Raw genomic sequence first — 236562 nt, forward strand, 5'->3', positions numbered from 1 at the left:
AAAAGTGGAATACTGATTTTGTTTTCCAGCTGCTCCAAATTCCCACCTGGGTCACACAGCACCACAAATATGGAAGTAAATCTGTTTCATCCATACATCAACTACCAATGCAGCTAATTAAATATCAATATGTGACCCAATCTGCACTTCCCATACGCATAGACAATTACCTGCCTAACTGTGAAAATGAAAGAGGCCCACAGAAAAGAAAATCACAAGTATTCAAACAGGCCTGCTGCAGAATTATGCGTGCCGTAATTAATTTGCCATTAAGACTGGATTGATGTCGCCTTCATGATGCAGAGACCCACGCCATAATTGCCTCTGGTGTTGCACTAACAGCTTTGCCTCATTACTGAAACAGATGCTAATTTAGCAGAGTGGCTTCAGGTTGACAGGTGTGTGTGTGTGTGTCTCCAAGTGGATCGTTCCGCAGTATTGGGCTACATGTAAAGTGTACTGCAAAAGGGAAATGAGGAGTTGAAAATACATCATAATATGCAACAGCATGTTCATGAGGGGAGGGGGTAAAATATTTTCCTTTTTGGTGGAGCATCTTTTAATCGTAATGAATGGCACAGGCAGTAATTGGTATGTGAGGAGAAAGAGACTTAATAGCTTGGGAAAACAAACCTTTCTGCTGAATTATTAAGCTGTTGAGCTTAATTATTTGTTTTCGACAACTTGGCTTTCCTGTTCTTCTATTCATTAGGCTAATTGTAACCCTCCTATATTTTCTGAAAACCACTCAATAACTCAAACAAAACTGATACTTCAAAAGATGAAGATTTGACAACAAACCCCATTACATATTCAATGGCAACATCTTCAACTATTTGGAGTGAAACTATACATGCATACTCATACAAATAAACAACATTTATTTAGTTTGTTCATGACATTAATGTCTCAGTCAGTTAATGCAGTGCTGCAGTGCCATACAGCTGCAGATGAGTCCTACACCGTACAAGTGGTGTGTTTCACTTCCTTCCATTGCAGGATACCTAATGTGGAAGACTTGCTGGTGAGTCCACATCTCAAGAGCTTATTGCATCCACAAATACTGCCTTACATCTTCTTCACCCGTTTCTTGGGTCTTTGGTTGAAGACGGGCGAGGTGCTCATCAAGGAGTCGGGAGAATGTGAAGCGTAGCTGGCGTCTGACGCCGCGCCTCCGGGAGACGGCGCCATGGCTCCTCCTGACTCGCTCATGGTGGACATGGGCCCCCCCTCCTCGAACACATCTCCACCCAAGACACCGTGGTGATGGTGGTGGTGATGGCCGGCACCCTGGCCCTCCTCGCCATCCTGCGGCTCCATTTTCACCTGTGGCCACAGTGGGGAGTTGTTGGCTCCGACCCCACCTTAAAAGAGAGGGGAACCAATTTAGCAAACGTGATCTTCCACCAGGAAATTGATCAAATACACTGCCTTAAAAGTCTTAAGGTTAGGATTAGGGTTTTCTGTCTTTATAAAGTGTTATTTCCTGCTGATATTTTATTTCAACTAACACAAGAAAATCTCTGAGTGTCTATCGCGATATGTATAATGCAGTATAATCCAGTTAATATTGCGATGACGATAAAAAAAATTATATATTGTGCAGCCCTAGTAGGAGCCTAGGCCACTGCGAAGGCATGGCCACCTTTGGTTTTGAGCCTAAATTTCGGCACAGCCAGAAGACCGTGGTGAGCAGATCTCAGTGATCCCACAGAGGGAGGGGGACACAATTATTCAGACATATAAAATGGGGCCAGTCCATGTAGTGCTTTGTACGTGATTAAAAGAAATTGTAAATGAATTCTGAACTATAGGTTACCAATGCAGATTGGCCAGCACTGGTGTATTGTGTTGCCTACATCTAGTCTTAAGACAAGTAAATCAAACAAGGAAGGTTTAATCTAGAGTCTGTACACTTCTATTCCCTCTGTAGAAAATGTATAGATGAATGCAGAGTAAACATTTGAACGGAATACTGGTCTCACCTGAGGTGTGGGGAGAATGGTCACCATCCAGGCCTGAAGCCAGCCTCTCAGCGTGGGTCCCGAGGACTCCCATGGGCAGCGCTTGGTCCCCAGAGGCCAGGTCGGCCTCAGGCTCCTCGCTAACAGGGAAAGAGATGTCACTCATGGGCTCCTCCTTGATCCTCGGGGGCTTAGAGTCCTCCAGAGCCTTATCTGGGTTCACCAGTCGTTCATATTCCTCCGACAGATCTTTACTCACCTGGAGAGAAGAAATATCGGATCTGAGCCTTGATTATCTAGTATTTTTGATTCAATTCATCAATTTGAAATGCCCATAATACAACACATTGTGAAAACAATATTCAGGGATTTGCCAAAGTTAATCACAGACACAAAAGGATCTGCTCTACTTTCTGCTCTCTACAAAGCTCATCAGTTGTATTTCTTTAGAAGTCATGTTGGCACTGAAGACAGTGAATCTCTCAGTTTGCTTTCTGTTTCACTTCCAAGCAGCTTTCACACAAGGTGCCATACGGCCCTTTGTTCTCACTCGTACCACGTTCTTCATGCTTTCTGAGAAGATTCAGCATTGTTGTGGTGAAGCCCTGGCAGCTCACACTGCCATTTCCAAACATTCTTTTCAGCACTGTGCCAAATTGGATTGTTTTCATTATATTTTAATTTGCTGACTAGTTTTCCAATTTATTGTTTAGCCTACAAAATGTCAGAATATAGTGGGAAAATGCCAATAATGAAACTATTGTTTTCCAGAGTCTATAAGGTGACATCTTTTTAGTGTAGGCATTCTTTATTTTAGCTGAGATGGGGCATCCCCACTTTAAAACGCTGTCGGAAACCCTGTCTTCAAATGTCATGTTATGTGCAAGTTAAAGTCCAAAATCCCGAAACATTCAATTTACAATGATACAAAATAACTGAGAAAAGTAGCAAATCCTCATATTGGAGAAGCTGGAACTAGAGAATGTTTGACGTTTTGCTTGATAACGATTCATTGATTATTAAACTTAAAAAAAAAAAAGAATCAAGCAAGTGGTCAATATGGATAAAATCCTTTATCGTGGTGTATGTAGGGTCGCTTTATGTCGCGCTATCTATATTTACTGACATATGATACACAGCATTTTCTGGAAGATCAAATGAGAAACTGTGAATAATAGAAACAGGCAGGAATGACTGAATTAAATACCACACATAAAGGTACTTAATCACATTCATGCAAAAATCCTTTACAAAAAATCCATTGCCTTAAAACTATGAAATATAGATACCACGGTATTAAAAAAAATCTATGCCAAAATCATGGATGGTTGACAATTTTTTATTGTCTTCGAGTGTAGATTGTCAAATAGCACAACCCTACAAACAGTTATGACCCATTCCCAAACTCACCTGCAGCATGTAGCTGTGATAGTCCTTGATCCGCACTTGCCAGAAGCGCTGCAGAGCCAGCACGCTGCCAATGCCCACCTCATGGAACACTTGCTCGACCACATCTGGAAAGGGACTTGCTCCAAGCCGAGCCTCCCGGTCCACCGCCACCCGCAGCATGCGCGAGAGGCGCAGGTAATGCTCATGGACCAGGTCAGTCAGGGTCTCCAGCACGCTCTCCTGGGCCGACTCAAAGCCAGCGTGGGCCAAGATGGTGGCCACTGACTGATAGAGGAGTGGCCTGCAGGAGGGCCAACTCAGCTCTGTGACAGGCTCGCCTTTACCCCTTATGATGGAAAGAACCAGAAGAGATCAGAAGAGATGAAAGGAGACAAATGATGACTGGTTGATAAAATGTCTGAGATTATATCTGTGAAATGTTGAGTAATACTGTATGTAAAAAAAGTTATAAGATCTAAAGTTTGAGTGACATTTGAGCCTAAAATTTAGATGCTTCATGGAACGTATTTAAATCACAAAGACAGGAATGCAGCATCTTGGCTCAGCCACACAGTCAGATTAACTTACTTATAGAAGTCACTTTCAGGGTCACTGTGGCGGAGCACGAAGGGCTGCCGCGGGGCTTTACTGTCCACAGGTAGCAAGTCATCTGGCATGACAGGTGGGGTGGGAGGACGCAGGGGCAGGTTGGTATCCGCCTCCTCCAGCCTGCTGCCACCCTCCGAAGACGCTGAGCTCTGACCCTGAGCTTGGGCCGTTGACAAGAGGCCACGGAGGCGGCGGGCATGCTGACACAGCTGCACTGTGTGGATGGTGAGGCTGCAGGGCTCTGAGGGGATGTCCAACATTGTGGTGGGCCGCGGCCGCTGGGCCGAGGGCTGGTGCAGGGGAGGGTCCTGCATCTCCACCGAGCGAAACTCACGCTGGAGCAAGTCAAAGGAGCTGCGACTGGGAGGAGCCCCTGCAGGCCCGGGGATCTCACCCCAGTAACGCATCATGATGAGGGATGAAAGCCGGAAAGACACAAGCCGGATTCAAACTCTGATTGAATCTGGAAATTGGAAAGGAGGAGAGGAAAGTTGGAGAGACCATCACAATTGAGGATGAAGTGGGTATTAAACAACATCAGATAAAATAGATAGCACTGATTCAGATTTTTTTGACACCACCTTGAATTCACCTAAATCCGTGTACAACGGTTTTTGCTGATACAGCTAAACTATAAGTGCCAAGGGAAGATCACGGCAAATATTAGTTAATAGCTGGGAAATGTATTGCCCTGTAGCCTAACGTCACTTGTCTTCTGATTATTTCGGCATACATCTGACCAATCATGACTATACTACAGAGCACTTAAGATCCACAGTAATCTTCCAAAGTGGTCTCATCACTGTAGTGCGCTCACACGCACAAATGCTTTGACTTACCAGAACTACATAAACAGCCATGCTATTGCATTTTATTTTCAGATTCAAAATAGCTCTTTACCAGCACTTACAGTTCTTCTTCCGACACACAATATGAGACCACTACGCTTCACTAGGTCAGTCTCACTCATTCCAGTTCCCCCATACAAAAACAACTACGGTCAGAAATCCTTTTTCTATATTTACACCAAAATTTGGAATGACTTTCCCCATCACATTCGAACATTATCATCACATATTTCAAAAAGTCATATAAACTGTTTTTTCTTGATAGTCAGACTTGCACACACTGATTGTTCATGTATTGTTTTTAGTCTTGTTTTTCCATATTTAATGTTTTATTTGTTTGTATCTCTCTAGTCAATTACAATGTCCTGTATAAATGTGCCGAAATTGTGTTCATTGTTCTATGTTGCTGCAGAACAGGAACCTGCTGTAAACCAGTTTTTAAACTGAGGTAGGCCCGTTTATTGTAAATTAATTGTTGCTTTTAAATTTTCCTGTATAACAAATGAAATGAAATTAAATGAATCGCTAACACATAAAAAAAAGATTATTATGAGTTCGCACTGGGGTATACGTGCAGTTTACTGTGTCCCAAATTATTTTCCGAAAACTGAGTGTCCCAAATGATGAGGGTCTTATTTGAGACAGGTTGCCCTAACCCTAACCATAACCATAACCATAACCATAACCCAAACACCTTCAGGTTCATAATTAAAGATATTGTATGATGAATTTGGGACACTAAACTGCACGTATACAAAAAACATTTGGAATAACGCAGGTAAAGTTAATTCAATTTTAATGGTAAAAGAACTATTTTGAAATGATTCGCGTAAACTAAGAGAGAGAACAAACAACTTATTCATGGAGGAGCAACGACTAAGCTAGTCAGCCAGCTACGTAGCACGCATGTTTAGCTAGTTAACTTGATATATAAGTTAAAAACATTAACAACAACAACTCACGTTACACAGGGATGGTTGAAACGTATGTTAATGGCCCTTGTATATTTGAAGGAAGTTGCACAGGAACCAACGTTAAGCCTTTTCGTCCTTGTTGCAAAAAGAACTCGGGTGAACAGCTGAACGAGATGTTTAGTTCCACAACAAACCATTTATTTTGACTGGCATAACCATGATACATTCCATTATAATGCCGTGTGTTCGTGTTTGAAAATATTTTTCAATCTCTTTTTTCTTTGGATTGTATCACGTATTAGCGAATTTATAGAGGCTTGGAAAACCCGTGCGAAATTCACAGTTGCACCAAATAAACATGGCTGCTCCCCCGCCGACAGACGCGAGTGTGAAAAATACGGAGGAGCAAATTACCTCTGCAATGGAAACGGACGAGTGCTCGGCCGCAGAAAATGTAAGAAAACCGGAAAAGAAAGCAGTACACAAAACTGAACCAGAAACAGAGGACACTTTTAAAAAACCAGCTCTTTTCGCAGCGCCTTCCCTCACCAGTAAACGCGGTAACGTCGCTGCTCCGTCCAAACCAACAACAACAGCAGCCGAGACAAAACATGTCAAAGAACGTAACGAAGCTGAAGTTGTAGACACTAACGTTACTAGTGAGGATTCTTCTGGTCATGTAAACGGGAAAAAACCTACCGAAAAAGGCCAAGAAGAGGACAAGAAAGGCGGTAAAGACAACAATGTGGCTCCTGTCAAAACCAAGCCAGAAGCTTTGGCTAAACCCAGGGTGCTTCCTGCTAAATGCCCCCCCGCTGGTAAATTCCCCCCTATCCCATATACAGAGCCGCCCTGGGGTGGCGTAGCTTCAGATATCCCCTATGCTCTGGAAATCCTTAAAAACGGCACCATAGTGGACACGGTACCCCTCACGCAGAAAAGTTACTTCGTGGTTGGACGTTTACCTGTGTGTGATGTCTCTTTGGAGCATCCCTCCATCTCCAGGTACCATGCGATAATTCAGTACCGCAGACAGGCTGGAGGGGGGGAGTCCGTTGGCGAGGAGAGAGGCTTTTACGTCCATGATCTGGGCAGCACACACGGCACTGTGGTGAACAAGAACAAGATTCCGCCCAAGACCTACATCAGGCTCCGTGTGGGACACGTCTTAAAGTTTGGTGGGAGCACAAGGCTTTTTATCCTGCAGGTAAATCCTGAATGTGGACCTTCTCTTTATACCATCAGTCAATATACTGACATGAACATAGACAGCTTTGTGATGGATCACTCTAGACTTTGAGTACAGTCAAGGCCGGTTATCCAATTCTCTCACCCTCAGGTTGATAATAACATTCACTAATTATATTTAGGACAGTGTGCTATTATTATTTGTTTTACTACATACACAAAAACGATACAATAACTAAGAATAAGGCAATCAAAATAAAAACTTGATTGAATAATTATTATTTAGCCCAGACCATTGTTATCATTTATAACACTAATATTGCAATCTTCCCACTCTGCTCTAGCTTCTTACAAAACCTCAAACAGTCCGAAGAGGCAACCGTTCAAAGCCTTCAAAAACCATGTTAAATCTATTTTTCAAAACAGGAAGCTCACAGTCACATCCGATGGATCCATACTGTATATTCTACTCATTAAAAGGGACTCACAAAACAAGATTTCTTCATCCATGCCTTACGTAGTGCTGAAAGATTAGGCTAGTTGAAAAACTGATGTCAGTAGGCAGAAGATGTCTCCCAAAACAATTTGTATTATTTATTAATCATTTGTCAAGTAAAAACGCTAAACAGGTGCGTGTTCCAGCTTCTCAAAAATGAAGTGCTGCTTTGCTCTCATTTATATTTGAAATTGAATATCTTTTTAAGATTTTGGCATCTGACGTCACTCGGCCATTATGCACGGAAGTGAGAAGCTGCAGCAGGAAAGTTTCTCAAAACTAACGTTTTCTGTGCACTTGTGCTTAGCAGAAAAATAAACGTGAAGAGCAGTTTAGTAATGATAGGTTGATTCATCAGAAAACTATTTCTGATGAATTTCTGACGACCACTATTTTGATAATAATTTAAGTCATTTATCAAGCAATTTGGCATTGACCGTTTTGAAGTGCATATTGTACTGTTGAGTATTTTATAAACAAGTGTTGTACTTTAATGCAGTCATCGTTGTAGCCCACTCCTCATCTCAGCTAGAGGCCACTGCTAGCATAACACACCCGAATCTCTGACTGAACTCTCGGTGGTGAGTTGCATTGTGGGTAATGTAGGCGGCAGGTTTTGCCAAGGAAGACGAATGGGTGAAATAAAATAGACAATATCTCTGGTTCTGCTGCATTTTTTAAAAAAATTTTAAACTGCCCTTTCGTGAGTCTGACGGTGTTAAAGAAGCGCAATGCTAAATCGGTGGCGTACTCTTCCCCTTTCCTCCTTTTACAGGGTCCGGAGTTTGATGAGGAAGAGGAGTCTGAGCTAACAGTGACAGAGCTGAGGGAGAAATCCCGGAAACACATGGCAGAGCTGGAGAGGAGGATGATGGGAGACGGTTCTGATGCTGATGATGATGATGATGATGAGGAGAAGGAGAAGAACAAAGACAACAAGGGCCAGAGCAAACTGTCAAAGGACGAGTCAGGCTGTTCATGGGGAATGGGTGAGCTTTTCTGCTGGTTGTAGGATTATGCTGCAGTGTGTTACGTGTCATCTGTGTTGCCATCCTGAGTGAGTTGGTGTCAACTTTCTCTTAAGTAACTAAAGAAGCATGTTAATCCTTTTGTACTCTTCTTTAATTCCATCTGTCTCCATGAATCCACCCTGCAGCTGACGAGGCTGTCCCAGAGGAAGACGAGAATGAGGAGAACCCTTTTTCAACCGAGTTCCACGAGGACCAGGAAGCTGCCTACCTGAAAGACCCGAAGAAGGCCTTGCAGGGCTTCTACGACAGAGAAGGTGAAAAGACTTTGTGTTAAAGGTCCCATGACATGGTGCTCTTTGGATGCTTTTATATAGACCTTAGTGGTCCCCTAATACTGTATCTGAAGTCTCTTTTATATAGGCCTTAGTGGTCCCCTAATACTGTATCTGAAGTCTCTTTTATATAGGCCTTAGTGGTCCCCTAATACTGTATCTGAAGTCTCTTTTATATAGACCTTAGTGGTCCCCTAATACTGTATCTGAAGTCTCTTTTATATAGGCCTTAGTGGTCCCCTAATACTGTATCTGAAGTCTCTTTCAGCCTTGGTGCAGAATTACAGCCACTAGAGCCAGTCCCACAATGAGCTTTCCTTAGTATGTGCCATTTCTGTGTCTGTAGCTATTGAGGAGGAGGAGGGGGGGGGGCAAGGTGGAGGGTGGGGGTGTGGCCTTGACCAACCTAGACGTCACTTTGCTCGTTTGAAAGCCATGATGTCTCTCTCTTTCTCATGGGTGGGCCAAATTCTCTGGGCGGGCAAAGCAGAGAAAGGGGAGGTAACCTTGCTCCTTATGACGTCATAAGGAGAAGATTCCAGATCGGCCCATCTGAGCTTTCATTTTCTCAAAGGCAGAGCAGGATACCCAGGGCTCGGTTTACACCTATCTCCATTTCTAGCCACTGGGGGACCATAGGCAGGCTGGGGGAACTCACATTAATGTTATACAACCTCAAAGTGAAATTTTCATGCCATGGGACCTTTAAATATTACATGTCTGCTTCTTCTGTTTTTCTAGTTCTTGTATTCCTTGACTTCAACTTTGGCGTCCTTTATTTTAGGAGAGGAGCTGGAGTTTGAGTACGAAGCCCAAAGCCACGGCACCTGGCTTTGCAGAATAAAGTGAGTGACTCAATTTATGATTTGTAAAGTTTCAAAACAATGTTTCCCTTGTCGTCAAGTGTGTATAGAGTCACACAGTTCATGGTGATGCTTCTGTCAGGCTTCCGGTGGACGATGCCCTGGGCCGGCAGCTGGTTGCCGAGGTGACCCACACAGGGAAGAAGAAAGACGCAGCCGTCCAGTGCTGCCTGGAGGCCTGTCGGATGCTGGAAGCCAGAGGGCTGCTCCGCCAGGAAGCAGGTGTGAACTCAGCTCCAGCGGGAATGTCTGAAAGTAGAATTATGAACGACCACCTGCAGCGTTTATGGCTTGTCGTCAGGAAGATTGCAATAATAGTTCTCCCTGTTTAACATCTTCATTTCTAGTGTCCCGCAAGCGCAAGAAGAAGAACTGGGAAGATGAGGACTTCTACGACAGTGATGATGACACCTTCCTGGATCGAACCGGCACTGTGGAGAAAAAGAGGCAGGAACGAATGAAAAAGGCGAAAAAGGTTGAGGAGCGGCCTGAGACCTATGAATCATTGGTAAAAAAAAATATCTGCTGCTGTTTATACACATGACAGACACTCTGTACATCTTTAATCATCACCTTATAATAGTCACTATTGTCTTATTTTATTAGCTTTGAGCTAAATGCTCACATCAGCATGTTGCATGCTCACATGGACGCTGCTGACGTGGTATAATATACAGTATATCATGTTTACCATTCTCACCATCCAAGTTTAGCATGTTAGCATGCTAAACATTTGCATATTGGCACTAAAGTGGACAAGTTACAATTTCCGACCTGGTGATGGAGTTAATGACAAATGTAAAAGGATCACCAAAGTTATTACAATTCATCCTTGGGGAGGATATGAATGTCTGTACCAACTTTCATGACAATTCATTCAATGTCTATAATACACATTTCACTCAAAACCAGTGGTGTAGTCTAATGTATTGTAATGGGTATACTGTAGGCCTACTGTATAAGTATGGGCCAGAATGGGACTTTGAGGGGGTGGGGTCTGAGTGTGCTCCCCCAGGGAAATTTTGATAAAGGTACTTCCACCGTAAATTGGTGCATAAAAGTGTTTCCAAATGCAGAAAATGAAGTTGTTGACGCTCATAACTTCCCTGGGGGAGGACACCCAGACCCCCCACTCTGATATGGCCCCCCAGTACAGTATACCAGTGGTGTAGTCTAATGTATTGTAGTGGGTATACTGTACTGTATATGTATGGGCCAGAATGTGCCTTTTTTTTTTGGGGTGGGGGGGGGGTCCTCCCCCAGGGAAGTTTTGATCATCAAAGACTTCATTTCCTGTATTCTGACACACTTTTATGCACCAATTTAGAGTAGAAATCCCTTTATTTAGCCTATGTGAAGAAAAAAACCATTGACAAACATGACAATTCTAAATATGTCAAAAATATAATGGGAAGTATGTTGTTGCTTGTCATTGGGCATTTTTAAGAGGGTATATGAAAATCCTGGAGCTTTCTTAGTGGGTATACTGCGTATACTTGCGTATCACGTAGACTACATCACTGCTCAAAACCACATGGTGGCGCCAGAGGCGACGTCAGGGGATCACCACAGTCAGAAGAATTCATCCTGTGTGGACTTTTTTTAATTTTTTTTTTTTTTCATTATTATTTATTTACATGCATAAAATAATTAATATATAGTTGATATATAATTTGCAAGGGAACGTGAAGGAGAATTGCTTAAAAACCCCTCAAGGGCTTGAAAAGTGGCATTTTCCCGGCAGCATATTACAGGAAGTAATTGTGTCAGTGTAATATACACAATTTGTATTCATCAATAATTTTAAACACATATAAAGAACACTGATACAATCAAGTATACACAAACGCCATCGTTTACAGACTAAGAGCTACATTCATGTGACAAAATAGATCTATAGCTATGGATAGCTGTTGCAAATAGATATTTGTGGCAAAGTTTATAAATAAATGTTGCCGTGTTTCAGTCTTAGACCGAAGTGGTGACTGACCGACAAACTGACATTGCCGTCTACAGAGCCACACCACTGGCATGGCTAAAACTGCCATCTGCTGTTTGTTCACTTCAAGTAGCAAATATCAAAAAAGACCATACTGCCCTCTGTTTTTTCTTGCTGCAGTATTTCTACCCTATAAAACCTCAAACCTTATAAACCACACAAGGAGCCCGTGTCTCCTCTTTGTCAAAATAATGTTAATACATGTATAAATGCAGGTGCTCTCTGTAGGGTTAGGGGAGCTGCGCTTTGTACCATAAATAACAGAACAATTGATTTCACTTTGGAAACAACTCTATTCTGTAATGTGTAAACTGCACTTGTACTGTAATGCTAAGCATACTGTATGTTTCTGTAGTAACATGTATGTATTTGATGTCATGTAGGTGGCCAAACTGGCAGAGGTGGAAAAGGAGCTGGCAGAGACCCAGAAAAAGCTCAATGGTGGTAGGGGAGGTGAGTCAGGATTGTCTGCGTGTTCACTGTTCTGTAGACAGATGCCACAACCATACCTATAGACTCCTGTTCTTCTTGTGTTTTTCCATGTTTCACCCCCTCCTATTAGACTCCTCCGGCTCTTCCACTGAGGACCCCCTGGATGCCTTCATGACTGCAGTGCAAAGTGAGGCAGTGATGGACGCCGTGGAGCGCAGGAAGCTGCACGTGCACGTCGCCGACTTGCGCAAAGATGCTCAGAGGCTCCGCAAACTGGTCGAACTCACACGGCCCGCCCAGATGCCCTCTCTGCTGCCGAGGTTAGACACAGGTCCTACATTCGGTGTGTCATACTGCTGAGAATTCTATTTTAAGCAAATGCTCAAAACCCTGAAATATCAGCACATCCACATAGATTGTGTTAAGTACCGGAATGAGTTTTATAGCTTCTTCTCTGGAGTTAACTGTGCTGAAATTTATGGAAAAGTCTTTTATTCCAATATATATTAGGTCTTATTTCAATACTTAATATATATTTGATGTGTATGTGCTGTGATAGTGGTAGCTCAGAGCCAGAGAAGCCTAAAAAGACATTACCTCTGTTTGGAGCCATGAAGGGAGGAAGCAAATTCAAACTGAAGACTGGTACTATTGGGGTAGGTGTTGTTTTTCATGTAAGTCTCATCATGTGACTCTTTCATTCCCTTGAAAACACTGCATTTTTTGTGTGTCTTTTTGCTCAGCCTGTTTTCTTCTCTCCTGTAGAAGTTGCCTCTGAAGCGCCCCACCCTGCCCGCAGAGCTCTTCAACATGAGAGAACTTCCACCCAGTGGAGAAGAGGAGGAAGAGGAAGACGACGAGGCAGAGAAAAATGAGGACAATGACGGTCAAGAGTCTGCGACTATCACTGAGGCTACTGAGATTACAGATGTTGACTGTGAAGAGTCCAGTGCATCCATGTCTCAAGAGAGGACCCTTTCAGGGCAGCCAAGGCAGCAACAAGCACGGTCCCAAGAGCCTCAAGGTAAAAAGACATGAGAACTGGAGGAAGTTATTTTTTTAAGTAGACATTAACAAAGAAAAATGATGAAATATCTAGCAAAGTGGAATCTATGCAACTTTATAAATGGAATGTTCATTTTTTCAAAACTTGTGTGTATCCTAATTATCACACTTTATATTTTTTGATTGTCTGACTTGATATTAGAGCAAGGCCACGAACACAGGAGAGGTGAGGAGTCTGCTGACACAGAGGAGCAGGTTCGCCAGCGCAGCAGCAGCAGCAAGGCTGTGGCCCCATCGAGTACAGGTGGCTACTGTGTTGTACTGTTTCCATATTAGCCTGTGCTCTCTCTAATATTGGTTATCGTGTGTCAGTGGTATCGATGCACCATTGCTAATGTACTATACTTACATCTCCATAGAGTCCAAAGAAGCAGGCGACAGAGAGCCAGCAGCAGAGCCCAGCCCCAGAAAGAATGTGAAGAAGAAAGTGATGGGCCCCAGCAAAGTATACACACACACACACACACACACACACACACACACACACTATCTAGCATACAGAAAAGTGTGACGTAAATTGAATTTCCTCATGATTTGTCTCCACAGCCACCAAGGCAGCTCTCAGGACCGTATCCAGAGGACGACCCTGATTATTGTGTCTGGGTGCCTCCTACAGGTAAACCACCTGACTGGTCTGACTATTTGCACTAGACTCCAAGACTTATTTGACCAATTCATGTCAAGCAGCAAGCAGTTTAACCTCAGTGTCGCATTGCCAGACCTATCTCCGAAGAACTGTGTCAGCGCTGCGGTAAAAAGCACTCTGGCTTGTTTGTATTTCTTTAAACCAATCACAGCCGTCCTGGGCGGTGCTACGCTCCGATAGTGGAGATAGCGAAATGGGAGGGACATCACGCGCATGAGATGCTTTGGATGTCAGGATTTCAGGGTTTCCCGCAGCACTTTGCAGTTAAGGCGGCCGCCTAAGCAACGCGCGCCTGCCGCCTTAACTACGTCGTCCAAAAAAATAAGCGAATGATCTAAATCTAACGAAGCAGAAACGCTTAATGTCAGATAGCGTCCATAATAATTGGACTTTGGGTTAGATTGTTTTGACAGTTTTCAGTGGTTATGAGGAGCACTATGAGAGAGAAATGTGGTGATCACTGATCGTTGTTTAGGTACATTAAACCACGTTAAGCTTTTTTCATGTTAGTACTTATAAAGCCCATGAGAACCGTGGAGAGTCAACCCACAGCCGCTCCGCTGCCCTGCTGAAAATGTGAAGCAGAAACGCTTAAAGCAGCCATATTATGCTCATTTTCAGGTTCATAATTGTATTTTAAGGTTGTACCAGAATAAGTTTACATGGTTTAATTTTCAAAAAACACCATATTTTAGTTGTACTGCACCGCTCTCTCTCACTGCTGCAGATCCTCTTTTCACCTGGTCTCTGTTTTAGCTACAGAGTGAGACCTCTTTTCTTCTTCTTCTTCTGTACTATCTTTGATTGCACTGCACATGCCCAGTAGCTCAGATGTAGATCATGTCAGCTAGCTAGCTCCATAGACAGTAAAAGAAAGGCTGTTTCTACAACTTCGGTCAGTTACAAGGCAGGATTAGCTGGGAGACTTCTAAATGAGGGCGCACATGTAAGTAGTTCTTTTGTAGATTATGGTGAACTTGTGTGTGTTGTAGCAGTGCTTTGCTATTGAGAACGAGGTAGCATGCTAGCGTTAGCATGCTAGCGTTAGCATGCTAACGCTACGAGCTAATGGTTACGGTTAGCCTGCTCGTTTCGGCTTGTGACGTCACAAGCCGTGCCGATTTTGAACAGCTCACCCAGAGACTGAAGGCAGGACACATTCAGAAACCATATCTCACTCTAAACAGCATGGATGGATTTTTTTCAAAGTTTGTATGTGTGTGGAAGCACCAGAGACAAACATAACACCCCAAATCCCAGAAAAAGTGATTTTTTTTTAATAATATGGGCACTTTAATGTCAGATAGCGTCCATAATAATTGGACTTTGGGTTTGATTTTTTTGAGTTTTCAGTGGTTATGAGGAGCACTATGTTGTTTATTCACATTTAAAGGGATACATCCGTTGAGCCATACTAGCATAACCATAACCCTATTGCTCTTTGTTCTGATAAGTAGATAGAAGTTCTTTGTCTAAATCTTTAGACTTTTTGCCTGAATGAGTTTTCAAACCTGGTAAAAAGAAGCAATATCTGGATTTCAGATATGAAAAAAAGTAGGTACCAAGGATAACTTTAAACAGCACCAGTGCCATTCTCATACTTTCACAATGGAGATGCGGGCTTCTATGTCGGTAACTTGACAAACACAAGACACTGACAGCTTGTAAGTTCACGGCCTACTGAGCACGGGAATGAAGGGGTGACATTTTTAAAGAACATGGTGAGAGGAAGTAAACGGGCTTTTATGGTCCATTGGTACAGCTGAAATTGCAGCATTTTCATTGTTTGCTAAGGAATGCAGATCAAAGTCACCTAAAAATGATGAGATAAGCTTGAATCAGATAAAAATGGAAACAGCTGCCAAACTGAGCTTGGAATCCGGGTCAGAACTAATTGCGCTACGTCATTTTAGGATTGCGATGATTTGATGGCTGCATACAAGTCAGCAGTTAGGGAGCTGTACTTTACTGGTCAATTGGAGGAATTTGTTCTCAAGGGGCATCTCAAGCATTTTATTTCTTTCTTTGAACATGTAATAGAACATGCATTGGTACATAAATGTGAATCCTTTTGATGCTAAATCTAGCTTTTTCTCCACTCATAGGTCAGTCTGGAGACGGCCGTACACACCTAAACGATAAGTACGGCTACTGAGGGAAAACATAAGAGAGCAAGCTCTTGTGTCTCCACTCCACCAGCTTTTATACTGCAGATAATACCTGCAACACGAAGCCTCCAGTCTCCTTAGCTCTGACCATTAACCCCCTCTACCCATCCCAGTCCCTGTGTGTGGTTCAGCTTAGAAAAGACAGAAACATGGCAGCCTGTAACAGACAAGGGGCTTGCAGAGGGACAATAATGCTGCACCTTTCATTATCTTGTGGGGATATTTGCACTCTGACTGCCATAAACAAAAAGCACGCCATTTCAATTCACATTAAACTGGCAAGCTTGGGGAGCAGACACTGGGCAGTCAGCCTGCTGGCACCTTTCACCCATGACAACAATAGAGATGGGTAGCACTTGAATTGTGTCCTTTTATTTGAATTCTATATCATCCAAGCAGAAAATGGAAAGGGACAGAGCAGGAGCAGTAACTGATACCTGCAACTGATCTGAATTCAGCTTTCTGGTCTTTGGCTGCTCCTCTTGCATTTAAATCCACCTGACATCCAATCTGTATCCCTCCCCTATTTGGCTTCAGTCGATCGCTGGCATAACCCAAAGTGTGTAGCAGGGAGGGAGAAAGAGGGAGAGCGTTGAAGCAGCTTTTCTGACCATCTGGACACTTGGATGGCTTACTGGATGAAACGCAAGATGATAATGACTCAAGCTAATGGGAGTGTGTGTCTGTTTCTCCACCAACACACACACACACACACACACGTAGCCCAACCTTCTCAAAGTTCTCTTTTTAACAAGATTGTCTTTATGAGTGAGTCAGCTATTGGTGTGTTTGCCTAGAGCAGGATTCCTCGCTCTGTGAAATCCCACTCAGTGCTGTTCTGTTGGTTTACTGCCATACTCTCCACCCTCTTTTCTGTCATTTCTTCTCAAAACACAAAGTAAACTGTATTTTGTTATATAAATGTAAAATAAAATTGTCTGTACATAACCGGTGAGTTCTTTTTACACACTTCACATTCCCCCTATTATATCCACTTACACTCACTCTCTCCTAAATTTTCCAGCCATCCGTCCTCTCCGGTGTACACTTCGGGGGCCTTCTTCACACACAACCCAGTTTTGACGTCACTCTTTTTCTCTCTTTCAAGCTGCTTTACACACACAGAGAGTTTCTCAGGGTATGATCTGGCACAAAGAGGCCTGTGGTGTTGGCTGTAGATTTTTGCTGTGACCTACTAATCACGGATGGAAAGCCTTCTTCCCTGCCCTAAACTCATGAGAGGACTGGTGTCCTCTGTCGCTCCACCTGGCAGATCCTTCTCATACACACTACAGATGATGTTCCAATGATAAAACACAATAAATTAATAATTGAATAATGTGCAGTGGTTCTACAGGCTGAATTCAGAGTATAGTGTTGAAAGGGTCTTAGCCAGTCACTTCAGTAAAGGGCTAGTTACATGAATAAATGCATGGTATGTAAAAAAATAAATAAATAAACCCAAGCTACAAGGGTGTAGGGGCAACCATGAGCCAACAACGGCTTCAGTGCTTCTTGGCAAAGAAAGGTATTTTGATGATTGGGGACGGACAGTGCTGTCTTAACACATCAGTCATATTATTACCACTCAGTTGTTGAGGTTTTCCCTTTATCACTATGTATTGTATATTGATCCAAAAAAGGGTCCTAAACAAGAGGCCACAGGGCATTTATTGATTCATTTTGTGCAACAATGGACGAAAACATGTCACAATGTTACATTCACTTCGGCGGAATCTTAGTTACAGTGGTGACGTGTTAAATCAATTGATCAGCTCATTTCTGGAACTACCTCAAGTTTCATTCAATACAACAGGAATGTGATTTCAAGGCATTAAGAGATATTTAGAAAACACTGGGATGTCTTAGATATACCAGTGGTCCTCTTCTACCTAGAAAGTAATGAGGTACAATATTGGATAAACATGGCACACTACAAGTAGGCTATGCATGACACAGCACCAATTACATTTGCAAAATGTGCAGCAAACTATTCTCATACTTCCTTATTTCCACATACCTCTCTTTCTGCAACAACAGTGGAATCCATGCAAGAAAAGAGGATACAAGTACTTAACTCTGACCTGGACTAAAAGTGACAAATTCATGAAGAAACGTACATCGTCAAAGGTTGACAATTATACTACATACATGTCATACATGTTTGTTATAGCTTGTCACGACCTGCATATTCAAAAACACATCCAAAGAAGTAGTATTTTTAAGACGGACGAATGTGACCACTGTATAGAATTATCTCAATAAGATATCAGATGACTCACCTCGCCATGTTTACTATATAAAGTTACAAAGAACCTTGCAAGATGTCCAGTCATCACATCAAAGGAAGAAACCTTGGAATCATTCGATTGTCTTACATGCATTATTTCCCTTGAATATTGATCCAACCCAGAACTAAATTCAGGTTTCAAAACGGTTGGCCTTGTCCCTTTGTACCACCTCTGGTCCACAGTCCATGTGTGTTTCTTGATCGTTCTTCCTCCAATCACAGGATCTTTTCAGACAGCTTCACATATGCAATACCTGAAATATCCTTAGAAATGTTGTGTAGGCCATTTTAATCCCAAAATGTTCCTGTTGATTTCATGTGGCGAACATGTGGCGAACAACGATCAAAGTGACGTGACGTGTTACAGGGTAGGATTACCTGAGTGTGCAATAGTTTGAGCGAACAAACGTCTTTCTAGCGGTCAGTTCCATTAACAGTCACTCCTTGGTCTCAATTCAGAAGCCACGAAAAAAGCAGCCTGCTGGGAATGAAGAGAGCGGGGGGGGAGAGGATTATCTGGCGGTGGATGGATTTCCTTATGAGCAGGGAGGATCCTCGGACGGTGTCAGGGGGCTGCAGGGGGGCACTGTACTCAAGGAGCGGAAGGCAAAGATGGAGGGATCGTAGGTGTACCTGGGTGGAGGACGGCTGCCTGTCAGATTCTGAGGACAGAGAGAGACGTCATGGTGAGAAACAAACCTGTCAGAAGAAGATGTTTGGAAATGGCATGGATTACCTGCTGTACTTTAGTTATGGTATTGTCGGTCAGTTACAGTGTGTCATTTCATTTCAATAGTGATATTTGTTTTTCTTTTTGCAGCATAAATGTGTGGCTGTGTCGTAAGACTGTGAGAAAAGTGACTGAAAACCAAACCAGCAGTGATGGGAAAATGACTGCAGCTTATTAGAACATTTTCACACAGATTTTTTTTCATTCACTCTGCAGGTTCAGTGACATAAATGCTTTTCCACTCACCGAGCAGAACCTTGCTTTTTGTGGCTCTACAAGTCCTCTGTCTAAATTTAGCCCTGGTCTTTTTCCTCCCTACAGGAAATGACTTTGTTGGATTTGGCAGTGAGGCAGCACTTTCTCTAGAGCCTGCTGAAAGGGGTTGTGAGAAGGTGGACTGAAAAAGATTAGGACCTTGAGACAGATTCACTGTAATTAGAAGCTGTGGAAAGTCTACGGAAAGACTTCAGTGTGTTTGTGTTTATAAAGATAGCTGTATATTCTTATTGTCAACCGAACACCTCTCTGATAACTGAGACAGATGCATCCCTGTAACTGATTCTGGAAAATACCCAGTGACAACAATGCATGTGAAATAACCCCATTAACAGTGCGTGTGAGACTACAGGTGTTGCTATGACTTCAGCCAACATCTTAAGGGATTCAGTATTGACAACTGAGCCACAGTAACGCGACAACAATTCCCAATACCACTTAGAGCTGTTTTACCAACCAATGTTTATATAAACAGGCCAAAAGAGAGAGGTGGAAAAACTAATCGTAGCCCAAGAACAAGTTATAGTAAACTTCATAGATGTGAACTGTATTAAGACGTTCACCATATGGTAGAGTCAATCCAACTCTGTGTGTGTGTGTGTGTGTGTGTGTGTGTGTGTGTGTGTGTGTGTGTCAGGATGGCTCCCTATCCACGTTAGCAATCCCCACAGAGTTGTCCTGTGGCCACATCTGCAGTATGATGGACATTTAGGGCCCAGATGGGTCAAACAAAGGCCCTAAATGTACAAGGCCCTCTTTTTGTACAGACATCAAAAGCAGCAGCTTAAAAGCTGAGTTAAAACACCAGCAATATCTCACTTGGGGGGGGGGGGGCCTTGTGTGAGGTGATAGAAGTGATAGAAGTGAGAAAGTCAAAGGGCTAAAGAAGGGATGCCCTGATCATCCTGATCATGTTGCTCCTGATCCAAATAAGAGTCCTTTAAAATTGTATATCTGTCCATACATAGTCTGATCCAATACGTATTTGTGTATAACAACAGATGTTTCCATTGATGTTTTCTAGAATATTTCATAAGTGCCCTATGGTATTTTATCCTCTCATAATTTCCACCGTGAACAAAATATGTCTGCTCGGTGAATCTTTGGCTAAGCTAACCGACTGCTGTAGAGAGTTGTATTAATCTTCTCATCCAACTCTCTGCAAGAAAGCAAAAAAGCGTATTTCCCAAAATGTCAGACTGTTCCTTAAACATCTGTTTGCCCTAATGCTAAGACCAAAAATTCCTTTACATCACATCCAAGCCATGTAGTTTACCTCAATCAAAAAAATCAAAGGGGTATGCAGCCCATTTCCCTTCAGTTTAGTTTTCCCCTCCACTCTCTGCACCATTTCCCCTCACCTCAATCAATCTTCGCCTTCCTCTCTGCCCATTCTTTACGGTGGCTGAAATCAGACGCCATCACTCTTGCCTGCTGCAGCCTGGGAAGCTCTCATAACCCCACTCTCCTATTCACCTCCAACCCCTAGAGAGGGAAGGCCTAAGCAGCAGCAGTGGCTGCCAAAGCTATGTTTTCCTAATGCTTCTACATGAACCCCCCCTCTTAAAACACACACACAACCACGACCATCGACCTCCTCAACTCCTGTAACTACTCCCATGCTTGAATCCAGTCTCAAAGCTGGGGCCCCATCCAGATCCAGTGTCTCTTCTGGATCCTGGCCAGGAAGCCCAGGGTTGACAGATAAAAGAGGGAACGAGAGGTAGACAGAGGTAGGTGAAAGAAAACAGCGGCGAAAAGATATAGATGGGGTTGATCACTGTGCACAGTTGTACAAAGGGTAGAAAGAGTCAACGCAAGCCTCCAAATGGCTCATCAGTCCAAAGACTCCCTGTGTACTCACTTCAAGAAAAATCTATTAACTGGAACATACCCAAAGCCCACAGACGTCACTGACAGGGAAAATAACACTACCAACTACACCAGCGAGAACGGAGGATAATGAGCAATATCTCTATGTATCAGTGGAGCTAAACAGATAGCAGCCGGCCAGGCTATAAATGGAAAATGACTTCATCCCTGGAAATACACCACAAGGGAACCGACAACACTCCACCTCCTCTTCCTCCTCCTCAGCTCCATCTCTCAGCGACACTTATTTGTTCTTCCTTAAACACTCTCAAAGATCAGTTTTAACATTTTGTATTGCTCATCCATACTTCAAAATGGAGGATTAGAGCAACCCTAGATGATGTTACAGTTGGTGTATGTGTACATAAACAAGTGTGATAAGGTTCCATTGACACTAACCCACACAACGTGATAATAACGTCACTTTTCTCACCACACTGCGCATCCTTCTGGAGTACCCTGCTCTGTGCCAAGATGCCCAGGCTTGTTCCAGTCGACTCTCCAACATGCTTCCCTTAACCCACTACAAACAAAATCAACCCATAGACAGTTGCAGTGCTCAGTTGGGGGATGATTATTGGAGGTTGTGTTTTGGAAAGCCACTTTACAGAAAGATCAGTCGGGACACAATCTTGGGAAAATACCTTTGTGTTTACAAAGCTATTTAGGCGAGTAAACGTGCACTTCTAAGACCACTAATGGGATAAGTGGAAAGCTCAGATATTAAAGGTTGTTGAGATCAAGAGATCAAACAAAAAAAAGAGCACATTTTTCTTGTCTGCGTCTTTGTCTTAGGTATCACTGCAGTAAACAGCGTTTTAGCTGGGTGCTGTTTGCAAAAGGATCCTGACAATGCTATCAGATTTTCAGACGTCTCAGGCATTGCTCTGTTGCTAGCAGGGCATGGGAACAAACGCTGTTGCCAGATGCTGTCCCAGTATGCAGTTGGATGGACATCAAGGTGCTGGCGACAAGACAGGCCGGGCTGTTCACGGGGGCTGAGCAACCTCGCAACCTCATCACTGCTGTAATGGACACCTTGATCTGGATTGCCAATTATGGGTCTGCATAAAAGGAAAAGCTGTGTGTGTGTGTGTGTGTGTGTGTGTGTGTGTGTGTGTGTGTGTGTGTGGAAACTAAGTTGAATAAAAATGGCACTCACTCGAATCTTTATAGTCCGTGTTTTCCCTCCACAGTTCTTTTTCAGCAGCATTTTCTGTGGAGAACAAGAATGCACAATGACGGCCATGGAAGAGCATACAGTTCTCAACTAAAAACAAACGTTAGCAGCATCTTTTATGTACATCCATGACAATCCCAAAACGGTGTAAAACCTGCACACTTTGTACAATTCGATAAACTGTTTTACCCTGAACCTAAAAATGTTAACATTAGTACAGCTGCCTGAATAAAGTTACGCTAGGTTTAAGTGCATGTGAATGTTGATTTCATCAAGCATACTACTACATTATTTGAACAGTAATCTTTACAATAAAACAGCATGATTTGAACTGTGTATTGGCTGTCAGTTAACAATGAGGATGATCAAGTAAGTGAGGCAAATCCAGCTGTCTCACTAAACTAAAGAGTGGGTGGATGACGCTTATGCAATATCCTGTCTCCAACTCCCCTCCATGTCCACGCAGCTCCACTATTCTCAAAAAAAAAAAAAAAAACAGTGGGGGTGGAGGGACCACACAATCATCGAATTGTCTTGAGTAGGGGAGGTAGATTCTAAGGGGGAAGGGAGCACTGGAAAGAATGGAAACACAAGACTCCTGCTGTTGGTGTGATGTAGGAGAGAGCTGGTGTGCACTTGCCCTCATGCTCACCTCCTGCCAGCTCTTTTACTTAACTTTTTTATCAATGGGATTACAGTCCATGTGGGTGCAAGCTGCTTGAACAGGAATTTAAAAAAAATGGAAATCTGTACTTTGTATTTAATTGAACATTTAATTGAATTGAAAGATATATTTGTATTGACTGTTGACTGTTTTGTTCAATCATAAAAAATATGAGCACTTTAAGGACCATAAATCTGTCTTAATGTTTTCGCTAATTTACTACAAACCTTCAATGAGCCTACATTATCTCACCCAATATCAAAATGATAATGGTTGATCATTTTTGACCTTCTCTCTTTTCGTCCTACACATCCATCACTCTGACTGCAGTAGAATCATTCTGTCCACCCAACACCACCCTCCTCCTAAAGGCCCTGACACACCAACCCGATAATCGGCCGTCAGACAGCCTGGCGAGGTCGGTGACTCAAGTCTGTTCGGTGTGTTCCGTGCCGTCGTCAGTCGGAGGAGCCGTCGGCCTTCATTTGGGCTGATTTGACATGTTGAATCGGAAGACGGGCAGTCGGACTCAATGACCAATCTGATTGGTGGAGTGCTAACCCGGAAATGACGAGTGGGATGAGTGTGACTAGAGTCTCTCAAAATCTGACGAAAATCTTTTAAACTGACCTTTGTCAATCTGAAATGAAGACAGACTATTTCTCGCTTAAAATGTTTTCAGAAACACATTTCGGTGAACTATTTTCATAAAATACGAGATCGTATTCCGAACGAGCCGCCATTATGATCGGCTTTGAAATTCCGGAGAAGCCACACCCACGTGACGTGTTCGTCCAATCAGCTGCCGGCTTTCATTTTTTGGGCGACAATACAGATTAGCGCCGCCTGCTGTTATGGAGACTTATTACGTCTTGCGTACGCGCAGAACGTACGCTCAAGTCGGCGTTGCTTCGGTGTGTTCCGAGGCACTTTTTGGGCCAACTCGGGGAGGCAGTCAGTCCGACTGCCTTTTCTGCCGACGGTCGGCCGTCGAGTTGGTGTGTCAGAGCCTTAAACCACACACACAAAAACACATGCACGCACGTGGTTATTCATGAAAAATAAAAAGAGTAGCCTAATTTATCTTTAGGATTGTTTTAGGGGGGAGGGGGTTGATTTAAAAAATTTTGTCTGTGTGACGTTTGGACATAATATAATTTATATAATTTATTCTGGTGTTATTTCAATTTCAATGACTTATGTAAATAATTAGAATTTCCATGTCGTGTATGAAACCTGCTAAGCAAATAGTGTTGCTTTGGCTTACTTTATCTGGGCTAATCCCCAGGGAAAGCTATAATATAACTATGTTTATATCTTAATATTTACATCGTCTCATATCTCATAATACGGTTGCCATGTTTTAAACTGCCTATATTTGGAGCAATTAATTTCTTATGTAACGATACCACACATTTTAATGATGAAACAATGAGATAATATAATTTCCCATCCCTCACAAATAGAGGTGCAACGGATCACAAAACTCACAGATCGGAACAATTTATCAATAACAATAACTTTTGAATATAATTACTTCTTTCACCAGTGAATTGCTGTTAAAAGACAAAAACAGATGAGAAAAGGGTATTTTACAATAAATTTGAATGCACCATGAGGTTTACCAGTTTACGAGTAAACGCAACATTTAGTCCCGTCTGCAGTGACCAGTGCTAGTTTGTGTCTTTTAGCTCACAGCATTAGCGGCAGACTGTTGTACGTCCCGCTGTTGGAATCCTCTACAATGAAATACAGTCACACTACACCGTTTAGCTGTCAGCATTTTAACCGCGTTCTACTCGCTTCCGACGCTTTCAGCGGTGTAGTACGACGTCCACTGGGGGCGCGTTGCGTATCACGGAGCTGATTTCAATTGCCAGTGCGAAGGCGGCGTAAGGCTCAAGCTAACGTTATTCACACCGGGGCCAGGTAGCCTCGCTTGCCAATCACTGGCCTTAGGTAGTCCTGGATAAGTAGTGTCCAAAGAATTAGGGAACCACAATTGGACTTTGACATTGTTTCAACATTCTCCCAATAAAATAGGTAACAGTTAAATCTGAAAATGATTCATCTCCATGTTAGTTAGCACATGGAGACGTTATGTAACAAATACAATTCCCCCAATGTTTTCATCAATCCTCTTTACTAATTCATATACAGTATAACAAAATGCTTCTCATATGAGGTTCCAAAAGTAAATAATAAAACTGATCTAAAATGTTATTTTATGTTTGACAATCCATCCTAGATAGCAGTTGTGTACTCCCCCTCTACCTTCCAGACATATAACACAGAATTCCCCTGTGTTTTGGCACCTTTAAATTGCTTTTTCTAAGGAACTAGCTCAGTCAGCTTTCTTTCTTAGGTTTAAACTCCAGAACAGCATATGTGAAAGAAACTACATGGTGACGGTGTAGAAGTTGAGGAAGACTTGACTGGAAGTTGTCCAGCTAAAGGGTTAATGGGAGACTGGAGCTGCTTCTGCTAGCTACCTCTGTAGGCCCCCTATTGTATTCCCTGCACCACCTCCCATTCCACTTGACTGAGTGTGCACACACTCTCACACATACAGACACACTCACAGTGTGGCAACAGACACACATTGATACAGCAAGAAACCCAGACAGGAGGATGCACACATGCAGACAGGCAGGATGATAGACCGTGGCGTACCGCAGACCCCCAGACAGACACACACGCGCACACGGGGACCCGTCATTGACATAATGCATTCCCTAGCCCCTTACCCTAACCTTAACCATCACAACTAAATGCCTAACCTTAACCCTTACCCTCACCCTAACCATAACCTAATTCTAACCCTAATCCTAAAACCAAGTCTTAACCCTCAAACAGCCCTTTAACCTTGTGGGGTCCAGCATTTTGGGCCCCACAAGGCTGTGCAGACCCCACAAGTATACTGTATTCCCCGGTTTTTGGACCCCACGAATATAGTAAAACAAGCGCGCACGCGCACACACACACACACACACACACACACACACACACTCTTCCTCTTCTTTTCTCTTCACCCATCTTATTGCTGCCCGCTGTCTCTCATCATCTGTTCTTTCCCTCTAAAAACCCAATGGACATATGGACCCCTGAAACCTGCAGTTTCTATCTCTGCAAACACACACACACCCTTTCCCATCCACGGTGTGGGCCAACAAGTCTATTGGATTTTAATGATTAGTGGACCAGCTTCTCCATGACTCATTAGTGGCTGTCGTTTTTCTGTTGTGTATTTAATCCTCTCCTTCTGCCTCCACCCCTTCATCGTTTCCCCTCGCTTGCCAGCCTTTGTGAGAAACGAGGGCGGACATCTGCCATCCGTGCCTCCCTCTCCTTCATCCCTCTCCAGCCAGACCACCGTGGTGGCGCGCGTCCGTCTATGGACTTTGTTTGCTCGTGCAAGCGTGCACATTTGTGTGGCCATGTGTGTGTAGCGTAGCTGGTTAGTAGTATTAGTGATACATCACTGTATTTTTGGACCAAATCCTCAGCCTGTTCTCAAATCACTGTTTGAGTTGTTCACAAGGGGGGGGGTAGTGTAAGGCTCATCTGCTGTTTGGTACTTTTCACATTTTCAGTGGAATACACTATGATAAATGTATCAATATCGTGATATAACACTAGACATCCTCTTAGATTTCCGATAACACATAAGTGTTGTCTTTTCCTGGTTTGAAACACAAAGTGCCGTAATTTTCTGAACTTACCAGACTGTTCTAGGTCTTCTATTATTTGCCTTCACCCACTTACTAATTATATCCACATTACTAATGATTATTTCTCAAAAATCTCATTTTGTAAGTATTTTGTAAAAGAACCAATAGTGAACGCTACAATATTGGCGCAATATTGATAGAGGTATTTGGTCAAAAACAATGTGTGTGAATTGTATTGCTAAGAAAGTGAAATGGATTTTTAGATATGAATGGCATCCTGTGAGTGCTTTCAAGTACTTGGGAGCAGAAAATGAATCTGGCTAAACCACACCACCTTGTTGGGTAATGTATAATAATGTGTAACAGATGAAAATATATAGTGGGCATTGAGTACTTACAGTTTTGATTCTTTAAATATATCATTTTGGTAAAAATATGTAATTATTCAAATATCTATTTATATAGGAGTTTAACTTTTACATTTTACCTATTAATATGTTAACAATATATTATGTAATAATTTGACTGTAGACTGTGTTTTAAGCCAAGCTAACAGCCCCTACCCACTGCATTGTTCATTATACCCCTGGTCTAAAGAGTTGGATGGAACAAACAACTTAGTGATGATTTTGCTTGGACCCTTCGCAATAGTGCGGACTATAACAATTTAAAAGTTCTCAGCATAGATCATGGAAATCTGCCAACTACGTTGTAAGATATCTTACCAAGTCGAGATTTTGGGCAGAGGTTGGTGCTAGTAAAAAAAAAAAAAAAAAGTCATGAAGTATCTAACTATAGCTTGGACTACTAACCTGTTGCATTTTCTCCAGATCCAGACTGGGCCTCCCCGGCTCCCCGGCGTAACTGTGCCGATATTTTCTATAAGGTGCTGACTGGTCAAAGTGGGTCAAAATGATGGGCCGCGCCACTGGCTGCACCACCTGCAGCTGAAAGCGCAGGGGGGGTGGCTTGAGGCTACGTGGTGGACTGGAGCTGAAGAGTACAGGGCTGGGGGAGGCAGCCAGGCAAGCACTCGGCTCAACCAGGGGCCTGGCAGAAGCAGCCGGCGACCCGCAGCCACAGAGGTCCCGCACCTCCTCATCACTGGAGGCGCTGCTGTGGTGATCACTGTGGCGCTGGGGACACGCAGACACCCACTTCCTGTTGTCGCCGCAGCTGATTCGCTCCAGCTCTTCCTCTGAAGAGTGGCGATCCAGATTAGCATCTAAAAGGAGGCGAAGGCGTCGTAACCGGGCTGGAGAGAGGGGACCCTGGTTGTGCTGCTGGCTGGTCGCCAAGGGTGTGAGGGCACAATTTCTCCGCCTCTCTAGAGGAGTAGATAAACACAAAATGTCAAAGGAGAAGGTGGAGAGATGGCTGCAATAGAATGCAGATGCTCTATAATGCCATATTATCTGTTGACTTGGAACATCTTATTATAATGCGTGAATCAGTAAGTGATCTCTTAGCTCTGTAACTATTCTTTTTTTTTTAAAGTAAAAAAAAAGATTTGGTTGGCAGAGGGCACTTACCTCTGTCAATCTGTGCAAGCTCCTGGTTCTCCCCCTCTGAATCATCACTCTCCCCTCCCTCTCCACTGCCATGGTACGAAATCTGGAAAATAGGATTGAAGTTACACTGTAGGTCAAATAAGGTAACACCTCAAAAACCAAACCGTTACATTGGTAAAAGTTTGTAAAGAACATTCCAAAAATGTCCATCTTTTCCCTTTTTTTAAATCAAAATTTGCCCCACGCAGATCAACTATCGAGGGTTTTAAATGTAGGTATCTAACTAACAACGTCAAAAATAATTAAAGAGCAAAACCTTAAGCATTACAATGATTTAAATAAGACCAAATCCTAATTTGGAGTTCGACCTTTGGAGTCATTTTGCAATTTTTTGCAATCTTTGTTGGCCACAAAAACAGACCACTTACCAGCAACACAGACACAAACATTTACTGTAATGGGCTTCCAAAGAAAACAAAAACACGGTCTACATTTTTGTCGAAAATTTTCTTAATCCAATTGTTGTGTGGTAATTTCTACAGTTGCACTACATACGGTATAGATGCTTTATGTCACAAACGTTGAGTTACGGTTCTGTCCAAGTTACATTCAGGCTACTTTCTTTTCACACAACCTGAACCAGTATGTCCCTTTAAAATCAATTCCTTGTCTACACGAGAAGCAACAATACAAACAATACAGATACCCTGCAGACTGCAACTCTATGAGTTAAGTAATGCGCCTCACACTCAGTAATTACCACTCCGAGGCCTCGCTGAGCAGCTGCCATCTGCGCTTGTGCGCGTGTACGCTTACACACATACATCCACACAAACATACAGTGTGCTCCCTTCTACTCCACACACACACACACACACACATTCTTTCGTTCTGAAAGAGGGAAAATGGAGAAAGGAGCCTTGGCCTTAGAGCCCAATGAGGGAAGACAATATTCAATTCATGTTGTGTGTATAATGTTCACTGTGTATTTGAGTGAAATCAAAATGCCACCTGTCACATTACTGTGTATTAAAAATGTAAAAAAAAACATTTCCTATCATCACTAACTCTACTGTAGCTCAGATGTGTGGTTTCCTTAATTTACTACTTTTTTATGATTTGTAACTAGACATGACATGGCATGATTTCTCACATCAAAATAGATACCAAAAAAACAAAACATAAGAAATGGTAAAACACTGCAAATAGTCATCCCATACAGTCTGATGGTCCAGCATAGTACTGAATACTAAATTTCAAGGTATCAAATAGCAGATTAAGGATATGAATGTAGACCAATGTTTCATGGTAAGATCACAGTGTTGACACTGTTGTTAAATATATTTGTATTTTATTCTGAGTGTAGCCTTCTTGCTTTTTAATGGTACACGAGCTGTGGGACAGATTCTAAGTGAACAGTTACAGAGCCAGTGTACAAGACAAAAAAAAACCTTGGCTCTCGAGGAGTCTAGATGCTAGCATCACATCATAAACTCTGTAGGAAAATTACACTGAGGAATAACTGTGGGAAGGAAATGTATTTTGGCAAGTGGCTGGCTCAGGGTTTCAGCTACACTGTACACTCCAGTGAATTATTGTTGGGCAGCATCCATGAAACAGCTGAAATCCTATTAAAACTTACTGCTGCAGGATACTAAGAATGAAGTGACGGTGGTGGTTCATAAACTTCTTGTCTTACATAATTTTATTCAGAAGAGAAATGAGTTTAGTCTGAGACATTCAATTCAGTGTTCACACTCAGTGAGATCATCAAAATGAATTGAATCGATGATTAGAATGACTCTTTTTCCCTACATAGTTTACCTTTTAAAGCTACAGAGTAAGTAACCTAAGGATTCTGAAGTTTCTCCACAGAGCAATCATTGTATGTGCAACTAGATGCAAATATAAGCTGACAGTAACAATTTGGCCTTTCTTCCCCCTTAGGGAAAGTCTCAGAGGTTGTTGATGGATCAGAGAACAACAAAAACGTAGCACATGTGTAGCTCACTTGTACAATACTTTTTTATGTGTTTCAGTCTCTGTCACAAAAGCACAGATACACTATTATCACTGTAACACTAATCGCTGCTTAAAAAACTAGTACAATCTGAGAAATCACTATTTTTGCAAAGCAGGTCAGTGTCAAGTAACCATAAAACATTGAACTATGCAAATCTTGCCTTGCCTTCTCACAGTTATCTGATATCAGAATGTAACTGTTCTTACAAATGGCAGGATTCGTGCAGATTGAGTGTGAGAGAGAGCAAAAAAACGTGCATGTGTTTTTCAGTTAACCACATCTGATAGGGTTATTGCGTTGGCATAGAGCTAGCTACAACAAATACTAGACTCTGCTTAACTGACGTTTAGTTTATGGTTGGACCGGATGACAGTGCTTTCCCAGAAGAAAAGGAATTTCACCGTTAAACTCTACTGTAGCACTATCATCCCCCAACTGGTGCCGTCAGACAGCGCCTACCAAGAGTCTGGGTCTGTCCAAGGTTTCTTCCTAACAAAAAAGGGAGTTTCTCCTTGCCACTGTCGCAATAGCTACTGCTAATGCTTGCTCTTGAGGCAACCACTGTAATAGTTGGGGCTTCGTAAACTACAGAGTTTGGTCTAGACCTACTCTATCTGTAAAGTGTCTCGAGATAACTCTTGTTATGATTTGATACTATAAATAAAATTGAATTGAATTGAATCATCCCAGCTCCAAAATATGGTGTTTTTAAAATAACACAACATACGCGATTATTGAAAAGTAAATAAGCAGCTACACTGATGCACAATAGTTTAGTTGTAGTCTGCATTTTATCATCACAAATGAAACAAGAGTAGTTTGGATTAGCATCTGGAGGTAAACGTGCTTGATGCATTTGATGACAATGCACTTTATAGGACAAACAAATTTATAAAAATATAAATTTGTTCTACTTCTGTTTCTTGGTGCTTCCAGTTGTTCATTCTTTTTTCTAGCTCCTGTATAATACTTTGGTTAAGCCTGGATTGCACCACTCCAACCTGGATAGGCTGCCTCATATTACAATTCCCGCTGCTAAGCATTGATACTGCCTTTCCAGAAGTTTTTTTCCCAAACACTCAACTCTTGTAAGCTAGCACCTCACAAGACGAACAGTACTGTACAGTATTGCAACGAGATAAGGAACTGTATGCAAAAGGAAAAAGCACACGTTAACATGAAGCGCACAATCACATCCCAAACCAATGTTCAATCAGGACCAACCCCAGTCACACCCGTCCCCACACGCTTATTAGTCCTTAGCATCACATTCACAATGAAAACAAACCGTGGAGCTGGAGACAAGTTAGGCTGAAAACAAGTGTGAAAATGACATTTTAAAAGCTAAATGAGCCTCTGTGCTGCTTCCACATTAGTGTACTAGAAGTATCTCTGTAATAGCTTTAAAAAAAACATTTTTAAACTGTGATTAGGCTACATCATTCAAATATTATCTTCAAGTCAATCACTGGTGGTGTTTTTCATCATCTTGTCCAACTACTAAATTTAGCTCCACTGCTACTTGCATGACAAGTGTTCATATTGTGTTTGAGGTGAGGATTTGGACTGCTATCAGCCATGAGAACAACATGGGCCTGCATGACAAGCATCCTCAAGCTCTTGCCATCTTTTTCTCCACAAAGTTTTGCAGTACGGAAGAAATCCATGTAGAGGTCTGAGACCTGACCAATGTGTTTATGATCTTTGAAGTTGATATGATTATCAATGATGCAATGCAATACACAGTTCAGTCCTTAACATATTTGCACATCTCTGCCTGCATTAAAGCATATCAACTGTGGTATGAGTTTCTGTGCACAACTTTCTCAAAATAACTCATAAATGTGTAGAAAGTGTCAGGGATACAAAATGGCATGTCAGTTCTTATAATTTGGCAGGTTAATTTAATTTAAAAAATTGCAATAAGTGCAACATCAAGATTGCAAAAATACATAAACATTCATTTCTGAGGAAAAAATGCACAGCCTCATATTTTTCATCTATATGAAAGTCTTACACCAGTGTCTATTAAGGCAAGTAATTGCAGACTACTCAATATGATTCAGAGCTTAGGCACATAAGCAAAGTGAGACTGCAAGAATAAAGCATAAAAAACTGTTTTTGTGCATACATGCATAGACAGACAAAGAGTTGTGTGTTTGTGTGTCAAGAACAGTTGAATGAAATCCTTGTCAGTCCCTTGCATCGCTGAGCAGCTTGCTAAGCTGGATCAATGGCAATGTCACAGTGTACACACATCACCAAGTACACACACACATCCACTTTGCACTGTCCTTCCACACAGACATGGACACTGTCACACTCCATTCCCCCTCTCATGAAAACACACTACACAGGGTCAGACATGGTTGATTCTCTTTCCCTCACACTCCAGTGGATCGTCCTCATTGTGTAGTATGAGTAGTCTTGATTAGTGGAAGCTACTAGGATAGGTACTGTAACAAGGCCTAAGGGACAAAAACTGGCTAGCCTAATTTCCTGAAATGGTCAATCAGCCCTCGATCGTCCAGTAAGCACTGCAGCAGATTTCAAACTCCAACATTATCTGAGTAGGGCTCAGACTTGAATGGCTATAACGGTTTGTGTATTTGTGCGGAACGTCACGGTCCGGGGGTCAAGGTCTCCAGAGCACGCAGCCACACGCAGAATAGTAACCTGTAGATTGATGCACGTAATGTGGAGCCAAATTTCACAAGTGCAAGTTCCACCTGGAAACTTTTCGCCGTTCTTTTTCGATCCGATACTGATATCGAGGCGATACTAAATCAAACAGCTGGATCGTGACAATGGGGCCGATCTATCGATGTGCTGTTCCATTTCACAGTTGATCCACCGTTTACATTCCCATGTGTGCGTTCAGGGGAATGCAAGTTGAAATGTTTATTTACCGGATACATTGTTTTTATTGTTATGATTCTGTAATCACAGTGTAAATGAATAACGGTGGAAAATGTGTCTTTTATCACTGCAAATGGTTCCGAACAATCTCGTAGGACAGTTTCTTACTGTTTGTAACTTATGTATATTTTGTTGCCAAAAATGCATACAGTTTTCCTGAATGGTATGAATTCCTAGGTTATATTAGCCCACTGTGACTAGAATACTTTCACTTTCATGTTAGTTTGTAGCTTGTGTGTTGTAGCCAAGCTGTAGCCTAAGCTATCAAAAGATCTGCAGCTATTGAATGAATGCTATTGCATGTATTATTAGTTGTTGTAATAGCTACATTGTATTGTTTACCTTTCAGAACCACACACACACAATAAAGTGCAGCATATTCTTCAACAGCCTCAGACTTAATTATTTACATCAAGTTTTGTAGGAGCATAGGGTGTTCATTCTAACAGATGAGCACTTCACGGTTGTAACTGAGAGCAGCCAACCTGTAACTATTGAGCCTCTGCAACAATATCTACATATTTGTTCAATTTTGTTTAACAAAGTTAGGAAAGCAATGTTTCAGTCAAGCCCAATGTTGCCTTACACATAAAAGAATGACCCCAGTCACTTCCACACAGTGAGGCATATAGCTTATTAATTAAACACTGGTATTGGATTGGTACTCCATATCAGCCAATACCCAAAGCCCAGGAATCGATAGGTATCGGGACTGAAAAAGTTGGATCGGTGCAAACCGATACACCTTTAGCAACATTTGCTGAGGTTAGCACAACAAGCTGATTGGTGTGCAAGTCAATCATACTAGCTACAACAGCAACGGAGAGGGAGTTGTGTATAAAACCTAACGGTATGTGGCCGTTGGTCCACCGTCGTACGGTATGTGAATGGAAACACATTGAACATGCTAAAGCTTCACGCAGATGTGCTGATCACCGGGACAAGGAAAAGGCAAACCATATTTTCAATTTCATAGCATAACAGACGCTAATGTGACCTACTGCTTTTTGGGGAAGTTTTTTTTCAGTGCTTTGCAGTGTAATACAGAAATGTGCCTTATTTTCATAATGAAAATAGAATACCAAAGATGCCAGTGGGCAAAATGTCCCCCAGCAAGAGGATTTTGTCTGTCTTTGACACTTGCACTACTGTCTATGACTTCTCTATGTGACTTCTGTGTACCGTTACACTCCCAGTAACTTGACAGTATTAAACAATAATGTTGCTACAACAAATCCTCAAACTAAATCCATCAGAATCCGAATGTCACTTTATTAATCTTTGAAATCTTCAAAACTATGGATGTCAATATTGAGCCATAATGAAAACATAGACTACAACAGGGTTTACACCTGCTCAATCAATGGCAGAATGTTTCCTCAGGGCAAACACTTAAAGTAGTATGCAACCCAACTTTAGTTTGCTAACATTCACAAGACCAGAGAATCTGCAAATAAACAAACACATGAAAAACTACACCTTTAATTGTTTGCTTATTTGAGCCTTTTAACCACATGACAACGCTGATGATTCATTTTAAAAAGGGACACACCCCAGATGCCTTTACTCTCCATGAGGAGTACTATTCCGCCAGTAAAAAGCTTAGAGCTCCCAGCTTAGACTTTCTGAGTTCATTTTAGTGATGTTGCCGTGCTCTCAGATCTAAGTAATTCACTTGGTGAGTACAATATTATAGTTACAGATTACAATGAATGCCACAGCTACAAAAATAAGACTCTAGTTGTAATACACTGTAATGATCCTTTAAATTTCCTTCGTTCAAAGGTGATTTGCTGGTTGATGCTGGCTGACTCTTTTCCAATCCATAAGGCCTAACCTGTGTGGATTCAAGTTCTGGAGCCTTCCAAACCAGGTTTCTTACTAGTTTCAAAACTGGCACACTGGCTACTTACAAAGAAAGTCAACTGGCAAAAAAGAAAATCATATACGAGTCACTTTTTTTGTGTTTTCATACTTTGATTTAACAATCGTGATTGTTTCCATTTGGAATTCCTTGTAAATAGTCGGAATATCAGTTTAAAAGATACAAGGCTCAGCTTGAAGAAATCTTGTGCCTCGGGCTAGGATGTAAGCAAGCAACAGGCCTAGTCACTACTCACAATTCCCTTTTACCAGCACACTAACCATTTTTAGCAAAAATAACCTTGTCACTGAGCAGAGCAACAAACACAAACAAGAGTAGACAACAGGGATGGCACACTTTCCCCTCTATCCTCAGCCAACCCTTTGAACAGGGGCCACTTTGGCACAAAATGGCTGCCATGCGACTGTACAGTTGGTTGACGCACAGTATTGTTGTGGATGGAGTAAGTTAGTGACCCATGCAGGATACAATTCAACCCTCTACTCACCAAAAAGAGGCATTATGCAAACGGGGCAGTAACAATTGCGGAGCACTTACATGGATTCTGCAGTGGAAAATTGGAGGGTAAAGATGTAGCTGTCGGGACAATTATAGCCCACAACGAAAAGAAAATTTTCTCAAATGTTTCTTTTTACTAGTCTTTGTATACATTTGAATAGGCTTCCATTGCTATCCCCTTGCCCACCACACACACAGCTATTTCCACCTGGAAACTATAGCCCCTCTATTTATAGATGAAGAACCTAGACTAGTTTCACAGGTATGAATGTGACACTTCAACAGATTATTCTCTTTTAAAGAAGTCTGGAAAATGAGTGATCTGGGGTGACTTACTTTCTCAAATGTCAAACAGCCATATTACAATTTATGAGTCAATGATCTGTGAGTGGGAGAGTTTGTTGACATGCCACGTTCGCTTATGTGTTTGTGTAGCAGTGTGGATCTCCGGTTTCTTCTTGTAAACATCTGGCTTGGTCATGTAAGCAATGAAGAGTAAATTACTTCTAACATTGTAATGAATAGGTTGAGGTGCTTAGAAGCAGAAAATACCTCCAAACAACACATGCTTAAATATGGGAACACACAGGGTGGCAGAAGCTGTACAGTCAGTTGTCTGTCTCATGGTGTATGTGACTGTGTGTGTGTGTGTGTGTGTGTGTGTGTGTGTGTGTGTGTGTGTGTGTGTGTGTGTGTGTGTGTGTGAAAGAGAAAGGGAAAGGGCTCAACTACCACGTTCAAGCAAGGTTGCAGGCTGAGCTCAATATGTCTAAATGAACAAGTCTCAAGACAAAAGTAAAGTACGCTTTTCACAAACAATCGTATTCCTTTCATTTTAGCTGTAACGTTACTGTACTGTGCGGTATGTACTGACAACTACAGCATGTGAATTTAAAAAATGTTACATTAACAGTATTCCCATAGTATTACGTTACTCTGTAAACTTACCTTCAGTTGGAAAGGATGTATCTCATTGAGTGAATGTCTTCTTAGCTTCTTCGTCAGCGTCTTTAGCATTTTCTTCTGAGTAGCTTATGGCTTATTCCTTGCTATTACGTTTTATTACTGTTGCTGTGACGGTTACTACAACTTCATTAACTCAGACATGAGCGACTGTACACATTTAAAAGAAGGCACACGGGACTACCATTAGACTGCAAACTGCCAACCACAAAAAACAACAGCGTGAGCAATTGCAGTGCACACTAGCTTCAAGTTAGCTCGTGTCGAAAGAAATAATACACCGAAATTCGTTGAACTGCGTAACGTTAGATGTGGCTTGTTTTCAAAGGCTTTACGTAGCAAACTTGTTATTTTCAGGTTCATGAGTGTCTCCGTTGTTGTGGAAAGTATTTTTCTTTTCCTCAGGCGGTTTTGAAAGATGCCTCACTCGCCGTAGCCCCGGCTTACTCCCGGAGCTTAATTCAAAGATGTTTGGAAAATTAAAAATAATATCAACTTGTTGGCATTCAGACACGCACACACGCACACTCACTCACACACATACACACAACCAAATGCACACCAGCTGCACGAACACTGAGTGCTCCTCCAGCTTGAGCGTATTGCCCTCTGATTGGCTGTACTGCTGAGTGATGTCATATTTTCTCTTGAGGAGGAGGGCTGAGAGTTAAAGCCACATTATCGTCTGTTTATTTTCTCCTTATTTCAGGATAATAATTTAAATGCAATAAATATAAATCAGTCTTCAGCAGACAAATATGTGTAATTTGATAAGCCAGCCCTTGCTTTTGATCAATTATTATTAATAATAAATGTAGGCCTACTTAATGTATCAAAAGTCTTCAATGCAGGGAAATGGCCCGTGTATATGTGTGTAAGTAGTGTTTTGCTTTTGGATTTGGTTGAGGTGGAGCAAATGTTTTATTATATAAATGAAATATTTTATATACTAATGGTGCGTTTAATCAATGCATCCCATTATATAAGGTCATCATACGTTTTGTATGTAAAATCCTAATTCCTAACTGTAGCTGTCCAATCAACTGTGGAGACAAAATGACAATATTTCCCACTATCAGTTTGCATACTCAAGTAAAGTACTATACCTTATATTTGCTCTTGGTTATTTTCCACCACTTCATTATGAGCTTGTGATATAAACTGAACATAAAACAAATTGTGTAGATTTTCACAATTATCTTGCATCAAAGACAGCCTACATTATTCCAAAGACTGAATACAAAGATGATTATTATCACCCAAGGTTTCATTCTTTTCTTTTTTTTAATCTATAAAACTAAAGACATTGTGGTGGTCATTGGGGAAAAATGTTATCATGTGTGTACATTGTGGGACCTGTGACATAACATCATGTGGTGTTCTGGCCATTCCAGTGGCTGCCAACAACCAGACCATCTCATGAAACCAGAGAGACAGAGTGAGATGTGAAGGGAGAGCATGTCAGGTATAATTGGTGTAAGTGGAGCATCCAGTTTCAATGATGTCATTCTTTGCAACCACTCTAAGATGTTGATGCATGTGTGCATATGTTGCTTGCATGTCCTTGCATGCATGTGCACTGTAGCTGCATTTGTTATCTCTGTTTTCTTTTGTTTTGGTAAAACAACAACAAATTGGAAGCATTTTTAATAATTTAACATATTTGGCACATAACTGGAACTTTTTCTTTAGATGAAAGTGTTCTCACTTCTGTAATGTTTTCACCGTACCTTGGATTTTCTGTTGACAACATTTTGAGTTTCTGCAAGTGTCTCTTTTTTCGTTGTCTGTTCAACCATGGCTATCGCTGCTCATGCTACCATACCCAGCAATTGTTGTGTCTATTCCAAAACCTGCAGTTGTAAATGTAAAATGAATCTGTTAGATTAATTATAGTAATTTTGGGTTTAGCTTGTTTTTTTCCAATGCTCATCTCCCTGCTGCTGTTAAACACACAGACAGAATGCTACGCCTTTAAAAGCTTCTGGCTCCCTTGTTTACGTGGGAGAGGCTTTCTCACTTAACACCTCTGGTCAATGACCTGGTTAACTTTCCAAGGAACCTGTGGCTTGGCTCCAGGACAAGCTCAACGCAAATCCAATTTGCCACTGAATATAGCAACAATACCTAAATCCTGTGTAACATGCGTAGGTGTTTCTAATAAATATAAACTATACAAAATCATGACAAAAGAAAAAGTACATTGTAGTTATGATCACATGTAGTCCTCGTCAAATTATTTAAGAGACAGGCTGCTCGACTCATTTTATGGGTTCTTGTGTTGACTTTTTGGCCACAAGAGGGCAGCATTTGTGTTCTTGTAGAGGCAAGGAATAAATGGATTACGTCAAAGAAAAGATCCTAGATTGAGTCAGAAATCCTTTAAATGGGATTGTGTGGGTATGGTGGAGGTGGGTGGTATAGTTAAAGTTACTGTTACTAATATTACCTCTGGACTTTGGATGATGGTCATCCAGAAGTAAACACTGCATTATGGTTTATTCTTTTGAAAATCACCTTTTCACACCCTGCTGACCTCTGGGAAGCGATACAGGTCCATAAAGGCCCGCACATCCAGACTTATGAACAGTTTTTACCCATGTGCCATAAAAGAACTGAACACTAAGAAATAATGGTGCAATAGCAGTCTTTCTGCAAATACAAATGTGCAATATCTGACTTTTTTTTTTATTATTGTATTTACTATATTTATCGTTTTTATTCTGTGTCTTTTGCCTTTATAAGGGTACTGTCATTTTATTTGTGTGCCACTGAGGGTGAGTTGCGGAAAAATTTTGTTGGACAGCTGCTGTTCAATGACAATAAAACGTATTCTATTCTATTCTAAAATTAAGTAAACTATGTCCCACATAAACAGCATTGAGACACACCTTTTAAGTTGTTTGTGTTCTCAAAATCTCACTTTCACTCAAAATGCATACTTTTTTCAATGTCTCTCTGATCAATGGATATCTTTTGAATTAAATTAAAACCATATTCAAAAATGGCCAGTTTATGTCAGGGCCAGATTAAAACAAATTGCTTTGACTCCCCCACTTGGGAGCCCCAGATTTGACGTGTTCCTCCTCGTGAATAAGCAGCACCTATTTTGCTGTCATTCATTTTATGGTTATTTGACTGAACACATTTATTACAAAATATGCAGCATGTTAGTGTTAATCACCCCATATCCAACACACCACTGTTGTATTGGGGGAGTTGGAATGTGTTGAGTGGATGACTGATCGTAAATGTCACTAGTTTGTTTTTATACAGTGATTATCTGTAGATTATTCACTGGAAATTGCATCATGTTTCCAGTGCCAGCCACAGCAAAGGCAGCTACAGTGTAAGCAGCAGTCTTGTTTGCTCTCTGCTGGCAGCTCGCTGATACTGCACAGAACATGGAGAGTTTAGGTTGAGCAGTTTCTACGTGCAAGTAAGACATGTTAGTAGGGAGTAGGGGTGTGAGAGGTGTTTCTTCATTCTTCTGTAACACTTAACACAAAAGTACACCATTTGTTAAATCCTAGCGTTGCATTACAGGGTGGTGCAATCATTTCCTGTCAAAAGTCAGAAGAAAAAGTCAGAAATGTTTCTCTCTTCCTCAATCGAGGTTGAGTCATTTACCGTACATTGCTGTCTTAGTAATTCCACTGTATGTAAGAGACGTAGTCAAGACCACCTAAACCAGACCAAATCATTTCCAAGACCAGAGTGTAACGAGACCGAGACAACAATGCCCTCCTACGTACTTCTGCTCAATTTTCATTTTCCCTCAGTACTCCGTCTGGGTTTGTGGTATATTCTTGGGTTTTCTAATCTTTACCGGTCCAATCAGCGAACAGAGGGAGTGGCTGAGAACGATGACGTTGAGGTTGTGTGCTAGTTTGAGTTGTAGTTCTGTAATGGCGGCGGAGTAAGATGCGAATATCTGCTGAATATCCAGAAGTTAAAGCCCAAGCAAGAACAATCTTTGCTGATTTTTGTTGGTGGCCATGATGCCACAAGGCCCTCCTCCCCACGGGGTTCGGGAAAAGTTTGATTTTCCAGCTCACTCCGTTAGTGTTGAAGGAGTTGGCTAAGGCGAACGCTAGCGATGCTAAGCCGACATCCCGACCAAACGTTAGCGATTGGTTATGGCAGATCCAAAGTGGCTCTGGGCAGACCCAATAGTTTTAAACCTCAACAGAGTACACGTCTTCAAGGAAGTTAACACTTGTCAATGGAGTGGTAGGACCAGGCTCGGGTGAGACTGAGTCAGACCAAGACCAGACCAAACAACTGAAACACACAGTATATACACAACTAGCTAACATTTGTAGCTAGTACTATTCGCTAAATCACTTTGGGAAATTCCTGAAGAGTTCTGGTAGCTTCGCCAGCATCACTTAAACTTAGTTTACTGTTCTTTAATCCCAACTGTGTCGGTTAGCAAATAAACTCTTTAAAAAATAGAATAAATAAAATGTAATGAATAAAATGTTATTACTAACGATTTGGCTGACATCTCCCAGACAGCCAGAGCTTCGTCTCTTGTCACCTACATTCACTTTGGAAGTGCGTGTTAAGGGGGGGGTGGGGAACGGGGGTTAACAGTAACACATTTCAAACTAGAAATGAGTCAAGTTATTGGTTGCATTTGAAGCAGTTGAAGTTTTACATCCAATCACAGTAATTATGTTAACACATAAATCAGACAATACACCAGCAATTTAGTGATATCCCTGAAGTTGTAGTCTTTCAACGGTGTTGAAATAAAATCCAGAATTTTTAGCCCGTAAGTTACGACTTCAAGTCACGACTCACGACTTGGTAGTGTTCCAGGCAAAAATCACGACAAACCCTTCTAGCTAGCGTTAGCTAGCGTTAGGTAGCTGCTACCTAACGTTGACGTTAGCTAGCGCTAGCTGATACTAGCGATTTCTAGTCGGCGACATATTTTGGGCTTCATTTAATAAACATAACCTGTAGTAGTACACAATCGTATGTGTATTGTTTTGATTACAATGTGCGGAATTACTTTACGTTGTCTATTTATGTCTATTTATTTCTATTTCTCACTGTTAATCACCGGCGTCTGTACAGCATCAACAGGGGTCGCCATTGTTGTTTATGTGTGTGTGACGTCAAAAACTGTAACTGGGAGTACAACGATCTGGTACGAGTTCACAGGTAGCGAGTTACGGGTTTGACTGCCGTCCGAGGGCACTTTCACGGGTAGAAGGTTGTGGAAACACGGGTTACGGGTTGCCTGGAGCAGCATTATTTACAGTATAAGGTTTGAATGGATACTGTACTATGATTCAGAGAGGACAGGTCCACATTCACAGATCAGAGGAGAGGAGAGGAGAGGAGAGGAGAGGAGAGGAGAGGAGAGGAGAAGAGGACTTGGGTGATACACTCTGACCAGAAGCAGGACCAGAGACCACCTAAAGGTGATGCTATGACACAAGTATTCAGCCACTTTGACCCGGTCCTGGTTACCAAATATGGTACAACCCTAAGTCCAGAAAAAACAGTGTTTGATTTCTCTGCCTTGATGATTGCACAATCAGAAGAATGCGGGGGCAAGAAGCATTGTGAGCATGCACCAGTGATGTCAACATTTTTCCCTCTCCCTCGTCAGTTGTTTAACAATGCTGAAATAGCTGATGACAAATCAGCCGGCTGACCTCTGAGCGTCATCATGTCTTTTTTTAGCAGTGTATACTGCAAACCTCGGCCCACTTGGCCTTGGAAGTCCTTGTCTTTCTCTTTCCTGCTGCCCGCATCGCCCACACTCTCCCCTGGATAGCGGCACACGGCCATAGCCTCTCTTCTCGCCTCCACTTCCCTCCACTCTTCCCTCACCCACTGACCCACTGGCGGAAAGCGTGGGGGCCATCTGTGGTGGAAAGGTTACTTTTAGTCTCCCAGGCTGCTATTTTCTCTCCACTGTTTTTATAAAACACAAAGCACAGGCTTACTTACGCAATGCTTGTCTCACTCTCTGGCTCTCTCTCCCTTTGCTTCACAGGTATTGTTTACACAACAGTGCACTTGGCCCATGGTAACACACCCTTCCAGGAAGAAGATTAAAAAAAAATTCCCCAGCTGAATGAAGGAATAAATGGTTTAAAATTGCAATCTCTCCACTGCGGATGTATATTCACATTTTAAGTATGTGTGTGGAGTATAGCTGCTCATATCAAGAATGGAAGTCAATCAAATGAGCACCTTTTATCAATTTGGATATTTTGAACTACAGTTTACACAAACCACATGTAAACCAGTATGTTTCCTATCTTATCCCACAAAACGTGACTGCATTTCTTATAGCATGACGATAAATGTCTAATAATTGTGCTGTATTGTTCATTGCATGTGCAACAATACTAGCGGATGTCAACTTTACTGTACGCCCATTTTCAGAATTCATACATGTCATTCCTATGGTCTAAGACAGTCCAAAAATGTCAGTAAACATGAACATCTCTCTCCTGAATCCAACACCTAGAGTGCTAAAACTCAAATTTGGGATGTCATCAAGTGTGTAACTGCTCTATGGACATTGAATTGGGAAAGATGAGAACACCCAGGGGAATTTTGTGAGTATATGGGTTCCTTTTCAGAACTGAGAACACCACAATAGAATAAAGCTCATCCAGGTATAAATATAAAACATGTAACAAGTATAAGGCTATGTTCCCACCACAAGTCTTAATGCTTAATTCTGATTTTTTGCTCAGATCCGATTTTTTGTTTGGCTGTTCACATTACCTTTTAAAATGTGGCCTATATCAGATTCCAGTGTGAACTGTTTGCGGTTTCGAACTTACCCACATGCTCAAAAGAACAATAACAATGACATCAGCCGCAGCACGCTGTTGCACTAAAATTAGGGAGGTTATGGAGGAAGTAAGCATTTTCGCTTTTATTTCAAAATGTTTGTGTAATGGCAGCCGTAACATTAATGAGCAGGTGCTGAGGAGGAGAAGAATGAAGAGAAAGAGAGCCAAATTGGCTATTTTGGCCTTTTGTGAGGTTATGGCTGCAAATTCACTACAGAGGTCTGTGTGGATGCAGAGACGAAGCCAGGAGTGGTGGGACTGCTTTCTGAATAGCTTCACAGTGACAAATGACGATGTAGATTGACGTAAAAGTCGCATCAAATGCGGCCGCATAGAAAAAAATCAGACCTGGGTCTGATTCAGGACCACATATGGAAGTGGTCTAAATCTGATTTGGAAAAAATCAGATCTGGGAAAGATTTGAGTGTTCACACTACTTCTGAAGAAGTCTGACCTGGTTCACTTGACCCCCAAAAATCAGATTTGGGCCACTTTTGCCTGTAGTCTAAACGTAGCCTAGTATTACTGTAATTGAACTTTCCTAGGCCACTGAAATAACATATTGGAATTCTTAATTTAGGTGGGGTTCACCTTTAATATATAAAGGATATTCAGACTGGTGTAAAAAAACATCAGTCTTAGCTACAATTGCCACCAAATCTATTTTTCCATATTTAGTACAGTTAGGGTAAGGGTTTACCTATTGGAGTTAAGTTTAGTTTAAATTGTTGACTTCCACTTTCCAGCTAGTTTTTTTAGAGAGTCAACATTGTTATCCCTAGAGACATTCTGCTTGCATGCCCAGTGAAAATGTTGATTATATCTGCTTTCAATAGCTTACATTTGGGGGATCTTAATGGCAAAATACAGCAAAGGGTCCATCAATTTCCATCAATATACACACAAAATACTGTATAATCCGCATGAGGAAATGCATATAAATATCCTTGAGACATTTGAAAGATAGCTACTCTGTCAAACAAATCTATGTTTCTGTTTTGGCATAACACAGAATTCTGATATTTGAAAACAACAACATATGATATTGACTACTTCTAATATGTTAAAACACAGCATATGTCATATCAAGAAGCAGCACCATGTTGTGTGCTGACTCCAAACAGACTCACAGATGTCATAAATAATGATAAAGAAAGGCAACACATGTGTTTCCAGAGTGAAATATCCCTTTATGCAATAACAAAGTGGGTTGAAGGAATGACAAAATGCACGGAGGTAGCATATGAAGACATGAGGTAATGATTTTTGACACTTAATGACTGCCGATTTTTGATGACTATAGAGGGGAAAAAAGAGAAATGATCTAAGTCGCAGGTTGAACATGTGACAGACACAGTTGCTAAAAATAGCTTTTTTGACCACAATTTGGTCTTGTGACCTAAACCATGTTGACCTTTACACATGACATCACAGAGGAAGAAAATATGTTTATTTGATTAAATATACATGTGCAACCTTTTCCATAACATGTGACCCTCACCATGCTGGTCTTTACAGTAAAGCACATTTTCCTATGCAACATGTTTCTATTTGAGTATTGTTCCAGTCATGTTCATTCTTGTGGAACAAAGTGTGGAGAATCTCTGAATGGAACATACAGCATTTCATCTACAGGCACACGGCCTTGATTTATGTCCAGCAGTCGGTTTCAAAAGTTCAATTATTGTGAAATTGCTGTCTGATTACGTCAACACAGTGGATCATTGCGTGTGTGTGTGTGTGTGTGTGTGTGTGTGTGTGTGTGTGTGGGTGTGTGGGTGTGTGTATCCGTATCCACCACCAGGTCATGATGACCTGAAAGAGTGAAGTTGATTTTTGATTGCTGGTAGAACTTATTTTGTGAAAAAGCTTAGCCACTGAAAGTACAATTAGAGAATATTATTTTCTCTATGATAAATTACATATGTAATGTAGATTTGCAATGGGCAAAAGGGAAAATAACGAAAATGAATTCATTCAGTGCGAGATATTAATTAATTTCGGCTTATCTCGGCCTATGATTTCCATAGAATGTAAAGTAAACCACCTTTTTATTTAATTCATTAGCAGTAAGGCTTTTAGAATGTAAAGTACATTGTGAAGTACATTTACTCAAGTATTTTACTTAGCTGATTCTCATTTCATTCTCAACTTTATACTACTCCACTACATTTCAGAGGGAAATGTTGTACCTTTTACTCCATTACATGTATCTGACAGCTGTAAGTTTGCAGATTGAGATTTTACATGAAAACACATGATTTATGAAATATGATGTACAGTAGGCCTATATAAAGTTGTAACATGTTTTAGCTCCTTCCTGACCAGCTACAACATTAAAATGCTGCTGACATTTTTATGCATCAATAACAATATTATACTAATACTACACAAGGGAGAATGAATGTGTGTGCATGAGCAGTGATTGACACACAGTTAGTTCAACTTGAATTGTCTCTTTATTTCTTTCATTTGAAATCACTGGAATTAATTTCCCCTATTTGACTGTGGTTCAGTTAATGTCTTTTGTCGCCTTTACGTCCTCCATTTGATTTTCTGATTATAATTTGATTAATTTACTGCCTAGTGTGAAGCACTATGTAATTGGGTTTTGAAGAGTGCTAAAGAAAAATAAATAATCTTTTTATTAAAACAATAATCCTTCAACAACTCAGTTATTCATTATTAAACTGTAAAGAACAACAGAGGGCAGTAGAGGGTCTTGGTGCAATCACTGAGTTACTGATAGATGTCCTTACCAGCCAAATGCATCTCTCTATAACACAGGAAAGAGAGCTGATTTAATGAGAGCAGTAGGAGACACAGCATGCTACAGCGGCCCTCGTCACTGGCTTGGTATGGAAGCACTGCACTTAGATGGAGGATGAAGCCTGACCGACAGAGGCCAAGATTAACAGAGGCAGGGGGCCTCTGGGTGCTACTTCCTCCCTTCCCTCTCTTGGCAGTGGCATAATTGCTGAGGTTGCCTAGCGACCGGAAGCATGGAAACAGAAGGTGTCACTTGTTACCTCAAAGCTGGATTTAGCCAAATTATAAAATAGCCACCGATGGACCACAAGGGGAATCGAGTTGCTAAAGATAGGCGACAGAAGGCAGGAGGAGAGGGAGGAATCAGGAAATAGATAGAGGTCACTATGAGGGCCATTATTGTTTCACTTGCCACTTTGAAATGACCATAAAAATGCAAATGTAGATTAGAAAATGACACCATTAAGAGATCACCTATATGTAAAACAATCTCATTTTATAGCAATAATTAACATAATGCTGCTGTACTAAGTGGTAGTCCAATATCTTCACACAAAATGATACAACTTGTGTAAGATAGCATGGTTTTTAATTATTAGCTACATATATAAAATATGATATGGCTTCAATTAATATATAGATATAACTTCACTCATCTTTCAAGACTCATTTGCACCCTGTAGGCTACACTGCTTGCTATGACCAAGTGACCACTGTCATAAGACTCTTTCTAGAGTTACAAAAGCCAATGACAGAAGAGTTTTATTCAAAGTGTTTTGCATCATACTGCCTCCTCACCACACCTCTTGTGTTTCTGTTCCAGCTAGCTTGCTGGGATCAATTGCAGGTGGGAGTGAGGTGCTATAGTTACAATATGTAGGAAGAGATCAGCTCTATCAGTGTTGATGCAATTTGTACACACATAATACGGTTCCCCTCGCTCTGTGGAGCATCTTTCAACTCATTGTTCAACTCGTGGTTTTACAGCACGCCAACTTTACATTTTGTTTTTCAAAACAGGACTTTTGTCCCTGTAGCCTGGTCCTACCAGACTCTTGTACATTTCATTTGTACAGAGAGTCTGGCCTCTCTCCATTGACAAGTGTTAACTTCCTTGAAGGTGGGTACTCTGTTGAAGTTTAAAACTATTGGATCTGCCCAGAGCCACTCTAGATCTGCCATAACCAATCGCTAACGTTTGGTCGTGACGTCGGCTTAGCAATGCTAGCATTCGCCTTAACCAACTCCTTCACTACTAACAGAGCGAGCTGGAAAATCAAACTTTTCCCGAACCCTGTGGGGAGGAGGGCCACAACATCATGGCCACCAACAAAACTCGGCAAAGATTGTTCTTGCTCGGGCTTTAACTTCTGGATATTTGGCAGCGTTGCCACAACAGACTGAATGGCTTCGCTTGCATCATTCTCCGCCGACATTACAGAACTACAACTCAAAGTAGCGCACAACCTCAACGTCATCGTTCTCAGCCACTCCCTCTGTTCGCTGATCGGACCGGTAAAGATTTGACCGGAGAAAACCCACAAATATACCGCAAACCCAGACTGTGTACTGAAGGAAAATGAAAATTGAGTGGAAGCACTTAGGAGGGCGGAGCCAGGCTAGTGTTACAAGTAAACGGCGCGTTACGGAACAAACAGAACTACGTCACGTTCTGTGTCACGTACATAATTACGTCTAAACTTAACTAAGTATTGTTGCCTAAACCTAACCAAACTGCAATAGCTGCACACAGTTAACGATGTGTTTAGAACCGCAGCCGTTACGTTTCGGTATGAGAACGGAACACTTCTCTGGGTTGTATTTTCTGTCATCGCTAGGGGCACTACTTTCTGAAACGCTCCTATGGGTCGTTTTAGACGGCAGGAATAAACAACCTATGGTCATATGGTTTGGAGGACTTGTTGGTACTTTGTTTGTTACAGCTTAGCTTAACCTCTGTTCATAGCCTTGAAGTTAGAAACACATTATGAACTTGTTTTTTTTTCTTTTTAGCTTGAACTGATGAAAACCTTATGAAAACTTGTTATAGTAGCCTAATGCTAGCGAGCACAAAGAGGAGACAGTATTTTTCTACATTTACCTAAAGCTAATATGCTAACTAGCAACTGATCCTGTAAGCTCACTGCTCAGTGTAAAGTGAAGAAAAAACTCTGACTATCCCTTTAAATGTAAACCATAGCTGACCATGTTTACTTGTATTAGGGTTACTTCATGAAAAATAATATTGCCAATACCCACAGGTCTCATGATAATTAGCTTGAGTCACGTACATTTTATTTTTACAGCCAAAAATGTATCTCAGAGTGCTTTACACCCTCTATCTTGTACTGTACAATTACAGTATGATACTATTAAGTTAATTGAGTACATAATATAATATAACATTAAATAACATAATATAAATATTAAGTGTAATAACTAAGTCATATAATTTTCAGACAAAATATAAAAAAAGACTGGATTAGAGAAATGCTATGGTTTTTATTCAGCTCATCATTTCAAGTTTTGAGTACTGGCAACATTTGCATTGTGTTATGATGTGCATGTTAATGATACCATTGGCTGGACACCCCAGCCGTGGCACCAATTTGATTCTTGATCGATTGCTTTGAAAATCATTTGTTCTCAGTTCTCAGATGTCATTCAAGGCCTATCATTCTAATTCCTCATATTTTTCTTTTCGACCGATCCTTTCGTTTGTCGGCCTTCTGCTTGCTTCCACTCTTCCTATCGTTATCACACCATTATTAGCCTCTCACCTCCTCCTCCCCACCCCTTCTTTTTCTCTCCGCATTTTCTCACTCGTCCACATCTCCCTCCAATTAACCCATCCTACAATCTGTACTATCACTCACTCTCTTATTTCCTGTTCCCCATTGATCCCCATTATTGACTTTTCTGTATCAATCATCTTCTCTCATGCTTCCACTCCCTGTTGTTCAAATGTTCCCCCTCCCTACCATTTACCTTCCTCTCTGCCTCCATCTCTGGTGCGCACAGAGCGGATGGCGGCGGCCCACTCAGTCCTCTCAGGGAGCAGAAGGTTTGTCCACTCCCACTCAGGCTTTGCGTCATGGAACACAGAGATAGAGACAGAGGAGAGAGAACAGATGGGAGGAGGACACACTGGCTGCCTGTTTTATAACATTACTCCTAACAACGCTGTGGTCATCAGTATGACTATGTAAAGAAGCAGCCTATTGTAGACTCATCAAGCCTAAATATAGGACTGAGCTGAATATAGAAGAGCAGGAACTGACAGTTTAGGTTTGAAAAGGAAAATTTGTCCCACACTTTGGGAAAATGTTCAGAGGTTTATGCAATATTCTGAAAAGATTTGTATTCAGGGTGAAATGGTACTCTATTAGAATTCTAGCCTTTTTAGAGAAAACACTGACAACACTTGAACGTGTGGCTTCATACACATCATTATTATTAATAATATTATTATTAACAGTTACGTGAATTAAGTTATTTATTTCGTATTGACTGGATACAACTTCTCAGACCATAAGTTCACCCTCACAGACCTGTTGCTTATGTGGAAATTCAATCTGAGGGCTTCACTATGACAAGATTGGTGTATCCATAGCGACCTGATGCACATCAGTGTGTGACATCATGACTGACACAATCATTCCCATTTACGCAAGTTAATTATTAAAATGCAGACCATTCTGCTATTATTGTTTTGGTCTGTATCTCCTTTAAACAAGCATTGCATATGATTCTGGTTGCAAATGATGATAATAAAAACACCCTATAAATGCCACAGAGAATATTGTTAAGACAGCACATTAAAATGCAAATGCTCTTTACTGGATTTACACAAGAACAAAACAAGAATTTGATTTGTGGCGCAGTGTAAACAAGAAATTAGATCTCCTCATTGCAAGCCGAACACGAACAGTCAAATCTGGGTCACGCTAAAAGACAGGATCCACCCTGGGAGAGAATTCCCAATGATCTTGGACAGCTGGATTAAGATATACAGACAGAGACAAGTACCAGAGAGAGCAGAGACCAGTGTGTGATGTGATCAAGCAGCATTTTCTGGAACAGCCTCACTGATAATGAATTAGAGACAGAATGTGAGGACACGCTGACAGTACCCAGGGTGGTTTTGTGGGTAAGTGAGAATGTATTTTGGTTCATTGTTGCAGTGTAAGTAAGGATGTGGGTGTAAAAGCATAATGACACAATCTAAAAGTCCACAAAATCAACCACCTACAACTATATAGATCCACATCTTGATTTCAGCGTCATGAGAGCTGCTAAATTGACTGACTGAGATCCTGAGCATTAAATATGTAATTATAATCAACTGTGGCTTTTACCGTCTAACACAAATACAAGTGGACTTTCTGCAACAGGAAATATACAATCCATCCATGATGCATGCAATCTTGAAAATCTAACAACACCAGTTCCTACAGAAAGTTGAAAATATATATTTTTTAAAGCATTTTATTCTTTTTATTCAGACAGAAACAGAGAGGAAAGAGGAGCGAGAGGGGAAGACATGCAACAAAAGGCCCAGGGCTGGACTTGAATGCCGGCCATTGCGGTTAGGACTGAGCCTTATGGTACGCACCCTACTATATGTTCTGTCCCCGTTTAAATCTGAAACCAATTTTGTTTTAAAAAGCAACAAACCAGGCCTGTTAGTTCAGATGGTTAGAGCCTGGTGCTAATGATGCCATGGTCATGGGTTCAATTCCCCTAACTGGCCAGATATGTGAATTTAAAGTGCTCATATTATGCTTTTTGGCTTTTTACCTTACCTTTATTGTGTAATATATCTTTTTGTGCATGTTATAGGTTTACAAAGTGAAAAAGCCCAAAGTCCACCCCAAAGGGACTTACCATCTCCAACAGAAAACACTGTTCACAAACTGCTCCAAACAGCTCTATTGTAGTCCAGCCTTTACTTCCGTGACAAACATGCGTCACTTTGTAACACACGTTACAATGCTTGCCAATGTGCTAGCATGGCACGTCCTCATACTCTGCTTCTGACTGGCTGGTTGTCCTTATTTGTGTTGTACTGCACATTGCTGCAGCTCCTCTTTTTACCCTGTGTGATGAGCTCTCTGTTTCAGCTACATAGTGAGGCATCGCACTTCTGTTCCATCTTTGTTGGGAGTCGCACATGCGCAGTAGCTAGGTAAGGACTACTAGCCAGTCAGAAGCAGAGTAGGGCTGGGCCCTGACAAGCACGCTAGTGTGCTCCAAAACAAACCCTGGCTTTGGCTCAGCTGTACAACCTAGACAGGAGCAAAAGTGATGCAAAATGAAGTAAAGGCTGGACTACAATAGAGCTGTTTGGAGCAGTTTGTGAACAGTGTTTTCTGTGGGAGATGGAGAACTCCCTTTGGGGTGGACTTTGGGCTTTTTCACTTTGTAAACCTATTAAATGCACAAAAAAAGATATATAACACAATAAAGGAAAAGAAAAAAAATTTAAAATATGAACACTTTAACAAAAACATATGTCAGCATCTGGAGTTTAAGTTTCAGGTAATGATGCAAAGTTGGAGATGGTAAAAGGCATCTGACTTTACCAGATCAGCAGCTTGAGGGATCAAGTCCCTTTGTGGTTGAAAGCTCCACCGTGATTCAGAGATACTTTGAAAGCTTTTTTGCTGCCAAGTTGAGCACAATCCAAACAAGACTTACTGCTGCAGTGTTGTAACTTTGAAGCATTAACATATAGTTTTTGGATGTTGATACAAAGTTTGAGATAAAGTATTTTGCTCTGCAGAAAGAAACATTACGGAGAATGTAAAATATAAATTCCACTAACTTTGAAATGAAAAACGAACAATATGTCTGCAGTTGCCTGCTGCAACTCATATGTAGAGCGCATGCTCTATAATTTGAGCTATTTCCCCCTTCACCGTCTAACTGGGAGCTGGTCACACCTGACTGAGCATCCAAAATGGGTCCAGTGTGCATTCTGTCTCGCCTTAACTCTGTAAAAAAAACAATTGTTTAAGAAATTCTCAAAAGCACGCCAGCATATCTCAGCTTGTTAAGCGTGGAGCTAAGAACACCAAAGATGTGGCTTTTATTTCTGTGGCATGCAATGAAGGTTGCACTGTGAGGGTTGTTTAGTCTTTTAGCTTTGCTTTGAATTTTTTGGTTGCATTTTGTTTGTCTCAAAGCATAAAATAATCTCCTTAGAATTCCCCATTACATGTATGTGCACCCATTGTGTATATAGTAACAATAATGTCTGAACACCACTGTATGACAAGTGATCATTTCTCTGATGTTTGTAGGTGGGGTATTCCTCCCTTACTTTATAGGTCAAACCAGATTTGTTACAGAAAGATAGAGACTTGTTGAAGTGAAGGGATTAAAAACCCTCTGTGAAATCACCTTTTGTTATTTTTTCCCATCATTTATATAATATTTAATAGGGCATCGTGCTGACGCAAGCTGGGGAGTTGTGAACCACTGTGGTGGTGTCTGTGAGTCATCGTGTCACCTACTGCGATGGGGTTGTTAGGTCAAAAGAAGAGCAAACCGTTGTTGTGACAACTAATAATATGCGAGTTGAGGCTAGTTTTGGAGGAGGTTGTCTGTGTCTTTGTGTGTGCCTGTGTATATGCAGGTGTTTCATGGAGCTGTGCACATGCATGCTTAAAAATATTAATAATCAATAATAATCAGCCATGTAAATCCACATAAGGAAACATGCTGCAGCCAGCTGTGCTTTGGTTGCTGATTCAATTAGACTTGATTAAGCAAATGCATCAATGCCACATTGTACGGTGAAGAGTTTTAAGATTTTGCCATTTTTTTTCATGTAGTTACATGGCTTAACACCCCAAAGTATTGATTATCTTAAAGGGGAATTTCTGTATGTTCAACCTGGACCCTATTTTCCAATGTTTTTGTGTCTGAATAGTCTCAAATTGCCAGATATCTCCACAGCACTGCAGAGTCAGTTATGGCCACACCACACATACATTCCAGGATAGGAGAAGAAAAACTCTTTGGGTTGTTTGCATTTCTTTAAATTAATCACAATCGTATTGGGCGGCGCTAAGCTCTGGACGCAGAGACGGCGCCTCTGCAAAATGGTCTCGGGAAAGAACTTGCTTTGGTGGAACAATTGCATCCCGCAACTATTAACTGAAATGAACTGCCCTGCACAGTAGCGTGAGCTATATAAATGAGCTGGATACCAATACATGGTTAAATTGCTAAATTTGCTCTTACCGGTGTATGGCTGTGTGTATTTTGTCCATAGCAAATCCCCACCAATAACGTCCCCTACAACCAATCAGAGCAACGTAACGCGACCTACAACCAATCAGAGAAATGAAACATGGCCTACAACCAATCAGAGCAGTGAGCAACACATGCAAGTTGGAGCAGTGCTTGGTTCGTTTAGAAGCATCAAAAAAATGTTAGCCAGGTCAGAAACTATCTCAAATTACAGCTAAACAGTACTACACAACCATGTGTTTACTTCAAATCATCTATTGCGCTCACAGATCTGGCCTTGCTCACTCTCAAAACTTGTTCTGCACTTACACACACATCTGTCCTTGCAAGCTTTTCGATCTTAACTTGTAAATTAGTTACCGCTCAAATTTGATTTTAATTTTCTCCCTCAATTGTTTTCTTGATAATAAACTGCCACATCTCAAAACTGACTAGACACTGAACTATACTTGTTCACTCACTGTAAACCACTTTGGATTAGAACCTGAGCTCAAGTGTCTAAAATAGAATTGAGCACCTAAGTGATACAGAAGCTGGAATATAATAGGTTGTAAATAAAGAGAAAGAGCATATGAGTTTGAAGAGTATAAGTGCGATGAAGTGGGAGAAGGAAAGAGTAGCTAACGTCCGGAGTGGCTGTGGAGAGAGCTGAGTGGGTGGGGTGGTGGAGGAGGAGGAGGAGAGCTGAAGCTGGAGCCAGTGGTCTCAGCCTCCTTCTCAGAATTATCCCTTAGTGACGCAAGCTCCTCCACTCACATCCTGACAGCTGCTCCCTGCCTGGTTACAGCGCTTCTCGGCCTGTCCAATAACATCCATATTCACTTCCGCTTCAATGCATGGCTTTCCCCCACTGGGTTTACCAATGCAGCTCCATTTGGGCTCATTAGTACATGTTCACTTAAGTTTGTTGTTATCATTTAATCTATGCACTAGTGGGACCTTGTGTTGCATACTCACTGGATCTCCTTTTTTTTTTTTTTTTAAAGAGAGGCTGTGAAGGAAAATAAGCCATTATACTTACTCCAATTGTCTCAGGAATTGTTCTTCCTGAGTGATGATGACATACAGACAGATGGGCTGTATGACATACACTAAAAGTGAATAAATAAAAGACTGGTGGAAAATAACGATGACTCTGTAAAATCAGGTATGAAATTGGGCCTTACAATGATAATACTGACCAAAGAATATAACTACAACGAATTAAAATAGAGATATAATACAGACTGAAGCATGGCACTACCACTGGAGACAATGAGGTCATGTTCTTGCAAATATTACTGGGAAATTACCACAACTGTATTTGGTCCTACAACATTACCAGATGCTCATTTGCTCTCATGGCAACAGCCAATGTCTAACTGCAAAAGAACAAGAAACATGTACTGAAAGAACTCAGTGCTTCTTTGTGGTAAAGAGACAGATTGTTTGTTTAGACACTGGTAGGATAAAAATGGAGCCACTCCAACTGGCTGTATACAAGACAGAAAAAAACCCTCCTCCTCCACTCTCAATCATCATATTAGTCTTTTTTTATTCTCTCAGCTCAGACCTTTAGTAGCAGTACCTTTAATGTTGAAACACACACAACCTGCAAATGACCAGAAGCAATGAGCAAGCAGACATTGAATATGTGCTGCACTCATTCTTTTGAGATAATCAGATTTCATAGACCTGTTCCAGTCCCCTTTAAATGCACAAATGTACAATATTCAATTCATCTTACATCTACTGTGACTATGTTAAATGTACATCCAGATGTGTGTGAAACTCTGTTAGAAAGGCAGACGATACACAACTTTGACTGTTTGGCTACAGTTTTAACACATAATATTCTGATGTGGAAGACCTATTTCATGGACTTGGACAATCTTAAATCTCAGACTGATATTGCACTATTCCTTCCCTCTCTTCAATTTGTTATTGTATATTTTTTGTAAATTCAATTCTATTGTAGTGTTATACTGTATACTTAACAGTATTGTTTTAATATTTCTTACTGTCATTCTGTTTTTATTCTTTATATGTTAAGTGAGTGTTGTACTTTGAGAGCAAAGATTAACCGGAGTCAAATTCCTTGTTTGTTTATGCAAACCTGGCCAGTAAAGCTGATTCTGATTCTGACTGATGATGTCTTGGCGCTATAGGGAAAAGACACAACTTCATTTCCAAGGTTTCATGACTACTTCACCTCAATCTCAAGACACCTCAAGTTCACAGTGCATTCCACTGAGACCCTTACTTGTACTTTTACCAACTTTGTACCAACGTTTCAGTAACACGTGAGAATAGCTGAATTTACTGTACATACGGGAAAGGGCTTGTTTGGTGCAGCAGGCAGAAAAAACAAGCCCATATAGCTGAAAAGGTTATGAATTGATATAGTAGGGTTTGTGCATAGATTGGTTTCGTGACTATGGATGTATTGTTTGTGATTGCAGCGCACATAATGCTGCCCAGCCAGCTGAACGCATATACTGTAGCTACTCCTTTAAGGGGACCCGGAAGTGCTTGTTAAACCGGACGTACAGACTTCCCAATGTGACTTACCTTTGCAAATACTTATGTTATAATTCTGTCTTCTTAGAGGTTTAAAGTCTATAAAATGTTTCTTACCACTGTAAATTGTGAGTATTTTAACATATGTATTTATTGTTATAGAGTCGCGTGCATATCTATGCCGGGCTGTCTCAAACGTAGCTAGCTAGCTAAAGTAACCAGTCAGTTTGCTAACGTTAGCTGTTAGCTCTCCGTGTTGTCAACATTATCTAACGTGACATTGTCTATAACTTAGCCTCTACTTGCTTGTGTTTAACTCTTTTGTGTGGCGCTGTCAACGTGAAGTGTTGTGAGTTTTAAACGTTGTCACGCTCAGCTTTTATTCGTATTCTTTTATTGTATAAAGGACAACACACATTAATTAACATTTCTGTAAATGTGCCAGTGTTAGCCAGCCGGCTAATTTTCAACTGTAGCTAGTCCTTTGGTGACTTTAGACCAGAGCAACAGGAAACAGCAAGACATTAGTACAGGTTAAACTATACAGACAGAAGTCAACAAGACACCATACAGACAGCTAGAGCAACAAATAAGCTTTCTCAGCAAGCCATGCAGAGCTAGTTACACATCAACAGTATCCCCATTCAGTATAAGAAGCCATGCAGGCATCTGTGATTGTAACGTTATATAGCTAACGTTATATATTAACGGTCATTGATTTAGCGGCTAGCCAATTTACCCTTTCACGTAACGTTAGGCGAATGCATTCATACATAATATTTGTCTAGTTGTATGTGTGTTTGTATCTGCAAATGCTCTCAATAAATTCATTGAAAAACATCTGCCTGATTTTAATACACCCTCTGCTCTTTTTTTTTTTTTCTCTCAGTGGCCAAGGCAAAATCAAAGTAAGTGTAAGAATTATTAACGTTAAGGTTTAGCTGTATCATTGGTCCCAGGATAGCCCAAGCAAGAAAATACCAAAATACCCTGTACTTGCAGAAATGCAGTCACAGTGTAGTTCACTAAAGTTATTTTTTTTCTATCAGGACCGTCTTGGTGCAGATGATGAGCGCTGCAGGGACAGGCTACTTCTTCAACACGAAGAGGAACCGTCTCAGAGACAAACTGGTGCTGCGCAAACATGATCCATTTGGTAAGATATGCATAACCAGTTGTTTATGCTCTGCTTGTGTAACATACACACTACAACCCTTTATTAAGCATTAGCCCATGCTGGAAAAATAAAGGAACAAACTAAGCCTGCACATTAATCATATTTTATTGAAATAGCAATATGGACTAGTGCAATATCCAAATTGCAAGGGGGGGAGGAGGGGGCAATACAGTATTTGTTGAAGGCAAAATATGTGTCCAACCATTCTGAATGAAGTATTGTGGTGCCTTAGAGATGTCCCAGCCTACAAATTGTATCCTACAGACTAAATAAATTTTTTGTTTGGTACAGATCTTCACTAAAATCACACTATAATCTATTTAATTTCAATATTTTTCAATGAGAATAATGATACAAAAATTATCAATACCAGTCAAAAATAATCACGGTTAGATATTTTCCTCCTTTCGTGCAGCCCTAATGGCTACCCATTCTCCATAATAATAATAATAATAAGTAGTCTTTGCATTGTTTTTATGTCATCCAGACCCTGTCCCTTTTATTCAAAATCTGCTTTCTGTCTTTGCAGTGAACAAGCATGTCCTATTCTTTGAGAAGAGGAAGATCAAATCAATTTAACAATACAGCACAAATATATGGACAACATTAAACCTGCTCGGTTTAAACAGACTATTTTTATTGTCGTGGATTATACAAGGTGTTTCGTCAGTCAACATTTCGTACATTTGGCTGGCTGACATGTCAGAGGATTTCTTCTGGGATCTGTCAAAATGCCTCTACTTTCCCCACTGCACCAGTTCAGCAGGATGCAAACCCACGGCTGAGCATCAAGAAAGTTATGACAACATTTTTAACAAGACACTACGACTCGTGTAAAAGAGATGCTATTCATTGGGCTATACAGTGTCTTTGATTTGGCAGTCAAGTGTTTTGCAACTTCATAAATAAACCCGGTACATGTAATGAAACCATTTGTGAAAAGTTATCTGTTTGGGCTAATTAAATGTAAGTCAGTTATGTGCAGTACAAGCTAAGCGTTAAGATGTTTGTCAATAATTAAACTGGTTCAAATGATTGAGATTGTCTGCAAGTAGATGTCATCACATAGGCACTATTCAAATAAATGTTATATTGACGGTCAAATTGAAGTCATGAACAGCTTTGTATTGAAAGAACATTGGTTAAATCGTTATCAGTAGTTTCATAACGTTCATTCTCGGATTTCTCAAAAGCTGCTGATTTCATGTGACAGTCGTGTCCACAGGTCATTAAGACCATTCCAGCCTCGGTCCATTAATACTGGCGTCTACTTGTCGATTTGCTGCTCTCAGAACATTTCAGCTGGTAGGTCCTTTTTGAAGGGGTAAGACGTCTGCGTGCCAACAGCCTGCACACTCACTCCTGCTACCTGATTGGCTCTGCGGGCCATCTCCTCCAGAGGCATTGTGGGATAATGAGCCATGTAAAATGCCAGTGCTCCAATAAAGCTGTCTCCAGCACCCTGGGAAGAAACAATATTATAAGAATGCTTTATTAAATTCCACCTGTGGTTCAAACCATTCCACTGTGTAATTCTACAGCTGTGCTCTGCTCAGCAGAATCATCCAATCTGAGTAGGCTGCAATGTGAGGAGCAATACGACAAACAGTGAATCCATTTAAAAAAAATAGGATAAAAAAATATGACGCTTTACCGTTTTAAAATGTCCCATACTGTATTGAGAAGAGTATAGAAACGCTAGGTAAATATAAAAAGATGGGAAGGTACATTTTTCAATTCATAAAACAGTCAACAGTAGGGGGTGCTATGGCATTTGTTAGCTGTTTTTTTCAAGTCTTGTGTTGCTGCCACTAATTTTCACTACTTTTAAATGAGTTACTGAATTGTTACCTTGCGTAAAAGTGTGTCTCAGTCAGCTCTTTCAGAGAAACATCTGTATTACAGGCATTAGTCATATCATATACTCATATACTCACATACACCTCATAATGCCAGCAGAATGATACATTATGTATACATGTCTATTTTATCTCATGATGAATTTTAAATGCATAATGATTGTTGCAAGGCATCCTTAAATATTTAGAAAAGCGCACCAAATATTTTTCACCGAAGTACAAGGAAAGACCAAACGTGTTAAGTGCATTATTATCTGTTGGATTTATGATAAAAGGACTGCTACCTATGACATACTGTATAATTCCCCAAATTGTTGCTAACAAGCAAATTAACCATTGTTTGTATTTTATTCCGAAACTACTTGATAATCACAACTGAAACAAACAAACAAAATCCACTGGGTTTACTGGTTGCTTTTCAAAATTCTGCTGAATTGCACATTGCTGCTTTAATCACGTGTCAGTGACTTCACCATAACTGCCAACAGCTCTGGTTTTGGCTATCTGTTTTAACACATAAACCATCCATTTTCCCCTCATCTATTGATAGAGATGGAATGTGCCGTCCACGCCCTGGAGGGGGCTCGCTGATGGGAAAAGGCCCAATGGAATGTGGCGACACGCTCATGTTTAACCGCAAATCCCCTCAACGCTGGTTCTCACAAGCCTGCTCCATTACTCATCACTGCGGCTCTCAAAAGAGTTCATTGCACTCTCTCTTCGCGGCATCTCTGTAACCCTCCCCTCACCCTCCAACCTCAAAGTCACCCTTTTGTCAGAGATAAGGTTGTCGGTTGTGCTGGGATGATTCAGTGACATTGTTAGCACTGACCCCGGCCTGGCAGAGGGGGCCATGCCCTGTGATCAAGGCACTAGGAAACAAACGGGGTCCATAGCAGCCGGGGCAGCTGGAGGGCATGGCCCAGACAACATCATTTTTTTTTTTTTTTTTTTTTTACAAGTACCTAAACTGGTTTCATTTAAGGCAGTCTTTGTTCAACCAGATGATAGAGACAAGCAATGTAGGAAGAAAAAAAGTGTTCTGATTTGACATTTGAAGGCCATTATTGCACCCCACCCCCACTGCACGCCACTGGTGTGACTCCTGGAGAGATGCTGGAAAGAGTGAGATCAGAGCTGAAACATTTCACAGGCCCGGTGGATTTCCATGTTTAAAGCCATGGTATGTTTATGTCTCCTGTCTGGTAGCTGGGCTGGGCCATAATACAGGCCAGCATTTGGAAATAAGGCTTTGGTAAAGCAGTCCCACTGGTTTGCCTCTGGCCTGTCTCCCAGATCGCACGCTGCGGTTGAAACGATGATACCACTTTTTGAGTGGGGGTTGATGCTTGGGAACCGATGACCAACGGAGCACAGGGGCGCTTTTAACAAATAGATGACGTAATAGAAAATAAAACATTTCGATCCTTGTATTTATGGCCATACATCATTTTTGCACATGCCTCTTCTCATTTTTCTTTTAATCACCTGTTCTGAATCACCTGTTGCCACTGAAGTAATCCACAACCAAATCTCTGCCAAAACAACCACCGTTGTTTAGTCAGACTCCAATAGGGTGGGGCTGAAATTAAAGGTGCTGTAGGTAGGATTGCGAAAATCCAGGACTTAGCCAAAAAGTTTGAACATCGACAACTTCTCAGTCCCTCCACCCTTTTGGCTAAAGCCCAAAACGGTCTCCTAATGGTGCATCTGAACAGGGAAATCACACTACAGGCTGTAGGTGGTGCCAGAGGAGCCGGATTTTTTTTGGAGTTCTACTAGAACATAGAGTGAGTTTCAGCAAATATGACAGAAAGTCATGGCGTTTTTCCACTACATGGTATCTGCTCGACTCAGCTCGGCTCGGCCGCGGTGCCCCGTCCTCCTTTTTCCATTGTACCGCCTCATGTGTGAGGCGAGCGTGGCTGGTCGTCATAGCGACGCCGCAGGAAACTGCCGCGGCACACACACAGAACGTCGAATGTGTGTTGTTTTTGATTCTCGGCATGTGGCTGTTGCCACAGCCAGAAGACAACTTCTGTTTCAAAAGAAGCTGGAGGCAGCAAAAAAAACACCGCTGGCTAAACTATTTAAAAATGGCGGGTTTGTTCAGGACACCCCCCGTCTGTCGCTAGCAATGACGATGCAGTGATTAGTGACGATTCTCTCCGACCAATCAGTAGTCTGCAGGTTTTCACGTCATCTTTTGATATCGCCTCAGCTCGCTTGGAACCTCGACGGAGGTGATACTAAAAAAAGTACCTGTTGGCAGGTACCAGGGACTTTTTTTCGTAATGGAAATCCAAAAAAGGCGAGTAGAGTCGAGCTGAGTCGAGCAGGTACCATGTAGTGGAAAAACGCATTAGTTTTATAAGGCTTACCTACTGCACCTTTAAGGGCTAAACTTGCTAATAGTCCATATTTGTTATAAATAAATATTAATATTTAATTTATATAATGAGGTATTTATTATATATTTTTTTTTTTTTTTTAAATATCTTTTTATTACTAAGTGGTGGCCTAAAGGTAAGAGAGGTTAGAGAAGCTTGTGACCAGGAGGTCGTCAGTTCAATCTCCAGACCGACAGGATAAAATCTGGGTGGGGAAAGTGAAAAAGAGTGCTTGTCCCTCCCTCATTACCACCACTGAGGTGCCCTTGAGCAAGGCCCGTAACCCCAACCACTCCAGTGGAGCTGCTCAGTGGCCAGCAGATCAGACTGTGGTTGTACTGGGCAGCTTTCCAGGTATGAATGTTTAACTGTGTGAATGTGATCAGGGTGTTCCTGCAAAAGAGAGGCTTCCTCTTAGTGAACCTTGAATAAATAAAGGTAAAAAAAAAAAAAGTACCGTCACTTTCAAATGAATGTAAGTATATATGATGCAATTATTCTGTCCATGTCCTGCTCAAAGATGCTGCAAGAAGAGGCAATAAAAAGTGTAGCTTTGAGAGGTCTAATATGTGGTTCAGTTGAAAGGGTGCTGGAAAAGTGTATAGATTCCTGCAAATGTCCTCAAAATCCCTCCCAGCCAAGAGCCCGGCAGGTATTGCAGGTAAAAGAAAATTGTAATCCGTGCACATGAATTAGTGTTTTCCTATTACAAATTAAAAATGTCGAGGTGAACTTGTTAATCAGTAAGGTTACTTTTACATACACATCCAGATTTTTTTATATGACTTCCTATGTCATTAAAGGACAAATCCGACGCAAAATGAACCTAGGGGTTAATAACACAGACGGTTTATTAAAAATATAGTTTATAAATACCGTTCACGTATACATGTGGGCGCCATCTTGGGAAAACAGTCACGACCAGTCGAACGACGAACGCCGTGCAACCAGTAACCAGTAACATAGCTCAAGCACAGCATTCGTCGTTCGACTGGTCGTGACTGTTTTCCCAAGATGGTGCCCGCATGTATACGTGCCCCTCATACGTAAGCCTCTCCCCGGAACGCTTAGCTCCTATGGCGCCATTTTGATGCTACCAAGCCATCACCTACTGTTAGCATTCCATTGACTGCCATTCATTTTGGCGCTACTTTGACAGCGAATAACTTTACATCTGAAGCGTTTAAACACTCTTATTTGTCCATTGTTTTTGTTTCTAAAGAAACACGACAATGTATAAAAAGCTCCATTACCTTGTACCTCACGTTATGGCTCCGTAGCAGACGTTTTTGTAAAAATAGGCTAACGATTGTGTCATAACCACGCGACTTACTATCGCATAGTAGAGGAATTACCATATAGTCAAGGAGAAGCTCGCAGGCAGTTTCGACTTACATTAGCTGTTTAAGTTTAATTACTAATGTTAACTAGCATTTTAGTTAGCAATAATTAGCCTGTGCCTATGTTATCTCCTTACATATACCTACGCTCTGCGTCTCTGCAACATTGGGAATGATTGAGATTTCTCTTGGCACAGCTACCAGAAGACTTACAACTTTCAGACAGCTTGCTGACGTCACATCTACGTCTTCAAGCTCAGTTGGAGGCTGCTCAGTAACGCTCAGCCCTCACCGGAAAAGTGCTTCTAATATCCTTCACTGGTTTCCATCCAGAGCAACGGGATCTGTTGGTCCAGTTTATATATTGTCTAAGGCCCCGACGACTAGCGTTATTGCGCTAAAACTGGTCACATTCGATTAGCATGAAAACTTATCCCAGAGAACGGCTGACTCGGTACACATGCGTTATTAACCCCTAGGTTCATTTTGCGCCGGATTTGTCCTTTAAGTGAGCCAATCCACATCTAAAGAAGTACTTATGAAACAAGTCTTCACTGTTCCAAATCTAAACTTGAGGTCACTTGACTGTTACTGGCCACCCTCCAACCTTTCACAGTCTTACTAATGTCTCCTCCGCTGAGACTGGCATGTGATGCTACTGGATCTATTGAATGAAGCTCAACAAGGCTGACAAGTGCTACCCCCTTCAGCCCCGCCACCGCTGCCATCGACACAGTTTGGTGAAGGTTAGATCTGGAGGCCTGTCAATCAAGTGACACAAGCACTTGCCGCGGATGAGCAGTGATGCTCTTACTGGTCGACTGTGTCCGCCGCGTCTTGACCTCTGTGCCGTTCCTCTGCCCGTTCTCCTCTGGTACTCAGACTGAAGTTAGAAATTAGGATGGCAGATTTGTCTGCGAGAAGCTTACCTAATTAAAGTATGATTTAGGAAGTTCTCTGCAGTTTGATGTGTTTGTGTGTCACTGCAATAAAAGCATGCCATCACAGAGACAGTGAACTTTGCTTTGTGTGAATTAAACTACTTCAGAAAATGTCGCTGGAACTTTTATAGATTTGGTTCAGTTTAATTCAATCGATCGAAAGCGTATTTTTTTTCGCATTTAGGACAGATTCAAATTAAATTTTGTTAGAATCAAAGACTAGGCTATATAAAATATGGACATAGTCTCTGTGATGTCACTCATAGGTTTCTAAAGAGCCAAAAAGAAGCTCTAAGTGGGCTATTTTATACCAGGCTGTAAACATGTCTAATTCTGCTGTAATGTTGGGCATTTTAACATGGGGTCTACGGTCTAGTCTCGCATTGCCAGACCTTCCTCCACAGCGCTGCGGAGGAGGGTCTGGCTAGTCCACACAGCATTCCGGGATGGGAGAAAAACATGCTCTGGTTTATTGGCATTTCTTTAAACCAATCACAATCGTCATGGGCGGCCCTAAGTACCGGACAGAGCCCTGGTGCCACTGCAAAATAACCTCGGGAAGGAACTTGTTTGTTCATGTATGCATTTAAAAGTTGTTTAAGTCATGCAACAGAAAACTCAGATTGGACAGAGTCTAGCTAGCTGTCTGGATTTACCCTGCAGAGATCTGAGGAGCAGTTAACCATAGTCCTCATAAATCCACCAGAGTTTAAAATTAGAACACAAAGAAAGCGGAAGATAACGGACATCTGGCCGAAAAGAAGGACATCTGATGGAATTTCCGGCGGCACTGGAGCAATCCCGGAAGTGGAACCTTCGTGGATATAGACTAATGGGGATTGACTCACTTTTGGAGCCAGCCTCAAATGGCCATTCGAGGAACAGCAGTTGTTTGGCTCTTCTGCATTAGCTTCATTTTTTTAAGCACCGGAGGTTGGTGCTTGGTTAGCATGAGTCAATGACAAAACTATAGCCACTGAAAGCTTTCTATTTGCTGTTATCTGGTAGGCTTTCACTAAAAAAAAACACAGGGGAAGTGACCTTCTTGTTATGCTTCTGACAGCAGCTTTAGTGGTGTGGGTTTTGAATAAATAGAAGAAGAACTGAATAGCTAACACAAGCAGCATTAACCTCCATGGCTGTACAGACAAACAAAAGAGTGCATGCAGAAACTCAGAAGTCCGTCAACAGAAAATTTCAGGGACAAAGGCAACCGCATCGCCCACATGCTTTGATTGACAAGTGATCTTTGTAAAGTGCAGTGCAGAAACACCACAGCAATGAGCGCTAAGCACCAAAGACAGACAAAAACAAAACAAAAACAGAACCCATCGAAAAAGCCGATCTCAGAACGGGTTCCACAAGGCATGTCTTTCATGTTATGAGTCTGCTGCGCCAGCTGAATCTTTCCAGCCTCCAGAACCTGTGACTGTATTTCTCACCCAGAGGCCTCCTGCGATCTTGACTCCCATGTGCCATTAACTCCTGAAGCCTACAGCTTTTGTCAATGAAAGGCACTCAAGGGAGAGCAAAGACCAACTTAAAGGGGCAGCGATGACTCACAGCGGCATCCACGTATGGAAGCTTCCAGTAAGACTTGCGACCAGACGACTCGTCTGAAGTACAGAGGGAAGAAGGTTCAGAAATCAAAAACACATTTAATTAGACCAATTAGGGCTCTTGCATCTTCGATCCATCCGGAGTGCAAGTCCTCTTTCACCCTTTTGTGTATAACACTGATCGACGTGACTGCACTGGCAGAGGACTGGGCCTAACAGCAGCTGCTGTAGCATGTGCGGCCCATTAAAACATGGTGATGTGGCAGTTTTTTTTTCATTGTGTCATGCTGACCTACAGTTTGCAGGGTCGAGGAATGCAATGCTCAGGAGGTATTCCCTTACCTTTGGCTTCCAGGAAGGAATCAAGCAAATGGTCCTTACATGTCTCCAGTCATATGAGAAGACTGGGAATAATTTGACAGTCCAGACCCACCGTACAGCTGTAATGTCTGGTTTAGACAGCACTGTCTACCTTTCGCCCTACACAGTGGACCTCCCGGAGCAGTGGAAACCAAGGCCACCCAAATGCGCTAGCTGTGTGTGTGTGTTTGTGTGTGTGTGTGTGTGTGTGTGTGCTATAGCCTCATCTAACTGTCCACAAAGAAAGCCAAAGCTCTGATCTCAGCGAGGGAAGCCTGTACTCAATTTAAGACAAAAGGGAGACAAATGCATAAAGGGGGAGGGATGGGGGAGACCCGCAGTAGATGAGTGGATTTACTTTGTTATTCATCTAGACTAATGACCCTGACTCTGCCCATAATTGCTCGTGCCACGTAAAATGTGTTATTCAGACAGCTGTGGGAGGAGTAGATGATGAAATAGTTACAGTGGTTAATGATTTAGCAGCCATATTGGCACATCATTAACCAAGCTAGATCGGTCAAAGACACATTTTCCATCTGGGAAACAAAGTGCTGAAATGCATCCAAATAAGAATGGTAGATGGCAGAAAGCTGGATTTGCGTTTGTTCCTATCAGCGGGGTCATGTCACCCGCAGCGCCCAGCTGAACAGTAGCCTAGCTAAAATAGTGAGAAACCGCAAGTGACTCACTGTGTTGATATCGAAGAATCGCAGCCTAGAATGCGCCCTCAGTTCACAGTCCGATACTAGTCAAACTGGAGTGCAAGAAAAAAGAAAAAAAAAAAGCCCAGTGATGACAGGTCTGGAGCCAATCTTTCAAAAACATTGCTGTCACTACTGCTAGTGAAAACACAATCAAAGCAGTAATAACAGGAGCGGTAACCATAACTGAAGAGGCCTGTGTTACCAGAACAAGCTCAAAGAAGTGAATAATGATCTTGATAACAACCTGTTTTTTTCTTCTGTTTTTTTTCTCTCCAGTAAAAAAAAAAAAAAGAAAGGGCTTTACTGGAAGAGGGATTATAATGTCCAAAAGAGTTACACCACAGAATTTATGGGCCCATCAAAGAACAGAAGCGGTGGGGTGAGAGAGTGTGTGTGTGTGCACGGGGGGGGACATGCAGCAGGCCTGACCACAGCTTTCTGCTGACTGATGCAAGCCCAAGAGGTGAGTCATGGTAGAGGAAGGGGGAGGATAGGGGTGGTGGGTAAGTTCCTCCTGGGGCCTACTGGGAAGTGGGGAGACTGAAGATGGTGAATAAGGGTAGTTATGGGTGTCTGCTTTGAAATGTGGGGGCACGGAGGAGGTCAAGCCCTTTATTCCTTGTGTTGTCTTCCCGTCGACCAACAAGCAACTTTTTAGTTTTTCTGGGTCAAAATTTTAAATTTAAACTTTATGGTCAACGTTTTGGTCGTCTTTTTCGACGCTTTTGTCGCTTTTCCACCCCGATTTTTTTGGCACTTTTTTTTTTTCAGTGTTTTTTTTTTTCACTTTTATCCAATGTTTTTGACGATTTTTTCAACTTTCTTTTATCATTTTTATTTCTTCTTCAAATTCACACCCAAATTCAATTAAAGTAGTGAACTGATAATTTACTTTATATAGTTGTATGGAACCATCCATGTTGTTTTTTTGTTTTTTTTTACAATTTGGTTGAAAGAAACCCAAATTTGCGATATAGAAACTTTTTGAAAATGGGTCAAATTTGACCCGACGACAACAGGAGGGTTATTCTTCAAATGCCAAAGTGACCTGAGATTTTTTTAAAAAAGGAGATGTGGCTGTTTAGCTCAGCTGCAGTTCCTTTCGCATTAGGGCTGCAGCTGACGGTTATTTCCATTATCAATGAATCTGTCGATTATTCTCTCGATTAATCGATTAGTTGTTCGGTCTATAAAATGTCAGAAAATGGTGAAAAATGTGGATCCGTGTTTCCCAAAGCCCATGATGACATCCTTAATGTCTTGTTTTGTCCACAACTCAGAGATGGGAGTAGGCCTGCACGATTCGGGGAAAAATATGAATCACGATTTTTTAGCTCAGAATTGATATCACGATTCTCTGCCACGATTTTTTTCGCACAAAGTGTAATGTTTACTGCACACATGAACCATGACAAAACAAATGGGTAAAGAAAAACAAATTGGCAGTACCAAACATAGATTTATTTTGGCACCTATAGCACATTGCGCATCACCACAAGCCTGTAAACATAGAGGCTTCAATGAAGAGAAGGGAGAGCACTGCAGCGCTTGGGAGTGATTTAAAACCTATTTTATACAGTCTATGTTTAAAACTCACTCACTCAGAATATATATATATATATATATTTTTTGTTTTTTTTGTTTTTTTAAATCAACACAAAAAAAATCAAAGTTATTTAAAAATTAAATCGTGAACAGGGTGAATCGAGATCACGATTTTATAACGATTAATCGTGCAGGCCTAGATGGGAGCAAAGAAAGCAGTACATATTCACATTTAGGAAGCGGGAATAAGATCATTTTTACTTCCCCCCCCCCCCTTAGTAATAACTCGGACCGATTAATCCATTATTCTAAATAGTTGGTGATTAATTTTAAAGTTGACAACTAATCGATTATTTGATTATTCAGCTCCACCCACACACACACACACCCACACACTCACTCACTCACTCACTCACTCACTTCTTTGCTTTTTTTTTCTGACTTTCACTATGTGATGTGGGTTTCATGTAAAATTGCATGCTTGTAATTAATACTCCAGTTTTTTTCACAATGATTCATGATGAACAGCATTTGGAAATTATAACAATATAAAAGTCCCTAGGGGAACTATTCAGTAAAAAGAATCCATTACACAAACAATTAAAAGGCTCTAATCAAACCTGGCAAGCACAAAGAGGTGATTAACACCTCTGTGCGATGACGTATTTGGTTGGGAGAACACAGGCCCCACAGAACCCTCAGAGACAGGAAACGCAAACATGTAGCTGAGGCTTCTGTGACGAAAACAAGCCACAGAGGCCGGTGTGAAATGAGTCACACAACGCTGGCCTCTTTTAAAAGACTAGAGGTGTCCTTTAAGGAGAGGAAACTGCCGGTGGTCACCGTTCCACTTGAGAAATACACAGATCTCAGAGTACCAGGAGCTCATTTGACTATGATGAAGGGGGAGATAAAAGTTCTGCGTGGCAATCTTTTGTTATGGAGGTAATGACCAATAATATGTTCCTCTGTTATTGCTGAAAAGACCAATTTTAAAGATATTCCTTCTGGTGAGGAGTGGGCTGGTTTACATAACTTTCCATTAAAAACATTTTTTCATCATGGGTGCTATCACCTTCTCCTCAGTCATAACCTACTCTGGAAATGATATGTGGACAATGTTTAAATAGTCAAACTTATTCTTTAAAAGGATCACTTGAAGGAAATAATTTAGTAATTACCATTAATAATTATCTATTTAAAAAGTATATATAATATATAAACTAATATTATATAAAAATATATATATATATATATATAGCCATGCCAGAATAGTTTAAGCTTCTGATATGATGACAATGACTGATTTCTCTGGTTCATATCATTGTAAATGATATTTCTTCAGGCTTTGGGATGTTGGTGGGAAAAAAACAAAACAAGCTAAAGACAAAGGCACCACACTGATGGGCATGTTCACTGGTTTCTGACATTTTATAGGCTAAACACAGAAATAATTGAAAACATAGTTAAGAAATGAACTGGTGATTAAAACGAGACTAAGAGTCTCACAGCTCTGTGAGGCTGTACCTTGGTGACTGGAGCGAAAATGCTAACGTCAGCATGCTAACATGCTCACAGTGACAATGCTAACATGCTGATTAACATTGTCAGGCCTACAAAAAAAAGTGTAGTTCCTCTCTAGAGCCATGCTGCTAGTGTAGCGTTCTGTGGTTCAAGCTTCTCTGAAATGTGATTTGATATTTTCACTGTAATGAATATGTATGAGATTTTTTCACTTTTTTATATATATAATTTCACTATAAATTGAATATGTTGTATGATATTTTTCTATATATATATATACTTTTTTTTTTTTAAATATTATATACTGTATATGCATCATGCTTACTGTAGTGTCCACTGTTGTGACTGCAGCAGTTTGAACATGTTTCGTTGATGCAGGCTCCTGTGCCTTGAGAACCACACACCCTTGGGGTCCCAAAGTGATGATGACTGACCCACAGCCTCTCTTTAGCAGCTCCTGACCGGCCTCATGTGCTTCCTCCACACCAGTCACTGAGGAACCAGTCAGCAGCTCAGCCTGTAAGGAGACCAGAGGAGCAGAGGTAACCCACTGCACACGTACTGTATAATCACATAAAGAACACACTCTTCATTTAAACATTCATCTCACTTAGCATGATGATGATGGGACACTATTTCTAAGAGATTTCTCTTCTCTAGTTCAGGGAGCTACTGTACGTTAATCAGAGGTTAGGAATTAAAATGAAAGATAAGGCAAAACCAGCACTTGTGTGGCATCATGGAAATTCCCTAAGGCAAACACTCTGTAACAACGAGTGTGTGTAACATGCAAGAAGTCAAAGCAATGCCTTGAAATCTTCCCCTAAAAAAAGAAAATCAAAACTAAAAGCTTGTTTTGCCTCTTAAAAAGACACACCGAGAAACTGGAAGGGGTCTAGACCTCCTTGTCACGTTAGATGGCTGAGAGATGTATGTTTTCACTTAAAATTGGTCAAAATAAAATACACTCTGCAGGGAAGAAAGTCCAAGTTTTATGAGGTATGGGGTCCTTTTTTACGTTATTCTGATAACTTGAAGTATATAAAAGACTGGGATGACCAATCTTAGAAAATAGGTTACACCTCTGGTTTAGTACGGTCTTCTCTATCTGTGACAGAATGATGACTTTAGGTGTAGCTCCTTTTTTATTTTTATTTTCCTTTTATTTTTTGGATAAGGTGTACTGTATAATGTTTGTCTATTTGTTTAATAGTTTAAAATATTTTTTTTCCTTTTTTGTAACCACAAGAGGGATCTGTTTTTGTTGTGTAACGTCTGTTAAATACCAATAAAAAGAACCTAAAAAAAAAGACACACCGAAGTGCATCACAACCATGTACTATGTCCAAGGATCCCTAATTAGTATATTACAAGTCTTTTGCTCGCTCGCTTTAGTTCACTGTTTTGTATTAACGGTTCCGTGATGAGTCAGCTCTTGATCGCACAATGACTGTTGTGGTCGGACAGACTCATAAAAAAACACATTCAGTCGGTTAGGGATTTGCTAGATCCGTCAGCAGTCTGCGGGCCAATCATTTTCAAAGAGCCGAGTCTCTGACTACGCTGGTTCATCTGGCTCCGAAATGACTGAACAGTGACGAAGCAGGACTCTCCAGCTGATGTTTCTGCAGCTGATGTTTGAGGAACTTCAAGGAAACTCAGAACCACAGCAGTTCTCTCCAGAGTAAGTGGCGCCCTTGATAAAGATGAGCCACGTTATTATAATGTTTTCTTCTGGTGATTAAAGGCAATTGCATGGCAAGTTTATATGCAAGCATAGCTGAGGCTTTAGAGAACATTCTGAGAGAAAGTCAGACAAAGTCAGTCCATGTCAGATTATTCATGCCAATTTTCTTTTTTATATTGGATTGTTGATACATTAGACGTTAGATTGTTACATGTTGCGTGCCAGCTAACACATTAACAGAAGTTTTAAGAAGATTAGGGCTTCAGTTTGGCTTAGGTCATTTTCTATTGAGGGGGATTCGAATTATTGGCCGTCGTTATTTTAAAAGACAATTGTTCATTACAACAACAAAAAACTAATTAACAAAAAGAAGAAAAAAAAAAACTAACTTTTTGGCAGTGAGTGTGTGTGTGTGTGTGTGTGTGTGTGTGTGGGGACCACCTGATCCCCCCCTGTCTACGGGCCTGGTATTAAACAATTGCTTTGGCTCAGTTTTCACAAGCTTCAGTGTGTTGAATCCACTTGCTGAATTATTTTTCTTCGAACAACATGCTGTCCTTAAAACACAAAATAACATTCCTCAATAGACAGACACTTCATATTAGTTTCAGTGTCTATAACAGTGTCTGCAGGCATTTATCTTCATTTCCCTGGCGAGCCACATTGCAACATAATTGCTACTTTATGACCACTGCCATGCATTTCAAATAGTGGGGGAAAAAAGAAAAAAGAAAAGCACTTTCTTTCCTTCGGATTACTGTCAAAATGCTACAGTATATAGTGCACATTGTTGTTTAATATTATATGCTTCTAGGCATTACCGTATTGTATTTTGGATGAATACAGTAAATATTACAAGTGATTTCAATATTTAAGGTTTTGGTGTCTTTAGTAGAAACCAACTTTGTGGTTGATACAGAACAAAAAAAAGTGAATTGATGCAGTGAAGTATGCGGACAGTCATCATTTTGTGTTGGGTGAATGCAGGGTTTACTGCAGTAGGACTCCATCGTTTATATATTTCAAATAATATTCAATTTAAAGATTGGAGATGTCATTCTTAGTCTACATCATTTGGAATACTGACATTTGTATGAATGCATTTTTTTTTCTTATTAGAATTTGTATAATTATGAGGAAATGACCACTGCAGGATAAATTACTGTTTGACATAATTATCTGAGAACAATTTTGTGAGGTATTGCTCAAATTGTTTAGATGTTTTAGAGATGTGAGATTTTGAGAGCAAAATTCCAGTATATCATTTTTGTGATAAGAGTCCGGCAAATTGAATCTCTGTTGTGAAATTGGAGCCAAAGAAATAGAAATATACTGTAATATATTGCATTTCCTATTTACGTTTTCTCTCCCCTCTATTTTCTTTTTAAAATTATTTTTGGGGCATTTTTAGGCCTTTCTTTGACAGGACAGCTGAAGAAATGAAAGGGAAGAGAGAGAGGGGGAATGACATGCAGCAAAGGGCCGCAGGTCGGAGTCGAACCCGGGCCCGCTGCGTCGAGGACTGAACCTCCACATATGGGCACCCGCTCCACCAACATAGCTATCCAGGTGCCCAGTTTTTCTGTTCTTTTGTTTTGTCTCCAAAACATTTTGTTGCAAACTTGCATGGACATTGAATGCATCCTGATGTTTTCCTTTTGCTCACTTGTCTTCTCTGTTAAGTCTATTGCATAAATTGTTTAGCACTGTATCACACTAATAAAAAAAGAGATTATACTAACACAATCAAGATCAATCAAGAGGAAAACATATTTTTTTATACATTTGTCAAAACCATGTGTGGAAAGAAAATGGAATTTGATTAGTGTTCCTCGTGAACTTGAAAAAAAATCAAACACGATGTGGAATTAATTTTATGGTGGACTTCCCCTTTAATTTGCTGCAGCAATTACAGGTCTAAAATCCATGTGCTCTATAAATACTAGCAGCATGAAAACATACAAGACAATTTATCACAACAACACATTTCTTGTTTTCTTGATGCTACGATCATGCTTCTATGAAAGTGAGTGTGAGATCTTTCAGGTCTGTGGATGCGGAACCATTGAGGCGCGTGAGGTCCACCGGTGGACATCAAACACTATTCCTCTCCCTAAAAAGCACTTCAGCGTAGAATGTGGGCTGTGGATCAAAGAGGGCCTGCACTTTGTCATCCTTAAGCCCCCACCCCCCCCCAACCTTCAGCTTGAGCATAGTACAGTGAGACCACACACAAACACACACGCACACCTGTACAGAATGTGTGTCAGCTATAACCCCGCACGGTTCACACTAGCGTTGAATAAGGGTCTGAGGATCTGATCCCCTCTGCTTTTATGTTCTGTCAAAAGGAACAATGACCTTGGACAGTTCAAAAATAAACCACAGAGTGTATCGGTGCTTTTAGAGCCCGCAGCCACCCCGGTTTTGTCGGATGCCAGGAGAGAAAAAAGAGCCGTTTTGTTAGTCATCAGCTTCCCACCAGGGCAGGGAATCAATCTACCTCCCTCTGTGTACAAGAATATGAGAAAGTTGAATTATGGCTCTCTTGCTTGCTGGCTGTGTGTGTGTGTGTTTATCTCTAACAGACTAACACACACACACACACACACACACACACACACACACACACACACACTGCACAAAGCCTATGCTGTATGGAGCTCTTGACAAGAGTGTATATGTTTAGGCATATTACCAAAAGCCAGGTGGAATTAATGTGCTGTCATTACAGTCATTTTGTACTGTACAGTTATAGTTTTGAGAGCGAGTTTTTTCACTTTTGCTTTCCACAGTGTTTAAATTTAAAACTGAAGTTTAAAAAGAAAAATGATTACATATCTCTTACTGATGACAAATGTGTAATTCTCCTTCCTGTAAATGAGTAACTTAATTTTATATTGGTATATTAATTATATTGGTATATTGTGTCTAATTAGTTGGCTCCTGCATCAGTTTGTCTTGACCAAAGCCGTTTACATTGCTATATTTTCCTTAAATACAATGATTATACATTTGAATAATTGGATCTTTATAAGCCTTATACCATAAATTGTTTGAGTAGGAATGTGGGCAGGGTAATATTTTCTTATGGTACATGAACGGCAGTTAAAACATTTACAGTCCTTGGATGGACAGGACACTCTCCTGGCTGAATCATCAGTACAAACAATGTGAAATTTTATTAAAATATTAGTAGATTAAAAAAGTTACACAGCTCAACAGCTCAAAACTCAACGCAACAACAAAACATCCAATAACATGGTATGTAACCATATTTCAAAAATAACTATTTTCAGTAATTAGAGGAATTCTTTCCAAAAAAGCAAGGCACACTGCTTTGTTAAAGTACAAATATGAAAATACTTTTATAATACTATATCTTGGCTACATGATTAAAAAACAAGACCAACAGTTATCCAACTCACTCGACCTCCTGAGACAAGCCAATACTTTCAGCAGCTGTTTCAATCATGCATGTGATCATTTGTGCAGCAACATCTGGCTCTCCTATTACAACAGTCACAACTCAATGGATGGACACTGAGTCAAATATCATAGAAACATATGTACTTATTAGGGCTGTCAAACGATTACATTTTCTTAATCGCGATTAATTGTTGAATTTCTATAGTTAATCGCGATTAATCGCATGTTTTATCACATGATTAAAATTCTATTATTTTGCATTTCAGAACAGTTTTTAAGTACATTTTAACAATGGAAAGCCATTCTTACCAGTGTATCTTGATTGGGAATCAAATGAATGCAAAGAAAGTTACTTTATGAACTTGATTTTAAGATTTGTATTTGTTTATTATATATTTAATCTAGTCACACATTTGAATTTAACAACAACTTTGAATGCACCACGAGGCTGTAAATTACCAGTTTCATTAAACGCACCGTCTGTGTTTTTCCGACAACAGCAGCTGCAGATTGTTACATCCCGGTGTTGAATCCTCTACAGTGAAATACAGTCACACTTTACACTGTTTAGCGTTAGCTGTCAGCATTGTAACCGTGTTTAATCCAGCTACTAGCTAGCGGTAGGCTAATGTTAGCTGCTGTCGAGTGTAGTGTTAACTAGCGTCATGTGCAGCGATGTTTCTGTTTCCTGTAACGTCTGTTTCAGAGCATCAAAGAGAAGAGCAGGCATATCAGTGGCACCAGAATGAGGCACCGAAATCGGCGTTGCTATTCCTGCAGCAGCAGGATGTGTTACGAGGAAGTACGGCAAAATAGTAGCCTGTTAGGCACGACGCAAAGCCGAGTGAAGTGAAAATAAATAAAAAAATGGCGGCATGCGATTAATACGATTAAAAAAAAATGAACGCATTATGCTCGACCCTTAATCGCATAGTGATTAATGCGTTAATGCTGACAGTCCTAGTACTTATATAAATATAAGATCTATATCGATTTGCTTTAAACAATATACAACATGTAAATGGAAGAAAGAAAGAAGAAAATAAACATAATAAAGTAAGTAAAACTGATGGTGTTGAAATGATGAAATAATCTTGTTTGTAGTCCTGATAATGAATAGTTTTTTTGTACTTTAACAAAGCAATGTCTTTTGGGACTTTTTTGAGTTCTTTTTGTGTATTGAGTATTGTGCCTACCTGTGCATAAGAAGCAGCTGATTTGTGTTGTCAGATCCAAGTAGCGCTTCCCCCTTTTTTATTGCAAGTCTAATAACATCAAGCTACTCCGGTACAGTAGAAATAGTTATTGTAAGTAACTATTTACTGAGTTTTGGAGCTTTAAACTTTTAATCAATGATTAATGCTGCTTAAAAGAGTTGTTTAACATAAAAAGTATCATGTTAAGTATTGTCCTCTTTTCCTTTTTGCATTGCATTATATCTAAAATGCCTGTTGACTGTTAGTCAAGATACTGTATGTGAAGCAAATAAAAACAAATCTTAATTCATCTTTACCTGTCCCTGAGTGGGATAAATTAGTGCCCTTTCCACCCCTGCATACTGCCTCATATATATATATATATATATATATATATATATATATAAACATATACATAACATGACTGTACCTCCATGATCTGACCAAAAAAAAATGTTGCGCTTTCGTCAACTCTCCCTTTCATGTCCCCACACCTGGCTACAACTTCTCTCCGTGCTGCATCACCACATCCAATAGAGACTTCAAGACAAACTCACATCCACTTTATCCCCGAGGGGGTGGCTGACTCAGCCAAAGAGCACATCTGCCTTGTTGTTTTTACTACGATTCCCATCTAACCCTGCCCCCCGAAACTCATCTGTCATCACCTGACAGTCGAGACGCGAGGTGCCATGACACTAGTTTCTACCGTAAAAGGATGGAGAGGTACTGATTTCCCTCTTCGTACCAGAGGGGTTTACATGTATGGCTGAAGGCTACAGTGGGGTTATTGATGTGCTGGCAGGGGTCATGACCCAGGAGACACAGTTGAATCATTGTGAAAACGTGTGTGTGTGTGTGTGGGCGGGCGGGCGCTCACAACATCTCAAACCTCTGATCTTTTCCTTTCACAGAGAATATGAGAATAAATATTTCAACCTACCTGACTCAGGGCTGCACTTCCAAAGTTACTGTTTAACGGGTTGGTTTAACAAGTGTTGACACATTCAAACAGCAGCTTGGGTTGATTTTACCAATCATGACTTAATCAGGGTTTCTGCAGGTTTTACCAAGTCAAATTTTTAAGACCTTTATGAATGGAATTTAAGACCTATATCACAACATAAAAGTACAACAAAACAGAGAGTCACAAAAGTACATGCAAAGTAAATAAGTGTATTCAAATTGAATTAAAGCGACACAGAGTAATAATAATCCGTACATATACAGCAAATTATATTTGGACGAGCGATAGAAAGAACTACAACACCACGGAATAAAAAAAAAAAAAAAAACATTTCAATGTGCATTGCACATAGAGTTACATGGACGTAGGAAAATAAAGACCTTTTTAAAATTATTTAAGACAATAAAACACAATACTTCAACTACTACAGCGAATTTAAGACTTTTTAAGGCCTAAAATTTTGATTTAAGACCCTGCGGAAACCCTGTTAATTGACCATTCACTAAGATGAAGGTTGTGTCTTTTTTCCTAGCCTTTCCAAAACCAAAATTGCCAGCGCAAAGTTCAAGGAGTAGAATAAACAGTGTGTTCCGCTCTATTGTAAGCTGCAAAAGTTAGCATGTCTGGCTAACTAGCTAACTACCTACAGTAGTAACCACATTTTACTTCCAAGGCCAATGAGTAACTAAGTACATTAGTTTGTGTACAGGTTACACCATGCATGGCCAGCACATCCACTGTGTAGTATTACCCCACTGGGTGAAAGCCACTCTTGAATGTTTTCAAAGTTTAAGCTAACATTAGCTGCTCTCTCCTGCTTTTTATTGGATTTGGGAAGTAACTCCAGCCAACCTAAGCCAAGATAGTGTTAAGTTAACACATCTGTTTCTTCATTTCCATGTTTTCTACATAAATTTGACTGACTTTTTGCCTGGGACATTCAGCTTAGCCTCAGTCATTTAATATGATACCATAGCCATTAAGTACTGTACATATTCAAGACTCCCTTTTACAGAGATTTTGTTTTTAAAAAAATGGGTCAGCTGGAATCATTAAAAGTCAGCCGGTGACAGAATTTCCAAGTAACTCACGGAGCTAATGTTAGCTTAATTACCTAGCTAGCTACACTGATTAAACCAGATAGGGACATTTCAGCTAGCTTAAAATGCAAAGCCTGCTTTTGTTTACTTTGTCTCTGTGTGAAATTGAGAACCCATCTTCTGACTATGAATTTTGATAGTAAATCTACCACAGATATCACTGTAAACTGCACGTGTGCGGTGCAAAACCAGAAAACTGGTCAATTCAGTAACCACGATTTTGCTGTGTAGGACTGGTCTTAGTTTCCTCTCCACTTGTTATGTGAGTGTATAGGTGTGTGAGAAGGCAGAGTTATTGTGTGAGGAAGCCTAAATGCTGCTGTGATAAATACCGTGAGGTGTGTGTGTGTGTGTGTGTGTGTGTGTGTGTGTGTGTGTGTGTGTGTGTGTGTGTGTGTGTGTGTGTGTGTGTGTGTGTGTGTGTGAGAGTGAGAGAGAGATATTCATCACCTCAGACTCATTACAGCAAAACACATCAGAGGCTCTGTAGAAATCTTTATCCAAGTCAGGAATGGCCGGCGCTGGGTTGAATATTGTCTTCACTGTAACAAAAAAAACCAGGCAATAACCCATATTATTGTCCACAGTGTTAAACATTATAATCTATAAGTGACTCAGGATAGCATGCAATCATTACACGGGGTTAAAAAAATAACATTGTTCCCAGTTATTCCCAGTTAAAGGGATACAATTGTGATAGTGTCCCTCACCGACACATTTTACAATTGTGTGACATTTCTTTTCCATTTGCTAAGCTTCACTGTCAAGGTCTGACATTACCTTAATTAAACTTTCAATGGGAACAAAGGCTAGCAGGCTACCAGCGGGAATTGCTCTAGCAGGCAAAGCTCAAGTGGATAAGCTTCTATAAAAAGGCACCTTTTAAACGATTAAATTAGCATTCCCTGGAAAAGAACACTGGAGAAAAAAAAAAAAAAAAACGCTGGTGGAAACGGCCTCACATCCTGCAGCTTTTTGTGGGGCGCTGGAACCCCTGCAGTTATAGTATAGTGTGTGTGTGTGTGTGTGTCAACATGACGCTTATAACCCTTTATAGTATGTATGTGTGTCTGTGTGTGGGTGAGACGAGTTGTGACCCTTTCTCTGTGTGTTCAGGAGCACAAGAGAGGGTGAGAGCGAGAGAGAGAGCAAGAGTGTTTGTCAGAAGTAATCCTCTGTATGTGTGTTGCACATCACTGTCTTATGCATATTCATGAGCAGAGAGCATTAATGCATCTAATACCATGATTTCTGTGTATGTGTGAGGATAAGCCCAGCTTGACGAAGCGATTAATTCTGATATCTCTGTGTACAAAATAAAGCTTCATGCAAGTGTGTGTGTGTGTGTGTGTGTGTGTGTGTGTGTGTGTGTGTGTGTGTGTGTGTGTGTGTGTGTGTGTGTGTGTGTGTTTGTGAGTGAAATATATGTTCAGTGTTGGTGACATCAAAGTCTGTTGTGCAAAAGTGTGTGCCCAGTTGCTATGTGAGTGTGTGTGTGTGTGTGTGTGTGTGTGTGTGTGTGTGTGTGTGTGTGTGTTTGCGTGGGCACATAAGAGAGCAGCTGCGTGGGTTTGTGCAGGGCTTTGGCCACCTGGCGCTTTGAGGTGGATGCTGGGCTGCTCGCTAGAAAAAGTGGAATTAACGTTTCTCTCTCTTTCAACACACTCATACAGTATACTGTATGTATACCCACATGAGCCAAGGCCATGTCACCAAAACGTGACACAAGGCTCTTTCTGAGTCCTCTTCTCTCTCTCTCTTCTCTCTCTCTCTCTCTCTCTCTCTCTCTCTGTCAACCGAATTGCACCTCGGTTTCCATCACTTTGGTTTCCAAGACAAGTGCGAGATCTCTGAATTGTGATGCCTCAGTTTTGCGTAAAAGGAGGGATCTCTGTCTCCCCCTTCGCCGGTTGTCAGCACTCTATATCTGTTCCTCTTTCACTACAAATGGTTCCTTAAATAATAAGGCTGGTGTTATTCTAGTTTGTTTTTTTTAAACTGTTAACAAAAGCCATGACAAGAGCTAAGACGTCAGTCCGTCTCTCAAAGTTTTCCAACTTCCCTACCCTGTCTGTGCCACTCAGTTCCACACCCATTGGTTCCTACTGAAGACGTAAATCTTTTAAGGAAATAATCACAAACCTTTTTGTGACCTTTGCTGAATTTGTATTCAGTATGTAAGCAATGTACAGTACAGCTTTATAACAACACACATAAAACATCCTTGAGGTGCTCAGATTCATAACATTTTGAACATTTAGAGTGCCATGGCTGATTGAGAAGACTCAGTCTGCTGATGAGGACTGTGTGATGCACTCCAGAACAGTTACAGAATAGACCCGGAGGTGAGATTGTTTTGTCAATTAATTAATTTCATTATAAGGTTCAGCAAATTCCTTTACTAGCTAGGTAAGTTGCATTTATTTGGTACTATTTTCAGCTGCGTAGTAATACACATTTGGTGCTCAACTTTTCAGCAGCAGGACGTTGTACTGTATGTGGGATTGACTCAAAATAAACTGCAGTGCGAGTGTTCATGGCAATGAAGGAACGTGTCACCCAGTGCAACAGTGTGGCTCGTTGATGTGTTTTTAATAGTTTTTGGACAACAATGGAGCTCTATGGCCCTTGTTAGTAGGTTTTGGTCTTTTCCTGGGATCTTTTGATATGAGAAATAAACAATTAGCTCAGCTTCAGAGTCTATATATCGTTGGAATTTATTTGAAATTCAATCTAGTGAAGACCCCTTTTAAGCTATCTTTTGTCCTTGGTCTGCCTAAGAGTGCCTGAAGGATGTTTCTTTTCTGTGACCATTTTGTTCTCCTTTGCACAGCTGTACTGTAGACTGAAAATAAAAAAAAAATCCTGATTAATGCATCCGTATATTTACACTATTATAAATATCCCTCCCTGCTTTTTACAACTCACTCCCTCTCTTCCTATCAGAAGAGGAATCTTGTTTTTCCTCCCTTCCCTCGTCACATTTTTCCAATGTTCTTCAGAAGCTCGTGCATATCAAACATGTGATGCAAATTAAGCACAACAATGGGACGTGCCGCATATGGAAGCCTGACGGTGCTACTAATTGGAATAATTGTCATAGGAGTACTTTGGTTGCATTAACAGACCACCATCAGTCAGTTAGTGAAGCACTAACCACATACTGTATGCCATGTAAACAGGATAAATAAAGTATCACTGAATCATATAAAAGGCACACTCATGCTGTACTCAGACTATTGTTAATACTCATATTATCTGAAGCCAGGGACAGAACTGGTACAATGCTGTCTTCCACTATCTGCTCCCTTATTTGCCATCTGTGGCGCGATCACAGTGTGTGCGTCAAGCGTGTCACTTTGGCTCTGATGTCAAATGCATAGGCCCGGTGCTCATGAAGTATACATACAGTACAATGAGACTGCTGAGGATGGAAGCCTATCAATATGCACGCAGGAGCAGCTTGTGTGAAATCCCTTATACAGTAATGCATGAAGGACTTTGCTTCTCTGATGCAAGGAGCTGCTACAGTGGACGTCACATTAACCGGTGTGTCGGTCTCAGGTTGCTTTGTTTTGCTCTCCAGGTGTTAGTCAAACCACACAAACCACTCCAGCACACACACACGCACACAGACACACACACACACACACACGCACACAGACACACACACACACACACACACACACACACAGCTGCTGAGACAGATGTGGTAATCCTGGGATGTGTGCATACTGAGTCACGTCTGGCAGGAGAATGTGTGTATGTGTGTCATGACTCTGGGCTTTTTTGCGCAGAGGTTCAAAGTCTGGTCGCACATGTGCTGGAAGAGCAGCCAGAACAGTTCAGAAAGTACAGAAATACAGCAGTTTGTTGCTGTGGTTGATTTAAGATGAAAGGTGGATGAAAAACAAGGGCAGAGGGAAAACGGGGTAAGAATGAGATCCCTCACACACTCTTACATGCATGCACACACACACAAAATAAATGAGTCATCAGTGAGTATGTGAAAGGGCTTTAAGAGGCTCTAATTGCATCTGGTGTGAAATATAAAAGCGGCTTCTTGCTCGAACAAGGAAGAGGGGGAGGAAGACGGAAGAGTCAAACTACACAACTCCTACTATTTCCTCAGTTCTTACAATTTCATTTTAATTCCATTAACTTCTCAATATTAAATGCTAGATGGCAATAAAGTATGCGTATACATATGTATAGCTCTTAAAGAATTACACACACATGCAGAACATACTCTTCTTGTTAGGCTAAGTGTTTCTGAGAACTGGCATCCACAGTACGTGTGGCTTGATGGTGACATTTGCGTAATTTGAGCGGCGCTTCACCCCTGCGGTATTAAGTCCTCGCCGCCAAACCCATTAACACCCATTCTCTCCAGAGAACTCCATTTGCGCAGAGCTCTGGTGCGGCGGCATCGAGGTAGCATCTTTGCCAAGCGTCTTCGCTCGCCTTGCCTCTCTCCTGGTGCCACATGCAGAGCCTAATCCCATGGTACGGCAGACACGGAGAGGGGGGGGCTCTGGGAAAGAGGGTGGCGCTCGGCGAGGCCATCTGGGTGTCCCATCTGCAACACGGTTATGGCTGCGACTCTTTCGTTCTGGCAGCCTGCAGCGAGCGATTACCAGCGACAGGCCCTGATGACAGGGGCGAGAGGCTCCCCAGACGTCGCGAATGACGCGGAGGCCTGCTAATAATAGGATGCTGTTGAAGATGATGAGCTCAGTAACCTGGTTATCACCAAAAAGGTGGAGGGAGGAAGGGGACAGAGGGAGGTGGCAGTCTAAAAAAAAAAAAGGTTTTGTTTATGCAGGACAACAAGTATCCTGTTGTGTGGACAGCTGTAGAATGTGAGCAGCAGGGATTCGTCAAACAAAAATGACATTTATCCACTTCTTGCAATTCACTTGTAAATGTGGAAATACAAGCAGAACATGCACATGACTAATTTAGACAGATCCTCTCGCGCTCTACTGTATTATTCTGTGGTTTGAGAAGTTTCAATGGACATTTTGATACTTTCTTGGACACAATTTCTTCCTCTGTCACTACTAGGATCCATTGTAACACCATGCATACACATTGATCACAGCCCTCATTCTCACTTAGGAGCCAACATTTTATAGTTCCTATTAAGCCAACATGGGGGAGTGTTTCAAAAGAAAGACTTGGTGGGCGTATTACTTTAAGGTAGAATGTGATCCAAATGTAAAAAACAACAACAACAATATTTTATGATGCTCTTTAGGGTTTGTTTAACAGATAAAGAAGAAGCAATTATGATCAGTTGAAAAAAAAAAAAAAAATTAATTAATTAATCTAAAAATTACCTGAACTTCTATGGTCAAACAAAGGAGTAAGTGAGCCTTGAGAGACCATGGTTGGTGAAAAATAGACACAGTTAATAGAATGCAAATGCAACCCCCTGTTCTGTATTATATAAGAGTGACATTATTATACTTTTTCAAACTCTCATCTTCTATACCTTTTAAGAATACATCATTTTCTCTCTGACTTCGGATGTGCTGTGGACCCACCATCACATACTGTACAGTACACTGACACTGACTGACCTTTGTTCTCCTGAGCCATGCGTAGTGCCTGCAAGGATGTCTGCGGGCTGACCTCCAGCTGGCACACCAGAACTTTTGCATGACTGATGGCTGGAAGAGCTTTCTGCAGCTCCTCACTGCCCAGCAGCATGTTGGCACCAGCCACGATCACAATGGCATTCTCACCTGGACACCAAAAGAGCTGTGTAAGGATACAACAGCCACTGTATGATGATTTGATGACTAATGAAAACTCTCTAGCCCATAAATAGGGCTAAATTGGGTATATGTGATGTAAGAAACTGTGGTGACTCACTGTACATTATATTTTTTCACATTTTTTTCAGAGAAACAGTGTGCCGGTAGCACACATGCAATTTTGGTTGTGCATGTATGAGGCCATTTCTACAACTCAAAGCTTGTTGATCAGAGCAGGGTACTGGCTTGTGGCAAAAGCATTTACCTGCATTGTTGACAATGATGGAGGCAGCTCCTGTGGCTGCGTCAGAGGTCTGCCCTACAAAGTCTGAGACAGAGAGGAATGCGAAAGGTGCAAAATAGAGTTTGAAAGCATGTCTTTCATCAAACACTTCTCTGAAAAACCCCAAATATCACCATACTAACCACTACTGATTGCTTAGAACGCATTTGGCTCAATTTATTTGGCTAAAAAGAGACAGCCCACAAACATCTGGAGTCTGATATCTGCACTGAGCCCAACTTTTAACAATCCAAGTGGTTTAACAACTATTGGCCATACCAATAGAGAAACCTTCCAGTATATCCAAAAGCCTTGAGTAACTAAAAATAAATGACAAGAAGGATTGCTCCAAATGTGAACTTTTTGACATGCAACATGGAAATGGCAACCAATATGGCATGTACAGTAATGCAAAAAAAATGTAATGCAAAAAAACTGTACCTGTGTGTACACCATGGTCCTTGAAATTCTGAATGTAATTGTCTCCAAAGAAGTCTTTACCAACCTAGAAAAGATTGAAGGCAAAACGATTACAACAAAGAGAGTGTCAGCGGGGTCAGACTTGGTTAGCGGCAACTTTTGAAAAATGGTATACTCAAACCTCAGTTGGGTTGGATTTTCGTGTGCCCTGCCAGCATACTGGCATGGTGCCGCCGCCGAAAATGTGCAAAAACGAACACACAAAGTCAACAAATGCACACGCGCAAACACACGGCCAGCTGCGCCAAGCCTTGAAGACACGTTAACCCCGCCTTCACGCCTCTTCATGCCCAGCTCGCTTTCGTTTTCTTTCCCTCCTTCCCGTCTTTCCCTGAATCGCATAGGGATGTCCACATCTGTAGCTACTTTGGGTTGTAGAAGGGGTCCCCACCTTGCCCCGAGGCGCCTACTTCGAACCCACGCTTTCCAAAAAAACGTGCCAAAACTCGGGCACTTCTAGCTGCCTTGGATAATGGGTTGGGCTGGTATTGGCTGCTTGGCCCCATTCTCTGTGAAGAGCGGCCTTTCGTCTTGGATGTTTTTGACAAGCCCGGATGTCTATTTTTGGGTTCTCCCCATGCCCGGAGAGCTCCTCCCGCACTGGGTTGTTATCGATCGGGCCTCTTTGTTCTGACAGAGGTGGCGCTTCGGTGCTTTAGTGCTCAGGTTGAAAGGCCATACTGAGCTTACTGATTGGAGACTCTGGGTTGTATGGTATGGGAATAGGCTTGTTTGAAGTCACGCAAGCGTGGGTGGGCGTATGCATGCGGTATAGTATTGATCAAGAGAAAATGAGGCATGGAGAGTTGATGCGGTGAAATGACTTAACTGTGAACGAAGCTATAAGGTTTTTTCGGAGTTGTTAACTAGTTGGTGGATTATGGTAGCTGATTATTTGTCCTGAGTAAGATGTAGATGAGCCAAACATTGGACAAGCAAAAGAACTTGATCATGCTAGGATCAAAACTGACACTGTGAACAGACTCTACAGCACTGCTGCAGCGTATGCAAATGGGATTTTGAGTGTCATACCTTGCAGACCATAGCGGTTTTGGCCCCCAGTCTTGCAGCCTGTATGCACTGGTTGGCCCCTTTCCCTCCAAAGCCAATGAAGAACTTGTGACCATGGATGGTTTCCCCGGCTTTGGGTAGCCTTGGTGCCTGGCTGAGGGGGAAAAAAACAAGGAAATGAGCACAATTTTAAGGAGTACACATTCACATTCAAAATAACCTCACTGGATTTGGAGGATGAAAAGTTAGGAATCCGAAATGCAAATTGCAAAGTATGTTTGCACATGCAATTAATCTACAAGGAATTTGACTTGGTAATGATTTGGTGCATAACAATAAACACAGTGCAAAAAAATAAAGAGATAATATAAAATAAAAAATAAGAACATTTACAAAGGAGTCCCCTCCTAACAAAATGTTCTGCTTTGCTTCTTCCACCTCAAAAGTTTTAAAATGCTCCATCAAACTTTGAAAAAAAAAACTCTGGCACTGCGAGTTCTTTGTTGAAACCAAGGAGTGATGGAAGATGTCAAAATGTGAAGATAACCCTACAGGGCTGAATCTTTTCCTGGTAAAGCTATGTATTTATCACTGGAAAATATGCAAAAACACACAAAAATGAGGTTTCTGGGTAGTCTTGGGGTTTTATCTTCTGCTCTTGCAATAATTGCAGGAATGAATGGAGCATAAGAACCCCCCCCCCACCACCACCACCACCAGTTTCCATACTTAAACACAACAGCTGTAATAAAACACAGACAGAACATGGAGTTTGTAATTGCCTCATCGCTCTAAAAAGCACTAGATATTTAACCGAGACATTTAGTCAGATATGCCCATGCAAGTGTCTTCACATTTACAAATGATGCAACCAGTAAAACCCATAGATGTCTCAACTTGACACTGTCCGCACCAGTAATGCCCCCCCCACCACCACCACCACCAGTTTCCATACTTAAACACAACAGCTGTAATAAAACACAGACAGAACATGGAGTTTGTAATTGCCTCATCGCTCTAAAAAGCACTAGATATTTAACCGAGACATTTAGTCAGATATGCCCATGCAAGTGTCTTCACATTTACAAATGATGCAACCAGTAAAACCCATAGATGTCTCAACTTGACACTGTCCGCACCAGTAATGCACCACCACCACCACCACCAGTTTCCATACTTAAACACAACAGCTGTAATAAAACACAGACAGAACATGGAGTTTGTAATTGCCTCATCGCTCTAAAAAGCACTAGATATTTAACCGAGACATTTAGTCAGATATGCCCATGCAAGTGTCTTCACATTTACAAATGATGCAACCAGTAAAACCCATAGATGTCTCAACTTGACACTGTCCGCACCAGTAATGCCTGACTCATCAGGGTTGGGTAAAGTCCTACCCATCCCCTCAAGTTTGATATGCCACAGGTGGGTGCCCTCAGGAGGAGCTGTCTGTTCCCTGATTCCTCCAATCACGGAGTCAGAGTGGGTGGTGAGTAACATGGGGGAGAGACAACACAGACAGCTTCATATTGTACGTCAGGATGCTGTGGTCTGGCCCCAGGCCCGCAATGCCCAGGGCCAAAGGGTTTGCGGATAGCAAAATGTTGTCATAAACTTGTTTTTCACCCTGTTGTTGCTCTTTTTTATACTTGTGTGTGCGTGTGTGTGTGTGTGCGTGTGTGTGCGTGTGTTTGTGTTTGTGGCAGGTGTGCTATTACAGTAAGCTCACTCAATCCCAGGATTTCCAGTAACTGAGACGCTGGTGGCAAACACTGGAGGTTGCTATAAATGCTGCTGTTTTTGCACCGGCGTGTGAAAACACTAAAATGCCCAAAGCTATAACAGGATGTAGGGTCAGTGAGACTAAAATGTGGTGAGAAGGATACGGAACAAAGGTTGAACACATGTAAATACACACACACACACACACACACACACACACACACACACACACACACACACACACACACACACACACACACACACACACACACTTACACTTACACTTATAATATTCATAATACGTTGGAATATGCTACTGATGCAGGTTTAATACATTTTATTACTTTCCTTTGTTAACATCTGTGTTACAGCTCTGTGACTCATGGTGGCCTTCACATGGACTCCAATCTACACATGTATTTAAAGAGGCTATGGTTTGTTGGGAGAACATCTTTTATAATGGTAACTAACTACTTCCATGTAATTAATAAATTGATAGGCAATGTGGCCTCTCGATCAATGCATGTCTATCATAAAGAAAAAAAGAGAGTTTGATCCCACTGTCATATCTTTATGGTAAATATGACTACCGCCAGTAGCCGGTTAGCTTAGCAAAAAGACTGCAAATAGCTAGCCTGGCCCTGTCCAAAAGTAACAAAGCCAGCACCTTTAAAGCTCACTGATTAACACATTCTATTTTGATCAAACTCCAGGAAGACTGGACAAGAAATGGTTTGACAAATAACCATATTTGTGCTAAGCTAAGCTAACTGGCTGCTGGCGGTGGTTTCTACTTTAGCGTACACATATGAGAGTGGTGTTGATCTTCTCAACAAACTCTTGGAAGGAAAGCAAATAAACAAATTTCCTAGAATGTAGTATGTCTCCTATCTTACATTTGAGGGACCACTTTTGGTGGACATTTAAACAAATGTTTGAGTAGAGGGTCAGATCTTAAATATGCCAGTGTTGCTTGGAATATTTCTGTATGCTAAGCTAAATATGAAGCTAGAGGCCGGAGACAGTAAAGCCTGAGCTGAGCTAAGACTGGAAACAGGGAAACAGCTAGCCTGGCCTACCAACACCTCTTAGCAATTACCAAAATACATCCTGTTTGTTTAATGCATAAACAAACAGAATTGTGAAAACACTATGCTTAGATAAGCTAATTGTGGCTCTAGTTTAACACTAGACAATGCATACATCTTCTCATACAACGATAAGCAAGACAGCAACTAAACGTATTACCTAAAATGTCAAACTATTCTTTCTTTTTATGATTTTTTTTTAGAATTGAAACCTACAGTAGTAGCCTACTGAATACTTCACAGAGCACATGCAACTATTTTCTGTTAGGATTGTCCTCTTAATGACAAACTTCTTAAGTTGTTTGGCTGAAGAAGATGATGACAACCATTTGTGGTGGATAGTTCTACTTAATCTAGTAGTTTATTCTAGTTCCCCTGCTTGTCTTTACTTCTTTCTTTGGTGGAGTGCATGATGCTAGTAAACTGACTAACAGGAAGGCTTTTTGTCAGGTGTAGATGCTGAAAGGATTATCCTGTAAGAAGAAGCATCTGTGTCCATCGTACACAGGTCACTAATGCGTTATTATGGATCCCACGCAACTTCTAGGTAAGTCCCGCCTTACGAAGCAGCCCGATTGGTTGAGGTTAGGCATTGACCTTGAGTAGTTAAGGTTAGGATAGCCGACTGGTCAGGGGATAGGACCTGAACAAATCGGGTTCCGTTACCTTGCATAAGCATGGACACCTGGCCAATAGTAGCGTGGGAATGCTATTGAAGGGCGGGTCTTGCCTAGAAGTTGCGTGGGTTCCATAATAACGCGTCACTAACCAATTTTTTGCCTTCCTGTTTCATAAAAGTTCCCAGGAAACTGATACGTTATGTTTCATATTTGATCCTTACATTGTGATAAATAATAAACACTATCTTTGTAGAAAAAAAAAATTCAACATAGCATTTGGGTGACAGCCACCTAAAGCCGGATTACTGACAGGTAAGATAAACAGATTTCCAAATTCTTAAATAAACCCACCCACGCCTCTTCATGCCCAGAGAGACACTTGGCTATTGTTGTCTGTGGTGAGTGAACCAAACAAACAGGGCAGTTACGTGCTAAAGTGCAACCTCAGTGCGTTTTCTCCCATGGAACCAAAAGGCCAAAGCAGGTGTGCAGTGACGTGAAGTGTTTGCTTTGAGGCTGGTGCTCATTTCCCTCTCCTCTGTCTCTATTAAACAATTCCTCAGCTGTTGGTGAGCAGCAGGGGGAAGTAGACTTGGAAAAAAACAAACTGAAATGCTGTTTTCCAAAGTTTGAACTAGAGCTGTGTATTTCCCGTTCTAAACCCAACCTCCACAGTGAACTTACCACTTGCAAAATAAGATACACGGAGCTCAAGCTTTTGCTTGTATTAATCAAAATGTCAAGTAATTACTGAATGATGAGTACTAGATACTACATGGTTGTACTGAACATAGAAGCCATTTAAATTGAAGCGTGGTAACCTTCAGCTTATGTTGTGCCTCAGACAAGAAGCTATGACAAGCCTATGCACCACTGAGAGGAGACATTTTGGTTCTCATCTTGTTTAATTTCCCTTGTCCACAAAGGTCCCTTTAGTGGAAGCTTCAGTACATCAGGACAAGGTGAAGGGACTTAACAATAAACAGGTTAGGAAGAGACAGCATACTTTACATGGACACGGTAAGCTGCTTTGCTAACAAGAGGTGCAGTGTTGAAGTAGGACGTGGGCGTTTATTTTTGTGTGGTCAGACCATTTGTTTTTCTTCAGTCCGTGGTGAGAAATGGCCTATAACTTTAGATATAATAAGCCACTTATCAACCTATTCTGTGTCTGAAATGGTCGCGTTTATGGAAACATCACAGCTTTGTTGCATTTTTTTCACATTTACATAAAAGGTCAGCAGGCAGAACTTTAACACAGCGTATGGTATAGAACAATTCTACTGCATAATACATATAAAACAATGGAGAATATTTGAAAAATGAGTTAAAACTTTGAGTAGCTTTTTTCAAACTTAAGGAGAAAACACCTGTTAACACTGTGTGTCCACGGAGTTAAAAAAAAGAAAATGCACAAGGAAGGGTTGGGTGAGAATTACGAATCAGTAGATTTTTGCTTTAAAATTATTAAACGATTAGTCAGTTATCAAAATTGTTGCAGATTACTTTTCTGCCAATCGACTTACCGACTAATTCACAAATCGTCACTAACCACACTTACCCAAATTTGTGATTCTGGACTTGAGATTCACTCTAATAAAAACATTAGATCTAGACGTGTTTACTATGCTTTCGTAGAAACAATCCTGTGGTATTTTGTGGTTCTGCTCTATAATTTAGGGAAACTCATATTTCACTGAGCAGGTGATAAGTGTCTCCACTCAGTAAACTGAGGCAGTAGGGGGCACTGTATGGCTTTGACAATGGGTTAAAAGCCTGAGAAGCTCTGCTGCTCCTCCTCTTTGTGCACCGCAGATAGTAGACATCCAGCATAACCTTTTACTACCAAACAACATTCTGCAAAAAAAGGAGCATAGTATGCTCTACAGCCTGACTTATACATTTATAACAAAACACCATAGAGATCTGTGTTACACTTGTGTGTTTGTATGGCAAGCAGAAGTGGAGAGAAACAGTACACTCAGAGTGTAATGTGTGTGTGTGTGTGTGTGTGTGTGTGTGTGTGTGTGTGTGTGTGTGTCTCCTCTGTCTGTCAGTCAATTGTACTGCCACCCAAACACTGGCTGTTCAAGACAACTGGATTTCTAACTTCAAAGCCATGCATATCACTTTGAAGGGCTGCGAGTATTCCAACTACCCTCCCCTATCCGCATTCTGACCCCCATCCAGAAAAGCCCCAACTCCACATCCACACACACACACACACACACACACACTTAAAAAAAACAGGCCATTTCCCGTTAGCTTATTAGGGTCTTAATTGACAACGCCTGCCCTTCAAAGCACAAAGTCACTGGTTGAATTGCTAATGAGCAACAAAATAAATACTCGCCCCAAAAAAAAAACAAGTAGGAGAAGGCATATGTTTTTGATAAGTTGGAACTTGTGAGTGACAATGAAAATGTGACAACTTGAATTGGAGTGTGCACTCGCTAAAATGCCATGAAACTTTTCTCCCAAAGGCACATATTGTGGTTGTTTATTTACAGTAGATCTCCACTTGCTGGCAGCCAGGTGACAGTTACTTTCCCCGGGTTTCACATAAAAATATATATTTATGTATATAATACAAGCTGTATGATAAAACTGTCCCATAAGCACAAACAACACGCTTCTTTGCGCTGACAAGAAGACATTTCAGTGGCTGGAGCCCATGAAGACATGACATTATACTGTGTTTACTTTATGCCATCTTTTGGGATTGTGTCATTCCTCACAAAGGTTATGGCAAATGAGGATGACAAATTGTTTTCAACTAACCCATTGTGCTGGAGTTGATGACTAATGATTTGTGGGAATGGATCCTACTTGGCTCAACCAATCTCACCACGTATGAGGATGATGCAACACTGATGTTTTAGTAAGCAGTAATTATACCAGATCATCTGCACTCTTTGAGTCTTTTGAACCAGAATCAGATTTACCTCGGGATAGTTACACCTACATCAACTGCCAATGATTTGATTAACCTTTGTGCTGTCTTCCCGTCGACCATGCACCCCCGCTCTGTTTTGTCTGTTTATATAGTATAAATGATCACCCAATTCTGTGTTACGGCTACTTCATTCCAACTTATTACCTCTAGCTTTACTTTTGGAATTCATGGTCAATTAACCTCATTTGTATGAAATCATACCTTATTTCTAGTTAAAAAAGCAGAATTTTGTATTTTGTATAAAATTTGGAATTATTTTGACTAATAGTTACCATAAGAGGAACGTACAGTATGTTGATGGGTTATCACAGACTGGTATATGTCAAAGTTTTGTCAGGATACTGTTTTGAAAGCATTTCATTATTTTTTAAATTTTTGGGCAATGTGGTTGAACGAAACCCATATTTCTGAAATAGAAACTTTGAAAACTGGTCAAGTTTGACCTGAGGACAACTTGAGGGTTAATGATTTGGTGTTTGTGCAGTATTAACCTGGTAGAACAGTGCATCATTTTTAATATCTTAAACAGCAGCTGAATGTTCTATTCTTCTGGCAGAAAATGTTTTAGAAGAAAGATGGCCAGATGCCTCCCTATTGAACCAGAAGTCCGCTCACTATTTGGCCTAAAAGCTGTCGGACCCCACACTCTTAGACCACATTTTGGCCGATGAAAAGGCAGCCAGCGGCATTATCTAAGTTTAGACCACTTCCTCTATTCTTATGTAGACAGGACTGTGCAGTCCATTTTAAGCCATGATGGAAAATACCCTTCAGCCCTTATGCCGTATTTCCCACATGTTTTCATGTCAAAATAAAATCCTTGAAGGAAAATGGTGGTTGTGGTGGTTAATAATAATAAAGGGAAACATGTGTTGAGCAAAGACAATTCACCAGTTGCTAAGCTAAGTTACTGTTAGAGTTTTAGAAACAAGACATAATGCAGTTTCCATTGATTAGCAGCAGATTTTTCTTTTTAAATTCGTCATAATTTTTTTAAATAATGGGTCCTAGATTGCAGACAGAGGTACACAAAGGCAGGCTGCTCATTTCTAGCCAATTTTGTGTCAATTTTGCAGTCTGAAATGACAACTGTCGCCGGCAGACCTTCTCAGCTGAAGCTAGATAGCTACTTAAGCTAACATTAGCTCCATGCGTTGGTTACAAATTATTAGAGTCAGAATTGTGTAAAACAGTGTCATATTCATCTTAGGACCCCTTTTGGTTTAGGGTTTAGAGATTGGTATATAAGCAAATAATTAGACATTTCAAACTTATGTGATCATGTATCTTTTAAATATTAAAAGCTAACATTTTCAAAAATATATGAAACAAATCAGTGCTGGAACCCCTATCTATCAAAGCCACATGGGTTCTGACTCTGAAAGAAATGTCCTAATATGATCATGAAAATGTGCCCAATGTCCTGCTTCCTGTTGGGCCCACCTGAGGAAGCAGAGGAGTTTCCTGAACCCAGATTTAGCTCGAGATTTTGTACATAGGCTTCTCATAAAATATAAGATGGATTTATGGTCATCTAAGGAAGCACACAGACTTATTTCACCAACTAACAGTGATTTAGTAGACAAATAAGTAAGGGCTAAATGGACTCACCTCACCAAGTCAGTCATACAGGAGCCAACCACCATCACATCAAAAGCCTCTTCAGTCATGATCTGATTAAGACACACATTTGTGTTATTTCTACAACACTCATTTCTGGACATGACATTTCTTAAAGCTTCTTCATTTAAATTTACGTGTTGATGATTTTGGAGATTCATAAATTTCTCGACATTCGTTCAGGCTTTCCGGCAAAACAAGGACAAAATCTGAAGCACGGCGGACTCCTTGGGGGCATATCAGGCAAAATATGTAAACTAGTTTCCCACCAGCCTCCAAACAAAAATCACTTGATATTATTTATCTCCCACATTAGCATAAACTCGACTGAAACGAGAAAAGAAGGTAAAAATAGAGCATTCATCTCTGGCAGAGTTGGACAGGTTCCAATCGTATTGGGGGTGGAGGGGGTGGGGGTATTTCAATGCTACGCCACGTGAATGCACCGCAGCCCAGCAAAGTCTATAATTAATTCAATCCTTGGCTTGTATCAGAGCTAATGCTAGTGTGCTAATCTCTTCAAATCTCTGCCTAGGCAGTGGAAGACTTGGAAAGCCTGGCCGCTGGCTGCAGGATGGCTCAATTCTCTCTCCCACATCTCGCAGCATATTGTATTCCCTCGACAGGCATTAAAGCTAGCATAGAACCACGTCTCCACTGCAGGAGAATATTATGAGATCTGCATTGTCCAACCACTTGAAACAGCAAGGAACCCTCTGAAAATGACCCCACTGTTGTTGAATCTGAGGCCAAATTATCATACAGTAGCTGACCAACCTGAATAAGTGTCTTACACATCTTAATGCATATGAATGGACGATTTAAGAGCTGACACTGACAGTCATGTTTTTAAAACAATTTAGTCTGAATGCCAATCAAAGCTGCACACAGTGGGTTAAACAATTTAGACTGAGCCATAAGCAAAATCCCAAAGGCTAAGTGTTGTTGGACCCATTTAAAAAAAAGATTGTAAGATTGCATATTTTGCCTGTCAAGGGGAGTCAAGACTTAACTGGATAATGATTGTTATTACAATGATATGACCATTTATGTTTCAAAACATGTTTTTTAGAAGTTTAGATAATGGCTATAATCACAAAAATACTTGTTTTTAATCTCACTCCACCCCCGTCTTAGCACTGTTTGCAAAGTTGTTGTTTTTATTCACAGTATCATATTTTCCTAACCATTTAAGGCTACAACTGTAGCAGGGCATTAAACTGATAAGACAACCCCTCATGCCACTGAATGAATTACTGTACACCAGAAAAGGTTGGATGATAACCAAATATACACTACCGGTCAAAAGTTTGGGGTCACTTACAAATTTCCATTCCACTCCATTATAGACAGAATACCAGCTGATCTGAGTGGGTGGCTGATCTTTAATGCAATATCTACATTGCCCATTATCAGCAACCATTCATCCAATGTTCCAAAGGCACATTCCGTTTACTAATCTGATATCATTTTAAAAAAACTAACTGAGAAAACATTGGAGAACCCTTTTGCAATTATGTAAGCACATAATCTAATCTGAAAACCGCTGCCCTGGTTAAAAAAAACAATGCAACTGATCTCAACTGGTATTCTGTCTATAATGGAGTGGAACTGAAATTTCTAAGTGACCCCAAACTTTTGACCGGTAGTGTATATTTTACTGTTGCTGTTTCCGATACTTATTTTGTCTTAAGTATTGTCATTTATTCTAAATCATCCCCATGAAGGTGGAATTTCCCATATGTGAATCAGCCCTAATGCCCTTATTGGGAAACAACACTGGTCTTGCTGCACGTACTGATATAATTCCCATGCTTTTACTTAGGCCTGTCGCAATATGCAATAATCGCATGATAAATAAATATGAGCTCGATCATTTTTAAATGGAAATTATCGCGGCTGGAAAAAATTCCATTTTATTTATTGTTTTTGGTTGTGTTTGGTTTTTATTTCAGTGCATTTTTTGTTAACAGACACTGAGAGTTCTTTTGTTCATTCATTGTGGATATTTAAAATGTCTTCCAGTTCCAGTGTTAAATATTCTTTAGAAATAAAAAGTTCATTGATCTTTGAAAAGGTGTACCTGCATTATTATGCCATTATCATTATATTAGATGAAAATGGTCTCAGAACGACAATATTATCATTTATCGCGATAATTTCCGGGACAATTTATCGTGTAATTGTGACAGGCCTACTTTTACTCATCTTTCATAGTTATTTTCCAAGTTAGATTTGTTTTATTTGTACACAACAAACACATTCCATGACACCTTGAATGATTAGCAGTCTGTGAGTTTTTTTTGTTTGTTGATGTGCTATGATAAATACAAGAACACATTTTCTCATTTTGCAGGATTAAGGTAGTCATACACATACAATTCAATGGGATGTGAATGCAATAAGATTTATTTTGGATAAATCAATAAACATTTCTGTATAAATACAAGGAAGGGAATTTTAACAATAGCATTACAGGATTACAGGAAAAGAAATCATGCATTAGAGTTTACATATGATGCACATGCACTTAAGTAATAAAAGTAGCCTAATTGACCTAGCATTTCCTCACAATATGCACTTAAGTTAAGTGTGTGCGTACTAAAGTATTATAAATAAAAAAAGAATTCATATGAATAAATTGCATGGATTTACCTATAGCCTATTCCAATTTTAGTCGTACTGCATAAACTAATGATGTGTAAGCAACGATCACAGTATTTGCTTACTGTACCGTATGCTTTGCATATAAATCCTGCAAGTAACGTATAGGTGTCAATCACACTATCTCTAAATGGGAACTTTAACCTTAAAGCGATGAAGTTACGTTATGGGTGTAGCCAACCATTCCCAACTCTGGAAAAAAGGAACACCGTGGAATAAATCGCCAAAAAGAGAATATGGCCCAGTTTAATTAGACGAACGCTTATGCCAAATACAGTGTGTTGAGCCAAACTGTTGTTGATAAACGCTACACAATAATTACCTTGCATTCAAATATGTTCTTGCAGAGTGGACAACTCAACTCACCCACAACAGACAAGTGACGGCCAAAGTGCATTATGACAGCTGCCTAACGTTATAGCTATTGCCAGACCTATGTTGTCACTAAATCAGCGCATACATTTACTTTTGTATTTAAAATTGGTAAGGTATAACTATGTCAAACGAGACATCCTTTAGAAGTTTTATATATATAACCATACAATGTGGCTCAGGGAGTGAAAACTATAATTGTGTCAACAGGCATTATTATAGACGGCTATGTGCGGGGCTATCAAAAGGACCCAAGAAACATACCGGAAATTTGGAGAGCACGAAATAAACATTGGCGTTAATGCTTAAATTATTTGACTTCCAGCTATTTCAGGTACTCTAACACACACCGCATGCTGTATTTTAAATGGACAATAATGAACAGATTATTTTTCGAGTGAACTAGTTGTTCAAATTGTGGTAATGTGACTCTCCATTCTCTGGTAAGCAGAACATTGGCTAACGATACCAGAAGTTTACGAGCATTTAGCTAACGTTACAGTACAGTCTGACATAAAGTGTGGCGTACAGACTAATTCCCCACGAACTACTGAATGTAACAGTTAACGCCAACCAAAGTGTAGGACACCAGCTTAGTACTACATTGTGTATTTCCAATGCAATGTGGCCAGCCTACAGTTTATAGTGATGGAGAGGGGGGACAGGGCCAAGTAACGTTAGTGTTATAGCTAACGTTACATTTGTATCCCCACCTCATGGCCCTTAAATGGTTCAATCATAACCTTAAACTTTCAGGAATATTGAGGTGGATAAACATACGTTGTCAGCCTGCGTATTCTTCTAGTTTAAACATATTTTCACCGAATAACTTGCGCACAGAAAGCTACAAACGCACCAGGAAATGTCACATACTGTACGTGATGTAACGTAGCTCATGTCCTTTGAGTCTTCAGTACAAATCATAGGGACAAATACATACCTTTTTTTTGTTTTTGTAAAATGCTGTTTTGATTAATGAAGTTAAATCATTTTAGTGAATTGTTGCTGTATCTCCACAGACTCCTCAGAGTGGATAAAATGAACAACATGTCCCCCGAGGTTGCACTGCATCGGATCTCACCTGAGTTGCGGCCCATGCTGTGTAGCGTTGTGCGGGACGGCCGTGTAGGACTCGACTCCACAAACTGTCTCCGTGTCACAGACCTCAAAACTGGGTAAGGAGTAAGGCTGCACGATATGAGGAAAATATCTAATTGCTAGAGGTGTGAATCTTCACTGATCTCCCGATTTGATTCATTACAATTATCATGTCTTCGATTCGATATCTTGATGCATCACGATGCGTCAAATACATGTTTCTATTAAAGCCATATAGGATATTTAATTCATAGCTTTTCAAGCTTCAAAAACAAAACATTCTGCAGTGCTCTAATACTAAATAAATTGGATACATAAAACTACAGCACTGAGCACATGGCACTTCCTGAATGTGCAAAACATAACAGAATATGTAAACAGAAAGGTTGTTAGGCATACATTAAATTGTAAAAAAGAAATAATCGGTTATGGCCCGGCCGATTATCGATGCAGCATCGTCCATGTCCACGATTCGATGCATCGATTATTTGATTCATTTCAACACCTCTACTAATTGCGATTGTTTTTGACTGATACTGCGATTTCGATTTGATTCACGATATTGGAGGCAATTATCATTTTTGTCTCATTATTCTCATTTTAATTGAAAAAAATGAAAATGTGATTTTTTTTTTTTTTAAAGATCATTTTTTGGGGGCTTTTCCCTTTATGCAGTAGTGACAGTGAATAGACAGGAGGTGGGGGATGACACGCAGCAAAGGGCCGCAGGTCGGACTCGAACCTGGGCTGCTGCAAAGGACTCAGCCTACATGGGGCGCACGCTCTTACTGGGTGAGCTGGAGGTCGCCCCATAAAGATTTTTTTCTTTAGTCTGTAGGCTAGGATTTGTAGGCTCGGACGTCTCTGCAGCACCACAATAATTCATTCGGAACAGTTTGACACATATTTTGCAATTAAATGCAAATAAATGCATTTTATAAAATTGCGATTAATTGTGCATCCCTAGTTAGGAGCAGTACAACTTAACCTTTCTGAAAAACTAAACTAAAACTAGCAAACACACTAAAATGAAATTGAAAAGTACAATTTAAAACAAAACTAAACTATTATAAGCTTGCTTGCAGTCATAATCTTGTACCTTGGACTTTTTTGTTAAAAAATGTGATATTTTCTAATAGCTACTTTCTACCACAACATCACGGATATTGTCATTTGATCCATCACACATTATGATGTCTGAACATGTAATGAAAGCTTTGCTACAATTCTTTCCTGTTGTAGCTGTTGTGTTGAGCCTGCAATGGATATTGGCCTTTGTAATCAAACGTGCTATGTGAATGATTTGCCTTGCCTTTCAAGCTACAGGGGATCAAGCTTGGTTTTAACAATGGTGGTTTGGTTGCCTTTGATGACAAACTAGTAAGAGATATCTAATGGCATTATATGTTGTTCGTCGGAAAATTAGACAATCCCAGTGAAAAAATGGTGCAGTCTATGCATCGTTTACATATTTTTTTTGATACCACCACTGCTTGGTGATAAAGGTGGAGAATTTTAAATTCAACCACATGGTGGCTGTAATGGCAAGTTACCATTAATTGCTTTTGTATAGTTGGATTAATCAGATTTTCTGAATTTTTTAACATTTAATAAAAAAAAAGAAAATGTTTGTCACTACCAAACACCTCAGCAGTACACCTTTGTTTATGTATTCATGATTTCACGATTTCCAAAAAAAAAACACCCTAATGTAACCCTCACAAGGTGCATGCATGTTAAGTGAGAGAAAAAATGGGCGTAACCTAAATGTCAGTCAAGATCTTGCTCTCGTGTTTGTACAACAGTGACCTGTTTCTATGTCTTATTGGATAAGACAACGTCATGCCAATTGAAGTGGAAATTTGGCAGGCTGATGTAGGGGCGTTGAAATGAATCGTTGCATCGATGCATCGCGATGCGGTCCTCAACGGTTTCTGCAGCGACAGACATAATCGATTGTTTCCTAATGATGTCACTTGTTGATCTTCTGGTCGCTGCTTTTTTTGTTTCTGCCTTTTTGTCTGCTGTGTTCACACTCCGCTACATTCAGGAAGTGTCTTTTTTAAGAGCAGATACAATTAAAAGGGGAGTTCATATATATATCTGACTGCTGGAATTTGTTGATGAAAAATCAGGTGTAGCAATATATACGACGCATCGCGTTGCATCGGAATATCAATTCGAATCATTGACAGGACAATCGTAATCGAATCGTGAGACCAATGAAGATTCACGCCCCCCAGTCTGATGTCAAACATGTCAAACCCTCATTAAATCATTTGAAAATGTATTGGACAAAGTACAGAATACAGGGTTAGGTCCGTGCTAAAACGACAGAAATCTTTTTTATGTTAGTCAACAGGCCTTAAAGTGACAGAAGTGTAGAAAGGATTTGACATAAAAAGAAAGTAGTGTGATTTGGCGCTACAAAGTAAACAATGTTACGTTTGCAACGTTACAGTCAGAAGTATCAGACTGTTCTCACGAAGTGGCGTACGTATGACACGCCAATTGGTATGGCGTTATAGGCGTGTTATGAAGACGCACACTGGCTTTTCAGCGTGTTTCTCAACGCCGTTTGTCCTCCATTGACTTACATTACCTTGCTTTTGCATGTGAATTGAGGCCGTAGCGAGTAGTATGAAAGAGCGAAAATCCGCGTAAGGAGGTTGGTCGGGGTGGTGTTTGGGTAAAACACAGGACTTACACACAAGAGAGCGGGGATCGCGTCCCGCGTGTGTTGTTTCCTTACCACATTTTTCTTTTCCTAAACCCAACCCAGTTTTTCTTTTCCTAATCCCAAGCGTTTTTTCTTTTCCCCCGTGTGTGACGTTAAAACCAACCATAGCCTCGTGATAACACGTAGCCTCGCGATAAAACGCCACGTGGCTTTAGAAAGTGGTGTGTATGTTTACACTGTTATACAGCGTAGATATACACGCGGATAGCTGAAAATGCATACAGATAACACGGTACTTGGCTTTAGGAAAGTGGCGTGTACGTTTACGCGAAGTCATGATGTCACGTTGGAAATATGATGTGGTGTAATCAATGATAAACCTTGCTGATGCTTACTGTTACGTGTTCTCAGACTATTAGATTGATTATGTCTTTTGTTGTTTTCATTAACTCCCATGTTAAGATGTACATCTCTGACCCCTGGTCCCTGCTGTGATCGCTTCAAACTTCACATCCCCTATGCTGGAGAAACCCTGAAATGTAAGTAAATCAGTCCTTCTCCTATTTGCCATTTTCAAACTAATGCAGTTTAGTCTCTGACGTTGGTTGAATAGCCACATATATTTGTTGAGTTTTGCATTGACAAGTTGTTGTTATTGTTGGCTTATGAAAGAATAATTTTGGGAGAGAAACTGTTAGCAAACATTGCCTTGCCTTATTAGCTCACAAAGTAGTAGAAGTAGAACTAGGGGTCAGCTAAAGCATGATATGCTTCTGCTTTAAATCTACGGCATGGCTACGTACGTACGTAAGTACGTGGAGACACAGACCATACGCCGGACCCTACAGCGTAGCCTGACGTGTGCCTCTCGAAAAATGTAACTACACGTCGACGTACGTCGCTCGGCAGTGGCTTGGTAGCGTTGGATTTCCCCCTACTCATTTCCTGGTTCTCCTTCTCCATAAACATTATGAAATCAAGGAGAGGGTTAACTTTTCCTGCTCCAGATTTCCCACCGTGTTCAGAAAGCACAGGGGAGACACTCACTGTGACTCTAGAGTCACAACTCCGAAGCTGATCGCCGTCACTCTCTCACTCGCTCTACCACACACTCCCCTCGCGCACACACACAGACACCAACACACACGTATGAACTTCAGGCCACTCATGTAGACTACGGCGAAATCTCTGCGTGGCGCTCAGCAGCACCACAAATCACGCTCAAGGCTCTTCACAGTCTTAAAATCAGGCTTGTTAGTCTTCAATACGTTCCCAGATTGATTTACATTAAACAAATTAAGGAACAGTCGCTGATTGAACAATGTAGTCCATTTTGATTCATTTTCTTCGTCCATTTGTTTGTTGTTTGTACTGACAAAATGTAAGGGCTGACAGCATTTCAATTAGCAGGTTTTTCACTGTGCTCTGGTTAATTGATTCATTATCTAAAGCAATGGGCCTGCACTTTGAAAAGAGAAACAGCAGTGCTGAATTCATTTGATTACAGATTAAACATTTCAGTCCAACCTTGATTAGTTTTGAGAGGTCCACACCAGGTTAACACCAGCTGCTGAAGTCACCAACACCAGTGGATAAATGAAATCAACATATTCAAAACCCATATTCAGGCCACTTTTACATTTAAAATGTCTTTTTAAATAACCAGAACTATGCACAGAGGCTAAATGAAGACTGGGGATATACTGACAAGAGCTTTTGAGACTAGAAAGATGGATGCCAATAAGAACACCATGTCAACATTCTGCATCACTTTAATAAAATGCACAATTAAGTGCATAGAGAGCCCGTGTGGTTACATCGCATGCCACATTAAATTGCAATGTTCCAGGTTGGATTCCAGCCTTAAGAAGAAAGCATAGTTAGCTAAGCAGCACCATAGGAATGTTTTGTAATTGCAGTTTTCGAAGCAAAGTAAGACCAAAAGCACCCACAGGAATCCTTCAAGTACAAAAACAATATGAATATTTTTGTGATTCAAAAAGGGTGACGCTCAATCAGTGAAACGATACCGGTAAACACGCTGTTGTTGGTGCCACTGAACTTTTACTGGAAGGGTCTCTCGCTTATGAATCAAGTCCCCACATCACAGACTATCCCTTATCAGCATGCGTCCTAAAGTGCCCAATGGGCAACATCACTAAATGTTGTTACGTGATTATAATATGTATGTGTTTATAGTATTATAGTATTATAGTATGTGTGTGAAGTTTCTGTTTATAAAGTTTGGTGCAAATGTGGCACTGCTTCGGGGGAAAAACCCATGTCTGTCAAGGGGGAAGTAAGCTTTGCTTATTTTGCAAAAATTGCTAAAAATCTGTCCAGACAGACATGATTGTGACCAATGTCAAGATGTTGTAGCTAGACTCGAGGAATGTGTAGGTGTGAGGTTTAAGAATATGCAAAAAAAAAAAGTACTTCCATGTGGAATTGGGGTTTTATATTGTGATAGAGCCATGTAATCTAATCGTCTTTTCCCTTAAAGTGATATAATCTGCTGTATATCTGTCATAGTTTAGGAAGAAGTCTTGAAACCTGACAAAAACAGGTGTCTGGCATGGCATGCAACATCTCTGCAGCTGTTGTGCTTTCCTGTGCTTTGGCCTCAGCAATAATGTTTGTTAAATCCAGATCAATCTATCTACTGATAGCGTGCAAACACATGGCACACTCTGCAAAGAGCTAAGCACTATTAATGCAAGACCAGCCCCCTTCCACTTCACCACTGTGGCTGGTACTGCTAAACAACAATCTGTGGCCTTTGTAGTTGTACACATTACGCCCTTATGACCTCAGTAAAATGTCTGGCTGAAATAGAAGACTTTGAGAAGGCACGTTATGCAGTGACTAGACTACACTTTTCATTGCTGTCTCCGGCTGTATGAACAAAGCAATATATAAAGGCCTATGTGACCTGTAAAGGTTGCTTTTCCAAGACCTCCATTTCCCTCTGGAACCATGCCAGTGCATCTCTGACAGACTGCCAGTGGTTTGTAACAGATTTACAGAACATCCTCTCCTCTCCTTGTTTGACTCTCCTCCACTGGAAAAATATTTCCATATGTGTACTTTTGTCTCCTTTTACTGCCGCTGGAACTGCATAAAAAAAGCAGAACAGAACAGTCTTGCAGCACACAAATAGAATTGTGTAACATGATATCTGAACATTGTGAACCAGCACAAGCAAAGTGTTATGTGATCATATTATCACGGTCTTGTCCTTGCCTCAGCGAAGGCCATTTCCAGTCTTTTTTTTCTCTTTTCTCTAAATGCATTATGCATTTCTTAATTATAGTGTTAATATTATAGGATTTTAGCACCGCTTAATGTGCGCTATATTTAAAGTACCTATATGCAATTTTCTTTACAAGACTGCCAATGTTTGGCATGATTTCAATGGCTTTAATGGTAAATGTTAAGTTTGCTTATTCCTGTAGGTACTTAAATAAAAGACCCCAGAGCTCAAATGCACCTTATGCGGTTGTTAAGGCTGCTGCTGAAAACAAAAACAGCTGCCTTAACAAGCTATTACATGTCAGAGTCAGATTCAAGACTGGCCAGGTTAAGATCATGTCAAAGTGTTCCCACTGCGGTTTACCTTGTTTCAGCAGTGTGCAAAAATCTGCTCTCCACATCTTGAATAAGGCAAAATAAGGCAGATTTTCACAATAATATTAAGAAAATTACACATCTTTCACTTGTTAAAAGAGAAACATTGCAGCGCTCAGTTAGACACAGCATGACATGGTGAGATGGAGTTTCTTTTTGCAGCGAGAGTGCAAAAAGTAGAAAATTAGGTTGATCCCTTGATACGTTACACATAGAAATGCAAGCAAGTGCATTCATGTTGTCACATTTAGTAATCAATCAGGTAATCCATTTTGCTTATTTTCTCACAGGGGATATCATATTCAATGCACAGTATCCAGAATTGCCGCCAGATTTTATTTTTGGAGAAGATGCCGAGTTTCTCCCTGAACCCTCAGAACTACCAGTGAGTATCTACACTTGTGTGACAATCATTACTTGCAAGACTTTACTTTTACTTTTTTTTTGCATTGCAAAATGTGGTTTACTTTGTAGTGAAAATATCATTTATTTTATTACTCTGTTTCACGAGAAAACCAATGTACCACATGCTTTGTTTTTATTCTTTTCCACTTGTCAAAGCCAGATCTTTTCATTCATTCGCCACATGGTTCTCCTATGTGGTCCTAAGTGTCAGACAGATACATCAATTTGCTGTTCACAACTTCACTGATCCCAGCAGCCAGAGGAAGTTAAAGCAGGGAGTTGTAAAAGCAAACTAGCCACCGTGGGTGTACAGATAGCTGGAAATGTTGCAATAATTTGCAGTTGTTTCATTATGCCCTAAACTCTGTTTTGACTTACTTGTTATCTGCAAATCGGATTTGTCTCTGTCAAGCCATGATTCACGAGCAAGCTAGCCTAAACATGTTAATGGGCTGTAGCAGTTTGTGCAGAACATGTATGTCAAACTACCCTGTAATAAAGACAGTATAGATTACCCAGCACATGGGATGATTGACTTCAACAACAGTTGATTAAACCGATTATGAGGTTCATGATAATGCTAGGCTTTCAGGAAGTGTACCTGTAGGGGAAATTCATGGCATTTGTTTCATCTTAGTTTGTATAATTATAACTTTTAAACATTAACATCTTTCCCTTAAAGTTTGTTTCCAGAGAACTTGTTTGCAATGTGGTGGTGAGATTAAAACACACCGTCTATAGATTTAAGTATCAAGACTTTGTAAATAATTGTATGTATGAGAACTGGTATTCAAGGACTGATTGCATCAGCACTGTCTAGTTTCAAATGGGGTGTGGTTGTAATGTTTGAACAGTAATACAAGCTGCTGCTCCGCCAAAAGTGGTTACAACATGACCATCAATTCCAGATAATCTGTATGCATGTTTTAACCACACTTAATATTCAGTCCTAAACAATCATTTCAATGGTCAGATCCTGCAATTTCTTTTTCAGAGGTAGAAAGGAATACTCTGGAAATATTTTCTGGTCATTAGTCAAATTGGTTACTTTACATAGGTATTCTAAAATCAATTTTACAATTAAAGCACATGCGCGATCACGGAAGGCTGTATCATGTGGACGCGCTGACAGTGTTGTTGTCATTACTTATAATTTCTCATGGGGGAGACAGAAACTACGCACTATAGCTTTAAATTAACTGGTTTTTGGTCAGTGTGAAACGCTTTTTAGGCCAATAAGTAACGTCAACACACCAGGAAGGAATAACATATTTCCAGCAAAGTCAAAGAAAACATTGGTCTTGGTACAAAACCTCATTTATTTTTGTATGCCCTTCCTTGTCAGTCACCCTGGTTCCTCTCAAGACTTTACACTTTTTTTTTTTTTAAGATTTATTTTTTTTGGCATTTTAGGCCTTTATTTGCACAGGACAGCTTAGACTTGAAAGGGTAGAGAGAGGGGGAAAGACATGCAGCAAAGGGCCGCAGCTTGGAGTCGAACCCGCGGCCGCTGCGTCGAGGAGTAAACCTCTATATATGGGAAATATACATTTCTGTCTCCCAGACATGGAAATCTGTCTCAGAAGCTGAAATGCTGAGTGATTTTAAAAAAAAAAAAAAAAAAAAAAACGGTTTTATGCTCCATGTACCGCAGACCTCGGAAAGTCAGATGTGGTACACATCCACCACCCTAACGTCCATACCCCTACTTTCTGCTTCATCACATAGGGCACCCAACGTCCTGTATTGGTACTGTATGTTGGCATTTAACGTGTATCATGGGGTGCACAATCGTTAAATGATCATCATTTCTAGGGATACGCTAGACATTTCGTGTAGGACCAGTATCAGGCCAAACATTCAGTTTTTTTCTAAAGAAAATGTACATCCTTTTAGTTCTAAATCAATAAAACAATGTTGACTTGGGAATGAATGTGTATTGGCTGTCATCGTCTCAGTACAGTGTTGACTAGTGAGATTATTAGGCCTGCATGGCGATCTGCAGTCTATTGAGTACTTCCTCTTGTTGGTAAGTGACTACCATGCAGTCATCCAGTGCCGCTTTAGAAGCGGCCTAGCACAGAGAAGCTAAATTTCCCTGCTTGTGTCAGAGTCTGGGAGAAGAGAGGGGAGTATTGCTCACCGTCTCACAATTCCAGCTGTGCACATAAGGGGAAGTACCTCTGCTGAGCCAGTGCTTGGCTGCCCATTGCATGTTTATTTTCCTCACTTATATTTTTGCTGTGTGTTGGTGTTCATGCTTTCATATTCCTCCTTCATCTGTCTCTCTGCCTGAGATCCTCCTCTCCTACTCACTCCCTTTTCCTGTACATTTTCAGTAAGTACAACCCCCTCTAACTCTTTAAAATGCTGAATTCCCAGCAATTCCTTAATTTCCCCCCCCATATTTACCATGTGCACCGGCAGTGTGAATTTCGAAAGAATCATTTTATGACAAATGGACCAGGTGTATTTATGATGACTTGTACAACATGTAAACATCTGACCTATATAGTTAAACAAAATGATCACATACTGCTGTTTAATGACAAGTAAAATATTTTCGTGTGCTACAGTTAATCATTTATTGTAAATAGATAAAATCCATTGGAAGTACACTTCACGTTTGGCCCTCACAAGCAATATGTTTCTAGCCCTATCCAGTGGGGGTAAACATTAGGCTAATTTTAGGTCCTCTGTCAATGGCTGGTTGAATTCTTGATGTCTCAGCAACCCAGTGCTCTTGTTTACAGCCAAGGGTATCATTAGCTTCTCTGTTTAGCCTTGTGTTTTCCCCTGCTGTCAACCTGTCTTGTATGGGTTAGTTATCCATGTTTTTGTTTAGACAGAGAAATGCATTGCTGTTGAAAAAAAAAAAAAAAAATGCAGAGCTAAAACATGCACATGATACATCCACGGTCAACCCCACATATTGGAAATCTTGTTCCTGAAAAAGTTTTGACTTTCAGCTAATTAGACTCTCACTGAACCAGGAGTTTGAACACAAAGTATCCCGTCGCTACAACCTCCCTCGGCCCAACTGTCCAGCATAAAATCAAGGGCAGACTCAAAGCTGTTTGCAGCTTATCATATTTAGATTTGTATAAGCTATACGTCTGAGGATATAATCAAGAGGAATCGCTACTATGAGGAGGACTCTGACTCATAGGAAAATCTCACAGTCTTACTGTCACGTCCATCCACCATTTAACACTTTCTCTTTTGTTTTCTCAGTTTAGTTAAATGTATGTATGTATGCCAATATAGTGCAATACGAAAGATGCATAAATGTGTAATAGGTGTGTGTGTGTGTGTGTGTGTGTGTGTGTGTTTTTGTTTTTTGTACACTTTAATTATGTACTGTAAAAAAAATTCCTAATACAGCTCTGCCAAAGATGTTTTTTCGATAGTGATATGCCACTCTTTATAATGTCGATACTTTAGTGAACAATGACGGCTTGTTTTCTGCTGTTCCAAAGATTAACAGAGTGATGAGTCTGTTTGTCAGTAAACAGTCTTGCGTTAGCTGACTCAAGTGGGGGGAGTTGACTTCACAAAAGTTCTTCCTTAAACACTGCTGAACCGCCTGCAGGCCGCCTTTCAAAAAGGTGTAGTCACTCCAACGTGAAATACTACAGCAACAATAATGAATTATCCTCAAACCTTAATGATTATTGAGAAAAGTCCTTTCAACACTTAAACCACAATGCATGAGGGATGAAAGAGACTTGAATACCCGAGCTGGATGATGAGAGGCAACATGTCCCTCCAAATAAACATTTTATAGCAAAACAGTTCCATGAGCCATGGAATATGAGCAAAGTCTGCCACAAATGTGTTGAGGTTCACCTCATTGTTGCTAGGGTGCAAGGGTTCACTGGCAAGTGCAAATCTAGGCTAAATGGCATCCAGATTGTGGCTAATTGGCCACCAGGGCAGTTCCCCACCTCAGAGTGCTTTGATACACATACTGTAAGGCTTGTTTTTAACTGGTCAGTCATGTTAACTCTCACAATAGCTTCATTAATCTTATGCTGTAAGGGCTGTGGAAAGTCATCTGCTGGTCTAATTGGTTTATTTTGGGCAGAGAGGGAGCCATTGTTCCTTTTAACGTGGAAATAAATCTTAAATTGAGTAGTGATTGCCTTCCTAACTGTAATCATTACCTAACCACTCTGACACATTTATAGCTGTCTAACCTAAATGTTTAATTGATTCCAGTCGGTAGTTAAAAGGTGGCTTATAAGAGATTACTTAACTGTGGTGAACATGTAGACACTGTAAAGTTTTAAATAGTATAGAACATGCAGTGTTGATTTTACCATGGGAACGAAATTAATGTTGTTGGACCGACCTAGTCTAGCCTTAGTACAGGGTAGTGTGGAATACAGTACGTGTACTGTATGTGTACAACTCAGTTGCCTGTTGAAACACACTGCTAAAACTATTGCAGTCTAATAGCCCTTTAAGGCTGGTTTAATCTTCAAACTATCAACCTCATCTAAAGGTAAACGTGTTGTAGGATGTAATGTCATGGCTTTGACATGGTTGTAGATAGATAAGAGGGATCATAGTATGATGTTTGGTCTAATGTAGAACTTAACATGGTAATACAACCTGTCAGAATAATTAACTTCTCCATCTACAAACACAGTGCATCCGTGTTTCTATTGGCTGACTGTGTTCTGTACATCTGCACGGTTGAAATGGTCTTAATTGCCAGTTCACTGGGGCACCATGGAGATCGCACTGGAACAGAAAACGTATACCCCAATTACATCCTCAAAAGATATTGGGGAGGGGGTTTCAGATGCTGTTTGGCAATTTGACAAGCACTTTATTTGAAGCATACTGTTTATAGCTCATCGAATATAGGATCCATTAGTCTGAAATTGGTATATGCACTTATTGTCTCCAATTTAGAAACCCGCACCCACATGGACACTCCACCTCTACATGTCCCTGTGGGATATATGTAGTCTGCTAATTTGTGTATTGTTTTAATCTTATTCTTTGAATCCTATAAGGTGTTACCATGTCATTGTTTAAATAATTAATCATTGCTTTACTTAACCTAACTATCTGGGGAAATAAAAATAAAAAACTGTTAAAGTTTCACAGAAAATCAATTTTTTTTTCAATTGTGGCTTATCAGTGACAACACACCCTATTCCAGTAAGTATTACAGGCTAATTGTGATCAAGGCTTTATACATACTGGGTGGAGAGGACTTTGGAAAGACGTGTTCACCAAACATAGTGACAGGAATACAACAGAGTAGGTCTACCCACGAGTTGCTGGGAAAAATAACCAGAGAAGAGGAAATGACAGAGGCAGGAAAGGAGGGAGGGAAGGTGGAGAGCAATACTACTTAAATCTCTTGCGTAGAAGATGCACTGTTGCAAAAAAATTTTTTTCCCCCAATTCAGTAAATGATGACTTTAGAGTTTATTTTTTATATGCAATATCAAATGCATAAACACGTGTCTGGCCAGTATTCAACACAACGTAACTAATAAGGATACTTAATTGGTGACACTAACTTGAAGCAATGGTGATTGTATAGATCTTCTGTGGTGCGGAGTTGAAGATGTGTGTGAAGTAGAGTCTTCCTCTATAATACCATTCAAATTTCATTTATTTTTTTTAAATATTCAAATAATATTTGAATATTTAATGCTCATATGCAGCCTGTTATAAATATGTACTACACTACTCAGGCTTATGCATTGTCAATGCCACTACAAGCATGTGGTTGTTGTTGACACGTTCTGTCCACTAGAGGGACTACCAACATCAGCCTGGCCTTGAAGGGGATCTACGTCATGGCGCATTGCATTTCTGGCACGCCGCTCTCTGTTAACGTTATTTTCCACCACGGGCACACAGCGACAAACACAAATCAACAGAGACCTGTAATGAAACATTATCTAACAAGTGTATTGAAGCGGCTCTGTTGCAAAGGCTAACGTTGCTCGGTTAGCACAATGATATCATGTTAGAAAGCACAGCCGAAACGATTTGTCATAAACTAAGTAACAGTAGTGTTAGCCACGATGCTAACAGCATTGATAACTAAGCCAAACGGTGCTGCCACTATTTTAGTGATTTAAAGGCAACCTGTTTCTTGCAGACTGTCACATTACTGAGAAGACAGCTGTTAGAAGGTAATATATGAAGTCGAAGCTAACTCTGACAGCTGTAGGGCAGCTAACATAAAATTTAGCTGTCTCCATGAAGCTCCCAGCTAAGCTCTTATAACTCGCGACGCAGTTAGAAAACCAGAATGAGCTAACTATTTGATTGCTTGGTGGATGTCGATTTTAAAGTCATGTTAAAACTATGTCCCATCCTTCTTCCGATTTCCAGCCGCAGCCTGTTACTCCCCCCTGTACTAACGTTACACGGTACGTAACGTAAGCTCACAATGCCTTGTGTTTCTCACTCCCGAGTGGGAAACACAAAGCATTGTGAGCTTACGTTCATCAGACATGACATGAGAAGAGGGAGATTAGCTAACGTTAGCCAACCTATTTACAAAAAATTTCAGCATTCGAATAGTATTGATTTTTTTACTATTCGAAGTATATTCGACTTTCGGAATTCGTTCCAAAAGCCCTAGTGTGAAGCATCCATGTTTCATAAATTCCATTAAAGTCTTCCTTACATATATTATATGAGTCTGGACAGACATGGATGTAAACTGCAAATTGACAGGTTGGCAGAGGCATACAACCACAAATTGAAATTCTAGTTTATTTTATTTTAATACATGCAAGGAATTTAAAGTGAAACTCTAGATGTCAATTACCAGACTCTGTACTTCTCACTTCTTCTGCACTATGTAGCCTTTTACAGATGCAGCCATCTAAATATTCCCCTCCAAGCCAGAAGCCAGCCGGCTGTCAGCCGGTTGCCTCCCAATCTCTGTACAGTACATTATTGCTTATCATACTTCATTGATACACCCTTCTAAACTTAGCACAAAAAGTAAGGACATTTGTGTTTGGTAGATTATTTCTCTGTGGTAACAATGCTTTTTGGTAATAAATCGTATACCGTTGGAAAGCCTGTTTAGTTCCCTTTCAAATGGTGCCCCATTTGTAAGGAACATGCATTTGTGGGATGAGCAGCAGCGCTGAGTATGTGGGTTGCGCCCATGAAAAATTGTTGTTGGTTTGGATGATTGAAGTTTGAAGAAACAAGACATATTGGCAATTTAACAATTTATTCATTTCACAAATGGGAGCCTCAGTAGCGTGTGGAGGAACCATACACAGCCACAACATCCTGGCACCTCCTCCTCATGCTGGTCACCAGCCTGGTCACACACTGCTGTGGGATGGCATCCCATTCTTCAACCAGCCTTTGTCGCAAGTCAGCCAACGTGGTTGTGTTGGTCACTTTGGCACGAACAGCACGCCCAAGCTGATCCCACAAGTGTTCAATGGGGTTGAGGTCAGGACTGCTGGCAGGCCATTCCATCCTCTCCACTCCCACATTCTGGAGGTAGTCTCTGATAAACCCCGCCCTGTGGGGGCGAGCGTTGTCATCTTGGAGGATAGAGTTTCCAGACTGTGGAGATATGGGATTGCCACTGGTTGCAGAATCTCATCTCTATATCTCTCTGCATTGAGATTGCCTCCAATGATGACAAGCCTCGTTTTTCCAGTGAGGGAGAAGCCGCCCCACACCATCACACTGCCTCCACCAAAAGGTGTTACTCTATCGGTGCAGCAATCAGCATAGCGTTCTCCGCGTCTTCTCCATACTTTGACCCTACAATCCAACTGCCGTAGGCAGAATCATCCAATCCACCAAACGCCAAACGAGTCAAAGGCACAATAAGCTGTTTGGCATTGGCAGAGAAGTTTTGGCAAATTTTTCATGGGCGCAACTCACATGCTCAGCGCTGCTGCTCAACCCACAAATGCATGTTCCTTACAAATGGGGCACCATTTGAAAGGGAACTAAACAGGCTTTCCAACGGTATAACATTTATTGCCAAAAAGCATTGTTACCACAGAGAAATAATCTACCAAACACAAATTTCCTTACTTTTTGTGCTAAGTTTATGTAACATATAGGCCAAAGAGCATGAAATACATTGTTCATTTTCTACTGTGAGATAGGAGTAAGTATGCAGCACATAAGAACAATTATCTCTAGTTGCACCTTTGTTTTTACTCACCTAATACTACTATTTGTCTGCCCCTCTGGCCCCTTCTTTGTGTGCAATGTATCATTTGTCTGGTCTAGACTTGTCCGGTGATGCGTGCAGGCACTAAACATTTTGGGAGTTCCCCAGTGTTTTGCATCTTTCTAAGTCTGCGTGTGCATGCACCCAAGACCTGGGGTTAGCCTCGATGGCCTCTCTAGATACAACATCAACATGTTTCCACTTATCCTTCTTGCAGTACTTTGCTGTGTGGTACAGAGGCAGGCTCTATCTAGTTAAACTGGAAATTCCAGGTTTTTGGTCTCTTTTGCATTGTGTGGATTTGTTGTTATTTGGCTCTTTTCCCCCACCTGGGCTTGTTGCATTTGGGTAAATTAACTGAACAAGTTGTAGGTTTAGCTTAACAGGCAAATATGAACACATTTTCAGTAATGCAAAGAAATAGCTTCTGCTGGTTGGTTCAGCATATAGGTATACCTATCCACTTATCTGTCCACTTTACCCAGGCTTGAATAGTAATGATACGTGTTGCTATTTATAGTCCTAATGACAATCCAGTGGTCCCTCAATTTATTAAACCACATCCACTTTGAGAATTAGGCTATTCTAGTGTAGTTCATGCATATTTACTAAATATGTGCAAACATGTTTTTTATTGTGTTATATTTTTGCAGGGCAGAAGGAACACAAGACATATTGTTTGAAAAGCCCATACTAATTTATGTTAGTCTGGGTTGGTAAAAGAGGTAATTTTGAATGTAATCAACTCAACAAGTGTACCACTGTTCCCCCCCCCCCCCCCCCTTTAATTTAGTGGAGACTTTTCTTTTTACAGTACACACAATTTCAACAGTATTGACTGGATGTCTTGTAAAATCTGGTATGTAGAAGTTAACTGTAATGTAATTGTCAATAAATACCATGAACAGACCAAAATCAACAATGATTTGATCCCACTAACGACTACTAAAACTATTAAAATGAGTTACTGTTGAATTAGGTGACATGCTCCTTTATAAGCATTGCCACTTTTTACAACCACAAATGTGTATTAATCCGCCACTGAAAATAGTCCCCAACAAATGCTCTGTTTAATCCTGTTTGAATAACTTTTGCTAAAAGCTGCAGTGCCTAGCTGTCTAAGAAAATGATTTAGCCTTTTTGAAAAAATTAAACTATATACTGTATATGTGAGCCATTTTTAAATATTTATATCTTAAGAAGGAGCCAATGAGCTGAGGGCTGAGTGCCATAGAGAGGGTAGTGAAGTTGGAAAGTATTCTGAGAAGGAAAACACATTGTTGGTTTTGGTCTGTTGATTTGATTTGTTTACGATTTTAGAAAATAACGAATAACCAGCCTTATCCTTTAGTCAGTCTAATTGGCCTGTCATTTGTCCTGCTCTCTTAGATGAAATGTTGTTGTATGTATTCACAGTAACAATTGTTTATTTTTCCACCTTTTAAAAAAACAAAACAATTAAGACTCCTTAAAGAAGTTATGACTTCAGACAATGAGACATTGTTTGTAATTTAGATATCAGGACAACTCCCACTATGAAAATGGAGTGTAAAGCCAATCTAAGCACTAGTCCGTCTAGAAAAAGGAAACATTTCCAACTTCACGTTATCCCCTGGTAATCCTGAATGCCAAGCATTGGTGCGCGCTTCCTATCTGCTGCTCCAGCTCGTCCCCTGTTACTGTTCTAACAATGGACCTCAGACGGCACATAAAGCAGGATTATGTCAACCTGGGCATAGTGTACCAACTGTTGCTCCTGCTTCCTTCCCGCTTTAGAGAATAATGCATTCCAGCTTTTATTAGAGTTTATTATTGGCATGGCTCACTGACAGGTCTGGGAATGCTTTTAGTAGGCAGGCTATTGTTTGCTACCAGAGATGGCTGGTGGAAAAGAGTTTGGCAATTCCTAAACACCAACTGATGGATGGGAAAACAAGAGACGTATGTGTAGGGCTCGGTACCGAATTCAATACTTTTTAGGCACCGACCGAATTGCCTTTAAAGTATCTAGTATCAAAAAGTGCCTAGTCATTCAATACCCAATTTCAATACCTAAGGAGTAAATCTCATCACCGTCAGTGAGCCAATGAGCATGCAGCATGCTTCTACAAAGATCTAAGAATGCTTGTGATTGGCTGTCTAACGTTACATGTTTGTAGAGGCAGGCAGGAAAAACTCTGTTACGCACAGAGACGGGGCTCTCGTAGTAAAAGCTGAAAAATAAATAAAAAGATTTGTGCCGTAATGTTGTAATTTCTTTTTTTTTTTGTATAAAATTGGTATCGAAAAAAGTATCGTTTAGGAACCGGTATCGAAGTCATGGTATTGATATCAGTACCGGTATCGAAACTTTTGGAACGATACCCAGCCCTACATATGTGCTAAGACAAAGATGGGACCATAGTATCAGCCCTCAGAGGGGATTGGTACTGGCCTAAAGCAGTTACTGAATCACAATAAAAGTAGTCAGAAAAGTACTATTTATGTCATCAAGTTGTACTGTGTTGGACATAAACTGCACAGATCACAGTAATAAAAAAAAAACACTGGGCTGAGATTGCCAAGTGTCTTAAACACATGACAAGAGCAATTTAGCATGATCTTAGACTTGGCACTCTCCGAGGGCGAAACAGGGTGTGAGCCCACACTTGAATTAAAGACTAACAGAGATTAATTTAATACTTGGGAGTTTTTTAATGCCTCACACTTTCAAGTCTGCAGCGATTTATTGGATCAGGTTGCCAGCATCTATAAAAATCACATTTAAGACGTAAAAACAAATATCTTCTCTTGGCCTATATAATTATCTTGCATTTTCAGATGCCAGTCCCTCTCTCATTGGCCTAAGATAAATATTGGATCGGAGATAGTACAGACGGATGGCACAGGAAGACATAATTCTGTCAACTTGGGTCTATTCAGTGTGAAGATGCCCAATTTAGGTGTACATTTTGTTCTTCAAGGAAAACACTGTTTCTGTTGAGTTCTTCCCTTATCCTCAACATATTTACAATACTTTAGACTCACTTAAATTGTAGCTTAATGGAATCACTGCTTTGAGACAAATGTTGAAATGTCTATTTGTTTGATGCACTAAGTCACACATTTAAATAGAGCAGTTTTATTTTTATTCAAACATGGTAGGTTGTTTTTAGCCATACTAGTGGCATGGCTCTAGGGCTGCCAGTCAGTCAGTCGCTCCACTACATTGTTTCCAACTGAAATATGTTCTCATTATTGTTGTGATCCACTGACTTTACTACCGGGCCACCAGAAGGTAGACATTTTTGCTTCTGGGTGAATTGTTCTGTCAACTATTGGATGGATTGCCATGAAATGTGTATTCCATTGATGCTCCCCACAGAATGAATGTGGTTTTGAGTGAAACTGTGAAATTTGCTACAGATAGTCAAGTTCCCTTAAGGATACATTCTAATGACTTTGGTGATCCACTGGCTTTTAATGTAGTGTCATCATCAGCTCAACATTTTCATTTGTCCAATACTTTATGGCCAAACGGCAACCTTTGAGCCAATTCGGAAGTGCCTTAAACCTATATTCTTTTTAATGGCCAGCAGGGTGCGACTCTACGGAGTCTACTGCTGAGTAAAAAAAAGTTTCATTGTATAGAAGAGTGAGACACCCTATCATTTTAATAATGCGTTTATGGTCTCAATTTCAAATTTCAAGTTTTGATCAATACAGCATTATGTTCATTTTTTAAATCATGGTCCTATTTGAAGTAAAATAGACGATAAAGCAGCCTATGCTTTAGGCTACCTTTTGATTGACAAGTCGCTACCATGGAGGAATGAGAATTTTAGCATGCTGATGTTAGCATTTAGCTCAAAACATCGCTGTGACTAAGTGCAGCCTCACAGACCCCTAGCACGGCTGTAGACTCTTAGTCCTAATTTGAAGTTCTTTGAAACTCATGAGGCCTAGTAGGCTGATTTTACCCTTCTTTTGCATCATTTAAAAACTATTACAAATATTTCTTGCCGATTCATTTGACTACACATTGCATGCTTCTTTTATGAGCTACTTTCATTTTCTTAATTTTGCTTCAAGTTTAATATTTCAAGCTCAAAACAGTGAACTGCCAATGCTGCTGTCTAATTAGAAAAGGTGTAATTTGAGTAAATTAACCAATAGGCAGAAAGAACATGTATTTTCTATTGAAAGGCATAGTGATCTATAATATTTGTGTCTACCAACTGTGCTATTTCACTGTGTTTTTAACATTGGCTTGGACACGCTGTGTCATGAATACCCAAAATGCTAAATGGTAATGGTAATCCAATATATTTTTAATATGCAGTTTTTAACATTGATATTGAATCAAATCCTTATATCTTAAGGTAATACGATTATACGTTGCTTCCCTTACAGATATGTGCTCTTTTCAAAAAAGGAAAGTATCAGTGATTTATGTATTAGAGGTGACAGGTTTTTATCATAAGCCAAGTTTAGGCTTAATCATTTGACACAGGTTTAACCAGTGTGTTGTGTCAAAATAATTGGATTATATGGTCCAGATTGAACCAGTGGCTATTGTTGACGGCCCCCTGTGGATAAAGCCCTAAGATGTTCCTTTCATACAGAGCGATCTAGAGGGCATGCAGATGATTTTTTTTTTTCAGTTCATTTCATCAAATGATAAATCTCAGTTCTCAAATAGCCTAGATTGCAACTATTGCATCTTTTGTTTTTATGTCTCAAATCTGTACATTTTCCGCAGGGCTTATCCTATTCATGAAAAATAACACGTAGATTTGTAATGGCGCACACAGCCTTCAGCAGAGCGTATAAAATCAATTCTGTGAAGAGTCTGTACAGACTTACATGTCTACACACAAACACACACACACACACACACACACACACATTGCAACACAAGGACATTGCTTTTTGGCTCAGTGCTTCTCACTCTCTCTCCCTCTACGTTCGACCAATGCTTTGCTGCAACATTCAACTGCTACCTTGTTAGTCAGAACATTCAGTACAATACAAGACGAGCCAGTGCAGTGTCCTGTTATCGGCCATAACTGAGTGTTTTTGCCACAATAGGGATGGCGACCTTGATTGAGGTTTGTCTGTCATTTCGTCAGTCCACCACTTTGGTCCAGGCTGAGATATATTTAATGACAACTTTAGGGTGGAATGCCATTACATTAAGGTTACCAGAGTTTGAATCCTACTGGGATTGCAATAGAACTCGGTACACTTATTCAAAGTCCCCAGCAGCAGCTAGCATGGCTGTCGGCTTAATCTTATAAATACTGTATATATTAACAGTAAATAATAGTCTTTATTTATACTGAGAGAAGTCAACCTAGCTCTCGTTCAGCAACACCCTGTAGTCACCCGATACAAGCTGATCTCTGTCATTGGCCAGTGAATAGCTCCGGAGCAGCTGAGGTTAACTACAGAGCATGAGGAAACCTTAACTGTAATTTCTGAGGGAGTGTTTCTCCTACACTTCTGTCTAAACACAAGGGAACATTTCTTGTTCCTGCTTTTTCTGAACAAAAGTTGTCTTTGGAAAAACAAATCTCTGTCTCAGGTATGTGCATCACAACTGTATCATTTAAACAGTAATAAAGTTTTACTGCAGCTTTCCTCACATATTTTATTATAAAAGGTAGGTTTTGTTTACTGTGTCATTATTACCTACCAGTGAAACAAAAACTCTTAGTTTCAAGCCTGTTAGCATTGGCCTTGGCCTACTTGCCTGAGCTCAACAGCTTCTTTTTTTCTTTTTTTTTTTTCTTCCTCCTCTCCCACTTCTGATCTCTCCTCCCTGCCTCTCCTCCTCCTCAGTTGAGTTTCACTGATATTCTGTGTCACAGTCCTGACACAGCACTTCCTCAGTCTCTCCTCAGTTTCAGCTCGCTCCTGCCCCGGAGCGCTGACTGCCTCTTTTGGACAATGCCCATCCTTGTTTGCATCGCCTCCTCGTTTCGGGAATCCCGGCATTGCTGGTAACCACTGGTGGATCAGGACGATGAGGTCACTGTCTCTGTTTAGCCCCACCCACACCCACCCCACACACCACACACACACACACACACACACACACACACCACCATCACCACCACCACCACCATTGGCGAATTGAGTCTGGGTTGCTCTAAAACAATGGAAGCTTTCTACATTGGGTTGATATGGGCTGCCAGACAGACTGGCAGACAGGCGAACAAAAAGCCAGGGAAACAAGCTAATGCAAGTCAAAGACATCCCGCTTTTGATTTGACACCTTCATTTAATGGATATTAACAGTTACCGTATTTCCAGCGTCTAATAATCCTCCCTCCCACTCAGTACATGGCTCTTAATTCCTATTTGCTCATCGTTTAGGTTGACCTGTATTTAATTGGCTTGAGTGCTGAAGCAAGGCAGATAAAAAAAGATGAACTGTAGTTAAACATTTACTTTGGCATTGCAGTTATGTCATCAGGTTGCACAGTTTAAATCTGCAAGCAGTATTTCACTTTCAGAATGAGTTGGGAAAGGTATCACTTTCACTATCACTTTGTTCAGAACTCAAGGGCTCCAGAGACCTACGTCATGCCCCATAACCTACTGTAAGCTACTTACTACCTTTTTTTTTTATCTCAAATATTGCCGCCATCATCTTCATCCTTTTCACAATGAATTTATCAGGGGAGAAAATAGGCACATTCAATCTTACCTTTCTCTAAAATGACGTTTGTCAAATCATGTCAATGTGAAAAGGTAGTGATTGTTTAAAAACTAGATTTGGCAAGTACCCTTTCCTTTAGGCAGCATAAATCTCTTTAAATTAACAAGCACGGTCAGTCCAAACAGTGCAGTGAGCTCATTTAGCCAGTTAGGTTTGTTTTTGCTTTGGTTTTGATTTGCGTGCTGTACTTCTCCATTATAAAGCTTTCACAGCATTCATTCCCAAGAGCACAGGCATTTGTTTTTATTAGACCTGACATGTTTCCTGCAATTTATTTTTGCACAGTGATGTTAGCAATAATTATAAGCATTTTATTCCTCACGCATCAATGGACAGGTTCCCCTGAAGAGGGGAGAAACTTCTGTTTGGTACAATTAGCCCTTTAGAGGGTCATATTTGGTTGATTCTACTTACTCATTTGTGACAGGTGGTTACATATGGTTGTAGTTTTGTTCTGTAAATCTGCATATTGCTTTCTGGCCTCAGTCGGTCGAGTGCTGTTGGTGATTGTTGAAATGGAGATTGGTAGGAGGGAATGTCTGTGGGCACCCTGGACCATTTAGACATTCAAGATAGACTACATAATAAGCTCAAACATTTGGAGCTTTGCTATTTGCTTATCATTGCACCATATTCAAATTATGTAAATAAATTGTCTGAGTGTGATATCCTCGTGCTAAAAACTGCACCCTTATTAAATATCTATAGCTATAGTTGACGGAAGAACAGGCTCAGTGCTTTTACATATCAATGTGATCTCTGTGGAAACGGGACATCCTTTAGCCCAACCCTTTCCTTCTGATCTGGTAATGGTAAGTACCGCTTGTCAGGATCAGGCTATTACTGTGACTTTTTTTTTTTTTCTTCCAGGCACAATCCTTTTTCCTCTACCATGGTCTTCCCAGCTATCCTTATTGCTACTATAGCACATGTTCTACCCACTATACTACTGCTAATTATTAATTCCCAACCGTTGTCAATGTTGTCTCAAGTGTCATCCAGAATCTTAATGAGTTGTTCAAATGGATCAGCTCTTTAGAAGTTATCTAGCCTACATGTTTGAGTGCTGTGTATCTTTTCTTGAATACTGGAAACAAATTAGTCCATGGCCAATACAATTGTTAGCCATCCACAACATCACAAATGTTCCCTCCAACTAGTGTGTTTTATCAGGATGTTACTATTAGATGACATTGAAATCTTAAAATCTTTGCTCAGTTTGTGCTCAAAGCAAAGCGTCCTGTTTGTTGTTAATGCCATATTGCAATCTCTATGTGTGCCTAAATTCAGTTTAGAAGGTTTCTTACCAAATGTACCACAACATTAAAAGGAGTAGATGCCAAATAAGGCTGCTAATTTCATTCATTCCATTCGCTTATCGTTGTTATAATAACGGTGTATTATATTTTACATTCTAACATGTTAACATGTTAAAAAAAGAAAAGAAAAATGCATTGCATGTTTTATGTCTGTCCTTATGCCTCTTCTCTGGTGTCTTTCTCAGCACTTGGTCCAGTGGGATGCTGGGGACCCTGAATGTTTGCTCCAGCTGGTGAAGGAGCTTATCCAGCAGTACCATCACTACCAATGCCAGCGGCTGCGTGAAAGCTCCAGGCTGCTCTTTGAGTATGATAGTCTGCTGGAGGATCCCAACTACGGCCGCAACATGGAGATTTATGCCGGTCGCAAGAACAGCTGGGTAGGCCACTGATGATTTTAACAGTTTACAAAACCAAAGGACAGTTTTACTGTGGAAACACTGTTCACGTTATTCATAAAGCTTGGTCAGTCTTGAGTTAAGAACATAAATACTTGTGATTGTTGAAGGTTGAGATAAGATGGAATGCAATGAGCAAGGTTTTACTTTTCCACATTCCCCTATGCCACTATTAAAAAAATAAACACTAATTTGAACACAAATATGTTGACATAAAGTGCACTTTGCTAATAAACTGTGAACCTAATGAGAGCGATTATTAACCATGGAAATGGCCTGGCTTACGTTAATTATTATTTTCTGCTTAATGTCACAGCTGGGTCAGGTAAAGTGTTTTAATTAATTAGGAGCTTTAAAAAAAAAACATTACGACAGTGTCTCATATTTTAGAAAGTTCACTGAGGGGTGACTCAATAGTGGAATGCACATGGCATATGCCACATAACTGCAGTGTCATTTCCTGTCTCCCTCCACACGATCAACTGTCCAATTTAAAGGTGTCCTGCCACACAAAACCGTTTTTACTTGTATTTTTTTTTAAATATGTTAGGTCCATATGTGTTTGTGTTATGTCGTGAATGTGAAAATGAACAGCTACCTCCTCTGTCAGCTCTAGCTACTGAAAAGAAAGAAGCGGAGAAATCAGGCCAATTACAAAAGACTGGTCAGTCTGACGTGGTGTTGCCTGAGCTCAACCAGTTGCGCTGGGTAAAGGATGCTGATAGCCAGGCTCTCATTGGCTAGCTGTTAGCCAATCAGAGTCAAGCAGCTTAGCTCGTTGAATATTAAGAATTGGCACAAATCGAGCTGAGTCTTCCTGCAGGCTTTCTATACCACGCTAGAATGGCTTGAAACCAATAACCAAGGCATTTGTTCCACAAAAAATGTTACAGAGTCCATGGTAGAACTTCAGACATTACCACAAAGTAATGCAATATGTGTGGCAGGGCACCTTTAAGGCAAAAATGGCTCCTGAAAAATAAAGTTTGCAGACTGAATTTTACCTATGAGCTGCCCATTTCAACCACATGGCTTTTACTAAACAGATGATAAGGGGCAAACTGTAGCTGATTAGGTTGGTGCTAACGGATGAAGCAAACGTGTGGTGTTTTGAGGCAGCAACCAGAAGGTGGTCTAAGAAGGTGGACGTTTTTCTGAAGTCAATAATCATATCTTTGGTTTTAGAAATGTTTATCCCAGAAAGTGATCATCACACCACTGTACAAGATCACTGACCACAGGCCTATGTGATAACTTCCATGAAGCAGACTGAAGAATTCCCCTGTCCTCGTACAGTCGTAGGTGTTGACGATATACAATAGTAGGGACAGGACGCAACCCTGTAGGGGCCTCTGAAGTCTACAAGTAAAGAATTGGCATTGTGTATCGGAAAGTGTGCAAGTAGTTGGAACTTTTCTAACTTTTGACTATAATTTATTAAGCCATAGTTCTTACTAACATTTTAAATTTAGAAGTTTGGGTTGATTCAATTCAAAAAGGCCAAATAACATCCCCAAAATAACCTAAAGTATCAAGCTATTAATACCCAGCACTTTGGTTTTTGATAATGATTCTATCTGCAGACTGTACATTTTCATGTTTCAGATGTTTAAATGCTTCCTTTTTTTTTTTTACACCAAAACTCGTAATTTATTTTAGTGTATGATCTGTGTTATGTACAGTTTGTAAAGTTCTTTACCTCTGTTTATGGTTCTCCAGACGGGGGAGTTTTCAGCCCGTTTCCTCCTCAAACTCCCTGTGGACTTCAGCAACATCCCCGTCTATCTCCTTAAGGTAATCAACATTACACATTTTGACCTGCAATCAAGGTACACACCTACTTTACATCACTGTATGTACACACATACACTTTGCAGACCTGCCCACAGTGCTGCAGACTTATTAGCCTCAATGTAGATTTTGTCGACATGAGCTTCCTTTAGATGTAATATCAGTGTTCTTTTGTTTACATTCTGTGCTTATGTATTACATTTGTTTACATTGTATGTGTGTCCATATGTCTTTTTTATGTGGGCAATGATAATAGCATTGGCAATGGCAATGATTTATTTAAATGAACTGCAATGCAACTGTGTGTGTGTGTGTGTGTGTGTGTGTGTGTGTGTGTGTGTGTGTGTGTGTGTGTGTGTGTGTGTGTGTGTGTGTGTGTGTGTGTGTGTGTGTGCAGACTCCGGTCTTGGGGGCTGTGAGTTGACTAATCAGCAAGCCGTCACTCTCGATCTGCTCTGAGCCGCGTGGTGTCTGGAGGCAGCTTAGCCCGAATACACACTCTCTCTTTCTCTCTCTCTCTCTCTCTTTCTCTCTCTCTCTCTCTCTCTCTCTCTCTCTCTCTCTCTCTCTCTCTCTCTCTCTCTCTCTCTCTCTCTCTCTCTCTCTCTCTCTCTCTCTCTCTCTCTCTCTCTCTCTCTCATCAGTGATTGCCTTTACCCCTCTCTCACTCTCTCTAGTTCTCTTTTCACTCTCTGTCGTCCTCCCCCTGTCTACGACTGCCTGCATGCTGGAGGCTCTGGCTCTCTGGCCTTTTCCAGCCTGGCCTCTGTTTGTGAAGGGAAATGATGGTAAACATAAGGGAAACAGCAACCATCATCAGCCTCACATCAGCCTCTGTCCCCATGTTTTCTCAGACTTGGAGCACCGAGCCTCGTCTCTCTTTGCAGGCTTTGAGTGGACTCATCCAGTGTCGAAGTTATATTTCACAGCCGCCTTGCTGATTGTGATAGCATTTTTTTTTTACCTGTGTCTTGAGGCAGGGACATTTCTAAACTCAGCCCTGGGGGGGGGGGCTCTATTGGTGTCATTTTTTGTCAAACAAGCATGCTGTCACTTGCTGGACGTTTCAATGCAAAGGCTTTCCAAAACCCAGCAGACACACTGATACCTTTAATCAGTGGGTGGTGGTAGCAGTGTAGCCATTGACACAATGTTGTTAAAGAAGAACTCTGTAATATTTAGTGATTTTATTAGAAACAAAGTCTTGGATATGGATGTACATTTCTGTCACCCTAAGCATATCATGCACACACACACACACACACACACACACACACACACACAATCTCACAGTATTATGCTGTAGCTGGCAGCTTGGGTATACATAGTATCACCATGGGAGACTTGAAGACTAAGTATCGACTCAGAGAGGAAAGTAATGAACATCAGCCCACACCTTGTCCTCCTACGCATTACAGAGGAACGGGATTATGCGGCTTATAGGCTGGACTCTAAGAACACAAATGTACTGTACGCCAAAGCGATGACCTGAATTTAAGTTTGACAGTTGTCATGCAATTAGTTCTCTCAGTGAGAATGCCGTCTGAAGTCAATTCTTTATGTGCATCACGCATTTATGCACTGCATGTAATTCCATACTGTTGTAGAGCAGTTGAAGTGCAATTAATCCACTCCTACAATAATTTCTGACTGAGCAGACAGATATACCCTATATATTCACTGTAAAGGAGCATTGCAACCACAAGTGTGTTAAATTACACATGGAATGTTGTGTATAAATGCTGTGCATGTGCCTTGCCTTCCCAGTTGTCTTCGGCCTCTGGAGTCAACGTTGCAACCAACCAAGAATAAATCTATCTGAGCTTGAACGTCTTTCGGCTCTTTGCTGAAGTTGAAGCAGCGTCATTCTTATTCATTTTAAAGGGACCACTGTGACGCAGTGCGGGTGCCGATGCAAAGAAACACAGGGTCGTCCGGCAAGAAAGTATAACCTGGCTCAATTTTTGCCACAATGATTGCAACGCAGTGTAATGTGACAACTTGCTGTTTTGGCCAGTCAAATATCTGAAAGTGCACGTTCTTTGCTGATTACATGAATCTGGTTTTCTACTGAAAGATAAAAAGAAAGATAAAGCTATTGTCACCGTGTCGTGTCTCATAGTATTATAAATACTGCATTGATTATTTTAGTAGTTGAGTATTCTACTGATAATTCCATCAGTTCATCCAGTAATTTAATAAGAAATACTTTTGCTTTAATCCGCTCCATGGACTGGGTGCGTAACGTTAGACTGGATGCTTTCTGCTGAGATGATGAAGCATTGACATTGTGCTACTGTGGTAAGCTATTTCAGTTTTAAAACTGAGTTTTCAGTTTGTTTCAACTTGAAATGATCCCCAACTTTGTACATTTTCTATCATTTTCTCTGGCCTTTCTCTACTCTTCGCCCTATGCGTCCATGCACAGGTCTGACAGTAATTATCAACCTTGCGAAACACATTAGGCTGTATATAGTTTCCGTGGATTGAAGGAAGTCATCGATGATTTTTAGTGATCGAAAGTTTCCGCCCCAAACCACTGTGCAGTGGTTTGATGTCTTATAAGCGTTCAGTCATAGATCTGTTAACTTCCTTGATCAAGTATTTTATCTTCCCATGCTAGCAGCCCCTTGCATTATTTTAACACAGGGCTGTTTTTGTTCTGAATGCCCACTAAGTCCTCAAAATGAGTTATAACCTATTTACAAGAGAGTCAACACACAAAATCAGAAAGGTGATGCTTTTCAGACACAATATGAGCCATCAGCCAGGTACTGTAGGTAGAGTTCAGACTGTTGACCCTGATTTGAATTAACCTCCTCATCAAATCCATGGATGTCCTTGCTTGAGGAGGGAAGGTTTGGCACTGAAGCAGAAATTTGTTCAGACATAGGCTACTCTGCGCTGCTAGTGAATGCCGAGATGTCGCTGGTGGGCGCAGAGCTGTGGAGGACGACTGTTACCTGGAGCAAAGCATCCGCGTGGTCTGAGCTCACCACAGTGGACATGTTTATCTTCCTGCATTCACTGCCCAGCCTCGGGGAGAGGGGAGGAATGCAAGTTTATTTTATTTATTATTATTATTTTTTTTTTTTTTTAAAAAGGGGCAGCCCGTCATAGTCAAAATGAAAGAGTGGGAAGGACACTGAGAGCGGAGACGAAGGGAAGATAGTGAAATGCACACAGATGGATGTTGGCAGTTTTCTTCCCATTTAAAGGGCATGTGGTCCTCTTGGGCACTGTTTTAGTGTCTCATCTTTTGATTGTACCTTGACCTCTGGGTTGCCACCCGTTTGAAGTTGATTTTACTCATACCTTCTCATTCAGCATTGGCCTTTGACCTCCCACTGAAAAGGATATTTGTTCACATTGCTTGGGTCTTTTAACGTAGTTGGAAGTTGCAGTACAATGGGTCTCATTTGTTATGGTCTACTTATGCTATTGTTATGTTATGTGTCTACATTCTGGAAGGTTATAAGAGATAAAGGAAATATATTACACTTTCAGACCTAGATTTTCTATGGCAGAGAAGTTGCTACACACCACTAATTCGACCATACAGTTTTTTTATCTTGCTTCATGCTACTCCAGGATTTACCTTAACGCAGAGAACAGCAACAAAATATTCTAATTACAGATGTGACCTTTTCGTTAGAAGATGTCCCTTTTGCATGTCACCAGGCCGTCTGTCTGTCCGTCCTCGCTCGGTAGAGTACGTATACAGTACGTTGCCTCTAAATGTCCACACTGATCAGCATGAAGTGATGCCACATTCGTGACTGAGCCCTCTGCTCTCGCTTCACTTGAGCTTCGTTTCCCCCACAAGCACTGGCCCATGTCACCAGCTCCAAACAAATGCTGCGTGTGTGTGTGTGCGTGTGTGTGTGTGTGTGTGTGTGTGTGTGTGTGTGTGTGTGTGTGTGTGTGTGTGTGTGTGTGTGTGTGTGTGTGTGTGTGTGTGTGTGTGTGTGTGCGCGCTCAAGCAGCTGTCATTGATCCAATAGGATGTTTCAAGCGACCCGAGTCTTTGCGAACTCACTGATAACTGCTATGGCATGTAGCATTGTGTGAGATAATGATATATAAAACTATTTCCGTTAAGCGTAAAGATTCCCAAATAGTAGATTCAAAACCTGAAAAATTAACAAAATTGTATGACCTGCAAACAGAGCATCTATCTAACTAAATAAATTATACAACATTAGACAGAAATCTTCTGTCTTGTCAGTATAAATCCTTATAAACCCCACATGTAAAGTTTGTATTGATTTATTTATTATTAACGGCTCCTGATTGCCCCGCTGTTCCTCCCAGCCGCCGGGTCTAATTCCTGATGTTTTAGAATTTAGACTGTAAGCACTTGCATTTTTTTTTTTTTTTACCTTTTTTTTTATACCAAGCCTCTCCAATGCCCAGCAACCAGTATCCCACTGCCGCAGGTCAATTGTGCTTCCTTCAAAACTGACCTGAGGGAGGTTTGCATTGAGCCCTGGGCATTCCTGTATCCTGGTTTTGTCTGTACAAGCTGTGCATGCTTCAACAAGAGCCCTTACATCTAATTATTTTTACTCTAATTATTTTTGGCCGTGCATCCTCGCCCCATCCCCCCCTACACACACACACACACACACACACACACACACACACACACACACACACACACACACACACACACACACACACACACACACACACTCACACTTTAACCTTCGGAGCTCTACAGGCAGCAGCTGACAGGGGAGGGTCAGGGTGAAGCAGAGCCCTGGGCTCTCGTTCTGTCTTTTCATTTGGGCTACCAGCGTCACTGACTCGATTCATTTCTATATTTCCTTTTTATTACCTGTCTTGTTTTTTATTATTTCGTCCAGATATCAACTCTTGAATTAAGCTGAGATATTGCAGTCCCAAACAAATGTTTTGATGAATAAGACATTTTAAATAGAAACTCCACTCTCAAATCATGGTTAAATTGTAAAAATGAACATCCACATACTGTCACTTCCATTTTGGGTTGTCTTTACATAAAGATTGTGATTATATTAGATATTATTCAAAGTAAAGTGTTGGCCACGTGGGTCCTGACTTTTCTCATTTCAGTAATATCTCCTGCTCCTACTATTTATATAGCTACAATTCAGCTCCGGTTAACACTTCACAGCTTCGATAAACACTTCACAGAGGGGGAGAAAACATGAAAATTTCCTCCTAATGATTCTTTTAAAGCATGTTCCTCTGGGCTGTGTTTAACAATGGCACTGTCTTCCACCCCAACCCCCCACCCTCCACAGAGGAGGAGCGGAGGACAGATTGAGGGTACTACTGGGGGTTGGCCAAGTGCGGGGCAAGCACATCGCAATCTCACAGTACAGTATATGTATCTTGGCATATCTTGTCAAGGCGCATGCCGACAAGCAGACTGTTTTCTTGTGCGTAATAATTCAACCCTGCTTACTCGTGGGACTTTTGTCAGAGTGCTTCATTTTAAAATGCCTAAACAGTACTCTGAATGTGAGGAGGTTTTAGTGACAATACCACTGCTGTACCCTACCTAGAGCTGAACGATTTGAGGAAAAAATTTATTAGCAATTTCTCTGATCAGTATTACGATTGCAATTTAATTTGTGACTATTTTCTATAAATGTAACTACAGTCCCACATTTATGTTATATTGCGTTCTATTTGTGTTTGCTAAACAAAACCAGTTTTACCAAGCATTATTACAACATGATCTTGTTTCTGCAAGAATTGAATCAGATGAAGTAATGCAGTTGCTTGTTGTTGAGGTCCTCTCAGCGTTCTTAAAAAAAAATAATAATAAGTCAGGGATATGTCAACTTCTTTGTACACTTGCCTAGTTTTCAACAGAAGAAATCACCAATCAACCTCACATTTATGATGATATCCCAATAGGTGACATCAATCAGTAATATTCAAGTATTATTATGACATTCAGAAGTGGCGATATATTTACTGATAACAGCTGCATAGGTAGTGAATCATGGTAATAATGACTGCTGGTAAGTCACGTCTGACCATGTTTGATATCCGACTGTTGACCTGAAGATGGTGTAGACGGCGTTAACGTTAGCTTCACAGACTGACAGGATGAACTGCATTACAGTCCCCAAAATTGCAGCTCTTGAGATTTAGAAACTGCACTGAAATAGCAAATTTGATATAGAAACAGCACCGATGTTGTTGACATTGCTAAATTGCTCGAGGACATGCAGCAATACTCAAACCTTTTCTCTTTACTCTGTGTTTTTCTCTGCATAATTTTTTCTGCAGGCTATAAGGTTTTCTCTGCAAAACCCTGTAGTTTAAGAGTTTTTTTAGTGTTAAAATGGTTTATGAGGGGATCAAACAGGAAGCATCACCACAGCATGAGGTCAGCTTTTGATTAATTCAGGGGGCTCATTAAGTAGGCGTTGTTTATTCTAATCAATAGATTGTACCTTCCCACTCTTGACCTCTGTGTATTCCTTTATTGGCCGATATGTTTCTCAAAGTGCAGTTTTAAAAATAGATCAAGAATGTTAACAGCAGTCAGTCATGGCCAAGTAATCTGATTGAGTAAAGCTGATTTACATACAAATGATAGAACCCGTTATTTGAGCAGTAATCCCCGGCTTTTGCAGTTGAACTGTGATGTTGATGTTTGTCATCCAGCTCTAATTGGGTTTATAGAAACACTATTACTTTATTACATTGCTGGGATAAAGGCTGACCCCTTCCGCTATCTCCACTATCTTTTTTTGCAAGGGCACCATCACTGCATCCAACACAGGACATTTGTCATTAGTTTAAAGAAATAAAAAAAAAATACAAACAAGCCAGAGAGTTTTTTCCCCTTATCCCAGAATAGATAAGCGTCGAAGCCAGACCATACTCCAGTGGTGACACAGACACTACAAGTTACCTTCCAGTAACATACATTGATTAATTTTCTGCCAAAACAAATACTGCAGGTTAAGTATTTTCATGAAAACAAATGAAATCAACAATGAATTGTAGTTGAAACATAGCTGGCAACGCATGGACCGATTGGACCGATATATAATCATAATTTCCTCCCAGCAGACAATCAATACTATACTATAAATTTCACAACTGTATTACTCTGTAGTTGTTACTTGATGTTTTTTACTTGCAAGGGTCTCCTACTATAGAAGGATTTGGAGGATTTTCCTGAGCTGCTCAGCATGTGTCTGTCTGTCGGCCATCTTGGATTTCTTTCGGCCATCTTTGGATGAAATTTGTGTGGCACTTACAGCACCTGGCCAGTGGGTAGCAGTGTTTGGAATGATGAGCATGCTGATGTGCAATTAAAACATCAAAACCCATGCATATGCACGGAAATGATGTTTGAATAGCTGTCCACTGTAGTGACCACTATGTGTGAAATGGTTAAAAACACTTTCACACTAAACAAAGCGGCATACACCACTGAATCACCACTGGTCACGGAGCACTTTTGTGGGTATTCCAGGCTGGCATTGTTTCTGTGTTTGTCCAAATTTTTATTTTTTCTTCTATTTTCTTTAGGACATGGTGGCTACCACAGCTTTTCGAGAGATAAGCCAAAAATCTGGTACGGTAACCTTTGCAGCAGCTGCGGCTACCTTACCTTTCCGGTTGCCACATAATTGTCACTCCTTTCTCAACCGCTCATGAGGCTTTTGTTGTTGTGGTTTTCTGTCCAGCTTACGTCCTCCACTGCGAGGCAGTTGAGCTTTTGGAGAAGTCGTGGCTGAAGATAGCCCACTGCGTCACATGATGAGTCTTTCACAATTCTCTGCACAGACCTGGAAAACAATCCTGTGGTCACTACACACACACACACACACACACACACACACCCACACACACCCACACACACCCACCCACCCACCCACCCACCCACACACACACACACACACACACACACAGCAGTGCCAGTCAATAAAGATTCATTAAGACTATGATTAAAATGGCCCTCAGTCGCTAATACAACTGACCATGCTGTCCGAACTATCCATTGTGTCATTTGCTGTGTCATGACCAGAGTAGGGAATTCAATGGCACTTGTGTCTGCTGTCTTATTCTTCTGTGGGACTGACATGCTGGTTGTGGGTTTTACCACATAGCTTCACATCAGGTTAAAAGAGTTGTTGTCACCCAGTCGAGTGAATTAAATAGAATTAGCTGTTGCTGGATTGTGCAGTCTAAAAAGACCGTTACCAACTTGGAAACCCATGACCAAAGGAAGAAAACAAATACTCTAACGGTCACCTTCCATCTATTACCTTTTTGTCTTTCTAGTCTCGGCATGTCTGCTACTTTGAGAGAAAGCTCGGGCCTGTGCGTGACTGTTGCGCATTTAGTGCCAAAGCAAGTGGTTGTAATTTGTGGCCTTGCCGTGCCCTTGCACGGTAAACACTGACTAAGAGCTCAGGAATCTTAAGAGCTATAAAATAATTGCAGGTTACTCCCATAATGCCTAGAGTGTTCTGCTCGTTGCCACATCTCTGCCTCTTCTGTCTCATCCTTTTCTTTTTGCACAGCCTCTACTGGTGCTATGCAAAAAAGTAGTGATTTCCTGCTGTATCTGTACTTGTTCATTGTACCGGTAGTAGTTACCTAATGACACAAAGAATTAGTCTATTCTATTAATCTATTAAATTTAGTCCCTGAGGTGTCATTAAGGTTTAACATATGTTTACTGTTCTGCTAAAAGTTGTGCAAAAGTTAAACTCATAATTATATGGTTAACTGCAGTTATTGAGAATTTATAGAAATGGGTAGGGCACTTTTTTTTTTATCTTAATATGACAATATAAATGTCCACATACATGCATTTTTAGATATTTATGATACAGTAAAGGTTGTCAGTCTTCCTTGAGAAGATGTACTGTCCTCTTACTTGTGGTGTAAGAGGACCAAGACCACTTTTGTCAGAGACAGGATGCTCCCTGCACAAGGGAAAAACTCTCACTCTCATACTGTATGTTTTCATAGCTAATTAGAAATTTACATTTACTATTTCCAGTGCTGAAAATGCAAAGCTAATCTTCAGCTATGTTTTTTGAATAAATTCCGGGTAAACCAAAGCATATCAAGATGTATTCATTTTGGTTTTATAGTGCTATTTCAAAGTCGTGTTGCTGAGTGATGGCGTATCTGTATAGCACTGAGACATGGCATTTAGTAGGAAAGCAAGTTGCCCAAAAGACATCGTCAAGTAATTGCCAGTTTGGGCTTCACTAATGCAGTGTACCACTGAAATCTGAAAAGGCCAGCCAATGCTTCCACGCAGATAAACAATTATGTGGCTTTTAAATGGTGGATGTATTATAGCCTGGTATGCTCTTGAATATGAATTTAAATGTCAGGCCGTAACAGCTCTCAAATAGAAATAGAAAAGGGAAAGAGAACAAAGTGTTAAAATATAGATTTTTATACTCAAGATAATAATTTATCTTTGTATCTTTATGTTATAACCACATAACAATATTGAGATACTGATCACGTCATTAGTTTATGTATATTTCCAATGGCTTGTTTCCAATCAGTAACATTATCAAATGATACCAAATATGGGTAACATTTGCTCTTTGATGGCTTTCAGTCCAAACTGATGGCAGGAAATGGACACCCCTCTCCTGAGTTTGCTGGCGCAGCAAACTGAAACTCCTCTGTTGCAAGAGGTTGAATGCGGTTGCAAAAGAGAAGGATACAGTGGGTAAGTGGGTTGTGGGTTATTATCTAACGTAAGCATTACATTAGTTCTTGCCTTGATTTCACAGTGAGAAGACAGGGTCCTCTCTTATTTAGGCTAATTTGTAAAAAAGAAAAAAAAGAAAAAGATGTGCATACATACATTATCCATCCATTGGGAATTCATAGTTACAGTTATGAAGATTGTCATGAATTAAAACCCTGTTTTTGATATGACAATGTAATAATAAAATTGTTACTACTATAACAACTCGCGTAGAGTGGCTTTAACTGTAAAGCAGTGCCAGGAAATGTAAGTTAGCCAAGCAGCTAATTGTTAACAACAGTACATACAAAATTAAGAAGAGTAACTTTTAACACAGTCTTGCGTCATTAGTTAAGTACATAATTTAAGCATCTTACCAATTCCCCAGTCAGTAGTTTCACACAATTTATGAGCTAATGAGCTCCATTGTAGAGCTGGGCGATATGGAGAAAATCAGATATCACAATATTCTTGACCAAATACATCAATGTCGATATTGCGACGATATTGTAGGGTTGAGAATTGATGCTTTTACAAAATAGTTTACCAATGAGATTTTTGATAAATAATCATCAGTAATGTGGATATATTGACTCAGTTGTTAAAGGCAAATAATGGAACAGCTAAAACAGTCTGGTAAGTTCAGAAAATGACATCACTTTACTGTAATACAGCCTGTAAAACCAGGAAAAGAGAACACTTATGCCATATTAAGATATAACGATATCCAAAATCTAAGATGATATCTAGTTACATATATCGATATAATATTGATATATTGCCCAGTCCTACTCCATTGACATCAAGGTGAGTTCAAGAATTCCAACAAAATGTGTCCTTATGAACAAGGTCTTTGCTGATTTGTTCCATCTTATAAACGTGGACAAGAACAAGTTCACCTTGAAGTACCCACAATCTTAAGTGGGCCAGCCATGATTAGATATTGAGACTAAATGTACCTGCGGTTTATTGATTGAAGTCTGTAATTGTAAGTAATTGGGCCTCCTTGTAGGAGGTCCAGAACTTTCTTTTTGATTTGGCTTGTTCACAAGCTTTATGGATTTGAGAACCCTGCTGTGATTACTGCCAGGTGGTTTAACATCTGGTACTCCACAGCTTTTAGTCTTCTGAGAAAATGTCACACAAAGTTAAAGGGAGTCTGGATGAAGTTGCTCCTGTTAGTAGTAATATGCTTTCATCTCACTCATGTTTCGGACTGTCACGAAGAAGTACTGCACAGTCATGTGGAGCCATAACACTGAAATCAAAGAACACCTGTGTACTTGCGTGTAAGCACATAATGTGTTTAATCATTGGTGCATGTGACTGATCTCTGAGGCATCCCTCAAAAGCACCTGTTGTAGTGAAAGCATTTGATTCAAATTGCAGCTGCGAATGTAAGGCTTCCTCTACAACAGGAAACTTGAGTATTGAGTATTTATATTAGTGAGTTAGGGAATAAAATATTTCAGTGCGTGATTGTATAATATTTGTATTTCTTTACAGTTTGGGACTGAGCTTTCCATCCTCAAAGCAAAATCCATAGTTTTTGTGTTCCTCTGTACTGTAAGATTTCAGGGACCCACTTAATCGCGTCGCCCAAAAGCAGATCCCTGTTTCAATTGACATTTATGATGTGCAAGAGGGATATGTGACCTTCAAAACTGCATGCACAACTGTCGTTATTAGACAAATTGAAATGCCCTAAAATTGTGTTTTTTCCCCACCTTCTGCAACCTCCTTTCTGATGTTTCATGCCATGCTGACAACATTTTTGTTAACTAGTCAGATTAATTAATTGAGGTTAAAAGTCAATGAATAATGAATGAATGAATTAATCAGTCTTCAGGAATGTACCTGATGGAACAAGATATTTGCAGATGCAGGTGCATGTCAGGAAGCACTGCTTCTGGTTTTTTATTCTATGAGGAATGAAGGCATCATTTTGATGATTTGGTGTCATCCATTTGCAAACACTACCAGTGCTATAAAGAGTTATATTCAGAAAATGAGTAAGAAACACTATGTTTTATTAAATCATATATGAAGTATGAGCATTGCATTTTATGGGGCCCAGGTAACGTGATTTAACAAGTGCGGCCCCATTTCCCAGAAAGTAATTCCAACGCTAGTTAGCTGGTTACAGCGGGCTGTGGTTCAGCCAGCGCGGGGTCTACGGTCCCTCCGCCTCATTCCCCGCCAGGACGAGAGCGGGCACCGGAAGACCACAAGCTGAGCCAAGCTGATGACAAGCTCCCGGCGAAGAGCTCTTCCTGGCTGGATCTCACTTTCCTTATTTGATAGCTCCTCGACTTGGAAGTTGTTCTGGCCCTCCTTCGTGATGGCCGTCCTAAAGCTCTTATTCCTGCCTCGAGGATCGAGCATAGAGGATGGATCTCCGAGGAGCTATGACCGAGGATACACGAGAGCAGCCTTCCCGGCTGAAAGCAGTTGCTAACTCTGCTCATACAGCTGACGAATTCACGTGCCGCTTCAGAGGAAAGGACGTCTCATCCCTCTAAAAACACATTTCCACGTTTCCCTATCCTCGCATGATTTCCTCGCGTCTCTCCCGTGCTTCCTCAGTGGGACAGATTAAAACGCGAGGAAGGGAGGCAAGTGGAGGAGCCGGGGATGCAATTTAAGAACCTGGTATGCACCCCCTGTGACTGGGTGTGACCAAGAAATTTGGAGTGCTGTCAGTAGCAAGAAAAACTAAAACAGTTGGTGCTGCCTATACCGTGTTATCCCCCTGCTAGCGTTAGCACCCAACAGGCTTAAACAGGGCAAGTTTTAAACGTGTTTTTAGCCTCTAAACATGCTCGAAATGTCATTACAAGTGCCTACCCATGTGCAGTGATTCCTTCCGAGGGAGCACAGCAAATTTGACTGGAATATTGGATTGTATGAGTTCGACAATCGACTAGTGTGGACTTGACCGGAAAACAGGAAATAAACAGAGGTATGTGCACTGGCTGGATTAACACAACTTTTATGTCTTTCTGTCACATCTACTGCAGTCAGATTCGCTGTGTTCCCTCGGAAGGAATCACTGCACATGGTTAGGCACTTGTAATGACATTCCGAGCATGTTTAGAGGCTTAAAAGCATGTTTAAAACGTGCCCTGTTTAAGCCTGTTGGGTGCTAATGCTAGCAGGAGGATAACAGTGTAGGCAGCACCGATTGTTTTCGGGTTTTTTTGCTACTGCCAGCACTCCAAATTTCCAAACAACAGAGCTACGTGTTGAAATTGACCGTAATTCTCCTTTTAAGTTGTTAAATTTTACTCACTTTGCTAGTTAGTTAGTTAGCTAGCTAGCTTGCCAGGAGGCTCAGTTTTCAGCACCAACCACAGACTCTGTACAGAGACAGAGGACATTATTTGTTTATTTTGTAATGTGTAGGTATGTAGATCTTTTCAAAGACATGTTTATGTTGAAATAAATATACCTACACAAGTAGTTATGTATCCCCTTGTACGTTTGCCCTTTTATGGACATAATGTGCAAAAATAGATATTCCAATAGTTCAAACCTCTGTGATTTTTTTTTTAGAAGGAATATCCAAAATCCATTTTTGGCTAGTTTTGATAGCACTATGTGTATTGGAATGATCAGATGAGATGATGAAAAATGAGAAGAGCCTTCTGTGTGTGCACTCTTGACTTTAGTCATTTGCTTACTTTTCTCACTTCAGTTTTTCTTCTTGTTCACTGAATTGCTTAAGCTGAACAGCCAATCAGACTGATTCCTTTCATTGACAGGCTCAACTGCCTCTAGCCCGTTAGCTCCAGCGGTGCGGGACACACAGCAAAAACTAGTCAGACAGACGCTCAAAGACGGCCCGACATCGGCCTGGTGTGTCAGGACCTTTAAATGATATGGGAGTTCAGTGTGTAGGGTTTACATTGGGACTGGGCCTAACAAAACATTATGAGAGAAGAGTTTAGTTCTCTGGAAGTTCCAATTCTCTGGAAATCTCCTGGTTAAAAAAAAAGAAATGTGGATTGTAGTAAATGTCAGACAAAAGTCTAAATAAGGAATTGTTTCAGCCCTGCTCTTGTGTTACTGTTCTCTAATAGCATGCAGAAAACCACACTGTACTAGTTAACCAGAAGTAGCAGAGTTACTGCTCTTACCGGAGTTATGTACAAACGTGAAAGCTAAACGCTAAGAGTGTGATGTAATTATAAATTACTGCACGGTATGACTACAGCAAATCACCTGGAATAGGTATGACTGTACATGTAGACAGGTGGAGATAACCTTCGTCTAAATCCTAAAAATAGAAAGTCCATGGAAATCAGAAAGTACTTCATCCATTCTCTAGTAAATATCAATTTGTGGTTAGTCATGCCCACACCCTGAACCACCCAGAGAGCCAAATGTAAATATTTGAACTCGACCTTTGGGTTATGACATAACCATTACTGTTAAACTCAACTGAGAAGGTGCCTATGTCCATATTTAAAGGCAATAAAACTATGTTACAATTTATATGTTTTGTCATCTATTTATTTTAAATTGTAAAGGACATCATACAATAGTAAACATAAATGTTATCATTTGACGTATTGAACCAGAGTTAACTTGAAGCTATTTTGCAAGCGCCACCTTGGTAGGTCATATTTAAAACATATACACAATGAATTCGAACACTAAACAGGACAGGACACATAATGCTGAAATACAGCAGTATATCATTTATGCAATATCAATAAGAAGTGTGAAGACTGTGTGGGCTTGAGCAGGCTGTGCTTGATACACATCTCCCTCACTCTCCTCTTTTGTTGCACCTACCAGGGCAGGGCAGCTCATGCAGTTTTTCACAGGTAAGTACTTGTTTTGTTTGTCCTCAAACACACATGCAAGGATGCAGCACATGTAAACAAAACCAACAGCAGCATGTTTCAGCCTTTACTGGAACGTCCTGATAGCACACGCAGACGGAAATGAGCCATATTTGACTAACGTTATCTGTTACACCTCTCCTTTTTTTTTTACCTTTGGCCTTCAAATCTGCTTGAGCAGTCCAGAGCTCACAACAATACCAAACGCACATTCATAAACATGTCAGTCCTGTATGCTTCAATGGAGGTGAATGATTGGTGTCGCATATTGGAAATTTGCAGAGACGAGACTTTGTCATTCTTGTTAGCACAGCACGTAGTGTCTGTGGATGTCACATCATTTTCAGCACCGCTACACCAAAATTTCAACCTGAGCAGAAGTCTAATAAAGATGAATAGCTGAATTTGTGCAGATAGATCATGTGTCATGTTGATTTTATAAATCAGAATCATTTATTTGTCATTGTAAAACATTGTCACAACGAAATTTAACTGCTACTCCTTCTGGTGCCTAGAAGTATACATTCATACGCACACGCCATACCCTTCCACAAACCATACCCTCACATACACATAATGGGACAGTTTTTTTTTAAAGATCACAGTACTGGAAAAGTGCAAATGCAGTGCAAAACAGGCAAGATAATCATTCAGCATGATGAAGTCCTATTTCTGTATTTGAATGTTTAGAGTTGTGATGGCTGTGGAGAAAAAAGCTGTCTCTGAACCTGGATGTGCGGGTTCTGACAGACCTGTAACGCCTTCCTGAGGGGAGTAACTGAAAGTGTCGGTGGCCTGGGTGAGAGGAGTCCTTGATTATGTTTTTTGCTCTGCTGAGGTAGCGGGATGAGGCGATGCTGTCAAGTGTGGACAGCGAGCAGCCAATGATCTTTTCTGCAGACCTGATGACCCTTTTGCATTGCTTTTTTTTTCTGTGCCACAGTGCAGCTTGCGTACCACACTGATGCAGTATGTCAATATGCTCTCTATGACAGAGCGATAAAAGACCACCAGCAGTGTCTCCCTGAGGTTGTTTCTATTTAGCAGTCTCAGGAAGTTGAGACGCTGCTGTGCCCTTTTTGATGATGGTGGTGTTAGCTGTCCAGGAGAGGTCGTTAGCGATGTGGACAATGCGATCTTCCCGCTATAGAAGATCGCAGTGTTTGCATTCAGAACCACATGGAGTGAAAAAGGTCAGAGGAGTTGGTTCTTTGTTTGGATACAGATGGAAATTGCTTCTTGTGTCGTACATCCTCACCTCCGTCAGTGCACTCCCATCCACTGACCCATCACTTGCGGCAACAACCCTGGTGCTGCATTGACAGACGGGTTGTCAGAAAGGTCGTGCCCTGAGGTGGAAGAGTCAGGCATTCTCCTCTCATTACTTGTTGTGACACATCACTAGTGGCACCAGACCCTTGCCGCACGATGAGGTGGTTTGCAACAACAGAAAAATGCGAGCTCCTTGACCTTTTGTTGCTTTCACTTTCTCCTTGCTTTATGACAGCACATCACATCTTCGCACCGTCTCCTTCATGTTTTTTTTTCGGTTTCCCATTTCAATTTGCTTTGATACAGCCCTGCCATACTAGGCTAGTAATCCTCATCACAGGTGAGAATTTATCAGAGACACCTTAGTGCACTCACATCCCATTGATGATGACACACATTCGGCCTGTTCATCATATCATAACTAGGTGTGGGAGCGTATGCAGTGACTAATGCCACAGAATTCCTCTGACGCTGGTGAATTGATAATTGTTTGCATATGATAAACATATTTCTCACTGTAACGGAGTCATCGCTTGCCTCATGATGTCATGGCGAACATGCAATCAGGGAACATATTTACTCAGTGTTTCTTATCTAAACGGTGATGACACTGTTTGACAGTGTTTTTATTCGATTTTTTTAATTTGTTGTTTTGTTCGTTTAGTTGTTTTGTATGTTTTTTGTATGTGCATAATGCTAAAAACATGCAGTATATTCAGGAAGCATTGCATATTTTGCTCCTTAATTTCGACCGTTACACTTTTATTTACGAAGCGGTTCCATTTATGCCTGCCTATGAAAAAAAGCCCACCCCCCTTTTTGCTGATGTTCTTTACATCCCCATGAGTACTTATAAATAAAGCATGCATCTTTTATATCAGGAAATGATGAAATGTCACATGCTTTTTAGAAGACATGTAACCTAGGCAAGGCAACTTTATTTGTATAGCACATTTCAGCAACAGGGCAATTCAAAGTGCGTTACATAAAACATTAAAGAGCAGTTAAAACGATAAAAAAAATAAAAAAAACAGACATGACCATATTTCTTTACCATCTCATCCACCACGGGCCCCACAGGAACATGTGACTTTGTACTCTTGTTACCCATAACAAGAGTGGAAGTTCTTCTCTTTACCTTCAATATAGCCATCGCTATAAGGCTTAGTTTAATCGGGCAAACTTTGCAAAATCCTAAACAGTTCCAACTGTTTTCCTTTAGATTTTATCATAAAATCTATGTCACACCCACGTTGGAGAAATTCTCAGAAATATGTCTGTTATCTGTTCAAAAATACCACTAGATAAAAGACAAGAATAAAATTGACAGTGCAGTATAAGAAATTAACAATTCCTCTTTTGCTCCACTGGATAGGATAGGAACATAGGATGTTTCTGTCACCTCCTTTTTTGAAGTGTGGAGGTAAATGGCAAAAGATTATTAAAATAGATGAAGGATAGCACCTCAGCATCGTATGTGGATTAAAAAGAAATCACAGCCTTAGGAAGGGTGGTGAGAGAGCAGTGAGCTCAAATCCACTCCCAAATGCTCCAGTGACCCCAGTATGACTCCCTGATACCAAAGGTCACGCCCGCCTCCTGTCTCCCTCGGCGAATCTGCGATCCACAATCACCCACCCCAACCCTCCCCCCTTACCCACCCACACTGCGTCTCCAAACGAAGATTCCCACCCACCTGCTTGTACCCCCAGCTGAGCATCAGAGGTTTCCAGCATTACAGTCTCAGGAGAACATCCCCCCCCCCTCCCCCTCCTTCTCTTCTTCCTCCGTCCCCCCCACACTTCTCCACGCCTCCATGGAATTACTTCTATCTGGCCTACTTTCCGCCCTCGCTCTAAATCAAGTTGTACACTATCTATATGTTTTATTTTTCTTTCTGCAACACCTCCAAATGTTCTTCTTCCTAATCCTTTGTTTATTTTTCTGACTTCAACCCTGATCGTATTCAGCTTTCATTTAACTCTCAATTCCTCGTCCTTCTGTACGCCTTCCTTCTGTAGGCTTTTTATTAACACATTGGTGGCTTCAGGGTGAAATTGTGTCCTTATATGTTGCCTGTCTGTGCTCATTCGTCTTGGCCTTTGCTTACCCTTGGCATCCCAGTGCCTTGAAAAAGCCCCACAATAACGAAGAATCAGACTTTTTCTGCCCAAATGTTTCTTCTCTGTCTTCTTTTTTATTTCTCCAAAGCAATGTACAAAAGCTTAAATGAAAGTACCATAGCTCATAGTCTCAAAGTAGCAGAATCTGAAAACAAGCTAACCAGATTAATTGTATTCTCAAATAGACTTTACATTCTTTATGCATCCCAGTGCTCTACAGTGTGGTCATTTTGGTGGAGCAGTGTTTTTTGTAGTTCCCACAGCACCAACAGAGTGAACGTCTTCAAGAGTCAGTCAGGAGTCATAGGAATGCCAACTAACTTTTGGCACACTGCTAATTTAATAAATATTTTTTTTCTGTGTATACTGAGCATCTTTGGCACACTTTTTTTTCAGGATCAATTAAGTTCTCTCATTTTCCGATTTTAGCTACATGTTGTGTATGTGAATAAGGTTGCCACTCAGACTGTCTTCTCAGTAATCCCTTTCGAAAGCTGAATGCTAAACATAAATACATTCAATAAGGGATTTCAATTGATTCAGATTTAATGAGCAGATTTAGTACAGGGTTAAGATTGGATACAATGCTATCAGACCCCAACCCTAATTTCAAAGCCTCAAAATAATTAGCAGGCTACATGCTGTTTGAAAAGGGATTGGGAAAGCACATTATCTATCTGTCCCTTTTTAACGTGCTAAATACATTCCATATTTCAAAAATATTTAGTTATCGCTTTGTTAAATCAGTTTGCCCCTTTTTCTTGTGCATACTGTGTTTTTAACGTTAAAAAGAGATGCATTTATATTATTTCTTAAACTAAATAAGTCAAATAAATGTAAGAGCCTTGCAATATTATATTAAAACTATGTTGTGTGCTGTTCCAAAGGTTGGAACTGAACTGGGGAAAAAGGTGTTTAAGTTTGCTGCTCCCTCTACCTGGAACAAGTTACAGAAATCCATGAAACTTATTGAGCTGGTCTTATTGGTCGCTTTTAAGAGGATGTTGATTGACTTGGAGGCAGCCACATCTGGCTGTAGATGTTTTGCCTGATGTGTTAACGATTGTGGTTGACTTTGAGGGATTTGCTGTTTGAGTTGTTTTTAGTGTTTTAGTGTATTTTGTTTTTGTACGTACTAGGGGTGGGAATCTCTTGGCACTTCACGATTCGATTCCGATTCAGAGGCCAACGATTCGATTCTAAACCGATTATCGATGCATCTCGATGCAAACATTTTTTTATGTACATTTCCATGCGTGATTTAAAAAAATATACATATAAGTCTGAGTTTGCTACTCAGAGTTTGCTAATCACTTCCTAGACAAAGCAGCTAGACAAAGCTTAGATTTTGACATATTTGTCACACACGAGTTTTAATGAAATGTTTTGTCTACTGAGGTTTTTATTTTGTAGTCATTCCATGCTTAAGCCTTAAAGCGTAACTCTCGCCAAAATGCAACCTAGGGTCTTTTTGTGAATGTACCCGAGTCAAACTTTAGTTTAAAAGCATATTTAGGACGGAAGCGTCACTTTTAAGATTTACCGTATTCTCATTTTTCGGTCAAATGGCCTTTTGAATGGGAGTCCTAGGGACACTTTTATGCTAGCCTCAAAATAGCTATTTTTAAAACACTAAGAAGGCTCGACACAACATGAGACTTTGCTCCAAGTATCACCAGGGTCTCTACACCTTAACGAAAGCATTGAGAACATTGTTTGTGTACACAGAGTTTACTAAAAAAGGTTTTGAGCAACTCGCGTTAGCAGTTGTTGTTTACGCTATCCGCCATTTTCCCAGTCCAAACTAAACGCAAACAATGTTCTCAATGCTTGCGTTCATATGTAGAGACCCTAGTCATACTTCGAGCAAAGTTTCATGTTGTGTCAAGCCTTCTTAGCGTTTTAAAAATAGCTATTTTGAGGCTAGCATAAAAGTGCCCCTAGGACTCCCATTCAAAAGGCCATTTGATCGAAAATGAGAAAACGGTAAATCTTAAAAGTGACGCTTCCGTCCTAAATATGCTTTTAAATGAAAGTTTGACTCAGGTACATTCACAAAAAGGTTCAGGTTGCATTTTGGTGAGAGTTACGCTTTAAACATACTTGTGGAAGTCACCTTCTCTTCCAGTAATCTTCCATGTCAGAGGCTCAGTCATGTTTAAAGGTGGAGAATTGGCTTCTTAGAACATGAAACATAAGGGGTGGACAGATGTAATGTGATAAAGTAGATTAACAACCTATATGTGTTTTGCCTAATTATTTTACGTATGTCTTATTAGATCATGTGTATATATACAAAATTTAATTTTTTTTGTCCACACATTTTTTTTTTTTTTCTGCACTCTTGCCTAAACTCTAAGTTGTTCATTATCCCATCCTCTTTCAGTCACTCTGTTTTCTGATTTGTACTTTGTACAGTTTATAAGGAAGAACATTTTCAAGCTAAAATACAATATCCTTCTCTTCTCATATAGCATGGACCGATAGGCAGAGTGTGTGCTTCAAATGCATGTCAAATATAGTATTTCTTTATGTTGTGTGGTTTGTGCTGAGACAGATCCTCATGCAAAATCTGTTTTGTCATAAGCAAAATCATTTTTAATTTCAGTAAATGTCTTCATTTCACGGTTATTTAGGCCCAACGTCCCATTGGTCCCAAATAAGGGTAAGGGGCTGCAGTGGTTCAAATGACCGAATTAGTCTCATTAACAGTGCAGTGGGACAAGATTAATGCAATTACAATAGTCAGCCCCAGAAAATGCCACAATAACCGAACCAGTGTTAGGCCCTCTGCTAAAAGTCTAGCCTCTTCAGCTTAAAGTTTGCACTGAGTGCTAGCATTGTTTTTTTTATATCAAATCTCCAAAGTCAGATTCACTGTGCAATTGAGCCCCTTTCTAAATTTGAGATTTAAGATGTTACACATAATACTGTCACCAAGAGGTCTAGAAGTCAGAAGGTGCTTGTGTCATCAGTATGAACATACTACATGCATTTATTCAATTCTTGAAACACACAGGCATGCAGTTATCCACATGCATGCTAAAACACACATACTTGAGTCATCCTTGTGGCTTGCACCCCTAGCATCACACACATGATATTTGCACAGACAGTACAGCAAAGACCAGATCATTGCAGTGACATGCTATTAGTGACACACCATCAGTGACACTTGGCCACAGTCACACATATGACTCGTGTTTCAGTGAAATAATGATCAGCTTGCTTAAGTGTCTCAGTGAGGAACATCTATTGGTCATCTGCCAGTTATTGTCACAAACAAGGCTCCTGAAAAGGTGGGATATTTTAAAAATAGAAGTAGAGCACTGAAATTAAGAAAATGGCATTTGTAGATCACCTTTAGTGTTTTCAAACTTATAGAGTATGTGGCATTATTGCGTTAGGGTGTTGAATGGATGTCCTATTTTATTCTAAGCATTTTCTGTCACCACAGATTACTCATATTGACTGTACTGTTGGCCCAGCTGGTTGTATTAACCTATATCTCACCCCTGGTTATGACTCAGGAATACGTGCAATCGTTGAATCTCATTTCCAAGCAGTGGATGCTAAGTGTGTGGGTTTTTGGGGTGGAGACGCCACTGGTTAAGTACATTGCAACACACTGCACTTGTGACTTGTTTTCAGTTGTTACAGCTTCTTTTATTACTGGATTAGAGTGGTTTAATGAAAGCCATGGTAAGTGGGATCTTTCAATAAGTCAGGAACTTAGAAAGCGTGGCCCTATAACTGAAACTGTCATTAGTGTTGGGGAATTGCAGCCACTGTTTCTGCATCAAAGTTAATATTTTACATCGTAAACCATTATTTTCTTAATTACCATTACTAACTACATTATTGTTAATTTGGAGGAACCTCTGCATTCTTTTCACTTGTGTTTTGGGTTTCCACTTCAACGTGTGTACATGCTTTAATGTTCAAAAACCACATTTTTCTCATACTTTCTGTCTGAATTAACCTGTAGGCACCCTCTGTCTGAAACAGTTGAGCACCTGTCTGTTTAAGCCCCCCTCCCCAAAAAACCCTGTCTGCTCCGATTGGTCAGCGATTCTGGGGTCTTCCGAATCTGCGTCTTCGTGCATCTTTGCACCATCAATGCAGTCGAGGAATGACTGTAACGGAACTGTAGCGGCCCTTTCTACCACCTATACATGGTATAGTTGTAACATCACAACTGTACAGAAGTCCTGGTGGCAGTTTGTGAATACGGGCTGTGTGCATTTCTCTGTGGATTGAGCGTTTTGAGATTTTCACAGTATTTATATAGCACCTCAACCTGCTTTATAATCAAAAAAGCCATGGCAATCTCACAATTTACAATATGGGACCTCAAAGAGTGAAAACTATAAATGTGAACCACTCAACACTTTATTGTCCATGGCCTAAGGCCGGTTACACACTGGATGCGTCGCGCGAGCATGGCGTTTCTGTTGCGTCTCAGAAGCGTGGCCGCTGCGTGGATTTTTCTGTGTCCTACACACCAGAAGCGTGTGTGACGCGGCGCTGCTCCTGCTGCTAGGTACAGGGAGGGCTGATCTCGGGACATCGCGCGACACATTCAAACTCTGAAAACTGGGTAAGTGGGCTGTCTGTTTATAACAACTTTGTGTAGCTGGACCGTCACTCAGAACACACACTACGTTGTTATTGTAGCCTATTCTACCCATTATGTATAGGCTTGTTCGACGTATGGGGAGAGAGTTGTTAAACTTAAAATAAATATATAGCCTACTGATTTGATTAAAGTAAGACAACGTCGGCAGTATTGACTGCAAAATATGTTACAGAATATTTCGTTCTGTATGACAGGTGCTATATTTGAAAATCTTTTCTCTGAAATTTTTTATTACATTTATATCTACATTGATGTCAAAACCTAGAGACTTTCAAACATCAAGATGTCATTTATTAATATGCATTTGTGTCTAAATGACATATAAACATATTTTCCTATTCTATTTTGCATGGAAACGCTTCCAACACGCTCGCTTCTCGCGTGAAAAATAGGCGTCGGTTCTATTTCTAGCAGGCACGCGTCTCAGGCGCGGCTCGAGACGCAGGCAGTGTGTAAGCTCTAACCTGTTAACATGGGAGCCACGTCTCGCGGCTGAAACGCTCGCGAGACGCTTCCAGTGTGTAACCGGCCTAAATCTGAATTAAGAAGATAACATTATAGCACTAAGTTTTATTCTATGATGTGTTTAACACTACAGACAGTATGGCTGCATTCACTAACCAGTTAACTTGGGAACATTTTGGATAGATTATCATTTATTGCCACACCCATCATTCTAAAAGACTTATATGCTCCACAGAAAGAGGTATGCTGTTGTGTTTGCAAACACACCCCATGCACAAAGCTTAGGTGTGTTTGGGTCCTGTGCCAACGTCTACTCTACCAACATGGTTCCAGGGGAAGCACGTGTGCTTTGTAATCTTTCGCTTATTCGCCTCATGACAAAATAAAGCCCTTGCACAATATACAACTATTTGGTGACACAGAGTTGCCTGGTTAATCATCTAAACATTTAAACATGAGCGAGAACAAGAACAAGAGGTTTTTGGAATGGAGAGTTCGAGAAAAAGAGGGACTTGCAATAGGTCAGATATTTCAGAAGAGGACATTAGGTCCTCTTGGACATGCGTGCCAATTGGTTTGTGGTGACTTGTGCTTGTGCTTGTGCTTGCGCTTGCATGTTCTGTATTTTGAGGTGGAGGGAGCAGGGTCGTCATGGTCCCTGGAGTACGTCACATCTCTGCTCATCCCCTCCCCACTAACAGCAGCACCACCACATCATTAGGAACAATATCCTCAACTCTCTTTCTCAATCAGAACATTTCATGTCATGCAATGAGACGTTTTGGCAGCTGCCACCTTAACCTTGTGCTTTCCCGCCCTCAGGCCGTGATGGCGTAAGTCTGTCAAACTTATGAAAAGGCTGGCACAAACACATAATTAAGTATCTCAGACATTCATTCACTATATTCTGTTGTAGGACTTAAAGTAATACTTAACTAATGCTTAATTAATGCTGTACTGGTCAATGCTGTTTGTTTCTGCTCTGTTCAAGGCTGTTGACATTGAACATAGAAGATACATTCTGTGCTGCTATGTGGAGATTGTCAACATGTCTTACAGGACATTGAAATGTATTTTTTGGGAGAATTGTAGCAATGTCATGCAAAGTGAAACATTTGAAATGAAGAAGTCTCTACTGTACAAGCGAACCACAATTTGAACAGATTTTGACAGTTTGATTAATCAGAGTAAAAAAACAAAACATTCATGTGCTGACGCGCATACATGTTGCCATGGTTACAAAACTATTTACACACGAATATATGCATCGCTTATACAGATGGCTACCTAAACAGTTCACAATCCACAGATAGATTTATTAGCAGTTTAGCTTTTGAATTTTTGTGGAAATCATATTTATTATCATAATTCCTGTGGGTGGGCCTTTTGCTTTCACACCACAAACAAACCATACCAGAGCCCACTTGGAAGTGGACCGAGACCCTTATTTTCAATCAGTCTCCGTCCGGCTGTTTAATTGACAACTTTCACACCAGCCTAAATGAACCGTATTAACCTAGACAAACGCACCAGGGTGTGTTTTAATGGAACCAGACAGATTTAAGTGTGAAAGCACCCTTAGTTGCTTTGATCAAGTAAAGAACCAGAGTTGCTCAAAATTCCCTACCTAAATTGAAGCCGCTGCCTAGTACTTATTGTGTGTCCAGCATATGTACAGGGGCACTCAAAGCATCTCGCCTGGAAGCTGGACATGTCTTTGCACAACAACCGTGCTGTCAGTCAAGTCGCCCCATTACGTTGGGCATGACATTTAAAGTTGGGCGAAGAAGGCGGACAAAGTGCCCTACCTCCTCCGTACTAGCCCTGCAGTAGAGCCCCCTGTGTAGCGTTTGCAGATGAGTGTGTTTGTGTGTGGTTGTGACTTTGGCCAGACTTGGTCTGGCTAAGGACAGCTGTCACATCTCCAACCTGTCACATGCGACACAGAGGAGATGCCAGAGGCCGGGGCATCAGGAGACCAAGGGACGGACACAAGGAAAAGGGTCTGTGCGTTTTGTTTGTGTGTGCGTGCATGTTCATGTACCGATGTGTCTGAATAAGTCAGGAGGATGCAAGACGTGGTGGCCACGTGAAAGGGTTTGACTCGGAGGCACCCTCTGACCTTGATGTCCATGCACACTTGTGCACACTCTTCACCCGCTTTCCTAAATTCAGTCCTTGAGCAGTTGAGTCACATTCCTCAGGGGCATGTAGTAAATACTGCTTCAATGTCCAACCACCATCCCTGCAGGACCCCTCCTTGTCTTGCAGTCCTCTGACCAAGGCCATTTCAGTGCTCATTACTTACCAATGAAGAAGTCTCTTCATTAAGGTCCTGCGTGTAGCCTGTGGAGCAAAAGCTTTCGTAATGTTCTTTTTCTACTAAGTCTTTACATAAGCAAGCAGCAGTTGCCCTCAAGTGTATTTGGTTAAAAGGGCTTAAGATGTGTGTATGTGTGCACAGAAACATTAAGGGCCATTTGGGGGCTTATATTTTATTACAGAGGGAAGCTCTTCTGTTTCACTTTAAATAATGGTTTCAAGGCACGCGGTAAAAGGTCAACGTTTGTTCTCATTAGGCTATCTTTTCACCACTTCCTGTATAGATCTGCAAAGTTTTTTAAATGCCTCTAAAATACAACCGCACTGCAAGGACACCACCTTACTACACTGTGTCATAACCCAAACCAGCTGTCAAGTAAAGCATTTGTATTGCCCCTCTACACTTAAATTTACTTTAAACATGCCACTTAAGAAGCATGAAAACTTTTCTTCTCCAGATTGCCATCATGACATTTGAGCAGTTCAAGAGCTTCAAAGACAAACATCTTTGTATCGCTCTCAGTGAAAAAAGCTACAATATTTAGAAATGTATTTAAAAGAAGGAAAAAAATTGTCTCTCTATTTCTCTTAGACTCTATTGAAACACTGAACTGTTTTATCACCCACAGTTTAGTCAAAGTTATCTCACTGACTCACTCACATTTCCACAATTGTAATGACTGCATTTGTCAGTTGGTCGGTCCACAGCTTTGGTCCAGACTGAAATATCTCAACAGCCATTGGATGGAGTGCCGTGAAATATTGTGCAGGCATTCATGGTCCGCAGAGGAAGAAGCTTGGTGATCCCCTGACTTTTCCTCTTGCGCCACCATCAGGTTAACCTTTGTGCTTTTGAATGAAATGTAACTATTTAACGGTTTTTCATGAAATTTAGTTCACACATTCATGCCCCCTCAGGATGAATTTTAATAACTTTGGTGATCACTTTGGTGATGTTACCTCTGTGACGGTTTTCCTGCATGTCTTCCCCCCTCTCTCTCTCCTTTCATATCTCAGCTCTCCTATCGAATAAAGGCAGAAATGCTTAGTGCATGCAAGAGCTTACTTTTGCACTAGCAAGTTTAGTAGCATGAAGTATATCCTATCCTATATCCTATATCCTATCTTTTATCATGCAACAAACCTTTCCTAATTACTTTTTTAAATTCAGTAATACTGTTTTTAACTGTTTAACTGATAACTGCATTATTTGATCATTGTCGGTTAACAGTTAAATGCTAAATTGTGAACACCCTGATGGTAAACATCATTATCTTAGTATGCTGATGTTAGTATTTAGCTCAAAGCACCGCTGTGTGGCTGTATTATGTCTACTGTAAGTACAGCCTCACAGAGCCGAGTGTGGCTGAAGACTCCTGTTTAAATGATATTTGATTTTAGGCTCATACGCTGGAAGAAATGACTGGTGGTCAAACCTGGCTGACAGCCATGTATGTCATGTGTGTTACTTCCCGGTTTTACATAAAAGTGAGGTTGTGAAATAATCATGTAAAGTTTCATGTATAGTTGTACTTAACTTAAACAAGAAACAAAACAAACTGTTTCTATCTACATAGCTTCAGGTTCATTGTGCAGCACATTCATTTAGAATGGCAATAGCTAAAAGTTAAAGGGTCTGCCTTTTAATTTTAGTTTGTTTGTTTCACTGATGCAACATGACTTGTGACAGCTCTTCGCTGTCTGCTGGGACGAGATGAGTCTGAATCATTCAACAAAAAAAGGCTCTCCCTACAACGGCGCCCTTAGTCCGACCGAATCGAGGGATGGTCCGCTGCAGCTCATACAGAGCTGCCCTATGTTCTTCTTCTGGCCCTCCCATCTTCCTGTTGGTTCTCATCTGTCTGTTTACTCTGTCCCAGTCCAAAGGAAGCATCCATTAAATCACCTTTAAAGATGAGAACGGGACTTGACAGCTACAAACTGGAGCAAAACAATCTTTTCCCAAACCCCACGCCCACTCCAGCCCCACATCTCCATGCCTGTTCCTATCTGTCCTGTATCGTCAGCGGCAGAAGCCGCGAGCGCTGCTGTGAGACAGAGAGCAGTTCTTGTTTACTGATGCACACTATATTGATGTGAGCTGATTCCATCAGGCAACACTTTTGGTTGCCGCACACCCCGCTGTCTTTCACTGCCTCCCTTCTACTCTTTATGTCTTTACCCCCTAATGTATCTGCCACGACAAGGCAGCCCTTTGTTGTGACTGTTGATATCTGCATGTGCTACAGTATAAATGTACTGTGGATTCAAGATCTGCTCATTAATGACCCTTATATTTGTATTCCATGTTACAGTACATTGATTTTACTGATTTTTTGTTTTTTAATAATTTGTTTTTTCTTTCATTAAATTAAGTGGTTCAAAAGCATTAGATTACATGCAGAGAAATGAATTCCACTCTACTTGGAGAGAAAATGTTCAGTGAAGGAATATCTTTTGCCGCCCACTCAGCCGTGTTTTTCTCCAACCGATGGTCAGTTTGGTTTTGTGATCAGCAGTGTGTGTGTAATTAGTTAATAAGCCTGATCACATTTGAGGCTGCCCTGCTGCAAACTGGTTGCACTGTGCCTCTGTCCATCATGTATGGTGGTTAGATTTCCTCTCACCGTGGCGGGCAGCAATTATAACAAATGGATGAGTTCAAACCATCTGTAAGACATTTGATTAACGCTGCCGATCCCCTGTCTGGAGAGAGAGCCCAGAATGGTACTTGACGTGGAATTGTACTAATGACGTTGCCTGAGAATTAGCCATGCTCTAGGAAAAACATCGCACAATGGGAAATTAGAACCTTGGAGAGACAAGACGAGGTTTGTAGCGAGCAGCTCCGGGTGGCCTCTGCATCCATCTCACACATGATTTGATTGGTGCTCCCAGTCATCAGCTCAGCCGCAGCTGTTGAAGCTAATGTGGCGAGAAACAAGACAGATGTTTCTTCTGGTGTCTTTCCTCTTCTCCTCCTCATCTCCTTCAATATTTTGGGACTCGCACACTTGTTGTGTACACAGAAGTGTATGATCCCCAGGTTGGGGTTTAAATCAAACCAGTATTGAATCTGAATCATTTCGATCTCTTATCGAATCTAATATTAGGGTTTAACTTTAACAATTAGAAATTCCAAACGTTATACATAACTTTTTAAGAACTCATATTGATTCTCCAACTGCTACAGCAAAACAAAAAAATACTGCAACATAGCTTATTTTATGGACAAGTGGCTGCCTGGAAACTTGGAACCAAATCTAGAACCTAAAAGAATCAGTATGCTTCAAACAGTGTGCTCCCCCAAAGTTGTTCCCCACACACCACACACACACACACACACACACACACACACACCAATTATGGAAATGGGCCGGCTAACTCCAACAATTTGTGTACTTTTCAAAAGTTGACAATCAAGTCATTAACCAGATGTAGGAAGTTGAAAAAGTACACAGGAAATCTTCTCTTTTAGGGTTTTAGTTAGTGCCAACACTATAAATGCTTTCAAGGAGATACTGTCCATAAGTAAGGACCATGAGTTCCCAATTAAATTATTCCATCTCACCCTTCTCTATGATGGCAGGCTTTGTTGCCCCGCCTTCAAGTGTTGCTTTTTTTTGTACGGGTACATCTTTGCCAAAAGCGAGACGTGAGTGGCGCACGACTGAAGCATTCTGTCCGTTCAATTCACATCGTCTCTGACTTTCGTTCGGCCGTCTCTGTCCTTAGAACCAGCTGTCTGTCAGCTGCAGGGCGCGAGGAGGTAAGGGGACAGTGGTCGCTAAACTGTCTTCAACAGGCTCATATCACGCTATTTAGGCTCCACAGGAAGAAATCAGCATTGTTTATTTATTGATTCAATGATTGATTCCCCCCAATATAGCGATCGGGGGAATCTGCCTAGAGTGAAACCAGCAAGCACATAGGGGGCGTGATCAATGACTACAAATGGTTAATGATTTGACAACATGTAAACAGCTGTCTGTTTGAGATCATGCTGTATTTAGCGCCAGTGGAGTGACAGACGTCAAAAACTTTCCAAAAATAAAAACACTTTCTATACCGATTGACCTTTTAAACATGTCGACATCCTACAAACTGGTTATTTTCATGGATACCACAGCTTTGTCTATGTGACTGAGTCCCAGCTTCAATTCAATGGTGTTTTGCCTGTGGATAGTGGTTTAACTGAATAACATTACTGACCTGGCTTTGTCTTTCTCAGGACACAGCGTTGGACCCTGGAGAGGACGTGGCCCTTCTCTCAGTGAGCTTTGAGGATGCTGAGGCTACCCAAGTCTTCCCAAAACTCTTCTTGTCCCCCAGCATTGAACAGTAAGCACATCACATCAATAAATATGTTTTCTGTTGTTCCGTTATGAGTTAATTCAGTAAAATGTATGTTTTGATGGAGATAGTGATTTGTGTATGCAATCTGTGACACCACAACAGCAGGACGGCAAATTTAAAGTGGCCATCTTATGCTCATTTTCAGGTTCATAATAGTATTTTGAGGTTGTACCAGAATAGATTTACATGGTTTAATTTTCAAAAAACACTATATTTTTGTTGTACTGCACATTGCTGCAGATCCTCTTTTCACCCTGTGTGTTGAGCTCTCTGTTTTAGCTACAGAGTGAGGCATCGCACTTCTGTAACATCTTTGTTGGGAGTTGCACCTGCGCAGTAGCTAGGTAAGGATCACATCATCTAGCAAGCTGTTTGTTTCTACAACTTCAGTAGTACAAGGCAGGATTAGCTGGGAGACTTCTTCTAAATGAGGGAACACTTCCAACTTGCGTGGAATACCTGCAGAACAGGGACATGTGATGTAAGTAGTTCTTACTTGTGTTTTGCCATTCAGAACGAGCTAGCATGCTAGCGCTAGCATGCTACAGTTAGCCACCTCGTTTCGGCTAGTGCCGATTTTGACCAGCTCACGCGGAGACTGAAGGCAGGACACATTCAGAAACCCGTATCTCTCTCAAAACAGCATGGGTGTTTTTTTTTTCCAAGTTTGTATGTGTGTGGAAGCACCAGAGACACAAAATAACACCCCAAATCCCAGAAAAAGTGTTTTTTTCATAATATGGGCACTTTAAACAAAGTTGGGGCCCAAAGATCCTTAAAGTTAAACAATGAGTGTGAATCAACTGGATTTACCCTCATGTAAACTAGGGCTGTGTATTGGCAAGAATCTGGTGATACGATACATATCACGATACATGGGTCACGATTCAATATATTGCAATATATTTCAATTCAATACAATTTCAATGTGCGTAAGGCGATATATTGGGATTTTCTTTTTTTTTTAAGTATAATTTTAGAAAAACTAAAAACTAAGACATGATGTGCATAAAAGTCAACGACGTTTACTTACTACTAGGTAAACAATTCAGTACACAGAAAATGTTATAGACTCATATGGTTGTTTTACCATTTCCGTTTCAATGACCTTTGTGATGACGGAAGTTGTGTACTATACAGTTGCATTTCCGTGAAGTACTGCCTGAAAGTCACAGACTAGAGTCTTGCCACTACATATTAACTATAAACATTGTATTTACCAGCCAGGGTTAATTGTCCTTAGATCAGACCGATTCCTACAGTATTGGGGGACAATGGAAAAGACTCCAAGTGTGATGTAGTAACTCACCAATAAAAATATAGAAGGCATAGAAGGTCAGCAAAAGGAGATGTGGTCCCACTCGCTCTGCTTCCGATTTCGAGGATGCAAGAAGTAGTTGACGGATAAGTGTGAGTGTGCTGTGAATGTAGCAACATATTATGTCATTGTGAATAATCCCATTGTCTGGACTCATCAGTCGGTTCCTCAAAAACAACAAGGGAACAAAAAATGAGATGGATGACACACAGCGTCTGAGCTAGGGTTGACTGGATGTTTGCAGACATCTGGGGTGTTCACAGTACAGAGAGTGTGTGTGTGTGTGTGTGTGTGTGTGTGTGTGTGTGTGTGTGTGTGTGTGTGTGTGTGTGTGTGTGTGTGTGTGTGTGTATGTGTACACACAGGCTTGTATGGAATCTTTAATGTGAGTCTGGGCACTGCTGTGTGAGTGGGCACTTCAGCATTGTGCATATTCTCTTTGTTCAAATCCATTTTTTTTTCTTGCTGATTTAGTGTGTGTGTGTGCGTTTGTGTGCATTTGTCAGTTTACATTTGGGTGTGTGTGTGTGTTTGAATGCATGCATGCTTGTGGGTTTTTATATCCCAAATGTATGTGTCTTCTCTTTATGCATTTGTGCGTACACACCAGTATTTGAATATGCTTTGCTCTCAACACAAAGTCTCTGTAGGTGTGGAGGATTCAGATAAGTGTGTGTGTGTGTGTGTGTGTGTGTGTGTGTGTGTGTGTGTGAGAGCCAGGTATGGGCCCACTCTGACCTCAGGGCCCCACGGTCTGGGCTTTCGTGCTCGGAATAATCTCAGGCTGATGTTTATTTACAAGCACACGCCCCGTCGCACCAGGTTAGGAGACCTCTGCTTCCCCCCCACCACCACTCTTTCTTGCTCTCTCTCTCTCTCTCTCTCTCTCTCTCGTCCTCCTGTCTCACCATGTTCCTATTTCATCCTCATCGTCCATGCTCCTCTGTGGCTCCTCTGTTTTGTCCTTCTCTCCGGTTGTTTTTATTTTTACAATAATCAAATCCTTCCTCCCCTCTTCTGTCTCCTGCCATTTTTGCGCATTATCTCTCTCATTTACCGTGTATATCCACTTATCTCTCAGTCTCCAGCATAATCGCTAAAGCAGCTACATGCACACACACACACACACACACACACACACACACAGACACTTCTCCTTTACAATATGTAAAAATGAAATGTGACAGGAACTTATCCCCATGCAGCAACTGCAACAAAATACCATAATTACACCACACAAAACAAAGGTCACCTGCGTGTCCTACATAATCCTAATTGTTTCCTGTGTTGTGTATGTGTAAAAGCATACCTAAGCAATGTATGAGATGGGCTGCTATATCTGCTTTAAAGGCACACTTCTACTAACCTTGGTGGACACCTTTCTGCATCGAAAAACCACTTGGTTGAAGAGGCTTTCTCCAAGAGCACTATTATGGTGTTTAAATTGCAAAATACTTCAGGGTTTAGATATGTGTGTTCATTGCATATGTCTGCATGTTTTCTGATGGAGCTTTGCGTGTGTGTTTGTGAGGGAGACTGACCTTATCACAGTTCCAGCCCAGACTGAAGCTGTTGCAGTGGTGTTACAGTAGAGGCTCTCCGCGTCTGCCAGTTGCGTGAGGAGAACAGACAGAAGGAGGCTAAAGGCAGTAGAGTGGAGAGCAGGAAGTGGGGAAGCTACAGCGCAGGGGATGGAGAGGGGTGGTTGCCGGCGGAGCGGCAGGGGGGTTAGATGGAGAAGAGGCTATAAAACAAACCCTCTAAGAAACAGCTCAAAATGCAGGCAGAGCCAAGTTCTCATTTACAACCCCTCTTCTCCTGCTTAATGTTGCCTCTTTGTCTTTAGATTTTTGCACATATGCATATCAAGGCCGTGTATGAATATGCTTTGCTCCATGCTTTTGTGCACTTTTCTGTCAGCTGTGTGGGAGTGTGTTAATTCATGACCCAAGGCAAAAATGTATGTCTTCTTCACTGTTGTTTTGAAGACAAATGATTGCATGTGTGTGCGAGTTGGTGCATGAGCGCATTGGTATTGTATTTGTTGTGGATGCTACTTAATTTAGCATGCAGATGTGTGCGAGCCAGCCTTTTGCTGTATGTGTGTCCATGTCCTTACTGACCCTTGTTAGTGTTTGGTTTGTGTTTGGCTGTCCATTGTCTCTGCATTGGCTCCAGTGAAGAGAAAAAGTAATTTGTTGCAGTGTTCCTGCACATTCTCTGTTTTCCTAGCAAGCATTTGATAGACAGTGACATTCAGGAGCTTCTGCATTAACCGATCTACCGCAAATGTTCACAACATCATATAATGCCAGAATGAAATTCGCATCAAAACAGCTTCGGAAATTGTTTAAATCAGTTCTCAGTTTATGAAATTGTGAATGTAGCAGCTGCCTGACAGCTACAGAAATTGGCTCAGCTTTGGTTTTGGCACCCCTGGATTTCAGTGTTGGTACAGGCTGTCATATCAGCTACATCTATTCAGTGTCAAACTGTTCTGAGGTTCTTTACTGTATGTCTGCAATCTTTCTGTCATTCCAGCTTTTTATCAATCATCTTGTCATTCCTTTGTCTATGCAGTCATCCTCCTGCGTCCACACATCTATTGTTCCTTTCCTCCCTCCCTTAATCCCCTATAGTGCTGTTTTGTCTATGTACAGTTTGTTTTAATTCACTTCTTCCCAGTTTTTAACCCTTCCATCCTTAACGTTAGAATTTATGTCCTGGTTGATTTGGTGGCAACAATGGTTACCGACCGTGGTAACAGCAGCTGCAGATTAATACTATAGCAAACACTCGTTGAGCAGCTACTTTGTCAGAAATACAACAGGAGATGGGAGCGAGAGCTGAGCCCTGAGGGGAACGTAATTAATTGGGAGACAGTTTGGGACAACATTTTCCACTGCTCCAAGAACCCAAATCACCAGTATATCCACTTCAACATATGTCATAGGACATATTGGGTCTCCTCAGAAGAGATGCATCTCTAAAGTCATTCCCACTCCCTACTGCACGTTCTGTCAACCTGAACTAACTGAAACTTTCCTGCACATGGTCTGGGAGTGTGAACAGGTGCATGAGTTTTGGAATAAAACAACATCAATAATATCTGATGTGATAGGATGTCGAATCCCTACTGACCCAATTTTTTTGTTACTTAATGACGACTCTAAATTACACCTGCTTGGGAGACAGAAGAAAATTTTAGCCGACTCAACCGCGACCAAGAAAATGATAGCTCAACGTTGGCTCCCCTCCATTCGCTTTGTATAAAACAGTGGTTGGCATATTTTCTGGACATAGTTATGCTTGAGCTCTCTACAGCAAGGATTAACAAAGCCAAATCATCAACTATAGACCTATGGAAAAACGCAGCAGCACAAGTATCAGTCCTAATGACCTCAACATCACAAGAATTAGAGAACGACTAGGCAAGGTGTGATTTTTATTTTTATTTTTTTTTGTTTGGTTTTCCTCGAGACCGCAGAGGGGGGGTGGGAGAGGGTTTTTGTTCTTGTTCAGTTGTGTTTGTCTGTTCTGTATGTTGTAAAAATATAAAAACCAATAAAAATTGATCTAAAAAAAAAAGAAATGCAACAGAAGAGCAGCTGTTATATATGTTTACAGTGCCAAACAAAAGCTTTTATTTTAACCAGTAGTGCTGTCTACAGGCCAAACAAAGGCTCACTTTTCCCTCGCACCATATGCATGTAACGCGACCCGGAAGCATATTTTTTGGCTTCAAGTCTTTTTTATTAGTCTTTTGCGCGTAACTACGGTGGTTGCGTATTGATCTCTGAGTAATGCCAAAACGCTGGTGACCTACACCTAGAAATGGGCCTGAACGCATCCTATGTAGACGTACACAAAAGACTAAGGCCGCAATCAGAGAGTGTTTGCAAAACGCGAGGCACACTGCACTGCCTTTCTTGTTAAAAACGCCCCGTTTCGACCTGTTGCAGGTTTTTTATTGTTGCTAGGCAACCATCAAATCACCCATCCTCAGCCAACCGTTATTTTGCTGTGGACTTAAATGACGTTGGGTGTTTTTTACGCTCTTAAGTTGACGTTTTTTCAACTCAAAGCTTTTAGTTACCTTGCACAACAGGATTCTCGCGATATATCACATATCATACTAAAATCCATCTAGTCAGGCTTCAAGTAATGCGTTTGTGTCCGAACCACCCATCAGCGTCCTGTGAGGAGCCACTGGCAGCTTCAGGCGTGGTTTAGGTGGGTGTGACCGTCTGACTGTTTATTCAAAACAACAATAGCTGGCGTGATAGACAGGTGGTTGATCCAATCACCTGCCAGGTATTAAATTAAGTGCCTGTCCGTTCCCGAACAGTTTCGCTCCGGCAAGAAAATGCAAGGCGCTCAGCAACGCAAAAGCAGCGAGCAAAACGCTTCACTCTCGCACCCCTTCTGGACAAAACGTATTGTCAGTAATAGGAGGTAAACTCTGGAATAGCTTGCCCTGTAGCTCCTAGAAAACCAGAGATGCACTCACTTTTAACTGTCACACATTTCAACACCCATACACTTTCACTGTTAAATTGAATGCAGTATAGAGGTGGATGAACAATGTCTTCGTCATCATGTAGTTTTGTTTTGTTTTGTTTGTTTTGTCAATGTATAGGTCACCATTATGTGTACCTTTTTAATTTACAGTGAATGAGTGCTGTATGACTGCTGGCTGTCTCTATGTTAGTCCTATGTCACCTGCCTAGGGACTGCAGATGAAAATTATTATTTTTACCAATTCTGGCATATTTACATGGTGTTTTTATACAACAATGTCCATAAATATGCATGGTCCTTATCAAATAAACAAATAAAATAAAAAATAAAATAAACGCAAAAGCAGCTCATTGAAAACAATTGCAAAAAGCCGCCCCAGGCTGCTAAAACTCGTCTGATCAGGGCCTAAATATGCCGCTTTTGCTACACCTCCTGTGTAGATGTAGTGTTAAATGCCCATTATTTTGTTTTGTAGACACATTTTTGATGAAGGACCGCAGTCAGCGGTAACCACGGTGACACACACATTATGTTTCCTTGTTTAAATCACTTGTCATTATATGAAATGGTGAATCCAGCTGTGAACAACTACAGACATCATTTCAGCTTTGTTTTGGCACCACTGTATTTCAGTGTTGGTACAGGCTATGTAGTGACAAAATGTCCTGGGGTTCTTTCTGTCTGCAATTTCTCCGTGCACCTGTCTTTCCATCATCATATCATTTTATCAATTGTTCTTTTGTTTGTTTATTCATCCTCCATTCTTCCATCCCTTGCTCCCTCGTCCTTCGCTGCTGTCCTGTCTATCTCATTTTTTTTTTTTTAAATTCACTTTTTGTAGTTTTTAACTCTTGTCTCCTCGGTCGTATTTCTTCCCCCTCAACACACACACACACGCACACACACACACACACACACACACACACACACTCCCATGTTTCTCATGTCTGCCGCCTGTCTCTTTTCTCTCCGTCTTTCTCCATTTTTCTATCACTCTCTCTCCTCTGCTGATCCCTCTGGCTGATCCTCAAAGGGAACCGAGAGAGTGAGTGGGACTTAAAAGAGAGAGAAGAGCTGTGCTCTACCCAGCGAGGTCGTCCCTCGCTCGACTGAAACGCAGCGAGGAAGGAAAAAACAACACACGGGAGAAGAGAGCTTTTCCCTTACTCTCCTTTTCTCTTTCCTCCACCTCTCTACTCTTCTCTTTCATCACTCCTGAGTTGTTTGATATCTCACTGTTACTCTCCGTCAGCAGGGGCTCGGATCTAAGGGCTCTGAACGCAAACTCGTAAGCCCCCTGAGCTACAGTGTTATACCTCTATTTCTATTCCCTCTTCCTCTCCTCTTTCTTGCTCTCTCTGTTACTTCTTCTTTTCTTGTCTTCAACAGACCATCGCTGTAATGTTTTCTGCCTTACACAGCGGCAATGAGGGGAAAAAAAGATGTTGAAATACCCCGACAGACACCCACATTTTTACCAATAATGAACCATGTACATAGTCTGTTGCATTGGTTCTCCCTCTCTTTGACTTTATCACAATCTTTTTATGTATAAATTATTCATCATGAGAAGTCAAATCAGTTATTCTGTAGGCTTACAGATTCACCTGCTTAAGATTCAATGTTCATTTGTTATATAATGTTATATGGGCCGCTTGGAAGAAAATATACTGTGATAGGCATGGTGTTACGCTGTGTAGCTCCTATGGTTTTCCCTCCCTACTCATTGAAACTAGCTGTTAAGTGTTAAATAGATTTAGACATTTAGAGAATGTAAAAATGTTAGCTTTGGAGGAGGCAGAATTTGTTGTCAAGCCAAATTATTTCTTTAACAACTAGTGTTGCAGTAGAGGTTGTGCTGATCAGACCACACAAATAAGGGATTCTGGTATGCCAGCAAAACAGAACAGTTATGAGACAGGGCAGTATTAACCCTTCTAATGTCCTTCGTGTCACGGGGACTTGTTCAGTTTGTTTACATTTTGTATTAGCCTGTCCAAACGCGTTCGTGTTTAGCACGGGTCTCAAGGCATTCGAGTGCAGCACGGGTCTCCGGGACCCCATAGGATGATGATGATGCGAGTGGGAAACGCGTTCGAGTGCAGCACGCCTCTCTGGGACCTCGTAGGATGATGTTGAGGCGAGTGGGGAAACGCGTTCGAGTGTAGCACGGGTCTCAAGGTGTTTGAGTGTAACATGAGTCCCCAGGACCTCATAGGACGATGATGAGGCAGGTGGGGAAACGCGTTCGAGTGTTACACGGGTCTCAACATCTTCGAGCGCAGTGCGGGTCTCTGGGAACCCGGAGGACGATGACGATGATGCGGCGGGTGGGAAACGCATTCGATCGCAGCACGGGTCTCTCACATAGTACGCGAGGGTCACCGGGGGACCCGAAGGACAACACAAGGGTTATGGTTACTAGAATCAAGTGGGTTGGGAGTGTGTTGGCTTGGATTTATATACCAAATTCAATTAATCATATGAATAGCTAGCTATCAGGTTGGGCAGAGATTTTCAGAAGATGCGGCTCAAACGTATCCATCAATCTCACACAAGGCATCAAACTATTTCTGCAGAACTAACATATATATTATCCTTCTGTGGTTTGGGTAACGCTGTTTTTCTTCGTTTTTCATCATTTCACTGAGCTGTACAGTACATGGAAGCATTCTCCAAATGACATGATAATTGGTGACTGTCATAAAACCTTTTTTTTTTTTTGGCAGGGGGGGTTATGCAGAAACAAGCTGTGATCACCACAATGACATTATGACCTTTTAGGTTAATATGGCGAACATAGTTGCTTATTTTAACATCCAGCACATACGGAGCCACATTAGGATTCATTTAGAGTTGTGTTTGCATCTACATGGTTTTTTCACCTACTCCTGAGGAAAATATCTATCTCTCTAGCTGCTAAATGCTTCACTATGCTCACCAGCTACTCTTGGTATATTCTGTTTGGTGCTGGGCAGGTAGTGTACAGTGATTTTTTTGTAAGATTTTTTTGCTGTGAAGGGCTGCCTGTTATGGCTAAAAAGGACACTGATGAGAGCGGTGTGGCTGAACCAAAACCGCAACAAAAACGGCCGGAAAAACGCTTAGTAGAGCAAGGAAGAACTCCACATATTCTGTAGGTTTGTCACCACTAGTGACCCCTTTCACATACAAGCACCTCATAAACAATCTTTGTTTGAGTACAGACATCGGCTTGCAAAGAGCACACAAACCCCACAACAGACGAGTTTTGTTTTGGCCTGCCATCAACTTACGTTTGTCATTTTGACCGCTAAAATCAACAGTCTGCACTGGCAGAAAATGAGAAGCTGCTAGCTGAATGTTTTGTACACTGATCTTTGTTAATGAGAAAGAGAGAGGACAGATAACAGATTCGTTTCTGTCGGAGTTTAGCAAATTTTGCCAACCCGGGTGTCAGAATGGAGTCCGTCACTGATGCAATCAAATAACCTTTCACATTCAGACACTGTATTTTTCACTCTAATATGCAGTGACATGCTGGCAGTGGACAGAACTGCAGAATACAGTAAAGAAAGGATTGGATTTTGATCAGCTTTCTTTTTGCTAACTTCAATCCATCATGATATGCCCAGAACGCCCCCAGATAACGATTCTTAGGGTCGGCTTGGGACATCACTACTTTTCTTTCCTTTTTTTAAAACTTTTGTTGTTGGTAGCGCTACAGCAATAAAATGCTCATTAGCATGGCTTACTGAATTCTTATCTGTAGTAGTGAACAATTTGAATGAGTAATGAGATTCATTGCATTCAGATGTCATTGCAGCTTGCATCAGAGAATTTCCGTAATTCACAATAAATTTGGCTCTAACCATTATCAATAACCACACACCTTTTAACCTTTAACCTTTGCCACTTTTTTAATGGTCTCCTCCGACCATTTTGTAAACAGACTCGTCGCTCTTTTCATCTTCTCTTTTACTTCTCGTTTCCCTGATTGTACTGTGCCCATGAGATGAGTTGGATACATCTCTCCTTCCCCCAGAAAACCTGCTGCATGGCATAAAAGAATCGAGTGGGCACCGTCTCTGCCCCCAAACCAGATTTAGGAGCCCAGAAAAATCAACACAGAGAGACAGTTTTAGGCTGCAGTGCACTAATGTTTGTGTATCTGCATTTGCCTGTAGGTGCCTGTAGGTGCGTGTGTGTGTGTGTGTGTGTGTGTGTGTGTGTGTGTGTGTGTGTGTGTGTGTGTGTGTGTGTGTGTGTGTGTGTGTGTGTGTGTGTGTGTGTGCGTGCGTGCGTGCGTGCGTGCGTGCGTGTACATGCATGCTTGCCTGCCTGCTGATGTGTGTGTGTGTGTGTGTGTGTGTGTGTGTGTGTGTGTGTGTGTGTGTGCGCGCGCATGTGCCTGTGTGGGTGTACAGTTTGTGTGTGTCCCTTCTCCAGGATCTGTAGAGGTGTTTTATAGCCTTTGAAATTCTTTGCATTTCGATCAGATATTTTTCAAGGTTTTGTGAACGTCTTGTCACAGTCTCAAACTGTCAGTCTCATAAAATAAATTATCCACTTACCCGGCAAACCCACTCAACAGTCTAAGATATCAGCAGCTCAAAGCCATTTTTCCTCCTCCTTGTCTCCTTGAACACGTCGTCATTGTGTCTTTCTGTAAGTTTGTGTAAAGTAATGCTGCTGTTATTTGAAGTATGATCTCCTCAATATGTAGACCATCTTAAATCCCTAGTGGTTAGTATACAGTATGTGTTTTTTCAGGATGTTCACCTCATAACAGAAAGGTTACTGTCTCCTGTTGCCACAGGCCAAGGGCGCCTTGTCCAGCCACAGAGGAAGAACAGAACGTTATTTAGTCCAAACAGTCAACAAGCAGAGTCATATGTGGGCCTCTGAGGACCCTCCAGGCTTTAGGAAATGAAGAAGGCAATCAAAATGGAAATGTTGCTCCTTTGAAACTACATTTGCATCTCCAGACCGTTCTTGTTGGCTTTATCTTTCACTTTGGTAATGAATCATGTCTGCCCTCTTTCCAATTGAGCCTTTAACTGCTCTCACGCTGTCACTGCACTGTCATACCCACCCTCGCAAACACACACACACACACACACACACACACACACACAAAAAAAAACACATAAATAAACAAACTGAGCTTCGTCACCATCCACCTGAGTCACGGAGGATAAGCTCTTTGGTTGATGAAGTCACAGGAAGCCCTGTCACTGTATGTGTGTGTGTGTTTACATGTGTGCAAGTACCACTGTCTACTGTAAATATGTCATACAGTTGGTAGCATTGCTAGGAAGGGTTGTGTTAGGCAGCGTGTCTGCAAGATGACTCCAGTGTGTGTGGGTAGTGTTGAGAGCGATATCACCAGGGGAGACAGAAGCGGGGTCTCTTCAGGGTGCCTCTTGGAAAGTAAAACACCATTATGTCTAGATTCTGAGCCCACCCACAGGAAGCTCAGTTTAAAGCAATACAGAGCTCATACACAAAGTCTGATAACATTGGCATAATAATATTGATAACATACCATTTTAGGAAAATGTTTACCTATTGTTATCTTAAGATATGAATATATTTGCATTTATATGTATGTAAACATGACCCAGACTCAAAATGTGCACACAGAGTCCCATTTTGCACTTTCAAACCTTTTCGTAACATCATCACCTACACTGTGGTCAGTGTTCTCTCTGCCCACTGCCTGGTTAAAGGGCAACTACGCTCTACGAAAACTGTTTTATAATGTTGTCTTTTTCAAGTCTGAGAAAATAACCCAGACGATGTTTTCAAGGTAACACAAGGTTTCTCTTCCTTGGGTTGAATACTATAAATTGTTAACAGAAAACCTGTGTTACAAACCGGCAGTGTTGGGAAGGATACTTTCAAAACGTATTCCGTTACAGAATACAGAATACATGGCCAAAAATGTAATTTGTAACGTGTTCCGTTATATTATTTAATCTGTGTAACGTATATACTAACGAATACTTGGATTACTTCCACATTGAATTGCATTTTATAAGTGTAGGAATGTGGCCATCAAATCCTGCTTACTAAACTGGCCTATTCTGTTGTGTTCTTCTGTTCCAACTGGCTGAATGTGTACCTAAACAAGCAGATAGATTGTTGTATTTGTAGTCCCAAACTGCATACTACAAAAATCTAACCGCAGTCTAAGCTACCACGAGCTAATTTTAGCTAATGTTAGCTAGCATGCCAAACAGGGCTAGTCAGTCTTTCAATGGCTCTGGGGCTAGTGAAATCAGCACATAGGAGAATGTAAAGTCGCACGTCAACTAAGCAGCTTCCTGATACAACTATAAAATAGCAAGGTGACCATTAAAACTACAGCAGACAACTGCCCTTGGCTAATAAAAAAAAAAAAAAAAAAAAACTTACTTTAAGATGCTTCTTCAGGTTGGAGGTGGAGTAATTTGGACGCTGAAAGAAGTTGGTTGTTATATTTCGTTCTCCCTTATTCTTTAATGTGAAATGCTGTTTGAATTTCCAAGATAGAAACGCATTCCTGCCCTGGCTCTGTTGTGCCGGTTCTGACTCCATTGTGACTGATCACGCAAATAGCTAATTTTTTCGTTTTCATATTGGGGCTTCTGGGAAATGCATGGAGTTGCCTTAATTTATTTAGAGAGTGAATAAACTCGTGAAACAGAGAAGTATTGTCATGTAATCCATCGATTTCAACAATGTAACTGTATTCCGTTACAGTTACAATTTAAATAGTTGGTATTTAGAATACAGTTACTCATAATTTGTATTCTGAATACGTAACGCCAGTACATGTATTCCGTTACTCCCCAACACTGCAAACCGGATGTGTTGAGTTTCAAAGACGTGGGCATTTACAAGGCAGGGAGTTTCTAAGATGTCATCGGTTGCATTATGGGAAATGTAGGATCTAGCATTTCCTTTGAGCTTGACTCATATTAGGGACTAAATGTTAGAATATCTTGTCCTCAGCTGCATTCATTTTGAATCTTTTTTTAAAGTAATCTGTTTTGTGTAAGTCCCCCAACTTTGTTGAAGTAAAATACCATTATATCGATAATCATATCACTGGGGCATGACTTTACTATTTGCACACATGTACTCTTCAGTCAGCATTTTTCAGTTAAAGTTGTTGTGTCTGTTGAAGGTGGAGGCTGAAAGCTTTACTTTCAACCATGTTTTAGAATAGGGATTTCCAACTGGTGGGTTGGATCCATCCAGAGTGGGTCCTGACTCGCGAGTGGGAAAGATAAACTTTACTTTAAAGTACAGAAAACTTCCAGACTTGGAATTTTATTGCCAAGTACCATTTCCCACTTCCTTTGCTACAACATGTAACTTTACCACACAAGTAGCCTATTGATACCTGCCCTGACGCTCATGTGACCCTCGCCCGTCTGTTGACCGTATCGGTCTTTTCAGACTCTTTGCTGCTTGAGCTGCTTGGGGAGAAGCTAGCTGCTTCACAACAGGCTGACAATGATGAACAGAATGTATCCAACTTTGTTTTAATTAAATTGAACACACAAATAGTGGACTGTAGTGAAGTACTGGCCAGGGACAAAAGCAACTTTTCTTCCAGCTCTGCAGCTGTTTTATTGCTCTGTTCTTTTTTTTATCAGACCTGTTTACGTCTTCTGCTGTAACAATGTTTTTAGTAGCCTGAATTAGCCTGAAATAGTTGTAACTGCATTGCTTTTTTAAATAATGATTTTAAGCCCTAATTGCAGTCTCTTGCCATACTGTTTCTAGTGTGGGTCGCAGTTGTAGTAGTTGTAGCTTACTTAGGTACTTACGTAAGTTACTTAAAATATTTGAGTAACTTATTTATGTATTTAAGTCTTCATTTTGTGTGAAATAAAAGCATGGTCTTTTTTGGGGTTGAAGCCACCAACAGGTAAATGGATGGATAGAAATGGGTGTTAAGTTGGTCTATACTGTATATGGAACATGGCCCGATGTCTTAAGGGAAATGTTTTTGGACCCTAAGACTAGACCAGTAAGGAACAACTGTTGAAATAGTCAAGTTTTGGATGTTGGAAGACCTTTTGTTTGATACTAGCACAAGAGGTTGGTGGTCTAGTCCGCCTCAATTCAGAGTGTTCAAGAGGCAAAACCATTGAAATTCAAAATGCATCACATTTGTTCACATGCCTGCCATTGACACACATGAGTGACGAACACATCTATTTTGTGCCTCTGTCCGCATTTCCATCTCAATGATATGGAGCTATTCTTAGATCTGTGGGAGGATAGATGGGCATCATTTAGCTTTTCATTTTCAAAGGCTTCTCTCCTTGTCGCTGTAAGCCATTTTCAATCGATTTGTTCGTGCACGGCAATATGCACAGGCTAATGTTAATTATGTGCATAATGTCTACTGTAAATGGTGGCTTTGGAGTTCTAGAGAAAAGGATTTTGACAATGAAAATGGATTCATGAGAGTTTGCATGGCTTCTCTGTGAATAAGACCTTATTAATATTCAGTTGAGGATCATTTTGCAAAAAGACAAAACTTGATCTAAAGTAAAAGATTTATAACATATTTGAATCTTTGTGGATGGGTGTGATTTTTATCTTTAGCTATCAGTAAAAACTGTATGTGAGGAATGAGCAGCTGAGTAGAAACCAGCTGTTTTCCACACAGAGCACGAGAACGCCTTCATCATTTATCCTAAATACACTTCTTATGCCAGTCAAGACTGTGACTTCAGTCGTTGGGGACGTTTCCTGACCTCTGTTGAGACATAATTTTCCCATAAACATTTGTGGTTTTTGGTTATGACAGGTGGAGCGCATGATGCTGTGCTCCACCTTACCTCACTACTCCCACAACCTTTCTCTCCCATTTTCAACATTGTTCAATTCTCAGAACTTTGGTGTTAGTCGCTGCCTTTAATCTTGTAACAAAAAAAATGTGGAAATCATTTTCATACACCAGCAAAATTCTCTAGTGAATGTAGTGCTTTTTGGGGCTCTACCAAACTGTCATGAATCATTTATAGCCAGGATTCACCCAAAGTCTCCATAACCTAATGCACACCTTCAGTTGCAGCTGCTGGCACCATAATTAAATGGAGAAAACTCTAAATTCATATTAAAGAAATTATCCTTAACTCACAAAATGTACTTTTCCATACACATAAATGAGTAGCAGAATAGTTTCCAGCGTACCGCCTGTTTTCCTCCCTGCAGCCGTGAAAATGATTCTAACTCACAAATTATTTAAATATGTTCTGGTTCCTGCTTTTAGTTTTTTAAAGAGCTCCTTTTCATTTTTGTTTATTATATTTTTGTATTTGACAACAATACTAATTATTAGAAATAATAGTAACATAATTTTGCCACCTCCCCTGTTTTAAATAAGACATCAGAGGGGAGTTTGAATATCTAATAAAAGGGTTTTGTGTAATTGCTCCTTAAGCTTAATGATATAGTATACATAGTCTGATCTTACTTCCTATCCTTCTATAAATCTGTACCCTTCTGACATTTAAAATTAATACAACAAGTGTTTTGTTGTACTGACAAGAGCTTCTACTGTAGTTATAATAAGTAATGTAATAGAAATGCTCATTTTTTTACTTTTGGAGCTGTTTTCGGTCCAATCCCTCCTGTACTACACTGCCTAATTTTAATAGTTTTCCCAGAAATGTCTTTTTCAGTATCAGCACTGATCCTGGTTTTAATGTGATGTGACGTTCAAAAACACTACAATGTTCTAAACAGACAGAAACTCATCATGGTGTTTTTTTGTAGTTGCACATCCAATTTGAGTGTTCTCTCTGAACTGTTTGACATTTACTGATTATTGATCATTACTTGCAGCTGGACATTAAATGCCCTGTTTCCATTTACAAAAAAAGAAGTGTTCGGTGTTTTCATACCAAGCATTGATAAACCAGATAAACTAGTTTTTTGGCTTGCAAGTCATATCTCAAAGACTTAAGGCGTGGCTTGGACTTGGCTCTGGGATGATGTGATGGAATCCGTGGGATCATGGTCTTGGTCTGTGATTCACTGTAGTAGTGTTTTACCCTGAGATACATTATTACCATTTTTTTTTTACATCATAGCCTTTCTGATCAACTAATGAACAAGCCCTAGGGGCCGCATCTCAACATATGTGATCTTTGACATTTGACATAATGTAGCATGATGTAGGCTATTTACATTTATCATACATGCTTAACCTGGTAAACTTCAGGCATCCACTACCGCATTGATTTTAAATTAACATAACAGCATTTCTAAATGCCCTCTGAATGTCCTTTATTATAATAAAGAATGGAAAAAAATAGAAAGCAGCGGAAGACATCCTCCTCTATGTGTCTTTAAATGAGCATTAAAAGCCAATAAGCGGTTCCTTAAGACCTTTAACCTGTCCTGAGGGTATTCCCTCTGTTTTTGCCCCAGATCAGAAAAAAAATGAGGGAGTGACTATTTCGGTTGGTTAGTCATTAGGGAGCTGCAGCAGCAGATTTCCTGATTAAACAAGCATGCACTAATCACTAATGGAGCTGTGCTGCTGGATTGAATCAGGAGGATGTCAAAAGAATAACTGAACGAGTCAAGGAGAATAAGGAGGATGCCACAGGCATGAGTCACTCCTTTATTTTTTTTTATTCCACAACTTCAGTAGATGGCAGCCAACTGATGTGCTCAGTGTTTGTTTTGTTTTACATACATTTCCATAAAGGCAGGTGGTCACACAACGTCTTGAATTGTCCTAAAGATTGTTGTGGTGGCACAGAGAACATGGTAGTAACTTTATGTTGAGTGTAACCTAAATATGTGCATACATTTACCGACTAACTGTTGTCTTTTTTATTCAATCAGTGCTCTGGGAGATTCCTTAGCACTTCAAATCCCAGCATTCCCCAGTGGCGGATGCCTAATTGACTATGTCCCTCAAGTGTGCCAGATACTCAACAACAAGGTAACAGCGTTTGGTTAAACTCATTTTACTTTTATACAGTACGTTTAGATGTGCTTTGTGTGTTGTGTGTATGTCCATGTGTCCATCACAAAGAAATAATGTCTTTAAAAACTAATGTCTATTAGTTTTGGGGTCTGCATTATTTCACACTTGTTACCATGTTAGAGTGTGTGTGTGTGTGTGTGTGTGTGTGTGTGTGTGTGTGTGTGTGTGTGTGTGTGTGTGTGTGTGTGTGTGTGTGTGTGTGTGTGTGTGTGTGTGTGTGTGTGTGTTTTAATGTGTGTATGGGCATTCATGCACGTGTGTCTGTGGGCGTACTGGCCAACCTCCATAGGATGTCTGAGCACTCTTTGGCCTCCGCAGGTTGACAGGTAGATATGCAGTGTAGACACGATGTGATGTCATTTCCCTCAGGAGAAATGCCCATCCCCCGCTACCAACACACACACACACACACACACACGCATACACACACACACGCACACACACACAAACAAACAAACAAACACACACACACACACACACACACACACACACACAAACACAGATACCTTCCTGGTCTCTAAAAAGCATACTCAGGGTGACTGGAACACTTCCATGTCTCTGGGTGTTTTAGTCGACAACATGTGAAAGGCATGTTGAAAAGCAGCTTTATCAATAGCAGATAAAGACTATTACTATATAAGGTAAGACTACTTGAAAGAGCAAGTACACATTTCTAATAAAGTATACTGCCTCTAACACACATCCTTCTTATTGATTTCATTCAGGGCCATTGATTTATTGCAGTATGCAAAGTTTAACCAGCACTATGTGCTGCATGCTGGCCAATTGCTGTTGTTAAAATGTACAATACATAGACTAAACAGCCTAAGTGTGTTAGCCTTAGCAGTGATCTGTCCAAATTCAAAATTTCCATGGTGTAGTCACAGCTGGCTTTGCACTCCAGTGGGGGAGATTCGTAAAATGCTATGACTCTGATCAATTTCATGCCCATTCACATGCAAGCTGTGAATGAATTGTCATGACGCAAAACCATCTGAAAGTGAGAAGTAATGTGTGGAAGCTTTTTGTATTCAACAGTGTAGGTGGAAGATGTGTGAGGAAAGACACGGTTGTAGCCTTTTAACAGTAACGTTACCACAACAACAAATCTGGATTCACCTGTTCATAGCCTGATAACTATACTGAATTCAGAGGTCTTACTGAGCCACTCCGAATGGGCAAGACAACATCAATTCCATAACGTAGTTTCTCATTAGGCTACGTGGGTTGTGTTCATATTCATTCAAACTATATATGGTTGATATTTCCCTGTTGTGGGTTTTTTGGATAGTGACAGCCTTTATGATATTTGAGCTATTGAAGCAACTTCCACAGAAAAGAGGGCAATGGCTAATCTTAGTGACGCTAGTTCGACAGCTTTCTGATCATCCTAATCAGTTTTAATTGGGCTTCAACAGTATCTACATAGATACATCTAATAGACAGTGCTAGATGTAGTGTTGACTTTAAATATTACTACTATTACCATTAAAACAGACTTTTACACTCTTATCTGAGTGTAGCAATCCTCTTGGTCCATATTGATCAGGCTGTTAATGTTCATCATAAAAGAAATTTTATTTTTGTACCTTGTTCTTGGATCTCAAAATGTTATTTATCATTTGTTGTGGCCTTTTGGTGGTCAAGCATACAGGGACTAAAAGAAAATGGACCATTTGACAACATGAAGTAGCAATTAGCAATCTCTCATGTTCAGTAGCGGAAATGTGGCTCAGTTGTGTGGCGGAAGTGGCATTAGTCGTTCTTTTGAGTCACTTCCAGTCAAAAGAAGTAACCTAAATTTTGCCAGAGTAAGCATATATTACAAGTAGATTCATCAGAGGAAGGCAGATGCTGAAAGTGTAAGCAGAAACACAAAGCAGTATTTGGCTTCTCTATATCTGTTATTGTTTGTAAAATTTATCGACTGAGGCCCAAGAATGGCAAAGAAAAGAGACATCATTCTTATGTGAGGACAGGCTGTGCAATCGTTTTGTTCTTTTAAAACCATCAATCATTTACTCCCACATATTCCAGATGCTGTGTTTGTATTGTATTTATTGCCACATACTGTGCACACAGCTGGGACTGGGACTAGGGTTGTGGCAGCACCTGGCATCGCAGCATTAAAAAGATTACTCATGAAAATCAGTTCCAGAAGCTAATAGGCCCTGAGGGGTTTTCAGTCACCACCTATGTACATACAGATGTGATCAACTCACAAGACAAGGAATTAGTTGCTTTCAATCAATGAAATCATCCTTAGCCGGCAGTGTTTTTTGACCTGGTAGTGATAGTCAGGTAGGAAATTGGCCTATGAGAGAGAAGTGGAGAGGAATTAATAATGAATGCAGTATAATTAAATGTGTCATGTGTCTGCTTCAGCTACTTTTACAAATGTTCGGGTTTCGTTTTATTGTGTGTGTTCTAGGTTATTGCTCTTCCCTTACGTGTTTTTTAAAGGGACCAGTTCACAACTTATGTCTGTATCCAGATGTGTTATCAAGCTAATGATCAATCCAATCCCAACGTTTACATTTACATTTATAGCTGGTACATACAGTATGTGTTCCCGTTGCTGGCATTCTCATTACATTACATTTTTACACATGCAAAGTAGACAGTAGGAGGAGAAGCACAGTCAGTCAAAACAATTGTAGTCATTGTCTGGCTGTTGGACCCTTTAGTATACAGCAACAACTAAAGAGTGAACAACAGATTGTTTCTGCCACTGTGATCACTAAGTAAACAGGCCCCATATACTGTGGTGGCATCTCACTTGTATACCAGAACAATAACACTGCAATTAAGTAAGTACGCTTATTTAGTGTCACAGCACACTTTACAAGTGCATAGTACACCTTACAAATAAATAGATTGTACCAGATTAAAACAAAATACAAAAGAAACAATACTTTGGAAATACTTGGAAAGTGCAGGTGTTACATTCAGGGCTGAAGTATTCAACTGTAAGCAAGTGAAAAAAAGATGAAGTTTTTTAGTCTTGATTTAAAGGTCTCAGTGGTGTTTGCCTCTGATCGAGTGTGGTAAATGGATGTTTTTACTCTTCAACTGCTTATGCGAGCAAATAAGTCCACAAGATCTTGTAGAACCTGTGATATGTTGAAATTAGGGGTATGGCGATATACCGGTATTAGGGTTGGGCGGTAATACGGTAATACAGTATACCGCGAGGTCTTAAAAATAGCAACGGTATCAGTTTCAATACCGTCATTAAAAAAAATGCAATGCTCTTATATAGGAGACAAGGATTAAATACTAAATATCATTTATGTAATTATGTGTGGTTGTCATCACGTGACAGTGTGGAGGAGAAAGTAGTTTTTTTGTTGTTATGTTATTATTGTTTCAGTATTAGTGTTTGGTATTCAGTTTCTGAACGGTGCACAAGCCAACAGTTTGGTGACGCCGTCTGAGCCTTACGTCATAATTTTTAATTAGTCACGGTAATACCGTATACCGCGGTAAAAGAGGGAGGAGGTTTGACGGTATAAAAATTTGGATACCGCCCAACCCTAACCGGTATTGACGATAACTGTGATATTAAAAAATAAAATACTGATATCATGTTAGCACATATGATAATATTGTGTAAAATAATCCACCGCCTCTGTAAATCATTTCCGTTTCTTTCCGTTCTCGCTTTGTCTTAAACGCCCCACACATTGGATATTTTGTTTATCAGTTGATCTGGTTGCCTTTAACTATCAGCGAGGCCATGAATGACATCAAAGTACTCTATTTACTATTTTTGGAATATCTCCGGAATGCTGCGGTTTAGAGACTTACTTTATATTGCCTTGCTTTGTTACTGTTATAGCTTCCCAATGAGCTCCACTGTGATCGTGTCCCTTTTGAGAAGCACTCTAATTCAGCTTGGAAGCAATATAACGCAGTTGCGGCTGGTAATAAACAGCTGGAGGTCTGATATGTGCAGTATACTGTAGACAGTGGTAGTAGTGTCCATGTGACGTTTCTACTGTGGCCAAGTCAATTTGAATTATACTGTGTCTGCTTACTCCTTTCATTATCATAATAAACACTGCATTTTATTATTCATCATTCTATGGTATTTGAATTTTTGATGCCCACGTGGATTTGATCAGTATCATATAGTCAGTTATCAGTTTAGTCACTCTTTATAACATAAAAGCTGGGGGTGGTGTAAATGTTTATGTGACAGAGAGAGAAGAGATTTCTTAATCACACAACAGGAAGCACTTCCGGCTCAATTGCGTCACACTCCCCACATACAAATGCACGAACACAACAAATGGATGAGCGGGCGAGGGAGTCATGGGTGCAGGCAGGTTTGAATACCTGCAGAGCAAGATCACCTGTCTTGCATCACTCAAACCTCGAGGCAGCCAATAGAAAGACTTGGCTGCAAGTCACCGTGACAGTGGGGGCAGGAAATCCTTTCTCAGTATGGGTGTAAAAGTTCAGTGATCCACAGTTCCCTTGAAAAACACACACACACACACACACACACACACACACTACAACACACACACACACACACACACACACACACAGTGTAACTAGACACACAGCTTATTGAGTATGTGGCCTTGCAGCTTTTAAGAAAGCTCAATTTCCGCCTCCACTGTCCCATGTAAACATAATTGAACAGGAGGCTGAGTCACAATGGCAGTCTGTGTTTAAGAGCTCTTGCAGATATGAGACCCATCACACACACACACAGAACTGTGTATCAGAGATTACTACTTTCCTCTTTCACAAAATGCAGTCATTCATATAGTACATTGATGAGTAATCACAACCATGCAGCTTTATTTATGATGTATCCTGTCCTCAAATGAACCTCACAATTTCACTACATGTTTTTGACTGCTTAGGGCTGGGACAAATAATCAGTAACAGCAATATATCGCAATACAGACTTATTATGCATTATAGATGCACTGGCACTAATATCACCTTACCTTATCACATTATTCTTGCACTGCTGGAGCCAGTGTTGTAGTCGAGTCACCAGCTGTCGAGTCTCGAGTCCCCAGTGTTCAAGTCCAAGTCCAAGAGGGCGCATCCCTCTGCATCTTTTAAATGTGAACATGTAGTAGGGGGAGGCACGCATTATGAACCACAGTCGCAGGTGGAGGACTCACGCCCTGCCCCTGCATGAAACTGTTACTGTTACTAAATATATATCAATATCTTATATACATTTTACTGATCTATTACACATAAAAGTAGTCAGAAACATCATCCAACTTCTGAGTTCTATTTCATGAATGCTCAAGTCCGATTTCATAAATCTAAGTCATAAATTTCCATAAAATAAGTCATCAGTGCGCAAGTCAAAGTGGAATCACGAGTCCAGAGAATAGCGACTCGAAGTTTATCTCTTCTTGCAGATATGTGAACTCTGTAACTGCTCTTCTTTCCAGAAGTTCATTATTCCTCTGGTAGTATATGATACACTATGGAAAACCCTAGCTCATATATCGCACACGCTCATGATAGAATCTATCATGGGAATCATCATAATATCGTGTTGTGAGTTGGCAAACTGATGCAAACTGTTCAATCCAGTTGAAGTCAAATACAGTGCAAATTGATGTTTAACTTAGGGTGGGGGCTTGATCAAGTTTTAATTAATACAAAACCAGTGTAGAAACCTGTTTATCAAATCCAAACCCTTTCGAATCCCTTATTGAATCTATATAGGTTCATTGTTCAACATTTGCAAGTACCTAAAGTTATCAGTGGCAACCAAAAATATGTTTGGAGATCCTGATTTATGAATTTTAGGTTGATAATCCTAAAATGTTGATGTCATTTTCATAAGAGTTTAGCTTGGAAATTCTCCTGAAATTGATGTGAGTTGATCAGCTCAAAACTTTCTCCAGAGAAGACTCGCCACGCTAGATCTTTTTGAATTACAAAAACATTATCTAATGCCGTCCAGTGTGACAGAGTGATGTTTCTTTCCCCTTACAAACAGTCTTTGGCGTAATGCAGACACCAGCTTGCAGGGCGCATTAACCAAAAGAATATAAAGTATCATATAGCTGTTACTGAATTAACGTTTATTAGCTTCAGCTAATACAGTATAATCTGACGCTGATGATGTCTGTCATTTTAACGTGCCATAGTAAGGGTCAGTGCAGGCCTGCTACCTGAATGTGTTGTGCATTACTCTTTGCTACTAAGAATGTGGAGAGAAAAAAAAATGTTTGATAGGAGACTTGTTATCCTCAGAGCTCAGTGAATCCAGATATTTCACCAACAGGGAACTGGATTCAAAATGTAATCGTCTATCGGAACATAACTCTATGTATAACTTAACAATATTCCCATTGGTGTGGTGAAATGGATTTAACATGGCTGATTTTCTTCATGCTCCTTTGATGAAATAGTGTGCATGTCTAAATTATAGACTGAGGGAATTCTGCTGCAGTTTTTTTCTGTGTTGTTGAGTAATCTGAGCTTCGCCAGCATTGCCCAGGTGCAGTGATATATAACCTTCGTCTTGCTAGGTGAATGGAGCAGGTCACCTTCATGGCTGGCTGCTGACTGCTGACTGCAGGCTTTCTCACCTGCCCAGGATGCTCAGTCAAGTCAAGCAAGCCCTGAGCTGTTCCTCTTTAGACTTAAAGATAAAACCTAATCACACCTGTCGACACACGCTAAAGACATGTTGGTTATGTGCTCACAAGAGGAGAACCTGTTCTTATGTTCATGTGTTGGATAAATCATGTGATTGGTTGTATTTTGGTTTAAATTCCAACTCAGTCATTCACTGGTGTTTTTTGTATATGCTGCTCTAGATTTGGGAAAACCTGTCGCCTCTAAGCAAGAAGGCCAGCTGTGGCCTTTCTGTGTTGAGTATGTCTAAAATACCATCGCTGGGTCCAAAATTAACTCTTTTTGTCCACCAGCCAAATTTATTTATATTACAAATTTTACCAGCCACTCAATATATTACCATAGTTTTCCAGCTGGTGAGTGAAGCAAATCTACCAGCCACTTGCATATTTTACCAGCATTTGGCAGGTAGATGGTGCTGATTTTGGACCCTGTTGCTTGACACTCAGTGCACTACACAGACAACCTACCTTAAAACGAGCACTGCAGCGTTTTTCTCATTTTCTAATGTGATGCACAAGGTTGCTAAACATGCATGTGAGATGAATAACAAAATGGAATGGTTGGGCTTCAGTAGGCCAACCACTGGCATATATTTTGGGAGTGCCCGGTCATAAGATCCTACTGGACCGTGCTTCACAAAACATTGAAAAACATACTTAACATTGATTTACCCGTGCAGGTTCCCACATTATTTTTTAGGAAATGCTGATTTCCTTGCAAGACGGTCTGATGAGTGTTTGTTTGGTATTTTGACAACCGCTGGTAAAAAAGCACTGACAAGACATTGTGCTTCCTGAAGCCCCCACGATACAGGAGTGGATAGATATAGTAAATGACATCTATGTTATGGAGAGGATAACCTTCTCTCTTCGTCTTCAGAAAAATGTTTTCATTAAACTCTAGACTAAGTGGGTCCAATATGTAAAGCACTTAACGGCCAGACATCGTTGAGATATCGAATACATGAGTAATGTTAAAATTTTTAAAGGACCATGAAAAAATGACTAATGTTGTTTGAAAATTTCCCTTTAGTTTTTTTTCTGTCAATAATACGATTTGTAAGTTTTAAGTTTCTTTGAAGTCCTCCCCGGTCTTACCAACCTTTGTTTTATGTTAACACCCTGCATTGTACACCTTACCTCTCCCAAACTGTATTAAGTTCCTGTTGTCTTTATGCTTGAAAAAGAAAAATGGACAGCAGAGAAAATGAAACAGATATTGTTCTGATTTAAGTCTTGTAATCTACACTACTGTGCTAAAATAAAAAAATGAAAAAAACGTTTTTAAAAAAATGGAATAGTTACTGTATTTGATCAAGAATTATAAAAAAAAAAGTAAAAAAAAAACTGAATGTAGAGGCCCCATGTAAAAATGTTGACTTGAATAGAAAGAAAAAAAAGTGTTAAAATGAACACTACCTTAAGGAGACAGTCTTTTCTTGTTACATTTGACAAACTCTATGGTAGAGCTTTTAACACCAGCTTATTTGGCTGTCAAATGGTAAGCTAAAGACGTTGTACTTTGTACTGTGACATTTAAATTCGCCTGCACAAAGATTGCATGTAATGCCACTTTTGTGCTCCGAGCCGTCTGGTTTTAAAGTGAAAGCAACCATTAAAAAGTCCACCTCTCTTAATCTCTCTACAGGCCAAGGCATTGTTTACATTCTGGGTAGGTCCGCTATACACAGACTGAGAGGTACTTTTGCCTGTAAAGGTTCAATTCAGGGCCAGACAGACCCTAAAACCATGTGTATGGACATGTGCTGAGGGGGAAAAAAAGGGGGAATGCAGTTGATGAGATTCAAAACAATATACTGTTCATTAAACAGGGTATGCATACATTCTGTTGCTGCAAGGTTATTCTTCTAGGCCAGAGGTCTAAGACTTATAATCATGTAATAATAACATCCCCAGTTCAAGTGAGCTCACCTTCTGTTGATGTTTACCAGCTGTGACTGTGTGTGTGTGTGTGTGTGTGTGTGTGTGTGTGTGTGTGTGTGTGCGTGCGTGCGCTTGTTTAACTATATTCGTGGGGTCCAAAAACCGGGAGTCCAGTATACTTGTGGGGTCCCGACAGCTTTGTGGGGCCTAAATGCTGGACCTCACAAGTTTAAAGGGCTGTTTGAGGGTTAAGACTTGGTTGTAGGATTAGAATTAGGTTATGGTTAGGGTGAGGGTAAGGGTTAAGGTTAGGCATTTAGTTGTGATAGTTAGGGTAAGGGGCTAGGGAATGCATTATATCAATGACGGGTCCCCACAAAGATAGTGCCACAAACGTGTGTGTGTGTGTGTGTGTGTGTGTGTGTGTGTGTGTGTGTGTGTGTGTGTGTGTGTGTGTTTTGCCTGGTGTTTCACTGTCTGTCTGTCTGCGGACAAATTTTGTCCCTGCAATAGCGTCACAACTGTGCAAGATGCAGTCACAAAACTTAGCAGGTGTAATGAATGTCAAGTGCGAAGATGGGTGTGGTCTGAGAAAGAGCGTCATCTGTTACCTTTTCACCCACACGCTGCAATGCTTGTCCTATTTAATATTATGTATATTATATAGGGCAATATAATGACCTGTCCTGTAACCAGCAAAATAAACATTGGCCTGTATCCAGGCACCACTGCAGTCAACTTGGTGAACTCACAGCACAGACCTTTGTCACATATTGATATACGTTGCAATCTCAGTTCTGGGTGTGCCACGCTTTAGATTTGAATTCACAATAGTATCATAATTCTGGAGTCTTTTTACAATTATTTGGCTTGTGGCACCACTGGAACAACCTATTTAGAAGTCACAACCTTAAACAACTACTTTGCTTTATATTATGTAGCTCATTTGCAGCCTATTTCCCCCTGCGTCTCGGCGGTCCAAAAGATATGCATCTCTTGATTTTGGTCTTTATATCTTATCTTTTATCTTATCTCTGATCTCTTATCTTTCTGTCTTAATCTTATATGTAAATATAAATGTTCTGTGTGCAGCAGATACCCTTTTACTGTTGAGTCAGATAAATGCCACAAATACCATTTAGATTTTGTTTCTTTGTTGTGGTTTTTCTGGAGGGTTATCTATATTGATTGATTCAAATGCTGTTTTGCCAATTCCGTTGTGTGTACTAAACCTTTTACTTGTTCTCTTTAGGTGCAGTATGTCATCCAAGGCTATCACAAGAGGAGAGAGTACATCGCTGCCTTCCTCAGCCACTTTGGAATGTGAGTCAACTAGAGAGGACCACATCCTCCACTGATCTCAGCGGCCATTCATTTGTCACTGTTTTGTCTTTTTTTTTTAACAAAAAAATACTGTTGGTGTAAATGAGCATGTGTGTATTGCAGGGGCGTAGTGGAGTATGATGCTGAGGGATTCACAAAACTTACTCTCCTGCTAATGTGGAAGGACTTTTGCTTTCTAGTACACGGTAGGAACATCACAAAACACACACACACACACACACACACATTTATACTGGGGTCTGTTTCTGATCCGCCTGGATCACATCTGATGCAGTTACCTTATGATCCTCTTTTTCTCGTTCTACTTAACACATCCCTCTCACCGTGTCCCTCGGCTCCTCGTAGTGGATCTTCCGCTGTACTTCCCGAGGGACCAGCCCACCCTCACCTTCCAGTCTGTGTACCACTTCACCAACAGCGGCCAGCTCTATTCTCAGGTGCAGGTGTCGTACCCCTACAGCCCTCGCTGGGACGGCAATGAGATGGCAAAGAGGGCGAAGTGAGTAGATCCTGCCTCATTAGATCCATTAGAAAGCCCAGTTTCTTGCAAGTCATACAAAGTCATTTATCATGATGGAAGTCATTAGATATGATACAATAAGATCATATTGTCTAGATTGCACTACACACAGGCCATTTCTTGATATTCACAGATTTGTTTCCGCCTTTAATAAACATAAACTGGTTTAAAATGTTCTAATCTACAGGCGTCAGCTGCAGCCTAAGAAGTGTTTGCTTTTTGCATGTCAAAGGTTAATAATAATACAATACATAATCCGTTTTACTCTGGTTATCTATGTAGTTTTTTCTTTACTCATTTGTTTATCTTAAAGTGCCCATATTATAAAAAAAACACTTTTTCTGGGATTTGGGGTTTTATTTTATGTCTCTGGTGCTTCCACATGCATACAAACTTTGAAAAAAAACCATCCATGCTGTTTTGAGTGAGATACGGTTTCTGAATGTGTCCTCCCTTCAGTTTCTGGGTGAGCTACGTCACGTCACTAGCCGAGACGAGACGAGGGGCCTAGGGGGCTAACCGTTAGCATGCTAGCTCGTTCTCAATGGCAAAACACTGCTACAACACACACAAATTCATTATTCATTGAAGAACTACTTACATGTCCCTGTTCTGCAGGTATTCCATGCAAAGTTGGAAGTGCGCCCTCGTTTAGAAGAAGTCTCCCGGCTAATCCTGCCTTGTACAGGCCGAAGTTGCAGAAACAGCTAGCTAGCTCATGTAATCCTTAGCTAGCTACTGCGCATGTGCGACTGACAACAAAGATGTTACAGAAGTTGTGAGGTCTCACTCTGTAGCTAAAACAGAGACCTGAACACAGGGTGAAAAGAGGAGCTGCAGCAATGGGCAGTACAACAAAAATATGGTGTTTTTTGAAAATTAAACCTATTATATACTGGTACAATCTCAAATTACAATTATGAACCTGAAAATGAGCATAACCATACCACTTTAATACATCTTAAAGATGCTCTAAGCGATGTTGGGTGACGTCACTTCTTGTTGACGTTCAAAGTATTGTCAAACAAAACGGAGACTAGCTCGCCCCCTCCTCCTCATTCTGTTTGTTATGTTATGTTTAGTGATACAGGTTGGCGCAGCTTGTTTTTGTTGCCGTTTGTAGAGCCTGGGCTGCCTACAGAGACCACAGTTTTTTACATTGTGTTCAGGGGACAGGCAGCTAGCGGATAGTGAGGAGAAGTTTGCTGTATGTGACAAAAAATGTTGCAGCCTAAAAAACGTGTGACATCGTTTAGAGCACCTTTAATGTCTCCACACACAAAGATCTGCAAACCTATTTGGATTACTAACTGTTAGCTTCTGGATTCAATCATTAGAGCTTTGGCTCAGTAAGTATTGTTTAAAGGAAAATTGCAGTATTTTTCAACCTGGGTCTTATTCTCATATTTGTTAGCATTTTGACTATGGGCCATGCTAACTTTGCACACACAAACAACGCTGAAGAGATTCAGGAATCGAGGCAAGCAGCGCATGCCTTCTCAAGCTTTCCAAATAAACTAAAGTAACCCTTTCAAAATGCTTGTCTCTGTGTCAGAACTCAAAATAATTTCAAACACTTGTCTCTGAACGGAGAAATTAGCCCCCTGGATTAGCTAATTTAGCTAATTGTACAGGGATTTATTTACAGGGTAATCAGACGGCTAGCAAAGCTAGTTGTTTGGTTACCCAACTAGCAAACTATCTATTCCTCTACAGTTATAAGAAACATATATTACTCATCGTTTTATACATAGCATAGTCTATATCCACGACGTTACACTTCCGGGATTGCTCCGGTGCCGCCAGAAATTCCGCCGGATGTCACTCTTTTCGGCCGGATGTCCATTACCTTCCGCTTTCTTTGTGTTGTAAATTTAAACTCTGGTGGATTTCTGAGGACTATGGTTAACTGCTCCTCAGATCTCTGCAGGGTAAATCCAGACAGCTAGCTAGACTATCTGTCCAATCTGAGTTTTCTGTTGCACGACTAAAACAACTTTTGAATGTACACGTTCCACCAAAACAAGTTCCTTCCCGAGGCTATTTGGCAGAGGCACCGTGGCTTTGTCCGGTGCTTAGCACCGCCCAAGACAATTGTGATTGGTTTAAAGAAATGCCAATTAACCAGAGCACGTTTTTCTCCTATCCCGGAATGCTGTGTGGACTAGCCAGACCCTCCTCTGCAGCGCTGTGGAGGAAGGTCTGGCAACGCGAGACTATATATAGCATGATCCTATTTCAACAACAGAGGTAAACAGATATTATAAAAGGCTTGAAAAGCCTTTGATAGCTTTTTGGGGCTTGATATTGCAACTATTGAACTAAAGAGAGCTGACCATTTGGTCCAGTCGGCCTCAGTTTTCTACCAATTGATTTTGGAGGCAGACCACTAGCTTGCGCTTTTTCAGGATCTTACTGACCTGGCCAAGAAATAGTCATACACAATTCCTCGTAAAACCACAACTGATCCACAACTGAGGCAGATTTTGTAACCTTTGGACAGAACAGGCTAGCTGATTCCCACTACAGCCAGTATTGATGCTAAGCTAACTAACCTATTGAACCAACAGATATGAGAGTGATCTAACTCTCTGCAAGAAAGCGTCTAAGCTTATTTCCAAAAGTGTTGAGCTATTTGCTTGAATTCTAACCTGAACGCACCACCTGTGGCTAAATACCTTGTGGACTGCTGGGGTTTTTTTTTAAGCCGTTTGATTTTTTTGTGTTCCTGTTTTTCCCTCAAGAGCGTTAACACATAGAGAGTAGATATCTCATGCACAGTTGTAATTTAACAAGTAAACACATTCTGCCTTTCATCTGCACCTTGTTACATGCTGGCACTGGGACTGACCCAGTGAATTTGTTAGATGCTTTGAAGCAGTTGAAACACAATCATTGTCACATTTTGATGTTTTATAAGCTGTACTCTCTCTCGCTCTCTCCCGTCCTCCTCCCTTCTCTTTCCCCTCCTCTCTCTCTCTCTCTCTCTCTCTCTCTCTCTCTCTCTCTCTCTCCCATCCTCCCTCTCTCTCTCACCCAGGGCGTACTTCAAGAGCTTCATCCCTCAGTTCCAAGAGGGAGCCTTTGCCAACGGGAAACTCTAGTACTCTCTAGCTTAATGACATGCCTGGAGAGTTGCCTGTGGGAGTGTGTGTGTGTGTGTGTGTGTGTGTGTGTGTGTGTGTGTGCGTGTGTTTTTGTGTCTGCCATTGTGTACCTGTATATGAGTATGCACAGACTTACATTTGTGAAATGTGCTCTACTACAGGCTCGGTAAATTCCACGTTGTTTGATTTTGAAATGGTTGCCTCTCAGTCCGTTCACTTCTTTGTTTTAGTTTTAGTGAGAAGCCACTTTTGTTGTAGAAGTTTAGAAGAAGATGTCCAGACACGGCAACATGCTATAAACAAAAAAGGAAAAAACAAAACTCCCACACAATTGTTGAAATGATCCCAGACTTTAAAACCCAGAATGTATGGTGTAGATACAAGCAAGGGATGTGACGATCCAGTTCCTCCACCGCGAAAGGATTATGTAAAAATATCAGACACATGAACATTGTGCTCATGTCACACACTTTTGTGGGATCAGGTTAAACAGTTTGTGATTGTTTGTCTTGTTGCCAGCTCACAGTAAAGGGCCTTTGTTTTGAAGAGGAACTCTGAACTTTGACAGAAATCGTACAATCTGCCTGCCCAACCTAACAGTACCTAGTATTGTTAATTTTATTAAGCCAACGACTCCTGGCTTTAAGCAGTCAAACCGCAGAGGGTTGGGTTCACAACACTCCACCCAGAGCTTCCGTGCTGTGAGAGGTATTTGTTGATATGCAAGCAATATGTAAACTATTAACTACTATGTAAATCACAAAGAGCTGTAGGGACGATGCAAAAGACCTTTGTTTACTGTTTGTCTTTTGTCGCTCACGATCGTCAGATAAGCCCTGTCAAGTCTTTTACTGGCAGGTTGACAGTACTGTAAATTACTGAATGTCAACATTTCTATCCAGTAAAGAAGTCTGTTTCCACCTGACAGCGTGTCATTGTTTTGTACTTGGTCTGCATTGTTGGTCTGGAAAATTATCATTGAAAACATCTTTGCTGGCGGCCCTTGTTTTGTTCTCATCTCAAACCACAAGTGTGATCTCTGTCATCGCATCACATGGGATGGATTTTAAAGATTCCCATGTTAACGACTTGGACACATCGATGCAAACATCAATGTCTGCTTCAAATCAAGCTTCATTCTCTGGGGACATCCCAAAAACAGAAACTGAAATATATTTTTGAATTAAAGGCAAAGACACTGCTGTGTGAAATACATTTTTAAGGCAACACATGATCTTCATATTTTTGTGCTGCCTTATTCGTAAAATTTAAAATGACTCACTGCCCTTCAAATGTGTAACGGTGTACTTTTATGTGTACACCTTAGTATCTGTAATGCAAGTGTAAACCCTAGAGATGCTGTTTTACACGCGTCTCATGTGCTTGTGTAATAAGGAGCTCAGAGGGTGTGTGTGTGTGTGTGTGTGTGTGTGTGTGTGTGTGGTGCACATGCATGGATGTGCACATGCATGTGCTTGAGCGAGGCAGAGTGTGCGCTTGCTTGTTTTCATCATTAAATATGAGGGTCATAGTTAGGGGTCCTTCCTGGCCTAAGGCGAAGCCCATTGCTATATTTATTGTTGGTAATGCAGCAACTGTCAAGTCTAATTGAGAAATATAGGGTGAATGTATCTGGGGCATTTAATAGCATCAAGGCTCCTAATAAAATAATTAAAAAAAGCAAGATTCTTTTTGTCTTTTTCACTGCCCCACTCCATGTTTCTTGCTCTAACCTTTCCCGACCTGCTTTCAAAACATCTCTGTTGTCAGCCGCGGGACGAGCTGCTCTCATTTTGGACTCAAGAGGGAGGGAGTTCAAAGGAGGGGTAGCAGGATGATGGGTAGCATCTTTAACGAGCATGAGCAAAGAATAGTTTAACTTGACAGTCAACTCGAGACGTCACGATGCATGCACTCAAAATGTAGCAAATGATTTTCAATAGTGGTGAACGTCAGTGTGGATTTAGCCAAGTGTGTGAACCTTAGCCTGCCAAATCTGAATCAAAGGTGTACATTAGTTGAAATAACAAGAGTGATTTAATCATTAGATTTAAAAAGTATCTAAAATGATTCCTTTGAATACAGACCATGACATAGCAGTGTGTAAAGTGTGCTTATTTAGATTGTCAATCTGGTAAAAAAGTATTCACTCCTGAAGTTTTCCTCAGGCCTTGATGTTGACATAATCCCTTTAAGTACCTTGTAAACAATTCCTTCCAAAGTGTCTTAAACTGTGTCACTGTTTCAATGCCTAAGTCACATTCAGTTAGCCTCCTCCCTCAAATGTGTCTGCGCCTAAACATGGCTCACCTTTACACGCTTTTAAGCAACTTAACAAGGATTTATCCAGTGTAATGATCCTGTGAAGGTGCTGCTCAAGGTACCTTTTGAAGATGTGTTTCTCAGCCCCCTGAATCACAGTGCAGAGGTCTGCCAACCCTCCAAGCTAATACTCCCAAATCCACTAATCCAGCCGTCTTTAAGAGATCTCAACGGCAGTCGGATGGAATAATTAAAGGCTGGAATAATTAGCTTGGAATCTGTGGACGGGGGATGATTAAATTGATGAGTTTTTTTTTTTTTTTCTTTTTGTGGTCCGGCTGAGTTCACGCTTTGCAGGACTGGGACTCGATTTCAGGAGTGAACGGTCATTCTCCCTCGTAGGATGAATGAGCGATTGAGTGGTGGTTCAGCTTTGTTTTAACCATTTTTAACTTCACTGTGTAGCTTGAGGTGGGAAGAACTTCATCTCCACCCTAGCCTTGCTGATGGCAGGACAGCTAACCTGACCCAAGCTCACAAAGTAATGAGTATACAATGGATTCTAACAGCCTTGATGCTAACAGAGGCCTGTCTGTTCCAGAAGCAGGTGTCCTTAGCTCAAGGGAGCTGGCAAATATGAATATTAGCACTAGATTAACATTAACTGCTCTGGTGACAACCCTATAAGCAGCTAGCTCGGAGGCAGCAAGGACCTGCCAGCCTGGAGACCTGACAAGTGTGTGAAACAGGATCACTTAAAGCTTTAGAAACGAGCACCTTCCTGGGCAATAACCCGGAGTTAGCTCTTGGCATCACTCACCCCACTTCACCTCAGAAGTCGGGCTAGTCGGCGAAAACTTTTGCAGAGTAGGAAAGTAGGAAATTGCTGCGGCACAGTACTGGCACAGACAGTGAATATGGAAAGATGACAACCGAAAGTGTGTGAAAGTGATTGAAAATCCTGAATCATCACCTTGTGAACCGAGATGGTAAACAGCCGGGGCAGTAGCAAGGATGAGGTAATCGGAAGGAAACGAGGAGCAACCAAAAGGCCTGAATATGTCAGAGAGAGATGAAGTCGGACAGCAGCCTTATTCCAGATTGTTTACTTTCCTCTCCTGTCACCGTGTCCGAATCACCCAATCTGTCAGCCTCGCCTGATTCTTTTTTTTTTTTTTTTTTCATCTTTATTTTTTTGTACAGCAGCCTTTTGGCTTAACATATCCCCCTGGAAAAGGGAAAAGACAAAAGACGAGCAGTTGGCCAAGTGAAAGAGGAAGGAGGGGGTGAAATCACAAACTCTAGTGACTTGTGGAGTGTTTTGTCTGTAAGTACAAATTCAGAGTGACATATGAGGAATTTTCACCCCCCCCCCACACACACACACACACACACACACACACACACACCCTCATCTTCAGCGTGTTTGGAGGGAGGGTTTTGAAGAGGAGTGTGTGAGGGGTGGATTTCAGAGGCTGTGCAGCGTAGGGTTGTTGATGCAAGCCATGTTGAGGATGATGGAGCTGAGAGGCTTAACTAATTTTGGAAAGAGAGAGCAGGAGGAGGAGAGCGGAGGGGGGATTTGGGGCCTTTTGTTATAGCCTGTTTGATCTGGGAATTTAAAAAAAAAAAAAAAAAATGGCCCAAAGATGTCGTGAAAATGAGAGAATTACTGCTTTGGTCCCTCACTCTTCTTTTTTTTTTTTTATCAAACTCGAGTAGCACGGGAATTCTAATGCACTCCCAAGTCAAAGCGGCAGATATTTTTCTCTCCCCTCTTGCTTACAGATAATAACTGGATCTAGTTAAACCCTGATTGTTAATTGCTAATTACTCCTCGTACATGGGAAGCCAGGAGAGCATAGCTAAGCTGATCAAATGAGTCTTCGCTCTGGATCTCGTAGGTTTTTTCCTTATTTGTCTCGTCTTCATGTTGTTGAGGCGTTCTGGATGGGCTTGTTTTCGATGGCTTTTGACAAGATAAAGACTTAAGGTTTTTGTCAAAGAGGGGAAAGAGCGGAGGGGGGACTCCCTCCTCATTTCCCCCTAGGTCTGATCATAGACACTCGATTTAAACCTTTCATGGGTTAAACTAAAGCACATCCCGCAGGTGTTTTTTCTCTGGAATACAGCTCTTGGTTCCACTGCGTTAAGCGAGCAGTTTGGCCTTGGTTCAATGTGCTTGATTGTCGTCGAATATGAGACTCAATTTGCTTAAAAATACTCAAACTGGCACCCTGTGTTTCTCCACGAGAAAGAGGATTCTGGGCTTTAATGGAGCTTTTAAAGGTAATGTTTGGCAACAATCGTTGAGTTACAAAGCGTTATCTCGGAATCACTTCATTATCAGATGGTTTCATGAAATTCAGGAAAGCGGCATTAAGATCAGTCACGCTGGGTGGATTATTTCAGGGTGTTTACTGACTTTAATTTACTCCCCTTGTTGTGTGTGTGTGTGTGTGTGTTCTTTTACTCTTCAGCAGCCTTTGTCTTGCCTCTCGCCCCCAGATTCCTTCCTCTTTTCCTCCTTCCCATCCTTCCCTCCACCAGCTACCTGAGGAGCTGTCAGTCTGGATTGCTGCGCTGTCGGTTCAGCCTGTCAGGCTGAGGGACGCGTCCTGATCAGCCGTGGACACTGATAGACCTGTCAGGTGAGATGACAGCTGCAAGTGAAGACGCGCACAGACAGGTACATGTAATGTGACAAGACTCCTTCATCTCCCCCCCCACTCCTTCCGAAAAAAATAAATATCCATGCATTGGAAGTTGACGAGTTGCGGGAAACTTTTCTTTTGAGCCTGAGCGGATGTGATGCAGCCAGGTGATGAAGAACTGCTCGGGCGTCAGTTTAGCATGTTATCATGTTAACTTCCAGTTTGAATGTTATTTCTACACATGGTCTGCATGAAATTAAAGGTAAACGTGTTGAGTTCTCCTTAGAAGCTACTTCTAATTACATTTTGACAAAGGGACGCTTTCTGTGCTGCTAAATATAATCTTCTTCCACAGTACTAGAGACTTCACACTGCAGCTGAAAAGTGTCTGAAGTCAAATTTAAATACCAGATATTGTGTTTTTGAATTTGCGGGACTGGAAACAGCAGCAAATGTTCCATTCAGATTACGTCATTGACATGAGCTACAACATGTATATGTGAGCTGGGTCCAACTTGCGTTTAATTAAATACTTCATTCCAATCAAACTTTAAAGTGCTTATATTATGCTTTTTGGCTTTTTCCCTTTTCTTTATTGTGTTATATATCTTTTTTGTGCACATTATAGGTTTACAAAGTGAAAAAGCCCAAAGTCCACCCCAAAGGGACTTACCATCTCCAACAGAAAACACTGTTCACAAACTGCTCCAAACAGCTCTGTTGTAGTCCAGCCTTTACTTCAGAGACAAACGTGGTCACTTTGTAACACCCGTTATAATGCTCACCTAGCTGCTAGCGTGGCACGCCCTCATACTCTGCTTCTGACTGGCTAGTAGTCCTTACCTAGCTACTGCGTACGTGCGACTCCCAACAAAGATAGAACAGAAGTGAGATGCCTCACTCTGTAGCTAAAACAGAGAGCTCAACACACAGGGTGAAAAGAGGAGCTGCAGCAATGTGCAGTACAACAAAAATATGGTGTGTTTTTTTTTTTTTTTTATTAAACCATGTAAACCTATTCTGGTACAACCTCTGAATACAATTATGAACCTGAAAATGAGCATAATATGAGCACTTTAATGTTTGTCAACTTTACAGCTACCTGGAGCAGTTGCACCGACTGTTCTCTAGAGTTTCCTAAGTGGAGTTTTACGCATCACTAATCAGGTTGCATAGCACAAACTAGTTTCTTACGTACAGATGGGTTGTTTACTGCGTTTTAATTTGGTAATTTGATTATCTGCTAATATTTTAGGGACTTTTCACCATAAAAGCACATTATCACTAAGATAGGTCCTGAATTATTGGCTTATCTTGTGGCCCTTTTGTGTCAAAAGTTTTTAGACAGTATGTATTATGCTTACATGCATGATAAAGTTGTGTTCAAATTAAAGGAAAACTAATGACTGTAAAACACTGGGGTCAGGCCGTCTAACAGGTAAATCTGGCCATACCTTAGATAATTGTTATAATTATGGTCTTCGGCATCTTTACTGAGCCAGCAAACAAGGCACAATAAAAAAATAATAAAGCCAAATGTCCATCTTTGGAATTTGGGGAGATGAACCTTGAGCTACACACAAATGTGCTTGAAACAAGTAAGAGAATAGCAGATACAAAACCACATCTTGTCCTCTTGTAACTATGTGCTCACATCTTTTCCGCACTGATGTCACATCATGTCAGTTTCAGCTGTGGGTTTACCACTGTGATCAGATATAAACAGTTATTTAAAAGCCTACATGTGAGCAACAATCTAAAATAGTGTGTCAGGAGCCTTGTGTTATGTCACACAAGCAGCAAGATAAAAATGGCAATCGGTCTGTTTGTCCCTCTCTCCACGCAACAGCCACACTGTTAGTGTATCCACACATCAGCGCTCAGTGGCAGCTTCAGGTCTCACCCGCTTCACAACCTCCGTGCAGCTGTAAACTGTTGACCTCTCTCTACTCCTTTGGACCAGTGGGTCATGTCCCGAAGGACCATGAGTAAAAATATAAAATAAAAGGGGCACAAACGGCGGGGTTTTTGCAGCAAATGAGATAAGAGCAAAGGGTTAGTGAGAGTGGAAGAGTGGAAAGAGGGAGCTGATGGTGGTAGTGGGTGGGGGTGGGACGGTGTGGGATGGCTCATGCCAAGTGACACAAACCCCCCTTGGCAGCCTAATTAAATTTTCCACTTTTCCACACTCACATTAAGCCTCCATCGAGCCGGAAGGAATGGACGCACCAGAGTAGTCGACCCCAGGAAGAAGATCAACCGCAAGACCCCCACCCACCCACCCCTCCTCCATCCTTCACATTCCTCCCTGCAACTCCACATTTCTGTTTAATCAATGACACGTCAGAGTCTCAATTGATACCTTTATTTGTTTTAATATGTATTTGTGCCATTTTGTTTCATTATGAAGATAATAAGGCTTAAAGAGAGGTATGTTTCAATGTGTTGTTCTTGATTGACAGGTGTCTCCATGTATCACAGTCGGTCTGGGGTGATTGCCGCTTACTCGTCCATCTTCAGCTCAACTCAGGCTCCACCCTGCCACCCAAATTTGTCTTTTTTTGGCTCGAAACGTCTGACAACATGGCAGCAAGCTTACAAAAACCCTTCAGAAACCCATTGGTAATGTCACAGACTCTACGATCACACCACAAGTCTTAATGCTTAATTCAGATTTTTTGCTCAGATCCGATTTTTTTTGTTTGGCTGTTCACATTACCTTTTAAAATGTGGCCTATATCAGATTCCAGTGTGAACTGTTTGCGGTTTCGAACTGACCCGCATGCGCAAAAGAACAATAACAATGACATCAGACGCAGCACCCTGTTGCACATTTTCACTTTTATTTCAAAATGTTTGTGTAATGGCAGCCGTAACATTAATGAGCAGGTGCTGAGGAGGAGAAGAATGAAGAGAAAGAGAGCCAAATTGGCTATTTTGGCCTTTTGTGGGGTTTTGGCTGCAAATTCACTACAGAGGTCTGTGTGACCAGACGACCGATTTGCACGTCAGGACCTCTACGGGCCTCCACCAGAGTTTCCTCTGGCTTTGCCCTGCCCAGGCATAGTTCACCATCTTTCGGGTCCTATCGCACGCGCTTACACTCCACCTCCCCGACGGTGCGGGCGAGACGGGCCGGTGGTGCAACCGACCCCAAGGGGCCGGGATCCCACCTCAGTGGGCGCGCACCAGCCCTCACTTTCATTGCGCCACGGGGCGACCCTCTGACTCGCGCCCGCGTTAAGGCTCTTATACACTAGATGCAGCCCAGCTGGCGCGTACAAATGTGACGTCATGGGATCGCCGTGACTATTTATAACCGCGCTGGTGCTCGCGACACTAGTTGCAGTCTTCTCCTGAACAGAGGTGGCACTAATGAGGAAAGGCTACCGACGTTGTTATTTCTACGGACTAGAAGAAGAAGAAAAAAGTAAACAACGGCAGAACTGGCAGCAGCATTGCCGTCAATGCTTCGATTTGATTCGATGATCTACTTGGTCGGATCAAGCCTTTCATTCACCATAAAAGAACTCATCTTAACCCAGTAAGTTTACAAGAGAGACTTGCAGTCACTCTGATAGTCCTGGCATCTGGTTGTCAGCAAACTCGTTCAGGCCTCCTGTTTCCGCTTTGTCGCGCGCCGCTGAAAAAAAAAAGAGCCGTGTGCGACCTCTGCTCGCGCGCCATAAATCGGGCACGCCGGCAGGATATTACGTCATTTTGACGTCACGATGGCGTGCGCCACCTTGGATGCGTCTAGTATAATTCACGCTTTAGACTCCTTGGTCCGTGTTTCAAGACGGGTCGGGTGGGTTGCCGACATTGCCGCAGACCCCTGACGCCTTTTACGTGAGCCGATCCCCGCCCTGGCGACGCAATGCAGTTGGGGCGCACTGAGGACAGTCCGCCCCAGTTGACAGCCGCACCGGGAGCAGGGGGTCCTGTCCCTCCCTGTGGGGAGAGAGGGCGCAACGAGGGTTATTGACGTAAAAGTCGCATCAAATCCGCCTTGGTTGTTCACCCTGCGGCCGCATTGGAAAAAATCAGACCTGGGTCTGATTCAGGGCCACATATGGAAGTGGTCTAAATCTGATTTGGAAAAAATCAGATCTGGGCTAGATTTGAGTGTTCACACTACTTCTGAAGAAGTCTGACCTGGTCACTTGACCCCAAAATCGGATTTGGGCCACTTTTGCCTGCAGTCTGAACGTAGCCTAAGGCCATGTTTCTCTACATACATACAGTGTCCAAAAAAAGCTAAGAAACGATTGATTCTGCTACAGCCTAGCGTGTAAGAGAAGCCTGGGGTAAAAGAATTTTAGATGTTGTGTCCAAGAGCATAACTAAATAATCTTGTTGAGTAAACACCAGGCACAGGTTAATGCAGTTTAAAATGATACCTTGTTTCATAAGTCATGTTTCACAATATATTTCCCTCAGTTTCATCAAAGAAGAATGTTACATTTATTTTGAAAGTGTCCAATGTTTTTGACCAATTATAATATATTATAATATTTGAATTATACTTCCCCGCAGGTTATTTTTAGATCCTCTGAGGAAGCTTTATCATTTTCTTTTCAGCTATGATGATGTGTGCCGTATTAGCACAAATATTGATTCACAAAGACTGAAGAAAACAATTCCACCTTGTTTCCAAACATGGTTACACAAATTGATTTCTGTCATACTTTTATAAAAACTTTGTTTTAATAACTTGAAAGGTGAGTCTACATGGGAAAAATCTTGGACCACCTCTTATGCAATATCTTGAGACATCATGAATGTGTGTGACACACAAGCAGCGTGGCTATGGGTATGATGAATGGATTGCCACTAAAAATCTCTACAGACATTCATGGTCCCCAGAGGATGGATTGTAATAATTTTGCTTATCCTTTAGCTTTTCTACGAGTGTCGTTGTCAGGTATGATTATCAAATGGCCTGTTGTGATGTCAGCTACATGTAGGGACTAGTATTCTCTTCAGTCACCAATGTCCATGTCTATTACAGACCACAGCCTGTAATTTGACCACGCTTAAAATGCCAATGAGTTAAATTACCAAGGAGCACAGTGGGTATTTTATTCCCCACCTCCCCCTGTAATGTTAGTTTACACCTATGTGTTCAGTAGTGTTTAGTAGTAGATTACCTTGTTTTGAATAAAGGCAGTGTCTGTTAAGTCATATAAATTAAAATACTTCATAAGAAAAAAAAATTTTTTTAAAAGAAGGCAAAAAAGTAAGCTGCAAGAATGGATAAACTTTTTTTTTTAAAGCCCCAGTGTGTAACGTTTGTAGTTGTTCATTATCAAAATCTGTGTTGCCCTTCACAAACTTGTCCTTTTTCATGAATATTGACCACCACCATCAATTTCAAGTATTCCTATTCGCTTGGAATTTTATATTTGCGCTTGCGTGACGCTCCATAATGATGTGCCATCTTGAAATATGTTAGCCGGTAAGGGACATACAGGACATACTGCTCCGCCTTTCGCGTTTTCGACTCACAGCTGCTGCTAATGGGTATCGTCGCTTCCCAGCCCTGGCAAGTTTGAAGAAGGAAACATGGAGGACCACAAATATTAAAAATCCAAATTTCAGGAACAGGAGTCTTCTTCTTCACCCAGAAAAAGAAAACGGATATTGAAAAGAGCAAGAGACTGGCGTCATCAGAAAAAAGAGTGAACATTGGAGCTGCTTTGGATGCACACACCAAATCCCAGCTAGTTAATTATCCTCCGGACCGCTGCAGTCTCCTTTTCTTTCTCTCTCCTTTCCGTCGGGTGGCGCTCTCCGACATGAACTCATAGATGTATTAAGAGAACGCATGAACTCCAACAAACGACGGCTGATAGATGGCCTTTTGTACACCTTCGCTTTTTTGAAGCGTGAAGGCTACCGTAGCTGCAATACTGCGTGGCGAGAGAGAGTTGATTGCGATTTATGATCTCAACGCTAGATGGGAGTAATTCTTACACAATGTAGCTTTAAAGATTATTTTTTGGACATTTTAGGCTTTTATTTGACAGGACAGGCGAAGACATGAAAGGGGAAAGAGAGGGGGAATGACATGCAGCAAAGGGCCGAGGTCGGAGTCGAACCCTGCACCGCTGCGTCAAGGACTAAACCTCTATATATATGTGCGCCCGCTCTACCAACTGAGCTATCTGGGCACACAGAATGGATAAACTTGATATAAGATAATGGTTGAAATTGTATTAAAAGTTGTCATATTCCTATCCGTCTACATACAGTAGCTCAAATTGTAATTAAGGTATCAGACTGATGACAGTAGTAAGACATCGCAGAGGCAGCAGTGGGACCAACCTGAAAGCTCATCGGTTACAACACTGATATCCTCATCTGATTCCACAATATATTTTCCACTGAGGACCCAGATAATCGAGCTAAACTGTGTATTATTCTACGGTGACGATAAGCCTCAGAGTGGCATAGGAGGAACTGAGCGAGAAATTGGCACACATGAAGCACAACACAAAGACGTCTGTATGTTAACACAAGCAAAAAATGCAAGATTGCATGTAAAGACGAGCCAACAGTGCTAATCTTCCCTAAGCTTTAACATGGCGTGAAGTGAAGTTTTCCAATACAGCACTGCTTGATTAAAGCTGGTGTAGGCAGTTTATTTTTGCCATCGTTGGGAAAAACTTTCATAATAATCTTTCAGCATATTGTAATTCAAATGGTCTGAGAGAAAACTAGACTTCTGCACCTCCTCTTGGCTCTGTTTTTAGGCTTTAGAAAATCTAGCCATCACAGGAGATTTTGGTCAATCACAGGTCATTTCAGAAGATAGAGCATTCCTATTGGCTGTTCTGCACATGCATTGAAGAGTGGAGACCTGCAGGAAGAGGTCTCACTCTTCTTCAAATTGTGGCTCTCTGACTTTTTTTTGTTTCTACCCACTGCAGCTTTAAGAGACTGAGTAGCAATATGAATAAAATTGTATCTTAAAGTGGCCATATTATGCTCAATTTCATGTTCATAATTGTAATTTGAGATTGTATCAGAATAGGTTTACATGGTTTAATTTTCAAAAAACACCATATTTTTGTTATACTGCACATTGCTGCAGCTCATCTTTTCACCCTGTGTTCAGGTCTCTGTTTTAGCTACAGAGTGAGACATCTCAACTTCTGTAACATCTTTGTTGGCAGTCACACATGCGCAGTAGCTAGCTAAGGTTTACATGAGCTAGCTAGCTGTTTCTCCCACTGCGGCCTGTACAAGGCAGGATTAGCCGGGAGACTTCTTCTAAACGAGGGCGCACTTCCAACTTTGCGTGGAATACCTGCAGAACAGGGACATGTAAGTAGTTCTATACAATTTATTTTGTATATTAGGGTGAATTTGTGTGTGTTGTAGCAGTGTTTTGCCATTGAGAACGAGCTAGCATGCTAGCGCTAGCATGCTAACGGTTAGCCTCCTAGCCCCCTCGTTTCGGCTAGTTACATAGAAAGCCGTGCAGATTTTGAATAGCTCACCCGGAGACTGAAGGCAGGACACATTCAGAAACCCGTATCTTACTCAAAACAGCATGGATGTTTTTTGGACAAAATAACACCCCAAATCCCAGAAAAAGCGAATTTTTCATAATATGGGCACTTTAAATCAGCGTCTTTTTCCCAGAAAGGTGACTTTCTTTATGCCTTTACAGTAATATAGTGCGTTCAATTTACCTCGGAAACCGGACCTGGGACATCACACTGATTTTCATCATGGTGTTAGCTCCAGCCAGGTTAGCCATTGTTAGCAATACCAGTTGATAACAATGCATTACCTTGTTTTTTGTGCATACAAACAGCGTAACAACATGTCCACAGACAGAAGTTGGACAGGACTGTGTGTACGACTGATTTAGTGAGACACAAATAAGACAGAAGTGCTAATAAATGGTACATTATACAGCTTTTACTACTGTTGATGCACAGGGCAGCCATGTTGGATTTTGAGCTTGGGGTACTGTAAGGTTGTCCGACTTCCCAACTCAGAAATCCGAGTTCAGGGGGCGTGTTTCCGACTTTGACCTCGGAAAATCGGACTTCCGAGTACAAATGGAACGCACTGATAGGCAGCATGATTCAACCTCCACTGTAGAAACGCTCTTGGACTTGTTGTTCAAAACATTTTTACACTCTTTTAGTGCACATGAAGTGATGCGTTTGAGTTTCCAGACTTCCAGAATAAATGGCTGGTTAGTTAGTTAGTTGAGCAGATCAAAAGCCTTGAAACTCAAATGTACCACCCACACTTTCAGTTTAACAGGGGAGTTTTTGGGAAGGGTAGTGCAGAAAACACAACGGCAATGAAGCACCAAGGATGCTCCAAGACAACAAAAAAACCAGCAACATCACATAATACATCTTTCTACATCAGCTGTAGAAATGTAGATGGCAGTTTTTCAGCTGAGGTCAAACAACAGCCGGACAACTCAGTTCCTCAACCAAAACCCATTAACATTCCAAGCTGCACAGCCCTCAGCCTGCACTCAGACCAGCATACTCATAAATTACATTGACAACCTTGTTGACGGAGTGAGATAAACTTGCCCATTGTGTGTGCACTGTGGCTGCACTGAGGTGCGTCACTCAGAAACGCTATTTGATTTGGCTGTTTTGTGCCAACAACCAGGAAAACAACATGCAGAAGGACCAAAACAAAATAATACGCAGATATGAAGCCTATTTTTGTCAGGCAGCCAACATTTTCATTTCCTTGGTTTTCGAATATCAGGTGGGGAGGAGGAGGGGGGCACTTTAGTTTTCTTCCGCTGAAAATAAGCAGTCCAGTAAAGTGGAAGGAATGCCGTGGTCCTTTTAGTTTGAGAGCTGCAGGTGGCTGCTTTGACCGGACTCAGAAGTCCCCCGACCACTCTTCTCTCAGACCTTGTTATTTGTTCACTTCTTCCACCACATGCTCCAACATTTCCCCTTCTCTCTCTCTGCTGTTTTTGCCTGAGCAGCGTTCCATTCTTCTTTGTCTCGAGGTACAGCGTCTGTGACGCACTTCCTTCCATTGTATCAGGAACTGATACCTTAATGCTTGTGAAGTTACTGTCAAGAGTGTGTTCGGGTGTGTTGATTGGAAGGTACTGTATGCTCAGTACAGGTAATTATGTGTGCCTCCACTTGGCTTTTTTCCTGTGGTCACTTGATTAAACAGAGCTACCTGGTAAATAACAGAATAAAGCACCTTGTTTCACTGCAATCTCCAGTGACAAGTATTTTATGTTTGCCAGCTAGTACCTGCACAATGACATGAAAACAAGTTGTATCCGAAGTCAGATGAGGTCACTTGGTTTATTTCCCGACCGCAGCAGCAAACAAGCATGAAAATATTTGGTTGCTACGTGATGGCATTTAATAAGATGCTCCCACCCCCTAATTCCCACCTCACCGCGATTCCGGCGCTGCTCGTCTGAGGTCCAGCAAACAATACTAGTAAAGGATTCGTCAGGATCTAATTTGTCTCAGAAAAAAGAAATGGCTGAAATGCATTTCTTTACTGTGAAAAGAAATTCAGTTCCACATCCAGCAGTGTTAATGTGTAGGCAGGTTTCATGTTGCACCTAAACCACACCTCAGCCCTGTAGGAAAGTAAGAAGTTCTCACAACTCACACTTTTTTTCTTTTAAACATACTGACTGATATTTATAAAAGTGGAACCTCTTAACATACGTAATAGTCAAGCATAATAGCATCCCTTAGGTTGATATCTGGAAAATCAATCAATCAGCCTCCTGAAGAAGAAGAAGAAGAAGACATCCTTTATTAATCCCTCAAGGGGAAATTACATTTTTACACTCTGTTGGTGTTAGACATTACACACAGGCCCGAAATACACACACATGCACAAACAGGACCTTATACATGCACAAATGGAGAGATGTCAGAGTGAGGGGGCTGCCCATTAAAGGTACTTCAATGATTATAGGAGCAGTTCTGCATTTTTCAAATAGTTCAGTAGTTCAGTTCAAATATGCATATTCACTATTGTGCCTAGAGGACTATGAGAAGATTGATAACACTCATATCTGTCCAGTAAATCGAAGGCTTCAGCCAGCAGCTGCTTAGCTTAGCAAAGACTGGAAGCAGTGGGATGCTCATTGTTTAGCTATCCAGTCCGCAACTTTACTGTTTTGGTCGTCTTTTTGGGCAGCTGTTTTCAGTGAAAATGCTCTAATAACCCACTGTACACTACCTGCTCAGTGTCAAACAGCAGACACACACAGTTAGCGAGTAACTGGTGAACATAGTGGAGCATTAGCAATAGAGGTAGAGACCAAAAACAGAGCTAAAAGAGAGTGAATACATGACTGACATTCATCAGTTAACAAAAGCTGTTTCCAGTATTTATTTCTGCCATGTTTCTGCGTAATATGACATTAACTCAGCAAATCATGGAGCAAAATATTTGCCGACTTTCCGAATTGTTCCGACTTGATGTCGTTCATGTGACTTTTCCCAGTCGGAAAGTCATTTTTACGATTATTCCGACACCACAGAATGCAGCACTAGAGTAACTAGAGGGGGTAAAGGTCAAAGGTTATACAGTATGACGCCATTAAATGGTGACCAAATGTAACGGACCATTACCTTGAATAAGATTACAGATTTCTCTGGGTTTGAACATTCTTGGAAACATTTGGGATAATGTAAGTTTTTAGACATTTTAATGCAGAAATGTTGCATATTATTCCTTTAAAAGGTGATATGTTCAATAACAATTCCCATAATGCAGTTCAGTAGTGTTTTTTGTTTCAATGCATGGCAAGCACCCACATATTTTTACACTCCACAAGCCCAGTTCCAGTTATATATTTGACTCCAAGCCCAAGCTAAGATAACCCTAATGACACTATCAGGGTTATTTTTTCTTTAGAATCTCCCTCCAGAGCCACAGACATTTTCAGCTGTTTTCATAGACTGAGTATTACTTTCCATGACAAGTAAATTGTTCTCTGTGTCTAAAATTGGTGGAGTGCCTCTTTAATTACTGTCACTAAATGCCAACAATATACAGAATATTAGTCTGCTAACATTTTTAATGTTCATCCATTTCCAGTTGAAATTTTCACTGAATGCTTGCATATTTAATTCATTGCTTTTGCATATGGGATCTGGTAATCAAGCTGAAACCACACCAAAGGATGTAGACTTGACATAATTGTATGTGCTTGTCCAGATATGTACAAGAGGAAGATGCTGTCGAGCAGCTGCAGCGCTTCTTGCATACCTGAATGTGATTGGCCTTATTGGAGGATACACAGCCAATGAATTCATATTCTTCTCTCCACAATCCCACACTCCACAGGTCAAGAGCGACCAAATTGTCTCTCTGTGTTGTTGTGTTTGACTGCTTTACATGTGTCACCAAGGCAACCAGTAAATGAAATCACTGAAGGATGGTTACTTTAATTCACAGGAGCTGTCTGCCAGTCTGGCATCCAGTTTTTTTGTAAAGCCATGTTCTTGCACAGTGGGCATCCTGATGAAACTACTGATTAGATTTCTATTTAAAGAGTTCAACTTGGGCAAGATACTGACAAAAGAGAGCATGTTTGCCACTGCATTGTCAGAGCAAACCAAGTCGTATGGGATAGTTTCAATAGATTTGATTTCATTGTCAACAGTGTGAGAAATAGAACAGGGCAAGTGTTGCTCACTGGCAGATCTGTATCAAGTCGTCAATTTACGCACTGCTGCTTCTTTGCTGCATTGCGTCATAATACAGTATTATCTGTGTTAGCAGGCCACAAGCACCACAATGAATCCCACTGTCAGTCACACTGATTGTTCATTAACCCACTCTCTATGCCCCTAGTCAGCACTTTGGTGCCTGTGTGTGTCCTGTATAGCAGCACCTGAGCTGTGAGATTAGCCATGCTGATCATGTTGAGCTATTATCCAGGTTAAGGTATTAACAGCATGACAGATGAGTGACGCTAAAGGGAAGAAAACAAAGGGAAAAAGACTTACAAAAGCACGCACGTCCAGACGATAAGTACTAGGTGTGTTACAGAAGAACATGTAAAAGATGGGAAAATAGTCTGCATACTAGATAAAGCTTCCATGAACATCTAATTAACCACCAACTGACATTTCGAGCATCAAGCTCTTCTTCAGAGCAAAGGAAGGCAAGGGCAAAAAAGATAAAAAAGTGTAACACCAAACACAATTATTGTGAATTCTGAATTTGCTGACTAAGAAAGTCTCCTCCTCTTTGTTCTGCTGAGCTGTTTTCCTGCTAATTATTTAGCAATACATTCAATACTACTCGAAATGCTATGAAGGTACTTTTGAGTAGGTTTACAGTTCATTTGAATGTATTTCATCCTTCACAAAAATTAAAGTGGAGAATGGCTGTTCTCACTATCAGAGAATGTACCTGACTCATGCCTAAATTTAATCGGAATTTTTAAAAATCTTAATGATGATAATGCAGTATGTAAAGTAAAGCAATGCCTCAATATAAAAATGATCCATTACAGGTAAAAGCCCTGTATTCCGAATGCTATTTCAGTGTATCATCAGCAAAATGTACTTTAAGTAAAGTAAACATGAAAGTACTCATGCAGCACAATGGCTACATTGTATTATTTAATGTATATTATTCAATGCTGATGCCTAAATGTGTATTTTAACAGTGTGGCTGGTGGATTTGGTGTAGATTTGGACTTTTTATTGACCATGGTTACGTAACATAAAAAGCAATGGCACCCTGCAGGAGTAAAGTGCTACATAAACAGCCTTTAGCTTATTCCACTGCAATAACAGAATTAATTTAAACATAGATTGAATTTTTGAATAGTTATTTGCCAAGTAAGTCTCTCCATTATTTATTATGCTTGCAGACCCTATAAATAGAAATATATTCTGATTCTGATTCTGATTCTGTGATCTTTTATCTGCAAAGTAACTAGCAGGCAACTATAGTTGTAGTGGACTAAAAGGTATGATAATTACTTTAGAAATGTAGTAGAGTAAAATTATAAAGTAGCAAAAAATGGAAATACTCAAGTAGCCTACAGTACAAGTGTCTCAAAATTGTACTTAAGTAAAGTACTTTAAGATTTCCCACCACTATAGTAGCCCAAGGAGAATGTGTGATATGTAGGCCTATAAAAATAAATTACATAGAGCAGGCAAAGCTATTAAAACAATAAAACTCCTCTCTCTGAGTTTACAAAGGGTAAAGCGAGGTATAACAGACGTTTAGCAGCGGCAACAACTGAAAAAGTGCCCTTTCTTATGATATAATGGGTTTGGCATTTTGAATAGCATGATTATTATTTATTGTTATTTTATTTTATTATTTTTTAAATGTCAAGAACATTTTGTGCATACGATGCATTTTTTTAAGTATGTAAGCCTCTTGCTTATAGTCTGTTACATAATTCCCAGTGGTGGAAGAATTATTCAGATCCTTTAGGCCTACATATTAAAAGTATTAATAATACCACACTGTAAAAAAAATACTCTGTTACAAGTAAAAGTCCTGCATTGGAATGTAACTTACGTAAAAGTATCTAAGTATCACCAGGAAAATGTACTTAAAGTATTAAAAGTAAAAGTACTCAATGCAGAAAAATCCTCACATTTTAGAAACTGGAAACAGTTGTGTGTTTGATTAGCTAATCATTTCAGCTGTAGTACTTGTAGGTCTATATATTGTTGGGTTGTTTAATTTATAATAAACATCTTATTTTGTAAACTACATGTGTTTTGTGTGCAAAAATCTTAATTTTTAAAGTAACTAAAGCTGTCAGATTAATGTAGTGGAGTAAAAAGTACATTTCTCTCTGAAATGTAGTAGAGTTAAAGTAGACCTCAAATTTGTACTTAAGTAGGCTACAGTACTTGAGTAAATGTAGCCTACTCAGTTACATTTTACCACTGATAATTCCTGTGTGGACTGCATGCTGGATGAGATGTTCTACTGTATATAGGGAGCTGATTCCTTATGATGTGGGATGCAGGGACACCGACGCATCAGTGGCGCAAGACCTGCGGATCAGCCGAGCTCAGTGCGCACACAGACCGATCATCCCACCTGACTCTGCACTGCAGTGCTTGCTTAGGCACTCGGGTTTTTAATAAGTCCCTAAATCTGTCATTTAGCAGCAACATCCGTAAAACTAATGACAAATTGGAGCAATAACGTCTGACTGACAGGCATCACATAACGCTGTTTGTTCCAATTTCTGCGTGATATCTCATTATGTAGGCTCTACTTAAAGATCAAAATTGGACTCATATAAGAACAGAACCTGTCACAGTGCCATACCTTTCTTTGCCCAAATTAACGCCGATGGGTGCATCTCAAATTATATTACAGCATTAATTATAGGGAATATGGCAGATTAGATTCCCCTCGAGCAATTTTGCAGAAACTCTGTCGCTTAGCAACACCGTTACAGTTCAAAAGCTGTGTCGCTGGCAGATGATAAACATTCATCATTAATTCATATCATTCAAATAAAGATTTATTGAACATCTGCGTGCTTTCTGTCGCCGTTTCAGGAAACCAAAAGCTCGGGGCGCAGCAGAGCTCTGGTGACTTCAGAGAAGCCTCTCCACACAGGGAGTTACAGATCGCTGCACAGGTCAACAAGTAATGCAGCGAAAATGACACCCACTTACTTTGGAAAGGCTGACATATTGGAGGACTGGATTACCAGTAGGCCTAGGCTATAATTGACGTGTTCACGTTATGAGCAAGCACGTAAACCCAGTCCCTCCGCTGCGACTGGTTCCCTCAGAAAACCCCCCTGCAGATTAGTTTTCCTCTACCCAACTTCCCCGAGTGAACACTGCGTCTGGAACTTTTTTTGATGGGAGCGACTTTCTGGCAAAGATATGCGCGGCAAACAGCTTTAAGAGAGCTCAGCATAACCAGTTATGGTGATACAGATTAAAATAGGAACCATAGCAGATTGGATTATACTTAATACGCCATTTCAGATCTTGTAGCGTGTCATATTCTAGGCGCTGTGCCCTTGTTTATGAGGTGCGTCCGAGTTACAATTAGCCCACATTTCACTGAGATTCCTTTGAAGCAGCCGTGCTGCGCTGTTGTGTAGACCTAACCAGTGGGCCACATTCATTTGACCAACTGCATGGGATCATGCTGTGTGTTTGTGCCATCCCTTTGCCGGTTTACGCTCTCCAAATCACGCACAATGCGTCGCCGCCGCCAAATAAGACAAAGACTCATTTGTGCAGAAACGCTGCATGTCCAATCATTTTGAGTGGTCTTTATTAACAGGAACAGAAGCAGATGAGAGCTGGTGAATGCTGAGCTCGCGTGTCTTCAAACAGTAGACATAACGGGCATGGTACACACTCGTGGCCTTTTCTGATGTCAATACATGTTAGGCACGCTAGGCTGATCACAGATGCAGATATCGAATTAATGTCGGCACAGGGAACTTCCAAGTGCTGCTTTGAATGCTCTAAACTCAGCTCTGCTATGTGAGCGCGCGTATGTCGCTCGAGTTTAAACCAGCGTGCGTCCATACGCTCTTAATCTATAGCCTAGACGTTTTAAGCTTCAATATCTTCGTTTTCCTGCGCTGATAACTAACCGGACCGGGACCCGCGCGCTGAGAGCTCCGAGTCCGAAGTGCAGTGCGCGAGGGGAGGGAATCCCTCCAATGTCTGACGCTTCCTTTACCAAGGAAACCCACACGCGTTCTCTGACGCAACTGTCCATTTTAGGAAACATGCGTCAATGGACCGAAGCAAGTCAGACAAACAGTGAACTCCACAGCAGCCACTGACGCTCGTATCAAAGAATCAATCCCTCCAGATATATTTTAGCTACTTTTATTGTATCCCTGCTTGTCTGTTATGTGTCCAGTGTCCGCTGGGCGAAGGATAGACACAGCGGATCTTTTCCATTTCACGGCCTTATCCAGACACGACCCCTCCCTGGATGCATTCGCAACGCCCAGGCTGTGACGTGGGCTGTTTCGTTGGTGTTGAAAAGCCGTTGCAGTTCTTCATAGTGCCATTGAAGTGAGTCATCTCTAGGAAGTGTAGCGAAAAGGAAAAGAAAAAAAGTTCGAACTGTTCCGTGAACAGCAGAGAGCGCCGATAGAGTGTGTAGTAGGCAAGGCGACGGAAAATATTCAGAAGATTAGCCAGGCAATAGGCTTGAAAGCGAATGTTAACCTGCGTGAGTCACTCTGTATCTACAGGTTTACTCTCAACTGGATTTGACTGCTGAGGTTGCGCTACTGACTTTAGGTTGAAGTTTGCGCACCTGAGAGGATCTACAATAGTGTAGTATAGGTCTACCTGCGGCTCAAGAATAATAAAAGCACAATAAGAAATAGCCTTTACAAGCAGGAAGCACACAAAAATATACAACTTACAATATCTGTAAGATGTTTTAGGTTAGTTTTAGGTTAGTTTAGAGGAGCGTACTTGCACTTAGTCTGTGCCAACTCTTCTCTGGATATCCCAAATTAACAACGTCTCGAGTCAGAGGAGGATTTTTTCTGTTGGTGCCTTTTTGCTGCGAGGATTAAAAAAAAGGGGGGTTCAGACCTCAAACAGTCTACTGAAATCTTCCCTGTTTCCTGGACCATGTACCAGGACTACTCCGGGAACTACGACACCTCGTCCCGCGGCAGCAGCACCTCTCCGGCCCAGCCAGAGTCCTTCACAAGCGGCAGCAGCACGATCGGAAGTCCGATCTCTACCTCAAGCTACCAGGTAACACAAGGGAACACCGGGCTTCCGCGACATTGCCTATAAGTAATAGCTTTAATTCGATGTCAAGTGTGCAACACCTGAATACAGGTTGTATGTCACATAGATTCATTTTTTTTGTCACTGTACCGCGCTTCCACCCGTTAATAGATTTTAAAATACATTCTCCAGGTCGATTGAGAAAAAAACGGTTGAACCCGATGACACAGATGCATCGGTGACTCAACAGATTTAAGAGTCTCTCTATCTAGTCACAAGTATTTTGGACTCATTCCATTTGAATGATGTCCTAAGATATACAGTATAAACACCATCGGAGGATGTAGACTACTTTTGTAAATATCAAAGTTGCGCACTGGCTGGTGCGCATATTAAATGGAAAATAGGCTACGTGGTGATTTTGCACATACATAAAAAAATAAATTGGGTTTTTTTTTCTTCAGTTGGTCCTCATGGTAAAACAAAACTTCTCGTCGTACAGATTCGCAGGAGATATGGGAGACTTTGAATTTAATTTGAATTTGCCTGTGATTTCCAGATGTCAATTTCAGATCCATTACCTCTTTCTATAGCGGTCTCATCTCTCCTATCCGTGCATAAAACTGTATTATTTATGGGTTCCTTGTGTATGTAGCACCCCAGTAGAGACTGCATTTTACGCGCATTAGGACGGCATTCCCTTTAGAACACATACATGCCATAGACACTGAGCTATTTACCCATTGCGCTAAACTGGGTAGAGATATAATGGAGTATAATGCAACAGGCGTACTGCTTGGGCATTAACACAAGGGCTATATATGCCATGGCCGTCAGTTATGAATTTTGAAGTGCGCAAAAGACGTGCTGTTGCGAAATGTGTTTTAAGTTCAGTCAAAGTTGGTATTTTGTGGCAGACATTTCGCTATGAGAAATGACATAATCATGGATCAGATTGTAGTCTGATTTTCTTTTGATGGTCTCGCACTGCACATGGCAGATTCCTTCCAGCGAGAAGCGCGCACTGACCCAAAATGAAAATCCTGCATTCTGAGAGACTGATTAAAAAGGCCAATCCCTGTAATCCATCTTCTTGATTTCATCAGAGGTTATGATTTCATTCCTTCTCAGTGAGATATGCCCTGTAGATGTGCCAGTGGAACGTTATGAGGACGCCGTGCCCATATATTCGCAAATAATAGGATATAAATCCGGGAAGAGGCATGTTGTTTACTCGAGAGCCAAGTCTTGCGTATAGTGCACTTCTGTGGAAAAGCTTCGTCAGGCTCACGCAACATTACGGTAAACGACTTCTGGCCCGTATGTATCATTGCTTCTGTTCCCTGTAATCACACACACTGGCTGTTTCCCATTACAGCGGGCAGGAACATTACCTCTTTGTTAGGTTTATTGAGGCATATCAAAACAAGGATTTTCTGTTCTGTTTTTATTAGACCAACATTCTTATCAGACCAGAAGTTCAGTTAAACTTGGGCTTTTCTGTATTAAGTCTAATACCTCTAATGAATAATGTGTCCTTATACATTTCTTTTATTTTTTTATGGGAATTGTAATGCTCTTATTTTGAAGCCCATTTCGCCAATAGAAATCCGCTCACATAATTCTGGTTAACTGTCTGGCTTGTTACAGCTGGCTGCTTCCCCCCTTACTGGAACTGACTGCGTTTCTCATGTGCTTAACAAATCCCATACACAATGACTCACCAGATAAACAAAGTTCCAATAGACTGCCGGGATATCCGACGGAAAGTCGGGAATAACGGGGATATGTGGACGTGCGTAATTTACGCACACAGGCAGGCAGCCCGTTTGTGGAGTCTAAAGACATAAAGTAATAGTGATCTGACACAGGTTCTCATACGGGTGATGATTATGACAGTCAGTTCACACATACATGTAAATTCTAGATAGTTATACATTTAAAATCGTATAGGAGGAATTGATCCATAATTGGAGGGGTTAGTGCCAAAGGTTGAGTAGCTTGAAGTCATACTCTTTCTTTAGATCGGAAACATATTATCCTGCATCATAGTATGGCCTTAGACATACCCACAGCTACGGGCAAATTCATCATTTTGCTTTAAATATATATTTTTTTTGTTGAAGTAATGGTTGATTCAATCATTTAAATAATTGAATTGTTGTCACTTATCAGATTTCAGAAGAAAAAATCCTTCTGGAACAGTTCCTCTTCTGGATAATAGAAGAAGGTCTATGCCACCATATGACCCATTAAATTACGTATCTATCCAGTCAAAAGTAATATGTATATTTACCCTCCTGCCAGTCCATGTGTAACATTCCCCCAGTGCAGTGTTTTGTCTCATGGTTATTGTAGTTAAGTGAGAAGCACTGGACACCTTGGGCTTTCCCACATGATTCACAGCATGTGTCACTGTTCCACTCCAGGGGTTACATACACAGTGTTTTGTGTGGATTGAATCATTACTATACGCTTGTAATGTGAAAATTGTGTGAATTTGATAATGGTGGGTGGTGGTGTGTGTTTCTGCGATTGCAGCGAAATGAGGCAGGGCTAATGGATAGAAACTAAGATGCTTATAGGATGAAGTTGCATACATTGACCCATACCAGTATGCTTCTCTACAAGTAGATGCCACCCAACTTTTCTGGAAATATTTTTTAAGATGTGATCATGCATCCCCTCTTATCATATCTCTCTCATCCCTTCTCTTTCCAGAAGTATAGGGTCGACATGCCCGGCTCCAACAGTGCCTTCATCCCCACCATCAATGCAATCACGACCAGCCAAGACCTACAGTGGATGGTGCAGCCCACTGTCATCACCTCCATGTCTAACCCTTACTCACGTTCCCATCCGTATGGCCATCACCTGCCCAACGGTTCTGGGATGTTGGGGCACAACACGCTGGCTCGGCCCGGGGTCATCCGCTCCATTGGGGACGCAAGGGGCCGGCGCAAGAGAGATGAACAGGTGAGGGAAATGTGATGAGACTTTTTTTTTTTATAAAGCTAGATTTTGCTTCAGAAGGTCTTTTACAAAGCAATTTTAACGTGTGTTCGTTCTGAAAAAAAAGCAAAAAACCTTAATATGTTCATTAGAAATGATTAAATAAACATGTTTGAAAAAGCAAATTGAGTTTATTTTCTCAGGCCAGTAAATTATACATGGTTGCATCATTATTCTCCTCACAGCCAGCCAGTAGTACTTAGCTCTTGTTTATACTCTTGCTCTTCGCTTCATATTGATTGTGTGTGTGTGTGTGTGTGTGTGTGTGTGTGTGTGTGTGGGTGTGGGTGTGCCTGTCAAACAGCATATTTTACCTGCCGTATTCCTTCTTTACTTGCTCTTAGCTCACCCCAGAGGAAGAGGAGAAAAGGAGGGTGAGGCGTGAGAGAAATAAGTTAGCCGCCGCCAAATGCCGCAACCGCAGGCGAGAGCTCACCGACATGCTGCAAGGGGTGAGTTGAAACCTGAAAACTGGAGTCACAAGATCAGAATCTGTTAATGGGTTCCACTTTATTCACACAAAGCAACCCCAAATTAGTTTAAGTGTTGGAACATCTTGTTCCTCTTATGTGGCCACCACCTCAAGCTAATAAATAAACATGCTTACTGTTTGGGGGAAACATTTGCCATGCTTATAGGTGATGCAAAAATAATAAAATGGCAAAAAGAAAGCAACAAAAGAAATTATTTTCACACAGAGAATACATGCACGGGGAAAAATAAGTCACACTTGTTCAGAAGTCTGGCAGGAGTCCAGATTTTTGATGAGTGATTGAACTCCACACCTAAATTTACAACCTTGTATTACTGGTTTGACTCTCGCTGTGTCTCTGAGTGCAAGGTCTGCATAAAGAAATGACAGGCGATGAAAAGCTTTTTGTCTCGGGCAGCTGTAGACAGAGGTAGGGCTGTCTCACAACCCTGCCTGGCAGACAGTAACAGCATCTAAATGGACTAATTAGCTGAATTACAGTGAGGTTGAGCTTGTCAGCCCTTAAAAAAAAAAAAAAAAACAGGAATGGAATTTGCTGTAGGCAGCTGTCTCCGTGAATGAAGGACATTTTGTAAAAGGGGCCAATTGCTTGTCTCACAAACCCACATAGAGACATGCTGCGTTCACACACACACACACACACACACACACACACACACACACACACACACACACACACACACACATATGCAGACACACACCCACCACAGCCATTGCTTCTGGGGGAAAAAATAAAAAACGCCTTTCCGTTTTTACACGGCTGATTTTAAAAATTCCAAATAAGGAAGTGTCGCTTTCCAGAGAAAAGAATCAGCATTTACAGTCTTTGATTAACTGATATCATTTATTTAAGTGTCTCGCTGGGCAACTCCCCTGGCTCCTTGTGTATAACTTCCTCATACCTTTTGCCCATGAGTCAAAGTTCTCAGACAGCATATCAGCTTATCTTTATCTGCCTGAAGTTTAGAACTGACGGGTGGCTTTTATGGAATCTTTGTCTTTTATGTGACACATCATGACACACTTTTGATGCAGATCTTATATCTCCAAGACACAAACAATGCACATTATTGGAAAGTCAAATTCAAGCAGAAGGCCTAGAGATTACAAGTTGTAAGTATAAATGGCTCATGACAAATTCTTGCTTGTGCTACATGCTGTGGTGAGTAAAACTGTAGCAAACTAACAGTGCCCTCCATTGGCGCTTTGGAGGAATATCATACCGTCTGACTACCTGATTGTTGCAGAAACTTGAAATTATGCCATTACAACGTCACATTTTTTGCAGCAATGTTCTCAATTTCTTGGCATTTTGTCAGTGAATTTTCATGAAAAGGCTGTTGCAGTATTTGTTTTTATCAAGTTCAAACTATCCTGCTTAGGGCCTAAGAGTTATGATGTTCTCCATGAACTATAACGTCGCTGGTTCATGTCTGGCTGTTGCATGTTGTTCCCCATCTCTCTGTCCCCTCTTTCTAAAAAAAACGTAAATAGAAATGAACCTGCTGGTACTTTAGCTTAAGTGCTCAACCATATGTCCTGTTTCTCTTACCAGGAGACTGAAAAGCTGGAGGAGGAGAAAGCCGACTTGCAGAAGGAGATCGAGAGCCTGCAGAAGGAGAAAGACAAGCTGGAATTCATGCTAGTTGCCCACAATCCTGTGTGCAAGCTCCCCATCGACGAGCGCCACCAGTCATCAGGGCACCAGCAGCACCACCAGCAGCAGCAGCAGCAGCAGTGCGCCCCTCTCTCCCTGACCATACGCTCCAACATGGGCACCCGGGCTCAGATGAACCACGTGGTAGTGAAGCAAGAGCCGGAGGACAACGAGGATGTGGGCAAGCCCCAGCGCTCCGTCATCAAGCCCATCTGCCTGGGTGGCGGCGTTGTCAGTGGGGGGATGTACTGCACAGATGGAGACAGCCTGAACACACCGGTGGTGGGGGCGTCCACCCCGGCCGCCACGCCCAATGCGCCAAGCCTCATATTCACCTACCCGAGCATGCTGGAGCCCGAGAGCCCCTCGCCCTCATCCGAGTCCTGTTCCAAGGCCCACCGGCGCAGCAGCAGCAGCGGGGACCAGTCCTCAGACTCCCTCAACTCGCCCACCCTCCTGGCCCTCTGAGCGAGGGATCTGCTCGGTACAGCTGAGAAACAAACACTGTGGCTGACGGCAAGCATGAGGATCAACTGCGCGGCCCCCGTCCAGTGTCTTTGAAAGACCCCAAGAGCACATTCAAAAGTCCAGACCAAGCTGACCATGTGAGCCGTTTCCCCCTCTGCAGGGAGACCCACAAGGGCTACGCCGCGTTTTTCTTCTTGTTCTGCTTCAGTGTAAAAAAATAATTATCTGTAAGAGTGTGTGTGCACCAGTCCTAAAAAGTGTCATCCCCTCACCATTTCAACTCCCGCTTCAACTCCCGAGTCAACTTGTTTACTGGGAAGACAATTCAGAAGAAAAACATGCCAAAATCTGGCAGTTGTGAGTTGATGTGACTACAACTAGAGAGCGTGTTCTTAATATATTTTTTTGAAAATGTTTAAAAAGCCATGTGGCCGACACTTGCACTCTGCCAAGACGAATCAATAAATCATTAAACGAGGTCAGCTTTCTGCTGGATTTTCTGAGGAGAGAAAGAGACTATGAGCAAAGACTTCCTCTCATCTTTTTTTCCATTTAGATTTTAGACTTTCCTAACTTGGACCTTGATTCAGGAATCGCTAATAAGAGTGCGTACACATTTCTGATGCTATTTCCATCTCTTTCATTGCATTCATGGCCTGTGCTGATTAAATTTTACAGTCTTTTGTTGAGACATTGTCCTCTCCTTAATCTGCCTGTAGAAAAGCAAAATGGTCATCCACATGGTGACCAAAGCACCGCTCAGTGTTGCAAAGGATACGAGCCAACTTTCAATCTATGACTAGTTCCTCAATACTCTATACCTTCTATTTTGCCATAGTGGCTTGACTTTACAGTGGTATTGATGTGCTTTTCCTCAGTGATTCTGTACCTGAACTTACAACCTGTTTATGACAAAGTGTATGTGATTTACATTGATGTCAGGGATATCTCTCATGTGTAGTGGAACCCCATCGTGAAGAGCGTTGCACGACTGCAGGCTGTTGTATAGTCTAGTGTTGCAGAGGCGGTAGAATATGTGGAGGGATGATAAACTTCATCGCTTTTTTATCGTGTCACATCAAAAAAGGTTTATGTTTTCGCTCAGGCGACATAAAAGTTTGAACAAACCCCTCCTCCACTGGATTCTGACCTCCTTTGTGCGTTTCTTACATTCTCTAAATAAAGGTCTTACCTTTTTCAACACTGCAGGTCAGGTTTCAAAAAGCCAAAACGGTTTGTTTGACACATGCAATCCTGTAATTCGTCCGTCTTTGTCTAAAATGAGGGATTTTGCTCAAATTTGAAAAAAGCCACTGTGGTCTAGACTGTCGCCAGCTGCCAATGATGTCAACCCTGTTTATACTGTGTTTGTAAATCTGTCACTTTTAGTAACGAAATGATGTTTAAATTTAAGTCAGATGTGCTGATTTACGGGTGTATAAACATATGCCAACATCGAGGTACTCTGTAGAAACTTAGTGGAAGCTGTGCTGGCTTCAAACGAGGGCCAGACACAGTTCACTTTTTGACAATAAGGAAGGGATAAGAAGACTCTTTTTTTTTTTTACAGCTGGCCTGAGATGAAAGAGGGGGCACCTTGAGAAGATGTAATATTTCTAAAGTTCTATGAAGCACTTCTTTTTAATTATTTTTTACATGTGTGTATCTTAAAGGGATAAGGGTTTTCAATACTGTGCACTGAGAAGGACAACAGCGATATTTGGGACTTTTTTAGTTTACTTCAAACATTCCTAATGAAAATAATGTCAGGGGTCAAAGGGGGTGTCATCTTTGCTCGAACCCTTTTTGTTATCAGGGGAATAAACGTTGTGGTTGGAAGACTTTTGATGTGCTGGATGCAGAAAACAGACTTTGCAATTCAATACAAGCTGCTGCTACTTTGGAAAGAACATGTCGGCTATTTATCTTTTAATGATGTTGGGTTTAACATCACTGGCTGTGATAACGTGTGGATGCAACGGGACATCTTTAATCCTGTCTGACAACACAAAGAGGTGAAATGATAACCAAAAACATTACTGTGGGCGAGTCTGATATGTCTGTATGTTGAAATATTCTGAAGCCCCTCGACACACATAGGAAAGCCATTGACTGTAGATCTTCTGCTGTACATGTCATCTACTGTCTGTCGCCTGTTTTCAACTATTACTTCTTTTCCAAATGCTTTCACTGTTTAAAATGAATCAAAATTAATAAAAAACAGCAATATGTAAATAATATAGCAGTGTTTGTTAATTTAAATGAATAATAATAAAACATAATAATAATTTTCAACCTACAATTGTCCTTTTTCTTTCATGGGAATGCACTTACAGTAATTCAGTCTACTGTTCAAAATAGCACCATCCTGTTTATCAATCGTTCGGATCATTCCAAAATAAGAAAGACAGACACTGTTTTTGACTTACTTGATGAAATTGAAAGACAAAAAAGAGCTAAGACAAAACAACAACTATTATTTCAGAATTCAAGAGCCAAATTGCTTCTTTGGAACATCTCGAAGCAATGACAGAACATGGTAAATGTTTGTCTATTACAAGGATTATTTATATGTTCCGTATAGGCTTCATGTTCAATCATTCAACTATCTGAAAGGCGTAATAGGTTTATCTGTGTTTTAAGCCCCCAACGTCTCCTTCCAGGCAACGGATTATGCAATGGTTATGGTTAGGGTTAGATGCCTTGAAGTCAATGGTCGCAGCGCTGCCTGGAAGGAGACGTTGGGGGCTTAAAACACCATTGAGCGTGTAATAGACAGTGTTTACATAGCCTACACCCAACACACACATTATATATATATATACTATATACTAAGGAAAGTGCCCATTGCCCATGGTTGGATTTCAGCTATTGATGTGTGAAGGCCGGACGCTGCTCCACAAACACAATGTTACACTCTTCTGACATATTCAAATTATTAAACACAGTCACTTTTTGCTGGGTGTGGGCTACTGAGTACAGCTACACTGTGGTGTTTTAAGAAGTGATTTAAAAAGTTACATGATTTATTAATTTATAGCAAGACAGGAGCTAAATAAGTTGAAGGAGAAAAAGAAGGTTGGGTGCATAGTTCACAGTAATGAAGTAGAGGTGTCTGTTATTTGACCCTCATTAATATAAATGGTCTTTTTTTGTGATGGTTCATCAAGGCAGGATTTATTGAGTCGTATTCGGCTGCATCATTTTTAGCAAATTGTACCTAATACACTGGCAACTGGGTGTATATTCATTGTTTTAAATTATAGTCACATGGTATTTTATCCAGTTAAATGCAGTATTTTTAACATTTAAATATACACCATGGTGAATTGGTGTATATTTGATAATAAAGTGTATAAAGTGTGTAGTTTATATTAAATTATGTGTAGTTTATATTAAATTATCCAGGCGTATGTCCACTAATTGAAAAATGGAACTACTCTAAGTCTGTCAAAACACTTGGATGCACTGCACATTTATCAATAGAGGACAGAAACCTACTGTCCCTTCTACAGGCTATAAAGGTGTAGCAGCTGCAATAAAGCCACTCAACTAAATCCTTCTCCTTTTATGGAGAGCAAACTGACAGCAAATTGATTTGAATAAAACATCTCTGTGCTATCATGGTGAATGTTTTTACCATCTCCAGCTGAAGTGGACAAAGAATAAGCTGTATATTTTAAACTGTTTTTACTTTGAAAGAAAGTATGTTCTTCTATTGTTGCTTCTGAGTGTGATGGTGTTTAAAATCATGAGTGTTTGCTGCCCTCAAGTGGTCAAAGAAGAGAAATACAACAGTAGGTTTTAAAGTGCTCATATTACGCTCACCTTCAGGTTCATAATTGTATTTAGAGGTTGTACCTGAATAGGTTTACAGGGTTTCATTTTTAAAAAACACCATATTTTTGTTGTACTGCACAATGCTGCAGTTCATCTTTTCACCCTGTGTGTTGAGCTCTCTGTTTTAGCTACAGAGTGAGACATCTCACTTCTGTTCCATCTTTGTTGGGAGTCGCACATGCGCAGTAGCTAGGTAAGGACTAATAGCCAGTCAGAAGCAGAGTATGAGGGTGTGCCATGCTAGCAGCTAGGCGAGCATTATAACGGGTGTTACAAAGTGACGCACGTTCACCACGGAAGTAAAGGCTGGACTACAATAGAGCTGTTTGGAGCAGTTTGTGAACAGTGTTTTCTGTTGGAGATGGTAAGTCCCTTTGGGGTGGACTTTGGGCTTTTTCACTTTGTAAACCTATAACGTGCACAAAAAAGATATATAACACAATAAAGGAAAGGGAAAAAGTCAAAAAGCATAACATGAGCACTTTAAGTGGAAATTATATTCATGGTGGTTCTTATCTTCAGCGGTGTCAATAGTAGTAATACCCATGTTAGCAGTAATGTTAATGTATTTCCATTTAATGACGTGTATGATTGTTTTATTCTGAAAGATGTCACGGTTCGTTTTAGTATGCTGTCGTTTCTTTAAGTGGACAGCTGTTTAACATACAGGAAACTAAAAAAAACTACAACCAGTTGAATTTAAAGTAGCAGAAAAAACTAGAAAATGCATTTCCAGCACAAAACGTGTGTGAATGCTGAAAAGCTAAGTTGCTAAAGCTCAACTGGATTGGTGGCTTCAATTCGTAAGAAGAAGGTGAAGTAGTGAAAAGAGTTGGGAAAGTGGGAATGGTTTTAATTAGTATGAATTTCATTGAAAAGTTGAATGACACCACTAATGTAAAACATATATGGAATATATTAAGGTTTTTTGAAAAGATAATGCTAGACTGAATTATTGTATTTAAAAGTTCAATAATGAAAAAAGATGTAGAACATTGTATGTTTAGAATTTTTTTTTCTGAAAGTATGAATAAGTAGATAAGAGAGAGCTGTTAGAAACATTTATGAAAATGCAGAAATATGAAAAGTAAAAGCCATAATATAGTATGTCTAGAAAAGTGATGAAAAAGCCATAGCATGCTATGTCGAAAAAAGTCATAGTATAGTATGTCGAAAAAAAAAAAAAAAAAGTCATAGTATAGTATGTCGAAAAAAACAATAAAAAAGTCATAGTATAGTATGTCGAAAAAAACAATAAAGAAGTCATAGTATAGTATGTCAAAAAAAGTGCTAAAAAAGCCATATGTCAAAAAAAGTCATAGTAAAGTATGTCGAAAAAAGTGATGAAAAAATCATAGTATAGTATATCAAATAAAGTCATAGTATAGTATATTGAAAAAAAGTGATTAAAAAGTCATAGTGTATCATGTCGAAAAAAGTGATAAAAAATGTCATATAGTATAGTATGTCAAAAAAGTGATACAAAAGCCACAGTATAATATGTTGAAAAAAATCATAAAAAAGTCATAGTATAGTTTGTCGAAAATTGTCATAGCATAGTATGTCTAAAAAAAATCACGAAAAGTCATAGTGTAGCATGTCTAAAAAAGCCATAGTATAGTATGTTGCAAGAAAGTTCATACAATGATTTAAGTGATATAATGAAGTTCTTTATTGCCACGTGTACAATTACAGAGAATCATTAATACATTTCATAAAAAAGCCATTGTATACTATGTATGTAAAAATGTCATAAACACACAGTATTCCATCAGACATTTTATAAAAACTTAAAATGTAGGGATAAAGTATAACATATATTAAGTAAAATATATTTGTGGAAGAGATGATGAAGCTGTTATGATTCGTGTGTTGGTTTTCTTTCTACACCGCAGGGTGTAGGTCCTCCATTGATGGCAGCTCCATCCTGGGGATTGTGCTGAGCACATTTCATAACCTTCTGTAGAGCCTTACCTCTTATGTTGTGAAGTCATAGTATGTTGTAAAAATCATGAAAAAGTCATAGTGTAGTATATCGAAAAAGTGATAAAAAGTAATAGTATAATATGTCTAAAAAAGTGATTAAAAAAGCCATAGTATAGTATGTCAAAAAACGTGATAAAAAGCCATAGTTTAGCATGTCAAAAAACGTGATAAAAAGTCATAGTATAGTATGTCGAAAAGAAGTGAAAAAAGTCATAGTATAGAATGTCGAAAAAAGTCATAGTATAGTATGTCGAAGAAAGTGATAAAAAGCCATAGTATAGCATGTCGAAAAGAAGTGAAAAAAGTCATAGTATAGTATGTCGAAGAAAGTGATAAAAAGCCATAATATAGTATGTCAAAAAAGCCATAGTACAGTATGTCAAAAAAGCCATAGTACAGTATGTCAAAAAAGTCATAGTATAGTATGTCGAAAAAGTGATAAAAACGCCATAGTATAGTATGTCAAAAAAGTGATTAAAAAGCCATAGTATAGTATGTTGAAAAAAGTCATAGTATAGTATGTTGAAAAAAGTCATAGTATAATATGTTGAAGAAAGTGATAAAAAGCCATAATGTAGTATGTCAAAAAAGTGATAAAAAAGCTATAGTATAGTATGTCAAAAAAAAGTCATAGTATAGTATATCAAAAAAAGCCATAGTATAGAGTATCGCAAAAAAAGTCATGGTATAGTATGTCGAAAAAAACATAGTATAATATGACAAAATAAGTGGTAAAAAGTCATAGTATAGTATGTCAAAAAAAGCCATAGTATAGTATGTCGAAAAAAGTGATAAAAAAGCCATAGTATAGTATGTCAAAAAAAGTGATAAAAAAACCATAGTATAGTATGTCAAAAAAAGTGATAAAAAAGCCTTAGTATAGTATTCGAAAAAAGTGATAAAAAGTCATAGTATATTATGACAAAAAAAGTGATAAAAAAGCCATGGTGTAGTATATCAAAAACGTGATAAAAAAGCCATAGTATGTATGTCGAGAAAAGTGATAAAAAGCCATAGTATAGTATGTCGAAAAAGTGATAAAAAAAATCCATAGTATAGTATGTTAAAAAATTGATAAAAAGTATTAGTATAGTATGTCGAAAAAGTGATAAAAAAAATCCATAGTATAGTATGTTAAAAAATTGATAAAAAGTATTAGTATAGTATGTCGAAAAAAATGATAAAAAAGCCATAGTATAGTATATCGAAAAAAAAGTCATAGTATAGTATGTCGAAAAAGTCATAGTATAATATGACAAAAAAAAGTGCTAAAAAAGCCATAGTATAGTATGTCGAAAAAAGTGATAAAAAGTCATAGTATAGTATGTCGAAAAAGTCATAGTATACTATGACAAAAAAAAGTGATAAAAAAGCCATGGTGTAGTATATCAAAAAAGTGATAAAAGAAGCCATAGTATGTATGTCGAGAAAAGTGATAAAAAAGCACTCTTATACCATGTCGAAAAAAGTGATGAAAAGCCATAGTATAGTATGTCGAAAAAAAGTGATAAAAAAGCCATAGTATAGTATGTTGAAATAATTGATAAAAAAGCCATAGTATAGTATGTTGAAATAAGTGATAAAAAAGCCATAGTATAGTATGTTGAAATAATTGATAAAAAAAGTCATAGTATAGTTTGTTGAAAATTGTCATAACATAGTATGTCTAAAACAAAGTCATGAAAAGTCATAGTATAGGATGTCTAAAAAAGCCATAATATAGCATGTCGCAAGAAAGTTCATACAATGATTTAAGTGATACAATGAAGTTCCACGTGCACAATTACAGAGAATCATTAATACATTTCATAAAAAAGCATTTCATAAAAGGCCATAATACAATATGTATGTAAAAATGTCATAAACACACAGTATTCCATCAGAAATTTTATAAAAACTTAAAATGTAGGGATAAAGCAGGGGTGGCCAACCAGTTAGGTATAAAGAGCCACAAAAAAAAATGCACCATAGCAAAAAGCCACACAACACATGCACGTCCACACTACAACAGCAACAGTGTCTTCCAGATCTAATGACAGTCATAATACATAGCAGTTTTCATAGTTTTTTCTCACTTAGATTGACTCAGTGGGAAACCTGACAGTCTTTGTTATCCACAATCCTTTTCAGGTCTTGCTTGAACTCGGTTGTGGCCACTCGAAGCAACTCTCTCACTCGTTTGTCACTAAAGGAGCTTTCAAACAATCAGATTCAGCAGTGAAAGGGTTAACGGGGAAGGTGATCTGTGGCCGCTGTTTTTCCTCAGGTTGCAGAATCTGTCCTCAAAACTCTGCTGCATTATTTTCCATTTTAAAATAATTGGCAAATGTATTGGCAGATGCATTCAAATGTGTTTTTTTTTACTTATCTGAAATACTGTATGTTTCAGAAAAGTTAAAAACAACAATCAACCAATGACACAGCCCCCAGCCACACAGTAAGAGCCTCACAGGAGCAGGCAAAGAGCCGCATACGGCTCAAGAGCCACAGGTTCGCCACCCCTGGGATAAAGTATAACATACATTAGGTAAAACATATTTGTGGAAGAGATGATGAAGCTGTCATGATTCGGGTCTTTGATAGTCCTGTTGGCTTTCTTTCTACACCGCAGGGTGTAGGTCCTCTATTGATGGCAGCTCCGTCCTGGGGATTGTGCTGAGCACATTTCATAACCGACTGTAGAGCCTTACCTCTTATGTCGTGAAGTCATAGTATGTTGTAAAAATCATGAAAAAGTCATAGTATAGTATATTGAAAAAGTGAGAAAAAGCCATAGTATAGTATGTTAAAAAAGTGATAAAAAGTATTAGTATAGTATGTCGAAAAAAGTGATAAAAAAGCCATAGTATAGTATGTCGAAAAAAGTGATAAAAAAGTCATATTATAGTATGTTGAAAAAAGTAATAAAAAAGTCATAGTATAGTATATCGAAAAAGTGAGAAAAAGCCATAGTATAGTATGTTAAAAAAGTGATAAAAAGTATTAGTATAGTATGTCGAAAAAAGTGATAAAAAAGCCATAGTATAGTATGTCGAAAAAAGTGATAAAAAAGCCATAGTATAGTATGTCGAAAAAAGTCACAGTAGTATGTGGAAAAAAGTGATAAAAATGCCATAATATAGTATGTTGAAAAAAGTGATAAAAAAAGCCATAGTATAGTATGTTGAAAAATGTCGTAAAAAGCCATAGTATAGTATGTCGGAAAAATCCACAGTATAGAATGTCGAAAAAAGTAATTGTAAAAGCCATGGTATAGTATATCAAAATAAGTGATAAAAAAGCCATAGAATAGTATATTGAAAAAAGTGATAAAAAGCCATAGTATTGGATGTTGAAAAAAGTCATAGTATAGTATGTCGCAAAAAAATTCATACAATGATTTAAGTGATAATAATGATGAATAAAGTTCTTTATTGCCACGTGTACAATTGCAGAGAATCATTAATACATTTCATAAAAAAGTATTTCATAAAAAAGCCATAGTATACTATGTATGTAAAAAATGTCATAAACGCACAGTATTCCATCATAAATCAGGAAAACTTAGGGATGAAGTAAAAAGTGATAAAAAAAAAGTCATATTATAGTATGTTGAAAAAAGTAATAAAAAAGTCATAGTATAGTATGTCAAAAAAGTGATTAAAAAGCCATAGTATAGTATATCAAAAAAAGTCATAGTATAGTATGTCGAAAAAGTCATAGTATAATAGGACAAAAAAAGTGATAAAAAAGCCATAGTAAAGTGTGTCAAAAATGTGATAAAAAGGCCATAGTATAGTATGTCGAAAAAAGCAATAAAAAGGCTAGAGTATAGTATGTCGAAAAAAGTCATAGTATATTATGTTGAAAAGTGTGATAGTAGTATGTGGCAAAAAGTAATAAAAAGACATAGTATAGTATGTCGAAAAAGTGATAAAAAAGCCATAGCATAGTTTGTCGAAAAAAGTGATAAAAAAGCCATAGTATAGTATATCAAAAAAAAGTCATAGTATAGTATGTCAAAAAAAGCCTTAGTATAGTATGTCGACAAAAGTGATAAAAATGCCATAGTATAGTATGTTGAAAAAAGTAAATGTGTAGTACAGTTTGTCGAAAAAAGCCATATTATAGTATGTCGAAAAAAGTGATAAAAAGCCATAGTATAGTATATCGAAAAAAAAAGTCATAGTATAGTATGCCGAAAAAGTCATAGTATAATATGAGAAAAAAAGTGATAAAAAAGCCATAGTATAGAATGTCAAAAAAAGTGATACAAAGCCATAGAATAGTATGTCGGAAAAAGTGATAAAAAAGCCATAGTATAGAATGTCGAAAAAAGTGATAAAAAGTCATGGAATAGTATGTCAAAAAAAATGATTAAAAAAAAGCCATGGTATAGTATATCGAAATAAGTGATAAAAAAGCCATAGTATAGTATATTGAAAAAAGTGATAAAAAGCCATAGTATTGGATGTCGAAAAAAGTCATAGTGTAGTATGTTGCAAGAAAGTTCATACAATGATTTTAAGTGATACAATAAAGTTCTTTATTGCCACGTGTACAATTACAGAGAATCATTAATACATTTCATAAAAAAGCATTTCATAAAAAAGCCATAGTATACTATGTATGTAAACAATGTCATAAACACACAGTATTCCATCATAAACCAGGAAAACTTAGGGATGAAGTATAACATATATTAAGTAAAATATATTTGTGGAAGAGATGATGAAGCTGTTGTGATTCAGGTCTTTGATAGTCCTGTTGGTTTTCTTTCTACACCGCAGGGTATAGGTCCTCCATTGATGGCAGCTCCATCCTGGGGATTGTGCTGAGCACATTTCATAACCTTCTGTAGAGCCTTACCTTTTATGTTGTGAAGTCATAGTATGTCGTAAAAATTATGAAAAACTCATAGTATAGTATATCGAAAAAGTGAGAAAAAGCCACAGTATAGCATGTCGAAAAACATGATGAAAAAGCCATAGTATAGTATGTCGCAAGAAAGTTCATACAATGATTTAAGTGATACAATAAAGTTCTTTATTGCCACCTGCACAATTACAGAGAAGCGTTAATACATTTAATAAAAAAGCATTTCGTCAAAATTCCATAGTATACTATGTATGTAAAAATGTCATAAAAACACAGTATTCCATCAGAAATTTTATAAAAAGTTAAAATGTCGGGATGAAGTATAACATACAGTATATCTAGTTAAATATATAGTTGTGGTAGAGACCATAAAACTGTTGTGATTCGGGTCTTTCATAGTCCTGTTGGCTTTCTTTCTACAATGCAGGGTGTAGGTCCTCCATCGATGGCAGCTCCGTCCTGGGGATTGTGCTGAGCACATTTCATAACCTTGTGTAGAGCCTTACCTCTTATGTCGTGAAGTCATAGTATAGTAAGTCGTAAAAATCATGAAAACGGCATAGTTTAGTATATTGAAAAAGTGCTACAAAGCCACAGTAAAATATGTCGAAAAAAGTGATAAAAAGCCATAGTATAGTATATCAAAAAAGTGCTAAAAAGCCATAGTATAGTATGTCAAAAAAGTTATAAAAAAGCCATACTAAAATATGTCGAAAAAAGTGATAAAAAGCCGTACTAAAATATGTCAAAAAAGTGATAAAAAGCCATAGTATAGTATGTCAAAAAAAATGATGAAAAAAGCATTAGTATATTATGTCGAAAAAAAGCCATAGTATAGTATGTCAAAAAAAAGTGATTAAAAAGCCATAGTATAGAATGTTGAAAAAAGTGATAAAAAAGCCACAGTATAGTATGTTGAAAAAAGGTCATAGTATAGTATGTCGAAAAAAGTGATAAAAAAGCCATGTCGAAAAAAAGTCATAGTATAGTATGTCGAAAAAAGTGATTAAAAAGCCATAGTATAGAATGTCGAAAAAAGTCATAGTGTAGTACGTTGAAAAATGTCATAAAAAAGCCATAGTATAGTATGTCGAAAAAAGTGATTAAAAAGCCATAGTATAGAATGTCGAAAAAAGTGATTAAAAAGCCATAGTATAGTATGTCGAAAAAAGTCATAGTATAGTATGTCGAAAAAAGTGATTAAAAAGTCATAGTATAGTATGTCGAAAAAAGTGATTAAAAAGCCATAATATAGAATGTCGAAAAAAAGTCATATTATAGTAAGTCGAAAAAAGTGATAAAAAAGCCATAGTATAGTATGTTGAAAAAAATTATGAAAAAAGCATTAGTATATTATGTCAAAGGCCATAGTGTGACCAAAGGCCAAAGTGATATTATAGTTTGAGGTATCTTCGCCCATTCGAAAATGTGCGAAAAAAAGTCATATTATAGTATGTCGAAAAAAGTGATTAAAAAGCCATAGTATAGTATGTTGAAAAAAGGTCATAGTGTAGTACGTTGAAAAATGTCATAAAAAGCCATAGTATAGTATGTCGAAAAGTGATAAAAAAAAAGCCATAGTATAGTATGTCGAAAAAAGTGATTAAAAAGCCATAGTATAGAATGTTGAAAAAAGTGATTAAAAAGCCATAGTATAGTATGTCGAAAAAAGTCATAGTATAGTATGTCGAAAAATGTCATAAAAAAGCCATAGTATAGTATGTCGAAAAAAGTGATTAAAAAGCCATAGTATAGAATGTCGAAAAAAGTCATAGTATGTCGAAAAAAGTCATAAAAAAGCCATAGTATAGTATGTCGAAAAAAGTGATAAAAAGCCATAGTATAGTATGTCGGAAAAAGTGATTAAAAAGCCATAGTATAGAATGTCGAAAAAAGTCATAGTATGTCGAAAAAAGTCATAAAAAAGCCATAGTATAGTATGTCGGAAAAAGTGATACAAAGCCATATTATAGTATGTTGAAAAAAGTCATATTATTAGTATGTCGAAAAAAGTGATAAAAAAGCCACAGTATAGTAAAGTGGGGCTCGAAAGTTTGGGCACCTCAGGTAAAAATTTGTATTAATGTGCATGAAGAAGCCAAGAAAAGATGGAAAAATCTCCAAAAGGCATCAAATGACAGATTAGACATTCTTATAATATGTCAAAAAAAGTTAGATTTTATTTCCATCATTTAACTTTCAAAATAACAGAAAACAAAAAAATGGCGTCTGCAAAAGTTTGGGCACCCTGCAGAGTTAATACCTTGTACTGCCCCCTTTGGCAAGTATCATAGCTTGTAAATGCTTTTTGTAGCCAGCCAAGAGTCTTTCAATTCTTGTTTGAGGTATCTTCGCCCATTCTTCCTTACAAAAGTCTTCCAGTTCTTTGAGATTTCTGGGCTGTCTGTCACGCACTGCTCTTTTAAGGTCTATCCATAGATTTTCAATTATGTTGAGGTCAGGAGATTGTGAAAGCCATGGCAAAACCTTCAGTTTACGCCTGTTGATGTAATCCACCGTGGATTTTGAGGTGTGTTTAGGATCATTATCCATTTGTAAAAGCCATCCTCTCTTTAACTTCAGCTTTTTCACAGATGGCATCAAGTTAGCGTCCAAAATTTGCTGAAATTTGATTGAATCTATTTTTCCTTCTACTCGTGAAATGTTCCCTCTGCCACTGGCTGCAATACAACCCCAAAGCATGATTGATCCACCCCCATGCTTAACAGTTGGACAGAGGTTCTTTTTATTAAATTCTGTGCCCGTTCTTCTCCAAACGTACCTTTGCTCATTCCGGCCAAAAAGTTCTATTTTAACCTCATCGGCCCACAGAACTTGTTTTCCGCAATGCATCAGGCTTGTCTATATGTTCATTTGCAAACTTCAAACGCTGATTTTTGTGGTGAGGATGTAGAAGAGGTTTTCTTCTGATGACTCTTCCATGAAGACCATATTTGTACAAGTATCTCTCTCAACTCCAGTGTCTGCCAGATCTTTCTGGATGGATCGTGCAGTCAAACGTGGGTTTTGACTTGCTTTTCTCACAATCCTGCGAGCTGTTCTGTCTGATATTTTTCTTGGTCTTCCAGATCTTGCTTTAACTTCCACTGTTCCTGATGACTGCCATTTCTTAATTACATTCCGAACAGAGGATATTGGCATCTGAAAACGCTTTGCTATCTTCTTATAGCCTTCTCCTGCTTTGTGAGCGTCAACTATTTTCAGTTTCAGTTTTCTAGACAACTGCTTAGAAGAACCCATGGTGCTGATTGTTGGGGCAAGGTCAGATGAGTCTGGGCATTTAAAACCTTTGAGATTGACATCACCTGGTCTTTCCAGACGATGATTGAGAACAATCCATGACACTGTCAGGTCTCAGCTTTCCAAAGGGGGCGGTGCATGCTATAAACTTTGCAGGGTGCCCAAACTTTTGCAGATGCCATTTTTTTGTTTTCTGTTATTTTGAAAGTGTAAATGATGGAAATAAAATCTAACTTTTTTTGACATATTATAAGAATGTCTAATCTGTCATTTGATGCCTTTTGGAGATTTTTCCATCTTTTCTTGGCTTCTTTATGCACATTAATAACAATTTTTACCTGGGGTGCCCAAACTTTGGAGACCCACTGCATGTCGAAAAAAGTGATTAAAAAGCCATAGTATAGTATGTTGAAAAAAGGTCATAGTGTAGTATGTTGAAAAATGTCATAAAAAGCCATAGTATAGTATGTCGAAAAAAGTGATAAAAAAAGCCATAGTATAGTATGTCGAAAAAAGTGATTAAAAAGCCATAGTATAGAATGTCGAAAAAAAAGTCATAGTATAGTATGTCAAAAAAAGTGATAAAAAGCCATAGTATGCCAAAAAAAGTGATGAAAAAAGCATTAGTATATTATGTCGAAAAAAGTCATATTATAGTATGTCGAAAAAAGTGATTAAAAAGCCATAGTATAGTATGTCAAAAAAAGTGATTAAAAAGCCATAGTATAGAATGTCGAAAAAAGCCATAGTATAGTATGTCAAAAAAAGTGATTAAAAAGCCATAGTATAGTATGTCGAAAAAAGTCATAGTATAGTATGTCGAAAAAAGTGATTAAAAAGCCATAGTATAGAATGTCGAAAAAAGTCATAGTATAGTATGTCAAAAAAAGTGATTAAAAAGCCATAGTATAGAATGTCGAAAAAAGCCATAGTATAGTATGTCGAAAAAAGTGATAAAAAGCCATAGTATAGTATGTTGAAAAAAGTGATGAAAAAAAGCCACAGTATAGTATGTCGAAAAAAGTGATAAAAAGCCATAGTATAGTATGTTGAAAAAAGTGATTAAAAAGCCATAGTATAGAATGTTGAAAAAAGTGATTAAAAAGCCATAGTATAGCATGTCAAAAAAAGTGATTAAAAAGCCATAGTATAGAATGTCGAAAAAAGCCATAGTATAGTATGTCGAAAAAAGTGATAAAAAGCCACAGTATAGTATGTCGGAAAAAGTGATACAAAGCCATAGTATAGTATGTTGAAAAAAGTCATATTATAGTATGTCAAAAAAAGTGATAAAAAAGCCATAGATAGTATGTTGAAAAAAGTCATATTATAGTATGTTGAAAAAAGTGATAAAAAAAGCCACAGTGTAGTATGTCGAAAAAAGTGATAAAAAAGCCATAGTATAGTATGTCGAAAAAAGTTATAAAAAAGCCATAGTATAGTATATCAAAAAAGTGCTAACAAGCCATAGTATAGTATGTCTAAAAAAGTTATAAAAAAGCCATACTAAAATATGTCGAAAAAAGTGATAAAAAGCCGTACTAAAATATGTCAAAAAAGTGATAAAAAGCCATAGTATAGTATGTCGGAAAAAGTGATGAAAAAAAGCCACAGTATAGTATGTCGAAAAAAGTGATTAAAAAGCCATAGTATAGTATGTTGAAAAAAGTGATTAAAAAGCCGTAGTAGAGAATGTTGAAAAAAGTCATAGTATAGTATGTCAAAAAAAGTGATAAAAAGCCATACTAAAATATGTCAAAAAAGTGATAAAAAGCCATAGTATAGTATATCGAAAAAAAGTCATAATAAAAAAATAAAGTTCTTTATTGCCACGTTCACAATTACAGAGAAGCGTTAATACATTTAATAAAAAGCATTTCGTCAAAAATCCATAGTAAAATATGGATGTAAAAATGTCATAAAAACACAATATTCCATCAGAAATTTTATAAAAAGTTAAAATGTCGGGATGAAGTATAACATACAGAATATCTAGTTAAATATATAGTCGTGGTAGAGACCATAAAACTGTTGTGATTTGGGTCTTTGATAGTCCTGTTAGTTTTCTTTCTACACCGCAGGGTGTAGGTCCTCCATTGATGGCAGCTCCGTCCTGGGGATTGTGCTGAGCACATTTCATAACCTTCTGTAGAGCCTTACCTCTTATGTCGTGAAGTCATAGTATAGTAAGTCATAAAAATCATGAAAAAGTCATAGTTTAGTATATCGAAAAAGTGCTACAAAGCCATAGTAAAATATGTCGAAAAAAGTGATAAAAAGCCATAGTATAGTATGTCGAAAAACATGAAAAAAGCCATAGTATAATATGTTGAAAAAAGTGATAAAAAAGCCATATTATAGTATGTCGAAAAAAGTCATAGTATATAGTATGTCAGAAAAAGTCATAGTATAGTATGTCGAATAAAGTGATAAAAAAGCCATAATATAGTATGTCAAAAAAAGTCATAGTATTATATGTAAAAAAAATTCATAAAAAAGCCAAAGTATATTCTGTCGAAATAAGTCATAGTATAGTATGTTGAAAAAAGTAGTAGTGTAGTATGTCGAAATAAGTCATAGCATAGTATGTCGAAAAAGGTCGTAGCATAGTATGTAAAAAAAAGTGATAAAAAGCCATAGTAGAGTCTGTCAAAATAAGTCGTAGTATAGTATGTTGAAAAAGGTCTTAAAAAAGCCAGAGTAAAGTATGTAAAAAAATTATAAAAAGCCATAGTATAGTATGTCGAAAAAAGTGATAAAAAGCCAAAATATAGTATGTCGGAAAAAGTCATAGTATAGTATGCCAAAAAAAAGTCATAGTATTATATGTCAGAATCAGAATCAGAATCAGAATCAGAAAAGCTTTATTGCCAAGTACGTTTTTTACACATACATAAAAAAGCCATATTATAGTATGTCGAAAAAAGTGATAAAAAGCCATAGTATAGTATGTAAAAAAAAGTGATAAAAAGTCATAGCATAGTATGTTGAAAAAAAGTGATAAAAAAGCATAGTATAGTATGTCAAAAATAGTCATAGTATAGTACGTTGAAAAACGTGATAAAAAAGTCATAGTATAGTATGTCAAAGAACGTCTGGAACAACATGCAAACTCCACACAATAAGTCTAAATATTCCCATAACAAAATAGTGCTATTTTCTCAAATTAGTCCCTTATAATTGAAAGTAGTTTCTCTCTGAGGTGCTGAAATGTGTTGTGAACTTTACTAATAACCTGACCTTCTGTTTCTCTTTCATACTCCTCAACTTGTTTAGCTTCTGTCATTCCGTAAATGTATTTTTGAATTTCATGAACAGTAGCTTCATGCTTCATGATCTCAGTCTAGCCAAATCGGTGACATCTTTTTAAATCACTTCTTAAAACTAACATCTACATACCCAACCTCTGAGACACCACAGTGTGCCTGTACTCAGTAGCCCACACCCAGCAAAAAGTGAATGTGTTTAATAATTTGAATATGTCATAAGAGTGTAACATTGTGTTTGTGGACCAGCGCCCTTCACACATCAATAGCTGAAATCCGAGCATTGGCACTTGTTCCTGGAATCTTTCAGCCTGCTGGGACTAAGTCAGGGCACAAAGACTTCATGTATTCCATCACGACAAATGAATGTACTTGGTTTGCAAAGACAGTTGTGACAACTGATACCTTTTTGTAGACTGAACTGCACACTTGTTTAGTGGTGAAGTTTAGTCTAGTTTTGAATTTAGTCATTACATTGAAGACATTTTCTATGATACATGCACTCTAACAGCTAAACACTTCAAGCCAAACAATATGCTACTCTTTCCTCTGATTTATATTGTGTGTGGGCTACATGAGCAGTGGCAGACTCAGGCTGTCTGAGGGGCAGGGGCAGATAAAAATAAAAAGGGCACCAGCAAGCAGAAAGTTATCTAGCATGTAAGGCAGCCTGTATGACACTGCTACACATTTTTTTGATTTTAAGGCCACCCTACAGGACACTTTTATAAAAACAATTCTACCATAGAGGCATCCAAGAGGGCACTTTTGCCGCATTAGAGCCCCACTGGGGCAGTCTTTTCTTTTTCAGACGATGTGTCAGCCAGAGTGCAAATGCTGCATTTCAAGAACATGCCCTTTATTTGAACACAACATGCTCATTGTGAGTGAATGTGTGTGCTGAGTAAGCAGAACAGCTGATAACGCCACAAGGGTAATTAAAAGGAAATCAATGTCAGTCTTGTGAAGCCACTGTGAAATGAGCAAAGCGGTAAAAGGCTAACAAGGCTAATAGTAGACGTGGACATATTAAGGCATGTGGCTCAAATCCTATTCAATAGCTAATAAACTGCTATGCACTCTTAGATGTGATATCTTACTTTTAGAAAAAAAAACTTACTTATGGTTTTCAGTTATTTGACTATGTTCTTTAGGCATTTTATAATTGTTAGAAGAAAAGTAGTGCAAGGCAATTAATCGCCAGTACATTTACCATTTACGATCTGATGAGTGACTCTCCCTTCGAACAGGCACGCCACCCGACAACGCTGCAAGCTAGGGGTGTAAATCACAAGTTTTATCACGATACAATATTATATAGATTCTTTGGACAACAATATGATATTTGCTGATATCTTAAAGTCTATCATGATACTATTTCGATTCAATTCAATTCAAGGTCCTGCGATCAATATGAGACGATATCATATGCCCATTTAGAAAAAATAAATATGAAGTGGGATTCTAAAATATAGGGACATCTTACAGATGATATGTATCGATATTTTCACTTTGCATCGATAATATTGGGTTGTGGATCATTGAATAGATATATATCGATCCAGATCGATGTATCACCCCTACTGCATGCAGCAATAATGGGAACCAAGCAATCGGCCCATTCCAAACGGGCACTGCTCTAGTCGAAGAAAATCTTCATTTATTGGTTTAATCAAGTGTCCTAAATTATATAATAGAGCAATTAACAAGCAAACAATAATTAAATAAATAGTCGAAACATCAGCTTGATTCAACAAACCCCATGGAATATTTGTATATTTGCTATAACGCTTTTTGTTGGCTTTTTGATGCATGTCACCCTTCTCCATTTTAGTTGTTAACATGTACTGTATGTTAACATCCAATCAATAACATCAGCATCATATGAACAGCCTCATGGGGGTCACTAGCAGGTTTAGGCTTTTGGTGATTAAAGTACCCCAAAAGCGCAGACACTCTCTCTATGTTTCTGTAGAAACCACCTGGCTGTCCTCCAGTACTGAGATGAGCACTGATACTGCTGACGGTGACGTTCACTTATAAAGACTGAAGCGATTAACTAAATTAGAGTGCAATACTGTGTGACTTTGAGCATAAAGGAGGACGCAGCAGGAGGGACCCAAGCTTAAAAGGTGACCATACCCCTGAGTGCTGACGTAGATGTTTATTTAAGGGCTGAAGCCACAAGATACTAAGCAATTCTCTGAGGGCTGCAAAATAGCATACATGTTGTAGTCATCAGCTGCCAGGGAGAATAATCAGACTAAAGACCCAGGTCAAAAAAAAAAAAAAAAAAAAGTCCTTACTTAAAGTGCATTTAAAATACATTATGTTGCACTTTAATGTACCAGTCAAACTTGGGTACACTTTTACAAAATATGATCAAATGTGAGCATATTATTTGCATATTTTTAGTGTATTTATAACACAAATATATTTATTTCATTCCTACTTGAAGTGATATTTAGCTTTACTTTGTATAAGTACACTGTCAAATAATTACATTTTTAGTTTGTTATTAATGTAGTCATATTATTTCTTTTTTGCTTTAATGTATACCAAAGTACACTTTAAATAATTAATTAATAAACACGTGCAGTCTACTTTTGAGAAGCATGACTTTTCAAGTACATTTTTTATTATATTTAATCAAAGCATATTACTTCACTGAAACTTGAATACATTATAATAATATAATAATCCAGTATAAGCATAATTAATGCAAGTGTACTTTACCCTTATGCCTACTTTAATGTATTATAAATATAATGTCAAATTCAACTCAATGTAGTACTAAGTATACTTTAAATCTTTATGCATTTTTATTTGTTTGTACTTTTAAAACTTATACTTAAAAAAACTTATTTTACTAGAATGGAAATACAAATTTCTGAAACATATTTACTTAACTCTTGAATAAAATCCCCACCTCACCACAGACAGTATTGTAGAGGCCATGGTTCATATTAAAAACCAGTTGGATTGAGAGAGAAGTTTCTGTTGTCCACAGTATTGGCATCCTTTGGAGGGCACCTCAGATATTTGATCTGTTTTTATTGATCGTACATTCTTATCTGTGGAAGAGATAGCAGATAAAGCATACATACGTAGGTACTACTGATAAAGGTAACTGCTGCAAGAAGCAGAACATCAAACCACAGCATGATTGAACGTTTGCTTGCATATAGATTCAACACAAATGTGAAATACGACCTGATAACAGCTGCATGGAAGAAACACATCATTTTAATGATAATAAGACCAATCCAGACCAATATCATCCAGTTTATGCTTCTCCGTTTAAAGACTTGATACTTATGATGGGATAAATTGTGAATTCAGCACCTTGTAAGGATTTTTTTTTTTTATTGACTTTAACTGCTGTTGACCCAGCACTTGATTAACAACTCATTACACGGATGACCCAGCAAGCAGCAAGAAGCGTCTCATTGGATTATGCATATAAAAGCCTTTTGACATAAAATACAACTGAGACATGAGAACGAGACGCATGGATCAATAGCAGATGGGAACTGCAAGGACATGAACAACTACAGAATGCTGTGTCACATCGTTCTTGCTGCAAATGCAAGAATAACTTAGACTTTTACTGCCAAGCATTAAAATGCTCATATTATGCTCATTTTCAGGTTCATATTTGTTCACATTGTATTTAGAGGTTATATCAGAATAGGTTTACATACATACACAAACACTATATTTTTGTTGTACTGCACATTGCTGCAGCTCCTCTTTTCACCCTGTGTGTTGAGCTCTCTGTTTTAGCTACAGAGTGAGACATCTCACTTCTGTTCCATCTTTGTTGGGAGTTGCACATGCGCAGTAGCGAGGTAAGGACAACTAGCCAGAAGCAGAGTATGAGGGCGTGCCATGCTAGCAGCTAGGTGAGCATTATAACGTGTTACGTTCGTAACGGAAGTAAAGGCTGGACTACAATAGAGCTGTTTGGAGCAGTTTGTGAACAGTGTTTTCTGTCAGAGATGGTAAGTCCCTTTGGGCTGGACTTTGGGCTTTTTAAAAAAAAAAGCCAAAAAGCATAATATGAGCACTTTAATAATGCATTTAATGGCTTAAAAACATGGTATTTCACTTGGATTAACTTGTCCATATACTGTGAATGAAGTCAATGGAGTTAAATGAGCATTTGGAACGGTTTGGGTAATTTTTTGCTTTTTGTCTAAATTAGATGGGAAGATCGATACCTCTCCTTTATCTGTATGATAACTATGTAGCTGGAGCTAGTAGCCTGTTAGCTTAGTTTAGCTCATCATGAAGACTGGAAACAGGGGAAAACAGCTAGCCCCAGGATCTGTCAATAGGTAACAAAACACACCAACCAGCACCTCTAAATTTCACTAATATCTGTCAAATTGGGGGAACATAGGACCCTTTTTCAAAAAAGGGTCCTCCTAAGGGTCCATTTTCAGAAAATGTCAAACTATTCCCTTAAGCCATGAACATACTATTTGTCCGACCTTTAAATACTAAGCCCCCATTTATTTTAGTTTATTACAGTACATATTGCAGCTCATCCCTTTTCCCTGCTAATGTGTCATGGTCACATTATTTTACAACTTCTCATGCGTTGTGAGTGAAGAAGGAGTCTGTGGGGTAAACCTTTTGACATTGCATCCTAGAACTCTTTAGAACTTGCTGGAGAGGGTTCAGTTATTGCTTCGTCTGAGATCGATATGTCTTTGCTTCTCATAGAACTTGGAGAATTTATTAAAGATGTTAGTAATGGGCAGAGCTACAATCAGCAGCCCACAGATGATGCACAGGGCTCCTATCAGCTTCCCAGCAAGCGTCACGGGAAAGGTGTCCCCGTAGCCCACCGTAGTCATGCTAATGGTGGCCCACCACCAGCCAATAGGAATAGTCTGCAGCTCTGACTCTTCAGATTCTGTCTCTGCAAAGCAAATAAGTGCAGAAAACATGGAAATGCCCACGGACAAGAAAAGCACCAGCTGCCCTACTTCACTGGAGCTGTGTCGCAGTGTGGCACCGAGAGAGCGAAGGCCAGCTGAGTGGCGAGCCAGTTTTAGGATGCGAAAGACTCGCATCAACCTCAAGATCTGCACCACTTTGCCAACATTCTCCAGGTCTGTGTTCTCACCTTCATCCATTATATCACAGGCTAGAGTTACATAGAAGGGCATAATTGACATCAAGTCAATAATATTGAGAGGGCTGCACAAGAACTTCCTGACTGATGGTGCAACTGCCAGACGGAGAATAAACTCTGCAGAGAAGAACAGAACACAGAGGCTCTCAAAGAAAGTCAGCACTGGGTTTTCAATCTCCTTCTCATTGAGATCCACTTGATGGAAGTCCGGCATGCTGTGGACGCACATGGCAACAATGGAGACAAGGACCACACTTAGGGATGCTACAGCCATTACTTTGGCTGAAGTGGAATAACCTGGATTCTCAAGTCGAATCCAGATATTCCTGCGGACATCTGCACACCAGGAGCCTTCAAACATTTCTATGTCTTCCTCCAAAGCTGACAGCTCCTCAATAGATGAGTCCGAGCTGTGGAGCTGCAGGTCATCGCTGCTCTGATCCCAGCACTTCTCTCCAGCAAGCCCCATCAGTTCATGGAATTTGTTGCTGCAGCAAAAGTCCAGGTGGCGCTCCTTGATGCCCCAATACTCGATCTCTTGAAAAAATGAGACGACGCACAGCCCGTCCACCAGGTGGATTTTGCCTGTGAGGTAGAAGTTGAGAACGTAGCCAAAAAAACGTGGATTACGGTCAAAATAGTACTCCATTTCAGAGGGACTGAAGTCATCGCAGAGCTCCAGGACTGCTTCTTTGGAGCTGCAACACAGAAGGCGACCCAGACGTGTCTGTGGGAATTGTTTCAGAACATTGTGCTCCATCCGTTGTTTGAAACCACCAACATTGACATTTATAAAGCAACCATCAGGGCTGTGGGGATGAAGGATCTGTCCATACATCATGATGAGGCTGTTAGATGCCGTTCAGCTATTCTTGGTGAAAATCTCTTTGTTGCCTGCACACAGAGACACTGAAATTAACACCTCACACTTTCTTGTCATTTGATCACATTGATGTGCATTATATCAGAGACGTCAAGTATCCAGTTGCATCTGGGTTTCTGTGGCACCCTGTAATGGAATGACATCACTTGTTTATTTGCAAACTAAATAAAAGAAAAGAAAATGTTTCCATCAGGCATTTAAATATACATAGTTACATTTCGTGTCACAAGTTACACACATCTTGACAGTACTCTAAAGCAGTGGCTCCCAAACTTTTCCATGTCAAGTAGGCTACCCCGGCCTAAACTGACACAAATTAGACCAAGGACCCCCATTTGATAAGATTTTGTCCCAGGGTCCCCCATCTGACAAGATTTTTGCTTTCAGATATTTTATTACAGAAAATGTATGAAACCCATGAATACAATAGTCATATTCTGTCATTGTGTTACATATGGATGGAATTATAGTCAAATTAAAATATTCCTGTTTTAGCTGGGAATCCCCTGTAACCCCCTCAAGGACCCCTGGGGGTCCTCGGACCCCCACTTTAGGAACCACTGCTTTAAATGCATTTGCATGCAATGAACAAAATGATTCAACTTTTTAAGTTGGATGTGTATGCAACAGAAATAACCTAAGCCTTAAAACAAGAACTGTCTCATTATAAATGGAATGTATTGGATGCCAATGGCTCAGAGAATAAAACTAGTGCTGATCAAATTATCATGTAGGCATGTCGGTGCACCGTTAGTGTTTGTATAATAAACATATGATACCAAACAGTCATCACTACCTGCTGTCACTCCTGTAGCTCTAAAACCAGTAGCACTGACTTACTTGTATTGTGTTACGCACGGTAATATAGCGTTTCAAACTGCAGTGAAATGGCAAACCAAGGTCAGATTTCTGCAGCAATAAAACTTCTCAGCGTTGTAGACTCCAAAAATAATTAATAGTGAAACATAAAAAGTAAAAGACTAAAGTGAAATAAAACCGACTTTGTGCGCCAATTATAGCCTAAGGACATTGGGAGTTATGCACCAAATAATCCGAAAATTGTGCAAAAAATATTACTTAGACAAATAATGTCGCTGCAAGAGAATAATAGTTCCTGTACAACCATGTGTATAAACCTAGAAACTTGAGGAAATGATTACAGCAGCATACCTGGCCATGAGTTGTTCCGGCGGCGCAGATGTGCCGTCTCTGGTTCAGCTCAGTCCGGAGTGAACAGTGCAGGTAGGACACGTTGCAGTGGTGTGGTGTTTCTGAGTCCAGCGCAGGGCGGAACGCAACATCTAACAGGACAGTTGATCACCCTGCTGCCACATTATTCCCCACTAGCAGGCTGTTTTATACAACTTTAAACTTTAATGTGCTCCAGTGTCCAGGTGCGCCAGATTATTTAAGGTGCCAAATGTATCACTGTAAATATTTTATGATTCTTTGGCTAAGTGCTCACATCATTCTTAAAGGGCTGCCTTCTGTTTCTCATTTGTTTCTTAATTTTGTTTCTCATCTCATTGTGAATATTTTTTGGGTTTACTGTGCTGGCTTTTTGTCTCAAAGAATATTAAACGTTTTGGGGAAAAACTGCAATTAAGGAGAATAAAGCTGAGGGGGACATATATAATAAAACAATGTACTAGAGATAAAAATAGAATAAAATAGTAATAGGCCCATACAGTAGGCTACATCCCCATTTGCCAGTAGATCATTCACACACGCACTGTTAAAACCCAAGTTTGATGGAGAGTTTGATGACCTGGCAGCACAAGTGTTCAAGAGAGATAGGGAATTATCATTGTGGAAAAGTGAGGATATTCCCTCTTTTAAGACCTGGCTAGCAGAGATATCCAACTTGCTACATATGGAGAAAGTATGATACAATGTCTATCTCAACTCTGTAAACTTTGACGAAATGTGGTAACCATTTTTGTCTTATCTATCAAGAATGTCTTAAAATGCTTAATTATTTGCACCTTTTCCTTGGTTTTTGATACACTGTCGATTTTCACTTAGTGACTGTGTCACCTGGTTTTACTATGTTTCTCAGAAGAGCAACCTTTCTTTCTTTTACTCTATTTCTTTTATTTGGACCTGTGTTTGTACATGTATGTATAATGTATGCATACTTCGATACAATATTTTCTTTTTCATTTAGCTACTTAATTGTTAGTCTAATGTTATTGTTTTTTGCTTGTCTATGGGTGGGTTACTTTGCTGTGTTCTGCTGTGCTTTCTTCTTGTTTGCTAAACAGAAAATATATAAATAAAATATAGAAAAAAGAAAAGAAAAAAGAGAGCGATAGGGAAGATTTTGTGTTTAAATATGGCTAAGGTGGCAGTGGCAAACTGTGTAGTTAGTGACATGAACATCTTAAACATGACACATTACTATCTGGAACACTTGAGATAGCACCAAATCAAGAGTATTAGCCTTTATGGGCCCAGCGACAGTGAAAGCTGATTTAAAATACTCAGGCAGCCATGTACAAACTCACAGCAGTTGTTGTTGGTAATTAACAATCACGTATGTTAGAATCAGCATATTGCTATATCTATCTATATATCTCATATCTTCTTTATTTGTGGACGTGAAGTATAGTTCAGATCATTAATTTAAATACCTAAAAACAGAATTAACGCCAGTTAAATACAATATACAAGGTGTATAACATAAAAAAAAGACTCAAATGAATTGAAGAAACCCAGTGTGATGCCGTAATATTGGAAATCCTGGGGATAAAACAGTAACTCCTTATATATATATATATATATATATATATATATATATAGTTACTGTTTTATATATAGTTACAGGATATATATATAATATATAATTATATAATTGTGGCCAAGCCAAGATTCAGAATCAGAAAAGGTTTTATTGCCACAATAAGTACACTTATGTGGAATTTGCCTTGATGAAAGGGGCATACATAAACAAACAAACATACATATTAAACATTAATATAACATAAACAATAAATACAGTAAAATAAAGATATATTGAGAAATTCTTCATCAATGTAAGTAATAAAGACGAATCAAGCTGCAAACAACTCTGTAGTACTATGGATGTCAGCAATACAATCTCATTTTGCAAGGCATACCAAATTATAGAAAATATCCTTAAATTATGCTAAACAGAACACTGAGTCAGCTGAGACAAATTGACTGCTCATGATGCTGTAGCCTTCTCACTGATGCCATTTACTGACAGTAGATGGCAGGAGATCATTGTATCAGAGGCAAGTCAACATGGATTACTGACACGCAACCATTAGTGTTGTGTGAAATACTACCATGCTATCAATGTTGGTCAAGTTTTAAAAAAAATCCTTTCAGGCAAACATTTTTGATCCAAGACAGCAATGTAAAAGGCTAAAAACTTGCACTCTGCAAATATCATCCTATCATGTACCAACAATTAACTCCACTATAGAAGCAGCATTTCCCTTTGAACCATGTCCTTCTCATTATTTACCAAACTGACCTCTGGAAAGCACAGATCAAATTCCACTTAATGATCTGGTTGGATGTACTCAAGAATTCCTTACAGATGGTCAGCACAGATACGTATTTGTTATTTACTATTCCCAAGTGGAGTGGTGATCTCAGGGAACATTACTGATGGTGTGGGCACTGACTG

General features: G+C 40.2%; 7 protein-coding genes, 1 long non-coding RNA gene and 1 pseudogene across 14 annotated transcripts; 5 read left to right on the plus strand and 4 right to left on the minus strand.

Moving 5' to 3' along the window:
- Positions 1 to 876: 876 nt before the first annotated feature.
- On the minus strand, positions 877 to 6818 carry supt7l (SPT7 like, STAGA complex subunit gamma). Of its 2 annotated transcripts, none has more exons than XM_031321209.1 (5): positions 6690 to 6818; positions 3942 to 4425; positions 3375 to 3699; positions 1986 to 2223; positions 877 to 1364 (listed from the first exon to the last, which is right to left on the minus strand). In XM_031321209.1, exons 2-5 carry the CDS (start codon positions 4370 to 4372, stop codon positions 1069 to 1071), a joined length of 1290 nt encoding a protein of 429 aa, XP_031177069.1. In that variant the 5' UTR covers positions 4373 to 4425; positions 6690 to 6818; the 3' UTR covers positions 877 to 1068. The 2 variants fall into 2 exon arrangements, with proteins under 2 accessions (XP_031177069.1, XP_031177068.1); XM_031321208.2 differs by lacking the exon at positions 6690 to 6818 and adding an exon at positions 5773 to 5895.
- LOC116065666 (solute carrier family 4 member 1 adaptor protein) lies at positions 5967 to 16832 on the plus strand. 2 transcript variants are annotated; one of them, XM_031321206.2, is made up of 14 exons: positions 5967 to 6931; positions 8184 to 8397; positions 8565 to 8693; positions 9496 to 9556; positions 9657 to 9796; positions 9922 to 10082; positions 11957 to 12026; positions 12136 to 12325; positions 12565 to 12661; positions 12771 to 13029; positions 13213 to 13314; positions 13430 to 13515; positions 13617 to 13686; positions 15822 to 16832. In XM_031321206.2, the coding sequence occupies exons 1-14, from the start codon at positions 6083 to 6085 to the stop codon at positions 15869 to 15871; spliced, it is 2478 nt and encodes an 825-aa protein (XP_031177066.1). In that variant the 5' UTR covers positions 5967 to 6082; the 3' UTR covers positions 15872 to 16832. The 2 variants fall into 2 exon arrangements, with proteins under 2 accessions (XP_031177066.1, XP_031177067.1); XM_031321207.2 differs by having other exon boundaries at positions 5967 to 6178.
- Positions 16833 to 17536: 704 nt separating this feature from the next.
- On the minus strand, positions 17537 to 36940 carry si:dkey-16j16.4. 2 transcript variants are annotated; one of them, XM_031321211.2, is made up of 5 exons: positions 36352 to 36937; positions 28100 to 28181; positions 27380 to 27894; positions 22215 to 22268; positions 17537 to 18836 (listed from the first exon to the last, which is right to left on the minus strand). In XM_031321211.2, the coding sequence occupies exons 1-5, from the start codon at positions 36418 to 36420 to the stop codon at positions 18711 to 18713; spliced, it is 846 nt and encodes a 281-aa protein (XP_031177071.1). In that variant the 5' UTR covers positions 36421 to 36937; the 3' UTR covers positions 17537 to 18710. The 2 variants fall into 2 exon arrangements, with proteins under 2 accessions (XP_031177071.1, XP_035850320.1); XM_035994427.1 differs by lacking the exons at positions 17537 to 18836; positions 22215 to 22268 and adding an exon at positions 25900 to 26288 and having other exon boundaries at positions 36352 to 36940.
- LOC116065669 lies at positions 18726 to 22323 on the plus strand. Its single transcript, XR_004108786.2, has 2 exons — positions 18726 to 18860; positions 21848 to 22323. It is a non-coding gene; the product is annotated as an uncharacterized LOC116065669 (long non-coding RNA).
- Positions 36941 to 55705: 18765 nt separating the features above from the next.
- mrpl33 (mitochondrial ribosomal protein L33) lies at positions 55706 to 57941 on the plus strand. Its single transcript, XM_031321307.2, has 4 exons — positions 55706 to 55855; positions 56617 to 56635; positions 56777 to 56883; positions 57434 to 57941. The coding sequence occupies exons 1-4, from the start codon at positions 55834 to 55836 to the stop codon at positions 57481 to 57483; spliced, it is 198 nt and encodes a 65-aa protein (XP_031177167.1). The 5' UTR covers positions 55706 to 55833; the 3' UTR covers positions 57484 to 57941.
- rbks (ribokinase) lies at positions 57538 to 96275 on the minus strand. Of its 2 annotated transcripts, none has more exons than XM_031321304.2 (9): positions 96040 to 96275; positions 93045 to 93106; positions 85066 to 85198; positions 83995 to 84058; positions 83536 to 83598; positions 83094 to 83258; positions 77959 to 78050; positions 69455 to 69646; positions 57538 to 58366 (listed from the first exon to the last, which is right to left on the minus strand). In XM_031321304.2, exons 1-9 carry the CDS (start codon positions 96112 to 96114, stop codon positions 58193 to 58195), a joined length of 1020 nt encoding a protein of 339 aa, XP_031177164.2. In that variant the 5' UTR covers positions 96115 to 96275; the 3' UTR covers positions 57538 to 58192. The 2 variants fall into 2 exon arrangements, with proteins under 2 accessions (XP_031177164.2, XP_031177165.1); XM_031321305.2 differs by having other exon boundaries at positions 96084 to 96160.
- A 24-nt stretch (positions 96276 to 96299) lies between these two features.
- On the plus strand, positions 96300 to 183326 carry babam2 (BRISC and BRCA1 A complex member 2). 3 transcript variants are annotated; one of them, XM_035994530.1, is made up of 12 exons: positions 96300 to 96423; positions 97118 to 97264; positions 100330 to 100406; positions 103785 to 103879; positions 120310 to 120504; positions 122242 to 122316; positions 151958 to 152067; positions 168767 to 168866; positions 178683 to 178753; positions 178877 to 178959; positions 179120 to 179273; positions 182335 to 183324. In XM_035994530.1, the coding sequence occupies exons 2-12, from the start codon at positions 97128 to 97130 to the stop codon at positions 182396 to 182398; spliced, it is 1161 nt and encodes a 386-aa protein (XP_035850423.1). In that variant the 5' UTR covers positions 96300 to 96423; positions 97118 to 97127; the 3' UTR covers positions 182399 to 183324. The 3 variants fall into 3 exon arrangements, with proteins under 3 accessions (XP_035850423.1, XP_031177181.1, XP_031177182.1); XM_031321321.2 differs by having other exon boundaries at positions 96319 to 96423; positions 97109 to 97264; XM_031321322.2 differs by lacking the exon at positions 96300 to 96423 and adding an exon at positions 96515 to 96532 and having other exon boundaries at positions 97109 to 97264; positions 182335 to 183326.
- A 19871-nt stretch (positions 183327 to 203197) lies between these two features.
- On the plus strand, positions 203198 to 211880 carry fosl2 (FOS like 2, AP-1 transcription factor subunit). The gene is made up of 4 exons (XM_031321269.2): positions 203198 to 204059; positions 206757 to 207011; positions 207392 to 207499; positions 209096 to 211880. The coding sequence occupies exons 1-4, from the start codon at positions 203931 to 203933 to the stop codon at positions 209663 to 209665; spliced, it is 1062 nt and encodes a 353-aa protein (XP_031177129.1). The 5' UTR covers positions 203198 to 203930; the 3' UTR covers positions 209666 to 211880.
- Positions 211881 to 231409: 19529 nt separating this feature from the next.
- Positions 231410 to 234153, minus strand: LOC116065761 (annotated as a pseudogene).
- Between the last annotated feature and the right edge of the window lie 2409 nt (positions 234154 to 236562).

Source organism: Sander lucioperca, chromosome 18, assembly GCF_008315115.2.
Source record: "Sander lucioperca isolate FBNREF2018 chromosome 18, SLUC_FBN_1.2, whole genome shotgun sequence".
In the NCBI taxonomy this organism is placed as follows: Eukaryota; Metazoa; Chordata; class Actinopteri; order Perciformes; family Percidae; genus Sander; species Sander lucioperca.

Bases quoted from the DNA above. Each gene is read 5' to 3' on its own strand.
- supt7l (XM_031321209.1), bottom strand. From the start codon at position 4,372: ATGATGCGTTACTGGGGTGAGATCCCCGGGCCTGCAGGGGCTCCTCCC. The intron at 3,700-3,941 runs GTAAGTTAATCT...TTCCATCATAAG, and splicing joins CCTGAAAGTGACTTCTATAA to GGGTAAAGGCGAGCCTGTCA. The intron at 2,224-3,374 runs GTGAGTTTGGGA...TCTTCTCTCCAG, and splicing joins ATCACAGCTACATGCTGCAG to GTGAGTAAAGATCTGTCGGA.
- LOC116065666 (XM_031321206.2), top strand. From the start codon at position 6,083: ATGGCTGCTCCCCCGCCGACAGACGCGAGTGTGAAAAATACGGAGGAG. The intron at 8,398-8,564 runs GTGAGCTTTTCT...TCCACCCTGCAG, and splicing joins AGGCTGTTCATGGGGAATGG to CTGACGAGGCTGTCCCAGAG. The intron at 9,557-9,656 runs GTGAGTGACTCA...TGCTTCTGTCAG, and splicing joins ACCTGGCTTTGCAGAATAAA to GCTTCCGGTGGACGATGCCC.
- si:dkey-16j16.4 (XM_031321211.2), bottom strand. From the start codon at position 36,420: ATGCTAAAGACGCTGACGAAGAAGCTAAGAAGACATTCACTCAATGAG. The intron at 22,269-27,379 runs GTTAGTAGTCCA...TGTTCTCCACAG, and splicing joins ATCTGGAGAAAATGCAACAG to AAAATGCTGCTGAAAAAGAA. The intron at 18,837-22,214 runs GTGAGTGCCATT...CTCTGTCCTCAG, and splicing joins CACGGACTATAAAGATTCGA to AATCTGACAGGCAGCCGTCC.
- mrpl33 (XM_031321307.2), top strand. From the start codon at position 55,834: ATGTTTCTTACCACTGTAAATT. The intron at 56,884-57,433 runs GTAAGATATGCA...CTGTCTTTGCAG, and splicing joins GCGCAAACATGATCCATTTG to TGAACAAGCATGTCCTATTC.
- rbks (XM_031321304.2), bottom strand. From the start codon at position 96,114: ATGCACTTTGGCCGTCACTTGTCTGTTGTGGGTGAGTTGAGTTGTCCA. The intron at 84,059-85,065 runs GTATGACACTCA...AATCTTTTCTAG, and splicing joins AAACCGCTATGGTCTGCAAG to GTTGGTAAAGACTTCTTTGG. The intron at 69,647-77,958 runs GTGATGAATATC...GTCTCCTTACAG, and splicing joins TTTGCTGTAATGAGTCTGAG to GCTGAGCTGCTGACTGGTTC.
- babam2 (XM_035994530.1), top strand. From the start codon at position 97,128: ATGAACAACATGTCCCCCGAGGTTGCACTGCATCGGATCTCACCTGAG. The intron at 100,407-103,784 runs GTAAGTAAATCA...ATTTTCTCACAG, and splicing joins TGCTGGAGAAACCCTGAAAT to GGGATATCATATTCAATGCA. The intron at 103,880-120,309 runs GTGAGTATCTAC...TGTCTTTCTCAG, and splicing joins CTGAACCCTCAGAACTACCA to CACTTGGTCCAGTGGGATGC.
- fosl2 (XM_031321269.2), top strand. From the start codon at position 203,931: ATGTACCAGGACTACTCCGGGAACTACGACACCTCGTCCCGCGGCAGC. The intron at 204,060-206,756 runs GTAACACAAGGG...TTCTCTTTCCAG, and splicing joins TCTCTACCTCAAGCTACCAG to AAGTATAGGGTCGACATGCC. The intron at 207,012-207,391 runs GTGAGGGAAATG...ACTTGCTCTTAG, and splicing joins GGCGCAAGAGAGATGAACAG to CTCACCCCAGAGGAAGAGGA.